Raw genomic sequence first — 288358 nt, forward strand, 5'->3', positions numbered from 1 at the left:
TTTCGAGATTAACTCCATGCTTTGCTATATAAAGAAGGTTTTCGTTCATTACTCACCATGATCATTATCATTGTCAATGTTATCGTCATTTTCTTGAGCTCCCATTTGAGTTCTTCACTTTGTTTGGTTTTTTCACACGATTGAGAGAGGAAATTCTATTTCTAAAGCATCAAGGATATCAAAGGACCCATCCCACGAAGGGGAACTTACAGACCAATCTGTAGATCTCCTTCACTAGGTTTTATCAATAAAGATTAATCATTTAAAATTGTCCTTCCAATTAGGTTATTATTCTGAATACATTATTTTGCTGCTATTTGTTTCGGATCTTGTTTTCTTTTATTGCAAATTTTCCATTTGTATTGCAGATCTAGAACGATAACATCCATCAACTTATTGTTAGGGTCACTTGTCACCTAGTGACTTAAGGGAGGATTTTTGGTACACCTTCAAGGAATTTTCACACTAACACAATCATGGGGCTAGGAATTCAAATTCATTATAAAAACCATATCTCGCACCACATTTGACACTTTTGTTGTCTAGAGAAGTTGATAAATTGCATCCACGTGAAGAGAAGGGAGCTATTGTATGTCTGAGGAGAGTTTTGAGGAACTTGTTAAAATATTTGCAGAAAGAGGATTAGCGAGTATTATAGAGGCACAAGCAGTGAAGGTACCCATGTCCCCAAGGCACTAGAGGTCACTGAGAAAAAAGGTACCCATAGAACCAGAACCACATGATCAGGTGCTCATGTCCTAAGTGTCGTAAAATGCTCAAAATTTAAAGTGCTCAAAACTGGTTCAAAGTTGAACAACTGGAAAGTGCTTGTCTTCCCGATTCTGGCGCCGTAAACAGTTCGAAAAACGGTCGCCGTATGAGGAAGTTATGGCAAAAAGAAGAATTTGTCCATAACATTAGAAATTTTAATTTTTCAAAAAAAAAAATTAAAAAAGGAATATTCCGCAGAATATTCCTTGGAATATTCCAAGGAATATTCCCTTTGCATAGCCAATCAGAAGCTGCCACGTGGCAGGCCCGGAGGCCGCCACGTGGCCCCCAGATGACGTCAGCAAGAATGGGTTGGGCGGATGTATTTAAATTTTTTTTGGTCGGATGGGGGATCGAACCCCCGACCTATGGTTTCATAGTCCTACGCCTTACCGTTAGACCACCGCATCAGTTCTTGTTAGATGGGCACAAAAAATATTATTTAACGTTTAAATTTGTGTGAGGCGGGGCCCGAAGGGGGCCATCCCCCATGCCATACGACCAGCGCCCAAAACCATGGGCCTAAACCCTCACCGCCCGGCGCGAAATCCAAAGATAACCGCCAACCAGATTTTGTGGTCACATGCGCCTTTTAATGTAACTACAGTTAGGATTTGGCGGAAATTTTGGCGGACATGGCGAATTTGGCGGACCCGCCATAATTGGCGGAGTTATCTGTAGTTAACTAAAGTTAGCTGGAGTTCAAGTTTAGGCAAAACTGGAGGGGATCATTAAATGGCCATAACTTTGGCTAGGAAAGACGGTTTTGGACGAATTTTTTTTTTGATTTTGGGCATTTTCGACCGTCTGAAGCCATTTGCAGGTCTTACAGCCATCTGAGGTCATTTGCAGAGATTTTGGAGTCGTGAAAGTTCTAAGAGCCACTAGGGCCCAGTTTTGTGAAGACTGTATAGGGTTGCAGGTATCCATTGGAGGTGATCCAATAGTCAATCCTGAAGGATTCAAGTGTTTTGAATCCATTTTTACCATCTATTTCACTTGTAGATGCTTCTATTCAGCTGTATTTTCAATTTGAGCATTTAATAAAAACAAGGACAAGCCTAGTTGGGAGCTTTGGACCTAGCAGACGTAGCCCAGGAGGGGTGAAATGCTTTATCAACTTCTTTTGCATCTGTGGTTGAGTTATTTTGCAGAACAAATTTGTTTTAGTGTTTTAAATAGTAAAAGGAAATAAATCTGCTATGCTTAAATGGGTCATGAACAACTGAAAATTTCATTTGTTTTCTTTCTGCAAGACATGGAAATCTTTTAAAACATGTATAATTCTGAATTGAATACCTTGCAAACAAATTACAAGTAGTTTCAAATTCAGATCAAGTTGGTATCAGAGCTCAGGGTTTTTGTGCAAAGATCTTCTAACTGTCTTGCAAGTATTGATGCTTACCAGGTTGAAACTTAAAAGAGGGGAAGGACAGTTGACTAGAGAACGAGAGAATCCTCAGTCAAGGAAGGCCAGAGAGCCATCACCTCCACCTTCAATTTCACCCTCAAGAGTCTCAGTAGAAGCTTCAAGAATTTTGCACATGAAGGAGAAATTCCTACAGAGACAGATCCAAGAGAAGAAGAAAGAGTCTTCAGAAAGGCTTTCTTGGACCTCACTGAAATGGTAAGGATATTGTACCAAGAAAGAAATGAGAAATTGGCTGGAGAAGGGTCCAAACATCCACATGAAGGAGAGGGCTCTTCAGGAGGTAAGAAGGATGATGATCATTCCAAGAAAGGACATGGAGGAAATGGTGATCCACCACCCCCATCTTCACCTTCTTCCTCTTCATCCTCGTCTTCTTCTGTTCATAAGCATAGATCCTCTGGAAAAAGTCCTTTTTTGAAGCTTGATGTAAAATTCGAATTACCTATGTTTAATGGTGAAGTGAATGCAGAAAAGCTTGACAACTGGATTAGGCAGTTGGAAGTTTACTTGAGGATCCAAAATATGCATGATGATGCCACAAAGATTCAGTTGGCTTCTTTGAGAATGGATGGAGCAGCATTGGTCTGGTGGGAGGCCAAGACTAAAGAAGAGATCAAGAAATTTGGTAAGGTTACCTTAACATGGCCTGAATTTCTGTTAGCCATTAAAAAACAGTTTTATCCTCTTGCTTACATGCAGAAAGCCATTATGAATTGGCAAAATTTCAGATGACTTAAGGGTCAGAGTGTCCAAGACTACACCCAAGAATTCAGGAGAAGAGCTCTCTTGTTAGGGGTAGATTTACAGACCCAAGAAACCTTGCTGAAATACATCGGTGGCTTGCATAGCTACCTTAGACACACCATCTTGATGTTTAACCCTACTAGCCTGGACGAGGTTTGTGTCCAAGCTACCCATTTAGAGGCAAGGGGAAAAAACACATTTGAAGAGGGTAGAAACAAGCCCCCCAAGGGGAAAAACAAAGAGAAAACCTCCAAGGGAAAGAGCAAAAAGAATGCATCTGTCAAATAGGAGAGTGAGAAAGTGATCTGTAAACACTGTTCTAAACCAGGCCATGAGGAGAAAAACTGTTGGAAATTACATCTTGAAAAAAGACCTCAATCTAACAAATCCAAAGGGAAACAGAAAACTGCTGCTACTACATCTACACCACAAGATTTAGGGGAAGATTCAGGTGATGAAACCAAAATTGCAGCCATGGGTTTGAAAAACTTGAAGGGAAAAGAAATTGAAACTCAAGCCAGCACTAGTACCTCAAACTGCCATGTACAAGCTCCTAATGAGGAAGAAAGAATTGAACTGTTTCATGTGAGGGTGATTTCAAAACATACTAAAATTGACACACTTTTTGATAGTGGGTCACAAGCAAACCTTATATCAGAGGACTTGGTCAAGCAACTTAAACTTGAGACCGTTCCACATCCGAAGCCATATCCACTTGGATGGATTTGCAAGGATGCAAATTTACAAGTTTCAAGAAAGTGCACATTGCGCTTTGCCATTACTGCCCATTTTATTGACACAGTTGAACTTGATGTGGTACCTTTTGATATAGCAAGAATTGTTTTGGGAAGTCCTTACTTGTTTGACAGGAAAGCTATCTTTCATCGCCATGAAAACAAATATCATCTTTTCAAATATGGCAAGGAGTTCATTGTTAGAGCTCATCGCAAGAAGACAAATATAGCGATGGTGAATGCAGGATAGGTAAAAAGGTTGGTCAATTCAAGTAAGAATTTTGTTCTTCTTATGATTAAGCCCAAGGTTGATGTGAATCATGAGTCATTTGACAATTGTGATCCAAAACTTAAATCAGATCTGTATGATGTAGTTGATGCATATCATGAGATGTTTCAGGAGCCAACAGGTTTGCCTCCTAAGAGGGAGATTCAACATGAAATCCATTTGCATCCAGATTGTCCTCTTCCAAACATAGGCATGTACCGCATGTCTATTATGGAGAATGCTGAAATAAAGAAGCAAATCAAGGACTTGTTGGACAAGGGTTTCATAAGGCCAAGTACTTCGCCATGTGGGTCACCAATTGTATTGATTCCAAAGAAAGATGGCACTTGGCGTATGTGTGTTGATTTCAGGGCCTTGAACAAGATAACGGTAAAGAATCGTTACCCACTCCCAAGGATAGATGATTTGCTAGATCAGCTGAAAGATGCTCGATATTTCACTAAGCTAGACTTGCGCAGTGGATATCATCAAGTAAGAATTGAAGAAAGTGACATTTGGAAGACAACCTTTAAAACCAAACAGGGACTCTTTGAGTGGCTTGTGATGCCGTTTGGTTTGTGCAATGCACCTGCAACTTTCATGCGGGTAATGGATGATGTCTTGCGTCCTTTTCTTGATGATTTCGTTATTGTCTACTTAGATGACATCTTAATTTTCAGCAAGTCTAGAGAAGATCATGTCATGCATGTTAGGAAAGTACTTGATGTTTTGAAGAAGAATCGGTTATTTCTTAAAATGTCAAAGTGTGAATTTGGAAAGAATTCTTTGGTTTATTTGGGACACATAGTAGGAGGAGGTGCTTTGAGAATTGATCCTGCTAAGATTGAGGCTATTGTGAAGTGGCCTACTCCCAAATCCATAACAGAGGTAAGAAGTTTTTTGGGTGTAGCTCAATATTGGAGGAAGTTTATCTCTAACTTCTCTTCTATAGCAGCTCTTATGCATGCAGTGACAAGTGTGAAGCATGCTTTCCAATGGGGAGGCAAGCAGCAAAAAGCTTTCGAATCTTTGAAAGAGAAGATTAGTTCAGCTCCAGTCCTTGCATTACCGGATTTGAGACAGCCATTTGAGATACAAACTGATGCTAGTGATTATGCTATGGGTGCAGTTCTTCTACAGCATGGTAAGCCTATTGCTTTTCATTCTGAAACTTTTAATGGTGCTGTTGTAAATTATCCTACATATGATAAGGAGTTGTATGCGTTGGTACAAAGCGTCAAAAAGTGGAAACACTATTTGATGGGCAAAGAAACTGTTATACATACCGACCATCAACCCTTACAGTACTTGCAATCACAAAGCAAGTTACAACAGTCACGACACTTCAGATGGATGGGCTTCTTGCAACAGTTCCATTTGGTAATAAGGTACAAGAAAGGTACTTTGAATAAGGTTGCTGATATGCTTTCAAGGCCTATTATTGGTGCTTTTACTTTACTTAAGAATGATTCCATTGTACATGATAGTTACATAGAACAATATGCATCTGATGATGACTTTAAAGATGTGTATGCTAACTTGAGTAAAGGGAATCATGTAGAGGAAAATGACTATCACATGCATAAAAATTTGCTATTTCATTTGGGCAAGTTGTGTATACCACAGGGGGAGAGGATAAATGTCATAAGAGAAGCTCATTCTTCTCTTATTGCTGGCCATTTTGGTGTGAGCAAAACAGTTGCACATCTACAGAGGTATTGCTATTGGCCTCGCATGGTAGATTCTGTTTCAAGGTTCATAAGAGGATGTTCATTATGTGCTACAAGCAAGCCTAGCAATAGGAAGCTTGGTTTGTATACTCCTTTGCTGGTACCTTTTAGACCATGGGAGAGCATCTCTATGGATTTTGTAGGAGGTTTGCCAAAATCTAGAAAGCAGCATGATTATTTATATGTAGTAGTTGATCGTTTTAGCAAAATGTGTATACTTATGCCTTGTAAGAAAACTATAACTGCTAAACAAACTGCTGAATTATTTTTTCATCATGTATGGATTCACTTTGGTTTTCCTACTTCCATTATTAGTGACAGGGATTCCAGATTTGTGGGGAATTTTTGGTCCAACCTATGGGAGATGATGGACACAAAGTTGAAGAAAAGTACTTCTTTCCATCCGCAAACAGATGGACAAACCGAAGTTGTGAACAGAACCATTGTGCACCTCTTGAGAGGTTATTGCAGCAAGCATCCCAAGCTTTGGGATGAACATTTGCACTACATACAGCATGCTTACAATCGTGCCAAGCACTCTTCCACAAACACCTCACCGTTTGAAGCTTGTTTTGGTTACTTGCCAAAATCACCTCTTGATTTCATTCTTGAGAAAGATGTCGCCATTGAGGGACATAGTGATATTGACAAAGCTCGTTCATTCATTGAAAGAATTCAACAAATACATCAGCAAATTCAAGAACAGCTTGAGAAGAGTTAAGGCAAGTACAAGGAAAGACACGACAAGCATAGAGTCGATCACAAGTTTCAAGAAGGGGATGAGGTATGGCTGTACATTAGTAAGGAAAGGATGCAAGGAGAAGGTAAAAAGCTGAAGCCTATTCGTTATGGTCCATTCAAAATCCTCAAGAAGGTTGGAAATAATGCTTTTCAATTAGATTTGCCTTCCTACATGCTAATGTATTCTGTTGTCAATGTGTAGAACTTACGTTTGTATGAACCTCCTTTGATTGCTGATCATGAAAATGCTGTTCAACTGCCATCTATAGAAGATTTCTCGCCAGAATTCTTAGATGAGCTGAAAGAAGATACAATCCTTGACAGAAGGACATGCACTTCAAGGAGGGGCAGTGTAGATTATGTTCGGGTTGGTTTCAAAGGCAGCAAACCGAACAAGGAAAAGTGGATGGAGGTGGATAGAGTGAGGGAGCTATACCCTCACCTCTTTAACAGGTAGTTGAAGGCTTTTGGGGTCCAAAAGCTTCCCAATGGGGAGGCGTGATCAGGTGCTCATGTCCTAAGTGTCGTAAAATGCTCAAAATTTAAAGTGCTTAGAACTGGTTCAAAGTTGAACGATTGGAAAGTGCTCGTCTTCCTAATTCCGGCGTCGCAAACGGTTTGAAAAACGGTCGCCGTATGAGGAAGTTATGGCAAAAAGAAGAATTTGTCCATAACATTAGAAATTTTAATTTTTCAAAAAAAAATTAAAAAAAGGGAATATTCCCTTTGCACAGCCAATCAGAAGCTGCCACGTGGCAGGCCCAGAGGGCACCACATGGCCCCCAGATGACATCAGCAAGAATGGGTTGGGCGGATGTATTTAAAATTTTATTGGTCAAATGGGGGATCGAACCCCCAACCTATGGTTTCATAGTCCTACACCTTACCGTTAGGCCACCGCATCAGTTCTTGTTAGATGGGCGCAAAAAATATTATTTAACATTTAAATTTGTGTGAGGCGGGGTCCGAAGGGGGCCAGCCCCATGCCATACGACCAGCGCCCAAAACCATGGGCCTAAACCCTCACTCGCCCGGCGCGAAATCCAAAGATAACCGCCAACCGGATTTTGTGGTCACATGCGCCTTTTAATGTAACTGCAGTTAGGATTTGGCGGAAATTTTGGCGACATGGCGAATTTGGCGGACCCGCCATAATTGGCGGTGTTATCTGTAGTTAACTAAAGTTAGCTGGAGTTCTTTTAGGCAAAACTGGAGGGGATCATTAAATGGCCATAACTTTGGCTAGGAAAGGCGGTTTTGGACGATTTTTTTTTTTGATTTTGGGTATTTTCGACCTTCTGAAGCCATTGGTGCAGGTCTTACATCTATCTGAGGTCATTTTAGAGGTTTTGGAGCCGTGAAAGTTCTAAGAGCCACCAGGGCCCAATTTTGTGAACACTGTATAGGGTTGCAGGTATCCATTGGAGGTGATCCAATAGTCAATCCTGAAGGATTCAAGTGTTCTGAATCCATTTTTTCCATCTATTTCACTTGTAGATGCTTCTATTTAGCTGTATTTTCAATTTGAGCATTTAATAAAAACAAGGACAAGCCCAGTTAGGAGCTTTGGACCCAACAGACGTAGCCCAGGAGGGGTGAACTGCTTTATCAACTTCTTTTGCATCTGTGGTTGAGTTATTTTGTAGAACAAATTTGTTTTAGTGTGTTAAACAGTAAAAGGAAATAAATCTGCTATGCTTAAATGGGTCATGAACAGCTGAAAATTTCATTTGTTTTCTTTCTGCAAGACATGGAAATCTTTTAAAACATGTATAATTCTGAATTGAATACCTTGCAAACAAATTACAAGTAGTTTCAAATTCAGATCACCACAAAAGAAGTAGGAGAGGAGACCAACTGAGGTCACTTGGGTGGAACTCAGAACATCCTCGAGGAATAAAACATAGAAGGAAGTCTGCACGAAGAACAAAGATGAAAAGGGAAAGGAGCCTATGTAGAAAGGAAAGAAGTTGATGTAGCTAAAGGCACCTCAACAGATCAATGATAGTGAAGAGAAGGCTGAATTTCACCAGATAGAGACAGGGGACGAAGAGATTCCCACTGTGCTCCCACCTCACAAGCCACCAAGAAAAACGAATGCCAAGTTGGTTAAGGAACCAAAGGAGGGAAAGTTTGCCACATACACTCCATTGCTACCGGAGGAAGTTCCGTGTGATGGAGAAGAGTTGGGGAAGATCCCTGAGCTAAATATGGAAGGCTGGGACTTTAACGATCGAGAAAATACCCACAATTTGAACCAAGTAGATATCTGAAGAAGGTTCAATACCCAAAAAGTGGAGTCACGAGGCTGGAGCCGTAGCACTGGGTTGTAGGATTGCAGAGAGAGGGTCTATTGAATATGCTGAATGTGCCACACTTCGGCCGAAGCACATCTAGTACAATTTGTGTGTGAAAACTCCTCGCACTAGTATATGATGGATGCATCTAGCTAGGGATGAGGATCCCGATCGATGAGATTTTAATAAGAAAAATGACAATGTTGCCTCATCAGGGAAAATACCTCGCAGAAGAATTTGTGGGCAAAAATAAGGACAAGAATATGGCACAAATGATGAAGGAAAAGTTTGGATTAGTGAAGAAGTCATGGGGATATGATATCAATTCCATCAATGACCAAGGAGTGTGTTTCACCGCACACATTTTGGCAGGTAAGATAATGAGGAAGTGCAGGGCCAATGAGGTGCCTGCAGCTGTAGTATCTTTAGCTGCACAATGCAGTGAAAGGGTCCAGTTTAACTGGGTTGCCTTTCTGTGCAAGGAATTTTTGACACACTGCAGGGAAGCAATGGAAGAGGGGAAGACATTCCACTATGCTTGGTTGATAATCCTCATCGTGCTAATTGCGTGGAAAGAACCAAAAGACTCATAGTTTCCATATGTCGAGCTGGATGTTTGTGAAGCAGCGAGGTATGCCTCCCTCCTGATGCACAACAAAAAATAGGATTTTCTTTGTGTTGATGAAAATGGATCTACACATGGTGGTGAATCAGCATCCAAGGCTATCACCTAGTTTATATAAGCAGTATTGTCACATTGCAGACTTCAAGGCGAACTTCCACAGATTTTATGTGAAGGAAATTAGGGACCCAACTAGGACATGGCACCCATTCCCATACTTAGTAACTGAAGATGATTTTCTCACTGTAGTACAACAATGGCAGGAAGAATGGATGAATCCACCTGGTGGAGCGATTGGAACAGAGAAGGGTACCCCGCAGGATGTAGGTACAAGTGGAAAGGATGCAAAGATACAAACAGATGAAATAGAGCAGGAGCATGAGGAACCCCTCAGTGATGCAGGAGTATCAGAGGAGTCACCTTTTATTGTCAGAAGGAGAGACACAACAACTACAACAAGAAAGAGGAAAAAGAAGAAAGCATATAAGTCCAAGGGTGTAGAAGCGCTTGTCCTCACTGATGGGGACATCGACAAGATCAGAGAGAAGGTACAGGAGATCACAATGGAGCCTTGAGACAAAATTGACGATTGTTATAGAATGATCTTAGATGAGGTACAATAGGGCATTGTGGAGCTGAAGGCGTTTTCGAAAATAGCAAGACAACTTGAACAAGTAACTTAGCCACTACAGGTAGAGTGAAGAATAGAAACACAATTTGATGTTTGAATTTTGCAGGTGCTAGTTGGGGCACTAGAATTCTACGCACTAGAGGACAAAGAACGAGCCAAAGCATGGAAGACCACCAACACAAATATTTCCGCGCTGCCCATTTAGGTGTTGCATGAATTCCATCAAAGTTTAACAATTGAGTTGTAGGAGAGGGAACAACGAACCTCGGCGTTGATGATATAGATGGAAAAGGAGAAAGATACATTGAAGAAGGAGTTGGAGCAGGTGGCTAAGAAAAGAGACGATGCATGTCAGTGACAACAACAGTTGGAAAAAGCCATCGAAGATAGCCATATGCTAATTTTGAGGTCTAAAATGGTACTCCTAAGGAATTATAAAATAATAGTGGAAATAATAAAATAATATTAGATTAGGGAAAAAAGAAAAAACTATTTTTTCAAATCATATTTTCAACTTATCTCCCTATGGGTTTACTCAAATTTTGAGTGGAAACACTTGTTGGCTGCAAAATTTGATTCCTCATCCAAGGAATATCCATTTTTCATACTTTTGATGTACCCTACTACACGAAAAATGAGAAATACATGAAAAACATGATTGCAATCACGTTTTTTCATGTATTTCTCATTTTTCATGTCCAAAGTATGCAACATCGATACTCCTTGGATGAAGAATTAAATTTTGCATCCAACGAGTACTCCCACTCAAAATTTGAGTAAAAACTTAGAGAGATAAGTTGAAAATACGAGTTGAAAAAGTAATTTTATTATTTTTTAATCTTTTGACCTTTTTACCCCAAAAATGGCAAATCATCCCCCATGGTTGACATCATCATCTTGAATCCTATTGGTTCTTATAAAGTTTATTTTGGTTGTACATTTTTCTTAGGGGACCCATTTTAGACCTCAAAATTCCTGTAATGTGCAACACAGTCCTAGATGTGGAAGTCAGTGAGGAGGAACCACCAGCAGAGAAGGTCACGAAGCTCACCCTCGTGATCAAGGAATCAAAGAATAAACTGGCAAAGATAAAATTCGAGTATGAAGTGCATATATAAAAGTTGCAAATAAGGTTACAACCAACCACACCACCAGAAGTGTGGGAGCATAGACATAAAGACTTAAAGGCATCATTGAAAGGAATCTCCAACATAGTGGCGAACTGCAGGAAATTATTGGATGACACAATGCAGATTTGGACCTCACTGCAGGAGGATCCAAACATCCAAAAGATCGAGGAGGAATAAAAGGTGAGGCAGAAGCAACGCGAAGAGATCTTGGCAGCTGTAAAGACCCCACCAGTCTCGCAGAAACTTGCTAGTATTACTGAAGGAAATAACCTCCAAAAGAAGATAGATGATCTTCGAAGGAAGGAGAAAATTTTACAAGTGAGGACTTATCTGTGGAAAGATGACACCCTCAATTTTTCTCAGGCAGTGGACGAAAGGTTCAAAGGGTTGAAGAAAAGGGAGGCAAAAATACTACAGAAGGCCACTGGCCTAATCATAGAGGCATTTCTAGAGGAGGTGCATCAAGAGGAGAAACAAATGGCAAAGAAAGTCCAATAGTATAATGCAGTATATAATGGAATTGTAGCGAAAATCAAGGGAACCGCCGTTGAGTGACTCGTGACGAGTCACAGGTGAGTGTTGGGGGCCTGTTGGGCGCAACCCAACTTGGTCCAAGTTTTGGTCAAAGAATCCACATTATGAGGAGTGGAGCGCATAAAGCTAGCAAAGTTCTATTCATCGCGCATTGTTTAGGGGATTTGGGGTGGATCAAAAGTCCCTTATTTTGCAATGGGTTTCGGGTATTAGTCAATTGTTTTGTTGGGTCCATGGTATGTGGACCATGGTCTTGTAGTAAGGAAGCCTATATAAAGAAGATGTAATACTTTGTCGAAAATAACTAACTAAGCATAGATATAATTCATAATTGATCATATTTTATGAGTTTGTGTTTTGGGAAGGCTCCGCAGGTGAGTACACGGAGGCCTTAAAGTGTCTACAACTGAGTGCACAGACCACTTGCAGTTGGGTGCAGAGGTCGGAGAAGTGTATGGATTGAAGATCATTATTAATAAAGAAGAAGTTTTGGCAAAGTATTGAGTATCTTTATGTGTTCATTATCTGTTGTTATATGTCATTATGCATGTTTTTTATTGAATTATGTGGAAGAATATATGTTATACTGTTCTCTGTTATGTTTATGCATTAAGTAAAAATCTATGAAGTTAATCATCAGCGCGAAGTTATTCATGTACGCGAAGTTGTAGATAGATATAATACATAAGTGAACACATGGGTGCTACACTGCACATATTCCTCTGGCTGCAGAAATCTGGGTCTGCAACCTCCCATAACCACTTCGAGTGAGACTACAATCTGCTTGTAGGTCATTGTGGAAAGGGCCAGTGGTTGAGGGTTTTGTTGGTGCGTAGTACACTCTGAACCTAGGTCAAGCCCCCTTAAACTAACATGGTCCATGGTGGGTATATGTGCCACATCACTTGCCACATGGGCCTCTACAAGGTAGTGATGTGGAGGTCATGATGATGTGGCAGGGCAGTTATGGTCAATCTTTAAAAGGCCATAACTTTTGATTCGTAAGTTGGATCGAGGAAAAAATTATATTGTTGGATTTTTCTCGACAAGATGAACACAATGACATTGTTTATTTAGAATTATGGAAGAGTCACATAAATGTACTTTGGGAGCTACTTCAACAAAGTAACCATCTCCTCCTAACTCCAGTTGGGTTTGGGGTTAGGAGGGGGTGTGTTTACATTGATAGAGTGGAATAAAAAAAATGAAAAAAAATAAAAATTAGAAGACGAGACAGTAGTTGCTTTAGCAAAAAATTGGATAAACAAAAAGTCCTTTCTAAATAGATATAATTGAAGTAGGTTCTATAAAAGAACAAATCATCTATTTAAAAATTAGTTTATCTTAAGAAGAAAAGGAAAATCAAGAAAAGACAATAGAGATAGTAGATATGTAGTCACTATTTGAAAATATAAATGAAATTATTAGTTAGAATCATACTAATATTTTCGAGAAAGACAAATGAATAGCTGAAACAATAGGAAATGTAGTGGCTTATGAAGAATTTAAGAAAAATGTTAGTTAAAGAGTAGAGGATAAGAAATTTCTACTTGGAGATAAACATTGCATATGGGATCAAATTAATGTGATAATGAATAAATTTAAAGATCAATTCACTATTCTCAAGGGCACCAAACACCTGGAAAAGAGCTTAATCTTGAACATTAAAAAGGCATGGGGACAACTTAAAAACAAAATTGAAGTGTTTGAGGAAGCAATAAAATTTGTAAATAACCAAATAAGGGATAATATGAAGGTCCTGGAAATATTAGATATAACCTCTTTTATTATAGAGGCAATTATAGTGAAAGGGAAACATAACCTAATCTCTACAACTTATGAGAAATGTAAAGATATAAGGAATTTTTTTCAAGAATTTAGAAGTAAATTCTCCAAAGTATTTAAATGTGGTTTGCCTATTTTTTTTTTTTGGAGTTATGAAGATTGATTTTATGATGATGATATTTACTTAGAAATTTTGGAAAAATACAGAAACGATCAAGGAAAGTTCCAATATGTTATAAGTTTCATTCAAGGATACTTAAATTATGAAAAGTTAATGATTGGCTTTTTAATTTTAGTTATGATTTCAAAATTTTAGAAGTCTCTTCCCATGATGAATTGTAATCTCTATATTGAGTTGGATATTGTTGTATACATGATGAATGAGTAACTTGTTCCAAATGAAGCTCGGTGGTAGATAATTGTACATCTTAGAAATAAAAGGTTGTTATTATATGTGTCTCAAGATTTTGGACCATCTTCAACTTCGACTGTTGTAAAAACTACCATTGGATCAACCTCTATATCATTTCAAGTAGCCTATCAACTCCTTGTCATCAACTGAGGGCATATAATCCAAATAAAAAGAAAAATGTGCCTATGATAGTTAAAAAGACAATTATTAAAAATTAACAGTTACAACTACCCCATACACGTATTACAAGGAATAATGAGGATTTTGAAGGGTTCATTGTTTAGCAAAACCTTAGGCTCTACTTCATTGGAACTAAATTGATCATAGGGAAATAAAGGATTTTGATTTAAGGTTCTTATGTGAGTAAGTGTTTCATCCTTATTTGACTAATTATGTGTTACTTTATTTTACATTTGAAACATTCAACTTTGAAGCCTTTAAAAATTCTAGAGACTTGATCTCACATAAACCTAAATATGTAAACATTTAAGGATTGAATATGCATTTATTTTCACTTGTAGAAAATTTACCTACTCATCTTAACATATGAAATTCTGTATTTAGTCATAGTTAGTTTACTAGAATAGTATTTAATACAAATGACAATAGTGTTAAGTAGAGAATTTATTTCTATCTAAAATGTTTCATCAGCTTCATTGTTGTTTCCATATCTCATTTCATTTCTTTGAAATGATTATCTTCTATGATTATATATAAGAGATCTCCATTTCTCTTTTAAATATTGGTTAAGGAAGATAAATGTATACTTTGCAACTTATGATCTCTTTACATTGAAATTATGTTGTTATAAATTAAATATCATTATGGTTTGAGAATTTATACTAAAAGATTGCAAATTTTTCCATATTTTGGAAATAAATTAAATTTCAATCTTATTTAATTGAGGGATATTTCCTCTAATTATTAAAAAATTTCAATAAATAAAAAATGTAGATGATATTATCTTTCATATGATTTCTTGACCTTGTTCTTTTATATAAAATAGTTTTGAAAAAACACCAATTAAAATTTAAACCAAAAAACATAATTATGCATACGATAATAAATAAACACGTTGAAATTTTTCAAGAAAAAAATCTAGTCAAAAATTCAAAAAAAAAAAAAAAAAAACAACATAAATTTATACATCATAAAATTTTCAACTTATAAATTTTTAAAAAATATAATATTTAAAAAAAAAAATCAATATTAAATTAAGAAATTTAATTTAAAATCTCTTAAAATAAATTACTAATAAAATCTTCCCCTTTTAAATAAAAAATATTAACAAAATTAATAAAAAAATCACAATTCTCCTATTAATAGAACTTTCAATCTTTAAATAGAACCTGCAACTTTGAAACTACCTTAATTAATAAGACTCTCCCTAAGACCTTCCTCTTTAAAAACATGCACCTTTTAAAACTATGTTAATCAATTAAACCTGCCCCCTTAATAAAGTTAATAAGGTGGCTCTTTTAGAGGGAGGCCTCCATTATTGTTGAAATCTTGATTTCTAGTTCATATAATCTTGTTAGTTTGTGTTTCAAATTTTTTTATTTTAATTGCATTTTAAGAAATTCCTTTATGTTGCAAAATAACAGAACAAAAGTACACTAAATGTCATTGACTTTAATATAAAATTACTATACCAAATGTTCGACTACAATCCCAAAAAAATATATATTTTCATCCTATTACCAATATGCCATTGAGCTCTTATATTTTAAACAAGTTAAGGCCCGAACTAGAAGTTCATGGTTATAAAACTAAGTAACCTTGACCGTTACACAGGGAATACACCAAAATGCACACCATTTTCCACGTCTCCACCTGCATAATGCAATTTAAGTATTAAATTGCAATTCAAGCAATAAAAATATTGCTTCATTAAATATTTCTGTTTGTTAAATATATGAATGAAAAAATAAAAATTAAGTGTACATAGAGTTTGGCTACTAGATTTCCCTCTAGAATCAAAAGGGTTTGGAGAAAAGTATTAAATTATATTATTGCTTATCACCTTGAAAATTTTGAAAATTAAATAAGGAATTTCAGAAAAATATTAAATTTTTGTTTTGTTTTGTTTTGTTTTGTTTTGTTTTGTTTTTTAATTATTTATTTGGTTTTTTTTGCATAGTGCCCATATTATCATGTGTTTTTATCTTTCTAAAATCAAAATTCATTTGATAGGCATATAGAGGTAAAAGTTGTTTAATTCTTTTTATTTGTTTCTCTTAAATGAGTATTAAGTTGGTTTTAGTAATGACGAATTTCCTTTAGTTTTGTTCTCATAACCTTATGTAATTTTGTAGTCAACTTTCAAGATTGGCATATCTATATAGTTTTAGGTGAAATTTTAGGACATGGGTTTTATTCCTAGAGTTGATGACATGGTTTCATGTTATCTAGGTTGTATTGAAGTTGATTCCACATGCTTCCAATTCATGATCAATGTCTCAATCAAAGTGTGCTAGGTATAAATGAGTAACTAACTTCAAATGTGATTTTCAGATCAATGAAGAAGAACATAAAAATTATGAGGCATGGATTTTGTTTAGAACATCCCCAAGTAGGTGAAACATGAGCAATTTCCCAAAAACGTGCATATATTGGGAGATACACATAGTTCTTCAAGGGTATCATTTTGGTTGAGGCCGTCATCAAGTTGCATTTCATACAAAGCAATAAGTTAACAAAAGAGCCAATTCCATCCTATTCTCAAATGATTGTATGTTAAATGAACCATATGAATCATATCTTTGTTTTCTCTTCAACCAAAATCCACCAAGAATGCGTAAAGGACAATATCTTGCAATCTTCCCATGATATGGTAGTCCAAATTTGGAGGAATTAGTTCAAATTCATCCCTTGCTCTTTTTTAGGAGGATAGTTTTAGATCTATAGTAGAGTAGATTGCAGAGAGGACACTACCAAATATTTGTAGTTCAAAGTTTGACCATTTGAAAAACTGCTAATTGCAATGATGTAACTCTAAGATTGTTTTTAAATTAATGCAAATGCTGATTTTGTTTGAAATCATTGGTGGAGTGAATTGCCTTTGATTTTGTAGCTTCATAGGCACCGTGGCACCAGTTGGGAGGGCCCACCAACTTGGCCCACAGTGCCCGTTCCTTTCTTAGTCGTAATGTAGTATAACTTTGTAGCTTTTCTTTCATTTTGACAGATAAATTATAGTTTGGTTTAATGCATTATTTGTTTTGATTCATGGATGTTTTTTTGCTCATATTTGTGTTGTTTGTGGAAGTGAGATTGGCCACTAAAGGGCAGGGATACATGTTGCAACTCTTATGGTTGGATGAACACCTTATTAATTCATCATGAAGGTTGTACCCTATGGAGAAGGGGATTTATTGAAACCCTAGTGACCACTATCTCATTACACTTCCCTTTCATATATTGCATTTATGATTATTGATTTGGTTGAAAGGGATATCTTACTGATTGATTTAAATATAGACTACAACTTTTTCTTGTTTGCATGAATGCTCTGCCTAGTCAAAGCAAGAGAGTGTATCCCAAGTGAGAAGGTTTTATGTTGTCGCCTCAGATAGTAAACATCTCCTAGATTTACTTCCTGCATGAATTCCTTTTTGTTTCCATCTTGTAATATAAGTTAGAAAGCCTATTAATACTTTGAACTTTGCATATACAATTTAACACTTTAAACCATTTGACAAACAATTATATTATTTTAATATGATAGTGAAAATCAAAGAGAAGAAAAAATATAAACACCTCAAAATTAAAATAATATAAATAACCATACTTAATAATTTTTTTGTTTATAAAAAAAATCTTATCCTACCTCCACCATTTAATGAGAGGGTGGATTTCTCTCATTACCCTATGAGGAAGAGGTTGTGTATTATCTAGAAGTTTCAAATTGAATATTCCCTTTACATATTGTAGATATCTACAACCATAAACGTTGGTGTTCTCCTCTTTGTATTTTGAATGCTTCCTTTTGGCATTTGGTCTTTATTCGTAGCTTGTATTTATCATATTACTTGAAATTATGTCATTAGCATTTATCAAAATTGTTTTTAAAATTGTAACACTAGCATTTACCCAAATTGTTTGTAGCATATATTTATTATACTAGAAATTATAATATTAGCATTCATGAAAAATGTTTGTATATTAAAAATATTCTCATATAGTAGAGGGAATTTGTTATCTATTTAAGTTTTTAATTCAGATTGATGACTTTCAATGAATCATTATTTATATTAGAATTTTTCAACAAACCATTAAACAATGCAAAGTGAAGTTTTCTTTCTAACACCTCCCATGTTTTCTTTTGTTTCCAAATTTAGGATTCAGTTTTGGGAATTTATTTTAGTAAGAGGAGATACTCGTATGGGGAATTATGAAATTATGGTATTTTGTTTGTATCGTATATTTAGTCACGGTTAAATTTTAATTTTGTTTTTTAATTGAAAAAGGAAATAATGGTTATTTTTAAATTTGAATTATCGTATTAAATTTTACAAAATTGTTAGTTTTTTTGAATTTATTATTGAAAAATATTGAGTCCTATAATTTAATAATTCAATTGTTATTAGTTTTTTTTAAAGATTTTTAATTTATAAAGATTTATTAAATATGAATTTCTATTAAAACTATTAACATCCTAATTTTGGTAGTGGAGTCCAGATATCATGAGGCTAATAATGAAAAAATAACATCTTATAGCATATGAAGTTCACACATGAGTATCCACATATATTTATTCACTTAGTGGTATAATGTGCAATCCACTCCTATGTTATATTCATGTGTGATACACTTAATGATGATGTAGTATCATGTTATCGATGTGATAAACACCCTCCAAAATTTTGCCTACATTTGAATTTTGGATCCTACTGAGGATCTTACGATTCGTCATTTCATGTTCGATTGATGTTTTACAAAGCATCTCAAGTCTTCTTCTTAGATCCTAAGTGCCAAAGTCACTTTCTTACACATGCTTAGTCTGTGTTGAATTTGACACAAATGCACTTCTTTATATGCAAGCTTAAATAGGCATTGTGCATCTCTTGAAAGTATGGATTAAGCACAATACACTGCACAATCTATGTTGAGAGTCAGAGCACACTCTTCATTGACAATCCTGCCTCACTTTGGTTGTAATTGTACTTCTATTTCAGTGAGTGTTCTCACTATTTCTTTTGCAAACCTTCTCTTTCACAAGTGTCGCTTTCACGTTCGTGAATGTCATTTTTACTTATTTTCAGTTTAATAAGTGTTGCTTTCATGTTATATTTTCTCTAGCACGTGTCACTTTCAATTTCTTTATCTTTTGAAAGTGTCGTTTTCACATTTTCATACTGTTGCAAGTGTCTCTTCTAATTATTTTCACTCCTGTATGTGTCACACTTTTGTACACCACTAGAGGTAGCTCTAGCACACTCTTCTGCATTAGATGGTCCTACATATCATAAGAATATGCACTAGACACATTCTAACAACTTAACACACTTTCTGGTCATTGTCAACACCTCTGTCACAACTTGTATTCTAAGTGTCGTAATGTGTCATTTCAATTGTTCCACTTAGAAATATGTGTTGCTTTGTTGTCATTTGAAGGTGTGATTGTTGTTCATGAATCATGTGCATTTCCCAGATTGTATTGATGGATTTCATGTGTGTGATTGATGTTTTAGTCTCATTGAAATGTCTTTTCCCTCTCTTACTCTACTGATCCCATACAACCATTTTGGAGCTCTTCTTTGTCCTACTGCTTAGTGTAAGTTATGAAAGCTTCAATCCTTCAATAAGTGATGAGCACTACCTATCCATGAGCCTCATTTATGAATCCATTTCTCCTAGACTTGTGCACTGAGTCTTTTCTCAAGGTCAACTCCTATTATATTGAGAACCTTCAAAGCATAGTCACCTAACCCTTGTTGCTTTTATTGACTCACTGCACTAAGTTTTGATCACCTCTTCCTTGCATAGTGCATGGAGCACTTCTAATTAACAACAAGGAATCCCTTCACCCCTTTGCAAAAATAAATTGCACCATGAAAATTCCTTCCTCCCTTTACAGTGTAGTAAAAACTCCCTGGGAAAAGTGAATTGACTTATGTTGCTTTACTTAGCCAATTGCACAATATCCTGTTCTAGTGAGCCTTCCTAAGCACATGAAACATTTCCAATGGACAGTGAGCCATTGTAGAAGCAAACTGCGCCAACATAGGAGTCTTCCTTGAAGCATTGTACATGTCATAGTTATAGTGCCTAGTCCCGCCTTCATTGCTGATTGCAACCCCGCATTGCGCCATGCCTTATTCTTATTTCCTTAATGGTCACATGTCAAATTTATAGTGGATAGTGAAGTATTTCCTAGATTAATACTAAAGAAAACTGCACTCTCCCTTAATTCTACCTCTCAGTCATAACATATGTCACATTTTTAGTCAGCAAAGCCTCAACCCTTGTTCACTAAACTCCCTCAATGTGCCATCACTGAGTCCTGCCCTACCTCTTGAGTTCATGTGGAAGCTCTAGTCCACAATCAGAGCCTCCCTTAGTCACTGTGAAGCTCAATTGTGCTATCATTGTCTCCTCCTTCCTTGAGCCCTGCGCATTGCGCTGTTTTAGTCAGCAAGCTCATCGCACTGTCTCTTGCAGTTGATCACTACACTAGACCTTGAAGACCCCATCCTCATAATGTACGGTGAGGTTCTAGTGAGTAGTGGTGCCTTCCCTCAACCATTGTCGATCTCAACTACGCAATCCTCAACAAGCCTTCCTCTTTCAGACTTTTCACGGGCCCATCACAGGCAACTTATTCCATGAGCAAGGTAGGGATATAATATATGATTTCAGACTAATCTTTCCTTATCATGAGTAAAATTCATTGGCAGGTGTACCACCACAAAAGGGCGAGGAGGTACTCAAGGAAGATGTCAAGGAGAAGGAACAAAGAATCACTTGTAGAGAAGAAGCACAAAGAAGATACATCATGAATACATGAAAAGATCATGAACCATGATAGAGTGATGACATCTCATGTTGCTTCAGAAGATTCCAATATTGATCCAAGACCCCTTGGAGGGTGAACATGAGCAAGGAATAAAATCTCTCATGAAGATTAAAGACAAAGAAACAAGGAGAGAATCTTGGCATGCCACATCATCATGAAGTTCCATGTCATCAATGCCAAATCATGGCTTGTACAAGTGTCATCACAATTTCATATGTGTCAATGTGTCTTGCCACGTGATGTGGAATGTAATTATGTATTATCAAAAGGAAAATGATAAATTTACATGTGTGGAAGTCCAAAAGTCACATGTGGAATATGAAAAGTCACAGATGGACCAAAGATTCATATAGAAGTTCAAAGGTCATTTAGGAGTCCAAGAGTCATGGGGGTAGCTCAAGATTAATAAGGGGAGTGAAAGGTCGATCCTCTTTTTATTAAAGAAACCTCATAACATAATCAAATGGATTTTGGAGGCTTAGACTTTGGAGAGCTAGCCTTGGATTCTTTAGCTTGGCATAGGAGAGGAGATTATTCCTTGGAGATCACCATTGTAATTGTGTACTTGGATATTTCACCTAATAATTGAAGCTTATTGAGCCAACACATTTTCATGCATGCATCATGAATGTTGTAATACTATTATTTATATGTTTGCGGTATATGTTATGTTCATATGTACTAAGGAAATTGAAATACTTCATTGGCTTTGGTACTTACCTTGTTGAATGTGTGTTGTATTTGCTATAATTATCATTGTGTCTATTTGAACCATTTCACTAGAGAACTAACAAAAATTTCTTTTTTCTCTTGTGTGCCTCTCTTAGGATAGTACTACTACTTTCCTTCTAGAGACTCACTCTTGTATCCCCTCTCGTGAAGGCCTCCTTTTACACATTTCAATTGGTGTTTCACAATGGTAGCTTACTTGTTTGTTCAAAGGTTATGTGTATAATCTCTTATGTTATCCATTGAAACCTAGGAAAACCTTAGAGTTATGGTGGCTGAGCCGATACTCTGGATTGGGCTCCTACTCCAAATGATGTGAGGTGTAATTGAGACTTCACATTAGGGACACCCCTATATGTTAGTGGAATCCAACACCATCAACATATCCCTAAACTAGTATTCCATCATAGAGAATATTTCTTGAGTTCCCCCTATCTTACCTTAGATGTGTGACCTATCAAGAATATATATTTCTTTGGTAGGAACATTGTATTGCTTCTCTTTATTGATATTTAGCTATTTTAGTTGTTGGTTTGTCTCCCTTTTACCTCAAACAATGTATTTGGATTATTTCGTAACTTTATGGCTTTAGTTGGGGTGAAGACTGTTTGGTTCAAAATCACATTAGATTATTCATTTTGGGTCCATAATATCCTAAATACATTTTGGGTTTCTATTGATGGAGTCAACATGGGTCAAGACTCCTTAGCCCTATCTGATGCATTACATCAAGTGTGCCACATATTATTAAAAAGCTATTGCCTCTATGATATATACAATGCATAAGCAAGAGGCATTTTTGGCTTCAAAACCTATAATGTTGTATTCCATGATCTACATTTTTGAGTCAGATTAAGTAATCTGAATATTCCATATGGTTTATACCCTCCAACAACTAACCTAATGTATACTTATGCATTTAGGTAATTCCCTTCTCTATTTATACTATTTAATTCATATTTGTGAAGGTTCTTGGACTCTTTTTTTTCTTCTTCCTTGAAACCTTATTTATAAGTACACAATTACATTAGTGGAACATCTTGATCTTTCACCTTATCCATACTTTTGGTTTTGCTGTACCTATTATCTCTAGTAAACTTTTCTCGAAAAGTGAAGGTTGGTGATTTTCCCTAGGGAATCTATTGTAATACAACTCCATTCATACATTGAAAATTTCAGCTCTACAATCTCAAAAAAATTCCATTATAGCTACTCAAAGGGAGGTATTACATATTTTGATAGAACTAGGGTATCTTTACTTAATTTTATCATTGATGTATGTTTTGTGGTAGTATATTTAGCTTAAATGTAGGTAAGCATACACATACATATATTTGTATCAAAGATAATGTCAAGTATTATCTCACAAAATATTAGTAGTGTTTGTACAAGCATATGTGACATGGACCACTTGTTGAAAATGCAACAAGATGATGGAGCTTAGTGGAAAGGAGTCACCTTCACTAAGTGGGCCCGCAGGCTATTTTTGGCGCAAAGTCTATTTTTAGACTATGTCTATTTTTAGACATATGGATCATGGTCTATGAGTTGCAGGATGCTATTTGTGGATGATTGGTCATGTTGGTAAAAATAGATGGACTTCTATTTTTAGACATATGGGCGGAGTCTATTTTTAGACTGCCAGTCTAAAAATAGAACAGTCGAATATTATTAGCTCTTAATAATATTTGGACTATAAAAATTATCTTATCCTCTTGGAGAACTTCAGTTCGAGCTACGGATGTGGCACATGCAACTGCCAAAAGGAAATACACTTTTCTTATGGGTTAGTTGAGCTATTGCATGATGGAATTCAGTTAGAACTCAAGTGATTGAGTTTGGTGGAGTTGATTGAGGAGTTGATGGAGTTGTGTTCAGTTTGACTTGGTTGAACTAGTTGTCTTTAGTCTAACTGCCAAATACACTAGTGATGAGTGATGTGAATTAATTATTAATTGATTCATTAATTATTAACTCATAAATCAACTAAAGAATACATCAGTTAACTCAGTGCATGGACAGTTCAGTGGAGACAGGTGTTAGAGGTGGAGACTACTATTAGTTGTGACTATAGATGTGCATGAGATTTGCACAATCAATGATTGAGATTGCCATTGAGGATTGCGCAGTACAAGCCAAGGAAAATGAGCTTGGATCATACCTATTCTCACATTGGATTGCACAGTAGAGGCAGGCAAACAGTGGAGGAGATTTGAACCTGTGACTTGATTAAGATCTGAGCTAGTTTGTGTGTAGCAGGTGGACATAGTACTGAGTACTTGTGAGGAGTATTGTACTATGTATTGTTACATGTTCTCTATCATTATAATATATAGATAGTTTGAGGTTTTCAGTTGTATGCTTTCCCCATTACATACTGTGTTAATGTGCGCATGCGATTGATGTTTCATTGTTTTTAATTCCGCAAAATGATGATCAATGTAGAGGAGGTTATGTATTATGCATGAATTCCGCAAATAACGTATAATCAGGATAATATCTGTGAATAAGTGTTATATTATTCAAAATTTCTACATGGCATCAGAGCGAAGTTGATCATCAGATCTATTATTCAGAAAGTGATTACATTTTATTTCTTCAGGTAGAGTTTGTAATCAGGCCAGGTAGCCTCTGGATTCATCCTTCTTTTGGAAGGTGAGATATCCGTTAAAAGCCCATACAGTCAATTTCTGCATGAGAAATACTTTGTTCTCATGAATTTTAGATCAGAAGCGGTTGAGTTTTGAACTAGTGGAATTTGAATTTGCAGCAGTGTTTTCTTGGTGTCGAAGTTGAAATGTATTTCAACGGATTGCGATTGGAGTATGCCCTTGAAGGCAGCTCGAATTATATTGCATGGAAAGACAGGATGGAGGCGGTGTTAGATGAAAATGGGTTGAAGGAATTCATAGAGGTTGAGGTCCCAAAGCCTACTGATGCTGCTCACGTTGAGGCTTGGCAAAAGAAGACAGCAAAGTGTCGAAGGATTCTGTTGGAGGGCGTGAAGGATCACATTGTATCAAGCCTGCATGGAAAGGCTTCTCCATACTTGATGTGGAAAGCGTTGACAAATTTATTCCAAATCAAGGGCAACCAGAGGAAGTTGGCACTCAAGGATAAACTTAGAAACATTAAGTGTGAGAAAGGAGACAGTATGCCCAAGTATCTCACAAAGTTCACCCAATGCCGGGATGAGCTGGGAAGTGTGGGGGTGACTGTAAATGATGAGAACTTGGTGAGCTTGGCTCTCCTTGGTCTTCCGAAGAGTTGGCATTCCTATCAGGACTCTGTCAATGGTTGGGAGAAATTTCCAGGATGGGAGAGACTTTGGTCAGATCTTGTGCAAGAGGAGATCAGGCGGAATACCAGGGATGGATCTTCATCAAAGGTATCTGATGAAGAAAATTTCACTTTGGCTGCCAAAGCAAAGAAGGGGAAGGAGAAGGTTTCTATTTCCGAATCCAGTTCTTCCAATGATGGGAAGAAGGTTGAAAAATCGAAAGTGTGATGCTTTCGTTGTCATGAGGTGGGCCATTATGCTGCAAATTTCCCACAGAGGAAATCCAAGAAGGGATCCAGGGAAGGATCTGAAGGTGAGGCACTTGCTTCACAGTTTGAGTTGGATTTCACACTCTTTGCATGCATGGTTTCATCCATGATGGGAAGTGGTTGGTTTCTTGACAGTGGAGCTTCTTTCCACATGACCGGTGACAAGAGTTGGTTCAGTACTTTGGAGGAGAAAGATCTCTAGATACTCATAGCGATTGGTAATGATGAGAAGTATAGTGTCTCAGGTGTAGGCACGATTATTTTTTAGAGGGAGCATGGAGCTCGCCTTACCTTGACCAATTTCAAGTATGTACCAGGACTGAAGAGAAACTTGGTGTCGATTGCGATGCTGGAAGACAGAGGCTATGATGTAGTCTTCAGTAAGGGAAAGGTTTTCCTTGGACACATCATCACTAGACAGGTGAAGCAGATTGGTTCACGGGTCAAGAACCTGTATGCTCTTGAGGTTGAAGATGCATGCAAAGCCTTGAGTAATGAGGCAACTGATGGAGACTTGGTGATTGAGAGGGAGCATATATTACCTCTCAACATGCAGAGCTAGAAGAAGTATCAGATGATTGTGGAGGAGCCACAATTGGTGCAGCAGCTTCAGGAGGTTGTGGAGTAGCCACAACAAGGGAAGCTGAGAGGAGATCGAGTAGAGACATCTACTCATGCAGAGACCTCTAGTAGGGGGAAACTTCGAGCCAGGTGGGTTGAGGGATCACATGCAGCCATACCTCCAGGTAGGAGGTGGGGCGATATAGAGTGGTCGTCCCAAGGAGGAGGGGCAGGATCCTTGAGGTACCCAACCTCTTGGATGAGACCTTGCTACGGGAGCCTCGATGTGGAGTAGCAGGAACTGACTGATTGGGTAGAGACAGATGCAGATGGAGCAGCAGAGAGAGCAACAGTGCAGGGAATCCCAGGACAACGCATAGCTAGCAGGCTGCAACAATGCGAGAGGCACACGTGTTTTGCACAGTGCTAGGTGGCACAGAGAGGTGTGCAATGGTGCAAGATGCATGAAGATGTTGCAGTAGCACAGATGTCAGAGAGGGAGTACTTGTCAGCAGCAGGTAGAGCTTCAGCATCAGAGTATGTTCATAGCCCAACAGAGTGGTCAGTTGGGAGTGTTTTTGTTCCAAGTGTTGTTGGAGCAAGTGGACCGGGCAAATGTGTTGCATGAAGAACATTCCAGAGTGGTAGGATAGGGGTTGCAGATAATCCATATCTTGTTGAGAGGGAGTGTTGAAAATGCAACAAGATGATGGAGCTTAGTGGAAAGGAGTTGCCTTCACTAAGTGGGCTCGCAGGCTATTTTTGGCGCAAAGTCTATTTTTAGACTATGTCTATTTCTAGACATATGGATCATGGCCTATGAGTTGCAGGATGCTATTTGTGGATGATTGGTCATGTTGGTAAAAATAGACGGACTTCTATTTTTAGACATATGGGCGGAGTCTATTTTTAGACTGCCAGTCTAAAAATAGAACAGTCAAATATTATTAGCTCTTAATAATATTTGGACTATAAACATTATCTTATCCTCTTGGAGCACTTCCATTCGAGCTATGGATGTGGCACATGCAACTTCCAAAAGGAAATACGCTTTTCTTATGGGTTAGTTGAGCTATTGCATGATGGACTTCAGTTAGAACTCAAGTGATTGAGTTTGGTGGAGTTGATTGAGGAGTTGTGTTCAGTTTGACTTAGTTGAACTAGTTGTATTTAGTCTAACTGCCAAATACACTAGTGATGAGTGATGTGAATTAATTATTAATTGATTCACTAATTATTAACTCATAAATCAACTAAAGAATACATCAGTTAACTTAGTGCATGGACAATTTAGTGGAGACAGGTGTTAGCGGTGGAGACTACTATCAGTTGTGACTATAGTTGTGCATGAGATTTGCACAATCAATGATTGAGATTGCCATTGAGGATTTCACAGTACAAGCCAAGGAAAATGAGCTTGGATCATACCTATTCTCACATTGGATTGTGTAGTAGAGGCAGGCAAACAACAGAGGAGATTTGAACCTGTGACTTGATTAAGATCTGAGCTAGTTTTTGTGTAGTAGGTGGAGATAGTACTGAGTACTTGTGAGGAGTATTGTACTATGTATTGTTACATGTTCTCTATCATTATAATATACAGATAGTTCGGGGTTTTCAATTGTATGCTTTCCCCATTACATACTGTGTTAATGTGCGCATGCGATTGATGTTTCATTGTTTTTAATCCCACAAAATTGATGATCAACGTAGAGGAGGTTATGTATTATGCCTGCATTCCGCAAATAGTGTATAATTAGGATAATCTCTGTGAATAAGTGTTATATTATTCAAAATTTCTACACCACTATTGCAGATCTTTTACAATGCTTTCCTTCATCACATGTATCTTAAACACCTAAAAGACAAAAACTATAGGCAATTTCCTTCAAAACTTCTCTTTGATTTTTCATTTTAGATTATTAGAGTAAACCCTTATAAATAAATCATAATTTGTTAGTTTTCTTTCATTTTTTAATTTTATAGAAAAATATAATCTAATATATAAGTGAAGTACCTTAATAATATACAACTATAGGTTAACATAATAAAGAAATAAAACCCTAATTAACTTGGTGGCCTTCCCTCTCTCTTTGATTCCTTATTACATGATCTCCTTATGTTTTCTCAGTTTATACTAAAAGAAGGTAGTGAATCCACTTTCCTATTTCTCCCATTTTAGTTTTGTTTGTTTGTTTGGGTGTCATTCTATCCTTTCCTTCACATTATGCATGATAACATGAATCGAATTGTACACTACAATCTAATTACTCCATTAGGGAGCTCATATCAACAATCCCATCTTTCAAAAAACATATCCCCTACCATTCTCCTTTAAATATTGCCATAAAAATTCATCATATGTTATGTTTCATCCTTAATTCATAGGGGAAGGAAAATTTCTCTTCTTTCTCTTTGAACCTTTATTTGATTATTTTTCAAAATAATCTCCTCTTTTGACCTTTTCCCTTTCATCATGGAGGTTGTCTAGGTTAGAACCATTAACATATTGGATCACATATTTGATCATGATCCTCCATTCCATCCTTGTCATTTTTCACACATCCTCATTTCTAATCCAAATTTCCATTATGTTCTTAACTTCAAGGCTATCACATCTATCTAGCATGCTTTATTAGCATGATTCTTATAATTCTACTAAGTAGAATGGGTGATACCCCCCTTGTTCTTTGTAACAAAGAGAATTTTCTCACTCCCCACCTAAGGATGTTTACCTCATAGGTGAATCTATTCTCATCACCCCCAAAACCCCACTAAAGGGCCAACCCACTTCCCTTTAGCACCTTGGGTGTTTCCTCTACTAGCTAGTCAAATTCTATACAAATATTAGATCTTACCCTTTGTTGTTAATAAGCTTTATATCTCCTAAACATTGACATATTAGTGATTACTATACAAAACGCTACCTCACATATTAATTTAAACAATAAAACTATACATTAGTTATATAATTTTGTTGGAGGGTCACCCTATGATCTCTATAACACATTAATATGCCTATACTAGATTATTCTAGTATGTTCACTCATATGGACCTCAAGAAAGAATATAAGGAATATTATCCAACTTTCATACATAGAAGGCATAAATATTTACACAATTATGCAAAAAACGTTCCGTTAGATTCTCTCTATAATATAATTCACAAGGGCCATAAAATACCATGGATATTCCACTAGGAAGTTTGTTGCAACCAATATGATAAAAAAATACTAAAAATATGAAATATATACTATGTATATTTATTTCTCTTTAGATTTTTGGACCTATGAAAAATTGTTTATTGCATATGCATGCAAATTATAATTGTGCAAAAAATAGAGAACGAGGAAATAAAAACCCACAAACCATAATTAACACGAGATATATGCTGGGAAACCCTTTCGGGAGAAAACCTAGCTGGAAGGTGAGGCCACTCTACTCTCCTTCTCTGAATAGAAAATGATTATATATACAAATAAGTAAAGCCTATGGCCTATAGGATACTGCATTGCACAAATACTCTCTATGTTCTCTTTCATTATCCCTCTCGGCTACTGATATTCTATGGAACAAAATGCACTTGAAAAGAATGGAATCCCTTTTCCTCCTAGTGGCCCTACTATAACACAACCCAATAGCCTATTATTGGTTAGCTTTGACCCCTTCAACTCTTAGCTAGAGTTATCATATGGAATCCTCTAGAATATTCTTCATCATGATCACATGAATAGCCCATTTTTCATAAATAATGGGGGTTGACATGGCATCCTCAAATTATGGTGGCCAAAATAGGAAGCTCAACTTCCAAGTGGCATAACGTTTGCATATAAACTCTGATTGAAGTGATTCTTGTGCCATTTGAAAGGTATATGTGTGTATAATAGGAAAAAAGGTGTGACACTAAAGTGTAAAACTTTTACCCCCAAAAAAATTCCATTTTATTCCTCAGAATGCTCTCAAAAGATTTTAGACCCTAATATGCTAAATTGGGTCCCATAGGTAAAAATAGTCATATGAGTTGATTCCCCCATTTTGTTCCACTCTAAAAGCATAAATATGGATGAAAAACACTATAACGGTCCAATCCAGATGATACCTTACCATTTTGGGAGGCTTTTGGTTGCCAAACGCTTCTATTAAATGAGGAGAATTTTTTTTTTCTTCCACCTTCTCTTAGGTGTACCCTTTAGCATTTCGTAGAAGTTTTCCTTTCAACTTAATATACCAAAGGTCATGTTGCCCTTGTCTTATAGTTTAGGGCCTCTTTTGCACAACTATAGCTTCTGTCAACTCAACCTAAGCATCTAGTTTCAAATCCTCTATTTAAGCTAGAACTTGTTCCTCTTCTTGATCTAACATGGAATGCCCATGGAGTTTTAGATTCTCTACATTCACAACTGAGTAAATGTGCATGTTGTTATCCTCCACAATATCCCAAGGCTAAGAATGGAGATCGACGAAGGTAACCTCAAACCACTTAGGCTTCAACAGTTAGTAGTGCTAAACCAGAGAGGGATCTCTCTATGAGCTCACAACCAATGATGAGGGGAGAAGGAAAATATATTAGGCTAGTTATTGCAACATTAAGGTTTTGAAATTTAAGGTTTTGTTGGATCATGAGTGAAAATTAGGGAACTAGGTCAAAGGATCAAAGGTTTTAGCTGCAAGAGATATAAAGGATCAAGGTAGGTATGCCTTTGTGATACTTTGGGGGTTTTTCGATGTAGTGTAGGGTGGAAAAGAAAAGATAAAAATGAGCATGGCAAGCATGAATTCATTTATCAAAAGATAGGTAACATAAACATGAAGTTCCTAACAAAACAAAGCTTAAACTTAAGAATTTTGTTTATAACCTCTTAAGAAAATCATTGAAAAGCATAGACATGGAAAGAAGATGGAATTATCATTCATATAAGATAATAGAGAGAAACCATTATCACAAACTCACAACACAAGAATTCCTGAATAATAACTGCAACTGTCCTTTGATTTCCTGCAAAAAGTGATGAAGTACAAGCTCCAAGAGTTATACTCACTGATGTCCAACCCTTTCTCTAACTTAGATTGGGTTATGTGTAGATCAAAATATCAGTTTCCCCCTCTTAGGGGTCTAATCCAACATTCAAGGAACTTCTTACAAGAATATCTCCAACATACCTAAGATTAGGGAGGTTAGAAACCAACTGCTAATTTGGTGCAAAACTGATTCATTTGACCATAAGAACATATACAAGGATGAATCTACTTAATTTTACCTTGAAAAACATAATTACACCTCAATGCATCATCAAAACGCCTAAAATGACAAATTACACGATCAAAAGTCGAACTGGACCGAGAAAACTGAGAAAAATGAGTTCTAGGAAAACGTAGCGAATTGCCTGAAAACGTAGCATGCCCGGAGAAAACGTAGTGTGTTGCTTGTAAGTGACTTTTGGAGGGGTCCCTGTTATCCAAATCAAGATTTGAAAAATGATGGATAAATCTCTGCCTGTCTACTACACCATAGAATCTTCAAGCACTAAAAAAGACTTCTTCTAGACCTCCAAAAACCATTTGTCCCACATCTACTCCAAAAACATAGCGTGCCTCTGAAAAACATGGCAGAAAGGTTTCTTTTTGGTAATTTTGATTTCTTGACCTAGCAGAATGTACTGAAGTGGAACTCCGATTGGATAATTTTGATGTGGAGGTAAAAAGGAATCCAGAAATCTAAACCTTTTGTCAAATGGAGGCCCCCAACAAAAACATAGCGTGGGGCACACTCCCTTTTTCGACATAAAACTATGTAAAATTTTTGGGTTTTCCGTAAAAATAGGCCTCAAATATGGAGCAATATCTCTTTAACCATGAAAATTTTTGAAAAACTGGGAGACGTTTTTGTAAATAAGGATGTTGTGAAGAAAAAATCTCTTAGTTTTTGGAAAATAATTTTCATTTACTCGGAATTTGTGCCACAAAATCATGTTTAAAATAGGAAATTAACTTGGAAAACTTTGATTTTGTGAAGTATGTCTCCAAGAAAGTTGCATATCTCCCAATCTATGATACTTGTGTAAAAGATGAAGGAGTTTTTTGTTCCTTGTTCTATTATTGACAAAAATATCTTTCACTTTTGTCAAATTCATCTTCCTTACTTCAGAAACCGATTTTGAAGTAAGGCTATCCCTACGTGTGGCAAATGACCTCAAAACCCTAAAAATTATGCCAATCACCTCTGCTGATATGATGATGTTTATCCCTAATATTGTAGCTTTCCCTATTTTCATGTTAGTGTCAAAGAGACTTTTCAACTTGGCATGGTATCCCACTTGCTGAATTTGATCACAAAACCCTAGGCAACCCACTTCTTCACATGCCATTTTGATGAATGATGAAGCATTGATTTCATTGGTGCGAGCTGGCTCAAATATAGACATATGAACTCCTTTATTGTATGGCTTATTTCCTCCCTCCATTTTTCACGATTTCAAAGCAAAAATGCCAACCAGAGAGATGGGAAAACATAGTTTTTTAGAGGGAGGAGGGGATTGGGATTAGTATATTTAGGTGAGGGAATGAAGGGGTTAGGGAAGAGATATGTGGTTAAGAAAAATTTGGGAGGTAGGGATATGGGTGAGGAAATTTAGGGCGATGGAAAATGATGAAAATAGTGAAGGGATTTCTGTAGGAAATTTAAAAAAGTCCTAACCCTAAAACTGCCAAAAACGCAGTGTAGAAGCTAGGGTTAGGTCTAGGACTTGGAGGAATGAGGGAGGAAGGGTAACGAAGGTTGTGGGGAGTGAATTTTGGTATGGATAAGGGTAGAATAGGTAGTGAACTAGGTATATTTTCTTGCAACCCAAACTATGGAGCTCACCCACTAAAAACGTAGCGTGGGGACTGTGGGAGGATTTCTCCGCTGAAAATATGAAATAAATGTTGATAGGAGGTGGCAAGGGCTTTAACTTACTTGTCAATAGGATGAGTGAACCTTCATTGGCCACAGAAAACCCCTGGAGATGTATTCTTTGCCTCTAGAAGTCAAAATGCAACGAAGGGTAAAAAACACAGTGTGATTGGTTGAAAACATAGCATGGAGCTTTGCAAGGGGTGCCAATCACCTTTTGAGAGTATCCTTCAATTCTTGCTATAATAAGATGGCATTTTCTAGTGAATTAGTGCTCAATACCAATGGTATGAGTGAAATAAATGCTTGTATGGTCTCTTATAAGAGTTAAATTCACTTTTTTCATATGTCATGACATGACATCATCCTTCATTTTGAAACCAAAAGTGAGGTATTTTGCAGTAATACCTTTATGAACTGAAGTAGTACCTTTGCTTTGATTACATATGCCTCCTAAGATGATAACTCCCTTATGTGTGGACTGAAGACCATAAACATGGCTTTTTTAAGCTTAAAACTGACATAATGATGACAGTTACAAGTGATAACCTAGACTAAGACCTATATGATTATTTGACTGATCCATGACCCATAACACTTGAAAAATGACATAACCATGATGAATATGACAACCATGAATGCTGAAGGGAGTAGCACTGGCCTAGACACACCAACCAATGATCAAAGTGTTTTATTTGAAGACCTACTAAAACCATAAAAAATCTTGACCTAGGACCCTAACAAAAACTTTGAAAGAGCACATTTGATCACTAGTGACTAGCAGCACTGACAGGCACTAACACATGTATGGGGGTATAATAATTATACAGGTGTGAACTCCCACCTTTTCCATTATCTCAAAGGGACCATATCACAGAGCCTTGATTTTCTTACTAGGAACCTATAGTCTCTCCTTGTTAAACTATAACCATACTCTCTCTCCCACCTTGAAAGACTTCTCTGTTCTATGTTGATCATTCATAGCCTTATATTTTTCGTATGAATTTTGCAATGTATCCTGTAACTATAGATGGATCTTCCTAATCTTCTAAATTTATTTTTCTACCCTTACGACATCCCCTGTAAGATCCTCCCTCAGTCCTTCTTCTTTCCATATGCAATATCTAGAGGTGAAGGTGGAAAATATCCATAACAAGTTTCAAATGGGGGATTACCAGTAGATGTGTGGACTAATATATTATAAGAGTGTTATATATATACCATATTTTTATCATATGTCTATGGATTATTTTCATTGTAACCCCTCAAAAGCTGCACCAAAGTCCTATTAACTACTTTTATCTTCCCATCTCTTCATGGATGGAATACTATAGACCTATTTAACTTCATGTCCATAATATCCCATAATGTAGTCCAAAATGAACTAAGGAATCTTGTGTCCCTATTTGCAACAATGCTCCTAGATATCCCAAAATGCAGCAAGACCCGTACAAAGAAAAAGTGCGTTGCTTCTTTATCACTGATGGTATATTAAAGGGCACCAAAACACGCATATTGTTGAACATATCAACTACCATGAATAGGTAGTCATGTCCCTTGATGGTTGTTGGTAAAAATTTCATAAAGTGCATGGAAATGATTTCCCAAGGATGAGTGGGTATAGATATGAGATGATATAGATCTTGTTTCCTATTCTAAGCTTGATGGTACAACAAAGTATGCATCCTCTTGTGAACCTAGTTACATGTTCTTTCATCTTGGGCCAATACACATGCCTATGAAAGTTTTCTATTATCTTCGCTACTCCAAATTTCCCTACAACCTTGAAGGTGTAAGCCTCCCTAATCAACCAAAATTTCTCACCTTAAGGAATGCATACCTTATCCAACATGTAGAGTAACCTACACTAGAGATGGTAGTAACCTCTGTTGTCACCATCATGCACATGAATTTGGCTCTAAAACTACTCAAACATATCTTGACATCCTCATCCTTTGAATATGCCCCTTTGTATGCATCATGAGTGAATGGCTCCATGTACATTAAAATTACCAAAGCTATGATTGTAATAACCCCGAGTCAAAATTTCATGTAATAAATTTAATAAAGGAAAAATAAGACCAAGGTCATGGGACACTTATTCCAAGCTGAATGTTGCAAAAAATATCCTAGTGGGCATCACTTGTTGTGTTTATGGCTAAGGGGAAATTGGAAAAGGCAATGGCAAAGGTTTCGGAAATGAAAAAATTCATTTTTGGCATTTTATTTATGAAAATAATGGAAAATAGGAGAAAAGGGAGTAGAAAGGTCATAGCTTTCATGTGAGGAGTAAACTAAAGGAAAATGAAGGAAAATGAAGAAATTAAAGGCATCAAGAATAAAAAGACATCAGAGCATTAGTTTGTAGCCTTTTGTCAATTCAGATTCAAAATTGGTTGTAGAGAGGAGAAGAGAACCAAGAGGAGAAGGAAAGAAAGCAAGCAAAGGAAGGACAAGGAAAACAAGGATCAAGCAGGGAAAGGTTGGATCAAGTGGCTTCAACAGGAATACTTGCAGGTAATAAGTTGCATGTATCATTTCCTATATGGTTTTGGCATGCATGGTATATGCATGTGTATACTTGGTTTATTTGTTGTCGGTGGCATGGATTTTTCCGGGTTTTGACAATGGTTTTAGCCTTGCCTTGCCATTTTCGGATAACCATGGTGTGATGGTATTCATTCTTGGTTGAGCTTTGGATTGTCATAAGGTTTTGGATCTAGGTGAGGTGGTTTTAGGAAAATCCCAAGGGTTGGGGGTGGAGATGGTTTTCTTTGGGAATCCTTCAACAGGTGGGTGGAGATAGGAAAATTCCTCAAGGGATGGTGAAGGAATTCTGAGATATCCAAGCTCAGTTTGGTTTTGTGATCTTGGGACTGGTTTAGGTGAGATCACGATATGGTGAGGGTGGAGGTGGTTTAACCTATACATTCACTTTGTTGTTTATGCATTGGTTTATCCCATGAGATCCCACATTCATGCTTGGAATATGGCATGGGGGTGATTGGTTGAAAGAAAGATTTGGTTCAATCCAATCTATGGTTGGGCGGTACATGGGGGTCCCTATCTTGGTTAGATTTTGCATATGGTTAATAAGAGTTAAGTCTCTCTTGTATTTGATGAGTAATTATGCTTATTATTATGAGTCTTTAATGGTTGTTCTATATTTTTTATTTATTTGGTTATATGATGGTTATAAGCATGGTTATATGACATATCTAGGTATGGCTCTTATCACATTTTAATTAATGAATTTATGGTTAATGAATGCATGCTGAAATTGGTGTTATGAAATCTCTTTTGAGAAGGCATTGGTCCTTATTAAACCTCATATAAGTTTCATATCCCTATGTTCAGATATGTATTCATGACTTGTAGGTTGCATGTCAACCATGTGTTTGACGGAATGCTAGTCCTGGTTAGGAGGTTTCAGGTCAAGTCGTAGTTCAAGTTTTTGTTTGGAATATTTGTTTCTATGTTATTCATCATTTCTGAAAGTTTCAATGAGTTATGCGAAGAGTCTTGAGTCCTAGCCCTAAAAAAGTGGCTCAAAATTCAGGGTCGCTAGCATAGAATTGACTGGAAAAGTCCACAATCACTACGAAGCAAGCCTATGGGAACGACATGAGGCTTACATTCTCATGGAGGCCTTGAAAAGGGAGTGACTGAGGCTCTAGGTTAGTGAAAAAGAGATTTATCTTAGGGGTTGGACACCTGGAGGGGTTGGCTAACTTATGGAGGTCCTATAGGACCTAAGGGAAGTTAGTAAAGTCTTAAGTTGTCAAATCCATTTCCTTAAGGTCATATAGGAGGTTGAGTCTTATCATAGTGACCCTTAGCTCATGTTTACCTCAAGTAAACTGGTGAAAGTGGGTAAATGTGGTAGGAGTTAGTTACAAGGTGGTATTAGAGCGGGTTTCCCTCTCTTTGGGTTAAATATGATGTTGACACGGTTATGGTTTCCATGCATGGGGTCATGGTATATAGTTGGTATGGTCATGCATGATGTTGTTATATCGATATGATTATGATTATATGTTTATCATGCTAATGTGCACTGATTTTGCAGATGAGATAAGCATCCCCTAAACATCAATGAGGTATGGTTTTGAGTTTGGTATCTATTTGCTTTATCTGACATGGTATACTTGCAGGAAGAATAGAATCAAAGATGACAAGAAAAATGGTAGACTACAATTCTCGTGACTCTCCCTATAGATCAGTTGGGCAACAAGGAGATGATTATTCTCCTAGTATAGTAGATACATTGAGGAGTTTGAGGGCAGAGATCAGAAGTTGCAAAGAGGACAATGATAGGTTGGTTGAGGCTCAGGAAATACTTGTAAGGGATCAAGAAAAGTAGGTAGAACTTAATGCAACTATTCTTTAGAGATTTTCAGAATTTCAGAGACAAGGACAATTGAGGATTAGTCAAGAGAAGGAAGAGAAAACTAATGGAGCCTATGGTAGCAGGCCTCGATTTGGATACAAGTTGGATAAAGGGGACACAGTCATAGGTGGAAGATCATTTGATACATCTGATAGAAGGACTAATATGTATGGGAGTCATTCTATTTTGTCATCGAGGAGACATTATCACCATCATCACCGTGATCATACTTATAATAGGAGTGAGTACTTTCCTGAGGAGTTCAAGAAAGTCAAGCCTCCTACATTCGATGGAGAGAGAAAGAAGTCAAAAGATGCAGAAGCATGGTTGCTTGGGATGAAGAAATTATTTAGATTGCATAGCTACTCAAAGAACATGAAAGCCAAGATATCCACCTCTAGTCTTAAAGGGAAATAAAAAATTTGGTGGGAATATGTGAAGAATATCAAGGAATTTGGGAAGAAGAGTTGATTTGGGATGAGTTTGAGAGACTCTTCAAGAAGATGTACCTATAAGAGAGGTACTATGATGCAAAAACTAAGGATTTTTATGAGCTACAGATGGGTTCTATAACATATGATGAGTATACGAGCAGGTTCATGGAGTTGTTGAGGTATGTGCCTTACCTCAAGGATGACAAGGCTAAGATTCAAAGATTCATCGATGGATTTCCAGCAACATATAGAGACCAGGTTGAGTTTGATGAGCCTAGATTGTTGGAGGAGGCCATCCAAAAGTTGAAGCATTTCTATGAGTAGTCAAAGCGTAAAGATGAGCCTCAACATGATTTAAAGGGAAATGAGAAAGTTAAAGGGAAGTCACCACTGCAGCGGGGAAGACCTCAGGATGAAAATGAGAAAGAAAATGTCGCTCCTTACAAGAATTTCAATGCAGTTGAGAAGGGGCATGGGTTGCAGCCTGGAAAACAAAAAAATAGATGTGATGGTAGGGGATCATTGCAATGTTGAATATGTGGCAAAGATCATCACAAGAAGTATTGTCCATTGTACCAGGGTAGTAGGCCTCAAATCTATAGTGCTCAAGAGGTGTAGACAATTGGGGATGTTGGTCATAGAATTCCTCGTATTTATGTAGTTGTGGACAACAAGAAAGCATATCACTTGACATCTATTATTGATATGGAAGGTAATCTCTGTGGTTGAGTTGTTCCTATTTTGATTGACCCTAGATATAATTATAGTTATGTTAATCCTGACCTGGTGGATAAGTGTGGCTTGAGAAAAGAAGTGCATGTAGAGTCTTGGTTGGTGCAGTTGGCTACAGGTACTAAGAAGAGAGTTCATCACTGGGTAAGAGCTTATGCATTTGAGATGAATGGTATGCCTACAACAACACATCTAAATGTACTTCCATTAGGATCATATAGTATTCTTTTGGGTATGGATTGACTGTACCTTCATAGGACCAAAGTAGCTTGCTATGAAAAGGCTATTGAGTGCCTAGATGATAATGGGGAAAAAAGAATCTTGCAGGGAAAGAATAATCCTACATCAATTAGGATGGTCACAATTATGCAAGTTAAGCGCAATTGCAAGAAAGGGTGTGTGATGTTTGAAGTTCATATTTCCAGTGAAAAGGGAAAGGATGTTGAGCATGCATAAATATTTAAGAGGTACCCTATATTGCAAGAATTTCATAATGTGTTTCCAGCATAGATTCCAAAGTTTCCTCCCCACAGCAAAGTGGAATTTTATATTGAGTTGGTATGAGGTGTAGCACCAACATCAAAGGCACCTTACAGGATGATCACTCTAGAGTTAGTAGAATTGAGGTTGCAGTTGAAGGAAATGATTGACAAGGGATACATCAGGCTAAGCGTACCGCCTTGGGGTGCACCAATATTTTTCATGAAGAACAAGGATGGTACTCTAAGGTTGTGCATTGATTAAAGGAAGCTGAACAAGGTGAAGATCAAGAATAGGTACCCGTTTCCAAGGATTGATGATTTGTTGATCAATTGAAGGGAGCAACGATGTTCTTGAAGATTGATCTGATATCATGATACCATCAGGTACACATCAAAGAAGAGAACATATACAAGACTTCTTTTAGGACTAGGTATGGGAATTATGAGTTTTTTGTAGTTCCATTCAGTTTGACTAATGCTCGAGCTACTTTTATGTGCTTGATGAATAGTGTGTTACGTCCTTATCTGGACAAGTTTGTTATTATATTCATTGATGACATCTTGATATATTCTAAGAATGAGGAAGAGCATGCTGAGAACTTAGTAGCAGTGTTGATATTGCTAAGAGAGAATCTATTGTATGCCAAGCTTAGCAAGTGTATTTTCTTTCAAACAGAGGTACATTACTTGGGATATGTTGTCTCCAAGGAAGGCATAAAAATGGATCCAGAAAAGATAAAGGTTATCTTCGAGTGGCAAGCTCCTAGAAATGTGGATGAAGTCAGGTCATTCATAGGGATAGTAGGTTATTATAGAAGGTTCATCAGGAAATTCTCGAGCATTGCATATCCTATTACATCATTGCAAAGAAAAGGAAATAAATTTGAATGGACTGAGGAATGTGCAACTAGTTTTGAGCAGTCGAAGTAGTTGTTGAGAAACAATCCATTTATTAAGATTGTATATCCAGACAAAGAGTCTATGGTGTGTACAGATGCCTACAAGAGAGGACTTGGTGGAGTCTTGATGCAGGAGGGACAGGTGGTCTGATATGAATCCAGGAAAATGAATGAGCACAAGAAGAACTATGTGACTCATTATCTTGAGTTGGAAGCTATTATTCATGCCTTGAAGATGTGGAGGCACTATCTTCTTGGCAGGAGGTTTGTATTGATGAGCGATCACAGTGTGTTGAGATATATATTTGACTAACCACATTTAAATGTCAGACATGCTATGTGGTTGGCCATGATCAATGAGTTTGACTTTGAGATTAGATACATTAAAGGTAAGGAGAACAAGGTTGCAGATTCTCTCAATAAGAGAGTGCAGATGAACAACATTGCAACGATGAGCTTGTATGGGACAGATTTACAGGATCATATATTATAGGCAAGACAAAAAGATGGCAGGTACCAGGAGATTAGACACATGTTATGGTAGGGTACAAGTGATCAGGATGTGGAATATCGTCTCATAGCGAATGAATTGGCCAAATTTAGGGACATGATCTATGTTATGGATGATAGTGGGCTCAAGAATCTTATCTTGAATGGGTTTCATGATAAGTCATATTCAGGTCATCCAGGATATCATAATACATTGAAAATAGTCAATAAATTATACTATTATCCTAATTTGAAGAAGAAAGTGGCAGAGTTTGTGGCTAGGTGTCTGGAATGCCAACAGGTGAAAGTAGAGGGTAAGCATCCAAGTGGGTTGCTTCGGCCTATTTAGATTCTAGAGTGGAAATGGGAGGTCATTCCATGGACTTCATTATAGATCTTCTGAGGACATTGAGACAACATGATTATTTCATGGTTGTGGTTGACAGGTTGAGTAAGGTATATTGCTTCAATCGAGTGAAGGCTACTTATTCGACTAGTGAGGTGGCACATGTCTTCATCAGGGAGATCATGAGATTCCATGGTGTTTGGAAGAATATTTTGTTGGACAAGGATGCTAAGTTAACTTCTAAGTTTTGGAAGGAGATGTTTTTGGGATTGGGGATAGAGTTGGCATTCGGCACAACTTATCATCCATAGACAGATGGATAGAAAAAGAGGGTCAACATAATTCTGGAGGATATGGTGAGGATGTATCTCATGCATCAACAAAGGAGATGGGAGGATTACGTTCCATTGGTTAAGTTTTCTTACAACAATGGTTATCAAGAATCACTGAGGATAAGTTTATATGAGGCATTGTATGGGAGGAGTTTTAATACTCCCATTGGCTGGAGTGATCCATTAAATAGGGTACTTATTGGAATGGGTATGTTGGTAGAAATGGAATAGGAAATGCAAGTTATAAAGAAGAATCTGAAGGCAACATAGGAAAGGCAGAATAGTTATGCAGACCAACACAAGGAATTTAAGGAGTTTTAGGTTGGGGAGCATGTGTATTTGCGCATCGATCCCAAGAAGAGCTCCTTGAGCATTGGATCATGTACCAAGTAGGCACCATGGTATTGTGGGTCTTTCAAGATCCTTGAGAGGATTGGACTAGTGGCCTACAGACTTGCACTGCCTCTCACAGTGAAAGTCCATGATGTTTTCCATGTTTCATTGCTTACAACATATGTAAAGGATGTTGATTATGTTATTGATTAGTCTATATTGCAGGTGGAACCAGAAGGAGAATTTTAGCTAGAACCTCAGTGCATATTGCAGTGGAAACAACTCATACTTTGGAACATAGAGCAAGTTAAAGTAAAGTGGAAGCACTTTAGGCCTGATAAAGCTACATGGGAGGCTATGTATCCTATGCGGGCTATGTATCAGATGCGGGCTATGTATCAGATGCGGGCTATGTATCCTTCATTGTTTTATGGTGGAGGAAAATGAGTTTTTGGTATTTGTACATATTATGTGGTTTCTATTGTAAATATTGCAATGAGATATGTTATAAAGCTCCAATACACGATATGGTTTTCATGTTGTCATGTTTTTCATGATGGTTTTGATTTTGAGCAGGTTGATTACTGTAAATACTACAATGAGATAAGTTATAAATCTCCATGGGAAATATGCTTTTCTTTTCAGTGTTTTTTCTGGTTGTAGGTGTCATAGAACACTGAGTATGGTGTTTCCATAAGGGGGAGGGGTCTAAAACAACCCCGGGTCAAAAGTTCATGTAATAAAGTTAATAAAGGAAAAATAAGACCAAGGTCATGTGACACTTATTCCAAACTAAGTGTTGGGAAAAATATCCTAGTGGGCATCACTTGTTGTGTTTATGGCTAAGGGGAAATTGACAAAGGCAATGGAAAAGGCTTTGGAAAGGCAAAAAGGCATTTTTGGCATTTTATTTATGAAAATAATGGAAAATAGGAGAAAAGGGAGGTGAAAGGTCACAAGTTGCATGTGTGTGATGAGATTCATTCTCAATTGAGATTTGGATTCCCGGAAGGTTTTGGATTTAGGTGAGGTGGTCTCAGGAAAATCCCAAGGCTTGGGGGTGGATATGGTTTTCTCTGAGAAACTCTCAACGGGTGGGTGGAGACAAGAAAATTACTCAAGGGATGGTGAAGGAATTATGTGGAATCCAAGCACAGTTTGGTTTTGTGATCTAGGGACCAGTTTAGGTGAGATCACGGTATGGTGAGGGTGGAGGTGGTTTAACCTCTGAATTCCCTTGGTTGTTTATGGATTGGTTTATCCCATGAGATCCCCCATTCATGCTTGTAATATGGCATGGGTGTGATTGGTTGAAAGAAAGATTTGGTTCAACCCAATCTATGGCTGTGTGGTATGTGGGAGTCCCTGACTTGATTGGATTTTTCATATGGATAATAAGAGCTTAATTTCTCTTTTCTTTGATGAGTAATTATTCTTGTTACTATGAGGCTTTAATGGTTGTTCTATATTTGTTATTTCTTTGGTTATAAGCATGGTTATATGATAGTATAAGTATGGATCTTATAAAATTTTAATTAATGAATGTATGGTTAATGAATGCATGACCTAATTGGTGTTATGATAGTTATTGTGAGAAGACATTGGTCCTTCTTGTTAAACCTCAGATAAGATTCAAATCCCTATGTTCAGATACACATTCATGACCTGTAGGTTGCATGTTTACCATTTGTTTGACGTAATGCCAATCCTTGTTGGAAGGGGTTAGGTCAAGTATTGGTTCAAGTTTTGGCTTGGAAGATTTGTTTCTATGTCATTCATCATTTCTGAAAGTTTCAATGAGTTCTGGCAAGAGGCCTTAGTCTTAGCCCTAAAAAAGTGGCTTAGAATTTGGGGTCACTGACATAGAACTGACTAGAAAATTCCATAGTCGCCGAGAAGAAGGCCTAGGGGAGTGACTGGAGGCTTACAGTTGCTAGAAAGAAGGCCTATGGTAGTGAATAGAGGCTTATAGTCACTTGGAGGCCTTGGAAAGGGAGCGACTGAGGCTCTAGGTCAGTGAAAAAGAGAGTTATCTTAGGGGTTGAACACCTGGAGGGGTTGGGTAATTCCTGGAGGTCTTGTAGTACCTAAGGGAAGTCAATAAAGTATTAAGTTTTCGAATCCATTCCCTTAAGGTCATATAGGAGATTTAGTCTTATCATAGTGACCCTAAGCTCATGTTTACCCAAGGAAAATATGTGATATTGGGTAAATGTGGGAGGAGGCAGCTACAATGATATTTGGTGTGGGTGGCCTTAAAATTATTTCTACCAACTTGTTTGTGCTACCATTCTTATACTTGATCACTAAATTAAACTATTGTAGAAAGCACATCCACTTTTAATACTTGGTTTATTGTAGCTTAATTTTGTCTTGCAAATATAGTAGTGGCTAGTGATCTATGTGGATTACTCTCTCCTTTCCCATTGGTAGTTCTTCCACTTCTTCACGATTTACATCAAGGCATAAATATCCTTGTCATAGGTAGTGTAGTTAAGAAATTCCCCATGAAATACTTCATAATGATAACATATAGGCCTTCCTCCCTGCATCAAGACTACTCCCATACCATAGCCACTCATATCTATCTCCACTTTGAATGGTTGTTGAAAGTTTGGTAATTGGAATTGGTGATTGACTAATGTTCTTCGTTAGCTCCTCAAAGGCCTTCTAATGAATCTTTCCCCACTAGAAAACCTTTCCACTTATTGTTATGTATTCGAGAAATGTTGTTACTACTAAAAATGAGGCTATGCATTTCCTTAGTACTGTGTTGCCCAAATGAAAATCTTGACCTCATAAACATTAATAGGCATTGACGATTTCATGATGGCCGCCATCTTAGAAGTATCTATCCTCAACTCTCCTCCACCTATCACATACCCTAGGTACACCAATTACTACTGTGCAAACTCACACTTCTTGATATTTGTTAGAAACTGGTGTTTTGTAATGTTTCCAACACTTGCATGAAATCTAAGGTTTTCTCACCCCCCTAGTAATGTATATGAATATATCATTTAACTAAAAAATAACAAATGAATATATAAAAGGGAACAATATATAATTCACTGACCTGATAAATGTATCTAGTGCATTGTGTAGGCCAAATGCGATGACTAAACACTCATACAAAACTTGCCTAGTTTTGAAGGATGTCTTCCACGTATCTTCTATTCTAACTCAAACTTGGTGATATCTAGAATTTAATCCAACTTGGTAAAGTATTTCATTTGCTGCAACTAATTCAATGGATCATCTATCCTTGGTAGGTTGTACTTGTTCTTGAGTGTAATTTTGTTTAATGCCCTATGGTCTATACATATTCTCAAAGTCTCATACTTCTTTGGAACCATGATGATTGGTGACCCACATGGTGTTGTACTCAATCAATTTACACCTTATTCTCGTAGTTGCTGGAACTATTTATTCATATCATTTGCTTCTATAATAGACTATCTATACAACTCATTGTTTGGATATGGGGTGTCTGGTAATAACTGGATCCCGTACTCCACTTACCTCTTGGGTGTTAGCCCTTTAGGATCCTAGAACACTGTTGGGCCTTAGTTTTGGTCTTATTTTTGCTCAAAGAAACTTACTTATCCATCTATTTTCCATCCATTTTCCCTTCATTTATCCCATTTTGATGTATATTTGATATCCATTCAGGTATTTAATTTTAATTTTTCAATTTCTAAAGTTTCTATGAAAATTTGGTTTTTAGTGCAAAATTGGCAGATTCAGAAATTCCTGTAATAGCTCTATGGTTGATATGGTTGCAGGACACTTGGGCACGAATGGAATGCATGGATGGACAGCTTAGGAACTAGGACTAAGCCAACAATGCTTAGTTCGAATAGAAAAATCTTTATTAGGCCCATTTGGTGCTAGTCAACCATGACTAGTCATGCAGGAATCCCATAGAAATAGGGCAGTTTTGAGATTTCATAGGAATGGTCATCTTTCTTGGGATAGGGATAATGAATTCGACTTAGATAGGTGGATGAGAGTAGATGGGTTTGTTTGAGTGAATATAGATCAGTTTGTTCATGAGACTTCTTATTTAAAGCCAAAACTTTGATGGCTTATGTATTGATTTTGTGATATACTTTTATGCTGTGACATCTTTGGATTGAGGAGTTAATTTGAAGACTTGTGTTATTATTATTTTGCTGTGCAATGCTATGGATGTGTGACTGATTTAAGCTTCTGATATCACCTCTCAAAGTGTGCAAGGCAAGGGTGGAGGGCCCCCATTCCAAGCTAAGTACACTTCCTTGTTAACTAGTTTCATTTCCTTGTAATCTGGTTGATTGTAGCACTAGTTTTTCAAAGCTTTATTTCAGTTTGCTTTATGGTTCATGCATAGTGATTGATTTCATTAGTTAATAGCTTATTCATCACTTTATTGAGTTGAAAAAATAGGTGTTCAAGTTGGGCATCCCTTTTGCTAAAATGATGAATCAAAACTAGTTTCTTTTGTTTGCATGCAAGTAGTTTTATTTTCATTAAGATTTGGATATTGAGATGAATGAATTATGATGGAATATCTTATGTGTCTCTTAATTTAAGAGCTTCTTTCATTAATAATTTATCCATCTTAAGCTTTTGGTCTCGATCTCTGATTCATTGAGTGATAATTGAGGTGAAGGTGGACTTCTTGAGGTCAAGAACCCTTTCAATATTTCTCTCTTTTTAAGCTGATTGAATTAGAGTTATAAGATGTACTACTTTTAGCTTTTGAATAACTTATCTTTCAAGGTTTGATTATATCTGATCTTCACATATAGTGAACTTGCCTCAAAGCATAAACAACCCGGATTGATAAGAAATAATTGTGTTAATTTAGGTACATAAATTAGCTCAACAAACACATCTGATTATTCCTGTAACAACCCTTATGGTTTCTATTTCTATTTATTAATACACCCTACCAAGGACGATTTTTCTCTTATTGACTCTTCTACATACTAATTTTCTCTTTAAAAACAACAAAGCATACTTGCTAGAACCAATTAGGTTCTTAGCTTGGTTGGCACTTACTAGTGAAATTTTTTAATTGCCTTTGTGTGCATTGCTGGTGAATGATTTTCCATCCTTGATGAATCGATACTAGTTGGCTCTCTACATGAGGATTCCAAACACCTCTCCACATACATCAAGGGGAACTACACCTAGTTCTACTTCTTCAATAAAATCAACACTGATAACAAATATGATTTTGCACTATTTTGTTACCTTTATGTCTACATAATTATTTCCCATCTCAATGGACATGGGCTTGGATGATCATGAACTTATAATCCCTGTTTGTTGACCAGATCTGTTTTAATGATATTTTCCTATGATCTAAACTTGAACAAATCATCGATTTTGGTATTTTTAGGCTATATCGTTATATGGAAGAGTTTGGTATTTTCATTATCTTCTTATTGTTGAAGAGTACTTAGGTTCACCTACTTCCAAATAGATCTACATCGATAGTCTCATCCACATCTGAGATGATTTCAACCTGTTTTCCCAAATTAGTGGCCATGAGATTCTTCTTCTCATATCTTTTTTCTTGTTCCTTGGATTAAGATATCGATGCAACTTCCAACACTTATCCTTTGTATGATCGTCAATGTTACAGTTGTTACAGTGGTTATTGGGATCTTTGCACTAGTGTGCTGTGTCTTCCATTTTTTATCATTCTCCCATTTCCACTTATTTTTCCCCTTCTTAAAATCATCCTTGTGCTCCTTCTGCTTTGATCTAGTTAATATCCCTTTCTTTTGGCCTATGTTCTCCAGGTACTCTACTTATGCATAAGCCTTGTGCACCATTATGGGCTTGAACATCATTAACTACTTCCATAGATGGCTATGTAGACCCACCAAATACTTGAGGAGTATATATGTGTTCTTTGGGGAGATATCGAACAATATGGCCATCTTTCTAATTATGTGGTGTAATATTGTACACTCTGCCCTGTCATGCCTAAATTAGTGCCATCAATGATCCAGGTGGATATTGGTGCCACCCCACCTATCCCACATAGACCTCAAGTTAGTTTCATCAGTTTCCTTGTTTATAGCAGCATTTACTATTTTTAGTAATTTTTTGCGTCTTGAACTTCTAGAGTAGTTTTGACCCCCTAAACTCTTGGTAGGTCCACCGCAGGCCCATAGGCATAGGTAAGAGTTTGTGGCAAATCCTATAGTACATGGAGAGATATTTCCAACGAGGTATTGTATGGGCCAAATGGAGATAATATGACCAAGTTATGACCCCTAGAAGTTAGCTGCCCAACTAACCCCAACGGGGCCCACAAACTCTTGGCATTCCATCTCTTGGGTTAGGGTTTTGGTTGTTTAAGGTTTTCCCTTGTTTTTCAATAATAAAAAGGCCCATGAGCCTCATTGTAACATAGTTCATAGGCATGTAGCCACTACATCTCTTCTCAGAGATAAGCTACCATTGCGTGAGCTAGTTTAGTTCCATTCTGTATGTAAAAATATTTCACTTCTTTGATATTAATGAAATGAAGTTTTATTTCTGTTGCATCTCTATGTTTATGTTTATATCTGTATTTTGTTACGTTCCTGCATAATTCTGGATTAGTGGTATCAGAGCGGTTTTATCTTTCTCTGTTATTCTTTGCGTGTACCCAACGAGGTCAGGGTATAAGGAGTTAGGGCTCAAACTAATTGAACCTTTGCAAGACTAGCCTCGCAAACCTCGACGACCTCCCATGGTAGAAGAAAAGAAAGGTGAGGGAGTAGGATATCCCTTCAAAATATTGCTCGAAGAAGACCTCGAGCGATATAGGAATGCGATGATGGACAACTTTTCCCATATCCTTCGATGGATGCCCACATGCGATCCATCTTTATCTGATAGGCACTTTGGAGGGACCACTCCCTTCAAGGTACAAGTAAACTTTGACATTTCGATATGTTAAGGCTAGATAGATGTAGACACCATAGAGAGATGACTAAATCTGTTGGAAGGGTATTTTTCATTTCATGATTTTTATAATAAGTAAAAGATTACTTTTTCACTCCTCAAGTTCGTTCCCCACATTAAGGACTAGTGGGAAACCTACTGTGAGCAGAAGGACGAGAGGGAATCCTCACTATATTTATCCACACCCACTTAGATCTCTTTCTGAGACGTTATCAAGGAGCAATATTACCCTTTTGGGAGCTATGAAGATAACTAAATAAAGTGGAAAACACTACGACAGGGAAGGGACTAAGACATGCTAGAGTTCACAAATATTTTTCATACCCTTCACACAAAGTTGGGTATCAAGGATTTTGAGAGGCATCTGGTACTCAAGTACCATGGTTGTCTACACAAATACATCCAGGACGAGATCAATTTCATGGACATCTCCTCACTTGGTGCTACCACAGATATGCTATCAAGATCGAGCACAAGTTTAAACGGAAGAAGAAAGACTTTGGATCTATGAATTCGAAGCAAGGGGAAGGCGCCCCCAAACTATAGAACAAAGGATAAATCCAAGGTGGGTTAACCCTAGAAAACTCATCGAAGCCGCAAGAAAAGAACAAAACCATGAAGATAAAGAAGGACACATGAAAGTGGTGTGAGTTCCATAAGAGCCCACTCACAACACAAGTGAGTGTCGAGCGAAGCAGTCACTAGTGGTTGAGCTGAAGGCTTCAGAGTCAGATGCATGTTCTGAATCTGAGTCAGAACCCAACAAGGGGAATGAAAAAGGGAAGAATATTATTGATGCAGAGCCCAATGCCACTATTGCGACCACCAAGATCTAGAATATTGAGCTCGAAGAACCAGAGGAGGTGGAGCGTATCTTCCAATCATAGATCTGGGTAAAGGGCTTTTCGTTGCAATTCATTATCGACAGTGGGAACCAAAAGAACCTCATTTCAGTAGATGCCATGAAGAAATTGGGCCTACCAACCATACCACACCCATATCCATACACCATCAGGTGGCTTCACCAAGGAAGATATCTCTGCGTCAGCGAGGAGTGTCGCCTTCTGTTGGCTTGTTCAAGCCTAACCCAGGTTTGGAGTTACTTAGCTAAACAAATCCCTGTACTGCTGGCCCTTTCGGTAATAGCCCGCGAAGCACAAACTAAGGTCTCACCCAAAGCAGTATGGGTGGATGCTGGAACCAGGTTTCGCACCCTTGAGATGTCTAAGGGGTCGATTTAGTCCCACTATGAATACCTTCGTGTAGGTTACTTCACGCACTTTCTTGACCTACGAGGCCTTCGCACCCTTGTTATATTTGCCTCTGCATATCCCTAACCAGGGCTATGGAGCTTTCGCGCTACTAGAGCAGCGATCAAGTCACACCGTGGATAGTACTTATTTTCTTATAACAATTAGTTATCTTCGTGTAAACATATACCTTATACTATGATCCAAAATGGATTTTGGGTAGACTCCTAAGTCTAAGTGTTCCTCACCGAGGAAAATGAAAGTCCAAGGAAGTTCCTGGAAATAGCCCCATTTCAATTTTTTTTTACTTCTGAATCTACTGCAACTTGAATGGGCAAAAATGGACTTAGGATGCAGAAGTTATCCCATGCAGAAGGTGCCCTTTTTTCTTTGGAAAAAGAGGCAAAATCCCCTAAAATGGGCAAAAAACACTTATAAAGGGAAATCACATTGGAAAAAGGCAAAGGGAAGGACTTAAGTGGAGGAGGAAGAAACCCCAATCCATCGATCCGATCAATCGGGTCGGAGACAGGCCCGTATGTGATATTGGGACCCTGGACTTGGCGATTGCGATCATGCGATATGCCGATTTCCGATGATTGGATCGGTATCGACGATGGAAAAAACCCTTGGGCCGTATGCGATGCGATATGTGATAGCGATCATGATGTGCAATCTCAGCTGTCGGATCACGAGAGGAATGGACGGTCAGGATTATATCGGTGGTCGACGATTGCTGGACCTGACGGATTTCATAAACGCAATTTATAAAATTTGAAATCTGGTAAAAGAGATTTTTTGTGTATTAATGTTTTTCGATGTAAAACCCAAAATACAAAGGAAAACACTTGAAGGCGATAAAATGGATTCGAAGGGGAATTCTAAGCCCGATTGCATAGACTTTGAGTTTCGTAAAGGCGGATTTCGGGCGGGCCTCAAGCAGTAAATGGTATTGGTCTAGCTCCACCCTATCCCATACAATGAACGACGCATGGCTTGGTGGAGGAACATGGAAACTACCTTTTCGGGAGGGTAACCTCTGTACTCCTAAGCCACCCGAAAATGCATGATGACTGTTGGATCGGAGATCACGCAGATCGATGGTGGAGATTACGACAGCAGCCAAAGGCAGACCCGATACAATTATAGGGTGGATGCGATAAGTTTTCAAGTCCGATAAAAGGATTTTGTCGGGTTTTTCAGTGTTTTCCCATGTATTTGGGATTTTTCCCAAATGAGATGCGGTATAACGCCTAATGGCAAACCTGATAGGGATTTTAGGGGCGATTGAATGGAATTTCACGTCCGTCTGATAGTGTATTTTCCGGAAAATACCTGTGTAATGGGATTTTCTCAGTTTTTGGGTTTTGCCTATAAGAAGGCCTTGAAACCTCTGTAACTGCTCATGATCATCATGCCACGCTACAAGCATGCATTTTTACAGGCAAATATGCATTTTGAAGCCATAAAGCCATAGAGCCAGATGGCCAATCTAATTGACAAGGAGTAGGGAAGCCGAAGAGGCACAAAGAGATGATGATACGTAGAGAAACGACTGGGGTAGCTGAAAATCCGGAAACAAACCTCAAAGGAGGTAGAAAGATCAATTGAGAGGAAGTAGAAGGCAGTTGCAAGGCAGAGCTGAGAAGAGCAAAAAGCTACTACGCAGAGCAGTTGAGGGAGTCTCTGGGGTCACTTGGAGTTCAAGTGAAATGCTAGAGAGTTGAAGGTTGCAGAAAGCCAAAACCAGAACCAAAGAATCCAGAGCTGAAGAGCCAAAGCGAGAGCGAGAGCCACGAGCCAGAGCCAAGAGCCAGAGCCAGAGCTAGAGCGAGAGCGAGAGCCAGAGCCTAGAACCAGAAAGCCGAGAGCTTCAGAGCCAGGGATGAGATGGTGTTCTGAACCCATTGTGTTTTGTGTAAACCAATGGACTTGAGCATGGAGCTTGTAAAAGAACTTAGACCATAATCCCAGAGAGCCTAGTTGAGTTGGCTAGAGCTCAAGGAGATGTAGCCCAAGAGTTTTGGGTGAACTCCATATTAAACTTGCTGTCTTATGTGTGTGTGTTATTTGTTGCATTGTTTCACTGTTATATGTTTTATATCAGTTTAAGCAAATCAATTTACAACACATAAGTAGTTTAAAGCAACCATAACCATACACCTTATTTTCAAGCACATATTTAATTCCGCATGGGTTAATTGTCAAGACTTGGGAATATTTAAGCTTTGGAAGTGGGAGAGGTTCTTGTAAGTTCACAAGAAGCCTCTAAGTGCCCCATTTTCAGATCAGCTGGTATTAGAGCTTGAGATTGATTAACCACACCTTCAAGGAAGGATACATCAGAATGCTTGATTGATAGAGCAAAGATTGGTTGTCTGAAAGGTGTTTAAACAGTCAGAGGTTGATTGTATGCTTGTTTTATAGACTGGCTATTGGTTGAGTTTGCAGTCCAGGAAGGAAAAGAAGGAAGAAGGGCTGAAGGTATTCTTCTTATCCCAAAGGACCTCAAGACGATCCTTGAAGCATGAGAGGTTTGTTGCAAAATGTTGTTGAATAAGCTCTTTATTAGTCTTGTTTGAAGTTCTTTTATTCATTGGCATAATGACAACTTCTACAAGTGAGTCCTCAAATTCTTCTTTCTTCATCACAAGACTTTTTGATGAAGACATGAAGTAAGACTTGTCCACCATGATGGATATGGTGAGAGAAATGTATGAGGATGGAAGGAAGAGTAGCATACTTAGAGAGCAGTTGAATTCCATGATGGAAGAGAAGCAATTGCTTTCTGACAAATTGCAGGAAATGGAGAGGTAACTTCATATTTCAAATATGAATCTGAGAAGGATGCATGAGTTGGAGACATAGCTCTTTGTTTCCCAAGAACCCTTAGTCAAGTATCAGCTTGAAGAAGAGGTAAACCATTCCAGTTTGTCTTCAAATTCCTCTAAGAATGCTTATATTGGTTCTTTTGAAAAACATACCAAAGACATAGGTTCCAAGCTAAAGTCCAAGATGGGCTATGAAGGAAAGGGGTTGGGAAAACATGCACAAGGTATTGTTGAACCAATAATAGTTGGGGAAAGGCCTAACTATTTGGGTCTTGGCTATGGACGGTCTTATGGAAAGAGTTCCAAAGCTGCCATGAAGGCCATTGAAAAAACTCTAAGAAGGAGTTGCATTGCAGAGTGTGAAGATTGTATTAAGGAGGAATGCAATGGCTTGAAACATCAATTGCAGGATGTAGGTGTTCAGAAGCACACACTTGAACCAGAGAATTGGGGAGACTCTGACAACCTTGAAGAGATTGATGGTGTTCCAAAGGGAGCCACTTCATTCAATTCACCTCCTCATGAAGGCAACAAAGGTGAAAGAGAAAGGTATAAATCTGATTCTAATCATCTTCCTTTTGATTTTGCAAAGCATGATACATTTCCACCTAGATATGGGAAAGGAATTGCATGTTACTTTTATGGTTTGGATAACCATAATGTTTCTAGATGTTGGAAGAGAATGGCCACATACAAGAAACTTTTGAAGGAAAGGAAGCAAGAAGAAAAGGTCCATTGGACAAGGAAAATCATGCTGTCAAGAGGATGCACATGCAGTGTACTTACTTCCATAAGCAAGGGCATCTTGCTGAAAGGTGTTGGACTCTGAATCCAGCAATGCTTCCACAAAAGTTGAAGAAAGTGGAAAGAGAAGATGGCAGAAATGGAAAGGAAGATTCCATGAATGATGTGTCTCAGGATGATTCACATGATGATGCTGATGTGCAGACAAAGGTAGTACCTTTGAAAGGGATTGGTAAGAAACGGTTAGAGTTCTTATCCGATTAAGATTGCATGTCTATTGATGCATCTATTTGCATTTCTTTGTTAATGGAATGCAAGTTGCAGGATTTTACTTTGTTGCTGCAACATTGTATTTCATTTCAGCTTCGAAAGTACAGTGTGCTTAAGTGAAAGTTGAAGGATGAGACACATGCATGAGCATGGGATGCATGAACGCAGGGATGTTGATGATTTCCTTGTATTTAAACATGTATGTGATGCCATGTTGACTTGAGAAAAGTTAACTTGGTCTCCAAATGGAGATAATGATCAAGTGATTCATCTTTTGAAAAAGAGTCCTAATGGTCTTTTTCGACATGCTTGACTTGAAGGGTCATTTGTTTAAAGGCATGTTTTGTGGGCTTGGTATCTTGTCCATCATTTGTATTTAGATGTAAGACATGGAGGTGTTCACAAGATGTGAAATTTGTTTCTTTTTTTGAAGCAGGAGTTTAGGCCATCTAGTTGTTGTCTGTGTTTCTGTTGTTGTTAACAGTTTTTGTTGATAGCTTTTCAACAGGTACAAATGAAAGTTTTTGTGAAGCAGATATACTTCACCTTTGTTTGAGCAACCTTGGATCAATGATCAAGGCAGAAAAGTTCAAACTACCTTCTATGACCATTTCAGTAGAAGTTCTGCATGGTGGCAAGAAGGAAGACAATTCTTCCCAGGAGAACCAACACATCCAGAAAGGAAAGTGGTCAGGGACTTTGGTTTAGAGACACTATGCAAGGCAAGTGTATGGAGGCTGAAAGAAGAGGGTGCTGTTACTCTCATTTACTGTTCAGATCAGTACATCAGTCTTTTGGAGACCAAAAGTTCTTTAGTGGGAAGGCGTGATCCAAAATGGATTTTGGGTAGACTCCTAAGTCTAAGTGTTCCTCACTGAGGAAAATGAAAGTCCAAGGAAGTTCCTGGAAATAGCCCCATTGCAGAGATATTTTCCTTCTAAATCTATTGCAACTTGAATGGGCAAAAATGGACTTAGGATGCAGAAGTTATCGCATGTAGAAGATGCCCTTTGTTCTTTGGAAAAAGAGTCAAAATCCCCTAAAATGGGCAAAAAACCCTTATAAAGGGAAATCACATCAGAAAAAGGCAAAGGGAAGGAATTAAGTGGAGGAGGAAGAAAACCCAATCCGCCAATCTGATCAATCAGGTCGGAGATAGGCCTGCATGCGATATCGGGACCCTGGACTTAGTGATTGCGATTATGCGATATGCCGATTGCCGATGATCAGATCGGCGAATCGGTATCAGTGATGGACATAACCCCTGGGCCATACGCAACGTGATATGCGATAACGATTATGATGCACAGTCTCAGCTGTCAGATCGAGAGAGGAATGGACGGCCAGGATTAAATCGACGATTGGCGATTTCTGGACTCGACGGATTTCATAAGCACAATTTATAAAATTTGAAATCTGGTAAAAGGGATTTTCTGTGTAATAATGTTTTTTGGTGTAAAACCCAGAATACAAAGGAAAATGCTTGAAGGCGATAAAACGGACCCGAAGGGGAATTATAAGCCCCATTGCATAGATTTTGAGTTCCGTAAAGGCAGATTTCGGGCGGGCCTCAAGCGATAAATGGTATTGGGCTGGCTCCGCCCGATCCCATACAATGAACAACGAGTGGCTTGGTGAAGGAATAAGGAAACCGCCTTTGTGGGTGGGTAACCTCCGCACTCCTAAGCTGCCCGAAAATGCATGATGACCGTTGTATCGAAGATCATGCAGATCGATGGTGGAGATTATGACAACAACCAAAGGCGGACCCGATACAATTATAGGGTGGATGCGATAAGTTTTCAAGTCCAATAAAAGGATTTTGTCAGGTTTTTCAGTGTTTTCCCATGTATTTGGGATTTTTCCCAATATGCTAACGTGATGCGATATAACGCCTAATGGCTAACCCGATAGGGATTTTAAGGGCGATTGAATGGAATTTCACATCCGAAATACACATCCGATAGTGTATTTTCCGGAAAATACCTGTGTAATGGGATTTTCTCAGTTTTTGGGTTTTGCCTATGAGAAGGCCCTCAAACCTTTGTAATCACTCCTGATCATCATGCCATGCTGCAAGCATGCATTTTTATAGGAAATGATGCATTTTGAAGCCACAGAGCCATAGAGCCAGATGGCTAGTCTAACTGACAAGGAGCAGGGAAGTGAAAGAGGCATAAAGAGATGATGATATGTAGAGAAATGACTGGGGTAGCCAAAAAGCTGGAAATGAACCTCAAAGGAGGCAGAAAGCTCAATTGAGAGGAAGCAGAAGGTAGTTGCAAGGCAGAGTCGATAAGAGAGAAAAGCTACTGTGCAGAGAAGCGGAGGGAGTGTCTGGGGTCACTTGGAGTTCAAGTGAAAGGCTAGAGAGTTGAAGGTTGTAGAAAGCCAAAACCAGAGCCAAAGAAGCATGAGCCAAAGATCCAGATCCAGAGCGAGAGCTAGAGCCAAGAGCCAGAGCCATGAGCCAGAGCCAGAGTCAGAGCGAGAGCTTAGAGCCAGAAAGTTGAGAGCTTCAGAGCCAAGGATGAGATGGTGTTCTTATCCCATTGTGTTCTGTGTAAACCAGTGGAGCTGAGCGTGGAGCTTGTAAAAGAACTTAGACCATAATCCCAAGAGCCTAGTTGAGTTGGCTAGAGCTCAAGGAGATGTAGCCCAAGAGTTTTGGGTGAACTCCATATTAAACTTGTTGTCTTATGTGTGTGTGTTATTTGCTGCATTGTTTCACCGTTATATGTTTTATATCAGTTTAAGCAAATCAATTTACAACACATAAATAGTTTAAAACAACAATAAGCATACACCTTATTTTCAAGCACATTTAATTCCGCATGGGTTAATTATCAAGACTTGGGAATATTTAAGCTTTGGAAGTGGGAGAGGTTCTTGTAAGTTCACAAGAAGCCTCTAAGTGCCCCATTTTTAGATCATATTATATTCCCTTATTCAACACATTCATATAAGTTCGCACAATAGATAAACAATACACTTGCAATTCATACTTCAATGCATAAAACAAGAAAAGATACACAAAAATATTGTAAAAATTCTCTTTATTAATGGTTCAATTAGTTACAGACTCAACCTACTCTACGCACTCAGCTGCAAAGCTTCTCCTACTCTACGACCCAAAGAAACGACTCTACACTTAGACTTAATGCTTCATTATTAGATCTTCCATTGATTAATTCATTTTCTTTAACACCTACAACCTTGCTCTATTTATACAATTCCATGGTCCGTGGACCATGGGTAGATCTCTAAAACCAACATTACATTAAAAAAATGAGGCCGAAAACCCTCTGACTCATTTACCATCTTCACACTTTGCGCCTACAAATCGCAGAGTCTTTACATCGGACTTAGTCAAAACTTGGGCTTTAAGCCCCAAAACTTGTCCTGGGGGATCCCATGCCCAACAGGCCCCCAATACAAACATAGTGACTCACCCTCGAGTCACTCTGTTGGTGCAGAGATCTTCGTGCGGAGACCTCCTAATTCTGCTCAGACTAATGCAAGGTCGACAACGCACTAAGTGGTTGTCTGATGTATCTCTTGTATGCATTGTTCCGAGATTGCAGTGTCGGAACTTTTCCTCTGTATCTGTTTATAGTCTTGTGCCTTCTTGCATCTCCCTAGAGTGTGATGACTATACTTTTGTCAGCTAGTCAGATAGTCGGGCCACCCATGTATGGCTTCAATCGACTGCCATTCAATTTGCCTGGGAAAGGTTCTCCATTTACCTTTACCAATTGCATCGTGCCTCCATCTGTGACCTCTTTAACAACATACAGTCCCAGCTAATGCATTCTAAACTTTCCCAGGAATTTATCAAGCTTACTATCATATAGTAACACCAAATCATTTACCTTGAAGGTGCGCAACTTAATATGTCAATCGTTCCAGGCCTTTTCCCATTGCTTTTGTACATGCTGATGGAATTCAGCCAAAAACCTTTCCTCTTCGAGTTCCTCCAATTGCACAATCCTCTCCTCTAGGGCTTTGCAGTTTGTCATACCTATGAGCACTACTATGCGTAGACTAGGTATGATATACTCCATTGGAATTACGGCTTTCACTCCATAGACGAGCCAGAAAGGTGTCTGTCCCATCAGTTTCTTGCACGTTGTCCTATAAGCCCATAATACTGCAGGTACGCGCAGGTCAAAATCACTTCACTGTGCATTATATACCCTGTTCAGTGCTTTGCACACTTCATTAAATGCTTTTGTGTGGGTAACCTTCTGCACACTTGTTTTTTTCACCCTATGTCGTTCCAACTCGAGGGACCGTTTGCGCAATTTCCTCCCCAACACATGCTTATTGACCATGGATCCCAACGCGAAGTCCATGTGCATCTACGCAGGTTGTTTAACATATGCTTGTACCCACCTAGATAGATGTGCGCGCGGACCATCCCGTACATTATCTTTGTCTGTTAGCCCCATCTGAGACTTCCTAAAACACATGCACATCATTCTCCTACATTTGCAGCAGTGCTCAAAGCTTCCTTGGTGCGTATCCCACCACCTCGTGTAGCATGTAGTACCCATTTCAAAGCCTCGAAACATTCCTACTTCGACAATTCACTTTCAAATATGTTCAGGAAAGCATCTAGCTCACTTAACGCATCATAAGTAGGCAGATCATCTCTTTTGTCAATATGCAACACAATGATCTTGTCATCATATCATAGTTTAGTGTGGTCACCTCATGCAACCGGTTCTACCATCGCTCTATTTCCTCATCAGAATCTGATGTACAGGATATTTCACGCTCCCATGAGATTTGTCCATCCCCGGTGGGATTTACCCAGTCTTACTCTCACACGGTTATCTTGTAGATGTAGTCCAAATCGTCGTCACCTTCATAGTCGCACATTGGCTCTGCATAGCACGATCCTTTGCAGGGTCCAAAGGTATGACTACTTGCAGAGACTTTTTCTCAAAAATCATCTTGCGCTTCTTCAGATTTATCACCCCGTTCATGTTAGTGGCCAATCAATTCCTAAGAGTGCGGGATAGGGATTGTTGTCATCAACAATCTCTATCACTTCAAAGTATACTAGCGCACTTGCTCCTTCAATATCCATAGTGATTCCCTACAATATCCCCATGGGTATTATCTTTTGCTGGTTCGCCATTCACAGCTAGATAGGAGACCATTACAACGTAGGCCTTCCCATGTGCTCCCATGTCTGCTCCGGCAGAATGTTTGCGTCCAACCCTATGTCTAGAATTACTTGGTCCATCTCATGTTCTCTAATCTATGCGGTCAACCTCATTTCTCTTCTCGTCCTCATCGCATGCTTTCCAATCTTCTGAAATACACGTGGTTCTCCTGGCGCGGTCCCAACGCATCTATTATTGAGTTCCTGCAATCCCTTTATAGCATTACTGTCGCGTAGTAGCTTCATGCATGTCTCTAGGAACGTAGCGAGCATCGATGGGTCCATTTATAGCTTTGGTCAGTCTTTGCTTCCTGAAGTGGAGGCATCAGCGAAGCTCTTCCTAGCTTCCATGAAGGTTTCCTTAGCACGCTCCAAATCAAACTCTGGCTCTTTTGTCGGAGCCTTGCGAACCCAAGTAATATATTCAGGTTGTTTTCCTTTATCATCTCCTGTCGTAATTCCACTTCGGAGCACAATGTTCACATTAGGGTCTTCCTCACCTGGCTCAGACCTCATCATCTACAGGTTCTGAGGTGGGGGAGGTTGGATCGCTCCCTTGTCACTCAGCCTAGCTATCAGTGTGGGACAATCCTCCATCTCATGATCAAACAAGGTACAATATAGACATAATGGACATGTTGGATCCATACAATCATGGGCATAATGTCCTGGCCCCTTGCAATTGTAACATATTAGCTGTCTGCGACCTCTTTCAGGTCCTCCTCCACCTCGGCCTCGTCTGCGCCCTTTAAATATGGTTCGCGCCACTCCTGCGTTCTGGTCAAGGGGCTGTGTTTTGGCCTAAACTCTATAGGTGAGAGTCCTATCCATCATCAGCTCATAGCTTCTACAGGTGTGCTCATCGTGTCCAAATGATCTACAAAAGTTACAAAACAACTGTTGAGAATTTTGTGTGTACTTCTGTAACAGATGGCAGTTGTCTGTAGCATGCTTTCCTCCTATTTGACAAATCGCGCACCACAAAGAAGGTGCCACGCTAGGTCCTGCTTGGGCCTCCAGTCTTAACGACATCAGTACTCCTCCCATGAGGTAATTCATGAACACTGGGCAGTGGTCCTTGTCATGTCCCCAACCCTTGCATTTTATGCACCATACTTCTTCGCTCACTTCTGGGTGAACTGTCTTGTCCTGTTTCAGACTCTGCATCTCAAGGCATAAGTTTTCAACTCCGTGTGGACCTGTTGAACTCCTAGGTTAGGATCCTATATCGGGGTCTCATGTAGCCTCATTGCGATCTCCAAGACCTTTGCCTGGGTATTTAAGCTTTGTTGTGACAACGCGTTCCTCAAATGCAGCGTTAGCGATGCCAAAAACCATTCACAGTGCTGTCCATCTGTCAAAGTCATATTAGCTTCAGGAATTGTGCACTTCAGTCTCTGATCCAACTCCCAAGGAGTCTCACCTGGTAGCATTGTGATCTCTTTGAATCCAATGATCGACAACGCCTCTGAATTTGGCCTGCTAAATTCTCTTTTCAGCGCAATTTGAATATCCACGATCCCCGCATTCGGATTGTCATTAGAATGCTTAATATACCAGGTTAGTGCACGATCCTGCAGAGCACTGACCAATGTTACTTTCTTTATGTTATCATCTATAACTCCCTGCGCTTCCCATACAACCCTTATCAAGAACCAAAATTGGTCGGATCTTTATTTCCTAGTCCCTTGAACAACGATAACTTTATTGCGCTTGCCATATTGACTCACGGTGGTGGTGGAGGTGGTACGAGCAAAGATGGGGGTAAAGGCGGTGAAGCTGGTGGTGGCATGGGTGGGGGTGGTATGTGCTGAATCCTTTGCCTTATCAAATTGATCGCACTTCTTGGTGAGACCTTCACAAGCTCTTCCTCGTCCCCTCACGAAGGTGAAATCAAGGGGCTAGTTTCTAGTTTTGCATTCCCTTTGTTTCTATAAATTCTCCCACTTCACGTAGCCCCGAACATCAATGTATTCTCATAATCTGCTTTTCACACAGTAGCATTTTAATCCAAGTGTTCAGAGACTTAATGTACTTACCTCATGGTCCTTTGAGAAAGTGTTGCTCGGCCTCGTTGTAGCTTATTGTAGTGTCTACTCCGAACTCAGTAATGAATCCTCCTATAATCTGATCGAGCCAGTGATCAACAACACGTGCAATCTCATCCTCTAATGCTTCCAAACTGCACACCAACTCTGGGGTCTACACAATAAGACTATCGAGATTGCACCTTCCTTGGCTATCTGCTAGCTTCACGATCCACTCGTACAGCTCAGTAGGGAACGATGCGAAGAAAATTTCGTGGATCTCTGTGTATAGGTAGCAGTCTAACCACTCTTCTTTTGATAGTTGTGGATTCTTATTCTCATGTGCCAAAAACTCATGAATTATCTTGTCCAACCAACCTTCAATTTATTTCTTAGTTGGATTCCAATGATAGGATATCAGACATCTCTATGCAGATTCCGGTCCTGACAATGAAACCATTTGTTGGCTTGTTGGGGCTTGAACCAGGTTATGATTTAATTAGCTAAGCAAATCCCTATACCACTGGCCCTTTCGGCAATAGTCCGTGGAGTGCGGACTGAGGTCTCACCCGAAGCAGTATGGGGGGATGTTGGAACCAGGTTTCCGCACCCTTTAGATGTCCGAGGAGTTGATTTAGTCCCACTGTGAATACCTTCGTGCAGGTTACTCTGCGCACTTTCTTGAACTGCGAGGCCTTTGCACCCTTGTTATATTCGCCTCCACGCAGCCCTAACCAGGGGTTGTGGAGCTTTCGCACTGTTAGAGCAATGATCAAGTCACACTGCAAATCTTACTTATCTTCTTATAACAATTAGTTATCTTCGCGTAAATAGATACCTTATATTATATTCCCTTATTCAACACATTCATATAAGTTTGTGCAACAAATAAATAGTACACTTGCAATTCATACTTCAATGCATAAAACAGGAAAAGATACAAAAAAATATTGTAAAAATTCTCTTTGTTAATTCTTCAATAGGTTACATACTCAACCTGCCCTACGCACTCAGCTGCATGGGTCCGCACACTCAACTACCGACTACTAGGCCTCTGCGCACTCAGTTGTAGAGCCTTCTCCTACTCTACGACCCAAAGACATGACTCTACACTTAGAATCAATGCTTCCTTATTAGATCTTCCATTGATTGATTACTTTTATTTTACACTTAGAGCCTCGCTCTATTTATACAATCCCATGGTCCGCGGACCATGGGTAGATCTCTCATGAGGATGGACAACCCTTTGACTCATTTACCATCTTCATGCTCCGTGCCCACAAATTGCAGAGTCTTTACATCGAACTTAGTCAAAACTTGGTCTTAAAGCTCCAGAACTTGTCTTGGGGGGTCCCACACCCAACATATTCCCTACAACATCAAGCCCTTCATAGATGAGGTATTGTGTGATATCACTCGTCTTGAAATTTTTGATGTATTATTAGGCCAACCATACTTGTGGAAGAATCATGGTGTGTATGAGTTGAGGCCTCGCACTATTATTATTTATTTGCGTAATAATTTATATATGATACTAGAGGTAGCCCCACCTATCACCATCTCTTTGATATCTACTAAGCAATGAAGTAAGATCATCTCCTAGACCAGGAAAATTGTTTTCTTTTTTATTCACTCTCAAAGTAAGGGGAAGATCATGGCCACATCCATGGTGCCCATGAAGGGTTACTCCACACAGCAATAGCAGGTGGATAAGGTCGTGGAAGAATATAGGGACATATTCTCCTCACCCATAAGGGTACCCTTGCACTATTAGTTCAAGCATTCGATCGATTTGACCCCCGAAGCAGCTCTACCCAACGGGCTGATATATCATCACTCCATTCTGGAAAATGAAGAGATCAAGCAAAAAATCCAAGAGTTACTACAAAAAGGGCACATTCGACCAAGTTCCTTGCCACATGGGAGAATTATTGTACTTGTAGAGAAGAAGGATGGGACCTGGAGGGTCTGCATTAATTATCGGGCATTAAACAAAATCACTGTTAGGAATAGGTATCCAATCCCATGGATTGATGACCTTGTGGACCAAATCAAGGGGGCCAAGTATTTCAGAAATATCGATATGAATTTTTCCTATCACCAGGTTCTAATAGAGCCCAGAGATGTATGGAAGGCCACTTTCAAATCCAAGGAAGGCCTTTTTGAATGGTTGGTTATGCCCTTCGGGTTGAAAAATTTCCCTGCTACTTTTACAAGGCTAATGGATGAAATCTTGCGGCCCTTCACCAAGTCATTTGTGGTTTTTTATATGCAAAACATCCTCATCTTCAGCAATACTTGGGAATAACACTTGCAACACATTTGGTAGGTTGTTTAAACCCTGTGGCAACACAAATTGTGTGCCAACTTGGAGAAATGCACTTTTGGCATGAGCTAGGTCTAATATCTGGGTTACATCATAGATGAGCGAGGTGTGCATGTGGATCCGACTAAGATCCAAGTCATTCGTGATTGGCCAACCTCGACCACTCTAACATAGCTCCACAACTTTTTGGGCCTTGCAATGTTTTATCAGAGGTTCATGTTGGGATTCTTCCATATCACTTGGGCTTTGAGTCAAATTACCAAGGGCAGAGTGAAATAAAATTTTTCCTGGTCTAAGTCCCAACAGAAGGCATTCATTGAATTGAAGTGCCGCCTCTGCTCTACATCAGTACTCACATTTCTAGACCTGCAACAACCATTTGAGAATGAGACAGATGCCTCCAACTATGTTGTTGGTGCAGTTCTTACTCAACTGTAGTATCCAGTGGCATATCACAGTGATACACTTTTAGACACAGTCCAAATGTGTCCCACCTATGAAAAATATATGTATTACATTGTCCATGCCTGCCGACAATGGACGAATTACATTATGGGGAAGGAAACAGCCATCCACACAGAACACTGACCCCTGTAGTTCATACAGACACAATGGAAGTTGCAGAATTACTGCAATAAGAAATGGTCCGCATACCTGCAACAATTCTATTTGAACATTAAGTACAAGAAGGGCATCAACAACAATGTTGTATACTGCCCCAACCGACTATCAGTCATGGTGCTAACCATTGTGCTCGACTCTTGTGGGAACGAGATTGCAGGGTGGCCACATCTTTACAAGAGCGATCTAGAATTCAGAAACACATACCATACACCCCTACAAGGCAAGAAAGTTCCAAATTTTCACCTCCAAGATGAATTTTTATGCCACTTGGGAAACCTCTATGTTCCTTAAAGCAAGCATGACAAGATGGTTTGGGATGTGCACTACAGTCAGGTTGCTAAACATTTCGGAGTAGAGAAAATAGTGATAGTGTTGTAAAAGTATTTTTATTGGTTGAACCTTCGACAAGATGTTGGGAAGTACATCAGATCTTGCACTACCTGCACCATTGCCAAACCTATCATCAAGAAGCAAGGCCTATATACTCCTCTACCTACTCCTATTCGACCTTGGGAATCCATCTCCATGGATTACATGTCGGGCCTTCCTTCTACTAAGTAGGGCAACGACTGTGTTTTCGTGGTTGTCGACAAATTCTCTAAGATGGCCATTCTTGTGGCTTGCAAGAAGAGTATCACAACCGAATCCAATGCTATTCTCTTCTTTGAATGAGTGTGGGTATGCTTTTGGATTCCACATTCCATTATCTCAGATTGAGACAACAAGTTCCCAAGTACATTTTGGTCAAGTCTCTAGTCGATGTTGGATACCAAGCTTACTAAGTCCATGAATTTCCACCCCCAAATTGATGGTCAAACAAATTTCGTCAACAGGATGATCATACACATTATGTGCATTGAAAACTCAAAGCATCCATGTACATGGGATGAAATCCTCCCTTATGTCCAACACAACTACAACAGAGCTCTCCATAACTCAACTAGCCACATCCCCTTTTAGGTGGGATTGGGATTCCAACCACTTTGTCCCATTGATGTGGCCATACCATTTGTAGCTACTTAGGTAGATTTTGCTCATGTCCAGTCCGAAGCTGAAAGGGCTAACAAATTAATTGAGTGCATTCAACACGTCCACCAATAGGTTCATGACATATTGGATAGAGCCAATGCTAAGTACAAGCAGCGACATGATCAACATCGGGTGCCACACAAGTTCCAGGTGGGCGACAAAGTTTGGCTACATCTATAGAAGGAACACCTCGTTGGGCTCCAATGCAAGCTTCATCTGCTACGATATGGGACATACAACATCACCTAGGTTGTAGGGGACAATTCCTTTGATCTCAACATTCCATCGTTCCTTGACCTGCACCCAGTATTCAATGTGGATCACCTTCAACCATACTTTAAACCATCCCTTGAAACATTCGACAATGTAGAACACTCACACCAATAGAGTTAAACACGGATTGCATGGACCATGCCAAAACTGATCGGATCATGGATATGCATATCAAGAAAACTCACCAATAGAGGATCCACTATATCGAGTTGTCAAAGCGGGCCAACCCCTTCACTAGGGCATGGCCTTCTAATTTTAGTCGCACAAATTAAATCTTATATCCTTCCTCTGATGAACTCTAAAATAAACTTATAATTACTCTAGCTAGTGACATAGCTTCAAAGCATTGTTCTCACCTTGATATGGATTAATACCGACCTTAGATTCCATTTTAAATAGGGACTATGAATGGATCATGACATTCAAATTGGGCTTGGGTATTTCTTTTGCTCATTCTCGGTTTCTTCCCGATCTCTTAATATCTCCTCTGATAACATCTCTCCATTATAACCCTCATCTTCTCTAAATAGATCAATATTATTTGATTGGTGCAACATGAGGGTTTTCACATTATGGTTTATATATGTTACTTTGTGCTTCCATTTGTGAAAACTTATCCTTTGTAGGATTAGGAGTGTTAGTCATAGATTCATTGGCCATGATTTGGGTTTTATGACTTTTGGCTTAGTCGATCTAGATAACCTACAAATATCCACAATATACCCCAAGAAACTTGCTATGACACCAATACGATCTAGAAACTGTCATCGATATTCCACTGGATTGTTCGTCACAAAAGATATGTTAAAATTATAATTAAAAATATGAAATCTACCCTATGAGGATTTATTTTTCTTTATATTTATAGATATTAGAAATACTATTTATTGATATGCATGAAAATTATAATTATGCAGGAAATAGAGAACAATTAAAGAAAAACTCACAAACCACAATTGACATAATATATAGCTTAGGAAACCCTTTCAAGAGAACACCCAACTGGAAGGTGAGGTCACCCTACTCTCTTTCTTTGAATAGAAAATGATTTCTAGTATAAATAAGTAATTCTTATGGCTTGTGGGCTACTATAGTGCACAAATCCTATCTGCATTCTCTCTCCCTACCCCTCCCTATTACTCTTCTCAACCACAGAACAAAATACAATTGAAAAAAGTGCAACCCCTTTTCCTCTTAGTGGCTCGGTTATAACAGAACCCGATAGCCTACTAATGGTTATGTTTGACTCAAAATTTTAACTATAATAATTATATGGATTCTTCTAGAGTCTTCTTCATAATGATCACGTGGATATCACATTTTCCATAAATAATGGGGGCTGATGTGGCACCCTCTTGAGTTATGGTGGCCAAAACAGGAAGGTCAACTTCTAAGTGGCATAATGTTTGCATACAAACTAATTTGAGGCGATTCTTGCATCACTGGAAATGTCTCTTTGTGTAGAATAGGAAATAAACGTGTGGAGCTAAATTGACAAATTTTCACCCCCCCAAAAAATGTCGTTTAATTCCTCAAAATGTTCCTAAAAGGTTTCATACCCCAATATGCCAAACTAGGTCCCACCGATCAAAATGCCCCTCTGAGCTGATTTATCCCCTTTTTCTACTCTAAAATAATTGAGATGGATGAAAAACACTATAATGATCCAATTTGCATTAAAATAATAAGGAAGACTATCCAACTTTCATACATAAAATGAATACATATTTACACTATTATACGTAAAAAATTCCATATGATTCTCTCTAAAATATACTTCTCAAAGACCATAAACCAATATGGTCCTTAAAAAAGAATATGAGTAAGCTTGTCTAAATTTCATACATATATGGAATAAACCTTTACGTATTTGTACATAATTTTTTTTATAATATTTTCTCTAAAATATACTTTACAATGGCCTTAAACCAAGATAATATAGACAAAGTGCTTTTCAAAGGCCTTGAGTCAACTCTACAAGTCATTGATGACCTCCATCATATTGAAAATGTTGGTATTAAAGATGCTATAGGAGAGAGAAAACACAATAAATATAATACATTAATATCCAATATAAATTTGATACCAACAAGGTGAAATCAGTTTCTAGACCTAAATACAAGAGTCAAATCATCCTCCCATTAAGGAAAAGGAGCAACCAAATTTACATATCTCAAAGACTAATATATGATGAAAAATACGCAAATGCAATACCCACACCACTACATGTTATCATAAGCCAAAAAAATTAAAATAATATAAGGGATGAAGTAATCAACCTTCCAAACCAAAAATTACAATAGAAAATGTCAGTCTAGGGATATATAAGCACATCATGTCTAACCTTGAGCTTCTTGTTAAGTCTTCAAAGAAAATGAAGAAGGATTTCCATGAGTATGTATTTAAATATTTGGATGGTGAAGAAGAAAATTATTCCCATACTTTCCCCAAAAGTGGAAGGCTTCAGTTATCCTCTGTCTCAACCAATCACTCAAAGTCATAAAAGGATTCCATGTGGTTCAAAAGAGCTTCGATGAATTAATATATACCCCAGATTGGATTAGAGTTGTAAAAATTTCCCATCCCAAGAGGGAACAACCTTGACTACATTATATTTTATGGCACTCTGTTTTTAATTTTAAATACCTCTACATAAAGATATATCATGTGTGTTTTGAAATTCCCTCACACCCTAGGTCTAGTCTATGACTAGACTAACACATAAACACAACAGGAGTGCTGAACAATGAACAACTTTGCATAATAGAAATATAACACGAATGAAACCAATAAAAGTACACAATATTTATTGCTCAAATCCCATTTATTTGTTAGTCCACCAATAAATAATGATAGGGCTCTCGTACCAAGGATCATGACCCTTCAAAAACCTTGATATAAACTAGTATGCACAATATACAATAAGGTATGACTGGGGCTTAACCCTCAATATTCTCAATGCAATAAAAATAAAAATAAATTGATATACTTTCTAGTTGACCTTCCTTAGTAAACAACCATTTCAGTCCTCTTTTCCACTACTCCTAGTTGTCCTTTTCCACCAATATTACATGGTGATCAACTCCCTATAGATCACTGTCATATTTTCTCATAGAAGGACTACTCATTTAACATTCTATACTTTATTAGCATAATTTTTTTTTCTATTAGGTCTTTCCATCACCTAAAAAACTTCACTTTATCCCTTTATCATTCCTCCTTTGGATCACAACCAATTGTTGTGGCTTCTAGTAACTCAGATCTACCCTCTGTTTGGTCTAGCATACTTAAGCCAACCCTATATTCCAATTTTCCCTTGTTTTGTAAGCTTGATAACCATGTATGGACCTTAGATCCTCTTTACTTTGGCACAAATTCTCTCAACCTGTCCTTATTGGATCTTTGTCCAACCCTAACAGACCCACAAAAAACACTTTTTTAGACCAATGACCTTCTATAATAACTATTTCTTAACTTGAATCACCTTCAACAACCCCCTACAACCCCACACAAACCTCATAACAAATCCACAAACCCTCAATACTCTTTGTTTATCACCTAGGAAACCTTCTTAGCAAGTTCTAGAGGCCCTTTTAGACCTTGGATTTCATTGTTAGGACTGTGGGTCACTTTAGGAGGTCTCCAACCTCAGAACTACCTTACACAAGACTTTGAGAGTATTCTTGATGCCATTAGTCCTACTCGAAGCTATTGTTTAGCTCAGATTACGCCTTCTTGGCTCTTAGCCATGCATCCACCTTATTTGCTCCTTAAATTTGTGGCACAAATAGGCATATCTATATACCAACCTTAGACTAGGGCTTGCTACCTCCTAGATCTTGGCCAGAAGATATTTCAGTCAACCTTGACATTTAGACTAGGGCTCAACCTTCCATTTAAGAACTCCACTCAGCCTCATTGATAAGACATGTCTTAGCTATGGCTATCCTCTCAAGACTGTGGCTTCTTGGATAAAAATCGACCTCCTTTAGGGCTCCCTTTTACCACATATGAAGTTAGTTTCATTTTGCACATAGGCTTCTCCATTGTCCTCTTATTTATACTTTTAAATGAGTGATATTAGGTTTTCCTTGTCCCTCAAGAAACCCATATTTTACCACTCAATCACAAAATATATTAAAATATCATTAACTTGGGTCACAAACCTGCAAATTTGGGTCAAAAACCCAACCACTTGGTTAATTTTCCCAACAAATTGACGTTTGGTAGGTTTGCTCCACTTAGAAATACTTTCTAAGCTACCCAGATTTCAACACTCCCTCTTAGTGAGGAAGGTATTTCCATCACTCCTAGAAATATCCATTTCCATGACTTTCCTTGCATACCCATGACTATCCTCACATGAATCATGACTTTCCCTTACATGCCCATGACTATCCTTGTATGTGCCACGTATAGTTTTATACTTTTCCAAGATTTATCTTTCATGGTGCTTGAATATCCTTGCAAGTAGCATGAATTTTCCTTGCATGCAACTAAAATTTCCTCACATGGGCTATGACTTTTCTTACATCACCATGAATATCCTCACATGGTTCATGACTTTCCTTGCATGGGTTGAAAATTCCACTCTCTCACTCGAACCTAAAGTTTCAAACTTCCACTAGGCAGTTGGATTTTCTTTGTAGTCTCCCTCTGAAGTTGAACTCCCTCTTAACCTACACACCCTCCAAGGGCTCACTCTACTTTCCCTCTGAGAAAATGTTATTTCTGAACTTGTGTCCTTCTAAAGTTTGTCTTGAGTTGCAATTGAACATTGGTTCTAATCAACTCTAGACCACCGCAAGTCAACCTAGAATGAGTCCTCATCCTCCCGGGTCAAATACCTCATGTGCACATGGCTCCACTGCTAGATGCATAACTCCACAATTCAATGAAGATACTATCTCACAATCAAAATGTTATCTACATAAAGCTATCTCATCCATGCCAAAGCATCTTCTCTATTGAACCTTCTACTCCAAGTCTAGCAGTTTCACAACTCCCTCATAAAGTTGCTCTTCGTGCACACTCTAATCCACATTTCCTTTAAAGTAGCTCTCATACCATGTTGAAAATCCCTTGCACCCTAGGTTTTGTCTACAACTAGACTAGCTTAGAAACATCGTAGAAGTGCTCAATAATGAAAAAAATTTCACAACAAAAATAAAGTAGCAGTCAAACCAATAAAAGTGTACAAGTTTTATGGACCAAATATCATTCTTTGTTATTCCATCAATAAATAATCACAGGGATCCCATACTAGGCATGATTGCCCTTTAGAAACCCTGATATAAAATAGTATACATAGTATACAATAAAGTATAATTGGGGATTGAGGCCTTATCCTTCAAGCCCTCAATCCACCTAATAAAATACAAATAAAAATCACTTGAATTACTTGCTGGTTGACATTCCTTAGTAATCATCCCTTTTAGTCCTCTTTTCTATTACTCCTGGCTATCCTTTGCGTTCAATATCACATGGTGATTAGCTCCCTTTAGATCAATATCAATTCTGCTCACAAAAGGATTCCTCTTTTAGCCTTCTATTCCTTATTATCATAAACAACATATTTTCGGGTCTTTCATCACCCAACAAACTTCACTTTAGCCCTTGATTAACCCTCCTCTATATCATAAACAATTGATATAGCTTCTAGTAACTTAGATATACCATTTGTTTTTTCTACTAGACTTTAGCCAATCATATCTTCCAATTTTTCCCTTGTTTATTGACCTCAACAGTCACTATCCAGATGTTAGTTTCTCTTTCCTCTAGCTAGGAGGCTCTTAGACTATCCTTCTTGGATCTCTGTCTGACCCTAACATATATAGAAATAGTTGTCTAGACCACAAAGTTTATATAATAGTTCTATCTAACTGGACTCACCTTTAGGATCCACTTGTAACCCCACACTATTGAGATTTATAGTTTGTGAGGTACTCCAAGCCCCGAGGTTCGGGATTTTGGAGGAATGGGCTGCACAAATGGATTTGTGGGCTTAGAACCCAATGTGTTGGATTTGCACACAACCTTATTGGTGTGAAATCACAAGGATATTTGATGACCTAACTGTTGGAGATTGTAGAGGACCCTAAATGGAGCTAGGGGATGCAAAGAACACCAAGAAAGGGTTAGTAGTCTGTGAGAAATAAATTTATTTGCATGTTGGTTGGACTTGTTCAATAAGAATTTAAGTTGGCTGGGGTAAAAATAGCCCTCATGACAGTTCGTTGTCACCCCAAAGGAAGCATGTAAATATGTGTGACATTGAGGCTTAATAGACACATCCAATAACAACATTTCATAAGAAATACATCTTTGCTTTTTGGTCGCAAAGTAGGAGAAAACTTTAACAAGGCAAGGATGAGTCATTTGGGTATTCTTGAGATTGTTTAAGGGCTAAGTGGATTTGTGGAGTAGGACGAGGCTTGAGGGACAAGTCTGAGTTGTTTTGCGGCTAGTTTGTGCATGGTTTAGGTGGTGTTGTCTCTCATTTGTTGAGATGTAGTCCCTTTATTGGTTGCAGACTAGGCTAAGGTCTAAAGTGGACTAATTGAGGGAGACATAAACATTAAAACTAGGTGCATACCACCCTAAAGGAGCAACGAATGAGAATAGAACAAGGTTAGAGGAAGGCCACAAACTTGGAGGAATGTTGAAGCAAGAAGGAAGGGAAAAAAATATGCATGTCTGGTTTCCCAAACTAGATATGAAGCTACAACAGTGTGCAAAAACCTAGAAAGGTATGATTTTGATGTATTCAAGTTGTATTTGTTTCAATAGGATAGGTCCATATTGGAAAAAATTGCATTGGGCATATTGAGGTTATTGGAGGGCAACAAGTAGGTGCTCAAAGTAGCCCTAGGTCATCTTGCCAAGAAGGACATTGACAATTATAAGAAGGGTGAAGATTGTGTAATCTCAAGACTGATTCTTGAAGGGAAAAGGAAGGAGGTCAAGGGAGAAGATTACATCAGCCCAAACTCATTTTCTGAGAAGGACATATTGAAGCGATAGGCGACAGCTCACTGAATTGAAGTTTGTTTGCATTAGAGCAACGTAGGAAGGAATTAGAGGGAAGAAGTACCAGAGGAGCAACATTGGGTAGTTAAGTAGTTGTTCACAAATGGAGTTGTGAACAAATCAACATGAGTCTATATATTTTGATGCATTGATGGACTAATAATCAACTAGAGAGTATTTAGAAAAGCCAAGTTCAGTGACCTAAAGGAGCAAGACCATTGATAGAGGAAATAGTTATAGATTGGAAGCAAACAGAGTAACATTTATGTTCAGGGTACAACAAGAGGAGCTATTCGTGTGCACTACGTGAACTAGATCGTTAGAGTATATTGTTATTGTATTCTTGTATCAATGGATGTATGAGGGCCATTATCCTTAGTGAGGGATCCCTAGATAGTTGTATTATCAGTTTGTTAATATAACAAAGTTAGGTTGTTAAAATTGTAAAAATTTGTCTATATTTGTGCGTGTGTTGATTTACTATTGTTTTTATTCTAATGTGTAAAGTAGTTGGTTTTGGTATTTGGATTGTTAGTGTTAGTGATTATAGTACCTAACCTAGACTCTAGTACTATGGAAAAAGAACATTGTATCTAAGCTACTTTGAAGGGAAGGTGATACAAAGAGTGTGCATAATGAAGTACAACTTAAGAGGGAGTTGGTCACATTGTTGTGGAAGGAATCACATAAATGTCGAAGTTCTAGGATGGTCTCCGGTATGAGGACAGGTTGGAAGGGTTTTCTAACTACAGTCCATGGAAGGAACAAATCAAGTTGGTTTTGATGGTGAACAAGATTTGGGACTTTGTTGAGTATGCAATCAGGAAGCCAACAAACCCCAAGGAGATGGAAGTGTACGAAGAATTGGATACATATGAGAAGTTGATAATCCTATATGGTGTCAGGGATTCCTTAATACCTCATTTGTATAAGAAGAAAACTACCTATGAGATGTGGGAGGCTCTTCAGAATTTGTTCCAGAATAAGAATGAGAACCAAGTATTGGTATTACAAGATAAGTTGAATACCACCAAGATGATGCAAGGTGAAGGGGTGACTTCGTATTTGATGAGGTTGTCTCAGGTTTGTGATGGGCTTGCCACCATTGGTGAGATTGTTATATATTATGAGATTGTAAGGATTGATTTGAACCCAAGGTATTGAAGCCCTTCATCAAGGGAATCATTCTTAGGGAGAAGTTTCCATACTACAATAGGTTGTGGGATGACTTCATTTAGGAAGAGTTGCGAGATGAGGATCTTCATTTGAAGAAGAAATTAGAGTAATTTTGAGTTCAAAAATGGGTCTCCTAAGGAAAATGTACAATCAAAATTAAATTGATGAGAACCAATCACATTTTAGGGGATGACATCATCCCCCATGGTTGAGGTGGCATTGCTTGAGTTAAAGGTACTTACTTGTCAAATTCTTAATGGTGGACAAAAACTCATGGTTAACCATGGCAGTACTCTAAGTACCTTTAAAGTCATAAAGTAAAACACTTGTAATAAAAGTCATTTCACACTTTTTTAATAAAATATTATTATTGTCATTTCATATTTTTTGAAAGAAACAATGCATATCCCTATACAATCTTCATGTCTTTACACACTTTTCAATAAATATTATATTTGTATATTTTCATATATTTATTTTTAAATTATATATTCATTTCATTTTATTTAATATTACAATTTCAAATTAATTATAAATTAATATCTATACATATATAAATAAATGCCTACTCATAAATATAAATTAAATCTTTTTCAATATTTCTTTTTTAAAATTTAAATATTGTTGGGTTGTGTTATATTCTTTCCACGACTAGCCCATGTAGTTAACCGGGGGGTTAGAAGGGGGGCGAAACCCCCGCTTTGTTGCGTCAATTGTGTAGTGGGGGGAGTCACAGGGGGTTTGAGGGGTGCAGGTAACCCCACTCTATGGGGTCCGAGGTAGTGCCCTAGAAAATTTTGGTTTTGGACCCTATGTTAGGTTGGGCGGACCTACCTATGGTTTTGTGCATGTTTTTTCACACATGGTTTTGGGCGTGATGGTTTTCGGTCCATGGTTTTGGACACGATGGTTTTCAGTCCATGGTATTGGATGCTTTAGCATGTATAAATATGTATTGTAACATTGAAAGGAACATAATAAAAAATCAAGCCAGTCCCAGTTTTGGGATCCGGGGGAAAATCTCTGTGTATATGTGTTTTATGTGTTATGCTCTCGCATTGTTTATTTTTGTGTTCTAGAATCCTATGCAGGTAATTTCTATACAGGGTTAAAACCTACATTTGGTATCAGAGCTATTTTGGCTTCAAGGGGATGCCTTTGTTGTTGAGGGGTTTCGATTGGGCCTGTGGTAGACACTGTTCAGTGGGAGATTTGCAAGATCGATTCTGGTGGTGAAACAAGATGGTAAGTAGTAGAAAGATATAGATCGAGAAATTTTATGTTCAGAGTTTTGAGTTGTGGAAACTCAAGATGGAGGATCTGTTGGTGGATAAATATCAGTGGATCGTGGTAGATCCAGGTACTAAACCAATGGGAGTGTTCGATGAAGAATGGAAGAAGTTGGATCGGAAGGCAAATAGCACAATACAATTGTGTGTCTCAGATTCAATATTGCTGAATGTATAAGGGGAAGCTATGATGAAGGATTTGTGGGATAATTTAGGAACTTTGTACCAATCTAAGTCTCTGGTGAATAAACTATTCCTACAGAAAAAGTTGTATAACCTGAGGATGAAAGATGGAGACTCGATGACAGAGCATCTGAATGCGTTTAATACTGTGGTAAGTTAGTTATTTTCTGTTGATATTAAAATTTCACATGAAGATAAGTTCATCAGTTTGTTGTGTTCTCTACCAGATTCATGGGATAGTCTGGTTATTGCAATAGGTAGCAATACAACTGCCTTGCAGTTTGATGAAATAGTCTCATCCTTGCTGATGGAGGAGATGAGATGGAAAAATATGGAGAGCTAGAATGGTGATGCCTTGTCTGTATGAAGACGATCCCAGAACAAAAACAAAAATAAGTCATTGAGTGGGAGATCTAAATCTAGAGGGAGATCTAAATCTCCAGGAAAACCTGCAAAGGTGGTGTGCTAGAAGTGCGGAAAGGAAGGGCACTACAAAAGGGATTGTAAACCTAAAGCTCCTGATAAAGGAAATGGATGTGGTGATGCTCCTTTTGTAGAGGCAAAAACTATCTCAGATGAAGGTGGGGATGTGTACTTGGCTTCTTCAAGTACACATGTAGATCATGAGGCATGGTTGATTGACTCAGGTGCACCCTTTCACTTCACTCCCCATAGAGAGTGGTTCTGTGAGTATGAGAAATGTGATGGTGGTGATTCTTCTTAGGGGATGATAGGAAGGCTAGAATCGTTGGTTGCGGAAAAGTAAAGTTGAAGTTTCAAGGTGGAAGGGTTAGAACACTTCCAGGTGTTCTACATATTCTTGCATTGGCTAGAAATCTAATTTCTATAAGCAAGCTGGATGATGCAGGTGTAAAAATATTGTTCGAGAAGGATACTTGCAAGATGATTCGGGGGGCACTAGTATTGATGCAGGGAGTTCATATTGGAACCCTGTACAAGCTGCAAGGTAGCATTGTTGTTGATGGGTGCAATAGTTTTGTGGTTCCTGAAAGTGGAGCAGAAAATCTAGTGGTCTCTGGAGAGAAGACCATGTTGTGGCATTAAAGGCTTGGACATATTGGAGAGAAAGGCCTTCGAATACTTCATGGTAAAGGTATGGTAGAATGTATGAGTAATAGCTCTTTGGATTTTGATTTCTATGAAAATTGTGTATATGGGAAGCATAATCAGGTGAGTTTCCCCTCTGGTTGTAAGAGGGTGAAACAGATATTAGAGCTTGTGCATAGTGATGTGTTTGGACCTACGAAGGTTCCATCACTGGGTAAGTCTGTGTACTATGTATCATTTATAGATGACTTCTTAAGGAATACATGGATATATTTCCTTAAGAAGAAATCTGAAGTCTTTGACAAGTTTAAAGAATTTAAGGCTTTGGTGGAAAACCAGACACAGAAGAAGATAAAGGTGCTGAGGACAGATAACAGTGGAGAGTTTTGAAGTAAGGAATTTGAAGAATTCTGTAAGAAGTGTGGTATAGCATGGCATAAGACTACTCCACATACACCTCAGCAAAATGGAGTTGCAGAAAGAATGAACAAGATGTTGATGGAAAGGGCAAGAAGTATGGTCAATGGTGCCCGGTTAGGACAGGAATTCTGGGCAAAGGCGGTGGAGACATCATGTTACCTGGTCAATAGATCTCCTTCATCAGCGTTGGAGGATAAGACTCCACAAGAGGTATGGACTGGTAAGAAACCATCTCTTTCACATCTGAGGGTATTTGGATGTGATGCATATGTAAATGTTCCAAAGGAGAAACGAACCAAGTTCGATAGTAAATCTGAAAAGTGCATCTTTATTAGGTATAAGGATGGTTTAAATGGTTATAAGCTTTGGAACCCAGTAACAAGGAAGGTTGTGTACAACTGAGATGTGGTGTTCAGAGAGGTGAAAGATGTTATTAAACATGAAGTCCAATCAAAGGAACCTGAGAAGATAGAGTTTGAGCTAAAGGAGGAAGAATCATACTCTATAGCAGAGGAGGAATCAGAAGATGAAGAGCCACAAACTCTGGGTGTGAGAAGATCAGTTCAAGAAAGAAGGCAGCCAAAAAGGTATAGTCCATCTTCTTTTTGTTCAAATTTTGCTTTATCTATTATTGATGATGATCCTAGAATTGTGAAGTAAGTAGTAGATTCAGTGGATGGAAAACTCTGGAAAGAGGCCATGGTTGATGAAATGGTATCTTTGCACAAAAATGAGGCTTGGGATCTGGTGGAGTTGTCGGCTGGAAGGAAACCCATTGGCAGCAAATGGGTGTTCAAGAAGAAGACAAATGCAGAAGGAAAGGTGGAGAAATACAAAGCTCGGTTGGTAGCAAAAGGTTATTCCCAGGTGCCAGGAATTGATTTTGGTGATATTTTTTCTCCTGTTGCCAAGGTAACTTCTATTAGATTACTTTTATCTGTTGCTGCTGCTTTTGATTTTGAGGTAGAATAGATGGATGTGAAGACAACATTTCTTCACGGGGATCTAGAAGAGGAGATCTGCATGAAGCAACCTGAAGGCTTTGCGGTGAAGGGTAAGAAAGAACTGGTATGAAAGTTAAAGAAGTCTCTGTATGGGTTAAAACAGTCACCAAGGATGTGGCATTAGAAATTTGATACATTTATACGGGGACTTGGCTTCACCAGAAGCAAAGCAGATTAATGTGTGTATTTTAAATTAATTGTTGACTGTGTTATTTATCTAGTCTTATATGTGGATGATATGTTGCTGGTTGGAAATGAGAAAGAAATTATCCAGGATTTGAGGACCCATTTGTCTTCCAAATTCGACATGAAAGATCTTGGTGCTGCAAACTATATTTTGGGCATGGAAATTAAAAGAGATCGAACAAAGAGGAAGCTTTGGTTAAACCATAGGAAGTATGTCGAGAAAATATTGTAGAGGTTTAATATGAAGGATAGTAAACCGGTGAAGGTTCCTATTCCTGCAGGTGTAAAGTTATCTGTTGAACAATGTCCCAAGACACAAGAAGTGGAAGAGGACATGTCCCATGTTCCATATGCAAGTGCAGTTGGTAGCCTGATGTATGCGATGGTCTGTAGTAGACCAGACATTGCACATGCAATGGGAGTATTGAGCAGGTTTATGTCAAAACTAGGGAAGGAGCACTGGATAATAGTGAAGCGGTTTTCAAGTATTTGTGTGGCACTAGTGATTATGGTTTGTGCTACCAAGGATGACCAAGATTGGATAGAGTGTTGGATATTCGTGGCTTTTTTGATGCAGACTAGGCTGGAGATATGGATCAGAGAAGATCTACAAGTGGGTATGTGTTTAACCTATTTGGAGGTGCAGTCAGTTGGATGAGTAAGAAACAATCTATAGTGGCACTATTAACTATAGAGGCAGCATACATGGCAACCACTCATGCAAGCAAAGAAGTAGTTTGGTTGCATAGATCGTGTTCAAGTATGGGATTAGTACATGGAGCTATAAGGATAGACTATGACAGCCAAAATGCAATTTTTTTGGCAAAAAACCCTGCATATCATTCAAAGACAAAGCACATTGATGTTTAGTATCACTTTGTGAGGGATATGATAGAAGACAAAAAGGTGTTGCTAGTAAAGGTGGACACTTTGAAGAATATTGCAGATGTATTGACAAAATATGTGAGCTCTAAGAAGTTCTCTTGGTGTAGAGAAACAATGGGCATTGCAGGGCTAAATAAATGACTAAGCTCTCTTGTGGCCCCCTTTGGAAAGAAAAAAACAAGTGGGAGAATGCTAGGTTGTGTTATATTCTTTCCATGACTAGCCCACGTAGTTAATCAGAGGGTTAGAAGGGGGGTGGAGCCCCCCCTTCATTGTGGCGATTGTGTAGCAGGGGGAGTCATAGGGGGTTTGAGGGGTGCAGGTAACCCCACTATATGGGGTTCGGGGTAGCGCCCCGAAATTTTTTGGTTTTGGACCCTATGTTAGGTTGGGCAGACCTACCTATGGTTTTGTGCATGATTTTTTGCACATGGTTTTGGACGCAATGGTTTTTGGTCCATGGTTTTGGACGCGATGGTTTTCGGTCCATGGTATTGGATGATTCGGCATGTATAAATATGTATTGAGCATTGAAAGGAACATAATCAAAAATTAAGCTGGTAGTACTGGTTTTTCGATCTGGGGGAAAATCTTTGTGTATATGTGTTTTATGTGTTATGCTCTTGCATTGTTTATTTTCTGTGTTCTAGAATCGTATGCAGGTAATTTCTATACATGGTTAAAACCTACAAATACAACTCAATTAATTTCATTATGATTAAATTAATATTATATATTATTACATATAATATTATGAAAAATAATCTAAATGTAATAGAATATATATTATATTCCTTTTTATATTATATATTATTTCTTCTTAGGTTATAAATCAAATCAATTCAATATGTAATATAAAATTAATACATAAAATAATATATTACATTTATTATAATATAATGATAATTTTTCAAGAAAAGCTAATTTTTATTTATAGTCACATTATTACAATTTTTTTTATTAAGTTTATTTTGGTACAAAATTTCCATTGAATTTAACCATGGTTATATGGTTTGTGGTGCAAGAAGTGAATTGAAAATTCATAAATATTATTTTATTGGCTTAGCTATTATTTTATTACTTTCTTGGGAGGCCCATTTTAGACCTCAAAATTCCGCTAATGAGGCTTCAGATGATTACGCGGCACTTGCAGCAAGAATGAAGGGTAAGAAGAAGAAATACTTGAGTAAGATCAAGTGTTTCAATAATGGCAACTTTGATCATCACTCGATGAAGTGTCCTAAGAAGAAGTAGGGAGATGATGAGAAGAAGAAGGGGAAGGTAGTTGCAGGTGTCATTACTTCTACCAAGTCAGATCACCTCTCCAGGAGATTGGAGATTGAGGACTTTGCATTGATATCTCATTTATCATAATGTACCATCGATGAGGCTGTATGGTATGTGTACAGTGGCATGTCAAAGCATATGACAGGGTCACGGGATGTATTTGAGACTCTAGCTGCGTGGGACTTGAAGTTTCACATGGTGTTTGGTGACAAGAGTTAGAAAGAGATGAGAGGATCAGGTGTCATGTCATTCAGGTTGGAGTCAGGTCAGGTGATGTGAGTTTAGGATGTACTATTTCTACTAGAGCTAATATATAATGTGTTGTCTATCTCAACGATCAAGCATAAGGGGTTATGAGGTGTTGTTCCAAGGTAGAAAGGTGAGACTCAGGCCTAGGGGCTCTAGCTCCACAGGATTGGTGATTAGAGTTAGAGAGCATGGTCCATATATGCTAACATGCAAGTCCATAGATCATGAGAAGAATAAAGAAGAAAAGGTCTAAGTTCCATAGATTTAGAGGGAGTTAAGTTATAAAAGAAGTTTGTAGGTTCAGAGGGAGAATGTGTATCCCAAGAAGAGCACATGGTCAGTGGGGAGTAAGGGTACTTATACAACTAGCAAGAAGGAATCATGGAAATACTTGAAAGTATTTAAGGAGAAGAAGGAGTAGGAGTCTTCAAGTGATAGTGACACTTCCAATAGAGCTGTAGTCGATGCTTAAGGTTTTATGAGAGTTATGGGCATTGGGAGTTGGGCTAGTTTCACAAATAGTGACAGTGTTGATGAGTTACTTCCTGGTCTTGGAAGTACCTCCCTCGCTAAGAGGGAATGTTGAGATTTGTATCTTGGGAGTTACTCCAAGCCCAAGGGTTTGGGGTTTTTTAGGAATGGGCTCCACAAATGCCTTTGTGGGCTTAGAACCCAAGGTGTGGACTTTGTACCCAAGCTTGTGGGTGTGAAACCACAAGGATATTTGATGACCTAACCCTTAGATATTGTAGAGTACCCTAAATGGATTTAACGAACACAAAGAACACCAAGTAAGGGTTAGTAGTTTGTGAGAAATAAATTTATTTGTGTTCTGATTGGGCTTGTGCAATAAGAAGTCAAGTCGGCTAGGGTAAAATTAGCCCTCATGATAGTTTGTTGGTACCCCAAAGGAAGCATATAAATATCTGTGACATTGAGGCTTGATAAACACATCCAAGAGCAACATTTCATACGAAATACATCTCTATTTTGGGCCACGGATCAGGAGTATACTTTAGCAAGGAAAGAAGGAACTGTTTAGGTATTCTTGAGATTGTTTGAGGTCCGCATGGATCTATGGAGCAGGCTGATGCTTGGGGGAATGTATGATTTGTTTTGGGGCTAGTTTGTGCATGATTTGGGTAGTGTCTTCTCTAATTTGGCGAGCCACAATCATTATATTGGTTTCATACTAGGTTGAGGTATGAAATGGACTAATTGAGGGAGAAACAAGCCCTAAAACAAGGTACAAACCACCCTAAAGGAGCAAGGAATGGGAGAATAACAAGTATAGATGAAGATCGTAGGCTTGAAGGACTATTTGGTTGCCCTAACCAGATATGAAGCTACAACAATGTGCACAAACCTAGAAAGGAATGATTTTGATGTATTCAAGTTTGATTTTTTGCTAGAGGATAGGTCCAGATTGGATAAACTTTCATTGGGCATCTTGAGGTTATTGGAGGGAAACAAGTAGGTGCTCAAAGTAGCCCTAGATCAACTTGCCAAGAAGGACATGGACAACTGTAAGAAGGGTGAAGATTGTGTAAGCTTAAAAATTATTCTTGAAGGACAAAGGAAGCAGCTCAAGGGAACATATTACATCAACCCAAGTTTATTGTTGGAGGAGGACATCTTGTAGTGATAGGTGGCAATCCTCTAACTTGAAGTTTGTTGTCATTAGAGCAGCACATGATGGGTTTAAAGGGAAGAAGTCCTAAATGAGTTGAGGAGTACCAGTGGGTAGTTGAGAGTTGTTCACAAATAGATTTGTGAACAACTTATCATGAGTCTCTATGTGTTGATGGACTAATGATAAACTAGAGAGAAGTTGGAGAAGCCAAGTTCAGTGAACTAAGGGAGTAGGACCATTCATAGAGGCTGTAGCTGTAGATTTGGAGCAATGAGACCAACAATTGTGTTTAGGATATGATAAGAGGAGTTGTGATTGTGCACTACATCAACTAGATTGTCAAATTATCTTGTTCTTGTATTAGTGGATGTCTGAGGGCCATTATCCTTGGTATAGGAGCCCAAGATAGTTGTATTATTAGCTTGTTAATATAACAAAGTTGGATTGTTAAAATTGTAAAACATTGTCTATATTTATGCACGTGTTGATTTACTGTTGTTTTTATTCTGCTATGTAAAGTAATTTGTTGTGGTATTTGGATTGGTAGTGTAAATGATTCTAAGACCCTAACCTAGACACTAGTACCATGGAAAAACAACACACACCAGCCTCCTAATAGCTCCATAGACCCTTAGCATTCTTTGTTTATCACCTAGGTAACCTTCTTAATAAGTTCTAGAATCCGCTTCAAGCCTCAGATGCCATTGTTATGATTGCAGGTGACTTTAGGAGGTCTCCGACCTCATGAACAACCTACAAAATCCTTTGAAAACCTTATTGATTCGCTTGGTTTTGCTAGAATCCCTTTTTGAGTTTGGATCAAGCCTTCTTGGCTCTCAACTAGGTCGAAACCTTCTCTACTCCTCATATATGTGGCATAGATAGGAATATCTACTATACCATCTCTATACTAGGGCTAGATCCATCCTAGATATTGACTAGAATATATTCCAGTCAGTCTCAAACTCTAGACTAGGGCTTAACCTTCAATTTCACAACTATACTCAACCTCTTTGACAATATATGTCTTAGATGTGGCTATCCTCTCAAGATTGTGGTTTCCAGGATAGAATTTGACCTCCTTTAGGGCTCTTTTTTACCACATATGAATGTATTTGCATTTTATACATAGACCTATCCATTAGCCTCTTATTTATACTTTTGTGTGAGTAATCTTTTGGTTTTCCTTGTTCCTCAAGAAACCCCTATTTTACCACTCAATCATAAAATAGATTACAATATGATTAACTTGGGTCCCAAACCCGTAACGTTGGGTCAAAAACCAAACCATCTAGGTAATTATCCAAACTAATTAACTTTTGGTGGGTTTTCTCCACTCGGAAATACATTTTGAGCTACCCAAATTTCAATAGTGTGCCTTTATTTTGAGCTTTCATGACTCAAGTTTTCTACATGCAGTGAAAGAGGTTATCAAAATTACATAGGATGCATGAGCACTATGAATAGGGTTTCTAGCATGACTTCCAAGAAATGATATTTGTAGAATATATGGAACCTTTTAACTCACTTAAATATGTATACATAGGGGTAGAGAGGGAATAATTTGAGTTTTCTATATGTTGATAAATGTCTAGGTATAGTTTAAGGACCTAGATGTTGTAATTATGCTATTAAAGTTGGGAATATAATGTATTATGGGGATAGTGATAGGGATCATTGTATGTATAGTCTATCCTATAATGAATTAGAATGGATTAAATGATGGTATTTGTTGCTGAAGAAAATAAAGCAGGCCTAGTTCAAAGCCTTATTAGGTGGGACCAAACCTTATGGCAACAATATAAATGGTTTCCACTATCACCTCAAAAACCTTCTTCTCCTAGTGATATTGAAACACAAGGGGGGATTCCCTAAATCACCTAAGGATATCCTAATGTTGTGGCTTAAGGTTATGTATAAGAGGTATGTAATATGGCCCAAATTACTAGAAAATATTTTAAAGGCCTAAGTGATCTTTATGAAGGTTCAAATACTATATTCCTAGATGAACAATAATGATACTATAAGTTATGGTTTGATTGATATGTTACAATAAGGTGAAAAATATCATATAATATTATCCTAGATTGGATCACCATATTGTTTTTCATCCACCTCGATGCATTAAGAGTGGAAAAGGTGGAGCAATAAGATCATGGGAACATTTTTACCAGCAGGACCCAGTTTTGAAAAACAGGGTTTGAAACCTTCATGGAGCGTTTTGAGGCCTCAAAAAACGTTTTTTGGGGTAAAAAATTATTTCCTTAGTGTATCACCTTTTCATGTTATTTTACACATAAAAACCTTTCCAATGACGCAAGAAGCGCGTCAATCATTGTCTGTATGTGGAATTTATTCCACTCAGAAGTTGACCTTCCTGTTTTCACCACCATAGTTTGAGAGGATGCCATGTCAGCCCCCATTATTCATGGAAAAGTGGCTAGCATGTGATTATGATGTAAAAGAATCTAAAAGAGTCTATAGGCTATGCTATAACCGAGGAACTATGAGGAAAATGGATTCCATTATTTCGAGTGCATTTGTTCCACGGCCGAGCAACAATAGCCAAGAGGGATAGGAGATAGAGCACATAGAGAGGATTTGTGCACTGTAGTAGCCCATGATCCATAGGCCATACTTCTTGGTCCTTGCATCCATATTTTCCATTCAAATAAAGAGAGTGAAGTGACCTAATATTCTAGTTGGGTTTTTCTCCCGAAAGGGTTTCATAGAGCAAATCTTGTGTTTTACGTGTTGTGAGATTTTTTTTTTATTTAAGTTTCATTCACATGCATGCACTATATTAACAATAGATCTATGGATCCAGGAATCTCCTAAATTTGTAATAGTGTAGAATTTCAGACTTTTTAAATATAAATTTATCAGATTTGTTTTGATGATTTTTCCAGTGGAATATCCACAATAGTGTATGAATCATATTGGCATTAGAGAAGGTTTCTTTGGGTATATTGTGGAGGTTTGTAGAGATCTAAATCAGTGAGGCTAAAAATCATAAAACCGTAATCATGGCCGATGAATCTATGAATGACCCTCGTGATCCTACAGAGGTGAGGTTTTCATGATTGGAACAACAAGTCACAAATATAAATAGAAATGTAAATATCCTCATGGCAGCCCTGAGAAATAAACTTGAGATATTTAAAGAATATGGGGGTTCAAATGCAGAGGAAAAATTAGAAGGGGGATTGGGAAATCGGGAAGAAAAGGAGAATCGACTGAAGAAAGAACCCATAAAAGATCAACCTAGTTCGAGTTCCATGAACCAATCACAGTCCTTTTTTAAAATGGAAGAAAAATTTGATATCAAGTTGTACCACAATGATATTGATGCGTTGAAGCTAAATTACTCGTTGCAACATTTGAAATTTTATTTAAGCATCCATCAAATTGAATAATAACAGAAGATTTCATTTGCACAACTAAAATTAGAGGGCCATGCACTAACTTGGTGGGAGAGCCACATGGAGAGCCTGAGGTTGGAGGGAGAGCCTCCCTTGACTAGGTGGGAGGACTTCAAAATCCTCATTAAGTCAAGTTATACCCTATTGGGTATTGTTGTAGCGGCTGCAATACCCTCCAAAATTTTGGCTTGCACTCAAATTTCAGAGCCTTCCTTGGTTTTTCCTTGATGGTTTCAGACACTCGAGCTCATTCCATGAGCTCCTTCATAGTCTTTCCAGCCTATCTTCTTGCTTCATCTACTGTCATATTTCTTTTATTTTTGGTTGCTTTATCATGCTTGCGGTCCTTTTCTCATGATTTCAAAGGTTTGTCTTCGTGTGTTTGAGTTGTACTAGCTATGTAAACATTGATCACACTCATACACAAAGTTTTAAGCACTGTTGCAAAAGTGTCATCATGGTTGTCCTAAGGTCTATCTTGTTGAACTTGTCACTTTTGGTTCTAGATAGTCTAACAGAGGGTAATTCTTTCTCTTATTGTTCCGATGGTCTATGACATCATGTCGTTAAAGTATGCCAAGTGTGTGATCACAATGTCAAGTTCCTCACAAGTTCACTTGCCTCGCACACTTCACCACTTTCCTGAAACTCCTTTCGACTAGACAACTCTCTTTCACCAGACCCTGACTGAGTTGCAAACTGCAAAGTATCAACCCTTAGTGATGCTGCTCTGTTTCCTAGAACTGCGTAGTGTGGAGTCACTACCCCACAGGGAATTTTCACTACGTAATTCCAGAGTTGAGCAGGGTTCCTTCCTCCCTAGAATTGCACAAAAGCTACCTCAAGCCCGAACTTAACTGTGCATTTCACAAGATCAATAATCAAGCCTCCTCCTTGACTAATGGAGCCCCACAATGTGCAGAGACCCAAGCCTGCCTTGCCTCCCAAAATTATGGAGAAGTATCCCCCAATTTCCTCCCTTAGCTGAGACTCACTGATCCCAAAATTACACAGATCCATCCTTTCTAGTCCCTTTGATGCCTAGTGCTGCCTTCCCTCAGAAAAGTGTGCAGACCTGCCTCCCAGGGTCCCACCTTGCAGCTTCCATTGATGATCTCAATTGCGCAATCCTGCCCCCAGTGGCCTCTTTGCAATTTTTCCAAGACTGTGCTCAAGAGTTCCTCAGCCAAGCTTGAGTTGTGCTTTGCATAGTCTCAGTGACAGTGTCCTTCCCTATCACCTAGAAATGCAAAATGCATAGTTATTGGGCCCACTTTCCCATCTTGTCATCTGTCCTAGGCCCAATCTATGGATAACAACGTATTATCTTAGACTAGGGGGTTTTTGGATTTTATTTTGTCTTGTCCTGAGTGAATTGCAAGAACAGGTACACTATTAGATCATGGAGAGCCGATGAAGGAGATGAAGAAGGAGTGAACATGCTAGAAGACTCACTTACAGCTGGATGGACAAAAGAAGCTGATCAAGAACAAGAAAGGGAACACATGCATGCAACCTCCTTTCAAGACCAAAGATCATTGAAGGCCCCTCATCATCAAGCCATGCAGAGGAGAAAGAAAGCAAATCCAAGAACACATATATCACTCAGCAACAACAACAGCTTGACATTGCCACCACAGCACATCAGTCCATGTCAGCTGTGTCATGTCAAGTTATTTCATGAGTTGTCAAAGGCCACATCACTATTATGGGCCATATCTATTGTAAATCAAATTTAATGTAAAGTGAATGTCCAATGGACACACATGAATATGAAGAGTCATGTCAGTTGAAAAGTCATAGGAAGTTGAATAGTCATGAGGGTAGTCCAAGAGTCACAAGGGTCAAACATCACGTTTGGTTACATATACCCCCCTCATTATATAAGGAAGGAATTTTCACCTTGGATCCTCTCACGAAGCATAGATATTTTTCAGTCAGTTTTTAACGACCAAGGAGTGGCTCCAATGTCCCACTACTGGGGCTAGTGATGTATGATTTAAATATGTGCCTTGGAACTTTTTCTTAATACAAAATCTTGTTTAGGCCAACACATTTTCATGCATGTCTTGTGGATGTTTGTAAGACTATTCTTTCGGCATTTGTAATTCATGTTTGTTTCACATGTACTAAGATAGTTGAACTATTTTGGTTGTTTTAATACTTAATTTGTTGGGAATGTGTTGTATTGGTTATCATTGTTGTCTCATCCTTGTGGACTACTCCGCAAGATACTAGACATACCTTCCTCACTTACTAGTTATAATGACTGTCACATCTGTTGTGGACTACTCTGTTGGATGGTGGATGGGTCTTCCCTTGTACTTTGGTTTTAACGACTGCCGTATCCATTATGGACTATTCCACTGAATGTTGGACAGACCTTTCTGGTGCATGTGTCTCTTTGTGGGTGGTACTATTACCTCTCACTTAGAGGTTCACTTCATTCCCCCCTTTGCAGTAAGAGAAACTAGACATAGTTACGTTACACACTCACGAGACACACTTACCTCACTTTTTGAAGATACTAGTATAACACTCTCATGTGCTGAAGAGCAAGAGCTGAGGCAAATCTCTAAGTAAAAGGAAAATAGGCCATCATACCGGATGGGACTCTTACACCAAACAATGTGAAGTATAATTGGGACTTCATATCGGCGGTATCCCCTAAATGTTGGCCAATTGAGCACCGTCAACATTTTTGGCACTAAAAGGAAGGCCACAAGTATTTTATGGTTGATTGTCCCACTGACCCCACTCATCCATTTTCTGGTCAAGGTAGTAACATTCACTCCCTCTCCCCTACTCAAAATTCTGGAGTTGGTAATTTCTCACCTCCTAGACCTAAACATGAAATCTCGTACGATCAAATCCGGGTTGTCCATCCCATCATACATCAATTTAAAAGTTGTTCGACTGATTCCAGGACTGTACACCCTTCCATACTCTCAAAAGAATCACAAGGCTACCCCCACAGCAGTAGTAGTCACACCCATCAGATAAGTGATCTTTGCCACTCTTGAGGAGCTGGAAGAAGTTGTGGAGAAAGAAGAGGAACCCCTGCTTTTTCGAAAGGAAGAGGAGGAAAACCTCTTACTTTTGGGTTCAAGGTCCGACAGAGGAGGAAGAGGGGAAGGAAACGAAGGAGGAGGGGATTGAGGAGAAAAACCGACAAATTTAGAAGAGGAAGAAGAGTACAACAAAGAAGACAACATGGCGGAACAAAATATGGAATGGATGACTCAGAGCCCATTGGCACTTCTGGGTGTCCTACACAAGATGCAAAGACACACAGAGAAGCTCTTAATGAAATATGACCCTGACAAGATAGTGAAGATAGAAGATCAATTAGACACATTCTACCTACATCTGCAAACACTTGAGGTACATTACGATGACGTTTCATGTAGACTGTTTCCATGTACCATAGATAGTAGAGTAGTTGTATGCTACCACAACCTTCCTCCAAACTCCATCCAGAATTGGGGGGTCTTCAAACGGATCTTTATTGAGTGTTTATTGAAGATAAGACCCCTACCATGTTACTGAAGGAGTTGGGTAGTCTCAAGATGGAGCAGAAAGAAAAGGTCAAAGATTTCAATAAAAGGTTCAACCGTATTCTAAACAAGTTCTCAAACAACACTAAACCTCATGACTCAATCACCATTGACTACTACACTTTTTCCTTGCCAACCAATATTCCATAGTTCGTCAAGCAAGCTGTGAAACCAACATTAACAGAAAATTGTGAAGAGGTTATTTCCGTAGAGAATGATCTGCATGCTATTAGAGTTATTTCAAATGATGAATCCACTCAAGAATCCAAAGACATGGGTAAGAGGTCTCATAGCTCTGTTAGTAGAGCCAAGGAAAAGAAAGCAAGTGACATTGAGAGCCTTACTCGTCTCATCAAGTCCCTAACCACCGAAGTAGCTGAACTTAAACAAAGGATGAGCGAGACAACTATGAGCAGCAAGCCTTATAGGTACCCACTGAAGAAGAATGTAGCTTCAAGCAACAAAAGTAGCCAAATGACCAAATCTACGTAGAGATACAACTTGGTTCTGAACCTTGACAAGCTTGTGATAGGTTCATATTGTGTTTTTCACCATGAACATCATTCAGAAAGAATGTGCCAAGAATGGAACCATGGAATGAGTAGCATGGCTATGTAGTTGTACAATAACATCATGGTTAATGAGCAGGCCGATTCTGAAAATGAAGAAGAAGAAGCTTCTACACATGATGAAGCTCCAAGCACTAAGCATGTAGTAAACATGTATCAGTATGCTCTCGCAACCTAGAAGACCACCACCGAGAAGGAGCCTCCGAGTGACTATCCGGCCCTGAAGAAAAATAACCAGTATAACTTGAGAAGTCAAGGGGGCCCCACTGTGTTTTAGATACAATGGGATAAAATAAGAAAATATATGATAATGATAGTAGGTTCGTCGGTCAATTCAACACAAAACACTTAGAGCAAGTCCAACAAGACAACTTCAATGAATCATGTTTCTGCAAGCAGTAAAGACAAAACCATCCCATCATGAACCATGAATTAAGTTCCGCCCCCGGATACGTCGGTAAGTCTTCCCACAATTGACTATAACATTCTATAAGACATGAAGAAGACTCGTGAAAACATCTCACTATATGAACTTACAAAAATCACGAGTCAGTGGGACATTTTTCTACGAGGACTTGGGGAAAACTCTATTGGTCAAGCCACCTCTTTGAACAAGGGATCTAGTAAGTATCCTGATGCTCTCGCATCTGTACTTAACGCGCTTTGCATGGAGGAGGTGAAATCAATCTGCCCACCATTCTTGTTATCATTTGATATCTTTAACTTCAATGTTCACAACTGCTTGGTTGATTCTAGTGCATCGGTCAATATCATGCCACTCTCCATCGCTAAGAAGATCAACGCTCAATGGAGTAAGACTAATGCACATATCATCCAACTGGACAAAAATTGTGTGCTAGAAATTGGTGAAATTAGGGATGTGATCATCCAGCTAACATTTGATGACTGAGTTCATCAATGCATTAATATTGTAGTTGTGGACATCCCGGAAGTATACCGGGTATTGCTTAGCAGAGACTAGTCAAGCAAGTTGCAAGGATACTTTGCTACTAATTGGTCACACTTATGGCTTCCGTATAAGGGTAGGAACAACCAAATCTGAGTATTTTCAGAGAGATACATGAAGCACAATGTGACTCCCTTGAATGGAGAAAATCTGTCGTTGGCTTTCATAGAGCTTATGTTCGGAAATCACTTTCTAAAGACACAGTTGGGGTGCTATCTTGCAGATCCATTCCCTGCACCACCATACACACAATTGGGTCTCCTTCCATGCCAAAATGATGACAATGAAACTTGTATAGTAGTTTGTAAGAATAGTAGTAGCAACAATAGTAGTAATAGTGCGGTAAGCGGTCCCTGTACAGATGATATGTGGACCATGTACTTTGATGGATCCAAAATGCAGGAGGGTTTTGGAGCCAGTTGTGTTCTAACAGACCCACTACAGAGGAAACATATTCTCTCTAGTCTCTCAGAATTTGAGTGCACGAACAACGTCGTAGAGTATGAAGCACTCATTTTGGGCTCACAAAAAGCCATTGACCTCAAGGTTTCTATTCTGAAAGTGGTATGTGACTCTCGAATCATGGTGTGTCAGGTACACAATTCTATACATTGTGTGTCACCACATCTTAAGAGTTACCAACAAGATGTATGGTGAATCATTTCTAATTTCCAAGATTTCAATATTGTTTTAGTGACAAGAATGTGTAATGCAACTATGGATGCCTTGGAAAACACAGCTGCTAGGATTTCACCGTTAAGGGATAGATTTTTGTTGAGATTTTGTATAAACCATCTGTCCCAGATAACACCACTAATTTACATGTTGTTGATGATGATCAATAGATACTTCATTTCATGGACAATGCTAATGTCTTCAAGGATGAAGTAATAGATGATCACGAGCACGAACAACCTCTGCAGGATGATCAGGAAGAAGTCTAGGGAGATTTTCCTGTGCGTATATTTCTGTAATTTCAATCACACCTCGGACAAGGAAAACTACCCAATGCCATCCATGGAGCATATATTACTTTTGTTTGCTTGACGAATTTTCAGGATACAACTGGGTTATAGTAGCAGAGCCTAACATACTCAAAACTAATTTCCATACCAACTAGGGTACATTCGTGTTTCATAGAATGTCGTTTGGGTTAGTTAACATAGGTACAACATTTCAAAGCGCAATGGAAGCCACCTTTTGTGGGCTTATTGGAAAGAGTGTAGTGTTCTAGCTCAATGATGTAACAATATTCTCAAGACAATGGTCAGACCACCTACACCATCTCAAGAAGATTTTCAAGCAGTGTCGAAAATACGAGATATCCTTGAATCCCAAAAAGAAAATCTTCATAGTTTTCGAGGGTGACCTACTAGGACAAATCATTTAAAAAAGTGGGATCAAGGTAGATCTAGATAGAGTTTGGACCATCACACAGATTCCCTATCTTGTGAACAAGAAATCCATGCAGTCTTTCTTGGGGAAGATCAACTTCCTTAGAAAGTTCATCTCTGATTATGCTTAGATTGTTAAACCATTATAGGAGATGACCAAGAAGGAGATAGTATACATTTGGGGAAAGAGGGAAAAGGACGTGTTCACCCATATAAGCAAGAAATAGTAGAGGCACCAACACTATATATTCCAAACTTCAACAAATATTTCTTGCTCTCCACTTTTGTTTTCGTCGCTTCACTCCCTGCGGTGCTCACTCAGAAGGACGAATTGAACAATGAGCGACCCATTTCCTTCATGAGTGTGAGCTTGTAAGGACTAGAACTCAACTATCACACCATGGAAAAATAAACTTATGCAGTGTACAAGGCAGTGAAGCATTTCAAACCCTACCTGCTAAAAAGGCACTGCATTATCTTTGTGCCACACCCAACAGTTAGATCACTGCTTGTTCACTAAGACCTAGGTGAGAGAAGGGTGAATTGGATGATAGGACTGGAAGAGTATGTTCTTGACATCAAACCAATTCATACCATCAAAGGTCACAGTCTTTACAAACTAGTAGCAGAAGCAGTTCGTGCACAAGAGGAGGAAGAAAAGCTCATAGGATGGGAGAAAGAAATAGAAATGCACAATTTTGAGTGAGCCTCTCCCACTTCACACAGAAACTCTTGGTATGCAGAGATGCGCCAATACCTTAAGCATGGCACTGCGCCCTCTCAATTTTCTATGTGGTAGAAGAGGTCACTCCAATTGAAATATTTATCATATTAGTTGGTGCATGGGGTCCTATACAGAAAGCACCATAATGGGGTATTTCTTAGGTTCCTAGAGGCACTAGATTAAGAAACGGTTTTACATGATATCCATGACAGACTAGCAGGGGGAAACTTCGCGGGTAATAACACAACACACAAGGTTATGCAGGCTAGTTTCTACTGGCCTACATTATTAAAGGATGTGCATTCTTATGCCCACAGGTGTCTGGCTTGTCAAAGGTGTGCCGACAGAGATCGGAAGTTAGCAGCCCCACTGAAGCTTGTTGTAGTGGAAGAACCATTCCAATAGTGGGGCTTGGATATCATTGGGGAAATTTTCCCACATTCATTGAAGAAAATCACTTTATTTTGACCGCTACATATTATTTCACGTGGTGGATAGAAGCAGTTCCGTTGAAACAAGTGAATGATCAGGAAGTCATCAACTTCCTACAACAAAATATCATTTCTAGGTTTGGCGTTCCTACGTCACTTGTTTTTGACAATGCAATGTACCTTTATTTGTTAAAGATTTATGACTTTGCATTGGAAAATGGTATCGTTTTGAAAAATTACTAATTACTATCCACATATAAATGGTCTCATTGAATCCAGAAACAAGAACCTCATTCGCATCATCAAAAAGACCATTACTGTGAGTAGCGAAAATGACACTCCTCTCTGGTGAATGATTTATGGGTTGACTGAGTCACACCTAAGCCTTCTCTGAATACTTCCCTTGACTTCCTGGTATATGGAAAGGAAGCCATCCTCTTGCTGAAAATTTACTTGCCTGCTCTTCATTTTTCCCAAGAATCCCAAGGACAGTTGTGTCTTCTAGTTCAACGTAGGATGGACACATTACACAAGTTACATGAAGAAAGGATGAAAGAAAAAGAAAAAAATTCACTCCACCAGAACCATATCAAGAGATGGTTTGATAGAAATTCTGTAGGGAGTACTAGCTTCAGTGTGGGTGACTTAGTATTAAAGTGGGAAAAAGCCTACGAGGACAAAGGAAATAACATTAAGTTTCAATCCATGTGGATTGGTCCTTTTATTGTCCATGAGAAGCTTGGCCAACACACGTATTATCTACAATCACTTGATGGGAAGATTGAATCTGTCCCTGTACATGGCTAAGACTTGAAATGTTATTTTCAATGAGATCTGAGGGCACACCCTGAACTATGTACATAATCTTTTGATTGTTTATTGTTTTGTTTTCTTGGTTTCCTGTTGTTTTTGTCTCTGTAAATAAGTATTGTGTCTTACTGTGTCCTGGCTTTTGAATGTGTATGTGGTTGAAGTTCAAAGATTCTTGTGGCACTGTAGCCCTTGGCTAGTCCTGTGTTCGTATTCTTTGTGTTTGGTTGTAACTTTTGGCCAATGAAGTCTTGATAGAAAATATGATCCATATGTAAGGAGAATTTTGGTCAAACATGAACCTCTGTCTAAGTTGGGAAACCTCATGCCTGTATTGAGTTTCCTACTTTTGTGTTTTCAAGCTTATCCAACTAGTAGAAATAGAGAAGGAGAAAATCTAAATGAGAAAACTTGAATTAGAGGTATTTATATGCTTCTCTGAAGGAACAACCTCTCCTACTCTCAATAAGTCGGGATCCCTCTTCCACCCCAAAAAATAAATAAGTTCCTATGCACAATTCTCTTTAAAATAACAAAGGTGAAAGAAGAAAAAGGTTTCCTGCACAAAGAGGTAAAGCAATAAACTCCACCAAGGTATTGTCCAGGCTCCTTGGCAGTGGATAAATGCTTGTGTTCATGCGTGACTCTTCTACGGTACTGTCTAGGCTTGCTGGCAGCTGAGCGACACCAGATATGAAAAACTATTCTTTGAAAATATTAAGCTCGCAAGGTAAACTACCCTTCCCAATTTGAAACATTGTGATTTAGCTGAATCTTATGTTGTGTGCAACTAAGAACTTACAAGGAAAACCATGTCTACCCATCGGGTAAGTAGAGAAACCAAAGTGATCTGCATGATGAATCAATACTCCCAGAAGGACCAAGGGCCTATTCGAAAAAAGGAACCAAGGCAGAGAGCTGGTATTCAACCAGTGTGTCACCAATTTTGTAGCAGATGAAACACCCTCCAAAATTTTGGCTTCCACTCAAATTTTAGAGCCTTCCTTGGTTTTTCCTTGATGGTTGCAGACACTCAAGCTCATTCCATGAGCTCCTTCATAGTGTTTCAACCCCTTCTGCGTGTTTGATCAACTGTCATCTTTTGGCATGTTTGATTTCTTTATCATGCTTGCGGTCCTTTTCTGGTGATTTCAAAGGTTTGTATTTGTGTGTTTGAGTTGTCCTAGCTATGTAAACATCGGTCATGCTCAGACACAAAGTTTTAAGCACTATTGCACAAGTGTCGTCATGATCCTCCTAAGGTCTATCTCAAGTGTTGCACTTGTTGCTTTTGGTTCTAGATAATCTAACATAGCGTAATGCTTTGTCTTGTTGTTCTGATTGTCTATGTCATCATGTCAATGAAGTCTGCCAATTGTGTGATCACAATCTCAAGTTCCTCACAAGTTCACTTTCCTCACACACTTAGCCACTTTCCTGAAAATCATTATGATGAGACAACTCTCTTTCACCAGACCCTGACTGAGTTGCACACTGTGTAGTCTCAACCCTCAGTGATGTTGCTCTACTGCCTAGAATTGTGCAGTCACAACTCCCCAGGGTAGTTGCACTACACAATTCTAGAGTTAAGCAGTTTGTCTTCCTCCCTAGAATTGCATAGAAGTTGCCTGAAGCCCAACCTGAACTACACGTTTCGTAAGATAATTCATCAAGCCTCCTCCTTGCTTGTTGGAACTCTGCAATGTGCAGAGATCCAAGCTTGAATTACCTCCAAAAACTGCACAGAAGTGTCCCCTAGTGTCCTCCCTTAGCCGGGACTCACTGATCCCAAAAACTATGCAGATATGCCTTATCTTGTCCCTTTTCTTCCGAGCCCTTCCTTCGCTCAAAAGACTATGTAGACCTACCTCCTAGGGTCCAACCTTGCAGCCGCCACTGATGATCTCAACTGCACAATCTTGCCCCCCAGTGGCCTTTGTGCAATTTTTCCCAGCAGTGAAGACTGTGCTTAGGAGTTCCCCAGCCAAGCTTGAGCTTCACTCTGCACAGTCTTAGCGAGCAGTCTCCCTCCCTGTCACCTGGAACTGTGCAATGCGTAGTTACTGGGACCTCTTTCCCAGCTTGTCATGTTTCCTAGACCCAATCCATGGATAAAAATGAATCATCTTAGACTAGGGGATTTTTGGATTTGATGTTGTCTTGTCATGAGTGAATTGTAGGAATAGGTACATTATTAGATCAAGGCAAGGCAATGAAGGATATGAAGAAGGAGTGAACATGCTATAAGAGTCACTTGCAGCTGGATGGACAAAAGAATCTCATCAAGAAAAAGCAAAGGGAACACATGCATGCAACTGCCTTTCAAGACCAAATATCATTGAAGATCTCACATAATCAAGACATGTAGAGGAGAAAGAAAGCACATCCAAGAACACATCTATCACTCAGTAGCAACAACAACTTGACATTGCCACCACAACAAGCCAGTCCATGTCAGCAGTGTCATGTCAAGTTGTGTCATGAGTTGTCAAAGGCCACATCACTATTATGGGCCATATCTGTTGTAAATCAAATGTAATGTAAAGTGAAAGTCCAATGGACACACATGAATATGAAGAGTCATGTCAGTTGAAAAGTCATAGGAAGTTGAACGATCATTAGGGTAGTTGTTGGGACAGAGTCCCCTAGGGTCAATTTTGGGGCAGAAAGCCCAATTTTTTTTATGTAAAGTTTAAAGTCTCCACAGTTTGTGGTCACGGATCACGTAGATGTAAAGTGTCATAAAGGGTTTTACCCTAATGTTTATGTAAGTTTTGTTAGCCTTAGAATATCTACCCATGGTCTGTGGACCATGGGATATATAAAAAGGAGAGTATTATAAGAGTCTAAGGCAGTTTAGTCATTGCTGATGAATGTAATGGGTCATTAGCAGAAAGAGCAAAGGGTCTTAGAGTAGAAGAAAGGCTCTATAGCTGTGTGTGCAGAGGCCTAGGGTAGAAGTTTGCAACTGAGTGCGAGGACCCCTACAGCTGAGTGTGCGGGGTAGTTTGAGTCTGTAAGAAGATCTGAAGCATTAATAAAGAAGATTACTTTGGAAATAGTTGTGTTTGATCTATTTACTTATGTTATGAATGAATGTGATTTTGTTATGATGAATACTGGGTTTATGATTTAATTCTATATTGATTTGCAAATCTGTATGTTTTACATTGTTGTATGAATGCAAGTAATAATATCTGCTTATGTGAAGACTATCTTAATGCATGCTAAAGATATTAGACACTTAAGCCAATATGGGTAATAACAAAGTTAGGAGTGATTACAGAGGCACATAAGTGGTTGATTCTCATGTTTAGGGTTTGTGAAAGACAGTCATAGACCTTCGTGAAGGCCTTAGGGCTGGTAAGACGAAGTTATATCGATAAGCCTTGAGGGATTATCAATATGCACAAAGGCAGATAAAGGGTACAAAACGACATTATAACCATCTTTGTGTGCAAAAAATTTGTTCTAGCATCCCCCCATACTGCTTCGGGTGAGACTTCAATCTACACTCCGCAGATTGATGCCGAAAAGGCCAGTAGTGTAGGGATTTGATTGGCTAAACTTAACGTTGAACCTAGTGATCCAAAATGGATTCAGCATAGAGTCTAGATCAAAAGTCTTCAAATATAGGTGAAAGTGGAAGCATGTTGAAGTGCTCATGAATACAAACCCAACGATACAAAAAGTGTGTAAATCCAAGTTCAGATGAGAAAATTAGAGCCAATTAAAGATTCAGGTCAAAAGTCAATGCCTACGTCAGCATGACATGTGGCAACCTGGGAAAGAGTCACAGGTTCTTGATGATGTTAGCGTAGAAGGTGATGTGGCAGTCTACTATTGGTTCATACCATAGGTGATGGGGATCAAAAAATAAGAGTGGAGATTGTCTGATCAAAGGAGATCGATGCATATCGCGTCGAAACATGCAGACAGGTTATCTTGAAAAACAGATGCGATAAAGTTATGAAAAAGAAGTTAAAATACTTTGAGTTTCAGCAGGGAAGCGGTAAGTGGTTTATCACATGCCTTCAAGGCAGGAAATGGTTTTCTAACAAGAGCACGCGATTCCTCTCAGTGGTCGACACGTAGCAACCTGAAACCACTTTGTCCTGTGCCTTTGGAAAATTAGCAGACATGCTAGTTGGAGTGCGAGATCACGCAACAACCGTCAGATTCCACATGACAGATCGATGGTGCAGGTTGTCTGGATTAATTTATGAGTGGGATGCGATAGCCGTCAGATTGTTTGATCTCGGGATCAGCGTCGAGGAAAGGCGGGATGGTTGGGGTCCACCCCACACCCGCCAGTCCTTTGGTTTATATTTTGTTTCTATTATAAACGTATTATTCCGTGTTTATTGTAGTTTGTAACTATACATGGTATATAAATACCATAACATAGAAAAGTTGACAAGGAGGTGTGGTGAACTGTTCCAGGGGGTTTGGAGGTTAGAGTGACCATGTACGGTTGAGTGTGTACTCGTTTTGACTCGAAGATTTGAGCTGAACATAGCGGTGAGATCTAGTTTCATGTTTGAGACTCTGTTTTTGAGCTCACGCCTGTAACAACTATTTGAAGACATAATAAAGAGGTTAACACTTGAAGCTAAAGGACCAGGAGATGTAGCTAGGAAGTCTGGTGAACTCCTTTATCAATTTTGGTTGTGTTGATATGTTTGATTGTTTTTTTTTAATTGTTTAAGTGTTTACGTTATTTCCAATCTTATCGATCCATTGCACTAAGTAACATAGGCAACTTCAAGCATAGTCTGTAATACCTTTTTCAATATCAGATCAAGTGGTATCAAAGCTTAAGGTTTTTAAGGTTTGACAAGTTTGTGTGGAGATTTGAATGCTTACTAGGTTTAGGCTCAGACAAGGTGAAGGTGAACTTGATGAGAAGAATCTAGAGATTGGAAGGGTCTTTTCACAAATAAAGATGGCAGATGAAACTCCACTTGGGTCAGAATCCCAATTCTTTGATAGTTTCATGATGATACGTACAATGGTGGAAGAGATGTATAATGAGTTTAAAAAGGGCAAAGGTGAAGGCACTTCATCCCCTAAACCAGACAAAGGAACAGAGGAACATTTTCCTTTTGCCCCTCCAGATAAAGAGGATAAAGAAGATAAAGGAAAAGGAGGAATGCTTCCTCCACTATCTCCTCCATCATCACCATCATCGTCATCATCATCGTCTTCTTCTCATAAAACTAGTTCTTCTAAGAAGAAGAAAAATAAGCCTCTTTGATCAAATTAGATGTAAAATTTGATTTGCCAATTTATGATGGAGAACTTAATGCTGAAAAGCTTGATAATTGGATAAGGTAAATTGATGTATATTGCAGGGTGCAGAAAGTTGATTCAGAAAGGAAGAAGAGTCATCTGGCTAGCCTTCGACTTGGAGGAACCACACTTGTGTGGTGGGAAGGAAAGACACAAGTAGATCTCCAAAAGAATGGTAAAATCATTTCAACTTGGAATGAATTTGTTTCTGCCATTAAAAAAAAAAATTATCCTTTGGCTTATATGCAACAAGAAATGATGAGTTGGCAAACACTACGTGAACTAAAAGGTCAAAGTGTTCAGAGTTATACTCAGGAATTTCATAAGAGAGCTTTAACATTAGGCATATAATTGGACTCACCAGAGACATTGTTAAAATATATAGGTGGTTTTCATAGTTATTTGAAGCATACTATACTTATGTTTAATCCCACTAGCTTAGATGATGTATCAGTTCAAGCAACTTATCTAGAGGCTAGAGGTAAAACTGTAACCCAAAATGTTGGGAAATCATCCAAATCTATTGAGAACAAGAATAAAGGAAAGAAGAAACTGAAATGGAAGGAGAGGAAAATAAACATGGTGAAGAAGGATAAACCTTCATGCACTCATTATAAGAAGGAAGGACACGATGAGGCACACTGGTTGTCTTTGCATCCAGAATCGAAGCCTAAGAAGTTCAGGTGTAAAGAGCCAAAGAATGCTGCTGCTATTCAAAAGGACTTGGGATCAGACTCCGGTGACGAAACAATGGTTACAAATATAGGTATAAAAGGTAAAGGTTCTGAGGCATCTACAAGTAATTCTTTGCATTTTGTTGATAATGAAAGTAATGAGAGGAAAATAAATGAGTTATTTCATGTTAGAGTTATTTCCAAGCACACTAAAATTGATACTTTATTTGATAGTGGTGTTATGCCCCTATACCAATAGGTGTCATATATCATGATTGACTTGATGAGCTATGTAATATGCTTGTACCTTTACTTGTTGCAAAGGTTTTCCATATTTGTAAAAAATCAAAAAATAAAAAAAAAAGTAAAGAGGGTATACCTTAAAAGAAAAATAAAAGGGTGAAAAGAATAAAATATGGTCAAAAAATGAAAGAAAATGAATCCCACCAAAAAGAAAGACCGGGAAAGTGTGCAAGTCTAAATGCCACTACTTTTTCACTTTTGCACAATAAAAAATTGTGTGTAGCTTGTCGCTTATGCCACAATTCATGAATAGTTAAACATTTTAAACTTGACTAGTTCATATTTTCAATTTCATGTTGTAGAAATAGAGAATAAAGATCTGACCAAACAGTTTAATGTTGGTAGATAAGTAGATAGGTAGAGTGAAAAAGGAGCTTAATAGTTTAATCTGAGCCTCTGGATGTAATAAGTGTAGACTTAGATAGGCATTACCATGTAAAAGAAAAGAAAGTTTGATAAGGGCCTGCCAGTATAAGTGCACCCTAATAAAGAAGTAAAAATGCTAGGTTAAGTAGGTAGGGTAAGTAGATGATGGTTGCAGAATAACATATGATGAATAATATGTCTAAATGTGAAAATATTTTTACTTTCATCATAAGGCAAATGGCATGTATCACATGAAGGGAACATCAAGCAAACAAAGTCAAAATAATTAACTTCCCTACTCATTTCCCTTAAATTTTCACTAATTTGCCCTAAGTTCTAAGGTATTTATCAAATTAGAGGGGCTAAGAGCATTTCTCTGACTTTTGGAGGGACCAAACCCTCAGCCCAATAATTTATAATGCCTAAATACTTAAGCCCATTCATAAAAAACCACACCCCTTCATGAAACATTCATTCCCTTGATAAAGTTTTTCCTAAGTAAAATCCTATTTAGGAAAAGTACAACATTTTCCATAAAAACCCTCATTTTCACTTTAGCCTAAGTCTTAAATACACACATCAAAATGTTTTAGACTTATCACTTTTCATTTCATTATGTCATATTAACTACTAAATTAACAATATATACAAATCCCCAATAAAAAATCTACCCATTCCCGTACTACTATAACTATATAAAAACCATGAAATATTATATATCCTGCCCCTTTGGTTAAAATATAACCATAATACATTAAAAAAGGATTAATTAGTTAATCAGTAACTAATTAAGAACCTTGTCCCCCTGCCACATTAAAAAGGGATTAATTAACCCTCATGGTTAATTAATAACCTTCCTGACAAATCTCGTTGTTCCTGATATGATTAAAAAGTCTTTAATTACATTGGGCCCACCCTCATTAAACCCATGTCACCTTGCCTTCCCGATAGTCGTTCGATCAAACCTCCAAGATCCTACAACTATTGTGCATATCGCACGACCCTCTGTGACCGAACGTTTGCGTACCCGTGCCATGCGTCGCCCATCCTATGGAATCGCTCTCTCAAGCCCGAATACCACCTCCCCCTCCATAAGCGGTGTGATAAAAACCGCTTACTGCCTCCCAAAAATGACAAAACATCATGTCATTTGCCCATTGTCGCCACCCATCTAAATCCCAAACCCCGCCAAATTCTTTACTGTGTATAAAAACAAAACAAATCATTTTGTCGTTCTATTCTGCGAACCTGTACATCCATGCAAATATAATGACGAGGTCAACCGGCTCGTGCTCCCAGCCACCAACCTACTTCAAAATTTGTAGTCAACACCGCTTAGAGACCTCCATTCACACCCATTGTGCCTGCATACCATTGCCCATCCCTAAAATAGGTATTTACCAATTCCCATCAAGAAAACCCTGCAAATACTTGTTTTTCCCTATAAATAATTGAAAAGGTCCAAAATTCACCATAATTCTGCTAATGCATTTATAATTCAAGTTCCTGAACCTGTTATTTCATCATTTTCACCTAAAAAACCTCAGTTTCCCTCCTGAAATCCACAGGAACCAGTATGGAAACTCCGGTAGCCCTAAACATTGCACCCATTACCACCCCTCACCGTGATTTAGACTATCTGCCTTTGGCAGATAAGGATTTCCAAATAAAATACCTAATCATTGACAAGGACCATTTGAAGGTGTTTTGCCAATGCCGAGATAATCACCTGAATGGCTATGATGCCATAGGACTGTGGGAATCCAATCTCCCAATGTATTTTCTCCCCTTAGTGCATGTTTTCCCTGACATAATCCATCAATGCCATGCAAATTATGACCCCAACCGCAGAGCTGTGATGTCTCCCAATCAGACAGTCCTCTTCACAATAACTGCTGATTCAATCAATGAGATGCTGCAATTTCATCCTAATCAAGCCCTCACCCCCATTTCCCTAGGAAATTTGCTTGAGAAATCAACTAAATTATCCCAAGATGAGCTCAGTTGCCTCTGCCAAACTTTCAAAGAGCATCAACCTAAAGATCCCCCTCCTTACATGTCAGTTTTCTTCATTGAGATAGGTAAAACTATAGTTGAGATGATAGCTGCAGTCATGGGATTCAACACTAGTGAATATGTAAATGAATTGACCCTAGTGTTGATGTCTATCTTTACCCCTGGTCAGCCCCCTGCTGTCAAGTATGATTATGCCTCATTTATAGCTGACAAAATCCATGACCAGTTCATGAGACTGGAGAATGAGAAGGTCTTCAAGTATTCCACCTTCATATATCACCTCATCCTCTACCATCAGTCTGATAAGTTCCCATTTTCTGTCAAGAAACTTGATACAAAGGGTAATCCAAGGTCTGCCATCTATCTTCCATGAATCTTTTGCTTGCCCTTATTCATATAATGAATTCATTGACTAGTTTGTCCACCCAGCAACTAACTTACTGATAGGAAGTCCTCCCCCAAGGATTAATGATGAATCAAGAGGATACTTAAGCTATCCAAAAAATACAGAGTAGGTGACTGGTACTTGTACCAAAATCACACAGAGATCAGGGTATATGGGTGTGAGCTTCCCCCATTCAAGCTACCTGAATATGTTCTGATGAGACTGTTTGCACTGGAATATTACAGACAAATGATAAACTCAGATTTGATTCATTTTACTAAGGCTAAGAAGAAAGCACAACTGAGAATCAAAGATCATCTAGGCGCATTTGTCTACAACAATAGGGAAGCATGGAGAACAGCAAAACAAATCCTAGAAGACCACATGAAATTAAACAAAAGTTTTAGTTGGACTCCATATGATCCCCATAGTTTCATCTGTGATAGGAGAATGAAAAATAGACTATCACCATATTTTCATCGAAGGATTCCAGAGATTGAACAATATGCTAGCATGGATGAATGGAGGGAAGGGACCCTTGTAGAAATGGATAGTGATAAGGTCAATGTAGAGAATGTAATGAAAGATCTGGAAAAGACACTTGACATGGATTCTTTTGGACAGGTGCAATTTGAAACTTCTCACAAGTCAGCATCAGGCACTAGTGCCTCAACAACTGATACCTCTAAAAGGCATTCACAGGAGACTAGTGTACCAATTGCAGAGACATCACAAGGAAGAGAAAAAGATATCAACACTCTAGCAATAGAACAATCGACCATGTCAAAGCAGCCTCAAACCTCTCAGGAGCAGGCTCAAACACAGGTCCCCCCAACTCAAGTCAACATGGGAGAGCCCCCAATTTTACAGACTCCTCTGAATGAGGAAAAGAACAAAAAGAGAGACAGGGAAGTAGCTACCCCTGCTAGTGGTCCATCAGATCAGCCTGGTGCTAAGAGGCACAGGCTAAATCCTCATTCAGAAGAGGAATTTTTTGAAGAAACAACAGAGAGTCAGAGAAAAGAAGGTGCAGACAGTCAACAGACTTTCCCAGCAGGTGGGACACCTTCTAGCTCATAGAGACAGGAGCTGGAGAGACAAAAAAGTGTTGAAGTATCATCCTTCAGGCCTTCTGGAAATCAAAACCTAGACATTAAACATAAATTCAAAGAAATAAAAGCCAGAAATGAACCATTAAGGGCCCAAGTCTACAATCAATACATGAAGATGGCTCCCACCAATCAGACTAGGTTGATGTCAGCCTATGACATCAAGGAGGGCAAAATGTAGATGAGCTTCTTCAAGCCTAAAGTACAACAGCCTCAGTCAATAGCAGACTACCTCAAAACTGATTTTGAGGTCATGGCCAAAGACATTCACCCCTTAGATCAGATTGAACTACATAAGCAAACAGGGGAAATGGTGTATTCTACATTAACCAACAAAGCTATGATGGCCCAAAGATTGGAGAATTTATTAAATAACACAACTACACAACTACAACTAGAAAGAGCCTACTCACAAGCTAAAGACAATAGAATTAAATCATTGGAAGAGTTGGTTATTCGACTGGGTCATAACCCAAAGGATGTTAAAGTTGCAGAGGCCTTGATAAAGAATAAAGATGAAGACATAGCTGCCTTAAGGAAGTAGTTAAAGTTGCCTCCATCAAGGCATCCACAAACTGCTAAAGTTATTCAAAAGAAATTTGAAGAAGAGCTTATGGACTTAGTCAACAAGCTTATGAACAATTGAAGGAGACTGAGCAGGAATTGGAAAAATCATTGAAAAGCAGGTAGGGAGAGTCAACCTCTTAGCCTCTAAATGTGATACCAGTGGTCTCCATGGAAGTCTCCTCAACACTTGCAACAACTCTGGCACCAAATATCCCCTTGGTCATAGCAGAGTCAATTACAGGTACAAGCACAGGAAAAGCATAGGCAGGAACTTCAGGTTTAAGTACAGAAGAGTTAATCAGGTCAATGGAGGAGATGAAACTTCAAGTTTCTAAACTCTAAAAGGTAAAAGAAAAAATTGTCACTTTAGAACAAAATATAATGTTTCCAAGATTAATTTTGCTGAAGAAGTAAGGAAGAATAAAGGCTTATCTCAACAGGTGAAAACACTAGAAAAGGACCTCACCTTTGAAAATCCCTTAATAGACATTAGGAATATTTTATGGACCAACATCACTCAATCAATAAATGATGCTTGGTCATCCATACAAATTATTTTTGAACAGATTGAACTGGTGAAAGTTGCTCTTCAAGAGATTCAGAAAACTAAGGAAGAGCTAGGGGGAAAGCCCAAGGAAGCTATCAGACTAATAATTTTTTTGAACAGAAAAAGTTAAGTACCAGCTAGAAAAGCTGAAAATCGAGGATAGAACTAGGACTATCTTAGGAATCAAGAAGGTATTGACCAAAATATCTTTGATGCAGAATTTAGAAATAAAATGTCAAAACATGTAAGAAGACATTCATGATTTTATGGAGAAGTTTGGCATTTTACAGAGCAAAGGACTTCCCAGTCCTTTAGTTATTAATGATAAATTGATGAGGCATGAGGATTATATTGAAAAATTGGATAAATATGCAAATAACCAGGCCAGTTCATCAACTAGTGCATCTGGACCCAAGGCACTACCTACTGGCAGAGTTCTCTATGACAGAGTAGAGAACATTTTTTTATGTTAAACATGAATTGAAACATTTATTTCCAGTTCAGCGTAATTTTGTAAAATATACAGAGGCTGGCGTAATCTTTAGAAAGCTACAAAGGACTAGCATACCAAGTGATGATTAGTGGACAGATATTACAGACATTTTGTAATTTACCTTGGTAAAAAGTAAAATCAAGTATTACTATGGTCAATTTTGGTAAAAGAAAATGAATGAAGATAAAGAAGGTAAAGAGTATCAGAACATCTTAAAGAGTATTAGTTAAAAGTCCAAAGCAAGTAGCCAGCATAGAATTATGAGCAGGATAGCAAGATGCTCAATCATAGGACCAACCTCTAGCGCATTCACAAAAAAAGGGATAGCAAGCCATCAATTCATTCTTAACTTCTATCTTCGAGACCATCTGTCTCTACTTTTATGTAACATATAGTTAGGCTTCCTAGATTATATCTCTCTCTGTTATAAGATATTTTATTGTAAACTTTTGTATAAATACTCCCTCATTCAGAGTATTTGGGGTGGATTCTTAGACATGTCTGTAAACTTATTATTTTGAAAAGAAGTGCTATTGGAACAACTCTTGTATGGTTAGCTGGAAGCATTGAATAAAGCAAAGGAATTTCATAGGATTCATGTGTAAAACATTCGTCAAATAAGTATTCTATATCTCTTGTTTATTATTGTTTTTACTCTGTTTATTAATAATCATCTGTGTTTTCATGAAATCTGAATGATAAACGAAATAATCATATTTCAGAAAGTGCTTTATTTCAATCTTTTTTAAAAGGTTTATCTTTCTTAATGTTTTCTTCAAAACTATTATAGACAAGGAATTCTTAGTTGCTCCTTGTTTCTTAGTTTTCAATCGTGGTCATTTAGTAAGAAATTCTTAATTTCTTTTTATTAGTGATCACCCACTTTCCCTCCCCTCAAAATTTGTCGAAGGATTCTTAACTGCCCTTCCTCCCTTTTGAGACCATTTCACCCTTTTAAGTTACCATTTGCCTCTTATTTTGCTATCTTGCCCTTTGAAGCCCCCCTTTGCTAAATCAACCCAATACAATTAATCCATGTTAAGTTGACTCCGTAGCCCAATGGCTTAAAATACTCTATTTTACCTATCTGCTTCTTAATTCCACCACCCAATCAAAATCACAACCCCCCAGCTTTCATAACTAGCCTAATACCTTAACAAACAAAGCTAAATCTTAAAGAGAGGGCCCTCTCTGAGTACAGATTGGATATATTCTGTACTTAAAATTTGGTTTGTGGTTACCTCGGACCCCTTTCCCTCTTCTTACAACTTCAGGGAAGATCTAAGTGATAACATAGTGGTGACTCCGCTGGGGAAACCAAGTCCTCAGTCATAAAATCTTTAAGAAAGTTTAAACCATAAATCTAAAGCCTCTTAAAGAAATCATAGAAGTTGTTTGTTGATATCAATTAAGAAAAACCAAAAACAAAACCTAAAACCTTGTCTTTAGAAAGGACTCGTTACACTAGAGCTAATCCTGATCCCAATCCACCACAAGTGTTTGAGAACCCCAATCTGATCCCCAGAATTCTTTATGTTAATACCTAGGTTGTTCCTTTTGACTCCTGAGGGAATACGGCCGGGGTAACCACTAACCAAGCTTTGGATTACAGGTTCTAGCCCACCTGTAATCAGAGAGGGCTCTCTCTTTCAGTTTTAACTTTGTTTTTGAGGATCTTAGGCTAGTTATGAGGTGAGGGTTTTGTTTAAAATTTTGGTTGAATTATGTCTTCCAGTAGCTAAGATGAGATCTTCAGAGGGTTTCAGTCCATTGGGCAATGGAGTCTGTGATTATGGGTTGTCTGAGATATTGAGTAAGATTGCTAAAACTGCAGGGCCATATAGATATATCATAAAACAAACTTAAAATTGTGAAGATGAAATATGTCTAGCCAATGAGAGGCAACTAAGAATCTTCCACTGAGCTGGTGATGTGAGAAAGGGATATATCACTCAGGATCATGTTTGAATTCCTAAATAATACTCACTGTGAAGTTTTAGTCTGAAGGTGAAGCAATTAAGAATTACACTTTCATAACTAATACTGGAGGAAAACATTCATAACAGCATAGATTGAGTCCAGGGTATTTAATGAATAAATCATGAACTATTCATTTTCTGTGCTATTAAACAGTGAAATATAGAGCATGAGCGGATTATGATAGAATGAAATACATAATAGGAAGGTTCAAGAAACTTATTGTGCCATGAAATAATGCAGGAATCCTGTAGCAGTAAGCAATCGCACCACAACACATCAAAACAACTCAGAACTTTAGAAATTCCATCAGCTCCCTGTATTAAAAGTCTAAAATTTACAGCATAAGTTCTCCAGAAGAGAAAATCAACAACCCCCGCAAGCTTATGCGAGGGGAAATATATACAATCAGTTTTACAAAATATCTGGACGCTGAGTCATTTGTTCAATAACTGCGTTCACCAACTTTCAGAAATAGCAGATAAGAAAGTTATTGCTATTCTAGATATACAATGAATACCCTTCAGCTCTGTCAGAAACCTTTTTGACTTTTGGAGGCCACTGAGTCGGTTGAGCGCTCTACATTAATTCTGAATGATATGCTCTTTATGGCTCTGTCGTGCTGTAGCTTTCTCGGCCCTGTAATCTGCAAATGTCGGGGTTGCTTTAGTGGCCAAGTTGGTTTGCTGAGTTGGCTCAGTCCACTCTTTTGCAGTCATAGTAAATATATCAACTATCTGAACATGATGATCTGTATTTTGATGTAAAAATTTGATGAAAACCTGTTTGTTCACAGCAATGTCTGTATCATGGTGGTCCACCATTCCTGAGTAGGCAACTGATGTCTCAAAATTGTGCCTAGTGTTTCATCTGCCTCAGTATATTTGTAGTAATTAGGAGGCACTTCAAACAGATGTCTGATCTCATTCATGATAAAAAATAAATTTTCTATTTTCTCATAGAGGCTTTGCCCAGATGCAGGCCCTGTTTCCTCTGGGTACTTGATCCTGCAGTGATCTGATTTGTGGCAAATGTATTTACCCTTTTGGCATAATTTTCATGGGACAACAACCTACCTGCACTGTTTAGTAGGCTGGGCAGGCCTCTGTTATGCAATGCTGTGAATTTTTCTGTGAACTTGTTCACCTCTATTTGCATTTCCTGGCACATTCTATCCAATGTTTGCACAAGATTTCTTTAAGTGAGGACCCTCTTTATCAGTAAGATGGTGTCAGTTCTGTTGGGGATTCCTATTGCTGCCAGTTGAGGGCCTGTGCGGTTGTTCAGGACATTGATCATCCTATTGGCTATCTCAGGCATAGTGCCTAGAGATGCCCTTGCTCTATGACTTTCCTTGTGAGCCCTGCCTATGAGGTCCATGTGCTCATGAATGGTTTCTATGTACTGCCATTGATCTGTTATGGATTGACCAATATTGGCCCATAAGACTTTCTTGATCTCAGCCACAACCTTGTCAAGAGAGAGCTCTTTCTCCAGTTCTTTTATCTTCCTCTCAAGAGCTCTTACTTCTCTGGTTTTCTCAGCTACAGTTTGCTTTGATTTGTCATATTTTTCATTAAGTGTAGCCAATTTCTCCTTGGCTTCATTCAACTCTGCCATCTGGGCCTCTAGAACTTGAATCTCCTTCATCATCTTCTGCATATCAAGGCTTGGAGCCTGTTCTGATGTTGTTGCTGGTGCTGATGGTGATGGGCCTATCCCAGCTGCTTGTTCTGTGGGAGGACTGATAATTTGAGGAGGTTCCTCAAGGTTGATCACTGGCTGAGGGGGCTGAGATGTCTAGCCTCCCTCTTTCTGCTTCAGGGCTGCCTGCAATGCAGCCTCTGTTTCTACCAATTTCCCTTCTGTTTGTACCAACTGTTTATGTAGTGTTAGCAGCATGGTTGCTACATCTTGGTCCTTCCTCTGCTGAGCAACATCTTCTGTTTGAGGGTGAAGGGTTGCTGGAATCTTTACCATGTTCCTCAAAGCTGCTATATCTGCCTCCTTTTCTTTTAGCAATGCCTGTACAGCTTTGGGATCACTTGGGTCATGCCCAAGCTCTATAATAATATCCTCCAAAGACCTAATCTTGTTATCTTTGGCTTGAGACGAGGCCTTCTCCAATTCAAGTTGGGCAGTTGTATTATGAAGACTGTTTTGCAATTTGTGTGCAAGGAAGGTCTTGTCTGAAAGAGTGGAATAGACCATCTCACCCGTTTGCTTATGAAGCTCTATCTGGTCCATTGGGTGGATGTCTTTTGCAAGTACCTCAAGGTTGGTCCTTATGTAATCTGCAGCTGACTATGGTTGCAGCATAGTAGGCATGAAATGACTCATAGTCATTTTCCCCTCTGTTATGTCATATGCTGACATAAGCCTCTGCTGGTTTGTGGGAGCCATTTTGAGCAAGTGATTGTACAGCTGGAGTCTAACTGGCTCATTCCTCTTCTTGATATCAATGAATTGCTGCTTTATGCCAGATTCTGCCCTCCTTTGCTGGCTTGAGGAGCTGACCTCTCCTCCAATTGTTCTTTCTTGTTCCTGTTGGAAGGAACTGGCAGATGCTTCCATGCTAGGGGGGCCCATACCCATGGATTGCCCAATAGGCATCTCCTCTTCAGAAAGAGGATTTAATCTTTGCCTTTTCTCCCCTTGTTGACTTGTTGATGTAGTGAGGGGAGTTTCCTGCTCTCTATCCCTCTTTCTGGTTCTTTCTTCATTTAATGGGGTTTGGAGGACCGAGGCCTCCACTACTATTTCCTGACTTGGAGGTACACTTTCTTGAGCCTGCTGCTCTGTAGATATTGGGGCCTCAGCTGTTTCTTCTTGCTGTTTGGGCTGCTCTTTTTGCTGTTCTGCTGTTGGGGGTGGCTGCTCCTGTTCCATCTCTTTTCCTTTTCCTGTGCTGGCTGCCTGAGGAGTAGTTTGAGCTACCTGCTGGGGGGCTGTAGAGGATGAGGTAGCTGCTCCAAGTTGAACTTGATGAGAAGAGGAAACCTACCCACAAGTTTCCAAGTCAGCTTCCTTCTCAAGATTCTTTGCTTCTTTATGTAGTATTTCCTCTCTAGGACTTGCCTCTTCTAATGTGCCCTCTTTCCATCTTAACAGATTGGCATATTTTTCAATATGGGGCAGCCTGACATGATCATAGCTAGCCAATTTATACTTGACCCTTCTAAGGCTAATGAAGTGATTTGGATCATAGGGTATCCAGAGGAAATTAGTTTGCAATCCGAGGCGTTGTAGGATCTTATCTGCTTCTTGCCATGCCTCTTCTCTTTTATTATAAATGAATGGGCCTAGCTGATTTCTGACTTTTAGTTGCACCTTCTTGTTTTTGCTGTGGAAATGGACCATGTCTGCATTTCCAAACTGCCTGAAATACTCTAAGGCAAAGAGTCTCATAGGGACATATCTTGGCAGCCTATATGGGGCTAGCTCACAACCATATATTCTGATCACTGTATGGTTCTGGTAAAAGTACCAATCCCCAATGCTGTAGGCCTTTGAGAGCTGGAGGATCCTTTGCATCTCATCTCTTAATCTTGGAGGAGGGGCACTCAGCAACAAGGACATGGCTGGATGGATAAACAGGTCTATGAATTCACAATAATTGTATGGTGAAAAAGATATATGATGGAAAACTGAAGACCAAAACACTACAGACCTTGGGTTCCCTTGGGAATCAAGCTTTTTGAGAGTAATAGGGAAGCTATCAGGCTGATAGAATAGGAATAAGTGATAGATGTAAGAAGTATATCTAAATATCCTTTCCCTCTCTAGATTCATCAATTGCTCATGAATCTTATTGGCAATGTAGGCAGCATAATCATAGTGAATAGCAGGAGGCTTTCCAGGGGAGAAGATGGACAGCATGGCCATAATGGTTTCATCAACATCCTCAGATGTTATGTATCCCAGGACATAACTGATCATATCCACAAGCATTTTTCCCAACTCATTCAGATACACATTTCCAATAGGGGGATACCTCACAGTTTCAAAGCCTGATTGAATGAATAATTGATTGATCTTTACAATTTCGGGACTGGACAACTTGCCTCCTTTCTTTATCAAATCCATGATGGAGAGGGGAGTCAATGGCCTTGAAGTATGAAAGTGTAGCATTTCATTTATGGCCTTAGGGGTGACATGGAACAAAACAGAGCCTGAGGGATTGAGGACAGCTCTCTGACAGGGGTCATAGTTGGCACTGCATCTGTGTATCAAGTCTGGGAGGATATTGACTTGAGGGAGATTGAAAATGGGCAAATTGGAGTCCCAAATCCCTAGGATATCATTCCCACTAAGATGTTTGGCTTTAAGGTCATTGAGTACATGAATGTGGTACTTGCTATAGTCTGGGATTCCCTCTGCCATTTGGTAGTCTCTGTCAGCTAAGGGCAACCACTCTAGCTCTCTTTGTGGGGCATTTAGAGGTGTCACATTCAATGCAACTGGTGTCTCCATGGTTTTGGTACTTTGAATTGTATTAGAACCTGTTTTTCTGGGCACAACGATACAGGGCAATGAATTTTGTAGTAGCAGGGCAATTTATAGAGGAAACAGGGTGAATTATGGTGAAAACAAGTTGAAATGCTCCTGAGAAAAGTTTAATGAGCAAGTACTGGGACTAAAGAGTTGTTTTCCTGGTGAATTTGTGCAGCAGAGGTTTCAGTTTGCGAATGCGCAAACAACCTGTAAATTTGTGGAAATTCGGCTCAATGCAGACAGTCTGTAGGTAAATTCGGCCTTATAATTGGAGATAAATGGTGGTCACCGAGAATTGCTGGTAATTACAGTGTTTTTCTCTCTTTTCTCGCTTGTTTGGTGAACTATGCAAAAAACCAGGCGCGGAGGGGAGATTTTGATAAATACCTGGTAAACTCTGGCAATGGTGGCAATGTAGGCGAATGAGGGTGCCCACGGTCTTTAAATCAATTTCTTACAGGTTGGCGGCGAGGACGACGTGAAATTGCATGCAGGAGCACAATAGTCTTTTGGTGAAAAAATGAGAAAAAATGCGAATTTTGGCGAAAATATGGACATTTCGGGCTTTTGGCTCGTTTTGTGGATGACGTCATCGGGTGGGGTTGGGTACGGCAAGGTGACATGGCGGCCTGTGAGTGGTCCACGGGGACTGATGAGGTGGCGGACAGAGTGGAGCAATGGCGGGCTAAGCGATGATGCGGGGCCGACTTGGCATGACGTGGGCGTGACGTGGTGAGCGGAATTGGCAGAGCGGTAAACGGTAATTTCAGACCGCTTATTGTACGGGAGCGGTATTGGCAGGCGGCCTCCCGATACGATTTGGGAGCAACGCGTGGCCGAGCCCTGACGTCACCCTCTAACATTTTTCGGGTGCTATCGTCCGGACATCGGGGGCGGTCCGATATCAATGTGAGCCGTCGGATGGGAGGGCCCAGATCCGACGGTTGACGGGTTGCAAAGGTGATAGGACAATACGGTGGGACCCGACGGCATTTTTTAATGATTTCTTTTGTTTTTTGTGAAATGCGCATTATAACAAAACTTTGGATAGGCAGCAAAAGTGGGTTTTTACAAGGTTTTTGCAAATAGTGCGGGTAAAACATTGCAAAGGGGTTGTAAGGGGACAAGGGTAGAGTTTTAGGTTATTAAACCAACCAGGGGTTAGTTTAATCCCTGACTTTAAACAAACCATATACAACTAGACTTTGTTTCTGCATGGTTTTCCAATATTTGAATATATGGCTATAATGCCAAAGGGGAGGGATATATACATTTTGGGTATTTTATGCACAATAGTGTTATAGTAATAGGGAAAGGGGAACATAGGGAGTTAAGTATAGATAGAGTTAGTAGTTAGTATTGGATGGAAGATATGGAGAGGAGGAAGCAAAGACTAAGTTTTATAGGAAACAAACTTAGTTAGGAGAGTAGATCAAAATGAAAAGATTTTTACACAGGAAATGTGGCTCTTTATGCAACAAGGATCAATCAATGAGTTTGATTTCTCTCATGACCAAAGGTGGTATTGGGATGTTAGCATGGAATGTGATGGGGGATGATTGGGAAGTTAGGCATACTTCATTTTGCTACTGCAAAACTGTTGAATAGGAGGATCTGCACTGGCCACCATGTGTTTCCTTGGCTTAGGCCAGTGTTATGAAAGAAATCATGCTTCTGCAACCCCATCTACCTACCCATTCTAATGCCTAGCATTTTTTGTTACTTCAAGGAGGGTGCACTTAGACTTGCAAACCCTCATGTGCCTTTTCTTTTCCTTTGGCATTTCCTTTTGATTTTCTCTCTAAGGCTAGCCTTATTACTTCCAAGGCCCCAGATTAAACAGTTGGGAACCTTCATTCTCTACCTAACTACTTATCTGCCAAGATTGAACAGTTTGGACAGATTTCTTTCTCTAGTCTACAACAAAAATTGAAATATGGCATGACCCAGCTTAGACTGTTGGATCACCCATTCAGAAGTAGGACTGCATCAAACAACTGTAGAAATGTGTTTTCCACAAGAATATGAGATCTTTGCATCACCAAAGTAGATCATATTGGCACTTTCCCTGCCAATCATGAAAAATGAAACCTATTGATATAGGTAGCTAACAGTGGCTCCACTTGGGGATGGTTTTTCTATTTGAAAGACCAAGAATAGCAGGTCAGACTGCCTTGGCTTTTGACTTCTTCTCAAAACTTGCAAACTTTCTCTTTGGACTTCAAAACTGGAATCTGTCACCATTGTGGAACTTCTGAAATAAAAGCCTTTTCCTGCTTATTTACAAAACTTCTTGAATTGAACTATCTATATGCTGGAAGAAAAAATATATACAACTGATAATGTACAGGTTAGAGCCATGCTATATGCATGGAAAGTAGTCAAATTAGTGCTTTAACATCCGACCATTTACAGGGCCCTCTTTAGCTTCAGTGCCATCCAAATTCTTCAAAAAATAGGTGTTATTTCCTTATACTGCTTGAATAACAAAAGGCCCCCTCCAAAGGAGTCAAATTTGCCATGCTTTCCCTTGTCTTCTCTTCTTGAATCCCATTTAAGCACTTTATCACCAATAAAGAAATCTTTAGCCTTGGTTCTTCTATCAAAGGCTTTTTTTAGTTTTTCTTGTAGGACCTGAACTCTGCTGTACACTTGATCTCTAGTTTGTTGTAAACAGATAATCTGATTGATTCTTCTTTGCATGTCATTTGGTTCAGCTTGACTTTCTTGAAGTAGTTTCATGACAGGGACCCCTAATGATGAAGGAAATTTGGCTTCCATCCCATAAACCAACTCATATGGGCTGACCCCAATAGATCTTTTGGTTGTTAGCCTGTCTGCCCACAAAGCATTTACAAGCTTCTTGTGCCAATTTTTCTTATTCTCTTCTAGTATCTTCTTAATGATGTTGATAAGACTTTTGTTAAATGATTCAGCTAAACCGTTGCCTTGAGGGTAATATGCAGTAGAATGGCCCAGAGTGATATAGAATTTGTGACAAAAGTTCACCATCTTCTTGTATCTGAAAGCAGCAGCGTTGTCTGTTATAATCTTGTCAGGACAACCAAATCTGGAAAGAATGTTGGTTTCAAGGAACTGAATGATAGTAGAATCATTTGCTTGTCTACATGGAACAGCCTCAATCCATTTAGTAAAGTAATCTGTGGCTGTTAGAATCCATCTATGTTGGCCTGAAGATGAAGGATGAATTTCCCTAATGAAGTCCAAGCCCCATTGCTGAAAAGGCGTTTCTGTTACAATAGGCTTTAAGGGAAGTGGTAGTAACTTTCTTTTTCCCTCAAACACTTGACACTTGTGACATGAAGTGGTAAAATTTTTAACATCAGAGAAGAGAGTAGGCCAATAGTAACCTACCCTTAATATCTTATCCACAGTAGACTTCTAGTACAAATGTCCACCACAATCACCTGCATGAAATTCTTTCATAACATTGCTTGTTTCATCCATAGTCAAACAGTTCAACAATATACCTTCATGATTCTTCCATAGTAAATTACCATCTATAACACAAAATCTTGAAGCTTTCATTTTTAGAAATCTAGATTTGGTTCTGGACAACCTTGGGGGAGCACACAGGTTTTGCAGTATATAACAGATATTAGAATACCACAGGGATTGTTCAAAGGCTACATTGATCTTTGGAGTCGCCAGCTCCGGTTCATTGTCCAGTTGGTTAATGTCCAAGGCTTGGAAGTTCGCTTCAGACATCAATTTAGCCAAACCTTGCCCCTTTATCAGTTTTGTAGGTCTTATTTCAATGTCAAATTCCAATATGTTAGCAATCCATTTTCCTCTTCTTCCCTCTAAGTTTTCTTGAGTCAGTATGTCTTTCACAATAGGATTTGGTACATAAGCAATGACATGGGAATATAGGATGTAAATCCTGAAGTCTTTGATGGCTTTGACCAAAGCATAAGCTTGCTTTTCCATGATCTGATATTTTAGAGGTGCATCTCTAAGGGCTCTACTAAAGAAAGCAATAGGTTTTTCATTCCCTTGATAATCTTTTTGCAATAAGACAACAGCAATGGTATGCTGAGAGGCAAAAGAGAAAATGATAAATTCTCTGTCAAATTGAGGATTTGTTAAGACTAGGGTTTGGGTAAGGGCCAATTTAATACCTTCAAAAGCTTAATTTGCTTCTACTGTCCACTTCACTTTTGAATCCTTCTTTAGCATGTTGTTTAGTAATCTGATCAATTCTGCTAAGTTTGGAATGAATCTCCTTAAAAAATTGATCTTTCCCAAGAAGGCTTGTAATTCTTTAATATTTCTTGGATGGGGCATTTGCAAGATGGCCTGTATTCTGTCTGGGTCAATTCTAATGCCATCCTTTGAAATGATATGACCCAAAAGCTTGCCCTCCTCCAAACCAAATAGAGACTTCTTAGGATTTAAGGAAATTCCATATTTCCTACATGTTATGAATATTTGTCTCAAGTGTTTTAGATGTTCTTGGTCAGATTTTGAGAAAGGTGTGAGGTCATCTAGGTAAATAACAAGGAAATCACGAATCTCTTTAGCAAAAGCAATATCCATTGCTCTCTGAAATGTAGCTCCTGCATTTTTCAACCCAAAAGGCATTTTGACATACTTGAAAGTTCCCCATGGGGTTGTGAAAGTTGTTTTATCTTGATCATCAGGGTGGACTAGGATCTGATTGAAACTTGAAAATCCATCAAGTAATGAGATTCTTGAAGCCCCCACCACTCTTTGGAGAATGTGATCCATTTTTGGTAAGGGATAATTGTCTTTAAGAGATACTTGATTCAAATTCCTTAAATCAACACAAAGCCTAATCTCCCCAGTTTTCTTTCTTGTGGGGACCAAGTTTGAAATCCAGTCTAAAAACCTGATTGGTGCTATGATATCAGCTTTAAACATTTTTTGCACCTCTTTCTCAATTGAAGGGAGAAGCATAGGATTAATTCTTCTCAATTTTTTCTTGAATGGCTTTTGATTAGGCTTGAGAGGGATAGTGTGTTGGATAACAGAGGTGTCATAGGATTTCAAATCCTCATAACTCCATGCAAACACATCTTGGAACTCTTTAAAGAGGTCAATGTATTTAGGCTTCTGGTCAGGAGGCAGAGAGCCAGACAATTTTATTATCTTGGGTTTTTCAGTAGTTCCAATGTTGCATTCTTCAATGGCAGCATTAAGGGGTTGCATTTTTGGTTTTCTAGGAACATCATTTGAGTCAAAAATGTCCTCTAAAGGAGTTAGGCCTGTTGGTAGAAAATTGTCTTTTAGCTATATGACCTCAGCCTCGGCACCAGTTATTTCATCAAAATGGAATTGTTTAAGTTCTTGTATATTCTCCTTGTCAAAGGTTGTTGGACAGAGTATTTGATTTGCTATTTTGAGTGATACAGCTGTTTGGTCCTGTTCACTCAGTGGCTGTGTGTCCTTTACAGAATCAACATCAATGTTCAAACCTGAAAATTCATGCTGCAAAGTCAAGAAACTGTTTATCTGTGTGTCATCCTCAAACACTTGCCAATCTTTGACATTGTTTGGGACAGAAGGTCTGTGTTTAATCTCAGCTGTAAAGCAGTGGTTGGGTTCAAAAGGCAATTTGCATGTACTGGCAAATGTAGCTAAACTATGTGCATGAAGGTTGTGGGTCCTGGGTATTTTGGTCATTTGGAATTCAGTGAAAGCTTTGAGTATTTCAATAGTAGCAGACCTGTATGATCTTAGTCTTTTGTCATTGGTGACAAAATTGCTTTCACTTGTTGAATAATAAGGTCTGAATCTCCCATGATTGAAACTTTTGTGGCCTGTAAGGATTTTATCAGTTTGAGGCCTAGCAGAAGAGCCTCATACTCTGCCATATTATTAGTACACCTGAAATTAAGCCTATAGGCTCGACCTTCTGCATGATTGCTTTGTTTGTTATGAATCCACACTCCAGCTCCTGCCCCGAATTTGTTGACCGATCCATCAAACTCAAGAAACCATAGGATCTCTTGATTTAGGGGATTTTCAACATCTTCTCTATGACTTGGGATTATAAGTTGGAGTTCTTGTCTTTTATCTGGTTTGTCTTCTAGAATTGCCTCATCAATTGATTTCTCAATCTTGATTTCTTGGGAATTTGATTGCTCACTCACATGCATATCTTGTTCAAGTATGACAGACTTGTTATCACTCATTGGACTTATATCATCATTGAACAGAATGAAGGAATCCAAATCAGAATGGACTGCATAAATAGGGAAATTTTGAGGTTTTTCTTCATTGCTCACCATGTACTTCATGAGTGATTCTCTGTATAGCCTCTTTGGTTGCCCAAAGACAACGATGGTGGCATATGACATGTCTAATTGCAGGGAACCTTGGAGTTTAGCTCCCCATGATCTTGATAACAACATTCCATATTTGGGTGGGATATCAACAACTACCACATCCATCAAGATTGTTTTATTTGGGTACTGGACAAGGGACACACATAGATCTTTTATCAAGCCTAAACACTTAACTTGGCTGGAGTCAAATGAAAATAGGTCCTTATATGGTCTTGTGATGTCTAGATTCAATCTTTCCATTACTGACTTAGGCATCAGGTTATGAGAGGCGCCTGAATCAAACATTGCATTGTGTAATATCTTATCATGAACATGCAAGCTGACATAAAAAGGTAGGATTCCAGTAACTGCTGTCTTTCCATCAACCTCTGGACCGAAAAGTAGTTCTGGGGTGTCATCCAACACATTGACATCATCTTTATTATGAGTGAGTTGAAGGGACTTCTTGATTTGTTGTTTGTAAATGTTATGCTTGGCTAGTTCTGACAGAGGGATGGCTATCTTCAATTTACCAATTTCAGCTTCTAAGTCAAAAGGTTTTTCTGATTGGATCTTGGTGTTCTGGGTGACAACCTTTTCTCTCTCAATTGAGTTCTTAGAGGTTTCTTCTTGACTCTCATTTTGGTCTTGAGGTTTGTCCTTTTTGCTCATCTTTTGGAAAGTGTTGCTTGGATTGTGTTGTAAAGGAGGTGTAACCACTGGTTGTTGATTTGAGGTAAATGGTTCGGTTACCTCTTCAACTGTTACTTCATTTGAAATTGAATCAGTTTTGTTAATAGGCTCTATCATAACAGCTTTCTTAGGCTGCAGGCTATCCTTTGTCTTCTCAGGCTTTGTCACATTTACAGTTCTGCTTCTTAATTTGTATTGCTTATGAACTTCAAAAACAGCTGTGTCATACCCTTGTTTGAAATCAAATGATTCACCTGACTTGGTTTGGAACTGCTTGATGTCTTCATCTTCATGATCTTCTTGACTCAGAAAAACTTGCTAATCATTGTTGAGGCCCATCAAATTGATGTGGTATCATCTATCTACTCGTTGGAAGTGGATGTTTCAGCATAGTTATCTTGGAATGGAGGTCCAATTTCTGGTTCAGGGCTGGCCTTGCCAACATTAGGATTTTGATTTCTTCTAAAATTGGGATTCCTGATAGGATTATTCTGTGGTGCTTCCCATGATGATTTCCTCTCAACTGATTCTACTCTGTCACCTAACCTATGCATACCAGTGATTATTGCATCTAATTTCTGATCCCAGCCTGAAGGCTCTTCTTTGAAGGTAGTCTTCCTTTCAGTTCTGGTCCTATTTCTCCTAGCTATCAGGTTAGCTTCTACACTCACTGCTATGTCTTGCATTTCAGCTAAAGTTCGGGGAGCTCTTTCTCTCAATTGGTATGCCATATCTGAATCAAACCCATCAGGAAAGGTATATAGAGCTAAATCAGGTGGGGGTCTGAGATTTTGGGGAATAGCATTGTAGACATTGTTGAACCGAGCACAATAATCCAAGACAGTTTCTTGGGGACCTCTTTTGATAGTATTGTATTCAGATAAAATATGAAGTGGATCCTTCTTCTTCTCCCATCTGTTGATAAAGGTTTGATACAGGGCTTCCGGGTCAGCTATGGAGTTTGCTGGGAGTGACCTAAACCATGATCTTACATCTCCTGTTAGGCTTTGCACAAAAATTTTCATCCTAACCCCATCATCATCTATCTCATAATTTTCAAAGTAGTCCTGCATTTTCTTAGTATGTTGAAGGGCTGGATAAGAGCCAGTACCATCAGAATATGAAATCTTGCTTTGGTAATCTTGAGGCATAGGCCTTGGATTGGCAGGTAACTGCAGTGGAGCATATCTATTAGCCATGTTTGGTGAGACAATAGGGATCACAGGAACGAATGGGACAAGTGGAGGAAAGGGGATGAGAGGGGTATGTGTAGTTGATGGAGTGCTTGAAAGGATACCTTGTGAAGTGGATGAAGAACTAGGAGATTGTGGAACGGTGGTATGAGGATGTAAAGAAACCTTAGCAGGGGTTGGAATATTAGTTTGACATCCTGCTTCAGAACTTGAATCTGATAAAGTCCCTTCTGATTTGTGTCTCTTGAGGATTCTTGAAATCAAGTTTGGATTTTGGAACTCAGGTGATGGATCAGGATCTGGATTAGATCTTGTATAGCGAGTCTTCTTCTTAGGAGCCAGTTTCTGTGATTTTCTATAGGAGAATTTTCTGAGAAAACAGTGATATTTGACAAGGACTGATCAGGTATAGCACAACTGTATGGAACTTAAGACTGAATAAAGATTGACTGAGGCAGCTTTTATATACTCCTGCAAATGCAAAGCAGAGGCAGTTTCCAAGGCTGTCTGGCTGTCACTCAGGCTTTATCTACAGTATTAAGAATCAGACAGGGGGTTATGAAGTTCGTTCAGTCCCCAGCGGAGTCGCCATTTATGTTAACACCCAGGTTGTTCCCTTTGAATCTTGAGGGAATACGGCCGGGGTAACCACTAACCAAGCTTTGGATTACAGGTTCTAGCCCACCTGTAATCAGAGAGGGCTCTCTCTTTCAGTTTTAACTTTGTTTTTGAGGATCTTAGGCTAGTTATGAGGTGAGGGTTTTGTTTAAAATTTTGGTTGAATGATGTCTTCCAGTAGCTAAGATGAGATCTTCAGAGGGTTTCAGTCCATTGGGCAATGGAGTCTGTGATTATGGGTTGTTTGAGATATTGAGTAAGATTGCTAAAACTGCAGGGCCATATAGATATATCATAAAACAAACTTAAAATTGTGAAGATGAAATATGTCTAGCCAGTGAGAGGCAACTAAGAATCTTCCACTGAGCTGGTGATGTGAGAAAGGGATATATCACTCAGGAGCATGTTTGAATTCCTGAATAATACTCACTGTGAAGTTTTAGTCTGAAGGTGAAGCAATTAAGAATTACACTTTCATAACTAATACTAGAGGAAAACATTCATAACAGCATAGATTGAGTCCAGGGTATTTAATGAATAAATCATGAACTATTCTTTTTCTGTGCTATTAAACAGTGAAATATAGAGCATGAGCGGATTATGATAGAATGAAATACATAACAGGAAGGTTCAAGAAACTTATTGTGCCATGAAATAATGCAGGAATCCTGTAGTAGTAAGCAATCACACCACAACACATCAAAACAACTCAGAACTTTAGAAATTCCATCAGCTCCTTGTATTAAAAGTCTAAAATTTACAGCATAAGTTCTCCAGAAGAGAAAATCAACAACCCCCACAAGCTTATGCGAGGGGAAATATATACAATCGGTTTTACAAAATATCTGGACGCTGAGTCATTTGTTCAATAACTGCGTTCACCAACTTTCAGAAATAGTAGATAAGAAAGTTATTGCTATTCTAGATATACAATGAATACCCTTCAGCTCTGTCAGAAACCTTTTTGACTTTTGGAGGCCACTGAGTCGGTTGAGCGCTCTGCATTAATTCTGAATGATATGCTCTTTATGGCTCTGTCGTGCTGTAGCTTTTTCGGCCCTATCATCTGCATCTGTCGGGGTTGCTTTAGTGGCCAAGTTGGTTTGCTGAGTTGGCTCAGTCCACTCTTTTGCAGTCATAGTAAATATATCAACTATTTGAACATGATGATCTGTATTTTGATGTAAAAATTTGATGAAAACCTGTTTGTTCACAGCAATGTCTGTATCATGCTGGTCCACCATTCCTGAGTAGGCAACTGATGTCTCAAAATTGTGCCTAGTGTTTCATCTGCCTCAGTATATTTGTAGTAATTAGGAGGCACTTCAAATAGATGTCTGATCTCATTCATGATAAAAAATAAATTTTCTATTTTCTCATAGAGGCTCTGCCCAGATGCAGGCCCTGTTTCCTCTGGGGTACTTGATCCTGCAGTGATCTGATTTGTGGCAAATGTATTTACCCTTTTGGCATAATTTTCATGGGACAACAACCTACCTGCACTGTTTAGTAGGCTGGGCAGGCCTCTGTTATGCAATGCTGTGAATTTTTCTGTGAACTTGTTCACCTCTGTTTGCATTTCCTGGCACCTTCTATCCAATGTTTGCACAATATTTCTTAAAGTGAGGACCCTCTTTATCAGTAAGATGGTGTCAGTTCTGTTGGGGATTCCTATTGCTGCCAGTTGAGGGCCTGTGGGGTTGTTCAGGACATTGATCATCCTATTGGCTATCTCAGGCATAGTGCCTAGAGATGCCCTTGCTCTTTGACTTTCCTTGTGAGCCCTGCCTATGAGGTCCATGTGCTCATGAATGATTTCTATGTACTGCCATTGATCTGTTATGGATTGACCAATATTGGCCCATAAGACTTTCTTGATCTCAGCCACAACCTTGTCAAGAGAGAGCTCTTTCTCCAGTTATTTTATCTTCCTCTCAAGAGCTCTTACTTCTCTGGTTTTCTCAGCTACAGTTTGCTTTGATTTGTCATATTTTTCATTAAGTGTAGCCAATTTCTCCTTGGCTTCATTCAGCTCTGCCATCTGGGCCTCTAGAACTTGAATCTCCTTCATCATCTTCTGCATATCAAGGCTTGGAGCCTGTTCTGATGTTGTTGCTGGTGCTGATGTTGATGGGCCTGTCCCAGCTGCTTGTTCTGTGGGAGGACTGATAATTTGAGGAGGTTCCTCAAGGTTGATCACTGGCTGAGGGGGCTGAGATGTCTGGCCTCCCTCTTTCTGTTTCAGAGCTGCCTGCAATGCAGCCTCTGTTTCTACCAATTTCCCTTCTATTTGTACCAACTGTTACATCTTGGTCCTTCCTCTGCTGAGCAACATCTTCTGTTTGAGGGTGAAGGGTTGCTGGAATCTTTACCATCTTCCTCAAAGCTGCTATATCTGCCTCTTTTTCTTTTAGCAATGCCTGTACAGCTTTGGGATCACTTGGGTCATGCCCAAGCTCTATAATAATATCCTCCAAAGACCTAATCCTGTTATCTTTGGCTTGAGAAGAGGCCTTCTCCAATTCAAGTTGGGCAGTTGTATTATGAAGACTGTTTTTAATTTGTGTGCAAGGAAGGTCTTGTCTGCAAGAGTGGAATAGATCATCTCACCCGTTTGCTTATGAAGCTCTATCTGGTCCATTGGGTGGATGTCTTTTGCAAGTACCTCAAGGTTGGTCCTTATGTAATCTGCAGCTGACTGTGGCTGCAGCATAGTAGGCATGAAATGACTCATAGTCATTTTCCCCTCTGTTATGTCATATGCTGACATAAGCCTCTGCTGGTTTGTGGGAGCCATTTTGAGCAAGTGATTGTACAGCTGGAGTCTAACTGGCTCATTCCTCTTCTTGATATCAATGAATTGTTGCTTTATGCCAGATTCTGCCCTCCTTTGCTGGCTTGAGGAGCTGACCTCTCCTCCAATTGTTCTTTCTTGTTCCTGTTGGAAGGAACTGGCATATGCTTCCATGCTAGGGGGGCCCATACCCATGGATTGCCCAATAGGCATCTCCTCTTCAGAAAGAGGATTTAATCTCTGCCTTTTCTCCCCTTGTTGACTTGTTGATGTAGTGAGGGGAGTTTCCTGCTCTCTATCCCTCTTTCTGGTTCTTTCTTCATTTAATGGGGTTTGGAGGACCGAGGCCTCCACTACTGTTTCCTGCCTTGGAGGTACACTTTCTTGAGCCTGCTACTTTGTAGATATTGGGGCCTCAGCTGTTTGGGTTGCTCTTTTTGTTGTTCTGCTGTTGGGGGTGGCTGCTCCTGTTCCATCTCTTTTCCTTTTCCTGTGCTGGCTGCCTGAGGAGTAGTTTGAGCTGCCTGCTGGGGGGCTGTAGAGGATGAGGCAGCTGCTCCAAGTTGAACTTGATGAGAAGAGGAAACCTGCCCACAAGTTTCCAAGTCAGCTTCCTTCTCAAGATTCTTTGCTTCTTTATGTAGTATTTCCTCTCTAGGACTTGCCTCTTCTAATGTGCCCTCTTTCCATCTTAACAGATTGGCATATTTTTCAATATGGGGCAGCCTGACATGATCATAGCTAGCCAATTTATACTTGACCCTTCTAAGGCTAATGAAGTGATTTGGATCATAGGGTATCCAGAGGAAACTAGTTTGCAATCCGAGGCGTTGTAGGATCTTATCTACTTCTTGCCATGCCTCTTCTCTTTTATTATAAATGAATGGGCCTAGCTGATTTCTGACTTTTAGTTGCACCTTCTTGCTTTTGCTGTGGAAATGGACCATGTTTGCATTTCCAAACTGCTTGAAATACTCTAAGGCAAAGAGTCTCATAGGGACATATCTTGGCAGCCTATATGGGGCTAGCTCACAACCATATATTCTAATCACTGTATGGTTCTGGTAAAAGTACCAATCCCCAATGCTGTAGGCCTTTGAGAGCTGGAGGATCCTTTGCATCTCATCTGTTAATCTTGGAGGAGGGGCACTCAGCCGCAAGGACATGGCTGAATGGATAAACAGGTCTATGAATTCACAATAATTGTATGGTGAAAAAGATATATGATGGAAAACTGAAGACCAAAACACTATAGACCTTGGGTTCCCTTGGGTATCAAGCTTTTTGAGAGTAATAGGGAAGTTATCAGGCTGATAGAATAGGATTAAGTGATAGATGTAAGAAGTATATCTAAATATCCTTTCCCTCTCTAGATTCATCAATTGCTCATGAATCTTATTGGCAATGTAGGCAGCATAATCATAGTGAACAACAGGAGGCTTTCCAGGGGAGAAGATGGACAGCATGGCCATAATGGTTTCATCAACCTCCTCAGATGTTCTGTATCCCAAGACATAACTGATCATATCCACAAGCATTTTGCCCAACTTATTCAGATACACATTTCCAATAGGGGGATACCTCACAGTTTCAGAGCCTGATTTAATGAATAATTGATTGATCTTTACAATTTGGGGACTGGATAGCTTGCCTCCTTTCTTTATCAAATCCATGATGGAGAGGGGAGTCAATGGCCTTGAAGTATGAAAGTGTAGCATTTCATTTATGGCCTCAGGGGTGACATGGAAAAAAATAGAGCCTGAGGGATTGAGGACAACTCTCTGACAGGGGTCATAGTTGGCACTGCATCTGTGTATCAAGTTTGGGAGGATATTGACTTGAGGGAGATTGAAAATGGGCAAATTGGAGTCCCAAATCCCTAGGATATCATTCCCACTGAGATGTTTGGCTTTAAGGTCATTGAGTACATGAATGTGGTACTTGCTATAGTTTGGGATTCCCTCTGCCATTTGGTAGTCTCTGTCAGCTAAGGGTAGCCACTCTAGCTCTCTTTGTGGGGCATTTAGAGGTGTCACATTCAATGCAACTGGTGTCTCCATGGTTTTGGTACTTTGAATTGTATTAGAACCTGTTTTTCTGGGCACAACGATACAGGGCAATGAATTTTGCAGTAGCAGGGCAATTTACAGAGGAAACAGGGTGAATTATGGTGAAAACAAGTTGAAATGCTCCTGAGAAAAGTTTAATGAGCAAGTACTGGGACTGAAGAGTTGTTTTCCCGGTGAATTTGTGCAGCAGAGGTTTCAGTTTGCGAATGCGCAAACAGACTGGAAATTTGTGGAAATTCGGCTCAATGCAGACAGTCTGTAGGTAAATTCGGCCTTATAATTGGAGATAAATGGTGGTCACCGAGAATTTGCTGGTAATTGCAGTGTTTTTCTCTCTTTTCTCGCTTGTTTGGTGAACTATGCAAAAAACCAGGCGCGGAGGGGAGATTTTGATAAATACCTGGTAAACTCTGGCAATGGTGGCAATGTAGGCGAATGAGGGCGCCCACGGTCTTTAAATCAATTTCTTGCAGGTTGGCGGCGAGGACGACATGAAATTGCATGCAGGAGCACAATAGTCTTTTGGTGAAAAAATGAGAAAAAACGCGAATTTTGGCGAAAATATGGACATTTCGGGCTTTTGGCGTGTTTTTTGGAGGACGTTATCGAGTGGGGTCGGGTACGGCAAGGTGACGTGGCGGCCTGTGAGTGGTCCACGGGGACTGATGAGGTGGCGGACAGAGTGGAGCAATGGCGGGCTAAGCGCTGATGCGGGGCCGACTTGGCATGACGTGGGCGTGACGTGGTGAGCGGAATTGGCAGAGTGGTAAACGGTAATTTCAGACTGCTTATTGTACGGGAGCGGTATTGGCAGGCGGCCTCCCGATACGATTTGGGAGCGATGCGTGGCCGAGCCCTGACGTCACCCTCTGACATTTTTCGGGTGCTATCGTCCGGACATCGGGGGCGATCCGATATCAATGTGAGCCGTCAGATGGGAGGGCCCAGATCCGACGGTTGACGGGCTGCAAAGGTGATAGGACAATACGGCGGGACCCGGCGGCATTTTTTAATGATTTCTTTTGTTTTTTGTGAAATGCGCATTATAACAAAACTTTGGATAGGCGGCAAAAGTGGGTTTTTACAAGGTTTTTGCAAATAGTGCGGGTAAAACATTACAAAGGGGTTGTAAGGTGACAAGGGTAGAGTTTTAGGTTATTAAACCAACCAGGGGTTAGTTTAATCCCTGACTTTAAACAAACCATATACAACCAGACTTTGTTTCTACATGGTTTTCCAATATTTGAACATATGGCTATAATGCCAAAGGGGAGGGATATATACATTTTGGGTATTTTATGCACAATAGTGTTATAGTAATAGGGAAAGGGGAACATAGGGAGTTAAGTATAGATAGAGTTAGTAGTTAGTATTGGATGGAAGATATGGAGAGGAGGAAGCAAAGACTAAGTTTTATAGGAAACAAACTTAGTTAGGAGAGTAGATCAAAATGAAAATATTTTTACACAGGAAATGTGGCTCTTTATGCAACAAGGATCAATCAATGAGTTTGATTTCTCTCATGACCAAAGGTGGTATTGGGATGTTAGCATGGAATGTGATGGGGGATGATTGGGAAGTTAGGCATGCTTCATTTTGCTGCTGCAAAACTACTGAATAGGAGGATCTGCACTGGCCACCATGTGTTTCCTTGGCTTAGGCCAGTGTTATGAAAGAAATCATGCTTCTGCAACCCCATCTACCTACCCATTCTAATGCCTAGCATTTTTTGTTACTTCAAGGAGGGTGCACTTAGACTTGCAAACCCTCATGTGCCTTTTCTTTTCCTTTGGCATTTCCTTTTGATTTTCTCTCTAAGGCTAGCCTTATTACTTCCAAGGCCCCAGATTAAACAGTTGGGAACCTTCATTCTCTACCTAACTACTTATCTGCCAAGATTGAATAGTTTGGACAGATTTCTTTCTCTAATCTACAACAAAAATTGAAATATGGCATGACCCAGCTTAGACTGTTGGATCACCCATTCAGAAGTAGGACTGCATCAAACAACTCTAGAAATGTGTTTTCCACAAGAATATGAGATCTTTGCATCACCAAAGTAGATCATATTGGCACTTTCCCTGCCAATCATGAAAAATGAAACCTATTGATATAGGTAGCTAACACTTAGGAGACAAGAAAGTCAAGAAAGTTCTGCTAGTTCTCGACCCACTTTTAGATCAACATCCTGTCCTGTTAGGTGGATTTATCTTGAAGACCAACTCTTTGACGAATACTTTGAGACCTATTTGTTTAGGACTTCATCCAATTCTGAATTAATTGACCTAGTCCTAGACCCAGTATTCATCGAAGAATTACAACTTGAAGCTATCAATTTGTCAATTGATAGGCATTTGCGTAACTCACTAAAATTTGATCTTACCACTGAAGGAACACCCAATCCCTCTGTAATCACTATTGTCTCTGCAATCTCATCACCATTTCCTCATACATCTCAACCTCAAACCACTCTACACCAGACCACCCCTTTTACCCCTCCATCCACAACCCAAACATCCATTGTTATCCCAACCCCAGCAGTTGTTCCATCATTACCTACAACAATGGCAAACATATATGCTCCCCTGGTACTACCAGCAAACTTGGGTGCCATGCCCCAAGATTACCAAAGTAAGATCACTCAATTTGATGGTACTAGTACCTATACAGCCCAACAACACACCAAAAATATGACTGATTATTTTGAAATTTATGAGATAGATGTTGATGATGTGAGAATGAGAATATTTGTTTAGAGTTTAACTGGGGAAGTCAGAACCTGGTTCATAGCTTTAGTAGCAAATAGTATAGACAGCCTAGAAACTATCTATAGACAATTCTTGAACCGATGGGAGAAAAAGATAGATCCTCTTCAGATTCTATCTGATTATGAAAACCTAAAGAGAGGAACTGAAGAAACTGTGTAGGATTACTGCACTAGATTCAACAATGTCTATAATGCCATCCCTCAAAACCTTAGACCCCCACCTGATTTAGCCTTAATCAAATTCCCTGATGGATTTGATTCTGACATGGCCTTCCAGCTAAGAGAACGAGTTCCTCGTACTTTGGAAGATATGCAAAGCATAGATGTCAGTGTTGAAGCCAAGTCGATGTCTAAAAGAGCCAAGGTTAGGAGTGAAAGGAGAATACCATTGAAGGAAGAATCCCCACCCTTTGAACAAAAACTAGATGCCATAATTAAAGGGATGGATAGGCTAGGAGATAGAGTGGAAACAATTGAAAGAAAAGCTCCCTGGGATAGTTAGCCAAACAACACAGGGAGAAATCCTAATTTCAGAAAAAATCACAACCAGAACACTGGGAAAACTGGTCCAGACCAAAAAATTAGACCCCCTTTCCAAGAGAATTATGTAGAAGGTTAAAACTATGAAGAACCTGAAGAGGACACTCAAATAAATTTGATGGAACTCAGTAACGAAAGAGAAGTTTTCTTGACCCAAGAAGATCAAGAAACCCACATCCTTAAATAGTTTCAAACTCAGTCAGGTGAATCATTCGACTTTAGGGAAGGATATGACACAACCATCTATGAGGTGCATAAGCAATACAACCTAAGGAGTAGGAGAATTGATGTTCCTGAAGCAAACAAGCAAAAGGCTCCAAAATAGCCCATAAAAGGTAAGATAGTCACTACACCTATACATATTCTTTCTAGATCAGACCCTAATCCTTCTAACCCAATAATTGAAGATGTCTCTGATAATCAACCAAACAATAAACAACCCTCCACTTCTCTTCCTTCCAAAGGAAATGTGGAAGAACCTCCAGAAGTTGATTTAGGAGAACTAGTAAACCATAACCCCACTCCTGAAAAGGAGAAAAACACAGAAAACAGAGAGAATACTATTGTTCGAAACCCAAAAGCCCAAACTGAAAAACCCTTTAATCTAGAGACTGAGGTAGGTAAGATGAAAATTTTTGTTCCATTGTATGAATTAGCTAAACATGACGCCTACCGAAGTCAAATCAACAGATCACTGAAAATTACTGGAACTGAAGATTTAGTTAATGTTTTTGATGACCAGCCTGAATTAATCTTTGGCCCAGAAGTGAATGGAAAACCATTAGAAGGAGGAATTCCTCCCTTCTATGTGAGCTTAAATATACATGATAAAATTATTCACAATGCCATGTTTGATTTTGGGGCTTTTCACAACCTCATGCCCAAGTCTGTAATGGAAAAATTAGACCTAGACATCACTAGACCATACAAAGATCTCTTTTTTTTTTTATTCTAGTCAGGTAAGATGTTTAGGATTGATAAAAGACTTGTGTGTCTCATTGGTTCAATACCCTGCAAAAACAATTTTAATGGATATAGTGGTAGCAGATATACCACCAAAATATGGTATGTTATTGTCCAGATCCTGGGGTGCTAAGCTTCAGGGATCTCTTCAATTGGACATGTCCTATGCTACTATCTTAGTTTTCGGCCAACCTAAGAAGCTATACAGAGAAACATTGATGAAATATGTAGTAAGTAGTCAGGAAAAACCACAAAATTTCCCCATCTACTCAGTACACTCTGATATGGACTCATTCATTCTTTACAATGCAGAAACCAATCCTTCCAATACCTTAGAAGTTTTAGCAGCAAAACCAAAAGAAATTAAAAAAGAAAAATCAAATGTTCAGCTCCAAGAAATATCAGATACCAAAGAAAAACCAAATGAAAATGAAAAACCAGATCCCAATATTAAACAAATTCCCACCACCTAGACACCAATTATGAGCATGAATCTCTTTGGCATTTATAATTTGATGGCTTAGTTAATAAATTAGGGGTAGGGGTAGGAGTTTGGGTGTATAATTTAGAAAATGACCATGCTGAAGGCCATGCCTACAGATTAAATTTTAAATGCACCAATAATATGGCAAAGTATGAGGCTCTCTTGCTAGGTCTAAAACTTGTTAAAAGATTAGGGGCAATTAGAGTATCTATCATAGGAGATTCTAAATTAATCATTAAACAGATCAAAGGGAAATATTTAACTAGGGATCCTAGATTAGGATATTATAGAGGAACAGTCATAGAGATTCTCAATACTTTTCTAGAAACTCAACTTGCTACAATCCCTAGAAAACACAACTTGCAAGCCCACATCTTGGCCATGTTTCCAGCACCTGCAAATTACCTTTCGAACCTAATCATTAGTTTACTGTTGAAATTAGGCGCAGGCCAGCCATCCTTGATAATCTGAAGAATTGGCAGGTTTTTGATAGTGATGAGCAGATTAATAACTTTCTAACTTTAGATCAAGAGTTTTCTAATAGTTACATAGATGTTGATACAGTAGCTAATTCAAATCAGATAGATGAGGTAGACACAAACATTTTGGAAGAAAGTTTAGTAAATATGCTTCATCCCACAAAATTCACACAAAAAGAAGTTCAAGACCTTAAGCAAATGGACCTTGATGAGATAATTGAAGAAGAAACAGAGGTTACTAATTTAAAAGACAATCATTTGCCTAAAGGATTAACTCCTCTTGAAGATCTATTTGATTCCAATGACATTCCCAAGAAACCTAAAATGGAACCATTAAAAGCAGATATTGAGGAATAAAACTTAGGTACAGAGGAGAATCCAAAGATGATAAAACTATCAAATTCCTTACCTTCTGATTAGAAATTAAAATATGTTGAACTTATGAGAGAATTGCAAGATGTCTTTGCCTGGAGTTATGAGGATTTGAAGTCCTATGACACTTCCATAATACAACATACAATACCTCTGAAAGAAAATCAAAATCCCTTTAAGAAAAAGCTCAGAAGAATCAACCCTATACTATTACCACTGATTGAAAAAGAAATTAAATGTATGTATGAAGCAGGGATTATTGCCCCTATTAGGTTTTCATAGTGGGTGTCTAACTTGGCACCTACTAGGAAGAAAACTAGGGAAATAAGGTTATGTGTTGATCTGAGAAATGTGAATAAGGTTTCTCTTAAAGATAACTACCCTTTACCCAAGATGGATCATATTTTTGCAAAGGGTGGTGGGTTCTTCTAGAATATCACTTTTAGATGGGTTTTCAAGATATAACCAGATCCTGGTTCATCCCGATGACCAAGAGAAAACTGCTTTTACAACACCATGGGACACTTTTATGTATATCAAAATGCCATTTGGACTTAAAAACACAGGAGAAAATTTCCAAAGGGCAATGGACATTGCATTTGCCAAAGAAATTCATGATTTTCTTGTTATATATCTAGATGATCTAACTGTTTTTTCTAAATCAGATCAACAACACTTGGACCATCTCAGACAAGTCTTTCTAAAATGCAGAAAATATGGTATTTCTTTGAATCCAAAGAAGTCCTTGTTCGGTCTGGAGGAAGGTAAACTTTTAGGTCACATCATTTCTAAGGATGGCATTCAAATTGACCCTTCCAGAATAGAAGCTATTCTACAGATACCTCATCCAAGAAGTATCAAAGAACTTCAAGCTTTCTTAGGGAAGATAAATTTTTTGAGAAGATTCATTTCTAACTTAGCAGAACTCATTAGATTACTAAATAACATGCTTAAAAAGGATTCAAGTATAAAATGGACAGTAGAGGCCAAGCAATCATTTGAAGAAATCAAAATGGCCTTAACTAGAACACCGGTCCTCACCAGTCCTCAATTTGATAGAGACTTCATCATTTTTTCTTTTGCATCAGAACACACCATAGCAGTTGTTTTATTACAAAAGGATGATCAGGGATGTGAAAAACCTATAGCCTTTTTTAGTAAAGCACTTAGAGATGCATCACTAAAATACAAAATAATGGAAAAACAAGCTTTTGCACTAGTAAAAGCCATTAAGGACTTCAGAGTCTACATATTATACTCTCATGTGATAGCCTATGTGCCTAATGCAGTTGTCAAAGACATCCTGACTCAGGATGGAATTGAGGGCAAAAGAGGTAAATGGATTGCTACCATCTTAGAGTATGATATAGAGATAAAACCTACAAAACTGATAAAAGGATAGGGATTGGCCAAACTTATGGCAGAAACTAATTGTCAAGCCTTGGATATAAATGAACTGGATGACAAATAGGAGATGGCAACTCCACAAATCAGCTAGGCCTTTTCAGACTCACCTTCGTATGCTGACGTAATTTATGTTTTACAAAACCTGTAGGCTCCTCTAGGGTTATCCAGAAAAAGGAATAGGTTTTTAAAAATGAAAGCTTCAAAGTTTTGTATCTTAGATAATACTCTTTTTTGGAAAAATCATGAAGGAATTTTATTAAATTGTTTATTAAAAGATGAAGCTGACAAGGCTCTCCAAGAATTTCATGCAGGAGACTGTGGTGGACACCTCTATTGGAAGTCAACTACAGATAAGATCCTAAGGGCTGGATTCTATTGGCCAACCTTGTTTGCAGATGTGAAGAAATTTGTAACTTCTTGCCATAAATGTCAAATTTTTGAAGGCAAGAGAAAATTGTTACCTTTACCCCTGAAGCCCATTTCCATCGAGAAACCTTTTCAACAATGGGGTCTTGACTTCATTGGAGAAATCCATCCACCCTCTTCAGGCCAACACAAATGGATACTCACTGCCACTGACTATTTTACCAAATGGATAGAGGCCATCCCCTCCAGACAGGCCAATGACATAGTGATCATAGGTTTCTTAGAGACCAATATATTGTCCAGGTTTGGTTGCCCTACTAAGATCATTACTGATAATGCTGCAACTTTCAAATCAAAGAAAATGATCAGTTTCTGTAACAAGTATCATATCACATTGGGCCATTCCACAACCTATTACCCTCAAGGGAATGGACTGGCTGAATCTTCCAACAAGAGTCTCATTAATATCATCAAAAAACTGTTGGAAGAAAACAAGAAGACTTGGCATAAGAAACTGATAAATGCATTGTGGGCAGATAGGCTTACAACCAAAAAATCCATTGGAACTAGTCCTTATGAGTTAGTATATGGCATGGAGGCTGTTTTTCCCTCATCACTAGGAGTTCCTGTTATGAAAATACTCCAAGAAGCTCAAGTGGAACCTAATGATATTCAAAGAAGGATAAACCAGACCATCAATCTACAATAGACCAGAGAGGAGGTGTACCAAAGATCCCAAGTGTTGCAGGAGAAGCTTAAGAAAATATTTGACAAAAGAACCAAGGCAAAAGATTTCTACCTTGGAGATAAAGTGTTAAGATGGGATTTCAGGAGAGAGGATAAGCGTAAGCATGGGAAGTTTTACTTCCTACTGAAAGGACCATACATCATTTATGCTTTCAAGGGAAACAATGCATATTTTCTCAAAAACTTAGATGGTACAGAAGTTGAAGAAGGACCAGTGAATGGTCGGATGTTAAAGCATTACTTTGATCCTACTTACTAATGCTATAATATTCTTAACATGTACATATTATATCCTTTGTACTGTCACAGTGTTGATTGGACAGTAAGTTTTTGAAGTTGAAGCCTGAAGAGAAGGCCCTAAGCTTCATAAGCTTCACTGTCATACATACAATAAAGCAGCAAGCAAAGAAGATTGCAGAGCATAGTCACAGTCATTTAGAAGGCCTCTGATCTACTGTTCTTGACTTTCCATCAGGAAAATCCATCCCCAAGTGGAGCCATTGTTATGCCCCTATACCAATAGGTGTCATATATCATGGTTGACATGATGAGCTATGTAATATATTCATACCTTTACTTGTTGCAAAGGTTTTCCATATTTGTAAAAAATAAAAAAATTAAAAAAAAATGTAAAGAGGGTATACCCAAAAATAAAAATAAAAGGGTGAAAGGAATAAAAGATGGTCAAAAAATGAAAGAAAATGAAAGAGCAAGGTTAGCTACCTTCCATTGAGGATTTGTTGCTCGAGTATCTCAATGAGTTATAGGAGGACACAGTTCTTGACAGGAGGATAAGAACTTCGTGACAGGGGAATGTTGAATATCTTCGAGTTGGACTGAAAGGTACAAATCCAAGTAAAGCATGATGGATAGAGATTGGAAAAGTGAAGGAAATTTATCCTCACTTACTCGATAGCTAAAACCAAATTTTGGTGGACCAAAAGCTTCTAGTGGGGAGGAGTGATCCAAAATGGATTCAGCATAGCCTCCAGATCAAAAGTCTTCAAATATAGGTGAAAGTGGAATCATGTTGAAGTGCTTGTGAATACAAGGCCAATGGTGCAAACAGTGTGTAAATCCGAGTTCGAATGAGAGAATTAGAGCCAATTAAATATTCAGGTCAAAAGTCAATGCCTACGTCAGCAGGACATGTGGCAACCCGAGAAAGAGTCACAGGTTCTTGATGATGTCAGCGCAGAAGGTGATGTGGCAGTCTACGATTGGTTCATACCATAGGAATGGGGATCAATGAACAAGAGTGGAGATCTTCTGATCAAAGGGGACCGATGCATATCGCGTCAAAACATGCAGACAAGTTATCCTGGAAAATGGACACAATAAAGTTATGCAAAAGAAGTTAAACTCCTTTGAGTTCCCGCAGGGAAGCGGTAAGTGGTTTATCATGTGCCTTCAAGGCAAGAAACGTTTTTCTACCAAGAGCATGTGATTCCACTCAGCTGTTGACACATAGAAACTTGAAACTACTTTCTTGCATGCCTTTGGAGAATTAGCAGACTTGCTAGTTGGAGCGCAAGATCGCGTGACAGCCATCGGATTCCACAGGACAGATCAATGGTGCAGGTTGTTCGGATTAATTGATGAGTGGGTCACGATAGCCGTCAGATTATTTGATCTCGAGATTAGCATTGGGGAAAGGCTGGATAGTCAGGGTCCACCTCGCGCCTGTCGGTCCTTTGGTTTTTATTCTGTTTCTATTATAAATGTATTATTCTGTGTTTATTGCAGTTTGTAACTATACGTGGTATGTAAATACCATAACATAGAAAAGTTGACAGGGAGGTGTGGTGAACTATTCCAGGGGGTCAGGAGGTTAGAGTGACCAAGTACGGTCAATTGTGTACTCGTTTTGACTCGAAGATTCGAACTGAACACAACGGTGAGATCCACTTTCATGTTTGAGACTTTGTTTTTGAGCTCACACTTGTAACAACTATTTGAAGACATAATAAAGAGGTCATCACTTGAAGCTAAAGGACCAGGAGATGTAGCCAAGAAGTCTGGTGAAATCCTTTATCAATTTTGGTTGTGTTGATGTGTTTGATTTTGTTTTTATAATTATTTAAATGTTTATGTTATTTGGAACCTTATCGATCCATTGCACTAAGTAGCATAGGAAAATTCACACATAGTTTGTAATACCGTTTTCAATATCGGATCACCTAGGTTAGGGCCCACTAAGACAACAAATGGTTCCGTTTCCAGGACCGGGATCTGCATAAAGAGATGTGTGATGTCACATCACTGGAATCCAACTAAGAAGGAAATTGAAGATTGGTTAGATAGAAATATCCACGAATTTGTGGTGCAAGAGAACAGGAACCTGTGATTGACGAAAGAACAGTGGTTAGACAGGTATCTATACATAGAGATACATGAAATTTTCTTATGTTCTTTCCTAGTCGAATTATACGAGTGGATCGCTAAATTTGCAGATGACCAAGGAAGGTGGAGGCTTGACGGTCCGATAGTGTTGGAGATTGAAAGCTTTTGAAGATAAGATCACACGCGTTTTTTATCACTGGCTTGATCGTATCATAGGAGGATTTGTGATAGAGTTTGTAGTTGATACTTCGGTTAGTTACAGCGAATCTGAGTGCCGCTTCTTCAAAGGACCACGAGGTAAGTACTTAAGGTCATTGAATACTTGGATTAAAATTATCTTGTGTGAAAAGTAGGTTATGCAATTACCTTGATGTTTGGAGCTATGTGAAGTGGAAAGTTATTCAGGGATAGAAAAGGAACAAGACTTGAATATAGCTTGCTAATTGAGCCTCCTCTAAGTGACGATGAAGAAGCAGCACATGCTTCTCCGCAGAGCACTATCCAGTTAATAAGGCGATGGTTCCTGCAACTACCCCATCCACCAACACCACCTCCATCTTCACCTCCACCGCATACACCTTTGCCCACACCGCCACCACCTCCACCACTGTTCAATATCGAGACTTCAGTAAAATTTCCCGTTTTCAAGGGCTTGGGGAATGAGGACCTAGACCAGTTTTGGTTCATCGCGAAGGCTGTGTGGGAAGCCCAGGGCATTATAGACAATCAAATAAAGAAATAAACATTGGTTACTTCTTTACACGAAAGTGTGTTAACATGGTACATTAAATACTACACTGATAACCTGATGGTTGTGTTGGCGGACATTCAGACTGTGCTGAATAAGGAATTCAGTAGGCCCAAGTCTGAAGCACAATTGATCATTGGATTCAAGGAGATCATGTTGAAGCCTTGCGGGACACCCTAGGAGTTGGATCAGAGATTGAAGTGAAAGATCTGCGAAGCTAACATGAATCTTATGAATGGGCAGCACCGCGAATAGTTTGTGGCTTTGCTCTTGCCTCATCTGAGGGTTGCTTTATCACAACAAAATATTGGGAGTGAGGCGAAGGCCCTAGATATTGTGATGAGATTTCATGAGACACCAATTCAAGATGTTGCTTTAGGAGTTCAATAGATTCACGCGGAGTTGTAGAACCTTTGCCTAGAATTCCAAAGTCTGAAGAAGGATAGAGCAAATTGGCCAGAGGTGCTTGAAGAGGTTTGATCTTTGAAATGTAAGAGTCAAGGGCATGATAAAGATCATTGCCTTGTCTTCACGAATTATGTTGCAAGAGGAGGGTTGATTCCTCTGAGCCCGAAAGCTCAAGCAGGGCCAAGTGCAGGGCTCGCGCTGTGGTGTGCTATCTGTTAGGTCGCTAGAAAACATGCGACAGATAATTTCCACTTGTTGCATAAATTTGTACAGACACCGCAACAAATCCTCTGCAACTTTTGCTAATCAGTAGGTCACGATGAGAAAAATTTCCATAGTTATGAGTTAATGATGGAAGGAACACCCGCGTATCGAATGTAGACAGAAGCTCGACCTTTGGATCAAGGCACTAGGGGGCGGTGAGGAGGATATTAGGGGCGCGGACGGGGCCGAGGTGGTGGAGGACCTACGAGAGGTTAGGGGCAAGTTATTTGCTACAATTGTGGAGGTCCAGGACAATATTCACAAGAATTCACGAACCCGACGTGCATGTTATGTCGATATTGCACTCAGTTTGATTACACAACAAAAGATTGCCTTGTATTAATAACTAAGATGCGTGAAAATGGGATGCAGCCTATGCAAAACCTCCAGATGATGAGGTATAAACCCCACGAAGAGAACCCCAATGTGAATATTGTGTTGCGAAGTGGAATGACAACTAGCGAAGATAAGGGAAAGAAACTTGAAGAAGGTGAATGGGTCTGCAAAGCTCTCGAGAAGGAGGTTGGCTTTGATTTGGAGCACGTGAAGGAAAACTTCATGGAAGAAAAGAAAAGCTTTGCTGAGGCTTCTACCTCAGGAAGTCAGGATAAGCAGTCTGAAGAAATGGACACATCCATGCTTACTACCTTTTTGGAGACCTATATGAAGCTGCTACGCGATAGCAAGGTTGTAAAGGGATTACAGGAGTTGATCAATAAATGTGATGGTAATGCTCCCGAGGGACTACGTGTGGTCAGGAAAATTGGTAAGCATAGGGAAAGAATAGGGCGTGAGATGAGGCTCACTGTGCAAATAGGAGAATATGAAATGGACCAAGTTATTCTGGATCTTGGGTCAGATGCAAATGTTTTGCCGAAACAAACACGGGAGAGAATGGGGAGACCTATGCTGCAGTGGTTTCCTCTTCAGTTGAGGATGGGGAATCAGTAAAAGATTATCCCCATTGGGAAGATTGTAGGGAGTGACAGTTTCTATTGAAGGCGCGAGCACATTGGCAAATTTTGAAGTAATAGAGATTGTCGATGATAGCAATCCCTACCTCGCACTCCTTGGGATCGACTGGGCTATTGATATGAATGGGGTGATCAATTTGAAGAAGCGGACCATGTGATTTGAAATAAAATCACTCCAGGTAGTAGTACCTTTGGACCCTACAGAAGGATCGCGCTAGACTTAACCATTCTATGATTATGAAAGTGATGATGATTTGGACCAAATTTATAAGATAACAGCGTGAGATTAAGATTGGGTGAATTTGACAGCTGATGAATGTATTGCATGGGAGCATGAGAGCTCTTGCACATCAGATTCAGATGAGGAATTGGAGCACTGATAGAATAGATTGCATGAAGTGTCTACGCTACGATGTAACATGATGACAAAATCGTTGCGATGTGTATCGTCGGAGGTAAGAAGCCTGCCTTACTATGATGGTTTAACTAATGTTGATAAATTTTTGGATGCATTTGAAAGGGAAGTGCTAGAGAAGAATCGCTTCCAAGCCTTGGACTTGGCGCTACGCGCTACCCCTGCAAGATGGTGGGGTACGCATAAAGGCAATTTCGATGGATGGTGCGAATACAGAAGACTGATGAGGGTACGGTTTGGTTGTCCAAAGGTGTGAGTGATAGATAAATATGATGGGAGGAGTGATCTATGCGATAACTTAGCCAAATGGACCATTGCTTATGGAGTAGAACTGCAACCAGAGTGGGTGCATCTGTTCTATCACACCTTGGATGTAATACCTATGAATTGGTACTTGGAGACAGAGCTCCGCCATGGTACAGACGAATGGGATATTTTGAGACAGGGATTCTTAATGACATTCAGCTTTGAAGATGGATTCAAGTGCATTGATGAAGCATTGTAGGAGGTCAAAGCAGTGATCTTCAGAATCCCACAGGATCCCTTGGATTTGATTCAACCAGATTGGACCACCCAGATGCACCATGCACTAGAGTGCTACAATGTGACTGCTGAAGAAGAAGAGGAGGATCCAAGGAACATTACTATCCTAGAGACAGAAGGTCACTGCGAAGTGGAGGGGCCACAGATAGAGAATCCTGATATCACCACGCCATTGAAAATGAGACAAGTGAACATTGGGACAGAGGCGGAGTCAAAGTTTGCAAAGATAGGGGACTACTGGGATGATGCTATGGTGGATAAGGTCATTGAATTTCTCTGTGAGTATCAGGATTTGTTCCCTACAAAGTTTTTAGACCTAAAAGGGATTATAGGCGATTTAGGGGTGATGAGGATAACATTGAAACCAGATGCAAAGCCTGTGAAGTAGAGGCCATATCGCCTTAATCCTAAATATAAGGAAAGGGTCCGTTTGGAGTTGGATAAAATGTTAGCGGCAGGAATCATTGAACCAGTGGAGGAGTCCGACTGGGTAAGTCCTATGGTAGTTCAGGAAAAGAAGCATAAGGATGAAATAAGGATATGCATAGATCTTATGAAGTTGAACGATGCTTGCAAGCATGATCCTTTTCCGACTCTATTCACCGATGAAGTGTTGGATAATGTAGGAGGACAGGAAGCATATTCATTCACTGATGGGTTCGTAGGGTACCATCAGATCAAGATCGCGTCGGAAGATAGGAGTAAGATGACCTTTGTGACTGAATGGGAATGATTTCAGTATACTGTAATGTCTTTTGGACAAAAGAATGCGTTGGAGATCTTTTCACGCATAATCATCACAACATTCAAGGACTTCATTCACAAGTTCTTGGAAGTATACTTTGACAAATGGACAGTGTTTGCACTGGTGAAGTGCCATGTAGCTAGTCTATGCTTGATGTTGGATACATGCTGGAGGTATTAGATCACGCTAAACTTGAAGAAGTATCTATTTTGCGTCCCTTTCAGAATCTTGCTAGGTCATGTAGTATGCAGGCAAGGATTAATGGTGGATCCAGCTAAGATTGCGGTTATAATAAATTTGGAGGTGCCAATAAGTGTCAAACAGCTACGTGCAATGTTGGGGCATACTGGTTATTACTGAAAGTTCATCAAGAGTGTTGGCTTGAGGGGGCTTGACCCAGGTTCAACGTTAATTAGCCAAATAAATCCCTACCCTACTGGCCCTTTTGGCATCAGCTCGTAGATTGCGGACCGAAGTTTCACCCGAAGCAGTATGGGGGGATGCTGGAACCAAGTTTCCACACCCTGAGGTTGTTGTGATGTTGTTTGATTCCCTCTATCCCTGCCTTTGCACAAGTCACTTCGCTCTAGGGCTTACAAGGCGAGCCCTTTATTCTATCCTTCAATACCTCCGTGAAAGGGTATGATCGACCTTCGCACAACCCTAGCTTGCTGCTCATGTACTTTTGCACTGCTATGGCAGCTTGCCGTGTAGATTCCCCAATTAATCTAAGAAACTTGATTATCTTATCAAATAATTATAGTTAACCCCACGTAAACAGATAACTGTAATTTCGTTCAGTTATCTAATGTAATTGGATTCATTCACACATCATATAAGCATAATAAAGGACATTCATAGATAACATATCAAGATGCATCAACAGAACAAAGACACTAAAATAGAAGAATATTTCTCTTTATTGATATCTTCCAAGTGTTTACAAACTTTATCCACCTTGCACACATAGCTGCACGGGTCCGCGCACTCAGTTGCGGACTTCTACCTTAGGCCTCTACGCACTCAGCTGCAGAGCCTCTAACTTCGCTATGACCCTAGACTTTGATTTCTTATTTCAGAGCTATGACTCCCTTACATGATTCGTCATTCTAACTACTTAGAGATTAGCTCTTTTTATACAATCCCATGGTCCGCGGACCATGAATAGATCTCTTATAGTAAAATTTAATTTACAAACTAAGGGTGGACAACCCTTGATGACTTATGACACCTTCGTGCTTTGTAACCACAAAATGTGGAGTTTTTACAATTTTATTACAAAATTTGACTCAAACATGGGCTTTTAGCCACAAAACTATCCTTGGGGGATCCCACTCCCAACAGGCCCCCAACACAAACATCGTGACTCGCCCTCGAGTCACTCGGTAGGCATGGATATCATTGCATGAAGCCCTTCCACCTCGACCTATATGACCGCTACCTCGACCGTGCAATGAGTTGCCGCCTGCTTCGCGTCTTCCATTGTCTACTCGGTCACTGCTTCTGTGCTATCAGCCTGAAGCTTTTGTTGCGTTGCCTGCAGAGTCGCAAGATTGCCTTCAATATTTCCTGTGACTGTGTAAGCTTCCACCAGCCAGGGCTTTAGTCTTGCCTTCAGCACTGCTTCCTTGTGCAGTGCTACATCCACCTGTTCCTTCAATTTCTTGGCCTCCTGCAGCTTAGCTAGTCTTTGTGTCAGTGTGACGGTTTGCGTTGTGCCCTTAACCTCATCATAGCACTGTTGTAGCTCGTAAGCTTCTCTCTCCAGCCACTATATATTGGGGTCCTCCTACAAGCTTGTCAGGACCTCAAATGACTTCTCAAACAACTGCGTCTAGTCTGCCAATGCACTATCCACCATCGCTATTGCTTCTATGACATCGGTCGCCTGTTGTTCCTTCAATTTTGGCAGAGTTGAAGGCTAGGCCCTCCACTGTAGCTCTATAATTTGTAGGTTCAACTCCAACTGAACCCACACCATCTCAGTCCGAGTGTCGTGCACCCCTGTGGCCAACTTGTGGATGTGTACCTCAATTGGCTTCTCCTCCAGAATGGCCAACTTTGGGACCATTCAACACGCCCCCTCAACAACCTGCATAATCCTCTTTCTATGATTGGTCACCTCAGTCTCAGTGGCGATGGAAGAATTTCTTTGTAGGGCCATCTGCTCGTTGTTGATCTACTATTCACTGATCACCTGGAGGGCGCGGTGCTCTTGAGCCGTCAGTTCTATAATTACTCCATCCTGTAAGAGGTGGAGTGCTTTGCGTGGAAGTGCTGCTAGTGGGCCTGTCAGCCTCATCTTTTATGGTCAGTTCTCCATCTGGTAGCACTATTGCATTGGAAGCCTTCGTGCCTAGCATATCAGTAGCCTCTGAAGTGCCAATATCCAAGCTAGTAGACACCGTACTAGTCTACGATGCGCGGGTCTGCAACTCCTGCAACCCTCTCTGGATAGCCCCTAGGATGATCTACCCTTGCTGCTCAAATTGCTGCAGGGCCTCCGTGGTGACATCCTTGGCTGTATCATCGATATCATGTAAATCGCCCTATGTCAATGTGATAGGGTCCAACGAGGTCTTGGTCACCTTTGATTTCTTCCTGGACCCTCCCTTCTCCAGCTCTCTTGGGTGCTTAATGCGGGAAGATGTCTCTTGAGGGTCCGCACCATGTTGTTCTATTTCTTCCTCTTTTGTCTTAGGTGAAGGAAAACTCGTGCCTTTGTCAGAGCCATGCTCTGTTCCACCTGTCTTCTTTCCTGCTTGCTTTCTTGCCTGATCTGCGTAGGCCTTATCAGTGGCCTCCATTTTCCTCTTCTCAACTAGCTATGCCATCTTTAGCTTGGTCTCCTTCTTCTTCTACATGGCTCACTTGCTCCTGATGACCGTTAAGTCTGTGGTAGTGTGCCACTCCGCCGGTCATTGATCAAGCACCGCATCAATGGCATCATCTGTGGCCAGATACGGCAAGTCATACCACTTCTGCGTAGTGTCTTTCCACACCCTAATGGATACTTGATGGAAATCGGCTTTGAACTTGGCGTAGCCCTATAGGTTGGTGTACACCATGGGCGTCAATCACGACTTGCGATTAATGGCCATCCTGATGTTCATCTCCATAAAGATCTAGAATATCTCGCTTTCCTGGACTCGCTGTGTGTCCTTGGTTGCCACAGCGAAGCGTACTTCACTACTTCAGGGAGGTCTGGTGTGATCGATAGGAACTGGCTGTCCTCTGGTAGCTCCCATGCTACTAGCACAATAACAAGCAAGAGCCACGCATAGTGGAACGTCTTGCTAAGCTCTTGTGCTTTGCAGGAGTTTGCCAGGAACTCTTTGCGAAGGTAGTTCGACCAGTTGAACTAGACTCCTTCAACACACTGTTGTGCGAGCGCGACGATAGGCACTGAAACCTCATCAACGCGACACTTCTTCATTACCTTCCTTACAAGGATCTGTGTGGCTACCTTCACAGCAGGGTCACAGATTTGGATATGGCATTCCTGCGCGGCTTCTTCACCAATTTAAATTTTTCCTTCATTGATATTGCGAGAGCCTACTCACCACCCTTTCTGCCAAAGATCATGGCTGTATTCTCACCTATATATGATAGGAACGTTATTTGATGAATCAATCTATTTGTGTTGGGTATTGGCTCCTTCAACCACAGACACCCATCATGCACTGTTGGGAGCGGGATCCCCCAAGGGAAGTTTTGGGGCTAAAAGCCCATGTTTAAGTCAATTTTTGTTGTAATATTATTGTAAATACTCCGCATTTTGTGGTTGCAGAGCGTGAAGGTGTTATGTGTCACAAAGGGTAGTCCGCCCTTAGTTTTTTAAAGTAAATTAGTCTATAAGAGATCTACCCATGGTCCGTGGACCATGGGATTGTATAAAAAGAGCTAAGCTCTAAGTAGTTAGAAGGATCGAACACGAAAGAGAGTCATATCTTTAGAGCAAGAAGTCTAAGTCTTGTGTTGTAGCGTAGGTAGAGGCTCTGCTGCTGAATGCGCAGAGGCCTAGGGTAGAAGTATGCAACTGAGTGCACGAACCCCTGCAGCTCTGTGCGCAGGGTGAACAGAGTCTATAACACTTGGAAGATATTAATAAAAATGAGTTATTCTGTGATTGCAGTGTATTTGTTCTATTGATGGGTTTGGATATTTTGTGTGTGAATTTCCTTTATTATGCTTCTATGATGCACGAATACAGTTACATTGAATAATTAAATGCAATTATGAATATCTGATTATGCAGTGATAACTTTAAGTATTCGGAAAAATAAGCAAATCACTTAGGGTAATTGAGGAACCTACACAGCGTGTTGCCATAATAGCGCGAAAGTACTTGAGCCCCAGGTTAGGGTTACATGAAAGTCGATCGTATACTTTCATGAAGGTATTGAAAGTAGGAATAAAGGGTTTGTCTTACAAGCCCTAGAGTGAGATCACCTGCGCGAAGGCAAGGATAGAAGAGATCAACGACATCACAACCATCTCAGGGTGCTGAAACTTGGTTCCAGAATCCACCCATATTATTTCGGGTGATACTTCGGTCCACACTTCGCACGATGATGCCGAAAGGGCTAGTAATGTAGGGATTATTTTGGCTAATTAATTTTGAACATGGGTCAGGCCCCCTTAAGCCAACATGCACCACACACAACACTTGCTTGATTACCAAAAATGTCACCAGAGTGCGGTTATAGTGCGACACCCAGAGCAGGTTGAACAACCCTGCCTTTTTTACCCCCTTGAGCCACCTCCTCGGCTCCAATGCGGTCATTCCTGTATTCATATCAATGATGCGGCACATCAACTGCTTGGTCGCCAGGTGTTGGAACTTCTCGTGGTCCACCAAGTCCCTATCTTCAAGTTTCAGCAGCGACACTTGTGCCAAATGTGGACCGTCGAAAATAATTTCGTCTGGCAGTAGAGGGATTTGCAGGGGAGTCTTAATCTCATCGATGTCCTTTGGCACCTTGGACTTAGGCTTGTACGGAGGGACACACTCCGAAAACCGAGTAATAGGGTCTGAACCGTGGTCTTCGACCTCCTCCACTTCATTTCCCACATCCTCATCGTCCATTGGGATGTCTTCGATATCTTCCTCTTCTGGTTCTAGGTTTATGGCCTTGCCTTTCTCCTATGCAGTGGGATTTGGGGGTTTCTCCTTGGTGATGCGCACACTGGTATGGTAGGCTACTTTCCCTCCTTGTCCTTCACAGTCTCCTTAGTTGGGGTTGGCTTTGGTCTCGGTGTTCTCGACGATTTAGGTACCTCTGACAATATTTTGGCCACTTCTGGAGCAGCTACTTCTGCCTCTCTTTCCATTTCCTATGAGGGCTCCTCTACTACTTGTTTGGTATTTATAATTACTATGATTGCTGACATAACACTGTCTAATAGTGCTCGCGACATCTCTGGAAAGTTCACAAATGCGAGAGTCTCTTTGAAAGCCTCAAAGAGTTCTCGGTCCATTGATGTTTGAGAGCTCAACAACTCAATACTCAAAATGCCAAGTGGTTCTTGTTGGACAGCCACTTGTAATTGATAGGGCATTTTGAATTCAAATCTGACCATTACCCCCAAATTTGGTTCATTAATGCCTGATTGGAAACATATTTTTAAGGATCTGAGCCATAAATTTTGTTTGAAATGTCAGCCACCTACTCCATTTGGCCTCACTTCTGCCGTCAAAAATGGTCACTTTCCTATCGATCTGTACGATTTCTCCCTAGGTAGCACAACTCCCTCCGCACTGCCACAGACCCTGTGACACTTCCTTACTTCGTACCATCCTCCAATTGCACAAATCCCTAACCTGAGTAGTGTAGTTTATAGTCCCGCACCTCCTTTCAACTACTTGGAGTGCTAAGACTATGATATATTCATTTAGTCACATGGTCAGACCACCAGTGTATGGCTTCAACTGACTACCATTTACCTTTCTTGGGAAGGGTTCTCCATTCAATTTGATCAGCTGTACTGCACCTCCATCGGTAATTTCCCTGGAAATTTATCAAACTTACTATCATATAGCAAAACCAGGTCATTTACCTTAAATGTGCGCAGCTTAATGTGTCGATCATGCCATGCCTTTTCGCACTGCTTTTGGACCTGTTGGTGAAATCTAGCTAAAAATCTCTCTTCCTCAAGTTCATCTAGTTGTGCAAGCCTTTCCTCTAGGGCTCTGTGATCGGTAATAGCTGTGAGCAGTGCTATTTGTAGACTAGGCACAATATATTCCATAAGCATGACCGCTTCAATACCATAGACAAGCCTAAAGGGGGTTTGTCTAATCAGCTTCTTGCATGTTGTTCGATAAGCCCATAGTACTGCAGGTATGCATAGGACCCAATCACTTCACTGATCATTGCAAACCTTGGTTAGCATGTTTTTGAGCACTTTATTGAATGCTTCCACCATCCTATTAGCCTGCGGGTGATAAGGCATGTTCTTGTGGTGATATACCTGAAATTCCTCCGTCATCGTGCTCATCGTCTCATTCAGGAAGTGTGTACCATGATCACTCCTCAAAATCTTTAGAAAGCCAAATCGCATCAGTAGGTGCTCAAAGAGGAACTTTGCAGTGGTCATGCCTATGCAATCCTTCACAGGCTGTGCTTCCACCCAGCGAGTCAAATACTCCATCACGGTGATAATGTACCTTGCCCCTATCTTTCCTTGGGGCTGAATGTGTCCCACGAAATATATCATCCATTTCTCAGAGGGTTGCAACGTCATTTGTGGATTCAAAGGCATCTCATCTCTCCGTGATGGCGCCAGTCCTTTGACACACATCACATGCCTTGCAATATGCTTTTGAGTCCTGATGGAGGGTTGGCCACCATAACCATGCGCGTAGAATCTTCTGCGTGGTTTCTCTTCCTGCATAATGTCCTCCTATGGTGCCCCCATGAGCATCTGGGAGGATGATGCTTCTTTCAAACTCAAGTACATATCGTCGTAATATCTCATCAGACCCCATTTTGTACAGATGCCCAACAGAGAAATCTGCCACACGCACTACTAATTCCTTCTTTTGCTAGAAAGTGTATCCTTCTGGTGCAGTACCTGTCATTAGGAAATGTATTATATCCTCAAAATGACCATCCACGATGCGCACTGCAAATAGTTGTGTGTCAGGCAATCCTTCTTCCAAGTTAGTGGGTTCCTCCCCTGTTTCGATGCATGACAGATGGTATGGTCCCACGTTCAGTTGTCCAGGCTTCACAATAACTTCAAAATCATACTCCTGGAATAATAAAAGCCACCTGCAGATTCTCCCCCCAACACAGGCTTATTGACTAGGTACTTCAACGGAGAGTTATCTGTATACATCTTAAAATGGCCTCTCAGCAAGTAGTGCCTAAACTTCTAGAGCGCATACACCATAGCTAGCCCTTCACGCTCAATGGTGGAATATTTCTTCTCCACTTTGGATAATCTTTGGCTTGTGAACGCGATAAGATGGTCCAAGCCTTCTCCACCAGCCTATGTCAGTACTACTCCTAACACTATACATGATGTGTCGACATGTACATGCAACTATTTCTTCAAATCCGGGAAGACTAGAATCAGTGCGGTGACCATCTTTTCTTTCAATACATCCAATCTCTTTTTACATTCCTCATTCCAGAAGAATGCGACATCCTTCTTCAACAATTTCTCCACAGGCGTGTGATCTAGGCATAGCCTTTGATAAACTTTCTGTAATATCCCATATGTCCTAGGGTAGCGCGCAACTGCTTTACACTCCTTGGCACTTCCAAGTTCAATATCATCGCTATCTTAACGGGATCTACCATCAGTCCCTGTCTGCAAACCACATGCCCCAACAAGGTCCCAAAAGGAAAACAAAATAGACACTTCTTTAGATTGACCGTGATATGGTATCTTCGATAGGTATCCAGAATCAGGTGCAAGCTTGCTACATGGTGTTTTACCAGCCCAAACATGGTCTAGTCATCAAAATATTCCTCCAGGAACTTATGAATAAATTCCTTGAATGTAGCCACAATTGCACACGAGAAGATCACAGGTGCATTTTTTAATCCAAATGGCATTACAGTGTACTGAAAACAACCCCACTCAGTCGCTAATGTCATTTTTCTCCTATCCTCCGGCACAATTTTGATCTGGTGGTACTGAGAGAACCCATCAGTGAAGGAATATGCTTCCTAGCTACCTACATTGTCGAACACTTCATCAGTGAACGGAGTCGGGAAAGGATCATGTACGCAAGCGTCATTCAACTTTATGAGATCCACGCATATCCTTATTTCATCCTTCTGCTTTTTCTCATGTACCACCATTGGGCTTACCTAGTGAGATTCTTCCATAGGCTCAATGATGCTTGCTGCAAGCATGTTGTCTAGCTCTAAGTGGACCTTCTCCTTATATTTTGGATTGAGATGGTAAGGTCTTTGCTTAACCAGCTTTGCATTGGGATTCAACGTAATCTTCATCATTCCTAGGTCCTTGATTATCCCCTTCAGATCCATAAACTTGGTAGGGAATATATCCCGGTATTCGCGGAGAAATTCAGTGACCTTATCCACTATCGTGTTGTCCTAGTAGTCTCCAATCTTCGCGAATTTGGGTTCTTCCTACGTACCAATGTTTACTTGTTTCGTTTTCAATGGCACGGTTATATTAGGGTTCTCAATATGCGGTCCTTCATCCTCGCGGTGACCTTCTATTTCTGGAATGTTAATCTTGACAGATCCTCATCTTCTTCTTCAGCGGCCACATTATAGCATTCCAGTGCATGAGTTAGCTGAGTGGCCCACTTATGTTGAATTAGGTCCAAAGGATCCTGTGCCTAAAGCTTGTTGCTTTCACTTCTTGTAGCACCTCATCAATACAGTGAAACCCATCTTCAAAAATGAATGTCATTATGAATCCCTCGTGTAGAATATCCCATTCACCTGTACCATGGCGAAGCTCTGTTTCGACATACCAATTCATTGGGACAACATCCAGAGTGTGACAGAACAAGTGCACCCATTTAGGTTGGGGCTTTTCTCCATAAGCCTAGGCCCCTTTGGATAGATGTGTGTGCGAATCATCCTGCCCATCATACTTGTCTGTCATTCACATTGTAGGCTTCTCAAATTGTGTTCTCATCATCCTCCTACATTCGCGCCAATCATCAAAGATTCCTTTATGCGTACCCCACCATCTTGCGGACGTAGCATGCAGTGCCCAGTCCAACGCCTAGAAGCGCTACTTTTCTAGTACCTCCCTTTCAAATGCATCCAAAAAGATATCTACCTCATTCAGGCCATCATAAGTAGGCATATTTCTTACCTCTGAGGACACATAACGCATTGATCGGGTCATCATGTTACAGTTCAACGTAGTCACTTCATGTAATTGATTCTCCCAGCATTCTAACTCTTCATCGGAGTCCGAAGTGTAGGAACTCTCACAATCCCATGTAATTTGTCCATCTATGGTAGGATTTACCCAATCTTGGTCTCACACTGTTATCTTATAGATACAGTCCAAATCGTCATCACTCTCATAATCACAAACTAGTTCCGTATAACGCGATCCTTCAGCAGGATCTAGAGGTACTATTACGCGTAGTGATTTCTTCTCAAATATCATCTTTCGCTTCTTTAGGTTGATTACCCCGTTCATATCAGTAGCCCAGTCAATTCTTAGGAGCGCAGGATAGGGGTTGCTATCATCCACTATCTCTATTACTTCAAAATCAGCCAGCGCACTCGCACCTTCAATATCCATAGTCACCCCCGAGAGCCGTCCCATGGGGATGATCTTCTGCTGATTGGCCATCCTTAGCTGAATCAGAGACAAAAGCAGCACCGGCCTCCCCATCCATTCCCAAGTCTGCTTTGGTAGGACGTTCGCGTCTGATCCTAGGTCCAAAATATCCTGATCTATTTCATACTCTCATATCTTTGTGGTCAGTCTCATCTCCCGTCCTATTCTTGTTTTATGCTTGCCAATCTTTGTACTATGCACGGCTCATCTGGAACAATTCTAGCACATCTATTGATGAGCTCTTGTAACCCCTTCACAGCCTTACTATCGTGTAGTAACTTCATGCAGGTCTCCAAGAAGGTTGTGAGCATAGAAGGGTCCATCTCCTGATTAGGCTTATCCTTGCTTCCTGAGGTGGAGGCCTCAGCGAAGCTCTTCTTAGCTTCCATGAAGGTTTCATGTGCGCGCTCCAAATCAAACTCAGCCTCCTTCATCGGAGCTTTGTGAACCCATGTACTGTCTTCTGGATGTTTCCCTTTTTCATCTCTTGTCACAATTCCACTTCCGAGCACTATATTTGTGTTTGGATCCTCTTCGTGTGGCTCAGACCCCATCATCTGTAGGTTCTCAGTTAGCAGAGGTGGTAGCACCCCTTTGTCCCATATCCTTGCTATCAGCGTAAGACAATCTTTCATTTTATGATCAAACAACACTCAATACTTGCATGACGAACTTGTCAGGTTAGTGCAATCGTGGGCATAGTGTCTTGGTCCTCCGAAATTGTAGCAGATCAACTGTCCTCGACCTTTGCTAGGTCCTCCTTAGCCTCGGCCTCGTCCGCGCCCTTGAAATCCTATCTGCGCCATCCCTGTGCTCTGGGCAAGGGGGCGTGTTTTTTCCTGAGCCCTATAGGTGAGAGTTTTATCCATCATCAATTCATAACTCCTGTAATTACGCTCACCATGCCCTACCGACCTACAAAAGTTGCAAAACAATTGTTGCGGTGTCTGTACAAACTTTTGCAACAAATGACAGCCATCCATGGCATGTTTTCCTGCTACCTGACATATAATGCACCATAATGCAGACCCTTCACTCGGTCCTGCTTGAGCTTCCGGCCTCAAAGGCATCGGTCCTCCTCCTGTAATGTAGTTCACAAAGACTGGGCAATGGTCCTTGTCATGCCCCTGACTCTTGCATTTCAAGCACCATACCTCCTCGCGCAACCCTGGTTGAACCGTTCTATCCTGCTTCAGACTTTTCATCTCAAGGCACATATTCTTCAACTATGCATGGATCTGCTGAACCCCCAGATTTGGATCTTGCATCGGAGTTTCATGCAGTCTAATTGAAATCTCCATGGCCTCCACCTGAGTTGTTACCTTTTGTTGTGACAACGCAACCCTTAAGTGTGGTAGTAGCGAAGCCACAAACCACTTGCGATGTTGTCCATCTGTCAAATTCATGTTGGCTTCACGGATTGTACACTTCAACCTCTGATCTAGTTCCCAAGGTGTCTCACCTGGTTGCATCACGATTTCTTTGAATCCCACAATCGATTGTGCCTCAGATTTAGGCCTATTGAATTCTATATTTAGTGTTGTTTGGATGTCTCTCACTCCAGCATTTGGGTTATCATTAGAGTACTTGATATGCCAGGTTAGTGCACGATCTTGCAGAACACTAACCAAAATCGCCTTCTTTATATGATCATCTGTAACACCATGATCTTCCCATACAACTTTCACAATGAATCAAAATTTTTCGGGGTCCTCATTTCCCAAGCCTTTGAACAAAGGCAGCTTCACTGAATTTTCCATACTGAATTGTAGTGGAGGTGGAGGTGGTACAGGTGAAGTTGCAGGTGATGGTGGTGAAGGTTGACGTGGTGTGGGCAGAGGTGGTATTTGCAGGAATCCTTGTCTTATTAACTAAATAGAACTTCGCGGAGAAACCTTCGCTATCCCTTCCTCATCATCTCGCAGAGGTGAAATCAATGGGTTATACTCTGGACCCTTTTTTCCTTTGTTCCTGTAATTTTTTCCACTTCGCGTAGTTCCGAACATCAAGGTAGCTGCATAACCCGGTTTTCACACAATAGCATTTTAATCCAGGTATTCAAATATTTCATGTACTCACCTCGCGGTCCTTTGAAAAAGTGCCACTCTGCCTCACTGTAGCTGACTGAGGTGTCGACTGTGAATTTAGTCACAAATCCTCCTATTATGTGATCGAGCCAATGATCGACAATGCGTGTGATCTTTTCCTCAAATGCTTCCAATTTTTGTACTAGCTCCGCGGTCTAAACAATAGGATGGTCAAGTTTACACCTTCCTTGGTTGTCTGCTAGCTTCATGATCCACTTGTATAGCACACTTGAAAAGGAGAAGAAAACATTTTCATGGATCTCTGTGTATAGGTATCTGTCCAACCACTATTCCTTTGTCAATCGCGGGTTTACATTCTCCTGCGCTGCGAATTTGTGGATCTTTCTATCCAACCAATCTCCAATCTCCTTCTTAGTTGGATTCCAGTGATATGACATGACACATCTCTTATGCAGATTCCAGTCCTGGCAACGAAACCATTTTTTGGCTTGAGGGGGCCTGACCCAGGTTCAACATTAATTAGCCAAATAAATCCCTACACTACTGGCCCTTTTGGCATCAGCCTGCGGAGCGCAGATTGAAGTCTCACCCGAAGTAGTCTGGGGGGATGTTGGAACCAAGTTTCCACACCCTGAGGTGGTTGTGATGTCGTTTGATTCCCTCTATCCCTATCTTTGCACAGGTCTCTTCACTCTATGGCTTACTGGGTGAGCCCTCTATTTCGTCCTTTAATACCTCCACCAAAAGGGTATGATCGACCTTCGCGTAGTCCTAGCCTGTTGCTTAGGTACTTTCGCGTTGCTATGGCAGTGTGCTGTGCAGATTCCCCAATTAATCTAAGAGACTTTCTTATCTTATCAAAGAATTATAGTTAACCCCGCGTAAACAGATAACCGTAATTATGTTCAATTATATAATGTAATTGCATTCATTTATGCATCATATAAGAATAATAAAGGACATTCATACATAACATATCAAGATGCATCAATAGAACAAAGACACTGAAATAGCAGAATATTTCTCTTTACTGATATCCTCCAAGTGTTTACAAACTTTATCCACCCTGCGCACGCAGTTGTAGGGGTCCACGCACTCAACTACGGACTTCTACCCTAGGCTTATGCGCACTCAGCTGCAAAGCCTCTACCTTCAGTATGACCCTAGACATATACTTCTTATTTCAGAGCTACGACTCTCTTACATGATTCGTCATTCTAACTACTTAGAGCTTATCTCTTTTTATACAATCCCATGGTCCATAGACCATGGGTAGATCTCTTAGAGCCGACTTTACTTTACAAACTAAGGGCAGACAACGCTTGATGACTTATGACACCTTCGCACTTCGCAACCAAAAAATGCAGAGTCTTTACAATTTTATTACAAAATTTGATTCAAACATGGGCTTTTAGCCCCAAAAATGTTCTCGGGGGATCCCACTCCCAACAAAGAGTTATGCCCAGATTACTGTGTTGATGGAAAAACTATTTAAGAAGGATGCTACATTCTATTGGAATGAAGAATGTTAGTGGAACTTGGATGTGTTAAAAGAAAATATGGTCACCGCATTAATCCTAGTCTTCCCGGATTAGAAGAAGGAGTTTCATGAGCATGTGGATGTGTCATGTATTGCATTGGGAGCATTACTGACACAAGCTGGTGAGGGAGAGTTGGATCACCCTGTTGGTTTATTGGGGCCTGAACTAGGTTCGGAGTTAATTAGCCAAACAAATCCCAGTACTACTGGACCTTTCAGCAACAGTCCGCTGAGCACAGACTGAGGTCTCACCCGAAGTAGTATGGGAGGGTGCTAGAACCAGGTTTCCACATCTCGGAGATGCCTGATGAGTTAGACTAGTCCACGGTTTGTCCCTGCATGTAGGGTGCTTCGCACACTTTCTCGTTCCTCGCGGCCTAATATATTGCCTTCACGTAGCCCTACCCAAGGGCTGAGCACCGCACTCTACATTATTACCCAAGACCTTGCTTATCTTCCAATGTTTGTTAATTATCTTGGTCTACTTGAGTGCTTTAAGTTATACTTAACCACATAAAACATGCATATAGGTGTGTGCAGTAAATAAACAGTATAATTTCAAATTATGTCAATCATGCATTAAACCAAGAACAGATACACAAAAGTATAGAAAAACTTCTCTTTATTGATTCTTTCCCTGCTTATAGACTTGACTCACCCTGCGCACTCAGCTGTAGGGGTTTGCGCACTCAGCTGCGGACTACTAGGCCTTTGCGCACTCAGTGTTGAAAAATGGCAACAAGAAATTGCTAAAAATAGAAGTGCTAAAAATAGTAGTTTGGGCATCAATGCTAGATTGGGCAACAAGGAATGAAAAAAGTAAGTGCTAAAAATAGAAGTTCTATTTTTAGCAGTTCAGTGTGGATTCCTATTTTAATCAATCCCTGGACTAGAAATAGGAAGAAAAATTCGAATTTGATATTAACAGCAGTTTCTGAATTACTTAATTAATTCAGTTTGAGTTAATTAGTTAAGGAATTATGAACTTGAAGTCTATGTGAGGACATGCAATAGTTTCTCCTTTGATTGAGGGATTTAACCATCAGTTAAAGGATGAGGATGAGTTGTAATTAGTTGGCTCAATTAACTGAGTCAAGTCCAGTTAAATTAATTTAACAGTTTGTTAAATTAATGAGATTTCAGTTAGTTAATGCTTGCATGCATGTAACCACTGTATTTCAGATAACTGAGTATCTACTTATGGATAACTCATGCATGTTAGTTCAGACAGAGACCCAGTTGAGATCAAATGGAGGGACAGTGTACTATTAGTTGCTAGGATATTCCTTTGTGAATATTCCTTGCACGTAGAAGGAATATTATTCCTTATGGATTGTGTAGTTGGACTCGAGGTTACAGCAGGTATGATGTGGCCAATTCACACGTGTTATGACATTGGACCCCAATCAAAACTGCGAAAGGAAATAGGATCTTGGAGGACTTGTGTAGCCTATATATACAGGCCTAGGTAGTCCATGAGCTACATCATCAGAGTACAGATAGAGCAGGATAGCTTTTGAGCTGATTCTTTTTGTATGTTGTTGAGGATTTCCACTTGATTGATAATACAAAGATGGGGTTTTAGGCTGGTGCTTTCCCCAGGCTATATCTTCTGTGTTATGGTTGATTACTTCTCATTCTCAGTTATATCTGTTCATGCTTGATGTTGCTCATGTTCAACTAAGCTTCTGCTAAGTTTATGATAGATGTAGATCTAGTATTATGCTTTAGTACATTGCATATATTAGTTGGATCTGCAGGTGAAATTTCTACATGATATCAGTGAGCTAGCTAATTTGTAGAGAAAATTCTACATGGTATCAGAGCATAGGTTATCAAGGAAGAACAACATATGAGAAGGGAGAAGTTGAAGTTTGTGGTTTCTGAATATTGAATTGAGTTCTTATCACATCTATTTCATCGATGGCATTCTATGGTTTGAGACTAGAATATGCCCTTGATGGTAGTTCGAATTATATAGCCTGGAAGGATCACATGGAGGAAGTATTAGAAGATAATGGTCTAAAGGACTTCATTGATCAGGAAGTCCAGAAGCAAACTGATGCTACTCAACTAGCGGAATGGAAGAAGTGTGTGGCTAGAGCTAGGAGAATCCTCTTGGAGGGAGTTCAAGATCACATTGTCTTGAGCCTCCATGGGAAGGAGATTCTGTTTTCGATGTGGAAAACATTGAAAGATCTTTATCAGAATAGCAGTGATCAGAGGAAGCTGGCACTAAAGGACAAACTTCGAAAGATCAAGTGTGAAAGTGGGGACATGATCTCTATGTATCTGAACAAGCTCACCTCATGTAGGGATGAGCTTGGAAGTGTAGGGATCGTGACCTCCGATGATGACATGGTGAGTCTTGCACTCCTTAGTCTTCCTAAGAGCTGGCATGGCTACCAGGACTCGGTTAATGGAAGAGAGAAACTACCAGATTAGGAGCGACTTTGGTCGGATTTGATGCAGGAGGAGATAAGAAGAAGCACCAAAGATGGTTCTTCATCCATGGACAATGAAGAAAACTATGCCTTAGCGAGTAAGGTGAAGAAGAGGAAGGAGAAGGTTTCTCTTTCTGAGTCCAGTTCTTCCCATGGTGGTAAGAAGTTTGACAAATTGAAAGTGCGATGCTTTCGTTGTCATGAGGTGGGCCAATTTGTTACAAATTGTCCACTGAGGAAATCCAAGAAGGGATCCGGGGAAGGATCTAAAGGTGAGGCACTTGCTTCATAGTTCGAGTTGGATTTCACACTCTTCACATGCATGGTTTCATCCATGGTGGGAAGTGGTTGGTTTGTTGATAGTGGAGCTTCTTTCTACATGATCGGTGACAAGAGTTTGTTCAGTACTTTGGAGGAGAAAGATCTATAGATATTCATAGCAATGGGCATTGATGAAAAGTATAGTATCTCAGGTGTAGGCACAGTTATTTTTTAGAGGGATCATGGAGCTCGCCTTACCTTGACCGATGTCAAGTATGTACCAGGACTGAAGAGAAATTTGGTGTCGATCGCGATGTTGGAAGATAAAGGCTATGATGTAGTCTTCAGTAAGGGAAAGGTTCTCCTTAGACACATCATTACTAGACAGGTGAAGCATATTGGTTCATGGGTCAAGAACCTGTATGCTCTTGAGGTTCAAGATGCATGCAAAGCCTTGAGTAGCAAGGCAACTGATGGAGACTTGGTGGTTGAGAGGGAGAGTATATTACCTCTCAACATGCAGTGCCAAAATAAGTCTCAGACGATTATGGAGGATCCACGATTGGTGTAGTAGCTTAAGGAGGTTGTGGAGCAGCCAAAACTAGAAATGCTGAGAGGAGATTGAGTAGAGACATCTACTCATGTAGAGACCTCCAATAGGGGGAAACTTCGAGCTAGGTGGGCTAAGGGATCACATGCAGCCATACCTTCAAGTAGGAGGTGGGGCGATCTGGAGTGATCATCCCAAGGAGGAGGGGTAGGTCCTTGAGGTACCCAACCTCTTTGATTCGACTTTGCTATGGGAGCCTCAATAAGGAGTAGCAGAACTGACTGATTGGGTAGAGACAGATGTGGATGGAGCAGCAGAGAGAGCTATAGCGTAGGCAATCCCAGGACAGTGCAGATCTAGCAGGTTGTAGTAATGCGAGAGGCACAAGTGTGTTGCACAATGCAGGGTAGCACAGAGAGGTGTGAAACGGTGTGAGATGCATGGAGATGTTGCAGTAGCACAAAGGTCAGAGAGGGAACACTTGTTAGTAGCAGGTAGAGCTTCAGCATCAGAGTATGTTTGTAGCCCAACAGAGAGGGCAGTTGGGAGGCTTTTTGTTCCGAGAGTTGCTGAAGTAACCACAATTGGTAGATGTGTTGCTTGCAAAACATTTTGAAGGTATAGGATCCAGTTTGAGAGGAAGCCTTTCTTGTTGAGAGGGAGTGTTGAAAAATGGCAACAAGAAATTGCTAAAAATAGAAGTGCTAAAAGTAGCATTGCTGAAAATAGCAGTTTGGGCATCAGTGCTGGATTGGGCAAAAGGGAATGAAAAATGGAAGTGGTAAAAATAGAAGTTCTATTTTTAGCAGTTCAGTGTGGATTCCTATTTTAGTCAATCCCTGGACTAGAAATAGGAAGTAAAATTCGAATTTGATATTAATAGCAGTTTGTAAATTAATTAATTAATTCAGTTTGAGTTAATTAGTTAAGGAATTATGAACTTGAAGTCTATGTGAGGACATGCAACAGTTTCTCCTTTGACAGAAGAATTTAACCATCAGTTAAAGGATGAGGATGAGTTGTAATTAGTTGGCTCAATTAACTGAGTCAAGTCCAGTTAGATTAATTTAATAGTTTGTTAAATTAATGAGAGTTCAGTTAGTTAATGCTTGCATGCATGTAACTATTGTATTTCAAATAACTGAGTATTTACTCATGGATAACTCATGCATGTCAGTTCAGACAGAGACCCGGTTAAGATCATATGGAGGGAAAATGTACTATCAGTTGCTAGGATATTCCTTTATAATATTCCTTGCATGCAGAAGGAATATTATTCCTTATGGATTGCGTAGTTGGACCTGAGGTTATAGCAGGTATGATGTGGCCAATTCACACATGTTATGACATTGGACCCCAATCAGAACTGCGCAAGGAAATAGGAGTTTGGAGGACTTGTGCAGCCTATATATATAGGCCTAGGTAGTCCAGAGCTACATCACAGAGTACAGAGAGAGCAGGATAGCTTTTGAGCTGATTCCTTTTATATGTTGTTGGGGATTTCCACTTGATTGATAATACAGAGATGGGGTTTTAGGCTGGTGCTTTCCCCAGGTTATATCTTCTGTGTTATGGTTGATTACTTCTCATTCTCAGTTATATCTGTTCATGCTTGATGTTGCTTATGTTCAATTAAGCTTCGCTAAGTTTATGGTAGATGTAGATCTAGTATTATGCGTTAATACATTGCATATATCAGTTGGATCTACAGGTGAAATTTCTACATGATATCAGTGAGCTAGCTGATTTGTAGAGAAAATTCTACACTCAGCTGAAAAGCCTTCTCCTACTCTACGACCCAAAGACACACTTCACACTGTGACTCAATCACTTAGACTTCTCATGCTTTTTTTCCTTATTCCTTCATTAGTTATTTATCTTATACACTTAGAGCCTTGCTCTATTTATAAAATCCCATGGTCAGTGGACCATGGGTGGGTCTCGAAATTACATTACAAAACTAGGGCAGACAACCCTGTGACTCTATCATACTTTCGTGCCCCACACCCGCAATTCGCGGAGCTTTATAATAGATTCGGTTAAAACTTGAGCTTTGAGCCCCAAAACAAGCCTTGGGGGGGATTCCATGCCCAATAAGCCCCCAACACAAACATCGTGTCTCGCCCTTGAGTCACTTTGTCAGCACAATGATCTTGGTGTGGAGTCCCTCTAACTGCATGGAGGTCAGCAGCACACTGAGTTGCTGCTTACTGGATTTGTTGGATACACTACTTCGAGACCTCTGTGTTGGAAGTGCTTCTTTGCATCAATGTGTGCATCCCCTACATGTGTGCACGCTTGCCTTCGATATCTGTCGTGATGGTGAAGGTCTCGTTGATCCAAGGTTGAATGCACGCCTTTAGGACTACTTCCTTATGTCGTGTCGCATCCACCTACTCCTTTAATGCTTTACCCTGCTGCATCCGCGCAAGCCTCTGAGTGAGGACCACCATCTACGCAATTCCTCAGACACTGTCATACTGTTATCAAAGTTCGTACACCTCTGTCTCTAAGGTCTGGATGATGGGGTCCTCCTACAAATTTGAGAGGACCTCTAGTGATTCCTCCAACATACTAGTGCAGTCTCGCACTGCACCTCCAATTTCCTCCAATCCCGCTGTGATAGTGCTAGCACGTTGCTCTCTGACTTCCGGGGGAGTGGATGACTGTGCCTTTAACCGCAACTCTGCAATCTCAAGGTTTAGCTCCAATTGAACCTTTGTCATTTCTTCCCTTGCCTCACGGACCCCTGCTACTAACCTATGGATCCGTGCCTCTGCTGGTGGATCTGCTGGGATGGCCAGCTCCGGGACGCTTTGACAAGTGTCGTCTATCACCTGTACCAGTTGTTGATTCTGCGACACCAATTCATCGCACTGCAAGCTTAGTTGTTCCATATTTATTTTCTGCTCACTAAGGACTTGGAGTGCGCGGCTCTCCCTAGCTCGCAGCTCTAAAGTTATCCCATCCTGCAACACATATAAGGTCTCGCGCAGGAGTGCAACTAGATTGACACCAAGACCTTTCACCGTGCTAACTAAAGTCCTATCGACCTCATTTGATGGCACTAGTGCCCCTTCTAGCAGCACTATGGTGTTCGTTATCCATGTGTGCAACATCTGCTTTGCTGCAGAGGATCCGACTGTACCAACTTGAGGGGGGAGTACCTGTAATTCTTGCAACTATGCTTTGAGGGCCCCCAACACAATCTAGTTCTCCTGCATGAAATCTTGCAGAGCCTCATTGGTGACATTGCACACCACTTCGCTGATGTCATGTAGGTCACCCTCGGGTAGGGTGATCGGGTCAATGGAAAATTTCGAGGCCTTGACCTTTTTCCGTGACCTTGCTTGCTCTGCTAGGTGTTGACACTTCATCTGTGTTGACACGGTTAGTGGGTTCGTGCCTCCTCCTTTTGTTTCTGCTTCCTTTGCTTCCTGCTCCTGCGAAGGCATTATTTGGCCCTCGCCCACCTTTGCGGCTACTTCCCGTGCTGCTGCGGCCTTTTCTTGCTTAGCTGCTTTCTGTGCCGCATCCCGCGCTGCCCGTACTTTTTTTACCACTACTTCTTGTCTTTTCTTTTCAACCAACTATGCGATGTGCAGCTTGGCTTCATCCTTCTTTCATTGTGTCATCGACTTCTCAATTTTTGCAACGTTTAGGGCACGCCACTCGGTGGCCATGCCTCCAGTACATTAAAAATGATGTCATCATTGGCTACGAAGGGTAGCTTTACCCACTGCTTGGTCAGGTCCTTGCATGCCCTGATATAGATGTTATGCATGTCTGCTTTAAATTCTGCAAAACCCTACAGACTGTTGTAAATAGTGGGTGACAACTGCGGTTTACAGTTGATCCCCATTCTGAGGTTCATGTCCATGAACACCCATAAGATTTTGTTGTTGCATATCCACTTAGCATCCTTCGTGGCCCAGAGCAATGAGTACTTCGAGGTCTCTGGTAGGTCCTTGTTAATTATGGGAATTGACTATCCTTTGGCAACTACCCAACCACGAGAACTATGGATAGCAACAACCATGCATAGTGGAACATTTTGCCTGGTTCTTGGGCTTCATAGAAATTTTCTAAAAATTTCGTTTAGAGGAACTCAGATAAGTTAAATTGGACCCCCTTCGTACACTGCTCAGCTAGTGCTATCACCGGAATGGGTACTTCATCCACGCGACACTTGGGCATGACCTTTCCTGCCAGATTTGGGTCGCTATGTGCACTGCTTTCTCCTTGATGCTGGAGATGGCGTAGCCCCTTTTCTTCTTTTCCAGCTTATACTTTTTCCTCATGGCATCTGCGATGGCCAAGTCACTGCCCTTCCCTTCCGATATTTCCACGAGGTCCTCTACTTCGCATGGAATTCGGGAGACACGGTGAATCAGGTCTGTCGTGATGGGGATGGGCTCCTCCAGCCATAGACACCCATCATGCACCAGACAGAGCAGTTTCTTGATGATGAAAATGGTTATTGGTGCACGTTGGAAGTGCAGCACCCAGAGCAGATTTAGTAGCCCAGCCTTTTCCACTCCACACGACCACTTCCACAGCTCTAGTTTTGTAACCCCTACCGTGGTGTTCTATTTGGGCTTCATAAGGTTCCCGGTCTCAAGGTGAGGGAACTTGTTGTGGTCAGCAAGGTCCCAATTTTCAAATTTTAGGCTTGACACGCGTCCCAGGTGCGAACCTTCAAACATAATTTTATCTGGGAGGAGCGGGGTTTGGAGTGAGCTCTTGGTCTCATCCAGGTCCTTGGGCACTTTCGCCTTCCCTTTTCACGGGGGGACATAGGCAGGAAATTTTGTTGTAGAGTGCGCAGGATGAGTGTCCTCCTCCATGCCTTCATCCTCCTCCTCTGAGATGATAAGATACTCCATATCTTATTCTTCTTCATCCATCTCTATGGTGACGGCTTTCCCCTTCTCCTCCATTGATAGTTTGGTGCACAGCAGGTTCTGCTAGGACACACGTACGGGGACCATTGCTTGTTTGTCCTTCTGGGTCTTGGCGTGCATGGTGATTTTGGGATTTCTGCCACAATCTTAGTGCCTTTTGGAACATCCCCCACAGTCAGTGTTTGTGTGACCTCCTTGGCAGTCATTTCTGTTATATCCATAACATCCTGAGCAGTTGCCATTGTACTTGTCCGAAAATCTAGCACTCACGAACTCAGGGGGTCAATCAACGCTCGGCTCACAACACTAAGGGCTCTACTCAATCACTTAATTCACAAATGACCAAGTGTTGTTTTCTGGGCAGCCCTTTGTATTTTATAACACTTTTTGAATTCAAATTTGACCATTCCCACCGAATCCTGTTCATTAATGCTTCCTTGGTAGCAGATTTTTCCAAATCTTGCCCATAACTCACGTCTTAAATTCTTGCTGCCCACTCCATTTGGCCTCAAGTCGAGCATCCCATCGTGAATAGTGACTTCAATGGTCACTTTTTGGCTAACTTGTGCGGTAGCGCAGCCCCCCGTGTGCGGTTGTGGACCTTGTGGCTTTTTGTTTCTGCACGCAACTCCAACCTTAGGCAGCTTCCGAGCAGAGTAGTTTATAGTCCCGCACTTCCTTTCAACTGCATGGAGTGTTAAGACTGTTCCTTCCTTAGCTAGTCAGGTGGCAACACCACCTATGAGCAGTTTCCTCCAATCATCCAGCATTCTTTCTTGGAAGTACCTACCTTTTGCCGTTACTGGCCGCATCATGCACCTTATCCTCTACAGTGCATCACCTTGGTTAATTCTCTTAGTAATATGTGGTCCGAGCCAAGGCATCAGACTGATCAATTTGCAGCGATAGTCCTCAAGCTTGTCAGCATGATAGTGCACACCCTGTTTTATCACCACGGTCTTCTTATTAAGAAACTCATCCCTTATCTTGTTTTCCAGCTTTTTGACTCCCGATTCTACCAAAGCACTTTTCCTTCTTAATCACACCCTTTCCTTTTCAAGTTCTTGGAGCCTAAAATTTCCCTGTTGGATTTCTGCTTCTAAGGTTTCACGAACCATCGCATCTATTGGTGTGATCATGCGTGGCCTAAGTTCTCCAAGTATTATAGGGCTTACTTTAGTTGCTTCATATTCCAGCCTTGGCGATTCCTACGTGGTCAGAGTTTTTCACACAGTCCTATATGCCTAGAGAACCGCTGGTATGCATAGGTCCCAGTCAGCCTGCTTCACATGGTGGACCGTGTTCAATGCTTCGCATACTTTTTCAAAAGCTTCTGCGTGAATATTCTTTTGCACACTTGGTCTTATGCTACTTCCTGGTCCCAAATAGAGGGGTTGTTCACACCATTGTCTTGCCCACCCCTACTTACCGATCATGTTTCCTACTACGAGGACTGTGTTCCTTGGTGTAGGTTGCGCACCATATACCTGTATCCATCTAGAAAAGTGTGCGCACGGGCCATTTTTCTTATCATACTTGGCTTTTATCCGCATCTAAGGCTTCCCAAATTGTAGGCGCATCATCCTTTTGCATTCACGCCAGTCCCCAAAACTCTATTGGTGTGTATCCCACCACCTTGTAGGCGTAGCATGTAGTACCCATTTCAGAGCGTCGAAAAGCTGATGTTCCGGCACTTCTTTTTCAAATTTGTCCATGAACTCTTCCACCTCGCTTAACTCGTCATATGTAGGCAGGGCTCTTATCTCTGTTGCTATGTAGCGCAATGACCTTGTCATCATGTTACAGGTGAGCGTGGTTACCTCGTGTAACTAGTTCTTCCATCGTTCTATTTCTTCATCAGAATTTGATGTGTAGGAGCTTTTGCGCTCCCAAGATATTTGGCCATTCGCAGTGGGATTTACCCAGTCTTTCTCCCATGCAGTTATCCTATAGATGCAGTCCAGATCATCGTCGATGTCATTATCACGCACTGGTTCTATGTAGCGTGATCCTTCCATAGGGTCTAAAGGTACCACTATGTGCAGTGACTTTTTCTCAAAAATCATCTTGCACTTCTTTAGATTTATCACTCCATTCATGTTAGTGGCCCAATCGATTCCCAGTAGCGTGGGATAGGGATTTCTATCATCAACAATGTCTATCACTTCGAAATTTTCTAGCACACACTCTCCTTCGATATCTACTATGATTCCCTGCAATCTCCCCATAGGTAGGATCTTCTACTAGTTTTCCATTCACAATTGGATAGGAGACCATTGCAACATAGGTTTGCCCATGCGCTCCCATGTCTGCTTTGGCAGGATGTTCATGTCCGATCCTAGATCCAAAATCACTTGATCCATTTAATATTCCTTGATCTGCACGGTTAATCTCATTTCCCTTCCTATTCACGTCGTGTGCTTCCCGAGCTTCCGGACTACACGCGGTTCTCCTAGCATGGTCCCAGCACATCTAGTGATGAGTTCTTGCAGCCCCTTCATAGCTTTGTTGTCGTGTAGCAACTTCGTCCATGTCTCCAAGAATGTAGTTAGCATCGATGGGTCCATTTCCGACTCTAGTCTGTCTTTACTTCCTGAAGTGGAGGCATCCACAAAGCTCCTCTTAGCTTCCATGAATGTCTCTTTAGCGCGCTCCAAATCAAATTTTGGTTCCTTTGTTGGAGCCTTACGAACCCAAGTACTTTCTTCGGGCTGCTTGCCCTTATCATCCCCCATCATAATATCGGTTCGGAGCACAAGATTTATATTCGGGTCTTCCTCGCACAACTCAGACCTCATCATTTGTAGGTTCTAAGTCGGGGGAGGTTGGAGTGCTCTTTTATCATGCAACCTTGCTATTAGTGTGGGATAATCCTCTGTCTCATGATCAAACTGTGTACAATATAAGCATGATGGTCTCGTTGGATTTGTACAATCGTGGGCATAATGCCCCCTCTACAATTGTAACATATCAACTATCCTCGACCTCTTCCTGGTCCCATTCCACCTCAGCCTCATCCATGCCCCTGAAATCCGGTGCGCACCATTCCTGCATTTTGATTGAGGGATCATGTTTCGTCCTGAACTCTGTAGGTAGGAGTCTGATCCATCATCAGTTCATAACTTCTACAGGTGCACTCATTGTGGCCTACTAACCTATAGAAATTACAGAACAATTGTTGGGAATTCTGCGTATACTTCTGTAATAGATGGTAGTTATCTGTAGCGTGCTTTCCTCCTATCTGACAAATCACGCACCAAAATGCAGGCGTCGCACTTGGCCCTACTTGTGCCTCTAGCCTTAATGGCATTGGTCCTCCTCCTGTGAGGTAATTCATGAACATGGGGTAGTGGTCCTTGTCGTGTCCTTGGCCCTTGCACTTTACGCACCATACCTCGTCGTACACTTCTGGACGAGATGTCCTGTCTTGTTTCAAACTCTGCATCTCAAGGCATAAGTTCTTCAACTGCGTGTGAATCTGTTGGACTCCTAGGTTTGGATCTTGTATTAGAGTCTCATGCAATTTCATCATGACCTCCAAAGCTTCAGCCTGAGTGGTTAGCCTTTGCTGCGATAGTGCATTCCGTAGATGCAGTGTTAACAAGACTACAAACCATTTGCGGTGTTTCCCATCTGTTAAGGTCATGTTTGCTTCGTGAATTGTGCACTTCAGTATTTGATCTAACTCCCATGGGGTTTTGCCTAGTAGCATTGTGATTTCTTTGAATCCAATGATCAACTATGCCTTTGATTTCGGCCTGCTAAATTCTTTGTTTAGCGCAGTTTGGATATCCACTATCCTCTCATTTGGATTGTCATTGGAATGCTTAATGTACCAAGTCAGCGCGCAATCCTACAGAGTGCTGACCAACATTGCCTTCTTTATATTGTCATCTGTGACACCTTGTGCTTCCCATACTGCTTTTACCACAAACCAAAATTGGTCTGGATCTTCATTCCCTACTCCCTTGAACACTGGTAGCTTTATCTCACTAGCCATACTGCTTCGCGGTGGTGGCGGAGGTGGTATGGGCGAAATTGATGGTGAAGATGGTGAAACTAGTTATGGTGTGGGCGAGGGTGGTATGCGCGGAATTCTCTGCTTTATCAGATTGATCGCACTTCTTGGTGAAACCTTCGTGAGCTCTTCTTTGCCCCCTCGTAGAGGTGATATCAAGGGGCTAGTTTCTAGTTTTGTGCTACCTTTGTTTCTGTAGATCCTCCCACTCCGCGTAGTCCCAAACATCATTTATTCGCATAACTCGCTTTTCACATAGTAGCATTTTAATCCAAGTGTTTAAATATTTAACGTACTTACCTCGCATTCCCTTGAGGTAGCATTGTTCTACCTCACTATAGCTAACTGAAGTATCTTTCGTGAATTCAGTGATGAATCCTCCTATGATTCGATCCAGCCAGTGATTGGCAGTGCGCGTGATCTTATCTTTCCACATTTCTAGTCTACGCACCGATTCCAGAGTCCACAAAATAAGTTTGTCGAGTTTGCACCTTCCTTGGCTATCTTCTAGCCTCGCGATCCACTCGTACAACTCAGTGGGGAAGGATGCAAAGAAAATTTCATGAATTTCCATATATAAGTAGCAATCTAACCACTCTTCCTTCGATAATCGTGGATTCCTATTTTCCTGTGCCGTGAACTCATGAATCTTTCTATCCAACCACTCTTCAATTCCTTTCTTGGTCGGATTCCAGTGATACGACATTAGACATCTCTATGTAGATCCCAGTCCCAGAAATGGAACCATTTTTTGGCTTGTTGGGGCTTGACCCAGGTTTAGAGTTAATTAGCCAAACAAACTCCAACACTACTGGCCCTTTCGGCAACAATCCACATATCACGGACACAGGTCTCACCCGAATTAGTATGGAAGGGTGCTAGAACTGGGTTTCCACACCTTGGAGACGTTTGATGAGTTCGAATGGTCCGCGGTTTGTCCTTGCGTGCAGGGTGCTTCATGCACTTTCCCGTTCCTCACAGCCTGATATACTACCTTCGTGCAACGCTACCCAGGGGCTGAGCGCCACACTCTGCGTTATTACCCAAGACCTTTCTTATCTTCCAATGTTAGTTAATTATCTTGGCTAATTGAGTGCTTTAAGTTATACTTAACCACATAAAACATGCATATAGGTGTGCGCAACAAATAAATAGTATAATTGCAAATTATGTCAATCATGCATTAAACCAAGAATAGATACACAGAATTATAGCAAAAATTCTCTTTATTGATTCTTTCTCGGTTACAAACTCGACTTTCCCTGTGCACTCAGCTGCAGGGGACCCCTGCAGCTGAATGCACAGGGTGAGTCGAGTCTGTAACCGGGGAAAGAATCAATAAAGATTAGTTTTTATATAATTTTGTGTATCTGTTCTTGGTTTAATGCATGATTGACATAATTCGCAATTATACTATTTATTTACTGCACGCACCTATGAATGTTTTATGTGGTTAAGTATAACTTAAAGACTCAAGTAGGCCAACATAATTAACTAACATTGGAATATAAGTAAGGTCTTGGGTAATAACGCAGAGCGTGATGCTCAACCCCTGGGTAGGGCTGCACGAAGGCAATATAACAGGCCATGAGGAACGGGAAAGTGTGCGAAGAAACCTGCGCGCAGGGACAAATTGCAGACCAATCGAACTCATTAGACATCTCCAGGCTGCGGAAACCTGGTTCTATCACCCTCCCATACTACTTCGGGTGAGACCTTAGTTCACGCTTTGCGGACTATTACCAAAAGTGCCAGCAGTACTAGGATTTTTTTGGCTAATTAACTCTGAACTTGGGTCAGGCCCCAACAAGCCAACAAATGGTTCTGTTGTCAGGGGATCCTTGATGAATTATGACTTATGACCGAAGTCTCACCCGAAGCAGTATGGGGGTATTCTGGAACCAAGTTTCTGCTCCCTAAGGTGGTTGTGATGTCGTTTGATTCCCTCTATCCCTCCCTTCGCGCAGGTCGCTTTGCTCTAGGACTTACAAGGCAAGCCCTCTATTCCATCCTTAAATACCTCCACGAAAGGGTACGATCGACCTTTGTGCAGCCCTAGCCTGTTGCTCAGGTACTTTTGCACTGCTATGGTAACGTGCCATGCAGATTCCCTAATTAATCTAAGCGACTTTCTTATCTTATCAAAGAATTATAGTTAACCCGCGTAAACAGATAACCGTAATTTCATTCGCGCATCATATAATCATAATAAAGGACATTCATACATAACATATCAAGATGCATCAACAGAAAAAAGACACTGAAATAGTAGAACATTTCTCTTTATTGATATCCTCCAAGTGTTTACAAACTTTATCCACCCTACGCACACAACTGCAAGGGTCCGCGCACTCAGTTGTGGACTTCTACCCTAGGCCTCTGCGCACTCAGCTGTAGAGCCTCTACGTTTGCTACGACCCTAGAATTATACTTCTTATTTTAGAGCTATGACTATCTTACATGATTCGTCATTCTAGCTACTTAGAGCTTAGCTCTTTTTATACAATCCCATGGTTCGCGGACCATGGGTAGATCTCTTACAACCGACTTTACTTTACAAACTAAGGGCGGAAAACCCTTGATGACTTATGACACCTTTGCGCTTCGCGACCACAAAATGTAGAGTCTTTACAATTTTATTACAAAATTTGACTCAAACATGGTCTTTTAGCCCCAAAAATGTGCTTGGGGGATCCCGCTCCCAACAAAGAGTTATGCCCAGATTACTGCGCCGATGGAAAAACTGTTGAAGAAGGATGCTACATTTTGTTGGAATGAAGAATGTCAGTGGAGCTTGGATGTGTTAAAAGAAAAGATGGTCACTGCGTCAATCCTAGTCTTCCCAGATTGGAAGAAGGAGTTTCATGTGCATGTGTATGCGTCATGTATTGCGCTGGAAGCAATACTAACACAAGCCGGTGAGGGAGAGTTGGATCACCCTATCACGTTTGCAAGAAGGAATTTATCTAAGGTTGAGATGAATTATTCTACGATAGAGCATGAAGGTTTGGCTATGGTGTACGCACTCCAGAAGTTTAGATACTACTTGCTAGGCAGACACTTTAAGATTATTACAGACCATTATGCATTAAAGTACCTGGTCAACAAGCTTGAGTTGGTGGGTGGGGGGGGGGGGGGGGGGGGGGCATTACGCAGATGGCTATTGTTGTTTAACGAATATGATTTTGAAGTCATTGTGAAGCCATGGCAATTGAATGCAGGACTGGATCATCTGTCACGCATTGAAACAGGTGAGGAGCCCACAAATTTGGAGGAAGGACTACTTGATGCACAACTCTTTGTGGTATGCATCGCATATAATCATTTTTTAGAGATCATACACTTTCTGACTATAGGAATGGCTCTAGAAGGATACACCAGCAAATAAAAGAAGGAATTGGTGGTGCGCGTAGTAGATTTTTCTCTTATTTCAGGTCACTTGTATAAGATGGGAGCGTATGTGATATTGCGACGTCATGTGCGTGAGTTTGAATGAAGCAACATCCTAGCCGAAGCTCATGGAGGGGCTGCGGGAGGACATTATGTAGGAAAAGCAACAATGCAGAAGATTTTACACATTGGGTTGTGGTGGCTGACACTACATAAAGGTTCCAAAGCTTATTGTAGGGCATACGATGCATGTCAAAGGATAGGTAGGCCATCGCGGAGGGATGAGCCGCCTCTGAATCTGTAGATGTCATTGCAGCCATTTGAAAAATGGGCAATTGATTTTGTAGGACCGATTCAGCCTCCAGGAAAAAAAAGGGTGCGTGATATATCATCACTGCGACTGAGTATTTGACCAGATGGGAGGAGGCGCAACTTGTAAATGATTGTATAGGGGAAACAGTAGTGAAGTTCCTATTTGAATATGTGCTGACTAGGTTTGGTTGCCCGAAGATTTTGATGAGCAATCGCAGTACACATTTCCTTAATGAAACAATCAGCTTGTTGACAGAGGAATTCCAAGTTTATCATCAAAAGAGCACACCATATCATCCTCAGGCTAATGGGATGGCAGAAGCATTTAATAAGATATTGGAGAACACACTAACAAAGGTTTTCAATGTGCAGAGGAATGATTAGGATGTGCGCATACCAGTAGTGTTATGGGCTTATAGAACTACTTGTAAAAGGTTGACTGGACAAACACCTTTTTTACTAGTCTATGGCTTAGAAGTTGTGATGCTGATGGAGTAAATTGTGCCTACTCTATGGATAGCGGCATTCACAGGAATGGTGGACTGCGAAGCCTTAGAAGAATAGCTCACACAGCTGAGAGAACTAGAGGAAGATAGATTTTTGATTGGATTCCATCAACAAGTTCAGAAGGAGCACGAAAAGGCATGGCACAATCAGCACATCAAATTGTGCACCTTCAAGGTAAACGATTTAGTTTTATTATATGACAGCAAGTTTGATAAATTTCCAGGAAAATTTCGGATGCATTGGCTAGGGCCATATGTCATCAAAGAGATTACCGATGGTGGAGCAGTTCAACTAGTGAAATTGAATGATGATCGATTTTCCAAAAAGATAAATAGCATGAAGTCATACATCGGGGATCCAGCCAGATGTCTATATGACAATAGCATAGTATTAGCACTCTAGGCAGCTGAAAGGAGGCATGGGACTACAAACTACACTACCTGGGTTGTAGAGTTGCATGATTAGCGGACTACGCGGGATGGAAGAATGTCACAACATCAGTAGAAGCTCGAAGGGAGTTGTGCTATATGAGGAGAGACCACACAGGGCAGCCAGAAAGTGACAATTATTGTCACTGTTCATGATTTGACAGTGAGAAAATGGCTAAGACGCGTGGCAGGGGGTGACATTTAAAGCTGAAATTAAGAGCGAGATCTTTGAAAATCTATTGCTAATCTAGCATTTATGAGCGGATTTTGGTGGGAACGGTCATATTTTAATTCAAATTCGCCTATAAATACAGAAGGTCGCCCAACAAAAAACACTTTGCATTTTGAGAGTTTGTGTGTGGTGCTATTGGTTGCGCATGAACCCTGCATTTTTTGAGGATTTGGTGGCCAGTTTAGTGTTTGACAAGTTATCTAAGCAAACCCAGGAGCTCCTTAATAGCCTCATGTCTACACTTGTAGAAACTGCAAGCGTTTAAGGTGCTATGGCCTCTGAGGGAGATTCCCTTGAGTTTGTAAGTATGGAGGTACTCACAGCAGTGCCAAAATCACCGAGGTCACCTAGGCCAAAGCCTACGCCGGTAGGAGAGGCTCCCAAGCCAAAGAAGGATAAATAGAAGAAGACCCTGTTGGTGCGCGAGTCACCAAGAAAAAATCAGAGAAAAGAGAAGCCCATTGCATAGGAAAAAGGAAAATGGTCGATCTAGAGGTCGACGAGGGTGGAGAGGACATTGATATCGAGGGAGTAGACCCTATCTCGAAGCTACCTGAATACATCCCTCCACGCCAAGGCAAGGTGAAGGTCCTTAAGGACCTAGATGAGGGAAAGTTTCTTCTTAACACACCCCTGCTACCAGAAAACATAACATTTGAAGGTCCGCGCTTGGTGCGAGTCCCACACCTAAAGCTTGAAGATTGGGACTTGGGGGACACTGAGTGGTTCCTGCACCTAGCTATTGATAATTTCGTGCAGAGAGTATTCTACAAGGACTCAGGTGACACTGCACTGGAGCCAGTGAAGTGGATTCATGGGGTGGAAAAGGTACGATTGTTGAATCTGCTATGGGTGTCGCATTACCACTGTGCTCCCATCAATTTTATTGTTATCAAATAGTTGTTATGCCTAGTGCACAATAGGTGCCTGTGTTTGGGAGCGTTGATCCCTATAACTGACATGCTGATCCATAAGATCACCTTACGACCACATTCAGGGTTGAATCTGGCCAAGGCATTTGGCGGAAAGACGAGCGAGTGCGACCTCACCGAAAGGATGAAGGACAAGATTAAGCTTGTCAAGTTGCCAAGCGAATATTCAATTTAGAGTATTACGAACCCTGCGGTGAAGGTGGCCACCTAGATCTTGGCTGGCAAGGTGATGAGGAAGTGTCGTTTAGACAAGGTTCCGACACAAATAATTTCACTAGGCACCCCAATAAGCGGAGGGCGTACAATTTAACTAGGCACGCTACCTATGCATCGAGTTCCTTGCGAATTGTAGGGAGGCATAGGACCATAGCAAAACGTTACACTACTTTTGGCTATTATTTTCGATTGTGCTGGTCACATGGGAATTGCCAGAGGACAGCCAATTTCCTCTGATCATGAAAGATCTACTAGAAGTAACAAAGTTTGCTTCGCTATGGGCCACAAAGGATGCTGATTGGGTCTAGGAGAGTAAAATATTTTTGGTGTTGATGAAGTCAAGCATCCATGCAGCCATCAACCGCAAGCCACAGTTATCACCGACTGTCTTTGAGCAGTTGTCAAGATACATGGCATTCAAAGTGGACTTCCATTGTATCTCCATCTGAGCGCGAAAGGACCCAGAACAGAAGTGGTATGATTTACCATACCTAGCAATGGATGATGCCATTGTAGCAGTCCTCGAGCATTGGCTAGCAGATTGGCACACAACATTAGACATGTCTGTTGAGTCTCATAAGTTCATAGGAAAGTAGAAGAAGGAAGAGGCTTGGTCAAAGATTCAGTAGTTAGCTGAAAAGAGAGAAGGAGACTGAGGAAAAGACATGCGTAGAAGCAGAGCAGGTTGCTAAGGAACAAGCAGATCAGGAAACACGCAGCTCTAATAGGAGCCAAAAATCCCCTTCTCCACATATAGAAGAAGAAGAGAAATCAGAACAGGGTGGTGGAGACCTGGAAAGCACTTCTTTCTGGGTGAAGCGGAACAGGGAATAGGAAAAAGAAGGACCGCGCAAAAGTACCAAGGCCTTTAAGTCATCCATAGACTTGATCACCTTGACAGAAGGTGACTTGGATGACATTAGGGATAAGGTAAGGGATATGACAGTGGAACTATTGCAATAGTTTGAGCAGCAGCAGAAGCGAGCTTTGGTTGCCATATAGACGGGTATGCGTGAGCTAGAGATCCAAACTACTCGACTCCAGGCTGATTTAGGGTAGAGCAGGGCAACGTTGACCAGCTTAGTGCCAGGAAAAACTGAAGCAGCAGAGTTGGTTCACTCTCTGGATCCCCAGGCTGTCGTGCTACCATATGGAGCTCTAAGCATGGAGGCAGAAGCTGAGAAGGCTACTGTCAGCACTCTAAAGAATATTGGTTTGAACTTGGCCATGCTCCCAAGTGAAGTCCTTCACATGCTGCAGGTAGGTGTGATCACAAAAATTAGGCCCCGAGAGTAGTGTGAGTTGAGCATGATCAGTGAGTAGAAGGTTAACAATGAATAGATATTCATTGAGAAAACGACAATGATAGACACTTGGAAGAAGGTTTGGCAGAAGAATGAGCGAACCGCAGCAGTGCTAGCAGAAGCATGCAGAACCATTTCGGAACTGCACATCCCATAGGAAGCATCGTTGGAGGCCAAGATTCGTAAGTTGGTTGTAGGTGTGTGTGATGTTAGGACTGAGATTGCTAAGGTTCAGCTTGAGTTGAACCTAAAGATTACAAAGCTCGAGTTGAGGGCACAACCTTCAACTCAACTACAAGTCAGAGAACAGTGCGAGGCAGCTGTCAAGGATGTAGTCGCTGTAGTAGATGTCACGGTGGCAAAATGTACTATGCTTTGAGAAATTGATGGAGGTCCTCACAAGTCTACAAGAAGATCCCAACCTATAGAGGTTAAATACCGAAGCAAGGGAATTGCAAAAGTAGTATGACGAATCCAGAGCGACGATGCCCACCATCATTATCATGCAGAGATTGGAAAAGCGATAGGAGGCAAAGCAACTGAAAGAGCAGGTGGAAGTAGCACAGTGAAAAGAGGCAGTCCTCAAGGCTAGATTGGGGCCTTGGCTGGATGAGGCCTATGTTCTCTCCACCACCATTGGGGAGAAGTTGGCTAGCCTACAGAACACACAACAGAAGATCTAAGCAGATAGTGCCGGACCAACAACGAAGCAGCTGGTGGAGCAGGTCAAGTAGGTAGCTATGTAGTGTACAACTGAAGTTGTAGTGATGCAAGTGGAGTTGGGAGGTCTTCACAGTCAGATCTCTGCACTATCAGAGTGAATCAGGGTGAGTCACCATATTTGTGTTGGGGGGCTGTTGGGACAGAGTCCATTAGGGTAAATTTTGGGGCTGAAAGCCCAATTTTTGGGTAGAAAGCACAAGTTTTTATATGTAAAGTGTAAAGTCCCCACAATTTTTGGTCGCAAAGCACGTAGATGTTAAGTGTCAATTAGGGTTTTACCCTTTTGTTTATGTAAGTTGTGTCAGCTTTAGAATATCTACCCATGGTTCGCGGACCATGGGATTGTATAAAAAGGAGAGTCTTAGAAGAGTCTAAGGCAGTTCAATCATTGATGATGAATGTAATGGGTCATTAGTAGAAAGATCGAAGGGTCTTAGGGTAGAAGAAAGGCTCTGTAGCTGTGTGCACAGAGGCCTAGGGTAGAAGTCCGCAGCTGAGTGCGCAGACCCCTACAGCTGAGTGTGCAGGTTAGTTTGAGTCTTTAAGAAGATCGAAAGCATTAATAAAGAAGATTACTTTGGAAATACCTGTGTTTGATCTATTTAATTCTGTTATGAATGAATGTGATTATGTTATGATGAATACTGGGTTTATGATTTAATTCTATATTGATGTAGGAATCTATATGTTTTACATTGTTATATGAACGCAAGTAATAATATCTGCTTATGCGAAGACTATCTTAATGCATGTTAAAGATATTGGACACTTATGCTGATCTGGGTAATAATGGACTTAGGAGTGATTACAGAGGCACGTAAGTAGTTGATTCGCCTGTTTAGGGTCCGCGAAAGACAGTCGTAGACCTTCGTAAAGGTCTAGGGGCTAGTAAGAAGAAGTTATATTGATAATCCTCTAAGGCTTATCGGTATGCGCAAAGGCAGATAAAGGGTACAAAATGACATCATAACCATCTCTGGGCGCAGAAACTTGGTTCAACATCCCCCCATACTACTTCAGGTGAGACTTCAGTCCGCGCTCCACAGATTGATGCCGAAAGGGCCTGTAGTGTAGGGATTTGTTTTGATAAACTTAATGTTGAACCTGGGTTAGTGCCCACTAGGCCAACATTAGTCCAAGAGTCACAAGGGTCAAGAAACACCCTTGGTTATATATACCCCACTCATTATATGAGGAAGGAATTTTTGTCTTGGCTCCTCCCATGAAGCATAGATATTTTTTAGTCAGTCTTTGAGGAGCATGGAGTTGCTCCAGTGTTCCACTACTGGAGCTAGTGATGTATGATGTAAATATGTGTCTTGGAATTTTTCCTTAATATAGAAGCCTATTTAGGCCAACACGTTTTCATGCGTGTCTTGTGGATGTTTGTAAGACCATTCTTTTGGAATTTGTAATTCATGTTTGTTTCACATGTACTTAGCTTGTTGGGAATGTGATGTATTGGTTATCACTATTATCTCATCCTTGTGGACTACTCCATAGGATACTAGACAGACCTTCCTCTCTTACTAGTTTTAACAACCGTCACATCCATTGTGGACTACTCTACTGGATGGTGGACAAGTCTTCCCTTGTACTTTGGTTTTAACGACTGCCACATCCGCTGTGGACTATTTCGTTGGATGCCATAAAAACCTTTCTGGTTCGTGTGTGTCTCTTCCTGGGTGGTACCATTACCTCTCACTTAGAGGCTCACTTCATTTCTGTTGGGTTGTGTTATATTCTTTCCATGTAGTTAACAGGGGGTTTGAGGGGCACCCGTAACCCCACTTTATGGGGTCTGGTTTTCGACCCTATGTTAGGTTAGGCGGACCCACCTATGGTTTTGTGCATGATTTTCGCACATGTTTTTTTGGACACGATGATTTTCGGTCCATGGTATTGGATGTGATGGTTTTTGGTCCATGCTATTGGATGCTTCAGCATGTATAAATATGTATTATAACATTGAAAGGAACATAATGAAAAATCAAGCTGGTAATCCCGGTTTTGGGATCTAGGGGAAATCTCTGTGTATATGTGTTTTATGTGTTCTGCTCTCGCATTATCTATTTTCTGTGTTTTAGAATTCGTATGCAGGTAATTTATGTACGGGGTTAAAACCTACATTTGGTATCAGAGCAGATTTGTCTTCAAGGGGACGCCTTTGTTGCTGAGGGGTTTTGCTCGGGCCTGTGGTAGACCCTGTTCAGTGGGAGATCTGCTAGATCGATTCTAGTGGTGAAAGAAGATGGTAAGCAGTGGAAAGATAGAGATCGAGAAATTTAATGGTCAGAGTTTTGAGTTGTGGAAACTCAAGATGGAGGATCTGTTGGTGGATAAAGATCAGTGGATCGCGGTAGATCCAGGTACTAAACCAACAGGAGTGTCCAATGAAGAATGAAAGAAGTCGGATCAAAATGCAAAGAGCACAATACGATTGTGTGTCTCAGATTCAGTATTGCTGAATGTATCAGGGGAAACTACAACAAAGGCTTTGCGGGACAAGTTAGGGACTTTGTACCAATCTAAGTCTCTGGTGAATAAACTGTTCCTGTAGAAAAAGTTGTATAACCTGAGGATGAAAGATGGAGGCTCAGTGACAGAGCATCTGAACGCATTTAATACTATGGTAAGTCAGTTAGCATCTGTTGATATTAAAATTTTAGATGAAGATAATTGCATCAGTTTGTTGTGTTCTCTAGAAGATTCATGGGATAGTCTAGTTATTGCAATAGGTAGCAATGCAACTGCCTTGTAGTTTGATGAAATAGTCTCAGCCTTGCTGATGGAGGAGATGAGACGGAAAAATATGGAGGGCCAAAATGGTGATGCCTTGTCTGTACAAGGACGGTCCCAGAACAGAAACAAAAATAAGTCATCGAGTGGGAGATCTAAATCTAGAGGGAGATCTAAATCTCCAGGAAAACCTGTAAAGGTGGTGTGTTGGAAACGTGAAAAGGAAGGCCACATCAAAAGAGACTATAAATCTAAAGCTCCTGAAAAAGGAAAGAGATCTGATGAGGCTCCTGTTATCTCTGCTATAAGCTTCAATGTTTAGGGGCCAAATTCAGGTTTGGTGGTGGGTTAATGCTGAAATAGGAGCTTGTAGTAGTCTCTTTTTCCTTCCTCTTTCAATTTCCTCACACCCTCTTAACCTCTCGCTGTTTCTATTTTCCTCCAAAATCCTTTGTAAACCTATATTCTGCTCCGTTCCCGCTTTCCGCTGTCTCTGTTTCTTCTATGAAAATCTTCATTCGCCACTTTCCTCCATCCTTTTACAAAACTCTTCGAAGATTTGTGCCTTCATTTGATCCTCGAATTAACCGTCTCCCGTGTGCCATAACCCGCGCCTACCCCGCTATCCCTATGCTTTGATTTCCACCGTCGATCGCATCCTGATCCGGCAGTCTCCACCATTCCTATCGTGCGTTAAACATCGTTCACTTCCCCACTGTTGATTGTGTCCACCACGAGATCAAGCAGTAGTCACAAGCCCCGATCGCTCGACCTGTGCACCCGTTAACTCGCAGGGGCGACAGTTTTCGTCCGCCATGCGTCGTAATCTTATAGGATCATGCCATCGTATACGGATTCTACCTCCTCTGATAGGAAGTGCGATAAAACCGCTCTCTGCCACCGTAGCCTTCTCCCTCCTGTTAATCTCTATGCACCTTCCGCTTCCGTCAACCATCAGATCTGCCATGTCCAGATCCGATGGCCTCCGTTCCTCCATCCATATTTTCTCCTGATAGCTCCTTCTGACGTGATCTCCATCGTTCATCTATGGATCTGATGACCATTAATTGTTCTCGTCCTATGCCCACCTTCGCCATACTGTCTTTACTCCTTTGGCTGTCTTGATCTCCCAAAGGATGAAGCCATCTGTTACCAAGTACTCTGCATAGCAAAGCTTCAACAACTGCATTTAAAGGAGCAGCATGGCCGAAGAGGAAAATGCAGAGTTTGAGCAGTTAGCGGCATTAACCAGTTATGGCGCTCCTCTCAGGCATCATTCCACCTGCTCAGGAAGGACAACAGAGTTCCAGACAAAGGCATATTTGTTCATTAAAGCAAGCAGAGTGTAGTAGAGGCCCATTTCAGAGAACTAATGTGGTTGGTGGTCAGCTGTGACCTTGCACGCATAGCCTGGCAAAATATCTTTGTAATAAACCTCTATATATATCGAGAAGAGAGAATGTAATAGGGGTTGATGGTTGATGAATGTTATTTTGATGTAAAGTTCAACTTCTGGAGACTGTAACTACTGTGATACCTACAACTTTTGGTCTTCATTTTCAGCTAATGCAAGCTTCTTTTGCTGTTAATTTCTCACTTTCCACTTCTTCTTTGTTCCAGGATGTGCTTGTTATGCATTGTTCATGTGCTCTTGATGTTTGGCTTTAGAGGGGCTGTCATCCCACCTCTGTGTTAGAATCTAGCTTGTATCATTGAATATGTATGCAGGTTCCTATTATTTTAATGCCAGAGAGCTGTCATCCTATCTTTGCATTAGGAAATAGATTTACAGACCTTTTAACTAGTTGTAGCTGGCCATCATAGGGTCATGTGCATCTGCTGGTGTGATCAGTATTCTCCATCATCAAATTTTCCTTAAACTGTAAGTACGGTGGTCTAAAGCCTTGTAGTCTGGGGGTTTTCACCCATGTCTGGGGTTAAGCATAGTAGAAGTGGTTATCTGGCTTGAATACGCAACAATTATTTCATTCATCCACCATTTTCCAACAGTTTTGTTGAGTTTGTAATTTTCTCGAGCATCTTTGATATACAACCTAGGAGAGTTTCTTGGGGTGATAACAACTCCTTCTGCAAAGGCGAAAACCACCTCAGATGAAGGTGGGGATATGTACTTAGCTTCTTCAAGTGCACATGTAGATCATGAGGCATGGTTGATTGACTCAAGTGCATCCTTTCACTTCACTCCCCATAAAGAGTGGTTTTGTGAGTATGAGAAATATGATGGTGGTGATGTCTTCTTGGGGGACGACAGGAAGGCTAGAATCATTGGTCATGGAAAATTAAAGTTGAAGCTGCAAGGGGGAAGGGTTAGAACACTTTCGGGTGTTCTACATATTCCTGCATTAGCCAGAAAACTGATTTCTGTTAGTAAGCTAGACGATGCAGGTGTAAAAACAGTGTTCGAGAAGGATTCCTGCAAGATGGTTTGGGGAGCACTGGTATTGATGTGGGGAGTTTGGATTGGAACTCTGTACAAGCTGCAAGGTAGCATTGTTGTTGATGGGTGCAACAGTTCCGTGGTTCCTGAAAGTGGAGAAGAAAATCTGGTGGTCTCTGGAGAAAAGACCATGTTGTGGCATCAAAGGCTTGGATATATTGGAGAGAAGGGCCTTCGAATACTTCATGGTAAAGGTATGGTAGAAGGTATGAGTAATAGCTCTCTATATTTTGATTTCTATGAAAATTGTGTATACGGGAAGCAGAATCGGGTGAGTTTCCCCTCTGGTGGTAAGAGGGAGAAACATATATTAGAGCTTGTGCACAGTGATGTGTTTGGACCTGTGAAGGTTCCATCACTGGGTAAGTCTATGTACTATGTATCATTTATAGATGACTTCTCAAGGAATACATGGATATATTTCCTTAAGAAGAAATCTGAAGTCTTTGATAGGTTTAAAGAATTTAAGGCTCTAGTGGAAAACCAGATAGAGAAGAAGATAAAGGTGCTGAGGACAAATAATGGTGGAGAGTTTTGCAGTAAGGAATTTGAAGAATTCTGCAAGAGTAAAAGACTACTCCATATACACTTTAGCAAAATGGAGTTGCATAAAGAATGAACAAGACATTGATGGAAAGGGCAAGAAGCATGCTTAGTGGTGCTGGGTTAGGACAGGAATTCTGGGCAGAGGCTGTGGATATTGCATGTTACCTGGTCAATAGGTCACCTTCATCAGCATTGGAGGATAAGACTCCACAAGAGGTATGGACTGGTAAGAAACCCTCTCCTTCACATCTGAGGGTATTTGGATGTGATGCATATGTACATGTTCCAAAGGAGAAAAGAACAAAGTTGGATAGTAAATCTGAAAAGTGCATCTTTATTGGGTATAAGTATGGTTTAAAGGGTTATAAGCTTTGGAAACCAGTAACAAGGAAGGTTATGTACAACCGAGATGTGGTGTTCAGAGAGGTGAAAGATGTTATTAAAAATGAAGCCCAACCAAAGGAACTTGAGAAGATAGAGTTTGAGCTAAAGGAGGAAGAATAAGACTCTATAATAGAGGAGGAATCAGAAGATGAAGAGCCACAAAGTCTGGCTGTGAGAAGATCAGTTCGAGAAAGAAGGCAGCCAGAAAGGTATAGTCCATCTACTTTTTGTTCAAATTTTACTTTGTATGTTACTGATGATGATCCCAAAACTGTGAAGGAAGCAGTGGATTCAGAGGATGGAAAACTTTGGAAAGAGGACTTGGTTGATGAAATGGCATCTTTGCACAAAAATGAGGCTTGGGATATGGTGGAATTGCCGGCTGGAAGGAAAACCATTGGTAGCAAATGGGTGTTCAAAAAGAATAAAAATGAAGAAGGAAAAGTGGAGAAATACAAAGCTCGGTTGGTAGAAAAAGGTTATTCCCAGGTGCTGGGAATTGATTTTGGTGATATTTTTTCTCTTGTTGCCAAGGTAACTTCTATTAGATTACTTTTATCTGTTGTTGCTGCTTTTGATTTTGAGGTAGAACAGATGGATGTGAAGACATCATTTCTTCATGAGGATCTGGAAGAGGAGATCTACATGAAACAACTTGAAGGCTTTGCAGTGAAGGGTAAGAAAGAACTAGTATGTAAGTTAAATAAGTCTCTATATGGGTTAAAACAACCACCAAGGATGTGGTATCAAAAATTTGATACATTTATACAGGGACTTGGATTCACCAGAAGCAAAGTAGATCACTGTGTGTATTTTAAATTAATTGGTGACTATGTTATTTATCTGGTCTTGTATGTGGATGATATGTTTTTGGTTGGAAATGACAAATAAGTTATCTAGGACTTGAAGACCCAATTGTCCTCCAAATTCGTCATGAAAGATCTTGGTGCTGCAAACTATATTTTGGGCATGGAAATTAAAAGAGATCAAGCAAAGAGAAAGCTATGATTAAACCAGAGGAAGTATGTCGAGACAATATTGCAGAGGTTTAATATGCAGGATAGTAAACCGGTGAAGGTTCCTATTCCTATAGGTGTGAGGTTATCTACTGAACAATGTCCCAAGACACAAGAAGAGGAAGAGGACATGTCTCGTGTTCCATATGCAAGTGCAGTCGGTAGCCTGATGTATGTAATGGTCAGTACTAGACCAGACATTGCACATGCAGTGGGAGTACTGAGCAGGTTTATGTCAAAATCAGGGAAGGAGCACTGGACAACAGTGAAGTAGGTTTTCAGGTATTTGCGTGGCACTAGTGATTATGGTTTGTGCTACCAAGGAAGACTAGGATTAGACAGAGTGTTGGATATTCATGGCTTTGTTAATGCAGACTGTCTGGAGAACTGGATCAGAGAAGATCTACAAGTGGGTATGTGTTTAACCTATTTGGAGGTGCAGTCAATTGGATGAGTAACAAAAATAACCTATAGTGGCATTGTCAACTACAGAGGCGGAATACATGGTAGCCACTCATGCAAGTAAGGAAGCAGTTTGGTTGCAGAGATTGTGTTCAAGTATGGGGTTAGTATAGGAAGCTATAAGGATAGATTGCGACAGCCAAAGTGCAATTTTCTTAGCAAATAACCCCGCATATCATTCAAAGACAAAGCACATTGATGTTCAATATCACTTTGTGAGGGATATGATAGAAGAAAAAAAGGTGTTGCTGGTAAAGGTGGAAAATTCGAAGAATACTGCAGATGCATTAACAAAATCTGTGAGCTTTGATAAGTTCTCTTGGTATAGAGAGTCAATGGGCATTTCAGGGATAGAAAAATGACTAAGCTCTCTTGTGGCCCCTTGTGGAAAGAAAAAAACAAGTGGGAGAATTTTGGGTTGTGTTATATTCTTTCCATGTAGTTAACATGGGGTTTGAGGGGCACCCGTAACTCCACTTTATGGGGTCCGGGGTAGCGCCCCGGAAAATTTTGGTTTTGGACCCTATGTTAGGTTGGGCGGACCCACCTATGGTTTTGTGCATGATTTTTGCACATGTTTTTTTGGACGCAATGGTTTTCGGTCCATGGTATTAGACGCAATGGTTTTCGGTCCATGGTATTGGATGCTTCGGCATGTATAAATATGTATTATAACATTGAAAGGAACATAATGAAAAATCAAGATGGTAGTCCCAGTTTTGGGATCCAGGGGAAAATCTCTGTGTATATGTGTTTTATGTGTTCTGCTCTCGCATTATTTATTTTCTGTGTTTTAGAATTCGTATGCAGGTAATTTCTATACGGGGTTAAAACCTACAATTTCTCCCCTCTGTAGTAAGAGAACCTAGAAACGGTTACGTTATGCACTCACCAGGCACACTTACCTCACTTTTTGAAGATACCAGTGTAACACTCTCATGTGTTGAACATTAAGAGCTGAGGAAAATATCTAATTAAATGGATATTGAACCATCATACCAGACGAGACTCTTACATCAAACGGTGTGATGTCTAATTGGGACTTCATATCGAGGAGATCCCTTAAATGTTGGCGGATCCATCACTGTCAACAGGTACATAGAGGACTAATGGATCTGGTGGCACTACTTTAGGCAAAATCTGAGCCAAAGCATGCAAGAGTACACCACAGAGTTCACAAAGATGACCATAATGCTGGGTAACTCCCTGAAGAACCCAAATGTACACTTAGAGTATTTGAGGGCTCTTTACCACCATCTATGAGAGCAAGTGATGTTTTTCAATCCCAAATCAGTGGATGAGGCTTATGTACAAGAATAATACCTAGAAAACATAGGTTTGAAGAGAGTGCAATTAAGTGTATCAAAGCAAAAGGAGAAACCAGACACTTCCAAGGAGGGGAAGAAGAAGAAAAAAGGGGGGAATACAAAAAGAAAACAACCACATTACACTAGTGTAAATATCCCAACAACCATTGCAACCACTGTAACATTAACAACCATATAGAGGAGAAGTGTTGGAAGTTGCATCCAGAGCTAAACCCAAAGAACAAAAAGAAAAATAATAAGAAGAATAATCTCCTGGCCACATACTTGAGCAACCAAGTTGAAAGTAACTTGGTCAAGAATGATAAGATCATTTGTACATCAGTGCAGAAGGAGGTGAATGTAATTAGTCTTCAACAACAAGAAGAGACATAAATGACCAAACTCTTCCATATAAAGGTACAAGTCAAGAAGATAAACATTGATGCCTTATTTGACTCACAATCGTAGGCAAATCTCATTGTAGTAGAGCTAGTCAAGAAGTTGGGGCTAGAAAATCATGATAATCCAAACCCATATCCATTATGATGGGTAAATAATGATGCAGAGCTAAAGGTAACAAAAAATGCAAAATTAGATTTTCTATCGATGCTAATTTTATTGATGAAGTACAACTATGTGGTTCCCCTTGATTTATGTGGAGTCATGTTTGGGAGTCCCCACATTTACATGCGAGATGTAAAAATCATTAAAAAATCCAACCATTACTGGCTTGTCAAGGATGAGAAATTGTTCATCATCAACGCGCATAAAGATAAGTAAAAAATTTCTCTAGTAAGTGCCAACCAAGCCAAGAAATTGATTAGTTTTAGCAAAGAAGTATGTTTTATTGTTTTTAAGAGAAAATCAATTTGTAGAAGATTTAGTAAGAGGCAAGATATCCCTAGAGAGGTGTACCAATAAATAGAAACAACAATTGGAAGAGTTTCTATATAATACAGGGATGTGTTTCAATAGCCTAAATGATTACAACCTAAGAGGGAAGTGGAGCATGAGATCTAGTTATTGTTGGACTCCCCATTGCCAAACATTGGGTTGTACAAGTAATATGTTATAGAAGCAAGTGAGGTGAAGAAATAGTTGCAACAACTTCTGAAACATGGTGTCATTTGCCCGAGTACATAACCATGTGGGTAACCCATAATCATTGTGCCAAAGAAAGATGAGGCTTGGTGGATGTATATAGATTACTAGGTGTTGAATGAAATCATGCTGAAGAACAGGTACCCCCTACCCAGAGTAAACGATCTGGTAGATCATCTGCATCAAGAAAAATACTTCAAAAGGATGGAATTGCGGTCTGGATATCACCAGGTTCGATTCAATGAAGAAGATACTTGAAATACCACCTTCATAACCAGGTAAGGTTTGTATGAGTGGTTAGTCATGACATTTGGCCTATGTAATCCATCGAATACATTTATGAGTTTAATGAATGATGTACTACACCCTTTAATAGATTCATTTGTTATTGTCTATTTGGATGATATACTGGCATACAATGCTACTTGGGAGGAGCACATATCTCATTTGATGCTGGTGCCGGAGACATTAAAGAAGCACCAATTGCTAGAAAATCACAAGAAGTGTGAGTTTTCACAATAGTCTTTGGTGTATATGGGGTATGTGATAGGCAGAGGAGAGCTAAATATAAATCCTGTAAAGATGGAGGTCATCATGAAATGACCGATGTCTAATAATGTTTTTGAATCTAGGAGTTTCATTGGGGCAACACAATACATGAGGAAATTCATAGCCTCATTTTCAACAGTAGCAACACTGCTCCACGTCATAACAACAAGTGGCAAGAGTTTCTTGTAGGGTAAGGGTTAGTAGAGGTATTTCGAGGAGATAAAGAAGAAGATTAGTCAAGAACAAGTTCTCGCATTATCAAACTTTCAATATCCCTTTGAAGTGGAGATAAATGCGAGTGGGTATGCTATGGGAGCGGTCTTGATGCAGGGATCAAGGACTATATGTTACCATCTTGAAATATTTCATGGGGCAATTCTTAACCACCCTACCTATGATAAGGAGCTCTATGCCCTAGTGCAAGCTATGAAGAAGTAGAAGAATTATCTAATGAGAAATGAGGCAATGATCCACACAGATCACCAACCACTATAGTACTTTCAAGCTCAGAGTAAGCTACAATAGAACATATATTACAAGAGAATGGGGTTTCTACAGTAGTTTCAATTGGTGATTAAGTACAAAAAGGGCATCATAAACAAATTGGCTGATATGCTGTCAAAGACACCCACATCAAAGATCACAACTTTTGGGACTCTTATGCACATGGAGCCATTCACCCATGATGCATACAAAGAGGCATATTCAAAGGATGAGGACTTCAAAGAGGTGTTTTAGTAGCTGCAGAGTCAGAGTCATGTTCATGAAGGCAACAACATTGTTGACTACCATCTCCAGGATGGATTTCCCTATAGGATGGACAAGCTATTTGTTCCCAAAGGTGAGAGATTGCAACTGATTAGATAGGCCCACACCTCTAAGTTTGCAAGGCATTTTGGTGTAGGGAATATTGTGGCCAACTTGTAGAGGTATGTGTATTAACCCAATATGCAATAGCGAGTAGCTAGGTTCATAAGGGGATGCATGATTTGTTGTACCAACAAGCCTAACAACAAGAAACATGGTCCATATCATCCCTTATTTTTACCCACTCATCCTTGGGAAAGCATTTCCATGGACTTTGTGGGAGGTTTACTAAAAACAAAGAAGGGACATGACTACCTATTCATGGTAGTTGACAGGTTCAACAAGATGTGTGTTTTGATGCCCTATAAAAATACCATTAGCGGGCAATAAGTAGCAACATTTTTCTTTGGACAAGTATGGGTGAAATTTGGGATACCAAGGAGCATCATTTCAGATAAGGATACAAGATTTATCAATGCATTTTGGACTACATTGTGAGAGAATATGGACATAAAGTTGAAGAGATCTACAACATTCCATCCATAGATAGATGGGTAGACAAAAGTAGTCAATAAGACTTTGGTGTAGATTTTAAGAGGATACAACCAAAAGAACTCGAAGACCTAGGATGAAAATATGGTATATATACAAAATTCTTACAATAGAGCAGTCCATACTTCTACAAGAAAGTCCCCATTTGAAATATATTTTGGAGAACTCGAAGACCTGGGATGAAAATATGGTATATATACAAAATTCTTACAATAGAGTAGTCCATACTTCTACAAGAAATTCCCCATTTGAAAGATGTTTTGGATATTTTCACTTTCACCTTTGGACTTTCCATATGGGAAATAAGGAGTGAGGGAAGATCTTATAGGAGATTCCTTAAGGGTTCAAAATTTTGTAGAGAAGATAAGGCACATCCATCTACAGTTACAAGAGACATTGTGTAAATCATAGGAGAAATATAAGTCTAGGAATGATCAACATATGACAGAGAAATCGTTCAAGGTGGGATACAAAGTATGGCTACATTTGAACAAGGAGAGCCTATAGGGCCCTAGTAAGAAAATTAAGCCTTTGAGGTATGGTCCCTTTGAGATACTAGAAAATGTGGGTGATAATTCCTATCGACTCAATTTATCACCATATATGCACACTTAATTAGTTGTGAATGTAGAAAATTTAAAAGTCTATGAGCCTTCCATGCTAGATCAAGAAGAGGAACACGTCATACCTTCTATGGAGGATTTGGTGCCGAATGCTCAGGTAGAGTTTAAAAAAGTTAATTTTTTTAGGAGGTCTAGAAATACAAGGCAAGGGAAATATGACCTTTCACACATTGGGTTGAAAATACAACTTCGAGGCAAAGCTAAATGGTACACAAGAGAGAAGGTGGAGAAAATTTTTCCTCATGTCATTCAGTAGAATTTTTTGGGGACAAAAATCCTCCAAAATAGGGAGGTGTGATCCAAACTAGATCATTATATTGTTTTTCATCCATCTCGATGCATTCAGAGTGGAAACAGTGGCTGAATCAACTCACAAGATCGTTTTTACTAGTGAGACCCAGTTTGGAAAAATAGGGTTTGAAACCTTCCAGGAGATTTTTGAGGCAAAAAATGACATTTTTGGTAGGTAAAAATTTTCCTCCTTAACACCACATATTCTCATGCTATTCTACACATAGAGACCTTTCTAATGGTGTAAGAAGCACGTCAATTAGAGTTTGTATGCGAAAGTTATGCCACTTAGAAGTTGACCTTCCTATTTTCACCACCATAGTTCGAGAGGATGCCATGTCAGCCCCATTATTCATGGAAAATGGGATAGCCATATGATTATGATGTAAAAAAATCTAGAAGATTATGTATTTTAACTCTAGTTAAGATGTGAGGTAGTCAATATTAACCACTAGTAGGCTATCAAGTTGTGTTATAACCAGGCCACTAGGAGGAAAAGGGATTCCCTTCTTTCTAGTGCATCTATTCCATAGTTGAGTAAAAATGTCTTGGAGGGATAAGAGGTAGATCAAAAAGAGATAATTTATGTACTATAGCATCCCATGGGTCACAAACCATACTTCTTTGTACTTGTAACCATATTTTCCATTAAGAGAAAGAGAGCGGAGAGACCTCACCTTCCAGCTGGGTTTTTGTCCCGAAATGGTTTCCTATAGCATATCTTGTGTTTTATGTGTGTATGATATTTTTTTTTTCCATTCTCTATTTTATGCATAATTTTCATTCGCATGCATGCACTATTAACAATATATCTATAGATGAAGAAATCTAATAAAACTGTAATAGTGTAGAATTTCAGATTTTAAATATAATTTTATCATATATGTTGTGATGAACTGTCGAGTGGAATATCCTTGGTAGTTTATTAATCAAATATCCCAAAGAAAATTCTTTCCAATGGTAATTAATATAAGAGGAATAAATACATTCCAATAGAAAACAAGATTAGGACTAGGATATTTATTTTTATGGCTCAAAATTTTTCATAAACAACAAGTGATGGATGATGTCAACCCTAAATAAGGAGGTTTCACCATGCACTAAGCTAGGTTTTTCCTTTATATGATTTATATATGAAATTCGTAAATTCTAAGCAACAAACATCCAACAAAAATTCACTTTTATGCATAAATTTTCCCTAAAAGCCCTACTAACTAACCCTAGAAATTTAGGAAAGGGGAAAAGAGGAAGATTTTTTTTTTTTTTTTGGATGATCAACACAAAGAATATTACTTCCTTATCTTAAAATGATTTAACGGAGTCTTATAGGGCTAAAATACCTTGAAGAGGTTTGGATGGAGTAAGGAGGGATGGCTAGGGAATATACTTTTAAAACTCTAACTATTTCCCTTGTGAGGGGATAAATTAAATATAAGGAATGCACAATCAAAGTTTCCGTATAGGTCCCAAGGGAACAATTTTGCATAATATAATGGAGCAATATTTCATAATAGAATCAATATTTATTCATGGAACAAAATAGATACCCTTATTCACACATACACTATGCAAAATATAGAAGATAAGTAATTAAGCTTACACAATTTTCCCAGAATCACTTCTTTCAATCCTAAGAAAACATCTACATGAAAAAATCCATCTCCAAGAGAATTTCACACCATAGAAAGATCACGTTTTTTCCAAGTAGCAAGATAGGACTAATTCACACTCTTTTAGAGAGGAGTGATGTAACCTATGATAATAAAAAAAAAAAATGAAGGGAGTCTCTATTTGTATGATACTTATATCCCCCATTTCTAAAAACTCCTATTTAAAAGTTTACTTTGAGTGTTCCATAAGAGAGAGGTTACAAGCCAACCTCATAGCTCAACAACATAACAAAATATTCCAAAATTCCCACACATGTGGGAGAAAATGCATCCTTCACCATGATGTCATCCTCCAAATGAGCTCTAAATATGACAAATAAGTGTCAAGTGGGATAGTGAGTGCTCAATATCCTAAGGAGAAAATCAATGTCCATGGGAATGCCTCCAAACCAAGACATCGTCACCGTGGTGTCCAATGTCACCCTTGAAAGAGAAAGAGGGGTCACATGGCACTCTCTTACTTAAGAATTGGGGAAAAAGAGTGATGTGCAATCCCTCCCCTATCCCTCTCCTAGCTATTTGTAGGCGTCTTTGTGGGATCTAGTGTTGATCAAGGTGATGATAATTGTCATCGCATGAGATCGACTTAGAGGATAATATATTCGAGTTGGATTGGGTGTATTATTAGAGAATATTCCTAAATTGTCTTGAATCTCAAGTGTCTATATTCATCCTCCTTAGGAGGCCTCTAAACCTATTTATTCTAGTGGTTCCAAAGGGCCGGGATAATAGTGACTTTTGAATCTTGGAGAGACTAAGAGAATTATACTTCCTTACATTTGAGATCTCATGCCTAAGTGATCAGATATATTTTGTTACATTTGGAGAAGGGGTTATATTGTTGGATTGAGGAGAGGGCTCTCTTGTTTCAAGCTATACAGTATTCATATTACCATTTTTTATTAATAGATCTATGGTCCTTTCCTATATCTATGACCTGATCATGTTTTATACTTTTGCATGCTATTTTTAGACTGATAAGCCCTTTGCAGAAGGCTCTTATGGGTTGGTTGGTGGTGCATGTGTGTAGGCTTTCATCTTATTGTAGGAGTAAGTCATATCATTAAGTAGAATCAGATTCTTCTCTACATCAAGACCAAGAGACATCACCGATCTCCAAGGGTACTTGGCACCAAACCTCAAGTCCTTCTTTTATAGCAATTTGTATGAGTGTAGAATGTGCTTTCTTGTGTAGGGAGGAATTAGGCTTAGATTCTTTGATCTCTTTCCAAAATCAAACACATTTGGGTAGATCGTTATCTTATCTACTGGGTTAAAAATAGTTTATTATTTTAGGTGAAATTTTCCCCAGTGGAGTTGCTAGATCTGTTACATGAAAATTTCACTTGAGCTAATAGGATACTTGTAACCTAGTATATCAGATAATGATCTCCCCAGATGTGTGATGAGCCTCAGTATTGCAACAAGAATGCTGTAACTCCCAAGGCTATCAAATTTAATTATCAACTCGGGGGTCGTACAAACTTAAGAGGTATCAGCACTATATGTGCAACATATAATGTGTCCTTCCTTTGTTGTCATGAGAGAAAAGAAATGCTTCCTATTTGCAGGAACGAAAGACTGAATTTAAAAATGCTTGTAAAGTAACATGAAATCCTCTAGTATCTACTTATTAACACAATTTGCTTGCAAAAGAACCCTATTTTAACCCTATATGTCACATGTGATGTTTTAATTAATCCATGCATGAAATATGATCTAGAGGGTACTAACTACTATGTGCATGTGCAAGTATAAAATAACTCATTTTTTTAATCTTTTTTGTTTTATAAATGCAAATGCTAATCTTTCCTTGATCTTTGGAAGGGGCGAAAAGTGTGGAGGAAGAGGGGTATAATTATTTTGATAGCTTGTAGGTCAAGTAGGGGTCTAATCCCAACTTCAATGATGATTTTTCTCAATTCGGGCTCAAAACAGGTCGCTACAGGATCCCCTGTTTTACTACAGGATGTTACAGATTTACTATACGAAATTATAATTCATCGAATGAACAAGAAAATCAAATCCAAAGTGGACAGAACAAATTTTGTTATTTTATAGGATGTATTAGGTCCCCATTCCAAGTAGAATCACTCAAAAAGACCTCTGTTAACCCATGCTAAAAAATAGTAGAAAATTACTAGTCTAAAAATGAGAAATTTGAGAACTAGTGAGCTAGTAAATCTATCAAATGCCTACCCTAAGCAAGTGAAACTGAAATGGGGTAAATTTTTTTATTAAATAGAATTTTATTTTGATTTAATTCAGGTGGAATCAACTTGATTGAAGCTCGTTAGAATACTCTAAAAAATAGCAGAAATTTACTGCTAGTTGCAACAAAGGACTTCCAGAAATCTAGATTTGGGAATAAGAAGAATAATCCAAGTAGCTCAATGAATATTGTGACCTTCCAAATCTTTTCCAATGATGAAATTATGCTTTTGATCCTACTAAAGAAATTACATCAACCGTTTAACCCAATCCTACAACAAGAAATCATTAATAATAAATGAAAAAGTAGAAAGAAAGAAAAACAAGAGATACATGTGAATAAGAAGTGAAAAGAAGGAAAGAAAATGATACAAAAGGGCTCTGAGGCTCCTTGGATGGACAAGCCCAAGGAAAATTAGAGATATATGGAGGAGAACAAGATTTATATGCTGAACATGACACCAATCTTCATTATTTTCATCAATACAATTACATCCCTACCAGAAACTATAATGGAGCTGCAGAAATACGAGTTCTCTCCACAAGAACACTAATGAAAATCTTCCCCTAGAGGAAAATTTGACTTGGTACTTATAAAAAATGATTAGGAATCATTCCCCATGAATGGAGGAAGCTTTCCCCACCAAAATCCCTTGATTATTGGATCTGGTTCCCAATACTAGGAATCTGCATTAAATGGTAGGGAACACATTCCCAGATTTTCTCAATCATTGGAGTTCCACAATCTATGCCATAACTCCATAATATCTTGTTGATTTATTATTTAATAGTGATCCTCTTGTAGTAGGGAGAAAGTCCCTAAATTATCTCCTCCTCCAAATCTTCATAATTTGCCCAATATTCTCATAATATTCCACAAAAATAAATAATATTAGGCACAAATAAGAAATTATTCATAAACCTTCCTAATGAATATATTAAACTTAAAAATACATTATCTATTGCAAAAAGAGAGGTTTAATGTGCTGAAGGATGGTCATAGGCCTTAATTCATGTTTAATTTATAGGAATGGGCCTTAATTTATGTCTAATTTAGAGGCCCGTCACTGTGTGTGATCATGGAAAGGGATCAAAGGATTTAGTCCTAATTCCTTCCTACACAAGGAAACACATTCTACACTCTTACAAATTGCTATAACAGAAGGGTTTAAGGGTTGGTACCAAGCACCCTTATAGATCAATGATGTCTCTTGGGCTTGATGCATAGAAGAATCTGGTCCTACTTAAATATCCTATTTCCTCTTACAATAAGAAAAAAACCTACACACTTGCACCTCCAACCAAACCCACAAGAGCATTCCGCAAAGGGCTTGTCAGTCTAAAAACAACATGCACAAGTATAAAACATGATCATATCATAGATATAAGAAAGGAACGTATATCTATAGTAAACAATGGTAATACAAATAATTTATATATACAAACAAGAGAACCCTCTCCTCAAGCCAACATCATAACCTCCTTCTCCAAATGTAAAAAAATATCTATGATCACTTAGGCACAAGATCTTAGATGCAAGGAGGTATAATTCTCTTAGTCTCTCTAAGATTCAAAAATCACTATTAGCCTAACCAATTGGAATCACTAGAATAAATAGGCCCAAAGGTCTCGCAAGGAGGATGAATCTAGACACTTAGGATGAAGAGAAGTTAGGAAGCTTCTCTAGTAATACTCCTAATCCAACTCGACGATATGATCCTCTAAGTCTATCTCAAATGGAAAGAAATACTATAGAACCTCAACCATCATCGCTAGGTCAAAACAGAGAAATGTGAAAGATTTTCGTTAGGATGACAAGGGTTCCCAACGATAAAAAAATTATTGTCACCCTAATTAGCATTATATCCTAGTGAGGATGCATAAAAAAACTAGAAACAAGGGTTGGGAATCAACAAAAAGGTCACCAATATAAAGGATCATGTATACTAACTCTAAGGAGGAAATTAGGCTGATAACAAACATCATCATCCACGATTTGGAATAATAAATTCCAATCGAGTAGTGTCAAGGCTAGCTAGTTGGCATCTTGTGTCCACTGGTCACATCATTTATAAATCCAACACAAAAAAACATAGGCTCAATGTTTCAACATTTGGGGGTACCTCAGAGTGTTAAGTACCATGGGGAATCATCAACTAAGACAATTCTCTACTCTAGGTGGGAAATACTACATCATCAAGGTCATATATACTCTTTGGAATGGGTTTTATAGCCTCTAAAATTCTCTTGAAAAGGAGGATAATCATGTTTTGAAAGGTATTTACCACGATAATAGTACCACTTAACAAACCTTCCTCAAAATAAAGTGAAATCACTAATAATTAGGGACAATAATTGTAAATGCATCATAATGAATCATACCTGATGTTGGGGGCATTATAATACTTCATAGAAAGTCACCTCAAATATCTAACTATATCAAGACCCATAAATAATTTACCTCCTTATGTTAGATATGGTTAGATTGGTAACTCTATTAGGTGTTTCTAGTCCCCTAAGGGAAGTGACAAGTACCAAGTTAGACCATCAATTCATAGGTGTGTATGAAAATGGTGGCTATGAAGTGGAATAGACTTTAGGGAAGGTGATATATCCAAGTGACCAGCTAATGGAGGTCCAAAATCAAAAGTGCATAGATGTAAGGTGGGAAAAATCATGAAGGCATGAGTTGTCTCTTTCATCGACCTATCTTTTCCACTCCTTTGGCACACCTTTTACTTTTTTATGATTTTTTATTTATTTGGGTGTGTAGCTTAAGATCACAAGCTTTATTTTTAATATTTTTAATTTAACACCCCTTAATGATGATTTATTTTATTTCTCATCAAGGTTGGGACAATACAAGTGTTCCTTTTAATGGATTAAGTATCATGTGTTTAAGGAATTGGGTGATTTCTAATGAGGGGGGTAGAAATCATGCTAGGATTTTTCCCACATGCTAATCAAATGTCCCAACCATTTTTTACATTTTACCTTTTTCTTTAATTATGAATTTATTATGATTTTATCTTTATTATAGTTGCATGAACCTCTAAGGAAAATTTTTCTGGCCCAGACTAAAGGATGAGGATGAAATGGTGCAAATCCCCATGGAAAATGACCACCAACCCAAAGAATGGAGATGAAATAATGGGAAATATGGAACGAGGTATGTATGGAATATCGTAGACATGATACTTCATTCAAAGACTCCCCAACAGTGCCCTTCCTAAAACCCAAAGGCCTTAAAGAAGGTCCCACTAGACTAGAGTCAAAGACTACCCTCCCAGGTGAAGTGAGGGAACAAGAATATAGTCAAGATTAATCAATCATCTAATTTTCCCCTTGATCCATATTAATAGTCCAATGAAATTAACTGAAAGCACATGTTTGCAAAATGATTGAAGTATCCACCAATGGATGTCCCACCTTCCTTCAAGAAGGAATGCTAGATGGGAGAAATAAATATGACAAGAGAAAGAAGTTGAGGCTCTTGACATCATATTATGTGTTAATAATATAGGGATGTTGGTTGTTTGGTTGTCCAAGGAGTAGAAAATTTTGTCCTAGGAGTTACCCACTTTTCTCTACGTAATACCCCACCCTTCAAAATTTTGAGAAATGTATTTTCTTTGTACTATATTTAGTATGATGAATAGTCCATGTTAGTTTAATGCATGTTTATGATTCATGTTCTAGTCTCCTTATCATTTAGATATGTTTGTGTAATATTCACTAGTTCCTTCAGTGAGACTTTACCCTTCCTAGGGTTTTGAAAATATCAATACTCGTGAACTCTATTGTTAGCTTGTGTTTTGAACATTGGGTATAGAATTTAGTACCAACAATTGGTTTTGTTGTTGGGATATAATGGTTTAGTTTAGGAATAAATGTAGACATATAATGAAATTGTTTATAGTGGGGTATTCAAGAATGAATGATTAATAAAGAAGTTGAATTCACCTAAAGAGAGACTCAAAGCTTACATTGAAACCATGAATGGTGGAAATACATGTGCATTTACTCAAATAAGCACAAGATTTTGTTTGCTAAGTTTCCTTTTTTATTGCATGTATGAATCAAAGGAGATATTAAGATTAATACTCTATGTCGTCCTAAGGAATTTATTTTTTGGGTTCCATTTTTAAATATTTATAGTTAATTTCTACAAATAGATAATCAATAATAAATAGAAAATATGCAAATGAATACACACACACATTAACAAAAATACTTTACCATGGAAACCCAAACTAGGAAAACTAGAAATATTTTTCAATATAATATTTCCTTACAATGTTACAATACAATATGTATATCCCGAAGCATGCATAAACCCCAATCCATTAACCTTGGATTATAATACAACTATATTTCCTTAACCATAGTTACAAAACCATGGGTTGAACCTCCATGTTCCATACAACTGCTAAAAATGAAAATCGTGTGTCAAAAATTGTTAAAACAAATGCAAAAGCCTACCCGAATAATGTTTTTAGTGGAATTTCCCATAAACCCCTACATATGAGGGCTACCATCCCATTTGTGTCCCTCTTGACAAGGGGGGTTTCTACTCCTAATGTGACCTCCCTATTGCACCCAACATAACAAAGCATACATGGGGCTAGTCATGCAAACAATATAACACATACTCAACATTATCCCATTCACTGTTTTCTTTACATAAAGGAGATTGTAGGAGTACATGATAAGTGGTACAAACACTATGAGAAATTCTTAGCGCTAAAAATTCTTTTTAATGAATCTCAACATTCTTTAAAGTGGCCACCTTTACCATAAACCTTCTTGTCTTAACTCATATCTCTCACAAATTGATGTTGAACATCGATATTCTTTTTCTTGGAGTGATAATTTGGTTTATTTGCAAGGAATATTGCACTTTAATTGTTGCAATCTATCCTTACAGGTTACTATGCCAACCTAATACTTGAAAAAAGTCTATGTAATCATATTACCATGATTACATGAGAGGATTCCATGTATTTAGATTTTGTAGTTGATAATTCCATTATAGATTTTCTCTTTCCAATCCAACTAATTGCTCTCTTCTTATCATTGGGGCCAGTTTAGGTGGCCTATTTCCTAAGAGTTGGACAATATGCATGAGGGTGCAACAAAGTTGGAACCTTGGAAAACTTTGTTTGGTTATAGGTGGTTGTGGTGATGAGTCATACAATTTACACCATTTGACATCCTCTTTTCTTTATTTTTAATACCATTTTATTTATTTGCAACCTTATATTAGTCCATTTTAGTTCTCATATGTGAGATCTAAGCTCAAAGTATTTTCCATTACATATTTTAATATTTCTTTTAGTTATGATTAACATTGGGGATAATAGTGCCCATAGGACTTTGGATTGACAGTGAATGGGTGTACTGTTAAGGCACTCCTTGTGATAGGTCACCGGTTCAAATCCCCCGTGGGTGATTAGGTAGTATTATATAGAAAAAAAACCATTGGGGATAATAGTGTATTATGTATTTATTTTCTAAGTAATATCTCATGTCTAGATAAATTTTTATAGGTGTAACACTCCCTCCCACCCCCTTGAACTGCTATGGGCCGTAGGAGGTGTTACTTATTGCTCTAACCTCACACTCAAGGTCTATTATGAAGATGGGGTTATAAAATTGCTCTTTTTCTAACTTCGTCAAAACCCAAAATGAATACTACCATCGCATTCAACTCATTAAGAGATTTCTCATGATATACATTTTATCTCAATCCTAATCTCAGATTGAAATTTATGCCCATTTGAAGTTTAGCCAATTGTGTTGCACCATTTTAGTAAGGGGCTTCCACATGACATCTGTGTATGACCCACGTGGCTCTGCCATGTCACCATAAATGGTTCCACATCACCCTTGGCCCCTACATGGCCTCAACGTGGACATTACCAGGTTTTCATGGTGCTTGTGAGGTCATCTCAAGCTTGTGGGTCCCATTAGGCTCAACTCTTCTTATTATGTGGTTGCATTAGGGGAATTTTGAGGTCTAAAATGGGCCTCCTAAGGAAATTATAAGATAATAGTGGAAATATTAAAATAAGATTAGATTACATCATCAACTTTTAGAGGGAAAAAAGAAAAACACTTTTTTTCAACTCGTATTTTCGACTTATCTCCGTATGGGTTTACTCAAATTTCGAGCGGAAACACTCGTTGGATGAAAAATTTGATTCCTCATCCAAGGATTACCCATGTTACATACTTTCGATGGACCCTACTACATGCAAAATGAGAAATACATGAAAAACGTAATTGCAATAAGGTTTTTTCATGTATTTCTCTTTTTTTGTATAGCAAAGTCCATCGAAAGTATGCAACATGGGTACTCCTTGGATGAGGAATTAAATTTTTCATCCAACGAGCACTCTCGCTCGAAATTTGAGTAAAATTTAGGGAGATAATTTGAAAATACGAGTTGAAAAAGTAGTTTTATTATTTTATTATTTTTTAATTTTTTAACTTTTTTACTCCAAAAATGGTGAATCATCCCCCATGGTTGACATCATGATCTTGAATCCTATTGGTTCTTATAAATTTTATTTTGGTTTTACATTGTTCTTCGGAGGCCCATTTTAGACTTCAAAATTCCCCTAATGGTTTCATGTTATATCCAGCTCCAACGAAATTTGGGGTGCACACTACTATCCACCTTCGACATGCCCTGGTCTCCTAGATCCCGATATCACTTTCCCATGTCATGGAAGATTCAACTCAATGGACATCTAGGGCTCCATGGACCATAAGGGTGTTCACCACTTTCCACCCCAAGATCTCGGATCCCTTGGATCATGTGCATCCTCAATGGAAATCCAATCCCAGCCTTATTCGAGATTTTCATATGTGCACAACTTAATAAACAATTAAATACTATGGATTCTAGATGCAATGTCAAATTACGGGAAAATATTTCCCTTGTGTAAGTGATCCGCCAACGTAGGGCGCACACCATATCTCCAGTCATTGTTTTCTTTTCCAAAAAAGTTCGATCTACACAAATTCAAACCATTCTCAATGTGCACATGCCTTGTCCAAGTAGATGCATCCACAAGTAAAATTAGAATATGACCCTCACATATCTAGATGCAAATAATTAATTGAAGATGAAAAGGCATCCAACCTAGATACAAAGTCCACCAAGAAGACTGTCCAATCCCAGATGAGATCCATATTTCTACTAAAGCTTGCAAGGAGGGAGATTCAAGGTAATTTATCAGAATTCGTTGAGGCAGGAAATTTGACCAAAACACCAAAATCAAGGGACAAGAACCAAGTTCTGAGATCCTACCTTCAAAAGTATTATGCCATGTCCATAGGATATTTAATGGCACCAACAAGCCTAAGTTACATCAGAACTTGAGAAAAGCAAAGAAATGGCTCCAAAGACCATATTTCATAGGAAAACCGCAGATCACACTTACTTTGTGAAGCTCGAGACATCACAACAATATACAAGTTTGCATAACCATAAATCCTCACATTGCTATTAAATTAAGTGACTATAAGCTCTAATTTAATATTTTTTCAACACACAACACAAGTTACCTTTTTATCATGTGAGGTAGTTTATAGTGTTAAAAAAGGAAACGTGCCATCAAATTATTGGATATGTATTGTCATTGATGAGAACTATTGTCATTGATGTCAAAATGGTATGGTCAGTGCATATGTGCAAAGATGTGATCCAAGTGTTCCATGAAATGATGTGGATGGGTAAATCATGTGGGTTCATAAGAATACCCCAAAACTCCTTTGATCAAACTGAAAACCTCAAATTTCCTATTTTTTGCACATGAATGTGAAGCGCTCATTAGTGGATCAAGAAGGATCACATGACCAATGAAGAATATTTCAAGGATAAGTGGCGTGCATGTTTCATGTTCAATCATTGTTGATGTAGTTGAGACCATGATACCAGTTGGTTCATGAATAATGTTTTTCATATGGACATTGACAAAGAATGTGATGTGGGGGACAAAAAGATGCCAACATTGAAAACATTTGGTAGAATAAAGCAGTGAAAAATGGAATCCATGGAAGTCCAGCCAGTGCTGATGTTATGAAACCAGCTCAAGAAAAAGATAGAAAAGATATATCAACACCTTAGAATTCAGCCTCTTCGAGGGGAAACCTCCTTTACATTACATAAATGAACAATTCTTGGATAATTCAAATGACAAAACCTCCTTTCTATATATAGGAGTCTAAGGAGTCACAATATAACCCAGCCGACCTAACAATAATAATATAAAGCCACAAAAATAACAATAGAGGGATTCTATGGGGCACAATAATAACAATATGGGGATAATAGGGACACAACAATATTAATAAGGGGTACAACTACAATAGTAATGGGGTAATCACTAGTATTATAGGGTCCCAACATGCCCCTCTCCTTCAAAAAAGTGTTGTCCTCAACGCTTGAGAAGTTCTGGATGCTTCTGTATAAAATTATCATCCTCCCATGTGGAATCTTTAGCGGATAAGTTCTTCCACTTGATAAGATACTCTGAAATTGATCGATTTCGTAGTTGTCGAGTTCTTGTTTCTGTGACTGCTTTCGGTTCCAATATAATTTTTCCTTCCTCGTCAAGTTTTGGAAATATTGTTTGAACTGGGAGCTTGTCGCCTATAACCTTCTTTAAACATGAAACATGGAAAACTGGGTGCAATCGAGAAGCTGCAGGAATCTCCAATTTGTATGCCATAGTACCAATCTTTTGCAACACCTTGTATGGACCATAATACTTTGGTGATAATTTATTATCCTTCTTAGCTTGCTTGAGGGACATTTGCTTATATGGTTGTAGCCGTAGGAATACCCAATCACCTACATCAAAACTTCTTTCACTACGATGTTGATCTGCCTGTTGTTTCATTCTATTCTATGCCAACACGAGGTTATCCTTTAAGAGTTGGAGGACTTGTTGTTGATGTTCAATGTGATGTTCCACTGCTTGAACCTTAGAATTTTCTCTTAAATATGATGTGATGGATGGTGGCTGATACCCATAGAGTGCCATAAATGGGGTCATTTTTGTTGCTGTATGGAAGGAAGTGTTATACCACCATTCAGCCAGAGACAACCATTTGACCCATTGTGTCTGTTTATCAGATACAAAGCAACGAAGATATCCTTCCAAACATTTGTTTACTATCTCAGTTTGCCCATCAGATTGAGGATGATAAGATGAGCTATGAGCTAACTGAGTACCAAGACAAGAAAATAATTCTGTCCAAAAATTTCCAGTGAAAATGGGATCTCTGTCACTTACAATAATCTTTGGGTTTCCATGTAGCTTTTGAATTGTTTCCATAAATGCAGTAGAAACTGTATTGGCTTTAAATGGATGTGATAATGCAAAAAAGTGTGCATACATGGTAAGTCTATCAACTACCACCATGATGACACTCTTTCCCTCAGACTTGGGTAAACTTGTGATAAAATCCATTGAAACCTCCTCCCAACATTGGCTTGGAATGGATAAAGGTTGTAATAGACCCGGTATCTTAATTGTTTCAACTTTATTTTGTTGGCAAACCAAACATTCCGCCACAAACTTTTGAATATCTGATTTAAGGCCATCCCAAAAAAATTCCTTCTTAACCCTGTGGTAAGTTTTTAAAAATCCTGTGTGCTCTCCTAAGAGAGAAGTGTGCAATTCCATAAGAATATTTTGTTTTAGCTGGGAATTCTTACAGAGGTATAAGCGATCTTTGTACCATAACGAATCATTTTTCCAGCTAAATGTATCAGACATACTGGAATCTTGTTGTAACTTTCGAATAAGTGCCCACACTTCTTCGTCATTCTTCCATTCCTCCCTTGCTTCATTTATCCAATCTGGTTGGATAATAGAAATGGCACACAACAATGCTTCCACATCCTCATCCTTTCTTGAGAGTGCATCTGCCACCACATTTTTCTTCCCTTTTTTATAGATGATTTCAAAGTCATAACCCAACATCTTTGTGATCCACTTTTGTTGCTCTTCAGAGGATAATCTTTGTTCTAAAAAGTATTTAAGGCTATCATGATCCATTTTTACCTTGAAGTGTCTTCCCATTAGGTAGGGTCGCCATTTCTTAAGTGCATGGAGTATTGCCAACATTTCCTTCTCATAAATAGCTTTGTGTAAAAAGTTTCCCTTGATTGGACGACTTTCAAAAGCAATGGGTCTTTCATCTTGCATTAAAACAGCACCAATTCCATTTCCTGAAGCATCACATTCCACAATAAAGGTTTTTGTGAAGTCCGGTGTAGCTAAGACCGGTGCTTGGCACATTGCCTCTTTAAGATGTTCGAATGCCTTTGTTGCTTCTGGAGTCCATGAAAATGCATCTTTCTTCAATAATGTTGTTAGAGGTGCTGCTATTCTCCCATAATTCTTAACAAACTTGCGATAATACCGTGTCAACCCAAGAAATCCTCGCAGATGCTTTATGGATGTGGGAATTTTCCATTCCTTAATGGCTTTAATTTTGCTAGGGTCTACCTTAACTCCTTCATGAGATACAATATGACCCAGATATTCCACCTCTTGTACTCCAAAGAAACATTTGGATCTTTTTGTATATAATTGTTTCTCTTCCAATAGTTGTAGCACCCTGTCAACATGTTCAACATGATCCTTCCAAGACTTGCTGTAGATTAGTATATCATCAAAAAATGCTAACACAAATTTTCTAAGGAATGATTTGAAAATTGAATTCATCAAACCTTGAAATGTTGAAGGTGCATTGGTAAGGCCAAAAGGCATGACCAAAAATTCATAATGACCCTCATGAGTTCTAAATGTTGTTTTCGGAATTTCTTCAATCTTCATTCTGATTTGATGATATCCTGAACGAAGATCCAACTTGGTGAAGTAAATTGATCCATGCAATTCATCCAGTAATTCATCAATGACAAGAATGGGAAACTTATCTTTAATAGTGAGCTTGTTGAGCTCCCTATAATCCGGACACATGCGCCATGATCCATCCTTCTTGTGCACCAATACGACTGGAGCAGAGAAAGAACTTTGACTTGGTTGAATTATACCAGCCTCTAGCATTTTTGCAACCATACGTTCAATTTCACTCTTTTGGGCATAGGGATATCTGTATGGCCTGATGTTTGGAGGAACACTTCCTGGAATCAGATGAATAGCATGATCATGATCACGAATAGGTGGGAGACCTTTGGGAGTCTCAAATACATTGGAATGATTGTCCAAGACTTTTTGGAGATCTGGAGAAATAGATGATTCGATTGTGGACACATCTAGCGATTATAATTGTGCAATTACACCTCTTTGTTCCTTTTTTAGAAGCTTTGTCATACCATTAGAGTTGATTATCTTTCTCGGTTTCCCTGCAATACCCCTTAATTCAACTTCCTTTCCTTCCACAGAAAATTTCATGAAAAGTTCTTGAAAATTAAAAGCTATTGTACCCAAGGATTGTAGCCATTGGACTCCTAGTACAACATCAACACCTCCCATTGGAATGGAAAGCATTGGGCTAGTCAATACATATTCTCCCATGGATAGCTTGATATTATGGCACTTTCCTGAGCAATTTATTGTTCCTCCATTTGCAACAATCACTTGACACTTTGGTGCTGGATATAAGAAGCAATTCAATTCTCTTGCTACCTTACAATGAATGAAATTGTGGGTACTTCCTGAATCAATCAACACTATTAACTTTTTCTTCTTGATTTGTCCTTCTATCTTGATGGTTTAAGGAGTGGTAATTCCCGCCAATGCATTACAAGATATGGTCAGATTCATTTCTTCTTTATCTAGGCTTTGTTCCTGGAGTATATCCTCTTCTTTTGACCTTTCTTGCTCCTTTTCTTCTTCCTCTTCACAATCTATGTAGAATAATTTCTTCTCAGGACACTTATGACCTTTAGTGTATTTGCTATCACAACTGTAACAAAAGCCCTTTTGCTCTTTTTTCTTCCAATTGTTGTGGTGTCAACCTTATAGGTTGTGGAAGACTAGTGGCAACAACACTTTCATCTTTATAGTTGTGAGTGGTATGCTTCCTGGTTGCCATAATTTTGCTTTCCATTTTTCTTGCTAACCTGAATGCCTTCTCTAATGAATCAGGTTCCCAAAGGCGAACATCATGTTGGATATTATCCTTTAAAGACCCTATGAACACATCAATCCTATGCTCCTCTGGAATATCTTTTACCCTTATGTTCAATTTTTGGAACTCCTTAATGTGCTCCATTATTGAACCGTTTTGTTTGAGACTTATCAATTGGCTAAAAAAAGTGTTGCTTTTTGTATCCTCATAATGTGCTATCAATTCTTCTATAAAAATTGCCCAAGTGATAAATTGTTTATGAGAGAAAAGCCACTGATACCATACAAACTGATTTGGTTCCAAATATAAAGTTGCAATACGCACCTTTTGTGTGTTTTGCACATTATTGAGATCGAAAAATTGCTCCATCTGTAATATCCATGTTGCGGGATCCTTGCCATCAAACTTCCTCATATCAATTTTTGGAATATGGTGGGTCTTTGATCCAAATTTAGAGTCTATGGGATCACGATTAACATTTCTTTTGTTCTCATCATGAGTTTCCTTTACTACCCTTTCACCATCAGCGACCCTTTCTTGTAGCAACTTATTCATATTTATCTTCAATTCTTCCATGTCTATTTTCAAATCTATCTTCAAATCATCCATCTTAGCTTCCACATCATTCATCTTAGCTTCTACACCTTTCTTTAAACAATCCATCTTAGCTTCTACGCCTTTCTTTAAACCATCCATCTTAGATTTTGTTCCTTTTTGTGCAAGGGACAGTTGTTGCACTTGTCTTGTAATTTTGATATATCATGTTGCATTTCTTCCTCTTCTTCATGAGTCATGCTAGAGCTTTCAGGTTCCTTACTAGGTGTTTGCATTTTCTTTCCTCGGGGCATCAGTTACCGATAATAATGCTCTACTATGCCCTTTGAATTCCTTCAAAATAAATTTTCAAACCAAGCTTAAGCAAAAATTTAAGAAAATCTACACACATTTTTTCACTTTGTAGGAGCTTGATATTGCCTCTGATGTATCTCTGTCCTTTCCAATCATCTAGATATGAATTTGTGAAATACAGTAGCCCTCTGTGTCCTATTTCCAATTCCACAAGTCTGACCCAAATTGGATTCTCCAAGGAAGAGTTATGCGAAATCTCCCACAGTGACTTGATTATAGACTAGTTCAGTAGAGCGAACTTGTACGATTTTCCACGAGTCATTGTTTCGACCTTTGGATCTGAAAAATGCGTACAAGAAACTACAGTCCGTTCTCTTTCTGTACCTTCTTACAAAATTTCAATCCGATCCCCAGAGAGAAAGTTATGACGCTTTTCCCCAGGTCACCTGTTTGGAATGTAACTCAGGAGTCTGCAAAAAGACCAACTTCCTCAGATCATATTTCCGCAAATATAGCACGAACAACTCTGACATTCGGACCTGAGGTTCAGCACGATTTCTTCTCAAATGGGTTTTTTTTGCAACTTCTGAAATGTCGCAGAAAAAAAGTTATAGCGAAAATTCCATGATGACCTGTTTGGAGCAGCGAAACCCTAGAATCTAAAGCTCTGATACCAAATGTTATGAAACCAGCTCAAGAAAAGATAGAAAAGATAGATCAACACCTTAGAATTCAGCCTCTTTGAGGGGGAAACCTCCTTTACATTACATAAATGAACAATTCTTGGATGATTCAAATGACAAAACCTCCTTTCTATAAATAGGAGTCTAAGGAGTCACAATATAACCCAACCGACCTAACAATAATAATATAAAGCCACAAAAATAACAATAGAGGGATTCTATGGGGCACAATAATAACAACATGGGGATAATAGGGGCACAACAATATTAATAAGGGGTACAAATACAATAGTAATGGGGTAATCACTAGTATTATAGGGACCCAACAGCTGAAGTGGAAGTTGACTCAACAAGGATGAAAACGTTACATTGTGAAAAAATAATTAGCATTCAATTGTAGGATTCATGAGTGCATTGTTCAATTACCTGGTTAATCATGGTTATTTTCGTAATTGAGGTTTAATTTAACCTAACTGGGTATAAGCCTTAATTTTTGACTTCACAGACCTCATATGTATGTGAAATTCAAGTACAAGAATGGCTCAGGGACTCTATGTTTGGGGAAACATGGAAATCAGGTGGCATAGATAGAGTGTTCCAACTAGTGACGGTGATGAACATAGAACTTTTTTATAGAAAAAATGAATGCATAAAGGAGAAAGAGCCCAGGGTATCAGGGATTGAGACGATAATATCATTGACATTTTATTGGGAAAACTCACTAAAATTGACAAATGTCATCGAAATCCAAGCTACGTCGACCTTAGATGGTTTTTGATATTGGTTAAATGAGTGCACTTGGGGATCTAGGGCTGGGATGATGTACTAATGGGGGCCACTTTATGTGAAAATTACTATTAGTTAATCGGTAAGTTGGACCAAAAATGAAGAAAAACAAGGTCGACAAGTGGTGAAGTGATAAGCACCTAGGAGCTTAGGTCTAGGTTCTGACTCATGGACACATGCAGAGAAATGAAAAAGGAAAGGAGCTATTGAAACTTAACATCATTTCTTGATTATGCTGTTACATGATTTGGATTATTTATATAGTCAAACAATTATAAATGTTGACACAAATAACCAAGTTTTCCATGGGTAAAACCATGGATTCTTTCCCATGGTAATTGAAGGGTCGAGCTTATAAAATAAAAATAAGAACAATATGAGATAGTTCTCTATTCAATGCACAATCAAGGTCAAGCAAGGAAGAAATATGATAATGTAAATTTCATACTAGAAGGTACTTGAATAGAAATTTGAAGCTATGGTGTGACAAATAGAACATATGGTTATGAGTTGTGTAAGGGTAGCGATGTAGGAATATTCATGAGAGTAGAAATAAGTAGTTGAGAAGAAAATAAGATTTGAATTGTTGTGATAAATATGTACATATAACTAAAGAATATGTAGATGTTTTAGAGTTATAATAGTAAATTATGAAAATTTATTTGAGAAGGGTGTGCCTAAAAGTTCACATTTGAAAATTAATGAAAGAAATATCTTCTAGGAAAAGTAGGTAGACACTTGCATATTAGGGAGTGGATGATTCCTTCAGGCTGGTTCGTCAAAAGAGCAGAAGTTTGGTGCTTGCAAATTGTGGGAGTATGTGCTTCCAGCAAGTAGGTGCATGGAAATTAGGGGAAGAGTGTCTCCTTCTAGTTGGTGATAGTGAATATATTGTAATAATATGTTGCAACTTGCATTTGCATAAAAAATAGAAGGAATATTTGTGGTTTTCTCATTTTTATGGGTTTCCACGTAAACATCTATGTCACATGAATGCTTGCTATTTGAGTTATAATGTTGTGGTGTTATTCTTTAGTTATAACATAAACAATTTTAAATATTGTTGAAAAAGTTACATAATACTGATCACCCCACCCCCCCCCCCCCCCCCAAGTGTTATCTTATTTCCTAACAATTGGTATTAGAGCTAGTTCCTTCATAAACAATCTGACAATTCGAAGATATATTTGGGACAATGGATAACTAGGAAGGAAGTTCCACCAATAAATCCCCCATGTTCACTAGAACATATTCTGCATTTTGGAAGGTATGAATGAGAGCCTACATAATGTCTCATGGTGCATATGTTTTGGACACAATATAAAATGGCAATGGAAAGAAAATTGTATTGATCAATAAAGATGATAAGCTATCATTCACCAATATTGCTAAAGTAATGAATGCAATCCTAAGTGGGTTTTATGAAGCTGAGTTGTTAAATGCCATGCACTATAAGACAACTAAATATATATGGAATAAGATAATGAGTAGTTATGAAGGTTATTTTAAAGTGAAGAAAGAAAAAATCCAAGCCTAGGAAATGCAATTTGAAGCATTAAAGATGAAAGAGGATGAGGACACAATGAAATTGTTTCTTCAAGTGGATGTAATTATCAATACCATTACATCACTTGATGACATGATGAAGACCTCCTTTATAGCATGAAAGGTGTTAATATCTCTACTAGTTAGATTCGATGCCATGGTGCCAAATGATGAAGAGATGCAAAATATCAACACATTGATGTTGGATAAATTGCATGGAACATTAATAGCCTATGAAATGCAAAATTCAAAAGGAAAATAAACATCAAAGGAGGTTGCATTCAAAGAGTATAGGAAAATCAAGGAAGAACCTGAAGACTGTAGTTGCAAATATGATGAAGAAGAAACAATGTTTGCAAATGTTTAAGAGAGATTTTGGAAAGTAAAAAGGTAAGTTACCCTTCAAATGCTTTAATTGTGGAGAAGTAGGTCATTATGCATCAAAATTATATTACAAGAAAGAAAAACTTGAAAGTGATCTTAAAGAAAAGAATAAATATAGGAAAACAAAGAAAGAAAAGAAGTTCAAAAAGAAAAAATTTCATGCTCAATATGATATAAATTCTTTAGAATAATAATATGAGCAATCCTTTAATGAAGAAGGAACAAAATAAACAATCAAACAATGAAGGATTTTATGCTCATGGTTTTAGAGAGTTCAGATGAAGGAAATAATTATTTTGATGAAGAAGGTGTAGAAGAAGACCTAGAGGGTGAGTTGATCAGTGCATTAACAAAAATCAAAAGGCCCAGGAAAAGAAATAAAACACAAAAGGAGATGCTTGAAAATTTTGAAGAGTAAAGAGTCTAAAGATTCATCACTTACTCTAAAATTGAAGTTGGAAGAAGCAAATAAAGTTGAAGAAAATTGATTATAGTGGTCGAAGGATAAAAGTAAGGAGTGTGAAAAGTGAGAAGAAGAAATTTCCTCCCTCAGAAAGGAATTAGAAAATTCCAAGGGTCAGCTGAACTAAAATATACAATTTACTAAAGGATCCAATAAGTTAGATGAGATTCTAAGTATTTAGAGATCTCCTCAAATCAAAACTAAAATGGCTATGAAGGATAATCAAGCATCAAGAAATCTGAAGATGAAGGTTCAATTAGCTATGTTGAAGTGGTAAAATGATCAACCAACAATGCACCCAAAGGAAAATAACATGAGCAAAGAAACATAAATGACATTGATTCATTTTAGTAACAATGATTAAAAAATAATGACACTAGTTCAAATAGGCACAAGTAACGAGTACGAAACTAGCAAAGTTGTCATATCTTCTAGAGAAAGTTATCCAAGAAATAGAAAATTACACATGCAAAGGAAATATGCTTCTAGGTGCCAAAATATTTTTAATGGTTATTGTTTTTCATGTATAAATTTTGGGAAAAAAATTGTAGATTGTAGAGCATATTTTGGAAACAATTTGACGAGAAATAAATGAAATGAATCTTATCGGTCAAATGGAGACAACGTATTTGTAAAATCACATAGAAACAATTTCATGGACAACAATCCTTTCCCCCCTTATTTGATGACGTCGAATGCTAAAATTGTCACAATTATGGACATATAGCTGCTGAGTGTAGGACCAAAAAACTCAAAGAAGCTCCTTAGATTAAATAAACTCAAGAAGAGTTTAAGGCTTGGAGGAAGAAAAAGCAAGAGAAGAAGGAAGAATGTGGCATTATCTTATGTGTTCAAAATCAAGGGAGCCATTGTTATGTGGATAGTGGTTGTTGTAAGCATATGGCTGGTGATAGAAACAAATTATTATCACTAAATGAAAACAAGATAGGAAGTGTCATTTTTTGCAATGATGCCCTAGGCAACATCAAGGGGAAAGGAATAATGAGGCTAGACAATGGGAGAGGTAAAACCTAGAACATTCTCTTTGTAGAAGGGCTCAAACACATTCTTTTAAGTGTGAGACAAATGTGTGATAAAAGGGTATGATGTCACCTTTTGGTCTAAATGTTGTGACATAAAGTTAGAAAACATAGGAAAGGTAATAGAAAAGGGCATGAGAACTACAAATAATGTGTACATGCTCCAAGAAGAAAATAAGGCCCTTGTTATTTAGGGAATCTTGATGAGAGTTGATTGAGGCACTTGAGACTTGGTCACTTAAATTTCAACCATAACGTGGAGCTAAATAAAGAGGGGGTTGTAAGAGATTTGCCAAAAATTTCTATACCAACGAACACCATTTATAAATTATTTCAAATTGGCAAGTAAATCTGATTTCCTTTAAGGACCAAAGAGAATGCATCTACCAAGCCACTACAACTTGTTCACATGGACTCACATGGGCCTGCTAGGATCAAGACTTCAAGTGGTGAGATATACTTCATGCTGATTATTGATGATTATACTGAACTTACATGGGTTAGATTTCTGAAAAAGAAGTTTGAAGCATTCAAAAATTCCAAATCCTTAAATCCATGGTTGAGAACCAAACTTACTACAAACTAAAGTGTGAAAGGTTAGACAAGGGTGGAGAGTTCACTTCAAATGAGTTTAAGAACTTCTACAAAGAACATGGCATAAGTAGATAGTTCAATATTGCTAACACCCCACAACAATATGGTATAGATGAAAGACAAAATAGATCAATATAGTAACTAGAAAGGGTAATAATGGATGAAAGAAATATGCCAAATATTTTTGGTATGAAGGTGTTGGCATCCAATAGTACATATTATAAATAAATCCCATGTTAGGAAAAACAATGATAAGACTCCATATGAAGTGTGGTATAAAAAATCAACCACAATAACATACTACAAATTATTTAGCAACAAGTGCTACATAAAAAACAATAATGATAACTTGGAAAAGTTAATGCAAGGGTTGATTAAGGAATAATTTTAGGATATTCTACCAAAAGTAAGGGCTACAAATGCTACAATAAAAGGCTTTATAAAATAGTTGATTGCATCGATGTCAAGGTGGATGAGAAGCTACCTATCAAAAACCAACAAAAAAGATATATCAATCCACTTAATCAAACCAATAGTGAAGATGAAGTAGATCTACCTGAAGAATTAGGAGAAGAGGAGGACGAGGAGATAGATCGTTCTCACCCAAAAATTCCCTCAAGGTAGATACCAAAGAGTCACCCTACAAATTAATTTTTGGTGTTAAGGAAGATGGAGTTCAAACTTGAAGAAGATTAATGAATACCTCCAGTCAAGAACATATTGCTATGTTGTCAATGATTGAACCAAAATATTTTCTTAGGAAAGTAAAGATAAGCATCATGTAAAATCCATAAATGAGGAGTTGGATCAAATTGAGAAAAATAAGACTTGGGAATTGGTTCCAATACATTAGATATAACTCTCATTGGTATAAAGTAGGTTTTTAGGAATAAATTGGATGAGAATGAACAAGTGGTAAGAAATAAGGCTAGGTTTGTATGCAAAGGTGATACTCAAGTTGAGGGAATATATTTTGAAGAAACATTTTCTCCTACAACACGATTTGGGGAAATAATGTTGTTCCTTGCATTTGCAAGATTTTTTTTTCAAAGTATATTAGATGGATGTAAGACTAACCTTCTTGAATGGCGAGCTTGAAGAATAGGTTTACATAAAAATAGCCCAATTGTTTTTAGTTATTAGTAAATCTTGAGGAAGTGCACTGATTGAAAAAGGCACTATATGGACTTAAACAAGCATATAGGTCATGTTATACTAGATTAGTTAAATACATCTAGCAACAAGGATTCAAAAGAGGACAAGCTAACAATAACTTGTATATCAAATCTAAAAATCATAATCTTTTAATTTTTGTTGTTTATGTTGATGACACCATTTTAGGTAGTGATGCATATTTACTCCATATAAAAAACTTTGTGCATATGCAAGATGAATTTAAGATGCCCATGCTTAGGGAAGCCAAAGAAAGGTATATTAAACTCCTAGAGTAAGTAAACCAAAGAAATACTGAAGAAATTTAGGATGGAAGAATATTTTGTTTTTAGTACTCCCACGGTCATTGGATGTAAGATCAATAAAGATGACAAGTCACCATAGGTAAATCAAACAATGTATAATCAATAATTGCAATATTGTTGTATCTAAAAGGCTCATGTCTAGACATTATGATTTTTTTTGGTGTAGTGGCAAGGTATCAATCAGCTCCAAAACAAAGTCATCTCTTAGTTTCCAAGAGGATTTTAGATATTTAAGAGCCACGATGCATTATGGTCTATGGTATCCAAAGGGTCAATTTTTTTCATTAAATACATACACATATGCTTATTAGGCTGAAAGTGTGGATGATTGGAAAAACATAGGTGGTGTTTCCTTCTTTCTTAGATATAGATTAGTGGCTTAGTTCAATACAAAGAATATGTATAACTCTTTATTTACTGTTGATGCTAAGTAAATAACAATTTTGACAAGTCGTACTCATATTTTGTGGATGAAACTAACACTACGAGACATGAAGGTAATGTATGATAAGCCTATAGCCATTATCTATGATAATACAAGTGTCATCAACATATCCAAGAATCCTATTGTTCATTCCAAGACAAAGTATATTCCCATCAAGTATCGTTTTCTTAGAGAACTAGTAGTTGATAAGATTGTGAAGCTAGAATATATCTCAACCAAAGAACAATTTGTTGATATTTTTACCAAGCCTCTTGGTCAAGAACTTTTGAATATTTGATGAGAGAATTGGGAGTTGTGTCTCACTCTTCATTTCACTAACTTTTCTCCACTGGAAAAGAGGGTAGTTGTTCCATACGTACAAGGATGGATATAGTAATTTGAGACAAAATCGGGGGGGGTTTAAAGATTAGTAGGATAAATACAAATTCAAGAGGAGTCGTTCAAAAATAATTGGTCATAATATTGACAAGGGAAATTTATATATAGTGGAAACGAATCCATTTGATAGATCATAACATACCAAACAGGTTCACAGGAATATTAGATTGGCTAATGAAAAATAAATCATCTTTATACTGGTTTTGGGGGAGTATGGTTGTAGAAAATATTCCCAGATTCATAAGCTAAAGGGGAGAGTCACATCACATAGAAAATCAAGTATATTCATAGGTAGAAACAATGAGTTTTAGATCAAGTGTAGCAAGGGAAATTGCGCATAGAGTAAAGTGCAAATTTAAGGGGGAGCATGATGCACAATCAATTATATCCTTTTAGGGGGAGGACCTAAATGATTTTCCACTGATGTAAAAGGGGGAGAGTATGCCAACATGAAAAACATTGGAGATAATACAAATAGAGAGTGCAAAAATATCAAAAACACAAGGGGAGAAAGATGCATGATATGAGAGCATGACATGAGAAAGTGTTGCTCAATGATAAAATTTCCATCAATGACCGACATATAATGTTTCATGGCATTTCCATAAATTCCAAAGAATAGGATTTTTGCATATATAATGTCATTGATGTCAAAGGAAGTATGTTCAATGCATATGTGCAAAGTAGAGATTGAGGTGCTCCATGAAATGCTGTGGATGGGTAAATTGTTTGGGTTCATAGGAAAACCACAAAACTCCTTTGATCAAATTGAAATCCTAAAATTTCATATCTTGTGTGCATTATTTTAAATTTCTCATAAGAAAATCGAGAAGGATCACATCATCAAAAAGTGGTAGAGTTCAAAGATAAGTGGTGTGCATGTTTGAAATTCATTCGTTGTTGATTTGGTTGAGGTTGTAATACCAATAAGTTCATAAATAATGATTTTCATATGGATGCTAGTAGAGAAGGTGACATGGGTGAAAATAAGATTCCATGGCATAGTAGGCGCTTGGAAACTAAAGTAGTGACAAATGGCATAGGTGGCAGTCCAGTCAATGCTGATATGGTAGATGACTCAACAAGGATGGCACATTTAAATTGTAAAAAAAAATACATCATTCAAATGCAAGATTCACATGCATGCTATTTAATTACCTAGTTAATCACATGCATTTTATTAATTAAGGTTTAGGTTAACCTAATTAGGGATCAGCCTTAATCCCCAGCCTTGCAGCCCTAAAATGCATGTGAAGTTAAAGTAAAAGAATGAACTATGGATGGGGGTGGGGGGGGAGGGGTAATTGAAATAAAGTGAGATGGATATAGTGTTCCAACCAATAATGGTGATATAGGGAAAAGATTTTTTTAGAAAAAGTCAATGCACAAAGGAGAACTAGCTCGAGGTTTCAGTGACTGGGATGGAAATATATTTAGAAATTGACTCAGAAAGCTCATTGAAATTGATAGATGTCATCAAAGCCTTGGCTACATGGACCTCAGATGGCTTGTGATGCTAGTTGAATAAAGCCATATGGGGGTTCGAGGTTGAGATGGAATAACAATGGGGGCCACTTTATGTAAAAAGGTCTATTAGTCGATTAGAAATTTGGAGTGACAAATAAGAAAACAAGGTTGATGAGAAGCAAAAAAATAATCACCTAGGAGTCTAGGTCCAAGTTTTGACTCATGAGAACATGAAGTGAAATGCAAAAGGAAAGGAGAAATTGAAAGCTCAGTTCCATTGAATAATTCCATTGTTATAGGATTTGAATTATTGATACAATCAAACAATTAGAAATGTTGACATATTTAACCAATTTTTTCATGGGTAAAACCATGAATTATTGCCCATGGTAATTGAAGGGTCAAGCTTATAAAAGAAAAAAGAAAAACAACATGAGAAGGTTGGTTGTTGAATAGCACAATCAAGGTCAAGCAAGGAAGAAAGTTGATAATGAAAAATTCATATTGTAGAGAACTTGAATAAAAAATATACAACCACAATGTGAGAAGCAAAACTTATGGTTATGAGTTGTGTAAGGGTAGAAATGTAGAATTGTGAATGAGAGTAGCAATAAATGGTTGAGCAGAAAATTAGATTTGAATTTCTATGGTAAGTATGTTTGTCTAATTGAAGAATATTTAGTTGTTTGAGAGTTCTAGTAGTGAATTCTTGAGAAGGGTGTGCCTGAAGGTCTAAGTTTGAAAATTAATGAAATAAGGATATGATAGGAAAATAAGGTAGGTTATTACATATCATGGAGTGGGTGATTCCTTCAAGTTAGTGCTTGAAAAGAGTAGAAAGTCGGTGCCTTCAATGGGTCGATGCTTGCAATTTGTGGGAGTATGTGCTTCCAGCAAATAAGTGCTTACAAATCAGGGGAAGAGTGTCTCATTCTGGTCAGTTCTAGTAAATCTATTAGAACAACAGGTTGGATATTGCATTTACATAAAAAATAGAAGGAAGATTTGTGGTTTTCTCCCTTTAAGGGTTTCCATGTAAACATTTTTGTTTCATGAGTGTTTGTTGTTTGATTTATAATGTTGTGGTGTTATTTTTTAGGTTATAACATAAATACTTTTAAATATTGTTTAAAAAGTTACATAATACTGATTCAATCCCCCTCTCAATATTATCATGGCTCCTAATATAGATTTGTAAACATATCAAATAAATAAAAACACTTGTAATAATAGGTCAACTGAGGGACTTCAAAAAACCATTCATATTCATATAAATAACTCTACAATTCATGAAGATAGTAATGATCACACAGTTCGAAAAATTTAACATAATCATAAAGACATAGAAGGAAATCTATCCACCATGAATATGCAGTGAATTCAACACATTTCATGAGTAGTGTTGGACCATAAATCAACCAATGACATATTAGACAGTTTCATCATCCATAGGTCAAATGATTATAGGTAATTATACTTATTTGTTTTTTTTTTTTTAACCACATGGTGAATCGGTAACTATCAAGTTTAATCCACGGGAGACCCTGGATCAAACCTCATAGCTGCCACTATAACACCAAGAGCATAACCAACCACCTGCAAGTCGGGTATGCTAAGATCCTATGATTTTAGCAAGAGCAGACCCACGGTCAGGGGGGGTCCGCCCCTCTAGCCGCCACCACAGCAGGTCACTGTACTCAATGAGATTTGAACTTTTATTTGTTAAACTTGAAATGGCTGGAAACTCTAGGGACTTCGACTCTCCACCCAACCATAGGCTAGCTACAATTAAATCTTTCTTGCAACTGACCACCCTCGAGCCAAATCTATAGTCTAAGGGGATGTGTATGTAGGAGCATTCACATCCAAGGCATAATAATATAACTAGGAGAAGGAATCCACTATACAGGTGGTTTCATAGCCATAAGGAAAGCACCATAATGACTCATTTTCTCTCTTACACCCAAGATCAACGATTTATGTCTTAGTTCTAGGAGATGGAATTAACTAATTTTTGTGGTTTATCAACCACCTTCCATGGAAAGAACTGCATAGGTTTGCAGTCCACTATCTAAGTGGTTTCACAACCCTAAGGAAAGCATGACAGTGACCCATATTTCCATGTTTTGATAGCCTATCATCCAAGAAACAAGCACTAGGTGTTTCATAGCCGAAAGCATTAAAATGACCCAGTTCTCCACCGATCTCCTCATTAATCAATTAGGATTAGAGACACCATCTAGTGGACTCAACACAATCACAGGGAACACTTTCCCAACCCACAAAGCACATGTTCAATTCACACACATATTTTTTCCTTATGGTCTCCATGCTAGTAGCTTCAAACAAATCTCATCTCTAGTGTATTCACCCAAAAATACCTTATTCCTCAGATTTTGATGCTTTTCATGCTCTCTACGCATTAACTTTAGCACTAATTTCTTTTCATTCTCCACAACTACCAAAATAGTAAAGAATGAAGTCTAATCCTCTTTTATCTTCCCTCACCACCACGACCTTTTGGTTCATAGCCTCTCTCTCTCTCTCCATGTTTCACGAGGGGAATTGATGATATGCTACCGTCTCCACTTAAGATGTCCACTCCACAACTTGAATGCTCATCATCATAGACTAGTCCATGCTTGGGTAGGTAGTTATGAAAATTATGGGTGGCTGGTATGGCCTACTCTTGGCATCCCATCGGAAAACAAAACCACATGAAATAGGAACACAACAACCCTCTAGGCATGTAACAAGTACTCAATATCCCTCCCCTCAAATATTTGGATCCATATGTCCCTCCAGTCATGCTAGCTAATTAAAATTCACATTTAATTTATTGATGTTTACATATAATGTCTCAGCCAACCATAGCCTCCATGTTGGAATTACAAAGTCATAATTTTGACATTACAACAACAAGGGTAAAGTGGGGGATGCTATAATAGGGTATTACTTCATGTTCTTATGATACAGTTCAACAAGCTACAAATTAGAACAAAATTTGAGTTAATGGTGCAAAGAATTTGTAGATCCATTTGTTGCACATTTAACATGACACAGAGGAAAAAATAAACCACTGCCAATCATATAGCCACATAGGGAAGACAATATATTTCATGTTTTTAATTATTTGAAGGGAGATTTCTATGTAGTTATGGGTTCATATTCATTTTTATTATAAATTTAAAAGTTTTCCATGTATATACTATGGATTAAGGGAGCCCAACACCATTAATAGATATTTTCTAAGATATTTTGAGAAAATTATTATTACCCATATCACATATTTCGAATTTCACAATTAATGGAATTCTAAAATATGTTAGGAGTTAGCATGGATTATGGAACTATTTATAAGTTGTTGTAAGCTCTTGATAATATTTTATCTTTAAGTGGATCTATAATTAGATATTTTTCGTAACTACTTGAAAATATTCTAAGATGGATCTATATGTATATATTTGTTGTAACCGTTCCATAATATCCTATTCTCAAGTGGATCTATAATTAAATATTATTTATTTCTATTTCAAGAAAGCTCATGTATAAAAGAAAGTCATTTCAAGCAAGCTCATGTATAAACGAAAGTGCCATCTCCATTCTAAAGGGATGATTCTTAGGGCATATATTCCAAACTATCATGGCATAATATACATAATTCATGATATGTTGTTCTAATATGAATTGTAGTTTTCATAGTTTCTTGGTGGTGTGCGATTTCATTTGAGTTAGGTTGTTGTAATTTCAATTCAATGCATTGTTTTCAAAGGCAAAGGTTACTTCATTAGAGTAAAGCATTGTATAGTTAGGTAATATTTAATTTTCTTTGTGTGTTTATTTATGTATGCATATTTATTTTCTTTACCATTAATTTCCTTTATTTATTTTATGATTTATGTAAGTGTGTTTCTTTTTTGCAATAACATTTCAATTTTGACTAGTTTCTACCAAATTTTGCCAAAAACTGAGAGTTATGATGAATCAAATAGGAAGAGATTTAATCATGTGAGGGGATTTCTTATTGCCAAATGGTTTCCCATTAGCATGCTTGGTGTTCAAGTACATGATCATTAGTAAGAGTATGATCCAATGGATATTTATGGCCACCCACCTCTTCCACTATCTAAACAGTTCTTTATCTTCTTGGGATTTTTGTTATGACTTTTGGTTTCCAAGCTTTGGGGCCATTTTGAGGCTCTAAACAATGTTTTTTGGTGATTCAGGGGACCAAGGACTACCATGGAATATTCTAGCCCCATTAAGAATTTTTATTCTTTAGATATTTCTTTCTAATGAGATATCATGTGGCCCAAATGGATATTGTATGTAAAATTTGCACCCTCGGAAATTTGATATACCAACTACCTCAAGGCTTGCAAACCTTTGGGAATTTTATCTTATAGGGTTATGGTTTTGGACTTATAATATTATTTATCTATGTTAAAATACCATTCTTTCAATCTCTTGTAATAGCTTTTGTTAATGCGCATTGTTGCCATCTCTCTCTGTTTAGAGATAACTACCACCATTCTATCCAGTTTGTGTTCTACAATATTCTACTATTTCATTTATTAATAGAAGTTGGGTTTTCACTATATTATTTTACTCTATACTATATTTCTCCATGGGTGTTCCATTTAATTTACTTCATTTCATTTCATTCCTTGTACAACCTATATTAGTGGTATCAAAGCAATTTTCTCCTTGTTGTTTCTTAGTGCATGTCCTTGATGAATTTAGGGGAAAAATGGTCGGGTCTCAAGCTAGTTTCACCTAGGAATGATCAATATCACAAACCCAAGTGATATCCCATGTTAGAAGGAAAGAGAGAAAATGGAGTAGGATCACATCAATTTATTTCTTAATAAAGCGCTTACACGATAAAGGAATAATATGATGGACAATTTTTCCCAAACCCATTGACAACATCCAAGAGTAGTTGAGACACCTTCAAAAAGTGGAAATTTTGGAGATGAAAAACCCTTCAAGGTACAAGTTAACTTTGATATCTCATTATTTGAAGGCCAAATAGATGCATATTCTTGGGAGAAATGGTTAAATCTATTATTGGGTTGTTACTCTATCCAAAATTTTTTTAATGATGAGAAGACCACTTCACCCTACTAGAGGTTGTTCCCCATGTCAAATATTGGTGGGAAGGATACTAGGAAAGACAAAACAAAGATGACTATGTGATTTTCAATGTAGGACCTATTTGAAATTCTTTCATTGATACCTTAAGGAGGAATTCTACCTTATAAGGACTATGGTAACCAATGCACAAGATGAACAACTCTACTAAAAGAGAGAGACTAGAAAGTGTTGAAGTACACCAATAATTTCCATACCTTGAACTCAAATTTGGGTATTAGGGTCTCCAACAAGCACATAGTATTAAAGTACAATAGTGGCCTAGATAGGTACATCCAAACTAAGATGGTTTTCTTGGAAATTTCCTCATTGGGATCCACTTATCGATATACTATCAAAATTGAGCATAAATTGAAGCATCAGAAAAAGCAAGAGTTCAGGTCTACAAATTTGCTGCAACAAAATCCTAAAAAAGGAAACACTAACTCACAGAACAAGGGATACAATAAGGAAAACCAACCTCAAGACAACCACCCCAATTCTTATGCAAATAAGGGTAGTGGGAAGTCAAAAAAGGACACTAGAAAGTGATGTGAGTTCCACAAAATCCCTTGGCACAACAGTGATGCATGTCGCATTATATAGTCATTATTGTTGGATCTTAAATAAAAATATGTAGACTTTAGCTTTTATTCTGATTTACAGAAAGATAAAGTAAATTGGATCATTGACATAGAATCTAGTGCTAGCATCATGACCACAACTATATAACTAGAAGAGGTAGAGGAGCTTGAAGAGGGGGAGTGCCTCTTCCATTCATAAATGTGGATGAAGGGGACCCCACTCCATTTCATCATTGATAATGGGAGCCAAAAGAACTTGTTATCAACTAAGTTAACCAAGAGATCGAAGCTGCTAATAGTGCTACACCTCAACCATACACCATTTGTTGGTTGAGACATGGATGAGACATTTTATGTTAGTTACCAATGTTTCTTATCATATGAAATCCAACCCTTAAAAGGTGAGGTATTGTGTGATGTTACCCCATTTGTGATGTTATTTTAGGATAGTCTTATATGTGGAAATGTCATGTTTTTATGAGTTTCATCCTTGTAGTGTCATTGCTACTCTCGGAGGTCAGCCATACAATTTTATTGATCTCAATATAACTACTAAAAGGAAATATCTCATACTACAAAGTTTTTTCTATTCATGGTTCGATTTGAATGTGAAAGGAATGTCACTCAAACCACCATAACCTCTACACTAGGAATTTCTACATAATAGAAGAAAGTGGACAAGATTGTAGAGACATAAAAATATCTCTTCACTCCACCTATGGGGTTTCCTTTGCACTAATAGGTCAAACATTCAATTGACTTGATACTTGGTGTTCCTTTACGTAATGGCCCAATATATAGATGCTCTCCATTGGATAATAAGGAAATAAAGTGTCAGATTCATGAGCTCATCCAAAAGGGCCATATTTGACTGAAATCTTCACCTTGCAGGAGTTCAATCATGTTGGTGCAGAAGAAGGATGGGACATGGAGACTATGTATTGACTATAGAGCCCTAAAAAATTTTTCTATCAAGAGGAAATTCTCTATCCCAAGGATTGATGATATTCTTGACCAAATTAAGGGTGGAAACTTCTTTATTAAGATTGATCTAAAGTCAAGCAACTGCCAGGTTCCAATTGAAAAAACTGATGTAGGGAAGACAATATTCAAATTTGAAGAAGGCATTTTCACGTGGTTGGTCATGCCCTTTGTCTTGACTAAAACTCCAATGACATTCATGAGGATGATGGATGATATCCTATGGCTATTCACAAACTCTTTTGTGGTTGTATATTTGGATGACATCCTCATCTTCAATAGAACCTAGGAAGAACATTGGTAGCACATTCAACATGTCTTAAGCACCTTGCGACAACACAAATCATATGCCAATTTGGAAAAAGTATCATTCGGCATGTAAAAAATTCAATATTTGGGATAGATTATGGATGAATACGAGGTGCACATGGATCCAACCAAGATTCAAATCATTTGAGATTGGGCAGGCTAGATGACTCTAACATAACTTCGTATCTTCTTAGGACTTGCTATATTATACTATACGTTCAAGGTGGGGTTCTTTTATATCACTTGGCCAACAAGTCAAGTAACAAATTTTTCCTACTCTAAGTCACAATAGAAATCATTTGAGGATTTGGAACACCACGTTTTCTTTGCACCAATCATCACCCTTCTAGTCATGCAGCAACTCAATTGAGACATATCTTACTATGTTATTATGTGATCCTCACTTAATGAGGACATTTGATGGCCTATCATAGTGAAAAAAAAATTGACATTGTCTGGAGATACCCCACATATGACAAGGAAATGTGCTCCATCATCCAAGCCTATAGATAATGGAATCATTATATTGTTGCAAAGGAGACAATCATCCACACTAATTATAGGACTTTGTAATCTATGTAGACACAAGGAAAATTATAGAATGTATGACATAAAAAATGGTCCACATACCTGCAACAATTCCACTAAACATCGAATAGAATAAGGTCGACCCCTGATTGTGGCACTAACAACAATTATTGACTCTTGTGGGCACAAGACCTCTAGGTGGCCATAATTATGCAGCAATGAATCTAAATTCATTGCCACACACTAGATGGTGAATATCCATTATTTCCAATAATAAGTAGCATTTTGGGTTGAATGAGTTCTTAGTTTCATTCTAATCTCATCTTAGTCTAGTCCACCCATATTCTCTTGTGATCTTTATATCCATATCTTCTTTCTTTCATTTTTGGCTTTCCACCTTCTCTATTTTATCTTTCTTCCCCTCTTTACTTCTGTATTTTTCTTTTCCACTCTTTTATTTTTTATATTCTACCTTTATTATTCCTTCATTTTTCATTCTTCTATCTTCTCTTACTCTCTTCTCTCCTTCATTCTTTTCTCTTTTATCTTCTTTATGGCATTATCATTTCCTTCCATATCTTATTTATGCCATGTCATATCATTTCCCCCTTCTTTTCTATCCATTATATCATGTATTTTTCATTTTAAACCTTTACAACCATTGATTCTTTATCATTGATTATGACTACCCATGCCTAGTCTCTCTAATCCTAGGAATAATAGAAAATAAAAATACTAAATGACTTCATTATGGTTGTATTCCTTGATTAAATATTCAACCCATTTCGATACAAGAATAACAATTTCATGAACAAAATGAGGAAACTATTTCACCAAAAATGAGACATTCAATGGACTCTCTAGAGTACCCAAATATATTATTTTATGAACTCATTATACAGGTCTTGTATTTTATATAGTGGGACAATTTATAGAACCTCTTGACCTCCCATGATGGTTATGCTAAGATCTCATTATCATAGTACCACATTTTGAACTAGAGATATGTTTTAACTTTCATTCTTGATTTGGGATGTTGTTAGTGTAGATATTAGGTAGGTCAATTTAGGAACTTGGTGTTTGAAATTTTTGGTATGTTAATTATTGCAATGCAAAATATACACCTAAAAAATATAAAAAAACTCAGGGTATTATTTGGATGAGATAAATTGTTGACCAAACTTTTGTGGCATTTGAGAACATTAACCTCATTGAGAATAAAGTTGAGATAGCCAATTTTTGGTGGATCAAATAGATAGATACTTTAAACCTATTTCTAGAATGTATTAACCTATAAATTTATTTTACTACCCAACTTGAATAAATTCATTTTGATGTCACACAATAAATTTATTCCCCAAATACTAACTATGACTATTGAAACACTAATGATCTATCAATTGTTCATATTTGCAAACCTATTTATATTGGACATATCTATATAAACAATAACAACTAATGCTTACCCAAGCTCAGAAAGCTTTAGATGAGCCTCTGCGTAATCAGCAAAGAATGCATTCTCGTCCTGCAAAATTCATGTAATTGGAATAAGAATTTTGACTTGAAACTCTCAAAATATTAAACTCTAAAATACAACATGCGAGGCAAATTTAATTATTGTACCTTAGCATAAAGATGGACATATTTACTAAATATAGGATCCTGCAAAAGAGCCTTGTCAGAAGGGAGCTGTATCAAGCCTTCTTGTTCACCAATCAAGAGTTCCCTAATGATGCACAAGTTACCAACCATTAGACAGTAACACATGAAATGGCCCAATTATACAATAAGCTAAAGCTAATGTTAGAGGCCATACTTGAAGTAGGAATTATCAAATATTAGTGGATTTTTCGTCCATGGACCTTCGTATCCGGATCTCTCCTTGTGACATCTTCCCTGCCATAAGAAGTAAATCATTACAAGTAAATCAACAGAAACTATTATTAGGATTATGGATATGTGGTGTACTTGTAAGTTTATGAGTGCTTAAACTTTGAATATGAGATCTAATTTATAGCCTTCAACCTGGATGCAAATACTGTGGGATGATGATACAAAAACATAAAAAAGTTTGTCCATTTAGTCAAACAATGTTGTGGTAAACCTTTGATATGTGAAATAGCTTAAGGCCTCGAATCCTAGAATAATTTGGAAGATTTCCATTTTCAATAAATGAAATTAATCTAATAATAATTTACCTATTAGAAATAGTATAACATCATATTCCAAAAAAGTTAAAATATTATATTTATATGATTGAATATGAGTAGATACTTACTAAATTAAAATATTATATTTATATGATTGGATATGAGTAAATGTTCACTAAGTTAAATTACAACATCATATTTCAAAAAATTAAAAATTAGAATATTATATTTATATGATTGGAAAGAAGTAGATGTTTACTAAGTTAAATTATAACATCATATTTCAAAAAATTAAAAAAATAGAAAATTATGTTTATATGATTGAATATGAGTAGATATTTACTAAATTAAAATTTAAATTCAAATAGAATATTTACCCCTATAAACTTTATTTAAAATTGGCACATATCCAATTATTTTTGTCAATTTAATTTTACATAATTCTCAAATTATTATATCCCCAACCTCTAACTAAAAGAAGAAAAGAATTATTGCCGAGGAGAGATTATCCCAGGAATCTCATTGTTTTTTGAGATGATTAAAATATAAAAATAATTATAATCAGGGAGAGATTATTATATGCCCAACCTCTAACTAAAAGAAGAAAAGAATTATTGCCGGGGAGAGATTATCCCAGGAATCTCATTGTTTTTTGAGATGATTAAAATATAAAAATAATTACAATCAGGGAGAGATTATCACAGAGTCTCTTTGTTTTTACAGGTGATTGGGGAGAAACTATCTCAAGAATTCAATTATTACCATTATCTCATAGATCTCTTTGTCTTTAGAGATGATTAGAGAGAAATTATCTCAAACTTTTATTTGTTTTTGGAGATAACTTGTATCGATTACCGTTCTCAATAGAGGTAAAATATGATGGTTGTGTAAGTATATTTGCGTGTTGATTATTGCTTTTAATTTTAGTTTAAATTGAAAAAATTAATCTATATTTAATTTCATTCGTATTTTGTTTATAGGATATTCAAAGCTAAATCTGAATTTAAATTTTGTAATATTATATTTAAATTTAAATCTTTATTTTTATTTATAATTATATTTATTAAAAAGAAAAATTATGTTTATAATTTTTTTTGGTTTGGAGTATATTTTAAAATTAATTGTTTTTAGTGAGATTTTTTGGAAGTTTTCTTGGTGGGTTTCTCAGGTTTATTTTTTCTAAAATCTTGCAGGAATTTATTGAAATCACAAGTTTGATGAGTAACTTCTGCACAATAGAAGTGCCCTAAGGGTTTTTTGAGAGTGCTGAATCCATATATACAATAAAAAAACCAGTTTAAATAACACAAATCAAGATTTCACCTCAATTTTCAGCAGGATTCAAGTACTGGAAAGTCCAAAAAGTCGCATTAAAAACAACTCCATTTTAAAATTGCTTTTGTTTGGTTAAGAGTTTTTTTCTTTGACTTATAAAATAGGTTCACTGCCCAAGGCACTGAACAGAGATGGTAAGAGTGAAAGCCTATCCTTTACTGACCACAAGTGGAATAATTTCAAGTAGCATGATTTTCCTTTAATAATAATGAATCAGCCTACATTAACTAATGACAACTAACCCTCTCTATTTAATTAACAACTAAATTATAATTTGTTTTCTAACTCTATTAAAAAAATTCTACCCCTCACTCTTTATATTCTTTATATCATATAACTCTTTATATGATATCAAAATGAGCCTATCATAGTATAAAAATAGTGTAAAAGTCCCAAAAACCCATGTCATTTTATAGCAAACATATCTCAACTTTTTCAATGCTTACCAGAGTGTGGCCTCCAGAGAGTGCTACTATATCCTTGTCTTCCAATCCCATTCTGTTGAAAACTGTTCGAAGGTGGTCGGAACCTGCTATCAGAAATTCATGCACATTATATGAACTTGGCATTTCAGACATATGTACAAAAGACTGACTGATATCACTGAGTTTGTCATGAGAAAAATACTCCTGTTACCTCCAGTGGCATCAGGTAGCCTGCCTTCTTCAGGGATCTCATCGCTATCCTGCAGGATTCAGTAGATTTGAAAATCATTATAACTGCTACACCAAGCACATCAAAATCTATCTATCTATATATTTATGTTTTGGTAGCAGAAGACTTACTATTCTTCCTGGATGGAAAGGTACTGAGGGCCCCCCTGTAACTTCAACGGCTACAACCCCTGCAAGCTGTAGTATTTATAGTGACAATATAATTCAATTAAGGATTCGTGAATTTTAAGCAGTAGCATTTCTTCTATGTATGATTGCTAGAGAAGCTAATCGTCTAATGAAAAAAAATGAATACAATTAGAAGTTATAAATCAAAATAAATAATAAAATAGAATTCATCATAGATAAAAAAAAATTCCATAAAATTTCAGCATGTTAATTTTCGCAAGCATAATTATAATTATGTAGATATTCTTCTGAAATACTGTGTAGTATCCTGGAAGTGTCAGAAGTTTCAGCCCACACTTCACTGATTTCCATAAAATCGTTGGTAATATACAGACATTTCTGGAATCCCATACTTATGAGGTGTTAGAAGTTTCAGCCAACACTTCACCGATTTCCATAAAATCCTTGGTAATATACAGACATATCTGGAATCCCAAACTTGGAAGGTGTCAGAAGTTTCAGCCAACATTTCACCGATTTCCATAAAATCCTTTGTAATATATAGACATTTCTGGAATCCCATACTTAGTAGGTGTCAGAATTTTCAGCCAACACTTCATCGATTTCCATAAAACCCTTGGTAATAGACAGACATTTCTGGAATCCCATACTTAAGAGGTGTCAGAAGTTTCAGCCAACACTTCACCGATTTCCATAAAATCCTTGGTAAAATACAGACATTTCTGGAATCCCATACTCTCCTGTCAGAAGTTTCCATAAAATCCTTGGTAATATACAGACACTTCTGGAAATCCATACATAAGGGTTATATGAAAGTTGCAACAACTGGTTTCATTACCTGATAAAAGTCTGCATAGCTAAGAATGGAGAACTGTTCTTTAATGGGTTGAAGGAGCTTCACAGCATTGTCAAGTCCTGCGTTGGCAGCATGAGAGAGTTCCCCCTTATTCCTGATGGTTCCAAAAGGTCCTCCAGTTTTAGTGTTTGCATCATACGTCCCGGCGGAATGCCATCTGATGAATCAATTATCAAACATTAGTGTATAATTTCTCTCGCAGATCCAAATACCACCGTAGCAAGAAACTAAACAAAGTCGCTGAGAGATGCAGACTCACGCTAATCGCAGAATGAGTGGAGCGCAGTGTTTTTCTGTCCACAAAACAATACAAAAGATTTACTGATAACTCACAACCTAGTCTAATAACTCACAACTTAGTCTAATTAATAGATAACATTACTTTTTTTTCAAGTGCTTAAAGTTAAATTTGTTTAAAAATCTAGGAAAGAATTTTAAAAATTTTGTTTAATTTATAAATTTAGAGTGGAGCAATGGTTTTTCAGAGTGCTAATACATTTTAAACAACCATAGATCAAAATCATGTTCGAAATCATAACTGATTTACAAATATACATACCTACCAATAAACAACAAAAAAAATCTCGATCACGTTCGAATTGTAACGTGATTCACAAGTGTCCATACCTGCAAGTTCCAGACTAATGTTTAATGAAGCGTACCTTGGATTAATCCTCGCAGCTTTCTGCGACAGCTTTCAACAGCCAATCTGTACTCCTCGCTTACCTGAGGATATACTAACGCCATCAATCGTTCAAAAATTTCGCAACTCATTGAATGCTGCGTGTTCATACAACTTTAGGGTACAAACCTTATTCGAGTGTGCAGAATTCGGAAAAATAATGATTTGATATTTAGAAATGATTCCTTTAGGGTACAAACCTGATTCTTTTCTTCATTCTTTCTCGTCCATTAACTGGAATATTACAAATTGCTTTGGAATATGTGCAAAAGCAATTTGTTCTGTTCGTTCAAGAACCTTTGCATCCTCTTCTTTCCCACGTATATTGTTGGCCATCTGCATTATAGATCATTTTATTCTCTGATTACCTTTCACTTTTCCCTTTTCTGCATTGATTCCTGAAGCAATGAGATTTAACAACATTTGTTTGCAAATCTGTGGTGGAGAAGCCTGTCAAAAGCTGATTCCTGAAGCAATGAGATTTAACAACATTTGCCTGCAGTTTTTGCTGGAGAAGCCTGTCAAAAGCATTTCCCTTTGAATGATCAGAATCATTACTACTATTTGAGCCAAATCTGAGTTTGAACCAGCATACACCCATTTTAACTCTGGATTTGTTAAACCTTATCTGGTTCAAGAAACCATAAATATTGTTTTTAGCTTCGGCTTTTTAGCATCTTTGCCATACATCATAAATCACTTGCTAATATTTGCATAATGTTTTTAGTTTCCCTATCCATTATAGCAAATCCACAATGAGTTCTCAGCATTAAACTTCAATTGATTTCAGCAGGTAGCATCAACACTCGCAGCATTCATTATAGTTCTCAATATACTTGCTGTGCTCATGTTGCAATTGCACCTTTATTTTTCCAAATGTGTTCAGTGAATGTGGTCCTTAGTTCTCAAGATAAGGAAGATGCGATGCATAAAAACATCTAGTATTGCAGCTTAGACTCTACGCCATGAAGAATAACATTGATGAAATGAGGATGATGTTTTGGTTAATGCTTGCATTCATTCGAAGATTGAAGAGGTTAATTTAAAATTGACTGCTTGTAACTTTACTTAGTGACAAAGTAATTTGTGGAGGGACCCCTAGGGTTTATGTAGTTGAATAGGTTTAACAAGGTTATATCTCTTTCCAATGTTTTAATAATTACAAGTAAAGCGACCTCTAGGGTGTAAGTAGCTGAATAGGCTTCACGTGGTTATGTCTTTTTTCTAGATTTAATAATTTATTTTTAATTTATATCTTGTAACTTTATTTTGAGCGACAGAATATATGGAGAAGTGTTATGGGATTTACTTATTTTGATAATTGATCTATATTATAAGTAATATAAGGAATATTTAAGGTTATTTGATAATATAAAGAATATTTAAAAGGATTTAATATTTAGGTTATAAATTACTTTAATTTAAAAAAATATTTTATAATTTTTGAGGAATTTTTGTAAGTTTATGTAGTGAAATAGGTTTAATATTGTTATTTTTTCACAAGAATTGATAACTTATAAATTTCTTTAATGATATTTGGCATGATTTTGTAAATTGAATTTATCTAAGGTGTTTGGGAGAAAGGACTTTCAAGTAACATGTTGACATATAGTGGTAGGTGGAGCTTATCACTTTGATGCGTTTTCAATGGGACTGACAAGTTGTTGAAGAGGCTCAATAAAATGGGATTCTCTTGAAATTTTAATTAACCAAGTTCACAAACATGGGTTTTTTTTTTTTTGAATTTGGATTGAGTGAATTGAAAATGTTAACTAGTTGTTTTACCTTATGTTTTAAATTTGAATATAGATTTTTGTTTGCATCTTGTCTCATTATTGTGATCAATTACATTTGGCTCCCACTTGTGCCTAGATGATATGTCACTTGCTTGGATTACACGTGATTTAGTTTCCATTATCTCTCGCTCCTATATTCTTGCTTTTGCATGAAATTATCTTAGCTCATCAATATATTCATTGATTATTGGGTTATGTGATTTCAAAGTCTAATGTACTTTCATGTCTCTTCATGTAGGTTGTCATATTTTTTTCACAATGAAACCTCGAAAACAAACTAGAATCTTGGTCATCAACAAATGGCAAGAAATGACATAAGCTAGGTATTTGACAAACTCAAATGTGCTAATTAATGCATATGTAAATGGATCAACCCAAAGTATATGAAAACTATGGAAAGTTGTGTTTAATAAATAGATATCATAACAATGTAACCCACACATGACATAGAAATTGCAATAATGCACATGGTAACAATGGTGAGCAAAGTCAAAAAAACAAGGAAATGATTGAGATAACATACATGAGTTTCATCTAAGCATACTATACTCATTTCCAATCACTAAAAATCTCTTGTTGAAGTTTTGAAATGAAGCAATTCTTTTTTTCTTGTTTTTTTGATAAGTATGTTTTCTTAGAGGCTTCATTTGAAGCATAATATTAAGATCTATGCATGAGGATCTTAGTGACATTAGTTATCCAAATGAAAAATCATGTAGCAAGGAAAAAAAAATGTGCAAAGAAACTTTGATTTTGAAAAAGCATTGCTCTAAATGAAACTCATACTTTAGGAGTATTTTACTTGTTTTTAGATGGACAATCAAAATGATATTTTGAAAGTGTGTTTTTGGGCACAATAATGGAATGTGATTATGGAATTCGATTTTGAAGCTTACAAGTATGAAAATCTGGATTAAAAAAATCATCATTGAAAGTTTTTTAACCTAAGATATTATAAAAGCTATTTGAATATGAGGGCATCACAAGATAATTATGGCCTCAAAAGTGGAAATTGGGCCATCACTAACCTACTTAAAAGGGTGCACTCATTCCTAATCCTATAACCTAGTGTTGAGAGTATTGGACCTGCCAACATTCAAGGGGTCTCCCCGAAATGTGGTTCCAATTAGACCTCACACCATTTGGGATAGGAGCCCCATTTGGAATACGACCTGATTATCATTTTCTTAAAGGTTTTCCTTGGCTCTAACTGTCCCCCAAGAGAGATAGAGGAATGCATATGTTCCTTTCAAAAGAAATTAAGTGTGTCTGGTGAGTGTTTGATTGTAGGTGTCTCAAGGTTCTTCTATTCCAGAGGGAAAAGAAAGTGAGCCTCTAAGAGAGAGGTAATAGTACCACCCTAGCAAAGACACACATGAACATGAAATATCCATCTAACATCCAACGGAATAGTCCACAAAGATGCGACGGTCATTGCAACCATTACAACACATTCTCAATATGATAAGCACTAAAATAATCGAAATAGTTCAACTACTTTAGTACAGGTGAAAACAAACATGAATCATAAACATTCACAGAACAATCTTACAAATATTCATAATCCATGTATGGTGAACATGTTGGCCATTAGGCTTCATATATTAAGTGAAAGTCCCAAGACACATGTATATAATGAACATCGCTATCTCCAGTAGTGGAACATTGGAGACACTACTTGCTCCCCAAAAGAACTAGCTTATCTCTTTGATGCTTTGTGGGAGGAGCCAAGGTGAAAAGTCCTTTGCTTGTACAATGAGGGTGTATATATAACCAATGGGGTGATCCTTCACCTCACATATGACACCTTGACTACCCTCATGACTGTTTGACTTTCCTGTGACATTTAGACTTTTACATGAGTCATCATATTTTGTACATGTCCTTTCTTCTTCCACTTTACAATACATTTTGAATAAAAATTTACATAATCCACAAAAATGATGTGGCATATTATGACTCATAACATGACATGACATGACACTGATGACATAAACTGCATGATAACTTGGCAATGTCAATTCATTCTTATTGCTTCTTGCTATGTATCTTCATGAGAATGATATTCTATCCACCTTCAAATGGCTTAGATATGAGGTGACTTTAGTGTCATAAGGTATTAAGCTACGATCACAAACCGATGTCCTTGTGCATTCTCCTAATTGATCAATTTGCATCTTGAGCTACATAGGTGTCTTCTAGCATGTTCTCCTTCTCCATCTCCTTCTTCATCATTCTGCCATAGCATGATAGATTTCTTGGATATGTAATTGCCTCCTGAAAAGACAACATCAGTCTGATAAACCCCTAGTCTAAGATGTTGCATGATGATCCACTAACTGATCTAAAACCTAGTGATAGGCTGAGGGAGAGGCTTAGTAACTGTAAAATTGCGCAACTCAGGTAGTCAGGGGTTAGGCTTGAGATTTGAGACTACAAAATGTGCAATTTAGGCTGGGTTGAGCATGATGATTACATAGTTGGGGAGCTCAAAGAGATAGGATGAGGGCTTGATGATTGAAGCTGTCCACTGAACAGTGCTGGAAGGGTAAGGAGGCCAAGTGTTTGTGCAATTGCATAGTTCAGGGGCTTAAGGTATGGGATTGGGGGCTGCAACTTGTTGGCCAGATAAATCGTTCCTGTGGACAAGACCGATCTCCCTAGTATCAACATATATCTAGCAACAAGCAAGACAAGCAAATCTACCTTTCTCCAAACATATTGTGACTCATTAATAAAAACTAAAGAGGTGTTTTAGACCCTACCTTAAGTCCAATTCTAGTTTGTGGCAGCCATGCTTCAAACGTCCGAAAGAGTTTCCTTTTGAGAACCTGCAATCACAAACAAGCACACATCAAATAACACCTGCATAGCTAATATAATAAATCATATTCATCATGGTGATCAAGGAATCCATGAAATAAACCATAAAACACAGCTTATTGAGAAAAATAAACTTGATTGTATTAACTTTGAATATAGAAGAACTTTACAACCTTTGGTGCCTTGATATTGTACAAGCTCCTCCCAGGGTCCGAAACAGGAATCTCCTCTACTTTGACAAGCCTCACACTCTTCCAAATGAGATCAAAAAGGTATGTAATCTTTCCTCACAAAATCTCAATTAGGAGACTAACTTCCAGCAACATTTCACCTCAAAAATCTTCAGCTTTCAAAACCCCAAGTAACCAGCCCAATGCTTCATTTTATAGTGCAAAGGAAGGAGGTTACAGGTCCACCTATGAAGGGATATAGTCCTCCTTCAAAGGGATAAGCTCCTCACATCAAGGGGTTAGCTCCTTATGGTATGGGATGCATGAAACTTAAAGAAGCGAACTTGCCACCTCAAGATTCCTTCTAGAAGCTTCCAAAAATGACTCAAAGTGAGTTTTTAAGAATGTACTTGTGCTTTTTTTACTTTTACAGGGGTCTGCACCCATTACACAGAGACAGAGCGGTTAGGTGCACAGGGGACATGACCATTAGGTGCGGGACCACAGGTAATGCTAAGAGAAAGTGCAGAACTAGAGTTTTAGATACTTTTAAGGGCTTTCTCTTATTTTCAAGGCTTGACATGAAGAACTAAGGTTTAAGACTTGCAAAGGAGGAAAGTATGAGTGGTGATAGACTCACACTGATTGCAGAATGTCATGGTGACAATGTTTTGTGCAACACAACTATCCAATGTGTAATTTAGGCCTGGTTGGAGGGCAGGGTTACATAGTTTTGGAGCTTAGGGGTCAGGCTTGAACACTGAGACTGCGCAATGCGCAGTCCTAGGAGGCAGGAACTGCATGTTGCACAATGCCAAGAGGTAGGGTTGCTACTAAAGGGTTGAGAATGCATAATATGGAACCAAGACAATTACATAAAAGAAATTGATAATTCATAATTTTTGTGATGACAATATAAAATATTAAGGTAGGCTTCGAAATTTGGGTGTAAGAAAATTTTTTGGAGGTTTTTGTAGTAATGACAACACTTGGTGACACACTGGTAGAATTCTAGCTTCTCTGTCTAGGTTGATTCTTTTATGTAGGGTATAGTTCCTCAAGGGGTATGATTCATCGTGCAAATCACTTTGGTTTCCCCACTTACCCTGTGAATAAACATAGTTCCCTCTGTCCCTTATCGGTTGAACACAGACATAAGATCAACAATATTGCAATGTTTCAAGTTAGGTAAGGGTAGTATGGTTCACGAGCTTTAGATTTTCAAAGTATAGGTTTTCATCTCTAGCGTTTCTCCACTACTAGTAGGCTTGGACAATACCCCAACAAAGTCACTACAGGAACATAAACATTGCTCCGCTGTTAGTGAGCATGGACAATACCCCAGTGGAGTTTCTTACTTCACCTCTCTGCACATGAATCCTTTCTCCTCTTTCACCTTTATTTATATATTTATATAGGACTCTGCATAGGAACTTATTCATTTTGTGGGCGAAAGAGGGATCCTGATGCAGGGTTACCCTCGCTTACACCCACAGTATGCATATACAATGCATAAGCACATCAGTTCCAAGAAATTAACTCTCTAAGGAGTCAAAATCTTCAACCATCAATGGTTAAGGCCCCCTTATTAACTCAACGGAACCATTCCTTACAATAGCCCAATGTTTCATTTCTTTCTATCAGAACTCTATCCACCCTTATTTACCTTAGTTTAAACCCATAAGCCGCACATTAGGCCTTCATAACATTGTTGCCACATATATATAAGAAACTCCTCTTTAAACTTTGGTTAATGTGGACTTAACCCATAAAACCCCCTATCGGTGCTTTATTTCTATTATAAATAGAAATACACATAAACATGCATAACTTACATTTCCACCTTTTTTAAAGCCTTGCACAGTTTCCAAGGTTTCCCCTTTATCACTGATCACAATCGGGGCTCTCCACGATCACATTAACGCACACCTCCTCTGCATCCGATATGCAATTAACCTTCCTTTTAGATTTCAAATCATATAAAAATATGCTTATAACCATATCGGGTCCGCACTCATCCATCGCCCTTCTATTGCGCTCTCCATTCAAACACTGATCAGTGATCAAATTATGACCATCGATCTAGACTCAATCTGACAATTGGACTTTCAACCAATCAAGAAAATAGAACAACGACCCTTCACCATCAAACTTCCTCCATCATATCCAACAATTAATATTGGTTTCTGGTAGACAACGAGCACGGGGATTAACCTCTCGATAAATTGGTTTCCCCTCACCACCTTTGTGCTACATGTCGAATGGTCAGTGGAATCGGGCACTCACCCTTCCATACCACTTACCATTTAGACCTCGCCCAGAATACCACTTCCATATATAAATCTGCCTTTTCACTGACTATCTTCCACGCTCTTTCACCGTGCGAAGACCGTTGATCTGTGAGATCGATGGTTCTCGTTCTTTGTTGCCTATGCCATTGATCTTCGAGATCCAATGATTCCTATGTATCAATGACTCGCCTATTCGTTCATCCCTTTGCCTTGACATTAATTCATTCCTCAGTGTTTTTCCTGTCAGTTCGGGTTTTTCTTTAGGGTTTCGGCCTTCCGCTTCCACTGCGCAACTTCCTCTAAGCTTAACTCCTCTGCGAGTTCTCACTTCTCTCCCTCTCAAAATCTCCACTCTAATTCTCCAATTGGTTTCAAATATGCATTATGATTCCTTTGAATCATTCTCTCCTCCACGTAGTTCTACAGAACTCTGCCTGCAACCTCTATTACAGAATACACAATTTTCACATAATTCAGTCATTTAATATCCATTCACACATGTATGCAGTTCTGGAATACACCTTTATATACATGAATATAAACAATTGATTACATATCGAGACCCTATGTCTCACGGGCCTAATCTTCAATATCAGTGGCCTCCTCCCCTTTACTCTTCCAGTAGGCTTATATTTATACCAGAAAGGTTTTGTTGAACTAATTCTGGTTCAAATCCTAGATCTACTGAACTGACTCCTAGATGTCCTCTATGTCCACTTCTAACTTCAATTAATTCCTAAGAACTCTCTCTAGTTCCTTGAATCATGAAACTACCTTTAGAGTTATAATTGGCTTCTAACTCTCTTGTCATTATTAACCACTCATGTTCTCCTTTATTCGAGAGCATTTACAAACATCCTCACACATCTAATTAATTCCTATTCTAATCACTTAAAAGCCTAAATATTACTTTAATTTGAGACTTAGGAAACAAAATTCCTTAAAACACATGACCCCCCCATGTCTACTAATATACAATGATTTTCCTTGGGTTGAATGCTCCTGCATCAGACTCCCAAAGTAGAAAATATTCATGATCTCCTGATCATGTGTCTTCATGTGTTGATAGGAAACCACTAGGGTCCCAAACTTTAGTTTGTAACTGTTTGAAATCTCTACACCTTTTTTGTTGTTGTATGTCTGCTATTTTCTATTTCATCTTGCTCTCCTTGTCAATCAGGTTCAAATTCTGATTGATCATGTTTCCTGCTGCTATCATTTTCCTCCCTATGGCCTATTTCATCATTACTTTCCATAATTCTTCAATCTCCATCTCTAGTACATCCTTGGACTGGTATATACTTTGCCACTTACTTTTGTCTCTTTCTCTTTGTTTTAGGTTGTTGCTGCTATCCACCAACTCTTCAATCAACTGTTCTTCACTCTTTCTCTCACTATTACTTGTTCTATTATTCTTGTTGCCTCCCTTTCATCCTTACCCTCTTTCATGATTATTTTTGTCTGCACTGAATCAGGACTTTCCATCATTCTCTCTAGCAATTGAGCATCTTTGTTCCATGGATTGAATTCTTCCATAGAATATTCTTCTTTAATCTTTATTTGGCTGCTTGTCGGTGCCAAATTTCCTTTAGCATTTGCAACAAAACTTGCACTCACAAAACACTTGTTAAAATAAAAAACATAAGGCTTTTGTGCCTTATCTTCCTTTGGCAACAATTTAGTTTGCTACTTTGTCTCTTTCTTCTCTATCAGCACATCAGTATGCTATTTTTAATTCTGAAAAGAATTCATGAGACTGTCAACTAGTCTCTCCCCCACATCATCTGCTCTAATGATGTCTTCCTACTCTTGTCCACTGTAGTGAACTCCTTCTGCAATCACATTGTCATACTCTGAATTTTCCAGCAAATATTCCAACAATGCAATATCTTTGTGATACTTCATAAGTACTTCATCATCACTTATAATTCCTGCATTTATAAACAAATTATCAATTTGAAAATCACAAGGTTCAATAGTCTCAATTGTTGCTTCACTTATCAGCTCTTCAGACTGAATTTCATCTCCTTCTTTCACAAGAATTTCTTCTTGTATTGTCACAGTTTCAAATATCAATGCATTATTAAGTTCTTTCTGCTGCAATAAATCATTGCTTCTCTCGTTTAAGAGACATTCTCCATCCTCCTTTACTTTAGAGTCTTTATCTTCTGAAAGATACTCTTCCATACTTCTGATAGTTTCAAAAGATTGCTCATCCTCTGCAAAACACTCCTTTGTTAGTGTTCCTTCTCCCAAGGTTAAATCCTTTGCATAGGGTTCTTCCTTCTTAACATCTTTCAATAGATGTCCTTCTTTCTTACTGACTGTCTCAATAGTTTCCATGGCTATTTCCACTGTGCCTATCATCATAGTGAATTGATGATCCTTTACTATGTTTTCAGCTAACATAGTCTCTTCTTCAAGTTTGCCTTTAATCTCTTGTTATTTACCTTCTCCAAGAGCTATCCTTGTCTCACCATCTGCATTAATATTCTCCTTCATTTGTTCTGCATCCATAGACAAACTATCAATCTTAAAAACATAAGACCCTGTGGTCCCACTTGATGTTTCAGCCATCATATCTCTTTGTTGTTCTAAATCCTTCATATGATTCAGAAATTCTTCGATGGTCTCCTCTTCAATCTCCTCAAGCCCTTCACTTGGTTGCTTGATATCTTTCCCCAACTGTATATGAGACCTATCTATCTCATCTTCTTCTAGAACATAATTTAGATTCTGCTTGTCTTCTTCCTCCTTTATGAAAATACCAGCAAATTGTCCTTCTTTACATGTTTCACCTGCAGACATACACAAATTGTCAGATTTAAAACCATGTGACCCTTTGGCCTCACTTGAATTTTTAGTCTTCAAGTCTTCATCTTCTCTCAAAACTTCACCTTGTTTTACTTCACAAATGGACACTTCCATTTTCATTTCTAACTTAGCTTCTTTGAGTTCTTCCATCAGCCACCTTACTTTCCTCTATTGTAGCCTTCTTTGCAACTTATGCCACTTCACTGGCTTCTTCCTCAAGACCCAACCTAGTCTCTGGCTTTCCTCAAGTATTCTCCTTAATGCATCAAGTTGTTCTTTTAACTCTGCAATATCTTTGTCAATTTCCTCTTGACTCATCCTCTTGTCATTTGCCTTGGCATCCTCTTTCTTCATCTTTCTTTTGTTGTGGTCTTCCTCAGAACCTCTACTATGACTATCAGTAGCCATCTTCTTCTTCTCTATCTTCATGAGCTCCCCACTCACTCACTATGAGGTGCATTAAATCCTATACAACAACAAGTCTTCCTTGTTGCAACTTACCTCGCCAAGATTTCCTCTGTACTTGGTCTTTTGGCAAGCCCTTGGTTCTCTATCTCTGGAACCTCCTTTGAGCACTTCTCTCTGCTCCTTCTAGGCTTCAACTCATCTGCACTTCTCAAGAACACAACTATCCTCTTGTATTTCAATCACAATGAAATACTTGGTTCTGACCACTGCTTCTTTCACTTAGAAAGTCTTACCAGCTTCCTTCATCCCTTAGCAATTCTACCCACATGCTCTGTGGAATTTCCTTTGTGATATGCAACAATCCTTCTACAGTAAGAAGTCTCCTTCTTGCTACATATGCCTCACTGATCTTCTCTCCCTTGAGCTCAGTCTTTTAGCATCTTTCTAGTTCTTTCCTTTGGAATCAATTTAGCACTCCTTGCTCTAGATTGCTACAACCTTCACACCTTCTAATGTTGTCACCTGCATATCAATGTATAAACAAACATTCTCAAATCAAAACAGAACATATCACCACACCTTCAAGATCTCAGCATGATCTTATTCCACCATTCCACCTGTACCTTGAATGGACTGTCCTCTGTTTCTTGCATCTGCAAGTTCTGCTACACATCACCTCTGTGTGTCTACTTTCTGTCAGATTCTAATCTGATCCTTCCTTGCCTACATAAACATCTTTGATACATAACTTTATTCTCAATTCTTTCACATAGAATTTCTTTGTTCTGTTTTAACACCAATTGTTTCAATTACAATTCTTCTCTGATACCAAATGATGTAGGGTTACCCCCGCTTACACCCACAGTATGCATATATAATGCATAAGCACATCAGTTCTAGGAAATTAACTCTCTAAGGAGTCAAAATCTTCAACCATCAATGGTTAATGCCCCCTTATTAACTCAACAAAACCATTCCTTACAATAGCCCAGTCTTTCATTTCTTTCTATCAGAACTCTATCCACCCTTCTAAACCTTAGTTTAAACCCATAAGGCACACATTAGGTCTTCATAACATTGTTTTTGCATATATAACAAACCCCTCTTTAAACTTTGGTTAATGCAGACTTAACCCATAAAACCCCCTATCGACACTTTATTTCTATTATAAATAGAAATACACATAAACATGCATAACTTACCTTTTCTCCTTTTTTAAAGCCTTGCACAGTTTCCAAGGTTTCCCCTTTATCGTTGATCGCAATAGAACTCTCCACAGTCACATTTACACACACATCCTTCACATCCGATATGCAATTAACCTTCCTTCCAGATTTCAAATCATATAAAACTGCACTTATAACCATATCGGGTCCGCACTCATCCATCGCCCTTTCATTGCACTCTCCATTCAAACTTCGATCAACGATCAAATTATGATAGTCGATCTAGACTCAATCCGACGGTTGGAATTTCAACCGATCAACAAAATAGAACGATGACCCTTCACCGTCGATCTTCCTCCATCATATCTGATGATTAATATTGGTTTCGGGTAGACAATGAGCACGGGGATTAACACTTGATAAAGTGGTTTCCCCTCACCACCTTTGTGCTACATGTCGAATGGTGAGTGGAATCAAGTGCTCAACCTTCCATACCACTTACCATTTATACCTCGCCGAAATACCACTTCTGTGTATAAATCCACCTTTTCGCCGACTATCTTCCTTGCTCTTTCACTATGCGATGATCGTTGATCTATGAGATCGATGGTTCTCATTCTTTGTCGCCTATTGATCTTTGAGATCCAACGGTTCCTATGTATCGACGACTCACCTCTTCGTTCATCCCTTTGCCTTGACTTTAATTCATTCCTCAGTGTTTTTCCTGTGGGTTCAGGTTTTTCTTCAGGGTTTCGACCTTCCGCTTCCGCTGCTCAACTTCCTCTGAGCTTAACTCCTCTGCGAATTCTCACTTCGCTACCTCTCCAGAGCTCCACTCTGATTCTCCAATTGGATTCAAAGACGCATTATGATTCCTCTGAATCATTCTCTCCTCTACGTAGTTCTACAGAACTCTGCCTGCAACCTCTATTACAGAATACACAATTTTCACGTAATTCAATCATTTAATATCCATTCACACATCTATGAAATTCTAGAATAAACCTTTATATACATGAATATAAACAACTGATTACATATTGAGACCCTCTATCTCACAAGCTTGATCTTCAATATCAGTGGCCTCCTCCCCTTTACTCTGCCCGTAGGCTTACATTTATACCAGAAAGGTTCTGTTGAACTAATTCTAGTTCAAATCCTAGATCTACTGAACTAACTCCTAGATGTCCTCTATGTCCACTTATAACTTCAATTAATTCCTAAGAACTCTCTCTAGTTCCTTGAATCATGAAACTACCTTTAGAGTTATAATTGGCTTCTAACTCTCTTGTCATTATTAACCACTCATGTTCTCTTTTATTCGAGAGCATTTACAAACATCTTCACACATCTAATTAATTCCTATTCTAATCACTTAAAATCCTAAATATTAGATTAATTTGAGACTTAGGAAACCAACTTCCTTAAAACACATGACCCCCCTATGTCTACTAAAATACAATGATTTTCCTTGGGTTGAATGCTCTTGCATCAGATCCTAACTTATTGAGAGTAGGAGAGGTTGTTCCTTCAGAGAAGCATGTAAGGACCTCTGATTTAGGTTTTCTCATTTATATTCTCTCCCTTTTCCTCTACTAATTGATTGGAAAAGCATGAAAACACTAAAAATAAAGAACTGTGTATGGGCATAAGGTTTCCAGAATAGACATAGGTATCATGGGTCAACAAAAAAATCTCCTTACAGAAGGATTATATTTTGTGTCGAAACATAATTGACCAAAAGATGTAACCAAAATGAAGAAGGAAAACTGAAGGTTAGCCAAATGTTGTAGTGTCACAAGAATCTTTTCAAATCAACCACACAAAGAAGCTAGAAAACACGTTCACAAATGACACATATTTACATGAACAAAAACAAAATGCAAGACCAAATAAATAAAGAAGCAAGAAAACAAACTATTTACATAGGGCAGGGTACAACCCCAAACCATCATTAAAAATATTCTTTTGAGTCTTTTCCATTAACAACAAGAGTGTTGGCCAAGCTTCTTGTGCATAGTGAACGGTTTGATTCATAGGGAATGGAACTTAGTAAGTTTGCCTTTATCCTCGTGGGATTTGTCCCACTTCAAGACTAGGTCACCCACATTGAATTCATTTTTCCTTGTAGGCTTCTTGTCGAACCACCTCTTGATATGACTTTGGTGAAGAATTTTTTCTCTTTTTCTTTCTATGTTTCTTCCTGTAGCTTGCGAAGGATGTCTATCCTACTCTGAACCAAAAAGCATGACTTGCCCCTGGGACTATTGCGAAAGTTGAAGGGAAGGAAAATAAATGTTAGGGGTAGGATGGCTTCTTTTCCATACACTAGGAAGTAGGGAGACATATTCATAGAAGATTTTGGCGTTATTTAGTCAGCCCATAGGGCATTCACCAAAGCGGAGTTCTAGTTCCTATGTTAAGAGATAATGACCTTCTTAATGATGTATATGAGATTATTATTGGTAGACTCAATAAGACCATTTCCCCGCGCATAGTAATTAGCATAATGTTTCAATACAATACCATTTTCCAATGCAAAATCATGTAACCTTAATAATGGAAAGTATGTTGCATTGTAAAAAATAAGTGAAGTTGGAACACAAAACCTGTAAATGATATTCTGTTTGAGGAAGTTGATGACTTCTTGATTATTCACTTGTCTTAGTGGAATTTCTTCTTTCCACCACGTGAGGTAATCTGTGGCAGTGAGAATATAGTGGTGCTTCTTTGATGAGTGTAGAAAAATCTCACCAATGACATCTAGGCCCCATTGTTGAAATGGTTCTTCCACATGACATGCTGTAATTGGGTGGTTGACTTCTTTCCTTGGTCGAAAAAGTTCTAACATACTAGACACTTGTGGGCATATGCGTGAGCATAGTTGAATAATGTGGGCCATTAAAAACTGGATTACATTACTTTGTGTGTTGTTGTGTCACCTACAAAGTTTCCCCAGACTGGTCCATCATGGAGATCACATAACACTTTCTCTTAATCATGTGCTTCTAAGCATCTTAGCAATAATCCATTATTGTGCTTTCTTAAAAGCACCCTGTACACCAATTGGTAAGATAATTATTTTAATATGATTGCACTATTCTATCATGTGCATAAATGAGAGGCCAAAGTGTTGTGCTCAAGATACTGGCGCACATATGCGTACCAAGAGTTAGTGATAGTAGCAGGGGAAGCTCACTCAACATTATAGATCTTGGTTTCCTGCTCCCATCCAAATGGATCATCTTTGTTACATCCACCACTTCTGCTGCTAGTCGAGATAGACCATGGACCTTGATAGTGTGAACTAGTTTAAATTCTAGATCGTACTCTCATAAACTGGTCATCCAATTTTCTCTTCTCTCATGGGGATCTTGTTGGATAAACAACAATATGACTGTTGGGTGCGGGACAAAGATAATGCAATGATTCTTCAAGAGATAGGGCCAGAATTACTTTTCTTCCATATAGACTGCATGCACTTTCTTATCAATGGTGGGATAGTTAAGTTTGGGTCCTTGTAGGATGGCTCTCATAAAATATATTTGATTCTCATTGTTTTGATCATATTTCCATGTAAGCACAATGGCAAGAGAAGTATCATAGGCGAAGGTGTAGAGTAGAAAATATTTATTGAAATTTGGGATGTATAAGGTTGGTTCTTCTGCGATAGCTTGCTTGATATGAGAAAACACATCCTTTTCCCTTTTATCCCACTTGTATATTGCATCCTTCTTTACCATCTCCTATATAGGTTTGACAATTTGAGCATAATCGAAGATGAACTTGCGGAGAAAGTTGATCTTCCCCAGGAAGGACTGCATGGATTTCTTGTTCACTAGGAATGGAATCTGTGTAATAGCTTTGACCCTTTCAGTGTCCACTTTGATCCCACTCTTCACAATGATATGGCCCAAAAGGTTTCCCTCGCACACTGCGAAAATTCTCTTCTTGGAATTAAGATATATCCTGTATTTTCAACATCACTTGAAGATCTACTTCAAGTGGTTTAGGTGGTCGGATATCTTCTTCACAAACAATGTGACATCATCAAGAGACACCACTAATCTCTAACCAATCAAACGATGAAACGTGATGTCCATCACACTTTGAAAGGTCGCACCAATATCAACTAACCCAAAAGGCATTCTTCTAAATGCGAATGTTCCCCACTTCATTCGAAAGGTAGTCTTAAGTCTGTTAGGATTCGAGAATAGAACTTGATTGTATCTAGAATAACCATCAAGAAAAGAAAATATTTTTGACCTTGATATTGTTTGTAATATCTGCTCCATCGATGGCACATGGTAGTTTTCCTTATCCGAGGTGCAATTAAGATTTCAGAAATCTATGCACAAGCGTATTTCCCCGGACTTCTTCCTTACTAGGGTAAGGACCAAATTTGACACCCAAGTTGAATGTTGCACTTTGTAGATAATCCAAGCATCCTACAACTTCCTCAACTTCTTTTGAATTAGGGGCTCAAGCATCGAGTGTACCTTTCACAACTTTTACTGAAAAGGCTTGGCCCCTTCCTTAATTGGGATGACATGCAAGATTATTCATGTGGCGTAAAAATTTTAGCTCATCATATGTCCATGAAAAAACATCTCAGTACTACTTGAATAAATGGATGAAATATTTTCACTCTTGTGGTGTGCAAAAAGTACCGATATTAGCAAACTTTATATCCTTTTTTGTTCCATGATTGATCTACTCATGCAACAACGTTGAACTGTGGGTTTTGGCATTGACTAGTCCTCTACAACAGTTCTGCAAGTCATATAAATTTTCTAATGATACCATGACCTTCGGCATGGGATTTTCTTTGTTCATCCAAGCTGCATCTTGCAATGCTTTTTTGTGCTCTTCTTCATTAATAGATACATCTTTGAATATAACAGTGTTTTCCATGAAATGCAGTATCTGTTGGTCATCATTAAAGACGTGTAAATTAGTGAGATTATTAGGAACGTATGGTTTATAAAGGATTTCAAAAGAAAAACCCTTCCTAAGAGGTGAAAACCTAGCAGCAACATTTTCTAATGCATCCGAAACTGTGTTACACATTCTAGGAGCAAATATAATGTAAAAATAATGGAATTAGGAAATTAAACGCCGTACCTCTTGTTGATAACTTTTCAAATTAGGTGATACACAGTGTATAGTATTGCGTACCTAACACATATCAATCTCTGAATCACTTAATGCTTGAAGAACTCCAACATTGAGGTTAATGGCCCTCCATAAGCCCAATATGAGTGCTTTGTATTACGTCGTGTTATTAGTGCACTCAAATTAAAATCGACTTGAGATCAAGTGTTTCCTCTATTTCAGGTTTACCAAAACACAACCAGATCTAGAGCCCTCCTGTGTCTTGGAACTGCAAAATAACAAAGTCCAAACATTATATGTACAATAACTATGCCCTACACTAGTACTACTACTATCTACTGTATAGAGGTCATTTGCCCTATTTGGAATAGGGATTTCCAACTATGTGTTTGGTGGGACTGGGGAAGGCTGAGAAAGATAGCACCCTAGTTCAGTCTCCAAGAAGAAATTCCCAAAGATCATATCTATGAAAGAAACCAGTTCGTTCTTTCCCTCGAAGGGTGTGACAGTTTTCTTCATATAAGGTTCCAAGTCTACCTGAATTTGGTTGTTCCTTCCCTTCTATAGAATCCATAGATGTGACTAGTCAGTAGCAAAATATGCCTGTAATTTGTTGGACCAGTCTCTACTCAGCAATACACCGTATGCTTCCAGGGTGTCCACAAATACTATGTTTGTGCATTGGTGAACTCGTTGATCATATCATAGGTGAATAAGCATTTCTGAGTTCACCAATAGCATGGACAAGATTCATATCCATATGAATGATTTGTGCATATGTCTTATCTCACTTTGCATTGATTTTCTTAGCTATAGGTAGTGGCATTATGTTTATAGATGCACTGAATAAACTAAGCGTTTGTGTACATTGTAATTAAAATTTTTGATGTCAATAAAAATGGAGGGCAAAGTGTGTTAGCATCTAATGTTAACGCATTAAGAACAGATTCCACAGGACCATAAAACTCACTAGATTCCTTTTGTGAAGAAGTGTTGTTACCTGAGGCAGGTTTTTCAAGAGATCGGACAAGAAGTTCCGACTGACTTGCTATCCTTGTAAGTTTGAAGAGTAAAATATTAGCATTAGATTTATTCATGTCTTTGACTATGTTATAATCAACTGTGGTAGGAATTGTTGAAGTTTGTGGAGGAGTAACTTGATCTAATACTTCCAGAATAGTAAGCTTACTTTTGAGGTTGGTAGAAGTACCTTTTGTTGTAACAATGTTTCTAGATTTGCTCTGAGTGTCTAATCTGAGTTGACAGGTGGTGTGATCTTCCTTAACAAATGTTCTTTTAATTTCTACCTCATCGAATCTTGTTCTAAAACTGATCCTTGTCTTCTCAACTTATATCAAATGTTCTACTTTTGAGCTGGGTCCTCACTCGGTGGCAGTTCTTTGACATTTTTATTTTCAATTGGGTATACACAACTGAAAATATTTACTATGTGTCTAACATTCGTAGTTTTTTTAGCTGCAATAGTTTCTTCCTTCTCTTTCGTTGACTTATTCTGATCATCTGAAAGTAATGTATCAATGATGTGCACATCTAGAGCGTTCATGCTATGATTCCATTGCAGGCATGTCTTTTCTGAATGATACTCTTGATGAAACAAACAATATTGGTCCATTCCCATGCATTCAATGTTCAACACGACATTTTGGATTTGTGCAGACTTAGCTAGATGATTGTTGCAACTGCCAAAGTTGGCATCCCTTTTGAGGAAGTTCAATTTATGGGGTTTGCTACTTACGGTGGTCTCACGTGACCTCTGTTTTAAATCTTCCAATTTATTGGACAAAGACTTAATGGTCTGGCTCAATCTTTCAATATCAATGAATTCTTTATCCTTGGACTTACTTGAGGAGGTCTGAGATCTTTTTCCCATGTATTTCGATTCTTTTGATGGTTCATTGTCAATAATGAATTTGATTGCACAAAGTCCTTTTCAACTGCAATAACGTCTTTGCAATTTTCTACCAGAGTTTCTTTCGTAGTTCTTCTCACGAGCTATGAGATGCTTGCTGGTAAGGTAGAAGTGTAGTAACCAATAGTGATAGAGTCATGAGGTTTCATATTTGTAGGAAATTTGTTCAATATGCAATTAAACCTCTAGTTAAAATCTTTAACTTTCTCTTTCTGCTCCATATTCAAATTCCCCAACTCTTTCAATAACATGGTAGGGGTTTTATCATCGGCAAAATTTTCAAAGATCAAAATTTTAAACCCCTTCCAATTCTGGATTGAGTTTGGAGGAAGACTGTGGTATAACACAACTGCTTTGTCATCTAAGGTACAAGGGAAAATTCTACATGCAACATCATCGTAACGTACCTCAAGCATTTGCATATGTAGGTAGAAGTTTTCCAAATGGTCCTCTACTTTCACTTCTTTGTTAGGGTCATACTTCATTAATAGTTTCTCTGGGCAACTCAACATCTTGTGTAAAATACCCAGTAGAGAAAATGGAACCTAAGACATCCAATCCAGATCTTGGTCTGCCATATATTCGTCTTTGTGCTCCTCCTTTTCGTCAGAATCTGATCGATCTTCTTCCTCCTCTTCATAACCACCTAACCTGTGGAAAGTGTCATCTGAGAGTAAAACATCGTCTCTTTCACCACTTTTAAAAGATGGAGTCTGCTATGATTTATCAACATTTTCTGTATTTTTTGCTAACTCTTCAAGGGTGGCGAGAACCAAATATTCAACTGTAGAAACCATCCTAGTAGGATTGGTTACATTCTTCTTTGGAAAATAAGGAAGATTGTGTACTTCAAGGATCAATCCAATAGCCTCTACAAGCTTATGGGTTATAAGCTGGATGGCTTAGATTTGCTCGCAAGAGATTTCACAAGTTTTTCCCGAGTTGAGAAGGTCTGCCAAATTCAGTAATACGAGAAGGGGAGTTGTTGGGGATATTATTTCCTTGACTGGAATAAGTATGATGATGGTGGGTGAGGTTATCAGTCATAAAAAGGTTGCCTTCCCTCCTTCTAGAGAAAAAAATGTTGAGAATTCCATACCTACCAATATTCAAGGCATCTCCATAATATGTGGTCCCAATTAAACCTCACACCATTTGGTATAGGAGCCCCATCTGGAATACGATTCGGTTACCATTTTCTCAAAGATTTTCCTTGGTTCTAACTATTGGCAAGAGAGAGGAATACATGTGTGCATTCAAAAAGCAAGTGAGTCTGCCTGGTGACTGTTTGGTTATAGGTGAGTCAAGGTTCTTCTACTGCAGAGGGAAAAGAAAGTGATCCTCTAAGAGAGCGGTAATAATACCACTCTAGTAGAGACACACATGAATAGGAAATATTTTTCTAACGTCTAGTAGAATAGTCAACAAAGATGTGATGGTCATTGCAACCATTACGCCACATTCTCAATAGGATAAACACTAAAATAACCAAAATAGTTCAACTACTTTAGTATAGGTGAAAACAAACATGAATCATAAACATTCATAGAATAATCTTACAAATAATCACAATCCATGCATGAAGAATGTGCTAGCCATCAGGTTTCATATATTAAGTAAAATTCCCAAGACACATGTATACAATGAACACCACTAGCTCCAATAGTGGAGCATTAGAACCACTACTTGCTCGTCAAAAAAACTAGATTATCTCTTTGATGCCTTGTAGGAGGAGCCAAGGTGAAGAGTCCTTTGCTTGTACAATGAGGGTGTATATTTAACTAATGGGGTAATCCTTCACCTCCCTTGTGACTCTTTGACTACCCTCATGACTGTTTGAATTCCCTATGACTTTTCAACTTTTAGATGAATCTTCATATTCTATACATGTCATTTGGACTTCCAATTTAAAATACATTTTCAAATAAGAATTTACATAATCCACAAAATGATGTGGAATATGCTGACTCATAACAAGACATGACACTGATGACATGGCAATATCAAGTCATTATTGCTTCTTCTTGTTATGTGTCTTCATGAGAATTGTTAAAATTGGCAACTAGGGCCAAAATCCACGTGGGTCATCATATATATGACAACTGATATTTTTCTTGGATTCCTCTCTCCGAGAGGTGTAGGATTGATCTAAACATCATTCGATTCTGACATGCACAAATGAAGATGAATTTATTTTGATTATGGTCAAATTGTCAAGGTCGGCCAACAAACTTATGTAGGCTCAGAATGTTAGGTTACTATAATACTAGTGATCCCCCTATTACTATTGTCATTGTAGAACTTATTTTTATTATTGGCCCCTATTTCCCCCATATTGTTATTAGTGTGCCCCATAGAAGCCCACTATTATTATTGTTGCACATTTATATTATTATTGTTATGTCAGCTTTGATTATATTGTGACCCCTTCGACTCCTATATATAGAAAGGAGGTTTAATCATTTGTATCATCCAATAATTTTTCAATTGTGTAATGTAAAGAAGGTTTCCCCCTCGAAGAGGCAGATTTTAAAGTCGTTGATCTATCTTTTCCATCTTTTTGTGAGCTGGTCATCGTGGAATTTTTGCTATAATTTTTTGTCTATGATGTCTCATAAGCAAAAAAAAAAAAAACACATTTGAGCCGAAATCTTGGTGATCCTCGGGTTTGATTTCTAGATCTTGTATCACTATATTTTCGAAGATGTGATCTAAGGAAGTTAGGGCTTTTGCAGGCTCCCGAATTACATCCCAAACATGTGAACTTGGAAAAATCATCATAACTTTCTCTCTGAGTATCAGATTGAAATTTCCTAAGAAGCCAAAGAATGAGGATGGACTTTAGTTTTATGTGCATCGTTTTCATGTCTGAAGGTTGAAACAATGACACATGGAACTTCATACATTTTTTCTCTACTGAAAAAGTGTATAATCAGGTCATGTTGGGAGATTGGGCATAACACTTTCTTGGAGAATCCAATTTCGATCATACTGGTGGCATTGGAAAGAGGACTCAGAGGGATTCTTTATTTCACAATTTCAGACCTTGGAGATCTGAAATTTCAGTGATACGTCATATTCAATATCGAGCTCCTACGAAGTAAAAAAACAATGTGTAGTTTTTTTTTAATTTTGCATAAGTTTGGTTTGAAAAATTAGTTTGAAGGAATTAAAAGGGCACAGTGAAGCATAATTACCATGAATTGATGCCTTGAAGAAATAAAATGGAAACACCTAGTAAGAAACCTAAAATATCTAGCATGAATCATGAAGAAAAGGAAGAAATGCAACATGATATATCAAAATTACGAGACCAAGTGCAACAAAATTCACTCTCACAAAAAGTAATAGAAGCTAATATGGATAGTTTAAAGAAAGGTGTGGAAGATAAGGAGGATGGCTTTGAAGATAATATCGATGGTTTAAAGAAAGGTATGGAAGCTAATACGAATGACGTGGAAACTAAGATGGAAGGAAAAATGGAAGATTTGAAGATAGATTTGACAAAGTTGCTACAAGAAATGTTTACTAATGGTGAAAGGGTAGTAAAGGAAACTCATGATGAGAACAAAAGAAATGTTAATCACGATTTCATAGAATCCAACATTGGATTGAAGACCCACCATGTTCCAAATATTGATATGAGGAATTTTGATGGCAAGGATCCCATAACATGGATATACAAATGGAGCAATATTTCAATCTCCATAATGTGTAAAACACACACAAGGTATGCATTGAAACTTTATATTTGGAACCAAATTAGATTGTATGGTATCGATGGCTTTGATCTTGTAAACAAATTGTCACTTGGGAAATTTTTACAGAAGAAATGATAGCACATTATGAGGATACAAAAAGCAACACCTTTTTTAGCCAATTGATAAATCTCAAACAAAAGGATTCAATGATGGAGCACATTGAGGAATTCAAAAAATTGAATTTAAGGGTAAAATACATTCCAAAGGAGCATAGTATTGATGTGTTCATAGGGAATTTAAAGGATAACATCCAACATGAGGTTTGGCTTTAGGAACCTGATTCATTGGAGAAGGCATTCAGGTTGGCAAGAAAAATGGAAAGCAAAATTATGGAAACCAGGAAGCCTACCACTCACAACTATAAAGATGGAAGTGTTGTTGCTGCTAGCCTTCCACAACCTACAAGGTTAACACCACAACAATTGGAAGATAAAAGAGCAAAAGGGATTTGTTACAGTTGTGATAGCAAATACACTGAAGGTTATAGGTGTGCTGAGAAGAAATTATTTCACATGGATTGTGAAGAGGAGGAAGAAGAGGAATAAGAAACGTCAAAAGAAGAGGATATACACAAGGAACAAACCCTATAGAAAAAACAAAAGAATCTGACCATATCTTGTAATGCATTGGCTAGAATTACCACTCCTCAAACTATTAAGATAGAAGGGCATATCAAGACGAAAAAGGTAATAGTGTTGATTGATTCGGGCAGTACCCATAATTTTATTCATTGTAAGATAGCCAAGGAATTGAATTGCTTCCTATATCTAGCACCTGAGTGTCAAGTGATGGTTGCAAGTGGAGGAACCATAAATTTCTATGGAAAGTGCCATACTATCAAGATATCCATGGGAGAATGTGTATTGAATAGCCCAATGCTTTACATTCCAATCGGTGGTGCTCATGTTGTACTAGGAGTCCAATGGCTACAATCCTTGGGTACAATAGCTTATAATTTTCAAGAATTTTTCATGAAATTTTGTTCGGAAGGAAAGGAAGTCGAAATAAGGGGTATCACAAGGAAACTAGGAAAGATAATTATCTCTAACGGTAGAAAGAACAATGAGGCATAATTGTACAATTATGTTCGCTAGAGGTTCCCACATCGAAATCATCTATTTCTCCATATCTCCAAAAAGCCTTGGACAATCATTCCAAGGTCTTTTAGACTCCCAAAGGCCTCCCACCTATTCATGATCATGATCATGCTATTCATTTGATTCCAAGAAGTGCTCCTCCAAACATCAGGCCTTACAGATATCCCCACGCCCAAAAGAGTTAAATTGAAAGTATGGTTGCATAAATGCTAGGGGCTGGTTTAATTCAACCTACTCAATGTTATTTCTCTACTCCAGTAGTACTGGTGCACAAGAAGGATGGATCATGGCACATCTATCCAAATTATAGGGAGCTCAACAAGCTCACTATTAAAGATAAATTTCCCATTCTTGTCATTGGTTAATTATTGGATAAATTGCATGGATCAATTTACTTCACCAAGTTGGATCTTCGTTCAAGATATCATCAAATCGTAATGAAGACCAAAGACATTCTAAGAACAACATTTAGAACTCATGAGGGTCATTATGAATTTTTGGTCATGCCTTTTAGCCTTACCAATGCACCTTCTACATTTAAAGGTTTAATGAATTCCATTTTCAAACCATTCCTTAGAAAATTTGCGTTAGTATTTTTGATGATATACTAATCTACAACAAGTCTTGGAAGGATCATGTTCAACATGTTGACAGGGTGCTCAAACTATTGGAGGAGAAACAATTATATGCAAAAAGCTCCAAATGTTTCTTTGGAGTACAAGAGGTGGAATATTTGGGTCATATTGTATCTCATGAAGGTGTTAAAGTAGACCCTATCAAAGTTAAAACCATTAAGGAATGGAAAATCCCCACATCCATAAAGAATCTACGAGGATTTCTCGGGTTGACAGGGTATTATCACAAGTTTGTTAAGAATTGTGGGAGAATAGCAGCACTTCTAACAACATTATTGAACAAAAATGCATTTTCATGGACTCCAGGGGCAACAAAGGCCTTTGAACATATTAAAGAGGCAATGTGCCAAGCATCGGTCTTAGCTATGCCGGACTTCACAAAACCCTTTATTGTGGAATGTGATGCCTCAGGAAATGGAATTGGTGTTGTTTTAATGCAAGAAGAAAGACCCATTACTTCTAAAAGTCATCCAATCAAAGGAAAGTATTTACACAAAGCTATTTATGAGAAGGAAATGTTGGCAATACTACATTCACTTTAGAAATGGTGACCCTAATTGGAAGACACTTCAAGGTAAAAACAGATCATGATAGTCTTAAATACCTTTTAGAACAAAGATTATCTTTAGAAGAGCAGCAAAAATGGGTCACAAATATGTTGGGTTATGACTTTGAAATCATCTATAAAAAAGGGAAAAAAAATGTTGTGGTAGATGCACTCTCAAGAAAGGATGAGGACGAGGAATCATTTCTTTGTGCCATGTCTATTATCCAACCAGATTGGATAAATGAAGCAAGGGATGAATAGAAGAATGACAAAGAAGTGTGGGGACTCATTCAAAAGTTACAACAAGATCCCAGTACATCTAATACACTTCGCTGGAAAAATGATTCATTATGGTACAAAGTTCGCTTATACCTATGTAATAATTCCCAATTCAACCAACATATTCTTATGGAATTGCACACTGCTCCCTTAGGAGGGCACTCTAATTTTTTAAAAACTTACCACATGGTTAAGAAGGAATTTTTTTGGGATGGCCTTAAATTGGATATGAAAAAGTGTGTGGTGGAATGTTTGGTTTGCCAATAAAATAAAGTTGAAACAATTAAGACCCCAAGTCTATTACAACCTTTATCCATTCCAAGCCAACAATGGGAGGAGGTTTCAATGGTGGTAGTTGATAGACTTACCAAGTATGAACACTTTTTAGAATTATCTCATCCATTTAAAGCCAGTACGATTTCTACTGCATTTATGGAAACAATTCAAAAGCTACATGGAAACCCAATTATTATTGTAAGCGACAGAGATCCCATTTTTACTAGAAATTTTTGGATATAATTATTTTCTTGTCTCGGTACTCAGTTGATGAGCCTCATCTCCTAGCTTAGTCAAACCAACTATTCTCACAACTTATTGCATACTTTTGATTATATTTTGTTTATGAGATGAGTTAGAGTTGGATATTTTGCTTTGTGGTCTAATGTGCATTTAACACAGGATTAAAGGATAAAAGCAAGGAATTTTTGCAAAGACCTTGGTCAAAACTCGAATGGGATAAGGGAGAGGTATTATAGGAGGTAAATCCTCCTCATTTACTACCCCTCCATTTGAATATTCCTCCATCATCTCGAAGTGCAAATAGCCAAATCATGAGGACTAGAAGGCACCCAAGCGAGTAAAATTCAGAGCACCAGTTTATCTCAAGTTTGGGAGCTGAGCCTCCCTAATTTTAAGGAAGTCATTGGAGACTTCAGTCGTATAAGTAGATAGTCCTAGGACCTTAGTAGGATTCAAAATTTTTATTTTAAAACTCTACTTTATTTTCGAGCTGCAAGACTTGTGACAGTTTTTTATGTAATCCATTGTTTTGATAATAAGAATGAGTTTTTTTGTGAGCCAACACTGAGTTAACTTAGAGGGTTGAAGCTCTTGGGTTAGGGCCCAACCCTAGCATCTAAGGCCCCTCTTTATTGAACATGTATGCTAGTTTAGATTCATGGTTTAATCTTTCATTTGCTTAAGTAGCTACATTTCCATTACAACAGTGTAGCTTAGATTGATTACATTTTAGTTTGATTCCATTTGTGCCTTCTTTCAATTAGCAGGTTAGCAAGGAGAAAAGATCACCATAAGGTTATCAGCAGGCATCTCGGCCTCAGCTCCTCCCTCTGGGACCATGACTTGAGGAAGAGACCCTTCAACAACCCCAAAAACACAGATTTCTAGTTCTTGCATGAGCTTTGGAGTTTGTTGTCTTGATTCAGTACTTGGTTCATTTGATCGTTATTGTTTTCAATCACTCTCTTCCTATAATATATCTCACTCATATTCTCATTTCCTTCAACATGAAATGCTTAGAAGAAGCCAATAAATCACGTCTTAATCAGATTATACTCGTAGATCTCCTTAGCGTCTGATCCACAACAAACATGGCCAATCACCGTCAACCACATGCGTATTCATTTCAACGTTTGACTTTAGGCACTCCAAATCTCCATCGTCGATGTGTTTTGCTTGATCTAATGGCTATTGCGTCACCCGCTCACCAACTAGCTTGGCCAATCTCCACCATTGATTAATACCGCATGATCCAACAACTATCGCGCAATCTCACGTGAATTATTGCACGACCGATACCCGACTGAGAGCATGTGAGAAAAGTGGTTTTCCCATGCTACATGTCACTCACTTATGATAATTGAGTGAAATTTAGAAATACAGCGTACAGCTCTTAGGGCAAGCGGGATACTGCTTACCACCTATATTCATTTCAATGTTTGACTTTAGGCACTCCACATCTCTACCGTCGATCTGTTTTGCTTGACCCAACGACCATTGCGTCATTTGATCACCAACCAGCTTGGCTGATTTTCACCATTGATCAATCCCACATGATCCAATGGCTATCACACAATCTCACGCAAATTCTTACACGACCGATATTCATCTGAGAGCAAGCGAGAAGAGTGGTTTTCTCGTGCTACATGTCACTCCCTTAGGCTAATCATGCAAAATTTAGGAACTCCACTTATAGCTTTGAGGGCACGCGAGAAATTGCTTACTACCTACAAAAACCCGCTCCATCATTCCACATGTTTTCCACCCTTCTATCGGCACATGACTTGATGTGATCCATCTGTTTATTGACTTCATCTCCCACGATAATATCTCCACCATTCATCTTCCGTTAATCCTATTCGTCCATCTATTCACTTAATCCCCTGCCATAAGGTCTCCGCCATTCATCTTCCATTAATCATGTTTGTCCATTTATTCACGTAATCTCCTGTGATAAGATCTCCATCACTCATCTTCCATTTTTACTGTTCACTAATTGATCCAACAGTTCCTATGCATTGCTGCTTCATTACGTCCTCGCTTTGCTGATTTCGATCTTTGATGGCTTTTTTGCTTGACTCCTTCCCGAACTCTGTTATGCATATCATTTAAACGCTGCCACTTCTGAGCTTTGATTTGGCTATTCAATCAGACTCTAACACTATCCAATCATCAAAAAACCAAGAAAGTGAAAACAGATTTAGTTTACTTTCCTTGATTACTTGTTTGTTTAGTTTGATGCTCTTTACTTCTGTAACTTAGATAGAAACATTATGTTAGTGTTGATTTAGAAATTATGCTTAACATAGCTATTTAAATGGTTAATTAGGGTATGGTGTGATTTAGCATTACATGTTGTTTTCTTTATTATTGTAGTAGAGTAGCTCTCTTAGAATAGATCTTCTCTTATTCCATCAAAGAATCAAGCTTCTTCTGACTCTATAGAAGTTTGTCTTGGAACCTCTGGGGTCTCTCGCTAGATGAAAAAGTGACAACAAGTAGGACCTTCACTTCTACTTGTGCATATAACACTATCACCTCCAAGTTTGTATGAACCCTTAGTTGATAAGTAAATTTGGTAGCCCGGGGGTTGCAGCATCATTGCTGCAATACTGGCACTCATCACTTTTTGGTGCCATTGTTGGGGAGGTGTCTGAGTAGAATGTGATTACTGCTTTCTTTTCTTCTATTTATAGTCTACTTTCTTTTCTTCTATTTATAGTCTCCAATTTTCTGCCATTAGTTTATTTCTGCAAAAGTAATTTAGTAGCTTCCTTTCTTTTAGTTGTCATTATCTACTTTCCTTTCTATTCTGCGAGTAGAATTTCAATTCAAAAAGTAGTTTTTTTTTTGTTAATAGTTTTCATTCAATCAACAATTTCATCTTTGCAAATTACTTTCCAACTTTAAAAAATCTTATAAAAGCTAACCCAAAAACATTTCCTTTCATGCCCCATAGGAATAGGGACAATTTAGGGAAATTCTTTCCAAATACCCCCACTGAATCCAATAGCCAACCTTCTCTCTTGTTCGGTGGCTATGATTTGGAGGAACCTTTAGGTGAGCAACTTGACATATTTGAAGAACCTATAGGGTAAGAAGAAGAAGAACCCAATCCTATTGAACCAATGGCTGAAAACTAAAATGACAGAGGAAATAGAGAGAGAATTGAGGGTACCTTCCCCATCATGGAATCCAATGGGGACACTAAGATGAAGAATACAAGCCCCTCTGCTATACCTCATTTCCATGGCTTGGCCACAGAGGACCCTGAAACTTTCCTATTTGATTTTGTTGTTATATGCCAAACCTATGACTATACAGATGATGAGCAAAAGTTAAAGTTGTTTCCATCTACCCTCAAGGATGCAGCATTGCATTGGTTCATGAGTTTACCTAGAGATAACATCACAACTTGGGCTTAGATGCAGCAGGCTTTTAACAACAAATATAGGGACTATTGTAGGTCAAAGGATACTAAAGAAGATATTTTTAGGATGACCATGGGCTAGGATGAATCCTTAGAAGATTACGAAGGAAGATTCTAGCTCAGATACAAAAGGGCTAGGTGCACACTTGACCCTGAGTCACTAAAGTTGGTCCTGCTTAGAGGAGTAAGGGAAGATCTTCTGGATACCTTACATTTGTTAGTAGGAGAAGATATCTACCAACTACCTTATGAGGATATCAAGACTATCTTTAGAAACCATTCTAGGGTAGCCAAGAAAAAGGGTAGGAGTAGTTAACCTATGGCCAGTACATCATCTTCCAACTCATCCATCAAGGGTGAAATTGGAAATATGCTGGAAGATTTCAAAAGTGAGATGCTACAAACCCTTGCCTTGTAATTGGACACCATGAATATCAAAAGGAAGTAAGAGGAAGTAGAGAGAACCTTGGCCATCTTTTGTCCTAGATGCACCATGAGGCATCTTAGGAACAAGTGTCCATTAAACTGCATTGATATTTGCTCTATTTGTGAAGAAAACCACTCCATAGACAACTGCCCTTCTTTACCCAGACTCAAAGTTGTATATCAAGGAGCTGAAGGGGTCACTGAGCAGCTTTGCTACATCGATAAAAAGGAGACCTCCTGGGCCTAGACCATAGCAGTAGGGTATGCAAGGGTCATCCCATGCATATTACAACCCCAACCAAACCACAACTATACCTTCTTGGGGACCCCCTGCTCATCCTTCCTAGTCTACACCCCCTCCTTGGTCCTATGCATCTCAGTATCATTCCCAGCCAGCTAGCCAGTCATTTCAACCTTACATTCCGCCACAACCTCAATGGAATACCCCACTCCAGGGGTGGAGGCCCCAATACAACAATGCTCCAGCTCTATTGCCTCCACCACCTACCCAACCACAACTCCTACACTCTGCTCCACCCAAGAAATCCTAGATGCCTGCCTAGCCAAAACCGAACCCGAACAATAGGAAAGCTCAACAAGTATTGTTTGGTCAATTTAGTACCCTAAATTGCTCTACATAAATTATCAATCCAGGTATCATAAACTGATGAAGTGTAATGCATTATATGTTCTAGATGGCCCTTCCTACTTCAGTGTTTTTGAGTTTTCTATTGTTTTGGGGGTTTGATCTTTTAATTCCTAATGTTCTACAATGTATTTAACAAAATCTTAAATCTACCACTACTAAGAATCTAAAGAAATGAAATGAGAGCTAATATTAAAATTGAAAATGAGACTGCATCTATCTATGATGAACCAAAAATGAAATACTAAAACCAAGATTACATCTATTGTCTAATTGCCGAATCAAAACTTAATGAACAACAGAAAATGGAATTGCAACTAAATGAAAAACTTATGATTGAAAATGAAATTGCAACTAATCTATCATAAAAAATAAATGAAGTGTTTTGTCACTCTGCTACACAATTTTGGGAGAACTACCTTCCTACTTCAGTGTTTTTGAGTTTTCTATTGTTTTGGGGGTTTGATCTTTTAATTCCTAATGTTCTACAATGTATTTAACAAAATCTTAAATCTACTACTACTAAGAATCTAAAGAAATGAAATGAGAGCTAATATTAAAATTGAAAATGAGATTGCAGCTATCTATGATGAACCAAAAATGAAATACTAAAACCAAGATTACATCTATTGTCTAATTGCCGAATCAAAACTTAATGAACAACTGAAAATGGAATTGCAACTAAATGAAAAACTATGATTGAAAATGAAATTGCAACTAATCTATCATAAAAAATAAATGAAGTGTTTTGTCACTCTGCTACACAATTTTGGGAGAACTACCTCCTTGTGATAGCATTTTGAGGGATTCAATACTTCATTGTTCTAAAACTGAAAATGAAATTGCAACAAAATTAAATGAAAGACTAAGTCTGAAAGTGAAATTGCAATTAATCTACTACAACAACTAAATGAAATGCTTTATCACTCTGCTATACAATTTTGGGAGAACTACCTCCTTGTGATAGCATTTTGAGGGACACCATACTTCATTGTTCTAAGAAAAAAAAACATAAAAATGCAGAAAAAGACTCATTCATAAATGAAATATTTCACCACTTAGTTTTAAGATGAACCATCAACTGAAAGGGCTTTCAGAAACATTCACTTACAACATGAGTTATTAAATTGATAGCAAAATGGCATTCAAAATCTAAAGACTAATGAAAAGCAAATGAAATAACTAGACTAATGATCAACAAATCTAAATTAATCTATGTTACTGACATCAACTTCAATCTACTGATAAGAAACTAGAAAGTAATGAAACAAAAGAGATATTCTGTGAACACAAGTTGCATTATGAACAGAGTCAGAAAATTGTTATAAACATCATGGAAAAACACAGTGAATTTACAATTAACTATGAAAGACAAAACAAAAATAAAATGTAACCTTGACCAATGCAGGGGCCCTGTGCAAAGGTCTTGGATTATCAGCACTTAATCAACACTTCAATAATGCTTCAGGTATCCATTGAAACAGAGTCTTTATATTAAAGCAGAGAATGAGTTCTTCAAACTACAGAGCGGAAATCTGAACTTAATACATAAGCAAAACTGAACTTGTATTGCATTCTTCACATAGGTATTTATAGGGAAATTATACAACTGTTGTAAAGAGAGAATTAAGCTACAACAAAACATGTAGACAAGCAAGTATGCGGAATTCTGTCCTTGGTTGTTTGGAAACATAAATCTTATGGTAATGGTTGTTGGATTCTATTTGCACAGGTGGCAGATGAAGTTCGTGGTCTCAGGAAACTGCTTTGGATCCCATCACTGAGAAACGTGTAAAGAACAGAGCCATGTTTTCCATAGGCTTCTAAGGTTGAATTTCCTTTGACCGGAGTATTCCTTGTCGATCTAGGCTAGATGAATAGGATACGATCCATACCCTGATGTTTTCCAAGCTACCCATGTAGTTCTTTTCCTCTCTTGACATGTGGAACCTGCAAAAGTGTGGAAGTAGCTGTGGAACAACCAATTAGCTACAGAATGTGATTGTGTTCCGTAGCTAAAAATAAAAAACTTATTAAAATAGAAAACGTAAAAGTATAACCTGTAAATCACTGAAATATACTCCTTGAGGCAATGTGTAATGGTTTTTGATGATAAGGATGCATTTTTCATGGAAAAACAAAGAAGGAAGGATGAGAAGAGTAGCTAAGGGCAAGGCAGTTTTGGAACTCAACATACCCCCACTGCTAGACTATTGCATGTCTCCATGTAATCAAAATTGTAAACTCCCTCCTCCTACTGCATTTGTTCTGAGACTTCAACCAAAACATCCAACCTCTTCTTTCTTTTCTTTGCACCCACTACCATCCTAGGCCTCCTCATGAGAAATCTGTACATGAGGTTGATAAGTGCCCTATTTAGCTTCTTATTCTTCCTTTATAGTTTTTTTTCTTCTTATGCCATAAACCCAAGTGAAGCATAGTTTTATCATGGATAATATTATCCAACTTGTTCTATTCTTTTAAGGCGTCATTTTCTCTTTGGCTATGCCTATTTAGAACTTCTAGCTCATAGATTTCCTGTCTAAGTGAACTAGTCAAAGTTTCTTGTGATGTGGCAGGCTGCTCAAGATTAGATGAAGTCCTTGGGTCCATTGATGTACCATTTTTCTCCAATGACTCTATGTAGTCATAAATTTTCTGTTGGACTAGATCAATACCTGGAGAGGCTCTTCTTGAACTGCTTTCAAAGTTTTGTTGAGGAGAGTTTTGTGGGATTTTCTCATATGAAATATTGTCATGGGACTGAGTTGGAGTTTCTTCCCCCAAATCTATGAACTGGGTCTCTTTTGATTTTTCTTTCTTCACTTTTCCCTTGTGTTTATAACTTCTCCTCAAACTTTGGGAGCCTATGATTTCTTCCTCTATAACCTATTCCCTTTTTCCCTTCTCCTTCTATCTATTGAGCTCATCTCTTATTTTGATTAATCTCTCTGAAAGCAGTTGTTCATCCTCCTTAGATGATGAAGGTTTAGGAATATTCTTGTGGATTTCCTCAACCTTTTCTTTCATTTTTCTTCTCTGCTTTGTCTGCTTTCTGATCTCTGTTAATGTTTCAGAGATGGGCTCTTCCTCATTGTTTTTCTGTGCTAAAGTTTCAGGAGTGTTTTGAATGGTGAGACTGGTCTTCCTTTTCCTACTTCTTCTTACAGAACTCCCCTCAGGCAATTCTATAGCATCTTGGAAGAATTTTTTGATCAAAAATTCATCCCATGTGTCCCCTACACTCTTTAAGTGATGTTCAACTAAATGTTTTACTAGTCCATGATGATAAAGAGTGGTTTCTATTGCTTCAATTTTCTTCTGAACATTAGTGGCCATTCTTCTCAAACTATTCAACAGGAAAAATGGGAGATTGAGGGTTCCATCTTCAAGAAAATTCATTAACAGTCTTATGTGATATACATACATGGAACCAAACCTTCCCTCGCATGTAATAAACTTTTGCAAAATTAATAGCATGCTACTCCATTTGCCCTTAAGTGCAGAGATTGGAATTCCTTTCCTAAAAACTGAAGTGTCCATACCTAGATTTTTGAGAATGACCTTCCAGGTTTCATCATGAAATTATTTATTCTTGAACCACCTCTCTCCTAGCCTTGGTAGCTCGGTTGCTTCAACAATAAAAGACTCGGTCACTACAAATTTTATGTCACCTATTTCCACGTCTATCCCATCAAATGATCTGGCAAAAGATTTGGTGATTTCTTTATTGTAACCATTAAATTTTTCAATGGAGCTCAACCAACCAGCGTTCTACAATGTGCCTTTCAACTGAGGATAACCTTCCATGTACTTCATCCCTATGGGTTTAGTTCTAATGATGAGCCCCATCACTTCTGTTCTCTGCTATTCTTCAAAATTCCCTTCACTGATTGAGAAATGGAGTGATTGTGTAAAGAGGACTATGTATACAGAAGTGGAACAACTGGTATATAGAAACAAAAATAGATATGGTTATGGGGATGGAATGAAAAAATATATGGAAGTAAAATGATATGAGTATGGGATAAAATGACTATACATACAGGGTATACGAAAACATAGTAGCTGTATGCATAAAATGTGTGGAAACAGAGTGTGCTCAACGTATATGAAACTGAGTGGCTGTACACGTAAACTATGTGAGAAACAGAGTGACTATTATACACAGAGAATATGAAAATAGAGTGACTGTGTGCACAAGGTAACAGAGTGTTTGTATGCACAAAATATATGAAAACAGAGTGATTGTATGCACAAAAAGGTTGCGGAAGTATAAGAGAAGAAAACTTGGTGTAATAAATGAACAATTAGGGTTTTGAGGAGTCGTATTCAAATAGGTTACGTCATGAATCTAACCGTTTAACAGGTGTGCTGGAGAAGTCCGGTTAAGTACGAGTCATTTGAGTTTAAAACGAAGATTGCATCATTAGATCATTAGGTATTAAAGATGGAAGGTGTGGCAGAATCATCATGGCCGTCAAATCTCATAATGATAAATCAAGGAGTCATGTGATTATACGAGTTATACAAACTTATGTTTTGTATTGCTTTTTGAAATAAGTTTTTGTTTTTACCTTTTAGAACCATACCTTCTACTTGCTAATCTCTTATTGTTTTCTTCCACAGGTGCTTAGATGTGATTGGTCTTCAAAAGTTGTTCTCTCCTCAATTACCTGCATATGAAATTTTATTATGAACTGGCCTTTTTATGCTTGGACTGATGATCAAACTATTGCTGCAGAATCAGATTGGCTGCAGAACAGGATTAGCTATGGAATGGAAACAACTACAGAACGTGGAAACAACTGCAGAATGTAAAACAGAGAATAAATATGACTTTATGAATGAATGGAATGGAGATGGCTGTGTGAGTGAAAATATGACAAGATGAAAAATGGAGATGGAAGAAATGTTGGAGAGGAAAAATTTATTGGTGGAATATGATAGTGGAGTGAAGTGAAACTTTGCAAAAGTAAAATAGAGATAAAACAATAAATTTTTCAGAATGCAAAGTGAGTCACCATTTTTTTTTAGAAAAGGAAATGGAAAATATAGGGTGTTAGAAGCTTCTTATTTTCACCCTGTATTTTCTGTATAAGCATGCCAATCAGTGATTGGTTTTAAACCTTATACAATTATTATTATTATTATTATTATTATTATTTATATAGGAGAAACAAAGACTAAATTGGTGGAGAATAAGGATTCTTCTTCACCAACTTCATTTCAGAATTGTTCTGAAAGATCTTGATGAACTCCTCCTTTGAGATTAGTTTTTCATAAATTTTCAATCTATGACCATTCACAGGGAGAGGAGTTTGACATTCATCTATTGTTTTGATCCTTACTGCTCCATTATTGAAAACTTTTTCAATCTCATATGGCCCAAGCCAATGAGTTTGAAACTTACTTTGAAAATCTTTAAACTTTGAATCAAATAACAGTGTCCAATGTCCCTCTTGAAACTTCTTGTCTTTGATATACTTGTCATGCCACTTAGCCCTCTATTGTTGAACTAGACCAGTCCTTTGAACAACTTCTTGTCTGATTTCATCAATTTCATTCAATTTCATTCAATTTCTATAGTCTATGCTTTTGAGCTTCTGATAAATCCATCCCCAACTAGACTACCATCTTAAAAGTTTTGACTTGGAACTCTATGGGGAGCAGGATTTGCTTCCCATAAACAAGTTCATAGGGTGTATGTCCAGTTGTGTTCCTCCATGTAGTTCTATAGGCCCATAAGGCTTCAGGAAGCCTTTCTACCCAATCTCTTCTATGTAGATGCATAGTCTTGGTGAGGATTCTTTCAATCACTTTATTTGTAGACTCCACTTGACCATTTGCTTGTGGATGATAGGGAGTGGATTTCCTATGCTTGATTTTGTATTCCTCCATAAGCTTCTCCACCATGTTGGATGTGAATTGAAGTCCCTGATCTGTCACAATTTCTCTTGGAACACCAAAGCGAGTAAAAATATCCTCAAAAAGAAAACTAACTACAGAATTTTTGTTAGCAAAAAGTAATGCTTTGGCTTCTACCCATTTGGTGACATAATCAGTGCATACCAATATATATTTTTTCTACTTGGATGGAGGATTAATAGGTCCAATAAAGTCTAAAGCCCATTTTTCAAAGGGTTCGATAAGTACCTAAGGTTGTAATGGCATTTCATTTGAGGGAGTAGGTTTCCCTACCCTTTGGCCGTTGTCGCACCTTCTGACATATTCTTTAGTATCCTTGAAGATGGATGTCCAATAATATCCTAAGGAAAGGATTTTATAGGTTGTCCTCTTGTCAGAAAAGTGTCCACCACATGGCTCATCATGACATGCTTTGAGAATATCAGGCATCTCATCTTCCCTGACACACCTTCTGATCATAAGATCTGGCCTTGTTTTGTACAACTCATTAGTGATCCATGAATATCTTGCACTATCTTGAATAATATTTCTTTTCTCTCTAGGAAATAAATGTAAAGGTAACTTCCATGTAACCAAGTAATTAGAAACATCTGCAAACCAAGGAGTTTGAGTAGTTACTACAAAGAGATATTCATCAAGAAACTTATCTTCAACCAGAGAGTCTTCTTTGATATTCTTAATCCTGGACAAGGAATCAACGACTGTGTTTTATTTTCCAGGTCTATCTAGCACAGTAATGTTTAATTATTGCAAAAGTAAAAGCCATCTTGTAACTATACCATTAGTAATAGTTTTATTCATCAAATCTCTAATTGCAAAGTGATCTGTATGAACAAAGGTTTCATAGCCTGTTATATAGTGTCTGAACTTGTTAATTGCATGAACAACAGCTAAGAACTCTTTTTCAGGTACAGTATAATTCAACTCAATGGGAGTCAAATTTTTACTTGTATAGTAAATGACATAAGAAAATAAGTCTTTTTGTCCCAATATAGCTCTCAGAGCTGTATCTGAAGCATCTGTAGAAATATGGAAAGGAAGTTTCATATTTGGTCCTCTTAAGATAGGTGCTTCAGATATTTTTGCTTTCAAGGTTTCAAATACTAATTGGCAATCAAAGATTCCACTTGAATTCACAATCTTTTGTAAGCAATTTCAAGAGTGGAGATACTATTTTAGTGAAGTTTTCTATAAATCTTCTATAATATCCAGTAAATCCTAGAAAACTTCTAACATCCTTTTGACAATTTGGAATTGACAACTTAGAGATAACTTCAACTTTAGACTTGTCAACTTTAATCCCTTCTCTCAAAATGTGATGTCCTAAAACGATACCTTCTGTAAACAACATAAACCATTTTTCATGGCTTAGTGAAAGGTTTGTTTTTTTACATCTTTTAAAGACTTTTTCCAAATTCTCCAAAGCTTCTTCAAATGTGTTACCATAAAATATAAAATCATCCATATATACCTCTACAAAATCATTTATTAGATCAGAAAAAATTCCTAGTACTGCTCTTTGGAATGTTGTAGGTGCATTACATAACCCAAAAAGAAGCACTCGGTAGGAAAAAGTTCCCCATGGAAAAGTAAATGTGGTTTTATCCTGATCTTCAGGTGCTATCTGAATTTGAATATAACCACTAAAACCATCCAAGAATGAGAAATACTTTTTACTTACTAATGTATCTAACACTTGATCTATAAAGGGAAAAGGAAAGTGGTCTTTCAAGGTTGCTTTATTCAATTCTCGGTAATCAATGCACACCCTCCATTTACCATTTTTTTTAGGCACAATTACCCATGCTCAACTCGGGCAAAGACAATAAAGGAGTTGAGCATCAAAAGATTCAGATTGAGCATCGAAAGAGCATCTTAAGATAGTTGCTTCAGATATTTTTGCTTTCAAGGTTTCAAATACTAATTGGCAATCAAGATTCCACTTGAATTCACAATCTTTTGTAAGAAATTTCAAGAGTGGAGATGCTATTTTAGTGAAGTTTTCTATAAATCTTCTATAATATCCAGTAAATCCTAGAAAACTTCTAACATCCTTTTGGCAATTTGGAATTGACAACTTAGAGATAACTTCAACTTTAGACTTGTCAACTTTAATCCCTTCTCTCAAAATGTGATGTCCTAAAACGATACCTTCTGTAAACAACATAAAGAATTTTTCATGGCTTAGTGAAAGGTTTGTTTTTTTACATCTTTTAAGGACTTTTTCCAAATTCTCCAAAGCTTCTTCAAATGTGTTACCATAAAATATAAAATCATCCATATATACCTCTACAAAATCGTTTATTAGATCAGAAAAAATTCCTAGTATTGCTCTTTGGAATGTTGTAGGTGCATTACATAACCCAAAAGGAAGCACTCGGTAGGAAAAAGTTCCCCATGGAAAAGTAAATGTGGTTTTATCCTGATCTTTAGGTGCTACCTGAATTTGAATATAACCACTAAAACCATCCAAGAATGAGAAATACTTTTTACCTGTTAATGTATCTAACACTTGATCTATAAAGGGCAAAGGAAAGTGGTCTTTCAAGGTTGATTTATTCAATTCTCGGTAATCAATGCACACCCTCCATTTACCATTTGTTTTAGGCACAATTACCAAAGGAGAAACCCATTGGCTATTCCAAAACCCATTGGTAATTGTGCCTAAAACAAATGGTAAATGCATCAAACAACCTCAAATAAGAATGAATCCAAATCTTAGGGAAATTGTGAAAGAAGAGTTCCAAAAATTAATTACCAATTACCAAAGGAGAGTTTTCTTCTTTGTCTTTTGATGCTCAACTCCTTTATTGTCTTGGCTAGAATAGGAATTTCTCTAATGGCTTGCAGCAAAGGAGTTTTGACGAAAACATTCTTCAATTCATCTAGAAAAGCATAATTGGGCAACAAGATCTGTTTTTCTACCCCTCTATCAATTTGTAATATTTTAGGAAAAAGAGGTGTAGAAGTAGATGTTGGTTGCTCAATTATAGGGGTTGTGTTTATTGATTCTTTTTGTTTTTGTTTTTCTACGTTTTGGTTTGAAGGGATGTTCCCTCAAAAATTTTATTGACTTTCAGAGAATCCTCCTCAGAAGTGTCTTGTTCTTGAATAACTATAGAAGGTTTTTCCTTTTCTAATATCCTACCATATCTAAGTTGAACATCATTAAGATCTAGAGGAGTAATCATGTAAGTTGGAAATTGTTGTCCTTCTACCATGTAAGCATTCTAAGGGTTCTTATTATTGGGGTTTGGTAATGGTTGGGTAGGTAGCTGATTTGGTTTTTGTTGAAATGGAAGTAAGAGTTGAGGATTTTGACCTTGTTGTGGAGGTTGTGGTGGAAATGGCAATGAAAGTTGAGGGTTTTGATTTGGAAGTTGTTGCTGATTTTGTGGCTGATTTTGATAAGATGGAGGATATTGGTAATATTGGGCAAATCTCCCATAAGGATTTTGTACCCCTTGTGCCCATGGTTGAGATTGATACTAAGATTGAGGTTGAGGCCAAGGTTGTTGCCAATAATTCCAATTTGGTGGGGGTTGAAGATACATTGGATTGTTGAATCCTTGATTTTGTGGCCCCTGCCAAGGTCTTCTTGCAACAAAACAAAGAGATTCTACAGGATTTGGGATTGTTTCCTCTTGAAAGACAGCCTTAAGACTTGGGATTGAAGGAAAATCCTTGGTCTCATGACTTTATGAACAAATCATACAAGTTTCTACAATTTTTGCATCTAAAGGGCATTCCCTTAGAGCATGTTTCTTTCTGCATTTTGGACAAAAGATGGCTAAAGCATCAGCCTCTGTTTTCTACTTGTTTTGAATTTTAAGGGTGTCTAGTTGCTCACTAAGGCTCCCTAAAATGTCAATTTTAAACTCAACAAGAATATTTCCAATTTTTCCCCCTCTTACAAATCTTGTTGCAGATTTGTTTGCTCTAACAAGGGAAGGATCTCTCGGTCCTTTCCCAGTTTTAGATTTCCCTCTTGAGAGATGAACACATAGTTCTGTTATGTCACTCAATGGAAGTTGAGAGATATCTCCCTTCCCCATCATGTTAAGCATATTTATCCATTCATCTCTAATGGATTTTAACAAAATAGCTTTCAAAGTTTCTTCATCTAGATTATTCATCTTAGCTCTTTTCAAATTATAGTTGAATCTCTCAAGAAAATCCTCTAAGTTTTCATCTTCCTTTTGCATCATTTTGAACACTTCATCTTTATGATTAGTAGGCATACAATAATCCAAATATCTATCCAAAAATTCATGTTTCATGTAATTACAAGTTCTAATGGATTGAGTGACTAACCCCATAAACCATTTCAAAGCAGCCCCTTTTAGTGTTCAAGGGAACAATTTTAGTTTTTGAGAGTCTTCTAGATAGTCATAGGTTCTGCACAAGACTTCAAACTCAAACAAAAATGTTTTAGGATCCTCACTTCTCAACCCATAAAAGTTTGGGAGGATAGATGGTGAAATATTTTTCATTGTGGTATGCATTTCCTCATCTACTATAGGGAATCCAAATGAGTTATCTACTTCCCTATTTCCTCTGCCTCCTCCATTATTACCTTTACCTCCTCCATTGTTTCATCTACCTCTCCCTCTACCCCCTCCTCCAAACAGTGTGAATTCTCCATCTTGTTCTTCTTCTGCCATTATAGTTTCTTCAGAGTCAGTATAGGGCTACCTGCAAGGTTATTCCCTCTTCCTCTGGTTCTTCTATTAATGGAATATGAGAGAGAGTTTCCACATTTTCTTCCTCACCAGGTATTTCTAATTCTTCAACTACAATAGGCTCCCCTGTGGAAGTGAAAAAGGTATTCTCTCCTAGGACTGTTTTGCTGGATGATGTAGGAGAATCTTCTGATTGAATTTCTGCCCCTTGAATTCCAGGAATCCTATTGCTGGTAGTATGAGTATGGGATGGAGGTGTGCCTTTTCTAACTCTTGGTGGCGTAGGTGGAGTTGTAGGAATTGAACTTCTACCCCTAGCTATAAATCTACCCCTAGAGTCTCGTTCTCTATGCATGCCATTGTTTTGTTTTATTATTTTTGTTTTTTTTGTTTTTTTTATGAATGTAAGAGATAAGGCTACCTAGTTACACTTCCCTGGCAATGGCGCCAAAATGTTTGGTCAATTCAGTTTCCTAAATTGCTCTATATAAATGATCAATCCGGGTATCGTAAACTGATGAAGTGTAGTGCACTATATGTGCTAGATGGCCCTTCCTACTTCAGTGTTTTTGAGTTTTCTATTGTTTTGGGGGTTTGATCTTTTAATTCCTAATGTTTTGCAATGTATTTAATAAAATCTTAAATCTACTGCTGCTAAGAATCTAAAGAAATGAAATGAGAGTGAATATTAAAATTGAAAATGAGATTGCAGCTATCTATGATGAACCAAAAATGAAATACTAAAACCAAGATTACAACCATTGTCTAATTTCCGAACCGAAACTTAATGAACAGTTGAAAATGGAATTGCAACTAAATGAAAAACTTATGATTGAAAATGAAATTGCAACTAATCTATCATAAAAACTAAATGAAGTGTTTTGTCACTCTGCTACACAATTTTGGGAGAACTACCTCCTTGTGATAGCATTTGGAGGGATTTAATACTTCATTGTTCTAAAACTGTAAATGAAATTGCAACAAAATTAAATGAAAGACTAAGTCTGAAAGTGAAATTGCAATTAATCTACTACAACAACTAAATGAAATGCTTTATCACTATGTTATACAATTTTGAGAGAACTACCTCCTTGTGATAGCATTTTGAGGGACTCCATACTTCATTGTTCTAAGAAAAAGTAAACATAAAAATGCAGAAAAAGACTCATTCGTAAATGAAATATTTCACCACTTAGTTTTAAGATGAACCATCAACTAAAAGGGCTTTCGGAAACATTCACTTACAACATGAGTTATTAAACTAACAGTGAAATGGCATTCAAAATCTAAATACTAATTAACATCAAATGAAAGAACTAAACTAATGATCAACAAAACTAAATTACTCTATGCTACTGACATCAACTTCAAGCTACTGATAAGAAACTAGAAAGTAATGAAACAAAAGAGCTATTATGTGAACACAAGCTGCATTATGAACAGAGTCAGAAAAATGGTTATAAACATCATGGAAAAACACAGTGAATTTACAATTAACTATGAAAGACAAAAAATAAAATAAAATGTAAACTTGACCAATGCATGGGCCCTCTGCAAAGGTCTCGGATTATCAGCACTTAATCAACACTTCAACAACGCTTCAGGTATCCATTGAAACAGAGTCTTTATATTAAAACAGAGAATGAGTTCTTCAAACTACAGAGCAGAAATCTGAACTTAATACATAAGCAAAAACTGAACTTGTTATGTGTTCTTCACACATGTATTTATAGGGAAAATATACAACTATTTTAAAGAGAGAATTAAGCTATAGCAAAACACGTAGACAAGCAAGTATGCGGAATTCTTGTCCTTGGTTGCTTGGAAAGATAAATATTATGGTAATGGCTGTTGGATTCTGTTTGCGTAGGTGGCAGATGAAGTCCATGGCCTCAGGAAACTATTTTGGATCCCATCACTGAGAAACATGTAAAGAACAGAGTCCTATTTGCCATAGGCTTCTAAGGTTGACTTTCCTTTGACCGGAGTCTTCCTCGTCGATCTAGGCTAGATGAATAGGATATGATCCATATCCTGATGTTTTCCAAGCTACCCATGTAGTTCTTTTCCTCTCTTGACACATGGAACCTGCAAAAGCATGGAAGTAGCTGTGGAACAACCAATTAGTTGCAGAATGTGATTGTGTTCTGTAGCTAAAAATCAAAAACTTATTCAAATAGCAAACATAAAAGTATAACCTATAAATCACTAAAATATACTCCTTGAGGCAATGTGTAATGATTTTTTATGATAAGGTTGCATTTTTCATGGAAAAACAGAGAAGGAAGGATGAGAAAAGTAGCTAAGGGAAAGGTAGTTTTGGAACTCAAAAAGTATATAGTGGAGAGACATCATACCCAGCTTATGTTTTAGAAATCTAGGAGATCAACCTAAGATCTAGTAGAATTCTCCCGAATAACCAACCTCTCTCTCCACATAGGGAGTTTGAGGAAGAAATAGAGGAAATAAACCTTAAAGTAAATCCACCCTTTCCTGAGAGATTAGCCCAACCACTCTAGCCTAACCCAGAAGAACTTGAACTTCTGGGAGAATTGAAAAATCTATGTGTAAAGATCCCCCTTCTCGAAGCAATAAAAAATATTCCCATTTACAATAAGTTGATTAAGGAGAAGTGCTTCAAGCATCCATGAAGAAGAAAAAGGGATTCCCCTACCATTAATGTCATTGGGCAGTTGTCTGACTTAATGCTGGGGTAGGTAATATGTCCGAAGTATTTGGACCCTGGAAGCCCTGTCGCAGATGTGCACATCAATGGCACCATTTTCCCACACACTATGATTGATCTGGGGGGTTCCATTGATGTGATGAACAAGGACACCATGCTCAAGCTCAACCTCCAAGGGTCATTGAGAAAGACCACAACAGTTCTTAAACTTGCAGACCATTCCATAGTCACCCTTGAGGGAATTGTGGAGGATGTGACGGTCTCCATTAACTCCTGGAGTACCCTGCAGATTTTCTAGTTCTCCAGCCTAAGGCTAAACTTACTGGTTACCCTCTCATCCTTGGAAGGCCATGGTTGGCCACAACTGATGCTTACATTAGTTGCAGAGCTAGGAATATGAACATCAAGAAGGGGCATATGTCCAAGAAGTTAGTCCTACACCCTCCTGCTCAACCTTCTCTAGAACATGATTTACCTTTATGGTTGGAGGAGGAGGAAGAAGATGAGGCTTATTCAGCCCAATTGTATGCTTTGGAAGAAACCATAGGAGGAGGACAACAAGATGTGGATGACTTAATTGAACACCTACTCCAAAGTCCAACTCCTAGTTTGTTACCATTAGAAGAAGAAGTAAAGAAAGCCCAGAACAATCATCCAATAGACTTATGGTTGGCCAATTCCAACCCACTCCATGTCAAAACCATAGAATTCGGCATAGAGAAAACTTTGAAAATTAATCCATCTATTTTTGCTCTCGAAGAGGAAAAGCTATGCAACATGTTGAGAGAAAACCTACAAGCCTTTGCTTGGAGTTAAAAGGAAATGAAGGGAGTACACCCCTTAGTGTGTACTCACCACATATACATCAAAGAAGGTTGCAAGCCAGTTCAACAACCACAAAGGAGGATGAATCCAACTCTTAAAGATATAGTCAAAGAAGAACTGCAAAAACTGCTAGATGTAGGATTCATTTACCCTATCTCTGAGAGTGAGTGGGTCTCTCCTTTAGTCTTAGTTCCCAAGAAAAATGCTAAGTGGAGGATTTGTGTCGATTATAGGGAGTTGAACAAAGCCACAAAGAAGGATAATTTTCCCCTACCCTTCATTGACCAAGTTCCAGATGGCCTGGCAGGGAAGAAGTTTTTTTCTTTCCTAGATGGATTTAGTGGGTACAACCAAATCAAAATTTGCCCAGAAGACCAGGATAAGACCACATTCACCTGTCCTTGGGTTAATTTTGCCTATAGGGTCCTTCCTTTTGGCCTATGCAATGCTCCTGCCACTTTCCAAAAAGCAGTCTTGAGTATTTTTGTTGAATTAGTACATGATGCGGTGGAAATTTATATGGATGATTTTGCACCTTATAGATGTGATCTTCAAGAAGCCCTAACTAACCTAGGCAAAGTATTGCACAAATTCATTGAAATGAACCTGTCTCTCAGTCCAGAAAAATGTGAATTCTTAATGACTGAAGGGACCGTGCTAGGTCATTCAATATCTCAGCAGGGACTGCAGGTGGACCCAAACTAAATAGCAATCATCCAAAGGATCCCACCTCCTCAAAAGTAGAGGGATGTCAGGAGTTTCTTGGGGTTATTTGGATACTACCGAAGGTTCATAAAGGACTTCAGCAAGTTGGCCTCTCCTTTATTTGGGTTATTGGCCAAAGATTCTGAGTTTATATGGTCAAAAAGCTATCAAGAGGCCCTAGACATTTTAAAGGGTATGTTAACCACTGCACCAATTCTTCAAGGCCCAAACTGGGCCCTCCCTTTTCATATTCATGTTGATGCCTCACACAAAGCCATAGGAGCAACCTTAGGTTAGGTAGAGGAGAAATTGCCCTATGCCATCTATTTTATCAGTAAGAACCTATCAAAGGCTGAGCCAAATTATACTATGACCGAAAAGGAATCCTCGCTATTGTGCATTCATTAAACAAATTTAGGCATTGCATTACAGGCTACCAAACATTTGTGCATACAAACCATGCTGCAATCAAATATTTAATGAACAAACCAGATGTGAATGCTAGAATTATAAGATGGTTGCTTTTATTACAACAGTTTGATCTAACTTTTGATGATAAGCCTGGTAAGGAAAATGTTGTTGCAGACTTTCTATCTAGGATGAATCTACTTGCAGGTGAAGAAGGAATGGTGGATGACCAGTTACCAAATGAGCATTTGTTTGCTATTTCAATTCTCTCCCCATGGTTTGCAGATATAGCAAACTATTCGGTATCAGCACAGTTCCCACCAAACTTTCCCTCCAAAGAAAAGAGCATGATAGTCAGGAAAAGCACCGCCTTCAATTGGATTGGGGGAAATCTTTTCAAACATGGCCCAGATCAAATCTTAAGAAGGTGTATAAGAGAAGAGGAAGTTTTTGACATCCTTCTAACCTGTCATGATGGGCCTGGTGGAGGTCACTTTGCAGTAAAGAGGAAAACATTAAAAGTGTTACAAGCGGGCTATTATTAGCCGACTCTTCATCAAGATGGGAAAAAGTACATTAGTCAATGTGATCAGTGCCAGAGGATGGGAAAGACTACTCCAAGAGATGAAATTCCCCTGCAGCCTCAAGTGACTTTTGAGCCATTTGACAAGTGGGGCATGGACTTCATTGGACCTATCAACCCTCCTTCAAAGCAAAAACAATACATTATTGTGTGCACTAATTACTTGACTAAGTGGGATAAAAACAAGGTGATTAAGGTAGCAACATAAGAGAAGGTGGCTGAGTTCCTAAGGGAGAATTTATTCTACAAATTTGGGTACCCTAGAGAGCTAGTCATAGACCAAGGCAACCAATTTACCTCCAACATGATTGAAGAACTTCTCAGCCATCAGAAAATCAAGCATAGGACCTCCATTCCTTATCATCCATGAGCTAATGGGCAAGTGGAGGTGACCAACATGGCATTGGAGAGCATATTAACCAAGGTAGTGAGAAACAATAGGAAGGATTGAGCAGAGAGACTAGTTGAGGCCACCTGGGCCTATAATACAACATGCAAGACCACCACTGGATTTACACCCTATGAGCTGGTCTATGGGAAAAATGCTTTGTTTTCCATTGAGTTTGAATATAACACATTGAGGATGGCAGCACAGCGAGATTTGGATCTCAGTCATGCACAGAAAAAAAGATTGTTCCATTTGAATGGCTTGGATGAATTTAGAATGTAGGCCTTCCTACATACAGGGATAGTTCAACTTCAGAGGAAGATCTGACATGATAGACATATTAAGGAGAAGCAACTTCAAGAGGGTGATTGGGCATTGTTATATGATTCTAGGTATAAAGACTTCAAGGGCAAGCTAAGGACAAGATGGCTCATACCTTATGTAGTGGAAAGATGCCATGATAATGGTTCAATGCAAATCAGAACTATAGATGAAGAAGCCATTCCATTGCTTGTTAATGGACATTGATTGAAAATGTACAAGAGGTCTTTATCAAAGCAAGAGTTCATGGACAATATCAATAAAATAGTGATGATGTTGGAGCAAGTTCCAGCTCCTCCCTCATCAGGTCACTAAAAAAAAATAAAAAGAACAAGGACTGAGGTGAAAACCTCTATGAGGTGCCTGAGTCCCATGTTTGGGTCGAAAACCTTGTGAGGCAGACCAAGGATGAGAAAAAAATAGAAACAAGAATAAGAAGATCCCTAGTTGAAAACCTTCCTTGAGGCGGCCAGGGCAAACATCTAGGGTAAAAACCTCTATGAGGCAGCCTAAGTGTTTTTCGAAAAAAAAAGAGAGAGATAAAAAGATGTAATTGTTATTTGTAGGTGGACGAGAAAGACAGTCGAGGAGAGAAAAGAGGATCCAAAGGGAACCTTGCCTCACACATATCCATCTCCTCCACTCCTTACCATGCATCACTCCATCATTTATGTCATTTTCCACTCCACTGCTTCAATTTATGCATAGATAGTGTTTTCTACAGGATCCCTTGTATTCCTACAGGATACCCTGAAAACCTATAGGATGATCCTATAGGAAATCCTGTAGCAGCCTATCCCACAAAATATCAATCATCAACTACAGGTCTTCACTAGGATAATCTAGGAGTTCCAGACAACAGAAAACAAACAACAGAGGAGGAAGAAGAATGACCATGTATCAAATAGACACCGCAACACCTCTGATCTTCGACAACTGTAGCATGGCATCGAGACCACATGTAAGTATCTCTCTCACTCACTCATATGCATCATTTGATCAAAAGTTGTAAGGGTTACAAGGTAGTTGGTTTGTAAGTGAAAAGGTGGCTAGTTAACTTGGCCACCTTCGACAAAGCAGATAGTTATGTGGCAAAAAGGAAATTCTTTTTAAAATTCAAAAGAGAATGCAAGAGTCTGAAAATAGTGATTTATTTTTTATGGCATTCAAATATGATGTAAGGTGGGGCCCCGACCCATATTAAAGTTCAAGCGGTAGCACAAGATTTAAGTAAGCGTGGGTTTGAGAGGCAGATAAAATTCTCTGCGGGGGAACAACGAGCACAAGTTATAACTCAGGCTCAACCCTCACAGTTGACGATGACATCAAGGTGTTTAATCGAAATCTATGGCCTGAGATTTTTGTGGGGGTTTGAAGCCTCATGAACATCCTGTACACTCCCTACCTCCACAATGGGCCACCCCAATCACTCCACTCCATCTCATCTCCTCCACATCATCTGCCACCCTCATTCATTAGCATCCACCTCACTCACCGTACCCCATCACCTCATTTGCCATTCCATAGATATAGTGTTGTTTATGGCTACCATTTTAGGATGCTTGAAGAATGAATATTTTAGGTAGAAACACTAGTTCACCAAAGACTCAGCATACCCTATTTCTTGATGCAATCACTCATAGACTCCAGCAACAAAGTAAAGGAAGGAAATTCCCAATAATTGGCTTAGCATGGGTTGATCAGGATCCTCAATGAGGATGCCCTCCAAAACTTCAGGATCTGTATAACATGGTTAGTGTTTAGAGACTTACCAGCAGAGGATAACATCAAAACCCTCATTTATGATGTGTCCTTCTGTTAGTGAGGGTGAGGAAAAACAAGAAGAAGAAGATACAGAGCTAGATGGGAATGAGATGGATGAAGAAAAAAACTAATACAAAGGAATATGATGAAGCAGGAGAAGAGAAGTAGGATGATGCTGAAACAGAGGAGGAAACGAAGTAAGAAATTGATGGAGATGAGAAAGAATAATAAGAGGAAGAAGATAAGAAAAACAAAGAGGAAGAAGGCATTGAAACAGAAGGGGAAGAACACAAGAAGGAGTCACCTAGGGTGTCTCTAGAGGCCCCTTAGAGGGAGGCAGTAGCTGCCTTCACTACTCTCAGCTCCCCAGTCAAGCAGAAAGGGAAAAGAAGGAGGCAAACCCATCTATATTTCAAAACAAGAAAGAGCACAAGAATCAAACAAGGGAAGCCACAAATATCAACAAAAATCCCTATTGAGATTGAAGATTCCTCTACACCAAGGGATAGAGAAGCAATAATGAGAGATCAACTTGAGAGGGAAAATGCATGATTGAGAGGACAGATGCAGGAAAGGGAAAAATAACTAGCATGTATGGCCAGCCTCTCCTTGGAGGCCATCCAGTGTAGGATGCCAACTAAATCCTATGCTCTATACCTCATAGAACAATGGCTGCAATTTCAAATTAAAACACTAGCACAAAGGGGCACCATTCCATTTCAAGACTACATGTAGTTTATTGATATTTGTGATCAAAGTACACAAGAGGATAGGGCCAAAATGGTTGAGTTTTACTTGCACAAAATGGCCCTCATAGACATGAATGCTTGGGATCCTAATGCTGAGCTAGGAGATCTACAATTAATGGCTTTGGCATCATGGATGAACCAGGAGGAGTTAAGGGCTGCAGAGATGAAAATAATATTGGCCAGAGAGAAAAATGAACCTCTTTTCATTAGAGATGAACAATCAAATCCCATGGCCCTAATCAACAACCATAATCTAATTGCAAATGATCCTCAGCTGGAACCTAGATATCTTGCTTCCCAAGAGCAAACAATTTCACATTTTGAGGATATGTTTAGGCTGCTAGAAGATGATAGTATACATGCCTACTTAAGGGGATGGAACACACTGCCACATAGCTTGAAGATCAAAGAATATCACTCCCCTCAAAGGTTGAGAAAGGCACTCAACAGGACACCTATGTATAAGAAATCAATGCAAACATTGAAGGTCAATTGGATAGGCCTAAAACTTAGTCCACCACTACTCTTAGGGATGCTAGAAGGGAGAAAAGAAGAAGAGGAAAGAGGCAGTAGGAAGAAGTAGAAAGGAAAGTAGGCTTTTATGAACAAGAAGAAGAGACCACAGTGGAGGCATGGGATGTCAGAGAGGCTACCAGAGCCATAAAGGACATGGACATTGACTAAGTTTCTCATAGGATGAGCAACACTTTCAGTAGGGGGCTGATGATGAGCCTCATCATTGGGTAATTATATGGGCCTTAATTCACCTCCTAGCTTAGTCAAACCAACTATTCCCAAAACTTATTGCATACTTTTGATTATATTTTGTTTATGAGATGAGTTAGAGTTGGATATTTTGCTTTGTGGTCTAATGTGAATTTAACGCAGGATTAAAGGATAAAAGCAAGGAATTTTGGCAAAGACCTTGGTAAAAACTCGAATGGGACAAGGGAGAGGAATTATAGGAGGTAAATCCTCCTCATTTACTACCCCTCCATTCGAATATTCCTCCATCAGCTCAGAGTTCAAACAGCCAAATCATGAGGACTAGAAGATAGTCGAGCGAGTGAAATTCAAAGCACCAGTGTATCTCGAGTTTGGAAGCTGAGCCTCCCTAATTTTAAGGAATTCGTTGGAGACTTCAGTCATATAAGTAGAGAGGCCTAGTACCACAGTAGGATTCGGTTGACTGTAAAACTATACTTTATTTTTGAGCTGCAACACTTGTGACAGTTTTTGATGTAATCCATTGTTTTGATAATAAGAATGAGTTTTGTTGTGAGCTAGCACTGAGTTAACTCAGAGGGCTGAAGCTCTTGGGTTAGGGCCCAACCCTAGCACCTAAGGCTCCTCTTTATTATACATGTATGCTAGCTTAGATTCATGGTTTAATCGTTCATTTTCTTAAGTAGTTGCATTTCCAGTACAACAATGTAGTGTAGATTGGTTATGTTTTAGTTTGATTCCATTTGTGCCTTCTTTCAATTAACAGGTTAGCAAGGAGAAAAACATCACCATAAGGTTGTCAGCAGGTGTCTCAGCCTCACATCCTCCCTCTTGGACCATGACTTGAGGAAGAGACCCTTTAGAAACCCTAAAAACATAGATTTCTAGTTCTTGCATGAGCTTTGGAGTTTGTCGTCTTGATTCAGTACTTGGTTCATTTCATCATTATCATTTTCAATCACACTCTTTATGTAATAGATCTCACTCATATTAACATTTCCTTCGGCACGAAATGCTTAACAGAAGCCAATAAATCACATCTTAATCGGATTATACTCGTAGATCTCCTTACCGTCCTATCCTCAACAAACATGGCCAATCACCGTCAACGACATGCTCATTCATTTCAACTTTTGACTTTAGGCACTCCAAATGTCCATCGTCGATCTGTTTTGCTTTATCCAATGGTGATTGCGTCACCCGCTCGCCAACTGGCATGGCCGATCTCCACCATTGATCAATCCCACATGATCCAACGACTATCGTGCAATCTCGCGTGAATTATTTCATAACCGATACTCGACGAGAAGCACGCGAGAAAAGTGGTTTTCCTGTGTTATGTGTCACTCACTTAGGCTAATCATGTTAAATTTATTAAAAAGACTTACAGCTCTTAGGGTGTATGAGATACTGCTTACCACCTATATTCATTTCAATGTTTGACTTTAGGTTCTCCAAATCTCCTCCGTCGATCTGTTTCGCTTGACCCAATGGCCATCGCGTCACCTAATTAACAAATAGCTTGGTCGATCTCCACCGTTGATCAATCCTACATGATCCAATGCCTATTGTACAATCTCGCATGAATTCTTGCACAGCTGATATCCTCCCAAGAACACTCGAGAAGAATGGTTTTCTCGTGCTACGTGTCATTCCCTGAGGCTAATCGCACAAAATTTAGGAATTCCACTTACAACTTTTTTTTTCTAAGTAAAACTGAGCTATTAATAGAAACATAATGTACAAAGAGGCACCGACCTCTGTGGTACTAGGTTAACTATATGACCATTTGAAACAACAAGTCTTGACATTGTGACTACCCCAGTTAGGGAAACCAGTCCAAGAACGAGATAAGAAAAAGGTTCATTTTACCCACGTAGGGGTTACAGTTCCAGAATTTAAAATTTTTAACCAAAATTAACACTGTATAAAGACTGTAAAATTCAGAAAGACAACCACAGTAAAACCCACAATATAGTTCAAAAGTAACCACAGGAAAACAACCCAAGAGAGATAGAACTCGGAACCCGAGCTGGACGTTAGACTCAAAATTGACCATAGTAAAATTGACTGAAAATAAACAAATTGGAACTCAGAACCCGACATGTGACCTGGCATGTAGCAGGTAGGTGGCTTAGGTTGGTGGCTTCTCTTCCATGATCAGACACTAGCCATATTCTTCTGAACCAGTTTCCGCTGATTGCCCACCAACTGCAGTGTCCTATGGCTCACGATCCTCCACTTGTATTCCTTTGTCTTTGTCGGTGGCGTCACTTCTCAGGGTCTACTGTTAGCTACTGGACAGGTGGTCCATGTCTCTCAGCGAGTGGCTTGATCTCGGCTCCCCCTGAAAGTTGGAGAGTGAAGGAGGAGCCTAGTTCATTTTCGAGCTGAGCTCTGGTTCTGAACACGAGCCAATTACCTCTCTAAATTCCACCATGATGGTGGAAATGATGACTGACTTGTCCATGGAGCAATGAAACCGGAATTGAGCTTGCTGGGAAGAAGCAGTGGAAGTGGTGTGCTGGGCGAATCCACCAGAACACCAAACCTCGCTGGTGCCCATTCTACCTCGGCCGCTGTGGGTGTTCGGATATCGACCAAGGAAGTGAGAAGAGGAGGGGCTTGGGGGAGGGGAGATGGACGAGAAGTGGAGATAAAAGGGGGCAAAAGCGAAGGGAAAGTGGCACCTCCGTGACTTCCACTTCACCTGCACCACATTCGATGCCGTTGGCGCATGATTCTCTGACTATAAAGTTGCAGCGAGTGTTGAGTATCAGGGGTAGGAGGCGGAGCAAGAATGATGGAGTGGATGTTGAGAGGGACAGGGTAATTCAAATCTGGGCTGGAGAGAGGGGCCGAGACCTCAAAATGCAGGTTGCAGAGAAAGGACTGAGAAAAATGATGACCATTTCCCAGGTCGACGTAGCAGAGGAGTCTACAACGTCTTCCTGTAGTGGTGCGAAGGCTCGGCTCAGCTGCAGAGGGGTGGCAAGAGCAACTGAGAGGCCAAATGGGTAATTGCAGGGGGCTTTGCTCCATATTTCTGAATTTACAGAGAATTTCTCAGTTTTCACAATTGGTTGATGGCGCCAACCGAGGAGCAGTAACTTGCCTTAAATTCCCACAGGGGAAGGTGCAGGTTGGCATATGGTTCAGCCACCTACTTGTCCGGTGGCTGATTTGCATTAATTGTTTAACTAACACCCACATCTGGGGGTGCTGCATCTAGTTGCACCAGCTTGGTGTATTCCTGTTGGTGTGGCATATTTTATAATTTCAAGCGAACCTGTGTATAGAGTTCGATCACTTATCACCCCTAAATTGGCTAAGAGATCGACCACTTTGTTGTTGTTTCTCTTGATGTGTTTGAAGGTGATTTCTTTATTAGTTGCAAGCCAATGCTCGATGTGTTGCAAACAAGCTTAAAGTCTCCAGCTACAGGATAGCTTGTTTATTGGAGTTCCATTTATAATTTGTTGGGCCATGTTGATAAGGATTTGAGAATCTCCTTCAATAATTAAAGGAAAGTAGCTATGCTGCTGAGCGAGATTTAGACCTTGCCACAATCCCTCCAATTCAACTGAATTGTTCGTGTCCCATCCTAAAGTGCCTAGGTAAAGTAGTAAAGGATTGCCATAATGATCCCTGAAGATTCCTCCATGTCTGGCCTAACCTAGATTGCCTTTAGAAGTGCCATCAAAGTTGAGTTGGGTGAATCTTGACGGCGGAGGGCACCACTTGCTGGAAGAGTCAGGGGTAGGGTTTTTTCCCAAAGTTTGTTTGCCAGATTGCAGGAATCCATGAGATGTTGTATAGTTTCCTCCTATTGCTTGCAATTGGGGCATCTTGAGGGGCCATGAAATTTTTTTTCCTTAAGTTGTCCCAAGTAAGAATTCTCTTATGGCAGAGCATCCATAGAAAAGTTGAGATCTTGGGCCAGATTTTAGGGGACCACACTTGTCCCAAAGGGGGTCCTTGTTGGTATGAGGATTGATCATAAGGTTGTATGCCTCTTGTGTGGTGAAGGTTCCACATGGTTTGTATCCCCAACGTAAAATATCCTTTTCTTCAGAAAATCTGATTCGCCTATTGGTTAGCTCTGTGTCCAGCTCCTTATACATTATCTCTGTACCATTCCTGATGATGAGTTCTGCTTTGCGCCATTATCTAAATCCCTGATCGAGGGTGGGTATCCAGTATTGGTTGACCATTTCCCATTGATGTGCTTCCTCATCCTCTATTGGTGGAGGTGAGATTAAGCTGTTGAGTTTGGGTCTTTGCTGCCATGAATCCATCCAGAAACGAGCACTATTGCCATCTCTTATTTCCCAAAAGCTGTGCTGATGGATCATATTTCTATGCATTCTAGCCGAGTTCCAGATTAGGGAGCCCTTACCCATGTCTGTAAGCCTGATAAGGTCTTCATTTGATTTGTGGTTGGCATACTTGGCTCTCCATAGGATCGCCCAGGGTGTGTGTAGGGTTGAAAGCCACTTCCACCAGATTTGTGCTCCCATGACTGTGTTACTATGTTGAGGGTCCTGAAGACCGATTCCCCCAAGGTTTTTTGGGAGGAAAACGGTCGCCCACTTGACCAATGCCCATTTGCGGTTATGTCCCGCCGATCCCCATAGAAAGTTCCTTTGGAGATCTTTGATTTTTTTGAGAACCCATTTGGGCACTGCTAAAACAAAGAATAGATAAAGAGGCATAGATTGCAGTACAACTTTGATGAGGATTAGTCAGCTTGCCATGTTTAGGGCTCTAAAGGTCCAAGAGGTGAGGTGGGTTTCAAACTTGTCGAGGAGCATTTTCCAAGAGGAGTGCTTGAGGGTAGAATTAGTTAAGGGGGCACCAAGGTACTTGGAGGGGAGAGAGGCAACAGAGAATCCTAGAATGTGTGCTATGGAGGATTGAGTGATGGCAGGAGTATGAAAAAAGAAGATCTGGGATTTAACTGTGTTGATACTGGCACCAGATGTTGCGGAGAAATCATCAAGGAGGGATTTGAATTTTTGGGCTTCTTGGACTGAGGGATGCCCAAATAACATGTTATCGTCCACAAATTGTTGGTGGGTGATGGCAGGGGAATTATGAAGGGAGATTCCTCTAAGTTGTTGCTCTTGGAGGGTATGCTTTATGGTTCTCCCTAGCCCTTCAGCCATAAGAACAAAGAGGAAAGGAGAGAGGGGATCCCCTTGGTGGATGCCTCTTGAGGGTTGAAAGGGGGTGGAAGGGATTCCATTAACCAAAATTGAGAAGAAAGCTGAGGAGATTAAGCTCATGATCCATTGAACCCAAACAGGTGAGAAACCAAATGCTGTTAAGATCGGTTGAATGTACACCCAACTCAATTTATCAAATGCTTTTGAGAGGTCAATTTTTAGTAGCATACCTACTTTTTTGTGGTGCTTGAGAGAGTGAATGATCTCGTGGGTGAGGATGATTCCATCTATGATTTGCCTTCATTCGACATAGCCCAATTGTTCTGGAGAGATAAGTAGGGGAAGCAACGGCTTCAAAAGTTAGGCTATAACTTTGGATATGATTTTGTAGAGGGGTATAGGCCTGAATTTGTCTGACGTATTAGAGTTTTCCTCCTTGGGGATGAGAGTGATAAATGTTGCATTCAAGGAGGGTAGCATCCAATGGAGAGTTCTGGATTCTTCGACGACCTGCCAGACCTTCTCTTTGATAATATCCCAAAATTTGTGGAAGAAAGTGGAGTTAAAGCCATCTGGACCAGGAGATTTTCCTTCCTGAAGCTGCTTCATAGCTGATTCCACCTCCTGTAAGGTTATCGGATGAAGAAGCAATTGATTGTGTTCATCTGTTATCACCTTTGGGATATGAGGGAGAATCTTGTCAATTGCTGGTTGTCTATTGGTATTAGGTTCTTGATGCACTGATTTGAAGTGCTTGATGAGTTATTTTTCAATATCTCCATGGTCTTCCAATTGGTCTCTTTGTTGGTTGTGAATTTGGGTGACGTTGTTATGCATTCTCCTTTGGATTGTTGTACGATGGAAGAATTTTGTATTCCTCTCACCTTCCTTTAACCATCTTATTCTTGATTTCTGTTTCCAGAGGATTTCCTCTTGTTTTTCTCTTTCATTGATCTGAGTCTAAAGATTCTTTTCCTGTTCATTACAGGCTTCAGTCCTACCTTCTTTGATGATGGTTTGTTGGAGTTTCTCCATTTCCTGTGCAAGGGCTTTATGAGCTTGAAAAATGTTTCCAAAAGTAGCATTGTTCCACTATTTGATTTGTGCTTTTAGGAACTTCAGCTTTTGCTGAAATTGGAACATTTTGGAACCTGCAGGGGGAAGAAAACTTTTCCATGCATGCGTTACTAGATCTTTGAAATGTGGATGGGTCAACCAGAAGGATTCAAAGCGGAAGGGCCTTCTAGTGGAGTTTCCCAGTCTTTGCCACTGAAGCGAAATTGGCCAATGGTCCGACCCTGCAAATGGAAGAATAGAGGTTGAAAGGTCTCCTCCCAGGTGGATAGCATTATCTAATAGTAGAAATTGATCAAACCTTGAAGCAATCTGATGAGGACCAGATCTTTTGTCATTCCAGGTGAATATTCCATTGTTGCAGGGCAGGTCGATTAACCAATTGCTTTGAATGAACTCCTTGAAATACTCACTTTCATTGTCCAATTTGATTCGGCCTCCTGATTTTTCCCCTAATTTGGTGATCATATTGAAGTCACCTCCCATGATCCAGAGTGGATGGGTTTGGTTGTCCTTGAGCTGTGTGAGCATGTCCAAAGTTTTGATTTTGTCCTCAATAGCTTGCGGGAAATACACATTGGTCCTTATGATATGGAAGTTAGCTTGAACGAAGTTGTGGTTTGCATTGAAATCTATGAGCGCAATAGTCTGTGCATTCCAAGCTATTTCTAATCCACCCGAGGCTCCTATAGCATCCATCGCCATTGTGTGACAGCCAGGCCATGCTTTTGAAAGAATGGTACTGAGAAGAGTACTATTACACTTCGTTTCTTGCATAAAGAAGATATGAGGTTTCTCCTTCTATATCAAGTTTTTTATCATTTTGTATTTCCCAAGGCCATTCAACCCTCTTAGATTCCATGATGTGAGCTTCATGGTTCAGGGTTGGGGAGTGGCCTGTAGTACTTTGTGAGTTTAGAATATCTTCCAGATTCTACCAGCATTTCCCCGATGAGGATGGTTCGCTATAGATCTGTCTTTCTCCCTCGTTTCTCAGTATCCTTGAACAAGGTCTTGCCATCCCACTGACTTCCTAGTTGAATTCCTAGAGATCTTTGTTGATATGCTCTGGATAGGATGACCTCTAGAATTTCTAGCTATCTCATTGGGATCTTATCATATTGTTTTTGCTTGCATGCCTACTCAAGGCTAAAAATATCCAAGTCTCCTAAGTCAATGATTTCAAGCTCTTCATCCATATGCTTGAGTTCACTACTCTTGGCCATGATGTTTGTTGCAAGCTTGGGATAAATCAGAAGGGTATCAATGTCCATACCGTTAGGTTTCCAGGCCATCTCTTTAATGGAGGCGGTAGAGGGGGGAGCTTGGGGTTGCTTAGGGACATGGTCAGGAGATGCATCTAACTGAGGGTTAGCAGAAGACTGATTGGGAATCTCATGAGAGTGCATGGGGGGTTAAGGATCACAGAGTTAGTCTGAGCTAGAATATCAAAGCTATTGCTGGTGAAGGGATTTGAATTGCTGATAGGGGTATTTTTAGGTTGAGAAGTAGGCTTTTTATGATTCCTTTTCCGAGAGTTCACTTTGGTAAAGCCCTCTTGATCAGTTTGCCTAGAGGCTATGTTGGAGGAGGGCTTGGTATTGAGCAGGTAGTCCCGGAATAGGTGCCCATGAGCATGACATTTTTGGCATCGAAATGGAACATGTTCATAATCTAAAGTCTGAATCCATTCAAAATCATCATGGAATAAACTTACCGAGTCCGGAAGAGCTTTGTTCAGGTGCATGTAGACACAGATGTGGGTAGAGGAAGTGTATCTTCTGTGTTTTATTTCTTCTGCGACTTTTATGAATTCTCCCAGTTCGTTTCCAATGTCTTTTAACGATTCCTCATCCCAATATTCCAGCGGCAGGGAATATAGCCAGATCCAAGCTAGTGCTGAGCTAAGATCTTCTTTATCTGGGTTGAATCGCTTGATCCAGTCACATAAATAAATTCCAGCAACGTTGAAGAAGTAAGGGTTGTTGTCTAAGACCCTGTTTTGATCTTCTATGTAGTTGAAGATCGCTGTGAAAAACCCCTTTTGGTCCTAGCTTCAGATTGATTTGTACTTTTGGTTTCCATTTGGCTGCTATCCATCCCTGTAAGGTTTTCTCTGTTGGCCAAAACCCAATAAATTTCCCAATAAGGGCATGATCTTTCATGTATTGGATTTGGGTGTTGATTCTCTGACTGGGTAGTTCAATCTTAGGTTGTTCTGCAGCTACAGGTTTGTAGGTTGTGGAGGCTTCTTTGGGTTTCTCATCATCTCCCACTACGTGCTACTGCATGTCCAGGGGTATATCTTCTGTACCTTATGGTTCATTATGTGAATCAAAGTTATGCTGATCTGTTTGCGGCTATGAATCAAAAGCATTATCAGAGCTATTTGTGGCCTGTAGCACAGGGTTCACCAAAGGGGGAGGGCCCAAGTCCTCCCCCATCGGGGAAGCCATTGAGGCTGAATTATAAGCTAACGTGCATGGTTGTCAGGAGTTGCAGGGTCGGTGGATCAGGTGCGCTGTGCTCTGAGTATTACTCTGTCTCTGAGAAAGGTTGAAACCCTAGGTCGCCATGTTCTTACTCCCTTGGTCCCTCGATGTCATCAGGAAATTATTTCCATATCATTATTCCACTTACAACTTTGAGGGCACGTGAGAAACTGTTTACCACCTACGAAAACCTGCTCCATCATTCCGCACATTTTCCACCCTTTTGTCGACACGTGACTTGATGTGATCCATCTATCTATTGACTTCATCTCCTGCGATAATATCTCTTCCATTCATCTTCCATTAATCCTGTTCATCCATCCATTCATTTAATCGCTTGCGATAAGATCTCCGCCATTCATCTTCTATTAATAATGTTCATCCATCTATTCACATAATCTCCTGCGATAAGATCTTCATTGCTCATCTTTCGCTTTTACTGTTCATCAATCGATCCAATGGTTCTTATGCACTGGTGCTTCATTACATTCTCCATTCGTTGACTTCGATCTTCGATGGCTTTTCTGCTTGACTCCTTCCCGAAATTTGTTATGGATATCATTTAAACGCTGCCACTTCCGAGCTTCGATTTGGTTATTCAATTAGACTCTAACACTATCTAATCATCAAAAAACCAAGAAAGTGAAAATAGATTTAGCTTAGTTTCCTTGCTTACTCATTAGTTTAGTTTAATGCTCTTTACTTCTGTAACTTAGATAGCAGCATTAGGTTAGTGTTGATTTAGCAATTCTGCTTAGCATAACTGTTTAAATGGTTAATTAGGGTATGGTAGAGTAGCTCTCTTAGAATAGATTTTCTCTTCTTCCATCAAAGAATCAAGCTTCATCTGACTCTATAGAAGTTTGGCTTGGAACCCGTGGGGTCTCTCGCCAGATGAACAAGTGACAACAGGTAGGACTTTCACTTCTACTTGTGCATATAGCATTGTCAGCTCCAATTTTGTACGAACCCTGGGTTGATAAGTAAAGTTGGTAGCTCAGGAGTTGCAACATCCTTACTGCAATACTGGCACTCATCATCAGTTAGCTCATATATCATCTTATCATCCTCAATCTGATGGACAAACTGAGATAGTAAAAAACTTGTTTGGAAGGATATCTTCATTACTTTGTCTTTGATAAACACACACAATGGGTCAAATGGTTGCCTCTGGTTGAATGGTGTTATAACACTTCCTTCCATACTGTAGCAAAAATGACCCCATTTATGGCACTTTATGGATATCATCCACCATCCATCACATCATATTTAAGAGAAATTCTGAGGTTCAAGCAATGGAAGATCACATCAAGCATCAACAACAAGTTCTCGAACTCTTAAAAGATAACCTCACTTTGGTGCAAAATAGAATGAAACAACAGGCAGATCAACATCACATCAAAAGAAGTTTTGATGTAGGTGACTGGGTATTCCTACAGTTACAACCATATAAACAAATGTCCCTTAAGCAAGCTAAGAAGGATAATAAATTATCACCAAAGTATTATGGTCCATACAAGGTGTTAAAAAAAATTCGTACTATGGCATACAAATTGGAGCTTCCTGCAGCTTCCCAAGTGAACCCAATTTTCCATGTTTCATATTTAAAGAATGTTATAGGTGACAAGCTCCCAGTTCAAACAATATTGCCAGAACTTGACGAGGAAGGAAAAATCATATTGGAATCTGAAGAAGTCATAGAAACAAGAACTCGACAGCTACGAAATAGATCAATTTTGGAGTATCTCATCAAGTAGAAGAACTTACCCACTAAAGATTCCACATGGGAGGATGAGAATTTTATACAAAAGCATCCATAACTACTCAAGCATTGAGGACAACAGTTTTTTGAATCAGAGGGGCATGTTAGGTCCCTATAATACTAGTGATCCCCACATTACTATTGTCATTATAGCCCTTATTGTTAGTATTGGCCCCTATTGCCCCCATGTTGTTATTAGTGTGCCCCATAGAAACCCATTATTATTATTGTTGTACCCTTATATTATTATTGTTATGCCGATTTTGATTATATTGTGGCCCCTTAGACTCCTATATATAGAAAGGAGGTTTAATCATTTGTATCAACTAAGAATTATTCATGTGTGTAATTTAAAGGAGGTTTCCCCCTCGAAGAGGCTGATTTTAAAGTTGTTGATCTATATTTTCTATCTTTTTGTGAGCTGGTTCATAACATAGAAGCTCAATAGTCACGTATATTCATCCTCAATGTTGCATATAAATAGAAGGTGACTTAGCCTCATTTGGACACACTCATCTTCACACATCTCTCTCTCTCTCTCTCTCCTCATTGATTGGGTACATATCTCTAGGCCTCTCTCTCTCCACACATCCAAAATTTCAAGAGACCAAAATTTCAAGAGACCGAAATTTCAAGAGGCTGAAATTTTAGGAGAGCAAAATTTCAGGAGGCCAAAATTTCAGCAGGCTGAAATTTCAGGAGACCAAATTTCTAGAAATTTTGACCAAGCATTAACTAGCATGTCTTGACCTCCTTTGATTTTGTTTTTGTGAGGTCTATCTCTGTTTGCGCAGGCCACATTTTTGGGCACAGAAATCGAGGCTAAAGTTGTCTGTTGACTAGCACTGACTGTAGTTAGGGCTAACTGCAGGTGGGTTGTTTGACCATAATTTGATTGGGATGAATTTGATTGTTTTGAGGGTTGTTTTATCTAGTTGTTTTGAGGCCGAAGTTGACTGAAGTTGACCAATTTTCTTAGGGTCAAATATGTTGTGTTGACCAACGTTGACTTTTCTAGTTAGGGCTCTTTTGTTGTTGTTATAAATTATCAGATTTGTAAATTGTACTATCTCTATCTACTGAACTATTGAAGACAAAAAGAATATTTGATCAAGGTTTTCCCCACATTAGGGTTTTTCCTTGGCTAGTGCCACATCTTGTGTCCCCTTGTCTTGGCTTGTCTTCTATTGTTTATGCTCATGTTCTATTCACATTTTACTATAATGTTGATGTGATTGGTAATCTGAATATTGGTACTAGGTTAATAAATAAATTCAAGGAAACTTGCTCTAAAGCATAAAACATACCATTGCTACCTAAAATTAATATGGTATCAGAGCAGAGGTGAAGACAAAGCCTAGGCAAGAATGAAAGAGAAATTACCAAGGAAAGTTGGACAATGACAAAAGGTTCAATGGGTTCCTCATCCTACTTCCCGGTTGAAGACAAGCTCCATGATAAATCTGACTATCATGGATGGAATATGTCTCTTGATTTGAACTTGGAAGAAAAAGAAGTGATGGACTATGTGCAAGGTAAAATCCCCAAACCTCCTTCAAACAAATTGGCTGCTCTGAAGGCCAAGTACAATAGAGTTGAAGTCAAAGCAAAGAATTATTATCAAGGATTCCATTAACAAGCATTTGGTGGCCTACATCTATGAATTGAAGACCTCCAAGGAGTTCTATGACAAGTTGGTCAACATGCTCAAGGTTAGTAATGCTAATCAAATTCTATTTCTCAAGAATAAGTTGAAGGAAATTAAGAAGGGCAAGGAAGAGGATATTCAATCCTATTTCTTGAAGATTACTGAGATCAAGAATGGTCTACTCTCAATTGGTGAAGTCATTCGTAACAGGGAACTTACTCTCACCACCCTTGGAGGACTCCCACTTGAGTGGTATGTATTTAAAACCACTGTCCTGAACCATGATCGAATTCTAGGGTTTGAAGAATTTATGTTGACATTCATTGAAGAAGAAACAAAAATGGTGGAGTATGAAATTCCTTCTAATAAAAGCAAATCCACTGCATTCTCTTCTCATGGGAAAAGGAGAAATAATGCAGAGTTTAAAGGTTACTTCCATGGAAAGCCTGGATCTAAGGGAGGAAGGAAGGGCATGTGCTTTATTTGCAATAAGTTTGGCCACTATGCAAGGGAGTGTTCAAATAGAAGGGACAGATCGTATGATGATGATCACAATCATTCCACGGGAAATTTCAACAACAACGATCAAAGGAATGGCAGGTCCAATGGAAAAGGAAAAGGGAATGTGAGACATCAAGGAAATGGTCGACCCTACAAGAAATCAAGGAAATCTAGGTATCAAGAACCAAATGTGTTAACAATAAGTAAAAAGAGTACTATCTTATATTAGCCCTCTTCACTGCCTCTCCTTCAGACACTTTGGGAAATTGGTTGATTGATAGTGCTGCCTCAATGCACTTCACTAGATACAAGGAAGCCCTCTATAATTTGATAGAAAATGAGACAAACTTGGAGATCATCCTTGGAGACGATGCAACCTATCCCGTGAAGGGAGTAGGGAATGTTACCCTTCAATTGAATCAAGGTAACATTATTCATTTGCAAGAAGTACTATATGTGCTTGATCTCAAGAAGAACCTGGTGTCCATATCAGCCCTGGAGGACAAAGGATTCAAAGAGACATTCACGAATGGAAAGGTATGTGTTTGAAAAATAAATTTTAAAGATGCTTTTACTATTCGGTTCAGGGTTGACACTTTTTATCATGTTGGAGGAATTCCATCGGGAGCCATGTCTTGTGACACATCTCTACAATCTGAACTATGGCACCAGAGGTTTACCCATATTTATTATAAGGTCCTACCTATTTTGAGACAGATGGTGACATGTATTCTTGAGTTCAAAGTAGAGGATGAAGGTGCATTTTCGGACGTGCCGAAGGAAAACTTACAAGGGGACCATTCCCCTCAAGTAATAGCAAGACCACAGATATACTGTAATTGATCTGCGTAAACTCTTTGGGAGGATACTTATATTATCTCACCTTTACAGATGATTTTTCTCGCAATACCTGGATCTACT

The 288358-nt window shown here is 38.7% G+C and overlaps 1 protein-coding gene across 2 annotated transcripts; it reads right to left on the reverse strand.

The window, feature by feature from the left end:
- Positions 1-15458: 15458 nt before the first annotated feature.
- LOC149224178 (L-ascorbate peroxidase 2, cytosolic-like) lies at positions 15459-225322 on the reverse strand. Of its 2 annotated transcripts, XM_089383504.1 has the most exons (10): positions 225155-225322; positions 224752-224785; positions 224475-224649; positions 223619-223684; positions 223470-223518; positions 223280-223362; positions 221165-221244; positions 220972-221074; positions 220815-220873; positions 15459-15664 (listed from the first exon to the last, which is right to left on the reverse strand). In XM_089383504.1, exons 1-10 carry the CDS (start codon positions 225282-225284, stop codon positions 15601-15603), a joined length of 843 nt encoding a protein of 280 aa, XP_089239630.1. In that variant the 5' UTR covers positions 225285-225322; the 3' UTR covers positions 15459-15600. The 2 variants fall into 2 exon arrangements, with proteins under 2 accessions (XP_089239630.1, XP_089239631.1); XM_089383505.1 differs by lacking the exon at positions 15459-15664 and having other exon boundaries at positions 220811-220873.
- Between the last annotated feature and the right edge of the window lie 63036 nt (positions 225323-288358).

Source organism: Pinus tabuliformis, chromosome Q, assembly GCF_031772625.1.
Source record: "Pinus tabuliformis cultivar Carrire ecotype Pingquan chromosome Q, CPIR1, whole genome shotgun sequence".
In the NCBI taxonomy this organism is placed as follows: domain Eukaryota; kingdom Viridiplantae; phylum Streptophyta; class Pinopsida; order Pinales; family Pinaceae; genus Pinus; species Pinus tabuliformis.

Bases quoted from the DNA above. Each gene is read 5' to 3' on its own strand.
- LOC149224178 (XM_089383504.1), bottom strand. From the start codon at position 225,284: ATGAACACGCAGCATTCAATGAGTTGCGAAATTTTTGAACGATTGATG. The intron at 224,650-224,751 runs GTGAGTCTGCAT...TTGATTCATCAG, and splicing joins CCACTCATTCTGCGATTAGC to ATGGCATTCCGCCGGGACGT. The intron at 221,245-223,279 runs GTAAGCATTGAA...TTCTTATGGCAG, and splicing joins TCTCTGGAGGCCACACTCTG to GGAAGATGTCACAAGGAGAG.